At 45.4% G+C, this 287,059-nt stretch overlaps 7 protein-coding genes across 22 annotated transcripts in view; 5 read left to right on the plus strand and 2 right to left on the minus strand.

The window, feature by feature from the left end:
* Positions 1-14,408: 14,408 nt before the first annotated feature.
* Positions 14,409-22,856, plus strand: DXO (decapping exoribonuclease). 5 transcript variants are annotated; one of them, XM_061619430.1, is made up of 8 exons: positions 14,740-14,755; positions 16,617-16,683; positions 17,106-17,503; positions 18,673-18,902; positions 19,844-20,063; positions 21,300-21,435; positions 22,087-22,181; positions 22,525-22,856. In XM_061619430.1, exons 3-8 carry the CDS (start codon positions 17,112-17,114, stop codon positions 22,664-22,666), a joined length of 1,215 nt encoding a protein of 404 aa, XP_061475414.1. In that variant the 5' UTR covers positions 14,740-14,755; positions 16,617-16,683; positions 17,106-17,111; the 3' UTR covers positions 22,667-22,856. The 5 variants fall into 5 exon arrangements, with proteins under 5 accessions (XP_061475411.1, XP_061475414.1, XP_061475413.1 ...); XM_061619429.1 differs by lacking the exon at positions 14,740-14,755 and adding an exon at positions 14,778-15,029; XM_061619427.1 differs by lacking the exon at positions 16,617-16,683 and having other exon boundaries at positions 14,409-14,755.
* A 2,870-nt stretch (positions 22,857-25,726) lies between these two features.
* On the minus strand, positions 25,727-66,513 carry SKIC2 (SKI2 subunit of superkiller complex). The gene is made up of 29 exons (XM_061619437.1): positions 65,898-66,513; positions 64,402-64,523; positions 62,634-62,743; positions 62,317-62,434; positions 61,013-61,127; positions 54,801-54,875; positions 53,616-53,669; positions 52,448-52,671; positions 51,759-51,920; positions 51,497-51,642; positions 49,930-50,076; positions 48,704-48,788; positions 47,669-47,775; positions 47,055-47,201; positions 44,204-44,303; positions 43,270-43,482; positions 40,052-40,162; positions 39,459-39,570; positions 38,419-38,537; positions 37,342-37,479; positions 35,502-35,639; positions 33,409-33,513; positions 31,751-31,913; positions 30,817-30,943; positions 29,142-29,352; positions 27,830-27,940; positions 27,422-27,640; positions 27,127-27,267; positions 25,727-26,052 (listed from the first exon to the last, which is right to left on the minus strand). The coding sequence occupies exons 1-29, from the start codon at positions 65,914-65,916 to the stop codon at positions 25,852-25,854; spliced, it is 3,840 nt and encodes a 1,279-aa protein (XP_061475421.1). The 5' UTR covers positions 65,917-66,513; the 3' UTR covers positions 25,727-25,851.
* Positions 66,041-80,570, plus strand: NELFE (negative elongation factor complex member E). Of its 7 annotated transcripts, XM_061619438.1 has the most exons (12): positions 66,196-66,594; positions 69,222-69,316; positions 71,392-71,488; positions 71,876-71,948; positions 72,061-72,206; positions 72,396-72,470; positions 73,282-73,316; positions 75,211-75,431; positions 75,896-76,040; positions 77,649-77,703; positions 78,885-78,987; positions 80,406-80,570. In XM_061619438.1, the coding sequence occupies exons 1-12, from the start codon at positions 66,379-66,381 to the stop codon at positions 80,477-80,479; spliced, it is 1,335 nt and encodes a 444-aa protein (XP_061475422.1). In that variant the 5' UTR covers positions 66,196-66,378; the 3' UTR covers positions 80,480-80,570. The 7 variants fall into 7 exon arrangements, with proteins under 7 accessions (XP_061475428.1, XP_061475424.1, XP_061475422.1 ...); XM_061619444.1 differs by lacking the exons at positions 66,196-66,594; positions 69,222-69,316 and adding an exon at positions 66,041-66,157; XM_061619439.1 differs by lacking the exon at positions 69,222-69,316 and having other exon boundaries at positions 66,411-66,594.
* Positions 80,571-85,281: 4,711 nt separating this feature from the next.
* LOC133378861 (uncharacterized) lies at positions 85,282-167,020 on the minus strand. Its single transcript, XM_061613475.1, has 36 exons — positions 166,888-167,020; positions 159,427-159,663; positions 156,934-157,119; positions 155,967-156,140; positions 154,517-154,630; positions 152,432-152,568; positions 149,729-149,870; positions 145,768-145,905; positions 143,855-143,944; positions 141,807-141,947; positions 140,761-140,858; positions 139,949-140,060; positions 134,991-135,144; positions 133,006-133,085; positions 127,810-127,901; positions 123,856-123,988; positions 121,681-121,730; positions 119,643-119,832; positions 115,574-115,723; positions 110,099-110,305; positions 107,561-107,746; positions 106,606-106,779; positions 104,211-104,306; positions 101,266-101,402; positions 100,060-100,198; positions 98,628-98,780; positions 97,374-97,475; positions 96,316-96,453; positions 95,913-96,010; positions 93,001-93,118; positions 92,475-92,622; positions 91,190-91,269; positions 89,202-89,320; positions 87,606-87,738; positions 85,807-85,856; positions 85,282-85,571 (listed from the first exon to the last, which is right to left on the minus strand). Exons 1-36 carry the CDS (start codon positions 166,925-166,927, stop codon positions 85,389-85,391), a joined length of 4,719 nt encoding a protein of 1,572 aa, XP_061469459.1. The 5' UTR covers positions 166,928-167,020; the 3' UTR covers positions 85,282-85,388.
* A 6,334-nt stretch (positions 167,021-173,354) lies between these two features.
* Positions 173,355-187,930, plus strand: ZBTB12 (zinc finger and BTB domain containing 12). Of its 4 annotated transcripts, none has more exons than XM_061619447.1 (4): positions 173,355-173,773; positions 174,138-175,046; positions 180,754-181,343; positions 183,840-187,930. In XM_061619447.1, exons 3-4 carry the CDS (start codon positions 180,847-180,849, stop codon positions 184,870-184,872), a joined length of 1,530 nt encoding a protein of 509 aa, XP_061475431.1. In that variant the 5' UTR covers positions 173,355-173,773; positions 174,138-175,046; positions 180,754-180,846; the 3' UTR covers positions 184,873-187,930. The 4 variants fall into 4 exon arrangements, with proteins under 4 accessions (XP_061475431.1, XP_061475433.1, XP_061475432.1 ...); XM_061619449.1 differs by having other exon boundaries at positions 174,882-175,046; XM_061619448.1 differs by lacking the exon at positions 174,138-175,046.
* Positions 187,931-201,378: 13,448 nt separating this feature from the next.
* Positions 201,379-257,848, plus strand: EHMT2 (euchromatic histone lysine methyltransferase 2). 3 transcript variants are annotated; one of them, XM_061619450.1, is made up of 28 exons: positions 201,379-201,486; positions 206,747-206,795; positions 207,859-208,101; positions 211,766-212,052; positions 213,999-214,071; positions 214,353-214,453; positions 214,827-214,970; positions 217,862-218,014; positions 221,941-222,055; positions 225,663-225,764; positions 227,026-227,171; positions 229,450-229,593; positions 231,410-231,639; positions 233,219-233,410; positions 234,586-234,668; positions 237,427-237,554; positions 239,591-239,713; positions 240,961-241,062; positions 241,730-241,834; positions 243,797-243,951; positions 244,063-244,230; positions 246,374-246,518; positions 249,939-250,016; positions 251,714-251,829; positions 253,155-253,241; positions 253,449-253,527; positions 254,792-254,967; positions 255,670-257,848. In XM_061619450.1, exons 1-28 carry the CDS (start codon positions 201,457-201,459, stop codon positions 255,848-255,850), a joined length of 3,735 nt encoding a protein of 1,244 aa, XP_061475434.1. In that variant the 5' UTR covers positions 201,379-201,456; the 3' UTR covers positions 255,851-257,848. The 3 variants fall into 3 exon arrangements, with proteins under 3 accessions (XP_061475434.1, XP_061475436.1, XP_061475435.1); XM_061619452.1 differs by having other exon boundaries at positions 237,448-237,554; XM_061619451.1 differs by having other exon boundaries at positions 214,356-214,453.
* Positions 257,849-265,695: 7,847 nt separating this feature from the next.
* SLC44A4 (solute carrier family 44 member 4) overlaps positions 265,696-287,059 on the plus strand; it is a 76,026-nt gene continuing 54,662 nt past the window's right edge. Inside the window, exon 1 of the mRNA XM_061619453.1 lies at positions 265,696-265,935. Within this exon, the coding sequence (XP_061475437.1) occupies positions 265,878-265,935 (58 nt within the window). The 5' untranslated portion in view covers positions 265,696-265,877. The remainder of the gene's footprint in view (positions 265,936-287,059) is intronic.

The raw sequence follows: 287,059 nt of genomic DNA on the forward strand, positions 1-287,059 counted from the left end.
GCCTCTCACCTGGAATATTGTAAGCCCCTCACCCTTTCCAGAATGGTGTTTTAACAGAAGGACAGGATATAAATGCTTTAAAAACATTTAAACATACCTCACAGGGTTGTTGTGAGAATAAAAAGGGGTGGCAGGTCAGAAGCATCCCAAAACCTGAGATTTTAGGGGTGGGCCCGAGTGATGTCATTAAGCATGATACATTAAGCATCAATCACAGTTGCTTGGAGTGTACCATTAAAAAAAAATCTGACTGGAAATTAACCTAGACATCTTAGCTAAAAGATGGAGCCTGGGTAGGGAACATTTAATCTAGCCTACTTGCTTTCGGCAAGAAGGGTTTAAGTGCCTTCAGGCCAGGCCAGTCACCAGAAGGAAGAAAGGAGCCTAGTGTTGTGGAGATGTTAGATGGGAGCATTTGGGAGTAAAGATGGATGCCCCTGAAGGCTGCAATTCTCAACACACGTACTAAGGGACTAAGCCCCCATAGAACTCAACAGGACTTACTTCTGAGTAGATATAGTTTGGATTGTGCTGTTGGTAAAGCTTGACTAGGGATCCTCTGCAAAGACATCCATATCCAAGCAGGGTTGGCAACCCCCTGCCTGGAATACCCTGCCCTTATATTTTAATGTGGCTGCTCCAAACTTCTTTACAGTTTTGACCCTTCACTTCAGAAAGAGGTCTGAGAAAGGAGTAAGAGTAAGAAGATTCTCTACCCTTTCTGTCTGCATAGATGCCCTCATCCTTCCCCTGCGCCCAGCAGAAGATCTGGGCCAGGCGGGACTCAGTGGCATCTCATAGAGGACACCCTCCCCTTTCATGGGGTGTATGATTTGTCCTGGCCCAGAGCAGCTTTTGGGGTGGGCACCTCCAATTACTTATTTTTCCTGTATGTCTTTTTCTGCTTTGATTTTGTATAGATGCCCTCTTCTGTGCCCTGCACCCAGCAGAAGCTCTGGGCCAGGCGGGACACAGTGGCATCTTGTAGAGGACACCCTCCCCTTTCCTGAGGTATATGATTTGTGCTGTCGCAGAGCAGATTTTGGGGTGGGCACCCCCAGTTACTTATTTTTTTCTACGTGTTTTTCTCCATTTTGATTTTGCATTGATGCACCTGTGTGTGCCCGGTGCCCAGCAGAAGCTCTGGGCCGGATGGGATGCACTGGCGTCTTATAGAGGACACCCTCGCCTTCCTGGGGTATATGATTTGTCCTGGCCCAGAGCAGATTTTGGGGTGGGCACCCCCAGTTACTTATTTTTTTCTACGTGTTTTTGTCCATTTTGATTTTGCATAGATGCCCTCCTCCGTGCCCTGCACCCAGCAGAAGCTCTGGACCAGACAGGACACAGTGGCATCTCGTAGAGGACACCCTCCCTTTTCATGTGGTGTATGATTTGTCCTGGCCCAGAGCAGATTTTGGGGTGGGCACTGTTGGGCTGGTGACCAGTTGGCATTACTGTCTCTAGTAGTTTTCCATGAAGCCTGCAAGTGTGAAGACGTAACTGTGGTTAAGGGGGAGTTATGTCTATGATCTGTCTGGGAACGGACTGCCAGGGTCGTTGCTATGGTAGCCATCTGGGAAAGTTCTAACAGAGACTATGTGTTGTGCTCTTCTGAATTATGCCTCTGAGCTGAGAGGCTGTGTCTTTTGTGTTTATCTATGGAGAGAGATGTACCCAGAAGGGGGGGTGACTGAAGAATCTCTACATGTATTTACTCTTAAGCCTCTGGCCCTAATGTCTTAATAAAGACTCTTAACATGCTCTGAGGATGTTTCTTGCTCAACTTAACTCCAACGTAATGTATGCTGTTTCACACAACAACGCACACAAGCCAACAGTGGTAGCAGAGGATGGTTACGCTCCACAGCGCATTACACGGGAGTAAGTTGCTGGTCTGAAAGGCAGACGGAGTTCCAGAGAGAGCAGCTTGATTGATTGAACCAGACGGAGGTGAGTAACATGGCTGTAAACCTGTCTGGGGGAGGCTTGCCGATGGAACGACTTAATGAAAAGAATTTTGCCAGCTGGAAGCCGAGGATGAGGGCTTTGCTGATAACAGAGGATTTATGGGACGTGATTGAGGAAAAAACCCCGGCGGTACCGACCGCGGCCTGGAAGCGTCGAGACCAGAGGGCGCAGGCGTTTATAATCTTGGCTCTATCGGATTCTCAACTGATGTGTGTGAGAGATGAGCCGTCGGCTAAACAGATGTGGGGCGCGTTGCAGAATTTGTCCCAGGAATGGCAGCGGAGGCAGGAGGCGCAGAGAGCCCAGCCGGTGGAAGCTGTCAGGAAGCAGGAGGAGAAATGTGCCGAACCGGAGCAGGTTATCGAAAGCAGACAGGAAAACAAGCGGGAGCAACAGCGGCTGAAGTCTTGTTTTGCCTGTGGGGCCTGTGGGCATCTCCGTTAAGATTGTGCAATCAAGCGAAACTCCAGGGACGGAGGCTTGAAGCAGGGAAGTGTGAACTTTGTTTGTAAACAGAAGTCTAAAGACTTGGAACAAATTAACTTTATTGTCGACAGCGGAGCAAGCCATATATTAATTAAAGACAGGAGTCTGTTTTACACGTCTACAGATGAGCAGCACTTTGTTTTACTTGCTGATGGATCACGGAAATCCGTAAAAGCACGTGGTCTGATTAAATTTGACAAGCTTGGCATAATGACAAACTGTTTGTTCGTTCCGGACTTGGCTCATAATATTTTATCAGTGGGCAAACTGGTGAGTTGTCAATTTTCAGTCTGGTTTGATAAAGGGAAATGTTGGGTGCAAAGAGGAGAAAATGTTGTCTGTCAGGGTTTCATGACACAAGGGCAGTTTAAAATGACCGTGGGTGTGAAGTGTGCTAATGCCTTGAGTTTAATGGGGCGGAAAGGGAATGACCGCCAGAGCTGTAAGAAGACAGCTGTTAAAAGCACACAGCCACAGTATTCATGTAATGCAGTCAGGCTGATGCCTGAAAGAGTGCATCGCAGCCGAGTTTACAAGCCACAGGGTAAGAGACGTGGCAAACGTGCACCTAGAGCACAAGAGAATGCATATTTCAAAGTTTGGTGTCCAGAAACACAGCAGTTAATTCTGAGCAGAAGCATTAAAGTTGCAGAAAAACCTTGGGATCAAAGGGAGCAACTGAGCAGGCAGGTGGACACAAAGAATTTGGGGCCTGTCACACACTATTTAGGCACGGATATTGTGCGTGCAGAAGACGGAAGCATAACATTGAGTCAGGAAAGTAAAATAAATCAGATCATAGAAGAATGCAACATGACAGAATGCAATGTTGTGAAGACTCCAATGGTTGTGGCTTTCCAACAGAATGTGCAGGAGACGCCTTGTACAGATCCTGAGAAGTACAGGCGCATAATAGGGAAATTGCAATATTTGGTGAAGGTGTCTCGCCCAGACATATGTAATGCAGTCAGTATTTTAAGCCGGAAGGTAGAGCATCCTTCAGAGGCTGACTGGCAAGGGATTAAAAGGATAGTGCGTTATCTGAAAGGCACGAAGACAAAGGGTCTGGTTTTGTCAGGAGCAAAGACAGGAGGTCTTGAATGTTTTGTGGATGCAGATCATGCAGGGGAGCTGAGCAGTCGTAAGTCAACCTCTGGCATAGTTGTGATGTGGCATGGGTCATGCCTTGACTGGAGCAGCAAGAAACAAAATGTGGTTGCAACATCAAGTGCAGAAGCCGAGTATGTGGCCCTATCACAGGCCTGTAATGAGCTACAATGGTTCGCAATGCTCATGCAGGAGATAGGCATTGATATGCAATTTCCGATTACTGTATATGAAGACAATCAGACCTGCATTAAGATAGCCACATCAGAAGCTCATACCAAGAGAACAAAACATATTAGTGTCAGATACTTTCACGTAAGGGATTGTGTGCAGCAGGGGTTTGTTAACCTAACATTTTGTGACACTAACAACATGGTGGCTGACATAATGACCAAGCCTTTGTGTGAGGAGAAATTTGGCAAACTGGTGACAAGGTTTGGAATGAACCAAAGTTTGAGTGAATAAAGTTTTGAACTGTACTGAGAAATAAAGTTTTGAACTGTACTGAGATGTAAGTTTGCAATGTACTGAAATGTATTGCAAGAGGTATTGTAGAAATGTATGACAGTATGACTATGTATTATGGAGATGTATTTCATGTGTATTTTGCAGTCTTTATGGAAAAAAGGGGGGCTGTTGGGCTGGTGACCAGTTGGCATTACTGTCTCTAGTAGTTTTCCATGAAGCCTGCAAGTGTGAAGACGTAACTGTGGTTAAGGGGGAGTTATGTCTATGATCTGTCTGGGAACGGACTGCCAGGGTCGTTGCTATGGTAGCCATCTGATAACGACTGGGAAAGTTCTAACAGAGACTATGTGTTGTGCTCTTCTGAATTATGCCTCTGAGCTGAGAGGCTGTGTCTTTTGTGTTTATCTATGGAGAGAGATGTACCCAGAAGGGGGGGTGACTGAAGAATCTCTACATGTATTTACTCTTAAGCCTCTGGCCCTAATGTCTTAATAAAGACTCTTAACACGCTCTGAGGATGTTTCTTGCTCAACTTAACTCCAACGTAATGTATGCTGTTTCACACAACAACGCACACAAGCCAGCAGAAGCTCTGGGCCAGACAGGACACAGTGGCATCTCGTAGAGGACACCCTCCCTTTTCATGTGGTGTATGATTTGTCCTGGCCCAGAGCAGATTTTGGGGTGGGCACCCCCAGTTACTTATTTTTTTCTATGTGTTTTTATCCATTTTGATTTTGCATAGATGCCCTCCTCCGTGCCCTGCACCCAGCAGAAGCTCTGGGCCAGGCGGGACGCAGTGGCATCTCATAGAGGACACCCTCCCATTTCCTGGGGTATATGATTTGTCCTGGCCCAGAGCAGATTTTGGGGTGGGCACCCCCAGTTACTTATTTATTCCTGTATGTTCTGGTCTGCTTTGATTTTGCATAGATGCCCCCCTCCGTGCCCTGCGCCCAGCAGAAGCTCTGGGCCAGGTGGGACGCAGTGGCATCTCATAGAGGACACCCTCCCCTTTCCTGGGGTATATGATTTGTTCTGTCCCAGAGCAGAGGTTGGGGTGGGCACCCCCAGTTACTTATTTTTTATGATTTTATGACATCATTATGTATTTATGATAATATTAGAAGCCTGATGATTTTGATTGCATAAATGTATTGTTATTCTTGATGGGGACAGTCCCCCGATCACAGTGATATATCATACAGGGTATCCCAACATATATTTTGGGGTTCAGAGACATGTTAATTTGGTTTGAAGTTGCTGTAGTTGTCAACTCTTCTTCTTTTTTAGTGTTTTGAACTTTCAAGCAAATAAGGAACTGCGAACTAGGAACCAACTTCAGCGTCGTATCAGTTAAATAGATTAAACAGTCACGGGGGGGGCTGATGTTTTGGTGTACATCACGGGAACCAGACCACCTAGAAACTTTTTTTTTTTAATTGAAGCCGAGAGTCCGGAGATTAAGCAGTGGTAGCTGGAGAGCCAGAGGGCCCCCCCAAAAACCGGAGACTCCGTCCGAAAACCGGAGATCTGGTAATGAGGAATCATGGGTGCTGCCCTGGAGGAAAAGGATATACATCTATTCAATTAATTTATGTAACATGATAGTAAAGAAAAGTCAATCTAGACATGTACAGAGTTCTTCCCCCCCCACTACTGACTCGTCATAACCATCCCAGCTCCCCACACATCTGAAACAGTAGTGATATTACGTAATTTTAGGCTCTGGACTTAAGGGGAGAGACTGACAGGGCTTTTCAGACCAGTAGCGACTGGTGGCTCCATGACAACAGAGCAGTGGAATCTGCTCTGAGTTTTAGTCCGAACTTTCAAGCTGTCCTAGGTGAAAGTTTGGACTGAAACCTGGACGTGAGTGCGCCGTGTGAAGATTGTGTTTGAGAGGTACCGGCTGCGGCGTCAACGGCAAACTGTCCGGGCGGGGGATTTATTGGGAAGGGAAAACAAAAGTCGGGAGGTCTCACTAGAAGGGCGGAGATGCTTTAACAAAGACGGAAATTGTGGGTGGAGGCTGAAGAGTATGAAAAGGTGGGGAGAAGCGACCTCGGAGAGTGGAGGAAGACGAGAGTATGATGTGTCTGGTTATATTTGATAAAGTAGGCTCTAATCCAAGAAAGCTGTTAATATATTATAATAAATGCATTAAAGTGTCATAAGGTTTTTTCTCCTTTTTAATGGGTAAAGACAGTGGGAGAGCCTGCGAACGAGTCATGCGTTTAGAGAGGATGTTGAGAAATCTATAATTTATTTCTTACACTTGTATCCTCCTCTTCCTCCCAGTGCGGCCAAGGGTTCAGTGGGGTTTATTCCTGAGTAAATGGGTATCCGATTGCAGCTGGTGTACTCTAACCTGCACTGCATCTCAGCAAAGATGCTGTTTTTCAGAAGGCAACTGTGGAGGATGGAGTGATATAATTGTTGATATATAATAGTCTATGGATATGATTGCTATGGTATGGCTGGGATCCTAAGCGCATTAAACTAGGGTGGAAGCCGTTTTGAATTTTGCCTTCAATATTTGTATAGAAGAAGATATTTCAGCAGGTGCAGCTTTTATGAAGCTGCTCAAATTCCCTCTTCTGTACAACTGTTAATAGTACAGAAACGTTTGGATTGAAACCTGGAGCAGATTCCACTTCTCCCCTGAGATGGAGTCACCAGTCTCTACTGCTTCAGATATTAATGTGTGTTACTTTATTTGCATCAAAATGTGGCAAGCTAGTCCTGTTAGGCATTCTGCTGAGTGGGGCCCTGGATTTCTACCCCAAATTGCTGCTGGAAGCACCACTGGTGCAGAGCTAAGACTGGGACTTTCAAAAAAGTGCCACTTACTACTATTACTTTTGGACACATAATGAGAAGACATGATTCACTAGAAAAGACAATAATGCTGGGAAAAACAGAAGGGAGTAGAAAAAGAGGAAGGCCAAACGAGAGATGGATTGATTCCATAAGGGAAGCCACAGACCTGAACTTACAAGATCTGAACAGGGTGGTTTATAACAAATGCAATTGGAGATTGCTGATTAAAAGGGTCGACATAAGTCGAAATCGACTTGAAGGTACATAACAACAAACTACTATTACTACTTATTCATTTGCTGTTTTACACAAGATGTGTCTCAAAGCAATTTAACAACAAGATAAAATGCAAACAAGTAAAAGCCAAACAGAAAGAGAGAACAAGGTACAGTATAAAATTCCTAACATTTCTGACACACTACCTTCCATAGTTGTCTCCTGATAATAAGTCTTTGCTGAAATACAAAGCAGGATGTGCAACACAGGCTGCAATCTGATATATAAAGATCAAATACTGTAAGGAACAGATTTTAGGCTTTAAACTTAGTTGACAGAGAAACAGAAGAACTATGGACTGAAGTCAGAGACATTATCAGGGAGAATGCAAAAAGGCAATACCTCTAGTTAAAAAGAGAGAAAGACCTCAATGGATGACTGAAGAAACTCTGAAAATGATTAAAGAGAGAAGGAAAGCAAAAGCAAAAGAAGATAGAAATACAGTCAGAACCCTAAATGCAACCATACAACGACTAGTACGTAGGGACAAAGAGAACTATTACAATAGTTATTGTATAGAAATAGAAGAGGACAACAAAAAGGGAAGAACAAGAGCCCTATTCCAAAAGATTAGAGAAATTAAAGGGAAATTTAAACCACAAGTAGGGATGTTGAATAATCAACAGGGGAACACACTGACTGACAGATGAAATAAAAGGAAGATGAAAGCAATACACTGAAGAACTCTATAAAAGAGATGCCAGGATGACAGATTCATTCATGGAGGAACCATATGATGAAGAAACAGAAATTTGAGGATGTGAGGTGAAAGCTGCTCTTAAAGTACTTGGAAGAAACAAATCATCAGGAACAAATGGCATGCCAATAGAGTTGCTATAAGCTACTGAGACTGAATCTGTCCAAAGTTTCACAAAAATTTGTCAAGAAATATGGAAAACTAAACAATGGCCCACAGACTGGAAGCGTTCAATATATATCCCAATTCCAAAGAAAGGGGATCCCAGAGAATGCAGTAATTATCGAACTATTGCCTTAATATTCCATGCAAGTAAAGTAATGCTCAAGATTCTACAAGAAAGGCTGTTACCATATATTGAGCAAGAAATGCCTGATGTCCAAGCTGGATTTAGAAAGGGAAGAGATACCAGAGATCATATCGCAAACATACATTGGATAATGGAATGGACCAAGGAATTTCAGAAGAAAATCACCCTGTGCTTTATAGATTACAGCAAAGCCTTTGACTGTGTAGATCATGAAAAACTATGGAATGCTTTAAAAGAAATGGGGGTGCCACAGCATCTGATTGTCCTGATGCACCACCTATCCTCTGCACAAGAGGCTACTATAAGGACAGAATATGGAGAAACCGACTGCCTGGTTCTCAATAGAAAAGGGTGTGAGACAAGGGTGTATTTTATCACCATATTTGTTTAATCTGTACGCAGAACATATCATACGGAAAGTGGGATTGGACCAAGATGAAGGAGGTGTGAAAATTGGAGGGAGAAACATTAATAATTTAAGATATGCAGATGATACCACTCTATTAGCAGAAACCAGTAATGATTTGAAACAAATGCTGATGAAAGTTAAAGAGGAAAGCACAAAAGCAGGACTGCAGCTGAATGTCAAGAAGACTAAATTAATGACAACAGAAGATTTATGTAACTTTAAAGTTGACAATGAGGACATTGAACTTGTCAAGGATTATCAATACCTCGGCATAGTCCTTAACCAAAATGGAGACAGTAGTCAAGAAATCAGAAGAAGGCTACGACTGAGGAGGGCAGCTATGAGAGAACTAGAATAGGTCCTGAAATGCAAAGATGTATCACTGAACACCAAAGTCAGGATCATTGTGACCATGGTATTCCCGATCTCTATGTATGGATGTGAAAGTTGGACAGTGAAAAAGGCAGATAAGAAAAAAATAAACTCATTTGAAATGTGGTGCTGGAGGAGAGCTTTGTTCATACCATGGACTGCGAAAAAGACAGATAATTGGGTGTTAGAACAAATTAAACCAGAACTGTCGCTAGAAGCTAAAATGATGAAACTGAGGTTATCATACTTTGGACACATCATGAGAAGACCTGATTCACTAGAAAAGACAGTAATGCTGGGAAAAACAGAAGGGAGTAGAAAAAGAGGAAGACCAAACAAGAGATGGATTGATTCCATAAAGGAAGCCACAGACCTGAACTTACAAGATCTGAACAGGGTGGTTCACGACAGATGCTATTGAAGGTCACTGATTCATAGGGTCACTGTAAGCCGTAATCGACTTGAAGGCACATAACAACAACAAAAACCCCATTGATTAACTTCTGAGTAGACATTCATAGGATTATGCACTGCTGACAGTTAAGCCATAAGTTCATTTTCAAGTTTTATAGTAGGGAAAATAAAAGATAGGCTATAATGGCCTGTCAACAGCCACTGATGCAACTTACCCCATTCTTATTTCACCTGAGTTGCCTACTAGGGTCCAACTACAGGTAGCACCTCTTAAAACAGTCATCTTTACTGTTCTCAGATCTGGGACCCACTTTTAACCCAAGCATGCATTCGAGGACCCATTTCTTTATTTTTTACCATATGCTTGTATGGCTTTAGTACTAAGGCTGCTGCAAACCCACCTTAGGCCATAAACTGGTGGTGGGCCTGCCGACCCACCTTCTGAAGACCGATGTCTTAAAGCAGGGGGAGTAAAGAACGTCAGGCCCAAGAGCCGAATGTGCCCTCCAGACCCCTCGGTCTGGCCCTCGGAACTCTCCCCCAGGCCATCCGTTCCACTGGTCCTGCCAGTTCTATACAGGGGTATGTCAGTGTGTATAGAAACTAGCCCAGTGTACAAAGGTAAAATTTGCATTAATTGTTCCACCCACCTTTGCCTCTGGCACCATTCACCACTGACATGTAGCATTTGTAGGACTGCAATCCAGCCCTCATACTCAGAAAAGTTTCCCACCCCCATCTTAAAGGTTTGGTTCGAGAGCCTCCTGTGGCTGACTCCTATTCCAGACTATTTGGGGCAGAATCTGAAAATGATACCTATGCATTGCTTTCTTTTATTTTATATAATATCACTATTTTAAATAAACAGGTGATAAGTGATATGTTGTATTCAGAATAAACCCGATGAAATCAATGGGGTTAAGTTCACTCCATTGATTTCAATGGGTCTACTCTGAGTATGACTAACATTGGATAATACCCACAGAGTTTATGATCCACACCTCTATCCAAGTGTGTCCGCAGGCTTTACTCATATACAGGGCAGACACCAGACTGCCGGGGGGCTACTCCTCCTGCACACATACAAAAACTTCAAGAAGAATTATGGATCAGGTTTTATTATCATTGTTTGAGATTTTTTAATGCTCTAATGTAATTTGTATATTTTTATGTTGTACGTCGCCCAGAGTGGCTAGATAACCAGCCAGATGAGCGACTAATAAATTTAATAAACAAACAAACAAACAAACAAAAACATGCACTTAAATGCCTACCATTTCCCAAGATGGCGGTGGGGGCATGTTGATGCCCCCACCGCCATCTTGGTTGATGGAAGGCATGTGCGCGCCGCATAATGATGCAGATGCAAGGGGTGGCGTGACCATACATATTTAAGCATGTGTCAATTGCATGTGTGTGTGTGCAGGGCTGGTGTTGCCTGGGAGAGTGGAGCTCCCACTCTGCGATCCACGCCACCACCTTGTCTCAATTTGCGATCACGTCCCATGTCCCAATGCTAGTGGGGATTGTGATGACTGATGGGGGTCCTCCGCCCACCCTTCATCATCCCAGGAGGCAATTCCCCACCCCGGGCAATTGAACTTGGCAAATATCCTTCCCTGCCAAGGCTGTGCATGCTCACAACAGCCCTGCAGTGTAGGTAGCTGCCATCACCCCTTATCTGGTTAATCACCCTGAGCCAATTTACACAGTAGTCATGGTCAAGGTACTGGGTTAGAACCAACCCTCTCCTGAAATGAACACACACTGGTAAATAGAAGTAAATGTATTAAAGAATAAAAAAGAAAGGTGCACAGTTACAGTAGCAAAATGGTTTCCTAATATCCACACCCAAGAGGGCAAGGTAAAACATAGAGAGTTCAACCACAATAAAGAAAACAACAGAGACTAACTAGCCTAGTACTTACATAAAGGCTTTCAGTTGGTTAGCTACCTCTCCTCCGAGAAGTCACAGTCAGGATAGTTGATGGCAAAATGGAACCTCACCGGGCAACATCAAGTAGGCATGATGGGACCCAAAAGAGGAACAAAAATTAGAGTTTTCTGCCCATAGTTAAGGCAAAATCCCCCAGCCACAGGCCAGAGACAATTAACCAATTAGGGGCCAAATCCTACATCCTCCCTGAAGCCTGGCAGAGGTCACATCTTCCATGGAGCCAGTCCTCTGCTGACAAGAAGGTGTTAAGTTGGGCCTCTGATTACACATTTTTCCTAAAGCTTTCCAGACTTTAGATCTTGTTGGAGTCAGGCCTCTGCTGATAAGAAGGTGTTAGGTTGGGCCTCTCATTACACATCCTCCCTGAAGCTGGGCAGACAACTGCCACTCATGGCCTCATTGCAAAACCCAAATGTTAACCTGTGAAGATCCCACAATTCCCTGCTACACAACCATCTTGGATGCAGGTTTTCATGACAGGGATCATGAAGCAGGAGCCCATCTTCTCAGCCCAAACTGCAGAGGCCCTCGGCCAGTGCCCGACCTGGCTGCCCACTGGCACTGAGCCTGCCCATATACCGTAGTCTCCAATGCAGATCAATGCATATAGAAGGTGTATCTTATTTCTTTTCCTCCCAACCAATATGTACTAAACAAACAAAATTGGCACTCATTCTGATACACTGCTTGTTTTGCAGGTTTTCTGCAACAGATAAAATTTAAGAATCAAAGACCTCTAGACTTGGCAGTATGATAAGGAAATATGACACAGAACCTAAATCTAGTTCTCAGGTAACAGATCAGAGTGTATCAGGTTTTGTAAGCCTCTGTCTTCAGGTACAAAACGTTCTGACAAGAAATTGGCATTCCTTTGCTCTGGGTAAGCGAGTGGCCAGAGGTGGCACTACTGTGAGACCAGGGGAGGCAGCTGCTAAAGGTGGCAGATTCTGGGTACTACCAAGGGTGGTGAGACAATTAGATCTGATCCATTTTGGATCACTCACTACTTCCAGGGCCGACTAAAGTGACAGACAAAATGGTGTCTCACACATACAAACCAAATAGACTGGTAGTTAACATAAGAACATAAGATTAGGTCAAAGGCCCATGTAAGTCCAGCACTTTGTGCTCACAATGGACAACTAGATGTCTATGGGAAGCCTGCAAGCAGAACCCACGTGCAACAGCGTTCTCCCCATTTGCGATTCTTGGTAGAACACATCCATTGTGACTACTCGAGTCGCCACTGATAAGAACATAAGAGTCTGCTGGATCAGGCCAGTCCAGCATCCTGTTCCCACAGTGGCTACCCAAGATGTCCATGGGAAGCCTGCAAGCAGGACCTGTATGCAACAGCCACTCTATGTGCTTGCAATTCCCAACAGCTAGTATTCGGAAGCATACTGTCTCTGACAGCGGAGGCAGAATGTAGCCATCAGGGCTAGTAACCATTGACAGCCCTATCCTCCATCAGTCTGTCAAACTAGTTGACTCTTACTTCAGCACTGGTGGGATGGGACTGCATCCTTTGCCATACCTTAGGGAAGCAGACTAGCTCAGGTGGCAGAGAGCAAGCTGCGTGGTTGCTACACACAGCTCCCTTCTCCAGCAATTCACTTACTGCTGCTACCTGCAAATGTTCAAGCTTCTTCTTTTTTGGACTGCTAAGGTTGGCCTAGCAATAGGAACACAGGAAGCTACCTTGTTCTGAGTCAGACCAATTGTTCTATCTCGCTCAGTATTGTCTACACTGACTGGCAGCAGCTCTCCAATGTTTCAAGCAGAGACACTCCTAGCCCTACCTGGAGATGCCAGTGTGGGTTGAACCTGCTGGGACCTTCTGCTACGGCCCTTCCCCAATGAGTCTTCCACATTTGCCTTCAGTGTGTGAGGGGGCAGGCATTGCGGGATCATCATGAGGCGTATGGTACCTTACATAAGAACATAAGAACATAAGAAGAGCCTGCTGGATTAGGCCAGTGGCCCATCTAGTCCAGCATCCTGTTCTCACAGTGGCCAACCAGGTGCCTGGGGGAAGCCTGCAAGCAGGACCCGAGTGCAAGAACACTCTCCCCTCCTGAGGCTTCCGGCAACTGGTTTTCAGAAGCATGCTGCCTCTGACTAGGGTGGCACAGCACAGCCATCACGGCTATTAGCCATTGATAGCCCTGTCCTCCATGAATTTGTCTAATCTTCTTTTAAAGCTGTCCAAGCTGGTGGCCATTACTGCATCTTGTGGGAGCAAATTCCATAGTTTAACTATGCGCTGAGTAAAGAAGTACTTCCTTTTGTCTGTCCTGAATCTTCCAACATTCAGCTTCTTTGAATGTCCACGAGTTCTAGTATTATGAGAGAGGGAGAACTTTTGTCTATCCACTTTCTCAATGCCATGCATAATTTTATACACTTCTATCATGTCTCCTCTGACCCGCCTTTTCTCTAAACTAAAAAGCCCCAAATGCTGCAACCTTTCCTCATAAGGGAGTCGCTCCATCCCCTTGATCATTCTGGTTGCCCTCTTCTGAACCTTTTCCAACTCTATAATATCCTTTTTGAGATGAGGCGACCAGAACTGTACACAGTATTCCAAATGCGGCCGCACCATAGATTTATACAACGGCATTATGATATCGGCTGTTTTATTTTCAATACCTTTCCTAATTATCGCTAGCATGGAATTTGCCTTTTTCACAGCTGCCGCACACTGGGTTGACATTTTCATCATGCTGTCCACTACAACCCCGAGGTCTCTCTCCTGGTCGGACCTTCAGAGTGACAGAGCTGCTTCCAGCTGGTTGCAGAACATCAGGGCTTGTGTTAGGTGTGTTACGTGCCTTCAAGTCGATCATGACTTATGGTGACCCTATGAATCAGTGACCTCCAAGAGCATCTGTCGTAAACCGCCCAGTTCAGATCATGTAACTTCAGGTCTGTGGTTAAGCATCAGTGCTTAAGCAGCACCGAAGGGCCCTAGCGTGGAAAAGATCTGTGCGCACATAGAAGAAAATAATGCATAATGATGCTAATTACAAAGAATTACAGTAGTGTTATATGGCACATTTCAAGCCTTCAAATCATTTTATGTTTTTCAACAGCTCCGTAAGGAAGGCCATTACTTATGGGGAATTGAGAGATATTATCCTATTGTCTAAAGAGGGCAGAAGGCGGGCTGCGATCGCCATCTTCTGGCCATACTGTGACTTGTACAACACCTGGGGGGGGGAACTGGCAAGGGGAAGGGCGGTGGCTTCCCCCGCCACTGGCTTCCAGTGATGACGTCATCCCCACGCAGCCTTAGACCTAAGAAACGAAAGAAGGCATTGTTTTGATCAAGATGTCGGGCGCTGCAGTCGTGATTTGATGGTGACACAAAGGAGACGTGCACCCACTACGCAGTTCCAAGGGTCCCCCCTCCCCACTCTTCGTTGCGCGAATTATTGGTGCCCTGCGACGACGTCACAGAAGGTAAGTACAGGAGCCGAAGGAGGTCAGAATGGAAGGCTAATTAGGGGTCTCTGCTGTGCCTGATTGGCTCCGTGAGGAGGATGGGGAGAGGGCAAAGAGAAAAGGGATCCTCTGAAACGCTTTGCCAAGTGGGTTTGGTAACCGGGACTCCTGAGTTCTATGAAAGAGGGACAGGGATGGGGGCTTGTTGAGCTTCACCCAGAGAGTGCACAGTGGGAGGGGAAGAGATTGTGGTTGAAGACCCCGGAGCATTATCCTGGCTGGTAAGGCAGAGGTACGTTAAAGATTCTTGGTTCGTCGTTTTAACATTAAGGGAATTTGGGGAAATGGAAAGTGAGTGGTAAAGAGATGGCGGGAAACAGGGCAGGGGCTGAAGGAGCCGTTATTTTGGTTTGTAGCTGTTCCCTTGGGGGACAGATAATGGCAGTGTTGATGAAAGACCTGTAGGTCTATAGTACAGCATCTGCTTTGCATCCAGAGGGTCCCAGGTTCAGTTCCTGGCATCTCCAGGTAGGGATGGGAGAGGCTCCCCCTCTCCAATCTTAGACAGCCGCTGCCAGTCCATGTAGAGCCTGTGTTGCAGACCAGGGGTGAAGAACCCTAGACCCTCCAGATGTTTGTTTATTTGTTTATTTATTTATTATTTGATTTATATCCCACCCTTCCTTCCAGCAGGAGCCCAGTTGCTGAACTACAACTCCCATCAGCCTCAGCAAGCATGGCCAGGGATGATGGAAGTTATAGTTCAGCTACATCTGTCGGAAACAATACTGAGCTAGATGGACCAGTGGTCTGATGCCAAGCAAGGCAGCTTCCTGTGTTCCAGTCCAGCCCTGCCAGTCTCTATGGGGCTGCAGCCAGTTCCCAGCTCCTAATTCCCAGTCCCTTTTTCAACCCAGAACTGCAAAGGAACCAGAATAAGAAACTGCGGATGCTCTCGTAGTCCTGCACTCCAAAATTAGCTTTGGGCTGCCCATATCGTACAGCTTTGTGCCAGCGAGGTTTGCCTCCCCTCCGATGCACAAGCATTCTACGTATGCCAAAGTGTTGCTTTTGCATGGTGTGCTTTACATAGGACAAACCTGGCTGAATCGGTCCAGCCTCCTGCTTCCCACAGTGGCTGACCAGAAGCCTAGAGGGAAAGTCGCAAGCAGAACATAAGGGCAATAACCCTCTCCTGCTCTTATTCCCCATCCGCTGGTATCTGGAGCAGCAGTGGCTGGTGCCCATTGGGGCTGGTAGGGCGGAAGACAGGGAGACCAGCAGTGGGTGGAGTCACAGCTAATGGGAGGCAGCACCAACTAGGTCTCGTTTTGTTCCCATCCTCCCTGCTGAGTTCTACAGGGACAGCACTGAGACTAAGGAAGAGGAAAGTCATAGGCAGTGCCATTGCCTGGACTGCCTGTAAGTAAGAAGGAAGGCAGATGGGGGTGGCTAACGGCAGACTGAGGTTGGAAGGCAGTGCTCTAATGGAGCAGCCTCCATTGGTTTGAAGACGTGCTGCCTCAGATCTTGTAGGTGAGATAGCGCTGCCATCATGACTAGTATCCATTAACAGCTGTACCCTCCCTGAATTTGCTTAATCCCCTTTTAAAGCCATTTAAGCTGGCTGCAACGCCTTAAGTACTACGTTTAAGAATAAGAGAGAGATTTGTACCCATTAAAAAAAAAAGCTTTGGGTTGTATCAGATGATATTCCCTGCTACTGGGAGACTGGCAACTTCAACACAGCACATTGTCATGACTGGCCTACTCTACAGGATTGTTGTAAGGTCAGCAGAGATCATATACCATGAGGCTGGAATATCATGTTGTTAGAATTCCGAGTCTCTCTTTAATTCTGTGAATCTTTTTATTCTAGTTTCGGTTTCATATAGCTTTTATCATTGTAAGCAGCTTTGGAAAGGCTTTGCTCAGAACAGTGTCAGGTCAGTATTTTAAATATGTGAAGCCCTTAAGCAAAAAGCTCATAGGCGAATACAATAGGCACTCAGCCTTAAAGGCTCCTTTTTCAGAAATAGAGATTTGGAGGCCCAGTAAAAAATGGGATAACCCCTTCCTCCCCCTTCCCATTTCAACACATCCCTTGAAATAGGGGTGGGGGATTCCCAAATGCACCCCGTTTGTGAGCATGACAAAGTCACTCAGAGATGTTGAAGGAGAACTATAGGAAGCGATTGTTGAAGGCATGTCCCAATTGAGAGTATAAGTAGAACGGAACCAAGGGAAAGTGCATGCATATGCCCTTTACTCCATTTTAGCCATGTGGGTATCTTACCAGGTATGGGCAGTTAACCAGATGTATTTTGGAAAGCCTGAGTTTCACTATGGCTTTGCTTGTCACTCGCAGTCGCTAATGAAGCCCGCTATCGACCCCAGGACTCGTGACCGAGAGGATGAGGAGGACGTCCCTAAAGACGGCAGTGCCAAGCGCCAGCGGAGCGATGCAAAGGCACCCCTTACCTTGCCCATCACCCCATCTTGGTATGACGCCCCTTTCCCCTTTTACCGCCGGCCAGCTGAACTGGGACACTTTTCCCTAGATGCCCAGCGCTGTTACCACGGGGATGCTCGCCAGCTGCGCTACTATGCCCCACCCCCCACGGAGGGCCCCTCCCCGGGATTTGACCTGCGCGACGGCTACCCCGACCGCTACGTGCAGCGGGATGAGAGCGTCCGCGAGGGACTGGAGCATTTGCTGAAATGGATTGCTCAGAACCGGAAGCAGCTACAGACGGAGGACAAAGGGTGAGAAAGGGAGGGATGGGGGGGCTGAGTCGGTGGCTGAATGTTTTAGTCAGTTGTAAGGCTGTAGAACTCTCTCTTGCACTCTCTCCACGTAAGAAGGTTTCATGAAGGAGAATGCTATCAGTGGTTGGAGCTGTTGCACTCGGGTCCTGCTTGCAGGCTTCCCACAGGCATCTGATTGGACTCGGTGAGAACAGGTTGCTGGTCTAGATGGGCCTTTTGCCGGACACAGCAGGACTTTTCTTTTGTTCTAAAGAAGCTGCCTTATACCAGGTCAGACTGTCCATCTAGCTCAACTGTGTTCTCTGCCCAGCAGTGCCCCCCCCTCCAGGATCTTAGGCATAATCTACCTGATCCTTTTAACCAGAGATGCCAGAGACTGAACCGGTGAGTTTGCGCATGCAAAGCACATGATCTGTCGCTAAGCAATGGTCCCTTCCCTCTGAGTTTGCCTCCTTTGGTGCTGAGAGTCCTGCTGTCCCAGATCCTTTCACCCAGGGGTGGGGAACCTTTTCCAGACAAGGACCACCTTCCTTTTTTGGGCAGCCTTCTGGGGGCCACATGCCACTCACGGAGGGGACCAGAGGCAAAAGTGGGCAGGGGAATGGATGTACATTTTCCCCTTTGCATAGGAGGCTAGTTTCGCACATGTCTCTCTATTCTCCATCCCGGCAGGCAAGAGGCATGATCAGAGTTCAAGGACACTGTCCAGCCAGGTGAAAACGCTGGGATGCGAAGAAGGGCCAGCGAGGGGTGTGGCCTGCAGAGAGTTCCGAGCGCCAGACGGGGTGACCTAGAGGACCACATTTGGCACCTGGGTCTGCTGTTCTTCCCCCAACTTTTTTGGGCCTGTACGTGAATAGGAGAGAGTGTTGTGGACACTGTGCATGCATGCGTCCGCACGCCCGCACACGCCCGCATCACAACTAAGCACACCCAGCAACCCTATTCTGTTGGGTGCAATAGAATACTTCTTTCACGGCTCATTTCAGCAGGGAGTGAAGAGAGTACCCTGTGGGCAGCAGGGAAGGCAAAGTGCTGAGTCGGCAACCCCTGCCTTAACTGGAGATTGACGTAGGTGGCGCCAGCATAGGAAGGAACAGCCGCTGCCGCCCCCTGCAGTTCACGCTGAGTCTTTTTACCATCTTCTCTCTTCCCCGCCACTGCAGGCGGCCGCTGAACGCCGACTTTGTGACGTGGCGGGGGCATCTCACTAAAGTGCTGACCACGCCCTACGAAACTCAGGATGGGTGGCTGCTGGCCGTCAGCCTCTTCCACGGGACCCTGTACATCAACGAAGTTGAGACGGAGGCTGCCCGGAGGCAGCGGGAACAGCGCTCGGAGTTGCTGAAGGAACTCTCGTACATGGGCTACAAGTTTGAGCAGTACATGTGTGCCGGTAAGGTTTCTAGAGAGCTACAGGAGCGCTGCTGGCCTCTCTGACCCTGGTCCAAACTTAAGCTCAGTTCTGGGTTTCAATGTTGATTGCAATCTTTGGGGCTTTTAGGGAAAAAAGCGAGTAAGGGGCAGAGGGGCATAAGACGGGTGTAAAAATTGTGCATGGCATGAGGAGAGCAGATAGGCCTCTCTCGTGATATTAGAGCCTAGGGCCATCTCATGAAGCTGAAGGTGGGAGATTCAAGAGAGACAAAGGAAAGGGCTTCTTCGCAGAGCGTATTCAGTAGTTTACTGTGCCATTTCCTCCTGCAAGAGGCAGTGATGGCCACCAGAGCGGATGGCTTTAAAAGAGGATTAGACAGATTCACGGAGGATAAGGCTAGTCTTGGTGCAAACACAGGATTTGTTTTATTGCCAATAATTTTAACTGTGGTGGACTGATGGAGGGACAGAGAAATCTGACTGTCCTCTGCTCACCTGCCCTGAATTTCTCATTGAATGAATGAATGGATCAACTTTATTGCGTATAGCCATAGGCCTTTGCAAGAATTTTTCATTGCCTGGGGCTACCAGGCAAGTTGTTAAACGGGAAGCTGAATTAATCTAAAACCAGTTAATCGACGTAAAGGCTGCAGACACGCCTTACAATTCAAGGACATGATTTCCCCCAAAGAATCCTGGGAACTGTAGTTTACCCCTCACAGAGCTACAATTCCCAGCACCCTTCATAAACGACAGTTTCCCAGGATTCTTTGGGGGAAGTAGCATGCCTGAAATGTATGGTGTCTGCGCCACCACAGATTGCAACCTACATCTAACCTGCTCAGTTTTATGGCCTCCTAGAGATGTTGGAGGGTTTTTTTGTGTGTGGTTAGGGTGTTTTCCATCTATGTGATATGAACCGCACAGAACATGGGAGTGAACTGCGCTTTCTGTTCTTAGTTACCCCAGACGGGACGCCTGATCCAACTGGGATGGTGAACACAAATGAAGGTTTCTGCACAGTGATCCGGACCCGTCTGGGAACCCACTCACTCCTGTTCTCGGGGGAGGTGGATTGTACTGACCCTCGGAGCCCCTGGGCAGACCCACCAAGCTGTTATGTCGAGCTGAAGACCAGCAAAGTCATGCACAGCCCTGCTCAGAGGAAGAGTTTTTATAGGTGAGGCAGAAAAGGAGCACAGATGCCGAGTCTTCCCCTTGCCACTTAATACCAGGTGGTGAGAAGACATTCCTGGACTACATTTCCCTTCCTCTCTGACCACCGGCTGGGGCTGTTGGCTGGGGCTGTTGGCTGGGGCTGATGGGAGCTGGAGTCCAACAACTTCTGGAAGGCCACAGGTTCTCCATCCCTGCTTTAGCCTTAATGCGGTCCAGCCATTTTTTTCCAGGGATACCAGTAAAGGAGACAGGCCTGCATTTTCTAGCTCTTCTTTCCGATGCTCAGCATAAGGTGTGAGAGAGCTCCTGCCAGTCTTCAGCAAAGTGAAGGGATCCTACTAGCATTTAAAAAGAGAAATGTGTGCACCGATGGCACTCTCACCCTAACTTTTTCCTCTCAAGGTGTCTTGAAAGTCCAAACCCTGAATCATGGGACTGACTCACTCGTGCACCTTTGTGATTTGTTGTTAGGGAAGGGCCATTGCACTCGCATCCTGTTTGTGGGCTGGTTGGCCACTGTGTGAAATGGGATGATGGCCTAAGTGGGCCAGGGATGGCGAACCAGTAGCCCTCCAGGTGTTGCTGGACTACAGCTCCCATCATCCCTGGCCCCCAGCCATGCTGGCTGATAGGGAGTCCAGCAATATCTGGAGGGCCACAGGAGGTTGCATCTGTTAGCACAAGGACTTCTGCCTGGGTAACTTGCTCTTTCTGGGTGCCTTTTGCGTGCATGCGCGCACACACATATCTTAGGGAAGGGTTGTAGCTCAGTGATAGACCACCTGCTTTGCATGCACAAGATCCCAGTTTCCATCTCTAGGCAGGCCTGGGAAAGATCCCCTATTGAAACTCTGGAGAACTACAGTCAGTCAGTGTAGACTTGTGGGTCTGACTCGGTATAAAGCAGCTTCCTTTGATCCTGCTCCAGAAGGTTTGTGGGGGGGAACCCCCAGAACAGATTTTGGAGTGGTGCACAGGGAGAGGAGAGGAAGTCCCACTGCACAGGCAGAAGTCCTTGCACTAACAGTACGACTCTTGTCAGATACAGTCTCTCCCCCGCATAGGCCTCAAGTCTGATCCAACACGGCTCTTTGGCCATTTCTGGGTGTAGTAGGAATACTTAGGGAGGAAGGGAGTTGAGCATCCATGAATTCTTGAGGAGGACAGCTGAAGTGAGCACTGGGCAGAGGAAACTGGGTAGCCAGCTTCTCCCATTGGCTGTTCCCTTTATTCCCAGGCACAAGATGATCAAGTGGTGGGCTCAATCCTTTCTGCCTGGAGTGTCTCGCATTGTGGCCGGATACCGGGGCCCAGATGGCTCCATCGTGGGACTGGAGACTTTTGAGACGATGAAGATATTCCAGCTCATTAGGGTGAGTCTGAACAACAAGGAGGGCAGCTGAGCGGTTCCTCTCTTCATCCTCGTTTTTCACCACTCCTGGCTCCAAGGAAAAAAGTGGTGGTGGGGATTTGCTCCACTTTCCCCTGCGGAGGGCAGCAGAAGCAGAGCACCCGGATAGTTTTTCACTTTGCTTCCACTTCTCTTTTGCCCAGGAGCGTTCCCAGTTCAAGGGAAGGCAGAGGCAGCAGTAGAGGAAGAGGAAGATTACTCGTTCAGTAATAGTTTTCTGTGGCAGGTGACAGACCTGAGCTGCAGACCAAGAACTCCCCAGTTCTAATCTTGCCTCTGCCGTGAACTCACTTGCTGGCCTCTGGCAAACCACCTATTCTTTCAGCGCTCCCTCTCTCCCACCCAAAATACCATGGGTAGACCATATTGAGCTGGATCAGGTGAGGAACCTTTGGCCCTCCAGCTGGTGCTGCACTACAACTCCCATCAGCCCCAGCATGCATCGCCAGTGGGCAGGGATGATGGGCGCTGTAGTTCAGCAACAACTGGAGGGCCAAAGGTTCCCCAAGGTTGAGCTAGATAAATCAATTATCGGATTCTGTATAAGGCAGTTTCCTATTTTCTAGGTTGTATCATTTGTAAATAACCCCCCCCCCTTTCTCCTTCTGGGCAGGAGGACCCAAGCTGCTGGAAGCCAGCCGTGTGCATGAATTTTTGTGCGGCGTTCCTCGGCTTTGTGAAGAAAGTGGTGACCGAAGACAATCCAAAGTGAGTAGCTGTGATTATTGCACCCCTGCATCAGGTAGGCATTGTCTGTAGAATGAGACCAGCCCCCTCCCCTAACTTGGTGTCCTCCCAACTCCCATCCGCCCCAGCCACCATGGGCAATGGTCAGGGCTGATGGGAGTTTATCCAAAACATCTGGAGGGTACCAGAATAGCAAAGACTAATTTAGGGGATGCGGGAAACCAAAACGAGCAAAGATGTCGTTGGAACAGCAGGCTCAAAGACGTTAGAGTTAAATGTGCGGCTCTTACCCAAGAGTGAGCGTCTCCTTTTTGGCTTCCCTTCTAGAGACACCTAACTCCGCCTCTGCTTTCTCTCCATCCAGGTTAGTCCACCTCTTTGCCTGGAACCCAGGCCACCCCGTTTCCTTCACGGTGCATCGGGACTCTGAGCACACCTTCCTGCCTGACTGGTACGTGGAGGCTTTCAGCACCGAGAAACCCCCGACTCCACGCATCCCAGACTGACGAGCTAGAGGTGGGGGCAGAGAGAGACAAGCTGGTTTTTGTGTCTAGGGTGGGATGGGGCCAGGAGACGCAGGGTGGGTAATTAAACAAAACAAAGCAAGCATGAGGCGGCTGGTACCTGGTGCTCAGAAGGGGGGGACCCCCGTCACAATGAAGGAACAGGGCAATAAAGTATTGTTGTAAACAAAAATGTTTCTTAGCTGTGTCATTAACGGCCTTTTAAAGACTATCTGGACCAACCTATAGAGGGAGATTTATCAGTAAATAAGAGTGATCCTTCCCCCTTGGAGGCAGAATGTCATTGAGGGACCCTTGATCAGCGGCAGCACGCAGAGTTTGCATGCAGAAGGCATTTTCCTAATGGAAAGGATCAGGTAACAGGTGGGGGAGGAGGCTGCGGCCCTCCAGCGGTTGTTGGACTCCAACTCCCATCTGCCCCAGCCAGCATGGCCAATAGTCTGAGATGATGGGAGTTGGAATCCAGCAGCAGCTGGAAGGCCACAGCTTCCCCGCTGCTGATGGGAAAGATACCCCACCACCACCTTCCAGTCATTGCACAACTATTCTTACCTGCTCTGTTGTCTACACTGAGATTAAACCTGGAATCGTCTGCCTGCAAGACAGATGCTCTGCCACTGCGCTGCGGGCCCTCTTTGCAGACCCCTTAATCTGGTTTGTTGATCTAGGATGGGGGGGCAGATGTGATTGGATTTCTCTGTCCCAGCCAGCATGGCCAATGGTAGTCCACCAGTATTAGGGGGGGGACAGCTATGCAGCACGGGGGGGGGGAGAGAAGCACACACACACACACTTTAATAGGGAGGAGTTGTAGCTTAAAGGTAAGAGCACATGCTCTCCATGAAAGAGCCTATAGGTCCAATCCCTGCCAACTTCAGATAGGGCTGGAAAAGATCCCTCTCTGAAACCCAGGAATGCTGCTACTAGGCAGCATAGCTGACTGAGCTCAATGGACTGCTGGCCTTTGTTACTAAAAGGCAGCTTGCTATGGGTCTAGAGTTATATATATTAATTACAGCAAACTGGGTATGAGAGAGATGCCCCTGTGTAATAAAGACAATGGAAAAGTCCAGTGTGTTGAAATTAAAGTGTGTGTGGGGTGTGCGCGCGTGCGTCTCTGCTATGAATGTTTAGGTGCTTCAGCGAATGCAAGATGTAGCAGTCTAAGACAGGCAGAAGAGGAAAGGACTATATTGCGATGGTTGACACAACATGTGGACTTGCTCCGTATTCTCCAATGCAGAAGCAGTGGATTAACATCTCCAGAACCGCAGCCGTAAGGGTTAGAAACTCTCCTAAGTTAAAAAATTCTTAGCAGGGTTCTGCAGTTATAGTAGGGCCCTGCTAATACGGCGGGTTAGGGACCAGGCCCCCGCTGTAAAGTGGAAATCACTGTAAAGCGGAACCCCATAGACTATAATGGGCTGCGTCTCGCAAAACGGCGCAAAACAGCAAGATTGGCTTTAAAATGGGGAATTTCCCGATTGAAAGCCGTCGCATCAGCGGAACGCTGTAAAGCGGGGCCCTACTGTATTCAGAATTGTGACATACAGATAACTTTAGCTATATATCCTTTGTTCTAAGGTTCCCAAACTTTCCCCCCCATGGATCACCTCAAAATGGCAGAGGGACTTAGCAGACCACTTCAATTATTTTCTTCCTGTTGTAGCAATTGTAATGCACTGTGCTAGACATTGTATGATTTTTAGCCATTTTCATTGCTTCATTTCTTATACTGTATTTTATTGCATAGCAATTTGCATTCCATAGAACTCAAATTGTAATACAATGAAAGAAATAAAAGCAATGAAAATATACAATTAAAATTAACATGTTTAATGTGGAGATGTTCATGGACCACTGGTGGTCCATGGAGCATAGTTTGGGAACCTCTGGGATAGGGAACCTGTCTCCCTCCAGGTGATGGGCTCCCAACCGTCAAGGATGATGGAAGTATCAGACCAGTGATGTCTGGCCAGGAGATCCCCATACTAATATTATGTGGCAAGGGGAAAAGATTCACAGTAGCTTTGTTGCTCTTTCCTTCACCTACACAAGCTTTTCCTCTAAGCAGGGCTGTGCAAGACCTCCGCTCCTGCTAATGACTTGACTGGCCTGGACAACAGCCAGGGGTGATGACAGCCACAGTCTAGAAGAATAATTAAAAAAAAAGGAACTTCCATGGTCAGGCAGTATACCACAGAGTCATAGAGTTGGAAGGGGTTTTCAGGCAATCAAGTCCAAACTCTTGCTCAATGCAGGAATCTGGAACTAGACCTCCCACCCCAGCAACATGCTACCAAACCTCTGCTTGGAGCTTCCTCCCCTCTAGGCAATTGGTTCCATTGTCATATCACTCTTACAGTGCAATTGCGTTTCTCCTAATGTTCAGTCCTGCAGTAACTAAAGTCCATTGGATCGAGCCCTGGTTCTACACAGAAGCCCTTCAGGTATTTGAGAAGTGGTGTTATCTAGCATCTCCTCTCCCCCTGCCCCCACGGTCTTCTCCAGGACAAAGCTATTCAGTTCCTTCAGCCTTTGCTCATAGGGCTTACTCTCCCCACTGCGGACCGTCTTCATTGCCCTCTAGGTCTGGCTAGTGCAGAATAAAGAAGAACTGTTACTTCTCTCTCATCACTTGGAAACTGTTTCTGATCCATGCAGCCTAAAATGGCATTTGCCTTTTGCACAGCAGCATGACGCTGCCGCCTCGTGTTCGGCTTGCAATAGACTACAGTCCCAAGATTCTTTTAACATGTGCTGCTCCCAGGCCAGGTAACACTGCCCCCCATTCCAGGTATTTGAGCTGTTTTGGGTTTTTTTTAACTGATTGACTGCTTGGATGCAGAGCTTTGCGTTTGTGTCAGTTGATGTTGGAAGAAAGGGAGGTGGCTGCTGCCCTCTTAGAAGCCCTCCAGGGTCGAGCAGCAACTGTGGCACAGGAAGAAAGATTCTGGAAGCGGAGGGGCAAACGGACGGCCTCTACATCCTTCCACTGGACTGGACTCTGTGTGTGACATCAAGAAATGTGACCGACTCTCCTCCCGTTGACAAGAAGGCATCTTTTATTGCTTACACCTGCAGGACTCATTACAACCTCTCAGAGGTCAGGAATTAAGAGACACACACTTCTGGGGAGGCGGGAGGAATGCAAAGAGGGCCTCCCCTCATTGGGTGTAGAGGCTGGCAGCAAAGACTATGTCCCTCTTGATCATATTGGAGGCAGCCTCCATCTTGGCGTGGAGTGTCGGCTCCCCGGTAACCCGGGCCGCATTGCGCATCTCGCGACAGGTCTCGTCCAAGCGTTGGATGCAGCGGACGATGATCCCTTCCTGCACGTCCGTCAGGCGGGCGATCTCGGCAAACGGCTTGCGAGGGAGAAAAGGAAGGAAGGAAGTTAACGGAGCCCATCAGTGGGAGTTGGGAACAGAGGCAGCTGCCTTCTGCTGAGTCAGACCCTTGGTCTATCTAACTCAGTATTGTCAACACTGCCCGGCAGCTGCTCTCCAGGTTCTCAGGGGGGGTTCTCCCTGGGGATGCCAGGGACTGAACCTGGGGCCTTCTGGATGCAAAGCAGATGCTCTGCCACTGAGCTCCAGAGAAAGGTGTTTGTAAATCACCTTGAGACTTGTGTGGAAGGGGGTTCACTAATTAATAGAATGTTAAAATCACACCACCACCTCTGGAGGACCACAGGCTCCCCACCCCTGCCCTGCGTGAATGTTGGGCTTGGCTCAAATCCACATCACATGCTCTCAGCTGCAAATATCACCAAGCAGCAGCGCTATTCATACAGAGAGAACGTTTAGAGACCTTCATATATACCCTTTTCTTGTAATTATTACAACACCCCTGTAAGGTAGGTCAGCGCCAGAGCTTGGAAAAGTTACTTTTTTGAACTTCAACTCCCATCAGCCCAGTCCAGTGGCCATGCTGGCTGGGGCTGATGGGAGTTGTAGTTCAAAAAAGTAACTTTTCCAAGCTCTGGTCAGCGCTACCCCTATATTGCCAGGTTTGGGTGTGCATGGGCGCAGTTGAAGCTGAGGGAAGGTGGCTGGTCTAAAAGGTTTGCTAGCGAGTTCATGGAAGAGGAGAAATTTGAAACTGGAACTTCCTGATGTACAGCAAAGTTGCTTAAGCTGATTGAAAGCATACTGTGAGGGCAATTATCCCTCTACCGTCTTCTCTGCCGCTTCTATTAGAGAGGGCCCTGCTCCAAAAGAAGAAGCCCAGCAGAGAGGGAGGCCACTGCATCTCCCACCCAAGCAGGAAGGCAGCCATGGGGACAACACCCCCCCCCCTTCAGCTCGAGGCCTGGAACAGTTTTAAAAACAGGAAGATGACGGGAGAAGACGACAGGGAAATGGACTCTCATTGAGGTTGGGCAAATTCAAAGTTCCAAAGAAAGAGACGATTGTTGGGGACAGAGCTCGAAGCCTTACCATGCCGCGGGCCCATTCGTAGACCACCTCCACCAGCCCAAATTTGTACTGCTCCACAAAGTCCTCCACCGACTCCTGGAGGCCACACTTGCGCTGCAGCAGGGCGATCTCTTTGGCTACCGACCGGATGTGCTCTATGCCCTGAAGGAGGAAGCGGGAGAAGGAATCGTGTGGGCCCTTTGACCCAAGCCTTGGGAGCCGCTGACCCAAGTGCAGCTCTGCAGCTCTGGTCAAAGCCCACGTGCTCTTTTGGCTCTTGGCTTCTCCTCCCTCCTTTCCGAAGCCAGTCGCTCACCTTCTGAAGGACAGAGGGCAGCTGGGGCTCCACCTGAGTGCGGACCTGGCAGACGGTGCAGCTGAGCAAGGCCACGATCTCCTCCGGCCGCAGGTCCGTCAGGGCGTTATCTAACAGCAGCTGCGTCAGAAGCAGCTCGTGGTTGCTGATCTGACGAGCCACACTCCCTTTGAGCTCCACGGCCCCACCTTCATTGATATAGCCCAAGGAACGCAGAACCTAGGGCGACGACACAGAAGGTCAGCGACCAGGGCCATGGAAGAAAGGCGACAGCACCCCAGGTGAGACAGACTCCACCTAGTCTTCCCCCCCCCGAACAAATCTGGATTCATCTCTGTGCAAGGAACCAAAGCTCCAGACACCAGACACCTTGTTCAGCCTTCTGGAGAGAGACAGAGAGTCTCTTACCTGGACACGTTGGTGGTACTCGGGCAACAGCAGTAGGGACTGGTCAGACAGCAGGAACCGCAACTGCTCCAGCTCCTCCAACACTCTCTGGCGCTCCCTGAATCGCACAAACTAGGGAGAAATGAGAGGAAGAGAAGTGTTAGAGCCTTGCCTAAAAACCATTAGGATTGGGACCCCGTGACTCTCCAGACATCGTTGGACTCCAACTCCCATCAGCCCCAGCCAGCATAGCCAAAGGTCAGAGGGGACAGGAGGTGTACCCATCCAGCAACACCTGGAGGGCCAACAGTCCCCCATCCTTCCTCTAACGTGTTTCTTCATTGCCTCTGGATGAGGGCAGAGAAAAAGAGCTCAAGAGCCGCATGCGTAGGAGCTGTGTATAGACCTCCGTGGGCTTCAATTCTGTTTTAAAAAAGGATCCACCCTACCTGCCCCCAAGTTCTGTGACATATAAATTATGAAAGTTGAATTGAGGTCCTCCAGATTGTGAGGCTCACTCGCTCTCTTTCCCAACGGCTACGCAGGCCAACAGTGACGCTCGTGAACAAAATGGCAAAGTCTAGTGCTTTCATTCCCAGCGTCACCTGAGTGCTTGAATAGCTAATCCCAGGCCTGCATGAACTCTTAAAAAAAAATTCTGCACAAAGGAAAGCTGAATTCTACAACCGGCATAAATGCTACATGCCACATGTGAGCTACAGAGCTGGGAGGCAGAGAGAGAGGAAGGGAGGGATGCATGCTATACAATTCTGTGATACTTCAAATTCTGCCTGCTTTGGACTGTGGTTCCTTCCACCATTTACTGTGCCGCTGCCCCCAATTCACGTGTCCCGTAAGTCACCGGCCCTTCATAGGAAAAAGGTTCCCGACACCCAATATTGATCCATAAAGTCATTCATACACATACATACATACACACACTGTGTGTTTGCGTTTGCTGGCCAAAGGTGGTGCAGTGCTATGCTGGGCTATTCCACCTGCAGACCATCAGCAACCTTACTTTATTGCGCCATGGACCTCAGAGCTATAAATCAACCATGGGTCCCCCATGTTCCAAGAGAAGCAAAAAAGTCCTTTCCAAGCCTCTCTGTACAGTTTACAGTTATAAAGATTCGAAGTGTCCACATGCACATACAGCCTGCATTTTGCGTCTGGGGCTACATGCCATGCTTCTTCTGCACTTGTTTGAAATCACCCCGGGACACGCATGGCACACGCCAACCCTCTCCCTCATTTGGAACCGAGGAGGGCCAGGGAAGGCCAGTCTCTGCTCTGCTCCATCTGTTTTCCATCCCCTGCCCCCGTTGCTGACCTCCACGTGGAAGTGGGGGCTGTGCAAGCACTGGAACCCCGGCAACATCTCCTCCAGGTGACGGGCCCTCACCACGCCCTCCACAACCTCCAGGTTTTTCAGCTGGAGGTCATTCACAGGATCCAGGAGGGGGAGGCCCTCTGGAGAGCCCTCGGCCAGGCGCAGCAGCTCCTGGGTTGCAGTAGCTGCAGACGGCCCAGGAGGATCGTTCCTGCAGGTGGTGAAAGAGAAAAGAAAAAAAAGGAGGCTGTGAAACACTTCTTATGCCTGAACTCAAAACAAACAAACCCCACAACCATCAACCACAACCCAGTGCCTTCTTAACCCTTGTGCTCTAAGATCTAGTCTAGTTTGCCCGCCCACCCCTTAAAGCAAACCATTAACACATGTGGTGAGAAGTACCCTACCATGTGAGCAGCCCAAGGGTGTCCATTGCATTTTTTTTAAAAGGCACTGCTACATATAAGGAACGCTTTGGTTTTGCAAGGCAAGTATGGGGAAGATCAGGCACATAAGCTTCTGGCAAGCAGACTCAAAACAAAATAGGAAGCACCAACCACACCAGGCAGGTAGACAGGTGTCTCCATCTCCTTCTATGAAACCAACTTTATCAGGAGATTTGGAGCCAGGGAGAGGGAGAATGAAGAGACAAGGGAAGCTTCCTGCCCTCTCCAATCCAAAGTACTTTACACAGCTCTGCTATCACGGAGAACTCAGCCATTCTGCAATGGGTGAGCATAATCATCTTGTATACCAAGGATGGGGAACCTGCAGCTCTCCAGACTTGTTGAAGTACAACTCCCATCATCCGTTCCTGCTGGCCTTGTTGGCCAGGGCTGATGGAAGGTGGAGTCCAACAACATCCAGAGGGCCACAGGCTCCCCATCCCTGGTGCAGACAAATATCCTTCATAGGAAGTCACCTTGAACTAGGTCAGACAATTTGTCCATCTAGCTCAGTATTGTCTACTCTGACTGGCAGCACCACTCCAGGATCTCAGGCAGGGACAGGCCTTCTCCAATTACCTGCTACCTGATCCTTTTACTTGGGAGATGCTGTGGATTGAATCCTGAACCTTCTCGATACAAAGCATGTGCTCTGCCTCCCTAAATGTTTCAACCCTTAGGGGACCCTTTCCACATAGACTCATCTGCTGAGGAACCCCTGGATGCTACCAAGGACTCTGTGGTGCACACTCAGTGCTGTTGTTTAGCTTGATGGCCTTTGCCATTACCCCAGATGAAAAATACAGAGACACCCCTTCTTCTCTAAGTGATAACTTCAGGGAAGGGCTGATAGTGACATGCAAGATGTCTTGTAGAGATCATTTGCTATTACTAATGATTAAGGAACCCAGAACAGATTTCTAAGAAACCCCAGAATTTCCCAGAACACAGTTTGTTGCAGCTTCCTGGAATAGTTGTGTGGTGGTCAATGCTAATCCTACTCAAGGACAGACCCACTGAAGTTAACAGACAGGACTAACTCAGGTTCATTTTCAATGGGTCTACTCTGATTAGGGCTTAGCTAAATACAACCTGTTGATTTTCAAACGGAGAGGAAGCCAGAGGAGGAATATGTGTGGGGCAAGAATGAGGATCACAGTCCTCCTCATAAGTAAGCAACGTGTGAAGAGTGTGCCCAGGCAGCATGCGTACTCTCTCTCCCAGCTCACCTGAACCTGGGCATCTGTCGCTTCTTGAAATCTTCCAGGATGCGCTCGGCATTGACTCGCAGAGTTTTGGTTGTGATACCAAAAATATCAGATGGGCCCAGTTTCTTTATGGTGTGTCCGCAGGGGCCTAGGTGGGACGGTGGAGAAAAGATGTTTGCAAACTTCCATCAGCAGTCCCAACTCAGAACACAGGGCCAAATCCAGCATTTACGCAATATGGATTCCTAGACATATCACCTCTTTCTCAGCCACTTTCCAGCTCTCTTGAACTAAATTCTTGCCAGCAATAATTGGAAAAGCTGCTAAGGGAGGGACATTGATCCTGTTTCCTCATCTCAGCCACTTGTTTCCTCCTGCTCCTGCTCCATTCAGAAGTCTCCAGTTATTTGGAACATTTGATGTGCGCACACAACTTTGCATGTTCTCTCTCTAAGAGTTCCTTTTAAGTTTTTTATGTGACTACAAGCAGATCTGTTCACAATAATTTAAGAGGATTTTTGGCTCCCGCCCTCTTAGCTATTCTAAGGTCACCAAAAGGTAGATCAGGGTCTACTCTGAGCAATTTGCTGTCTATTTTTAAACAGGAACAACAAAAAGGTTTTCCCTTCCAAGTCAGGCTGCTGAGATGAAGAAAGCTGTCAGGGGTGAGAAGGAGAAGACCAGGAGTGAAGTTGTATGCAAAAGGGTTGTGAATTCAGTTCTGGTACTAAAAACAAATGCCTGGCCAAGCATGTGCTCAGAGGCACCCTGTTCCTTAATTCCAAGTGGACGCTCCCACCCCCTGCCACTATTTTGCAACGGAGCTCTGGGTTCTAGGAAAAAGAAAACACCCTGCAAGCCTGAAGCCTGCCGCCCTGTAATCTAAGCCACAAGCCTCACTCCTCAATATGCAACCCCTATTTTCCCCTTCCAGAAAAAAATAGCTTCATTTTACCCTCTGGAAGGAAGAGCTCAGTGCGCAGAAGATCGTCAGGAAGAGGTGCTTCTGGAGGGGAAGGAAGACCAGCCTCCTTGTTTGCAGCCAAATCCCCCTCCGTCGGGTTCTTCTCGCACATTACCAGTGTGCTGAAGGCTCGGCTGGCCGTGTCAGAAGAAACCTGAAGTCAAGGCCCGAGAGCTTGATTTGCAAAGGGGAGCACATGTTACCAAATTCTTCCAAGCTACACAGGAAGTGGATTGGACTGTGAAAGACCAACCCAAATTGTGTCTGCATTTTTACAAATTTGCAGGGCAGTACAATATCTCACACAGGAGGTTAGGTCTCCTGCTCCCCTGGTGCATTCACAATAGTTGCCCAATTTCCCTGCTTTTTAAAGTTTCATAGAATATTTGTTGGCTGTAGGTACATTCTTAAATCGAAAGGTTTTTTGCCTATTAGTGAATAATATACACACTTTAGGGGTGACGTGCAAGTTACTCCTGCAAAAGGTTTCGCTGCCTTTGCAATAGGGGAACTTGTATGAACTATGCTCATGAAGAAGTCCACGGTCCATGCATAACAATGACTTCCTTCTGTCTTTTTTTTTAACAAAGAGAGAGTTAGACCCTGTCAATGAAACATCCTTTTGTAGGCAGGCAGCCTTACTATACTGGTTTAGATATCCTGCTGAAAACTGTATTTCAGCAAGACTACCCAGACATATAATTTAGTTACCCATGTTTGCTTTAAAGGTTTTGCTGATTTTATCAGTATTTTATTGATTATCTTGCACATATTTGTGTTTAACAGTTTGTAGATTTTAGCTATATTTTGCTGACAATTTTATTAGGCAATTTAATCAACCCCTTTAGAGCAGGGGTTCCCAAACTGTGGCCCACAGACCACCAGTGGTCCATGACATTTCTATGGATTTGTGATTGAAGATTGGAGACAGCACATCCATTGCATTGAATGCTCATATTGATTATCAATTGCCTTTTCATTGCTGCTTCTGTTCAGCATATATTGTATTTTTATCGTATTACAATTTGAATTCAAATTGTAATACAATAAAATACAGTCTGTAAGAAATAAAAATAGTAATAAAATACAACTGAAAATCGTATAGCATCTAACACAGCAATTGTAACAACAGGCAGAACAACCATTAAGTGGTCCACCAAGATCTCAGCAAATTTCAAGTGGTCTGTGGCGAAAAACATTTGGGAGCCACTGGCTTAGAGAGTTTCATGATTGAGCGGTCTGTAAATCTTTCTAAATAAATAAATAAAAATTTTAGTTGCTTAAGCACAAGAGAACAGCTTCCATTTCGAAAATAAAAATCCAATGCTTGTGGAGAGAATTTGCGTGTCATGACTATTCAAGCCCCTGAAAAGAAAAATCTAGGCTTTTGGATGCAGTGACCGGTAGTCATGAGCTTCCATGCCCTACCGAAGTCCCCGTCAGCCTTGCCACAATTTCTCCACCCCCCCGGCCCACACCATCTTCAAATCCTTGACTTTTCCAAGCCCAAATCCACCCATCCATCCGTAATAATAGTGATGATACCTCTATAGCTACGCTACATTTGTCTATATATGCGAGCACTGAGTTTGGGGTTCTTTAGCATAGGCTGCAACAGGCCCCCAAACTCCACACACACACCGGTTTACCTGCAAAATCACTCCCAGGGCATTTCTGTGCTCTTGATTTTTCACTACAATAACTCGTCCCACAGAAAGGGCTTTCAGTCCATTCACTGACTCCATGACTCGCCTCTGAAAATGAGAAACAGCTAAGAACACACAGGCAAAGGTACAAGCAGCCCCCCCTCCCTTAAGTAATCATAAGTGGAATGGAAACACACTGTATTCTATTACCCAAGGCTTCCTTCTGACAGGCCAGTCCCATAAGCACAAGAAGGAGCAGAAAAGATCCAAAATCCACCTCTCCGAAGTCTTTCCTCTCCCTCTATAATCTATTTAACCCAAAGAAGAAGAGCTCTCCGCTCTTCAGGGTGCTCTTAAACGGCTCATATTTAGACCTTGAAACCTTCAGCTGACATTAAAATCAAAATTGATTTGTAGTCTTAGGTGAACGCGCAACAGCAAGGCAACATTTCCAAAGCAGATTTCCTTGTTGCCAATTCTTGGAGGTGAGGAGGATTCTGATTGATCCTGAACAATTCTGACTGCCATTCCCTGTAAGCAGGGGGGGGGTCACGTAGACAATAGTGAACAGCCCTGCTGTAATAGAGTGAATATGTGCCAAGGATACTGATATCGCAGGAATGCATAGAGGAGGATGGTTGGTACAGGGGGCAGCGCATCACTATGGCACTTTAGCTTGGAACAATTGGATGAAACTGTTGCCATGGTCATGACGAATGTGGGAGTATATATCTGTATGTAACTGACCACCATTTTGAGTTGAGTTCTGTACTTTGCTCCAGCGAAGCGCTTGGCTGAATAAACGACCTTAAACCAGGCTTTGGCTTCATTCTTAAGTCTCCTCCAAAAAGAGCCCAGTCGTAAATTCCACGACAGAGGGCAAAGAGGGCAAAGTGTTGGGATTTTGGAAACCCATCCCATAATTCCCTCTATTTCTGATGTCAGGTGTGAGACTGCCATTGCTTATGTAGCTTAACTGATCCCTGCACTGTGCAGGAGAGGGCCTCCTACAGACAACATGTCACCCGGAGGTCCCTTCCATAATAATGGAAGAATTGGGCCTATAGAGCCTTTCCTTTGAAACCCCATCCCATTGCGTATCAGGCAGGCACCATCTCCACTGTCTTTTTTACGCCTATTGAAGGCCTCTCTTTTTTACGTGGGGATTTTTTAATCCCCGTCTGCATCTGTACTGAACTTTAAAATTGTTTTTAATAGGGTCGCCATAAGTCGTAGTTGACTTGGAGGCACATAACAATTATTATTAAATTGCTTTTAAAATAAATAATAATAAAGAACAGCATCACCCATACACAAGAGAGACGCATCAGCAGCCTTGGGGGACCCTCAAGGTTTGAAAAAGAAGCCCGATAGGGGCCAAAACTGCTCTGCAGCAGAGGAAGGGAACACTCCCAGACTGCTGGTCCTGCCAGCTGAGGAGGATGGAAGTTGTTGTCCACAATATATGGAGGCCACCAGGTTGGCAAAAGGCTGTCTAAGGCCTCATTTGCAATATACATTTAAAGTAGTATTATACCGCTTTAAACGGTCATGGCTTCTCCCCCTCCCCAAAGCATCCTGGGAAGTGAAGTTTGTTAAGGGTGCTGAGAGTTGTTAGGAGACCCCCTATTCCCCTCACAGAGCTACAATTCCCAGAGTTCCTTGGGAAGAAGGACTGATTGTTCAACCACTCTGGGAATTGTAGCTCTGTGAGGGGAATAGGGGGTCTCCTACAAATGCCTGCATCTGCCCTGCCCTCTTGTTAAACAAGAAGGAGCATCTTGTCCCAAAGCATCCGTCTCAGGGCAGCTGTTGCAGTCTCAATATCACCACCTAGAGCAGCCTTTCCCAACCAGTGTGCCTCCAGATGTTGTTGGACCACAACTCCCATCAGCCTCAGCTAGCATTGCCAATGGTCAGGAAGATGGGAGTTGTAGTCCAACAACATCTGGAGGCACACTGGTTGGGAAAGGCTGACCTAGAGGCACCTGGCAATATGTCTGCCACATCAGCCAGTCAGTTCCAAATGTGAACTCTGCCAACTGTAAGAGGGGGGAAAAAGTATCTCATTCCCCAGATCCCTCCAAATTCGATACCTGTATGAGTTCCCAGGTTTCCTGTAGCTCTCGGACCAGGTGGTAATACTCTTGTAAGTCACCAAGCTGCCCCGACATATCTGCTGCTTCCATGTTGGCCAAGATGCAGCTCAGCTGGGCAATTCTGTGTTCATGGATCTAGGAGGGAAGGGGGTCAAGGTTGGTGGAGTGGTGTAAAAAGAATCCAAGAGGCCCTTTTGTCAAGAATAGCTAACTTTGGTCAAGCTAAAATGGTTCAACCAGAGAGAATTCTGGGAGCCTTGTGGATCCCTGGGACACCCTGCTGAGGAAGGTCTGTGGCTCAGTCCCAGACAGGCAATTTGCAAAAGTCAAGAAGATGCAACTGAACCTTATTTGTTATCTCTTATCTGCTTCCTGAAATCGAAAGTCAGGAAGAGGGGGTATTGTACATCAGGACCCCTGGGTGGGACTGTTTAGCCCCCCTTATCTTCAAAGGAGGTGGTCACGGAAGGGGCGCTTAGGATGGCTAATTGGCCCCCCTCCCTGTTGACCGCTAAACTCCATAAAAATGAAGGATGATCCTTCCGTTGGTGGTTCCCTATTACCATCCACCTTGACTCGTCTAAGGATTCTAGTAAAAGCCATTGGGAACTAGGCTACTATACTGTGAGTAGAAAATCTTAGGCTAGGAAGCTTTCATCATGTTCTTTTGTCTGTATTGAATCTCTCACCTTTGTTATTCCAATGTATCTCTCAAAGCCAGGCTGCGGGGGCGACTAGCTTTAAGGAAACAAATGCTGCTCTCTTTTTGAATATATTTTTCTTTTCTTTTAAATAAACTACCCTTTTACAAATGGTGTGCATTGCTTGGAGCTAATGATTCTAAAATTCAGTCCCTGATCGCTGAACACACTACCGACTACTGTTCATTAGGTGGGTTAATGCCCTAGAGCAGAGGCTGTAACAATAAGTCTGCTCTAGGAACTCAGCTGGCGCTCTGAGGTCCCCTTCCTCAGAGTAGGAAGCTAGAAAAGGGTGGTGGCAGTTACTACCATAAACTTAATCCGGAAGGAGGGAAAGTTTGCCTGAGAAGCAGAGACCCAAAGGTGTTGGGACTGTCCTTGGAAGCAAAGAACCCGCTTGGGGTGCTGAGATCAAGGGACCCCAAGGGGGCAATCTTTGACACCTTTCTGCCTTCCTTCCCATATACCGATGGAGCAAGAGAGAGAGACAGAGTGTGAAAGAGGCTGCTGTTGGGGAGGCCTGCACATACAGCACCCACTGTTCTCTTTCTTATGGCTCAATGGCAGAGCACACTTTTTGCAAGCAGAAGATTCCAGGTTCAATCCCTAGTAGCCGATGAGGGGAAAAGAGTCTCTCCTGGAGAGCTGCTGCCAGTCAGAGTAGACAACATTGGGATAGACTGACAAACAGCCTCACCTGCTTCTTATGTTACACCATGTTCATCTCAGAGGGGGGGGCTCCAATCAGCTGCCTTCTAATTTCTTTCCCATGCTCCTCTGCTCTCTTATATATTTTCATACAAACCTCCATCGAATGCAACAAAAGGTGCCCTGCAGATGTTATTGGACTCCAAGTCCCATCAGCCCCAGCCAGCATAGCTAATTATCAGGAATTATGGGAGTTGCATTCCAGCAACAATGGAAGGGATAAGCTCCTAGCCCTGATTTACAGGTCCCTTCTTGTTCCTCCTTTCCTCCCATACAGCCTTGGATTCATAGGGAGTGTGTGTGTGTATTGGGAGCAGGGGGAGTTCCCTACATAACAGAGGACTTCAGGGTTCCGCCTTGCTCACACCCAGGACTCCCCAAGTGCCCTCACGCTGGATCCCAGAGATTGTTCCCAGAGAGTCGCCCACCTTGCTATCCTTCCGGGTGTGGAACTCAGAGAAGCTCCTCTTCATCATGTCCTCCACTCGAAGTGCTTCTACTCTCAGCAGGTTAAGGATCATGGTGTAGGTTAGGCGGAACTGGGACTGCAGCTGGGTTGGCTTGCCCTGGAGGAAGAGAGGATGAGGGTTTGTCTGTGGGCTTCCCATTGGCATCTGGCTGGCCACTGTGAGAACAGGATGCTGGACTAAATGAGCCTTTAGAGTGATCCAGCTGTCAGGCTCTTCTTAGGTTCTTAAGGGACGTTTAGGGAGTGTGCATTACACTGGCAGGGATGCCTGTGCATGGCACAGAAAACCTGCTTCCAGAGAATCTCAGCTCTTGTTTAAAAACAACAGTCAAGTTTTTAGTACTTATGGCTGCACAGGAGCAATGTTTGCCAAAATCTCCAAAGTTAGAGAGATGACCAAATAATGTTTCCAGAGCACAAGGACAGAACTTTCAATGCCAATCTCTCTCTCTCATGTATGGACTTTGCCTACATAAACACAAGAACAGTCAGACAGTCAAACTGGTATTGGCATACAGGTGATTATACCAAAAATAATAAAATTTGTAGAAGCATGCAAAATTAAAAATGATTAAAATTTCCTCAGCTTGCATAAAATTCACACTGCTTCAAAGCATAGAAATGGCTTTTTAAAAGAGACTAGACAAATTCATGGGGAATATCCCCTATTGATCAGGCAGAATAGCTAATGGCCACTTCAGCGTTCAGTGGTCTTTGAATACTGGTTGCCAAGATCAAATAAGGGCAGCTTCCAAAACTGGAGGTATTCAAGAGGCAGCTGGACAGCCACCTGTCAGGTATGCTTTAACTTGGAATCCTGCATTGAGCAAGGGGTTGGACTCGATAGCCTTATAGGCCCATTCCAATTCTATGATTCTGTGAGGCTGTCACACCCTCCTTCAAATTAAGTTTTGAACTGACTGAGAAGGCAAGTTCTTATGGTATGTAATTTCAGTCACAACACTTTAAGAGCACCCCATTGCAGATGAACCAAATGCATCAAGGATGGAAAAAAATGTGTGTATGTCTGACTCACCAACATCATCCGGTGAAGGTCAGCCATCTCAGGCACTTGGTTTTTGCACAGGATGATCACCATCCCAGTGGTATCAAGACCTCGGCGCCCAGCCCGGCCCGCCATCTGGATGTACTCAGCTGTGCCAGAGAGAGAGAGAAAGAGAGAGAATGTCAACATAGACAGCGACACTGGAGTCACATGTGGCTCATTCATAATTATAGTTGCCAACTTGAAATCTATGAAGATCTGGGAGAACAAGAGGGCACACTTTGTTTCTGCCTGGCCACCTGGGGAGAGTAGCTGTTTGTCACCAGGTGAGTCAATGAGCAACACAATGTCTGCATGCTGCTGCTACGAGTCCTGCTGCCAGGAAGGTGGAACAAACAGCTGAGAGTGCCTGGCTGCTTTGTACTTTCCTGCAGGAGAGAAGCAGCAAGACAATGCTATGGCAACTACATACAAACTTCGATCTTAAGATATGGCCAAAAGGAGCAGGAGCAGCCAGTGTAGAGCAGGTGTGGTGGTGAACCTTTGGCCCTCCAGATGTCACTGAGCTACAAGTCCCATCATCATTGGCCATGCTTGCTGGGGCTGACAGGAGTTGGATCTCAGCACATCTGGAGGGCCCAAAGTTCCCTACGCCTACTGTAGAACCTCCCTGCTCTTTCCCCCGCAGAAAGGCAGCCAAGCTATCCCTGCTGTGGGTTCCATCTTTAATGGTATCAAGATAAGCAGCAGGGAGAGCAGCTAGATAAAGAAACAAACAAAAAAGCTGGAGGAAGAGGGGGGGAGCAAATATTAAGTCCTACTCAGAGTAGACCCACTGAAATTTATGAATCGAAGTTAGGCTGCAATCCAATACACACTGACCTGGGGGTAAGCCCTATTGAACCTGCTTCCTTCTGAGCAGACATGCACTGGATTGCAGCCTTAGTCAAGTCTATTCACCTCAATGGGTCTAGCACTGGATACAAGCCTAGGATAGGTACATTACCACTGCTGTCTGCAAAACAGGACACCTGGGAAGAAACAGGCTCTTCCTCCGGTTTTGCCCCTACCTGGCACCAGATCCCGGAAGTTTGTGCCATCGTGTTTACGGATCGAATCAAAGACCACCGTCCTTGCTGGCATGTTCACCCCCATGGCAAACGTCTCAGTGGCAAAGAGGATCTAAACAAGAGCAATGGAGAATATGGTTTTAAGTTTTTATTGATTGATTGATTGATTATTTGATTTATATTCTGCCCTTCCTCCCGGCAGGAGTATTATTACCACTACTACCACTACCACTACTACATTTATATCCTACCTTTCCCCCAAGGAGCTCAAGGTGGCATACAAACATGGTTCTCTCCCTCCTGACTTTATCCTCACAATAACCTTCTGAGGTAGGTTAGGCTGAGAAACAGTGACTGGCCCAACATCACCCAGTGAGCTTCATGGCTAAGTGGGGATATGAATCCTGGTCTCCCAGGTTCCAGTCCAACCCTCTAACCACTAACCACACTAGTTCTTGCTGCATGCCCTGCTCACTTTCTTTTTTCTCTCTCCCCCCCAACCCAATTGATTATTTTCACTTTTATTCCACCCCAAGTCCAGCACTCAAACAACTACACCGCGCTGGCTCTCCAATGAAACTCAGGGGACTCACCTTGACAAGGCCCTTGCTGAACAGCATCTCCACTACCTCCTTTAGGATGGGCAGGATGCCACTGTGATGCACCCCAATGCCACGCTTCAAGAGATCCACCATGTGAAGAACCTGAAAGCATAACAACCGGTTGTTAAAGATATAAGCAGTCATGGCCGACTGGCCACCGACTGTTTCCAGGAAGCTTGTTGTCATCTTGGATTTCTCTGCCTCTCTCTCAGCTGTTCGGTACCAAAGAGGCTCTCATAAAACTTCTTGAAAATGCTGTCTATACAACTCTGGTAGCTATGTTGTTTAGGCCCAAGAGCCAACGTGTGAGTGGCTGCCATCTTGAAGTCTTAGCCCACATCTTGGGGCCCACACTGAAATCTACTCCCTATGCCTCAGGCTGGCAAAGACAACATACGTTTTTCATTTCTGCCTCCTCCCTAACTTCCACTTCACCTCTTGGCAGCCAAGCCCAGTTCCTTTTCTACCCCACCAGAGGCCACATTGCTTTGCCCCAGCTTGCAGCCAAGCTGAGGCCATATTCACACCATACATTTGTTGTTATGTGCCTTCAAATCGATTATGACTTATGGCAACCCTATGAATTAGCGACCTCCAATAGGTGGTCTATTAGAAACCACCCTGTTCAGATCTTGTACATTCAGGTCTGGGGCTTCCTTTATGGAGTCAATCCATCTCTTGTTTGGCCTTCCTCTTTTTCTTCTCCCTTCTGTTTTTCCCAGCATTATTGTCTTTTCTAGTGAATCATGTCTTCTTGTTATGTGTCCAAAGTAGGATAACCTCAGTTTCATCATTTTAGCTTCTAGTGAAAGTTCTGGTTTAATTTGTTCTAACACCCAATTATTTGTCTTTTTCGCAGTCCATGGTATCCGCAAAGCTCTCCTCCAACACCACATTTCAAATGTTGATTTTTCTCTTATCCGCAATTTTCACTGTTGAGCTTTCACATCCATACATAGAGATTGGGAATACCATGGTCTGAATGATCCCGACTTTGGTGTTCAGTGATACATCTTTGCATTTGAGGACCTTTTCTAGTTCTCTTACAGCTGCCCTCCCCAGTCCTAGCCTACTTCTGATTTCTTGACTATTGTCTCCATTTTGGTTAATGACTGTGCCAGGGTATAAATAATCCTTGACAAGTTCAATGTCTTCACTGTCAGTTTTAAAGTTACATAAATCATCTGTTGTTTTGACGTTCAGCTGTAGTCTTGCTTTTGTGCTTTCCTCTTTAACTTCCATCAGGATTCATTTCAGATCATTACTGGTTTCTGCTAGTAGTATGGTATTGTCTGCATATCTTAAATTATTTATATTTCTCCCTCCAATTTTCACACCTCCTTCATCTTGGTCCAATCCCGCTTTCCGTATGATATGTTCTGCATATAGATTAAATAAAGAGGGTGATAAAATACATCCCTGTCTCACACCCTTTCCGATGGGGAACCAATCAGTTTCTCCATATTCTGTCCTTACAGTACCCTCTTGTCCAGAGTACAGGTTGCGCATCAGGACAATCAGATGCTGTGGCACCCCCATTTCTTTTAAAGCATTCCATAGTTTTCCATGATCTACATAGTCAAAGGCTTTGCTGTAATCTATAAAGCAAAGGGTGATTTTCTTCTGAAATTCCTTGATCTTTTCCATTATCTAATGTATGTTTGCGATACGATCACAACTGTTTAGTTTTCCATATTTCTTGACAGACTTTTGTCAAAATTTGGACAGATTCAGTCTCAGTAGCTTGTAGCAACTCTATTGGTATGCCATCTGTTCCTGGTGATTTGTTTCATCCAAGTATTTTAAGAGCAGCTTTCACCTCACATTCTAGAATTTCTGGTTCTTCATCATATGGTTCCTCCATGAATGAATCTGTCATCCTGGCATCTCTTTTATAGAATTCTTCAGTGTACTGCTTTCATCTTCCTTTTATTTCATCTCAATCAGTCAGTGTGTTCCCCTGTTGATTATTCAACATCCCTACTCTTGGTTTAAACTTCCCTTTCCTTTCTCTAATCTTTTGGAACAGGGCTCTTGTTCTTCCCTTTTTGTTGTGCTCTTCTATTTCTATACAGTAACTTTTATAATAGTTCTCTTTGTCCCTACGTACTAGTTGCTGTATTGTTGCATTTAGGGTTCTGACCGTGTTTCTATCTCCTTTTGGTTTTGCTTCCCTTCTCTCTTTAACCATTTTCAGAGTTTCTTCAGTCATCCACTGAAGCCTTTCTCTCCTTTTAACAAGAGGTATTGCCTTTTTGCATTCTTCCCTGATAATGTCTCTGACTTCACTCCACAGTTCTTATGGTTCTCTGTCAACTATACATTTATTGCACTATTATTCCACTTTAAACAGTCATGACTTCCCCCAATGAATCCTGGGAAGGGTGGTTTGTAAAGGGTATCGAGAGGAGACCCTTTATTCCCTTCACAGAGCGATACTTCTCAGAGTAGTTTAACAGTTCCTCTTCCCAGCAACTCTTGAAATTGCAGTTCTGTGAGGGGAATACGGGTCTCCTAACAGTTCTCAGCACCCTTCATAAACTACACTTCCCAGGATTCTTTGGAGGGAGTAATGACTGTTTAAAGTGGAATAATAGTGGAATAAATGTATGGTGTGAATGCGGCCTGAGAGATGACAGCCTGTGGAGAGATGACAAGCACGCACTATCTGCACTGTCCAGAAACCACTGAAAACATTTTTCTTCTGACAGCTGGATGAATCAGTCTATGCCATACATGGCCATTTTGTACTGCTTTTAAAACCCAACTTCTATTATTTTTTGTGCCATTTTTAAACTGTTTTTATTATATTTGTTTTATATATGGAACAGTTTTAAATTGTATTTACAATTCTCTTTTTTCATGGTTGTAATCGTTTTATTTGCTTTAGAAATATAAACTTTATCGTTGCAATCCACCCTGGGACCTTACGGTAAAGGGGGGTGGGTAAGAAACCTAATAAAACAACTAAATATTTTGTACATCACTTGAGAAGTACATGGTAGATGAATGATAATAATATGATGACGATGCCGCCAGTATCTGGCAGTCAAGGAGCTAAGGGACAGCTCCCCAGATAGCTCTACCTTTTTGAGGGTCACCTCTCCTCAGTAACCCTGAAGCCCAAGGCACACACACATGCTAAGAGGATCAACTCTGTTGTGGGCCAAGTTGTATAGATGACCATTTCCATCCTCTCCCTTTCTGACCTGAGGCAACTGGCGGTCTGTGCCCTTCAGGCGGGAGATGCACTTCTGGAAGAAGACGTGTATCTCGCTCTTCTCTGTCAATGAGGTCAAGTCAACGGTGGTCAGCATGGAGGCGTTGTCATCGCAGCGATTGCGAGAGAATGTGAAGGCGACCACAGGGAGCTGGTCCTTTTTACGCAGCATGTCAATGAGGGACAGCCAAATGTTCTTGTCCTAGAGGGAAGGCAAGAGGTCAATGTTGGCTCAGAGCCTAGAGCAGTCTTAGCCAACCTAGTGCCCTCGAGGTACACAGTACACAAATAGGGAAAAGGGTCCCTATTCCTGCTCCTTCTTCAAATACCACAAAATGGCAGCTGCTGGAACACGCTGAGCCCCCAGAGAAAGCCCTTTAGCCTTCTCAACTCAGCAAAAAAGGTGTATGTTTTATTACCTGCAGGTTGCTTGACTTCAAGCAGTGATTAGCTACTAGGCTTAGCCACAGTTCACCATAGTGACGATATGGAGCATTGCCACTTAATCTCCTCCTAGCCCTCTGACTTGGCCTGGCAGCAAGTCCATCTCTTGCCATCTAATCCTGTCTTGACAAGAATATACCCGCACCTTACAAGCATCACCTGAGGCCCTTTCCCCATGTGGTCCTCTGGCAGCCCACCACCTTGTACCTGGCACTCCTCAGGCCCTGCCCACCCGTCATAGTGGTCTGCCAGGGATGGGGGCATTCAGGATCTGACTCGCAGAGCTCAGAAGGTGCCCCACCCTTGTCATAAAGCCATGGGGAAAGGAAGGAGGCTACTTTGGCTCCAGCAGTTAATCAACGGTTCTTCCAACTTTTCCGTATACAAACCATGGCTGTGTTTTATTATTGTTATTTATTCACTGATGCCCCAGGGGGCATGAACAACTTTGCAGCGATGATGAACCTGGCCCTGCGTACCTGCCCTGGTCCAGCTCCTGGGTGCATAGGCTTTTTGGCCCCAAAAGTCTGCGAGTGTTTGCTGGTCCGTTCCTTCTTGGCATCCACAGCATCATAATAACTGAAGGATTCAGGTTGGCGAGAGGGAGGGAATAAGAGGGGAAATGATTAAGGTGTATGAAGTTATGCAGGGTGATGAGGAAAGCGGGCACAGCTTTTTCTCCCACCCTCATACTACTTGAACCCAGGGTCATCTAGCGAAGCTGAATAACGGAAGACAAAAGGAGGGATTTCTTCACAAAGCACATAATTGAAGAAACTATGAAATTTACTTACATAGGTTGTGGTGATGGCCCCCAACTTGGATGACTTCAAAAGGGGTTTTAGACAAATTCACGGAAGATGAGGCTATCAATGGCTACTAGCAATGATGGCTATTTATTACCTCCAGTATCAGAGGGGGTATGCCTCTTCAAATGCCAGTTGCTGGGAATCACAGATGGGGAGAGAACTGCTTGCAGACTTCCCAACAGGCACTTGGTTGGCCACTGTGAGAGACTTTGGCCTGACCCACCAGGGCTCCCCTTCTTTTATTTTTATTATTAGATTTCTCACCTACCCATCACTTACTTACATAAAACCAGACACTATTTATCACTTACCTATGTAAAATATTTAAACTATTTATTTCCCTTTTAAAGACAACACTACTTCATGGCCTTTAAATAAAAAAAAGGGGGGGGAGAGAGAGAGAAACAGAGATTCTGCAACAGGCATTAGATTGTGCATGGAATTGTGCGAAAAGAACAGTCTTGACATTGGAGAGGGGTTGGCAGCCGAACTTCATTGCCATTTCCATGACGGGCCAAATCCTAGCAAGATGAAACCTCAGGTACAGAAGCCTGGGGTGTCAAATTTGCATTTCTCTGAAGAGGTGTTAAGCAGAGTGAAAGGGACCCTGCTGAGAGGCCTAGCTGGGAGAGGAACATCAAGGGTCTCCCTTCCCACCCTGCAGAAATTAAGCACAGGGAAAAGGAATAGAGGGAAAGCAATTCAGCCAGCATAGAGACTGCACAGAGAGAGGAAAGACAGGATATGAATTTAAAAAATAATAAATTATTTCCAGAGTCATTCCTTGACTCAAGAACAGCCAGGGCCAGGGTTGGGAGGGGGATTGCCAAGAGAGACAAGACAGAGGGAATCTGCTCTGGATACCCTCCTCCAGCAACGGAGAATGCTTGAGTCAAGAGGGTCCTCTACGGCTCTTTTGTGGGGAATCCGCCTGGGGAAGGAGGGACCCCTTTTTGTATCCAGGGCTGGCTCGACCATCTGGCAGAGTGAGGCAGTAGCCGCAGGCAGCCAATTGTAGCTAACAGGGCAGCAACCAATTTTATTTTTATATGTTGTAGTCCGCCTTGGTATATCCTTATAAAAGTGCGGATTATAAATACGTACACAATTTTAATTAATTAATTAATTCATTAATTATACTTGTATACCCACCCCATAGCCAAAGCTCTCTGGGCAGTTTACAGTAACTAAAAACAAACACAATTTAAAATACATCTTTTTAAAACACAATTAAAAAATTTAAAACAATATAAAACACATGCTAAAATGCCTGGGAGAAGAGGAAAGTTTTGACCTGGCACCAAAAAGATAACAGTGTTGGCGCCAGGTACACCTCGGCAGGGAGATCATTCCATAATTTGGGGGCCACCACTGAGAAGGCCCTCTCCCTTATTGCCATTCTCCGAGCTTCCCTTGGAGTAGGCACCCAGAGGAGGGCCTTTGATCTTGAACGTAGTGTACAGGTGGGTTTGTATCGGGAGAGGCATTGCATCAGGTATTACGGTCCCAAGCCGTGTAAGGCTTTATAGGTCAAAACCAGCACCTTCAATCGAGCTCGGAAACATACAGGCAGCCAGTGCAAGCGGGCCAGAATCGGTTTTATATGTTCGGACCGTCTGGTCCCTGTTACCAATCTGGCTGCTGCATTTTGCACAAGCTGCAGTTTCCGAACCGTCTTCAAAGGCAGCCCCACGTAGAGTGCATTGCAGTAATCTAATTTGGAGGTTACCAGAGCATGGACAACTGAAGCCAGGTTATCCCTGTCCAGATAAGGACGTAGTTGGGCCACCAACCAAAGTTGGTAGAAGGCACTCCGTGCCACTGAGGCTACCTGAGCCTCAAGTGACAGAGATGGTTCTAGGAGAACCCCCAAGCTACAAACCTGCTCCTTCAGGGGGAGTGCAACCCCATCCAGGACAGGTTGAACATCCACCATCCGGTCAGAAGAACCACCCACTAGCAGCATCTCAGTCTTGTCTGGATAATAATAATAAATATATGGCTAGTTACTTAATGTTTCATTATTGTTGTACTGTTACTGTTAGGGAGAGGTGTTTGTGGTATTTCCTGCCTCAGGGCTACTTGGCTGGCTTTGGGTACTCTGCGCCTCAATTGGGGGGGGGTGCTATTCGCTGCTCACCTCAGGCAGGAAAGGGTCTTGGACTGGCCCCGTCTAGAAGCTACAGATAACCAGCTCCCCAGGGGGCTGCAGTTGCCCAAAGGCATGTTTCACAAGCCACCCTCCCATCAGGGAAAGCCAATGCAACACTGGACTACATCGCCCATCATCCCCAACCATTGGCTACTTTGGTTCACCCCCTCCTGCCTTGCATGTTTACCTCTACCATTTAGAGGGACAGAGTGGGCTGCCTCAGACTGGGGCACAGTGAAAGCATAAGAGTCAGTTATTTGGTTTACTATACTTTGTTGCCACCTAGATGGGGGTGCGTGCCTATGTGCATGCAGGCCTGGAAGCCATTTGGTTTTCCACCAGTCTCCAAAATAGTTTTTTGTCCCTTACCCCTTGGTAAGGAATGTCCCACGGGCATCGACCAGGAGGAAGAGCTCATTCTGAGTTTTCTGGCTATTGCCCGTGTACAGGTAATGCTCCAGGGGGACAGGGCGCTTCAGAGTGCTGATCACATAGATTTTCTTCCTCTTGATCCTCCTGTAAAAGAGTGAGAACACCAACATGTTTTGGGGGGCTGGGTTCTTGCTTGAAGACAGAGGCCTGGTCTAATGCATGCAGCCAAACAAGACAGTAGATGGACTGTACCACAGGGATGTAGAACCCTTTTCAGCCCGAGGGCCACATTCCCTTCTTGGCAATCTTCTGGGGGCCACATGCCAATGGCAGGTGGGGCCAGGAGCAAAAGGGGGGTGGAGCAATTAATGTAAATTTTGCTTTTGTACGGTAAGCTAGTTTCTACGCACTTTCACACACCCCTCCTCATCCTCCATCGAGGGAACAAAGAGGTGTGATCAAAGTTCAAGTGCATGTTCCAGTCAGCAAAAACACTTAAGGAGGGTGCGAAGCAGGGTTGATGAGGGAGGGCAGCCTGGAGAGAGTCCCAGGGAGCGCATTTGGCCCCCAGGCCTAAGATTCCCCATCCCTGTTGTACCGCATCTGCTTACCCAATCCAGTCGGCAAACTCCAGGGTGTTGGGGACAGTGGCACTCAGCAAAATGATGTTGACGTGGTCTGGCAGCATGATGAGGACCTCTTCCCAGACGACACCACGCTGCAAGGGAAGAAGAGAAAATCGAGCAGAACAGAAGAGGAAAACAGACCAAGCTGCTTCTATGGCTCAAACAAAGGGGTGTTTCAAAAGACAAGGAAACACAAACACACACACTTCTGAGCTCAAAAGATGCCAAAGAAAAAAAAGCCTTCTTGATTTTTATGACTTGAGCAATCAAAAGAATTCTACATCCTCTGTGGTGCCCAAAGAGGGTCAGCTTGGAAAAGGAAAGATGGACTGCTGAAGGAAATGAATAGCAGGGAAAGACAGCCCTGTTTGGGGGCTTTGCAGAAGGTTCAGAACATTTTGGTTCAAAAAGGCAGCAAGGCTGGGAAAGACCCTTGTCCATATCCTTGTGGGAGCTGGTGCCAGTCAGCCAGTTCTTTAGGGCCAATCTAACCTGTTCAGAAAGCTATCAAAATACAGCAGAGTCCTTTCTGCACTGGGCCACTTCACAGAACAGGTGGGAGACTGAACACTGTCTGTCCCCCAACACCACAGCTCAAAAGACTCCCTGCAAAAAGAACACTAGTGCATCAGGGCCATATAGGTCAGTGACAGACTACATGTAATCGGTCCCAGGTTCAGTCCCCAGCATCTCCTGGTAGGGCTGGGAGGGACCCTTGTTTGAAATCCCGGAGAGCCAACCACTGCCGACAACACTGAGCTAGAAGAACCAGTGTAATGATGCAGTACAGGACGGCTTCTTATGCTTTGGAGAAGGCTAAGAATTGGGGAGTGGGAGAAGAAAGAGTGGCTGCAGCCCAGTGCCAGAGCACATGCTTTGCATGCAAAATTGATTCCCTGGCATCTCCAGGCAGGGCTGGGAAAGGCCTCCATCCGAGACTCGGGAGAGCTCCTGCCAGTCACTGCAGACAATACCGCCTGACTTGATGTAAGGCAGAGCCCCATGCACTGGCTTTCTCACCTCAGAGTCGTTAATGTAATGCACCTCATCAAAGATCACCCACTCCAAGTCTCTGAGGACATCTGAGCCATTGTAGAGCATGGACCTGGGGTTTTGGAAGGAGAAAGGATATTGCAGGACTCTGACCAGCAGCAGGACAACGGCTGGCCAGGCCACATCTTGGGCACCATGAAAGAGGTACTTGGGTCGTATTCAGTGCCAGTCCTACTCAGAGGAGACCCACTGACGTTAATGGACACAGCTCACAAATTTGCATGGATCTACTCTGAGTAGGACTTAGCTGACTACAACCCTTTGTACCATAGGGTGGGTCACAAGGTGAGACTTGTCTTTTCCACTTCAAGTACAAAAATAGCTCCTTTTGAACCAGGGATTGTCAACTTTTGGGGGCACATTTGCAAACCAGAAAAGCTCTCGCGAGCACCATATCGCAGTCACGTACACATTTCAACCCATTCTACTGGCTAGAAAAGAATGTTTCTTTCAAGCCTAATTTTGGCAGGGGATGGGCCCCTATGGGTGCCAGGGAAGGCCTCTGTGGGTGCATGTATGCTTGGGGGCACCGCATTGGTGACCTGTAATTGAAATGGTATGCCCCAATGGTCTAGTAGTATAATGGCTGCTGGAATGGGGATATGTGTATCTGGGGAGCTAAAGTATGGGTTTTATATATTGATGGTTGCTTATGAATTTCATACTGGTGTTCTCTCAAGCACTGAATTGAAAGTTTACTTATAGCATTTTTATTGCCAGATCATTTTTTATGCTGTTTATCTCTTTTTCTATTCTTGTATTTGTTTCTGTACTACGTTTACCACTTCGGAGCTCTCTTGAAGGGAAAAAGTCAGGTACAAACGGGTGATGATCTTGAGACAGCCTGAGACGAACACGATGATACGGGGCTGCATGTATTTGGTACTCTTAAAAAAAAAATAGCATTAGCATAAACTTCAGCAATCTCCCTCTTCCTTCAAACCCCTCCACAAAACCCGCTATTTTCTGATTCTAGCCATGGGCCGCTTCTTTAAAAGGTTACAGCTGAAGTCCTCAGAACACAAACCAAATCTGCAGAAAAGCAATATATAGAGAGAGCCACGGAAGAATAAAAATGGTGACATGCTCAGGAACGGGGCTCACTTCTCCTTTCATTCCAGCCCACACAGGCTGGTTAACCCCACCTCCTTGTCAGAGATGCAGCCCCTCCACTTTCCGTCCCAAAGCCTCACCGAAGGATCTCTGTCGTCATGATGAGGCACGAGGCATCCGGATGGAGCTGAACATCCCCTGTCAACAACCCCACATCCTCAAAGGTGTCCTTGAAATCCCGAAATTTCTGGTTGGAAAGCGCTTTGATTGGGGAAGTGTATATGGTCCTGTAAAAAGGAGCCAGGCAGGGGAAAGAGTTAAGTTCAAAAGGAGGAGATGCTGGCCTCCTGCATATGCAAAGCGCCACCTCCTTCCATGTGATGATTTAACAGATTTATATCCTGCTTTGCAGGTAAATGCCCTCACAACGACCCAGTGAAATCAGTGGGCTTTATTTAGTCAGAGCCATTCACTTCACTATATAAACAGCATTCAGTGGGAATAAAGGGGGGGGGGACCTCCACAAACACCCAATAATCTTAAAATAGCCAGCATGTCCAAAACAGTCATGTTCAAGGACACTCTCAGACATCAACGACTTAACAAGAAGAAAGGCAGCAGTGCCATCTCTGCAGCACCATGGGAATCATTTCACAAAAGCGGCAGAGAACAAGCATGTCTTCAAGATTTACTTAAAAACTTGAAGGGGCTTGTCTAAACTTATGTAAAATCAAGTTCAACAGATGTTGGGCCAATGCAGAGATTTGAAGGCCCAGAAAAAAATGGAAAAACTAGGGGGGGACTTCCCCCCCCAATTTGTGTCTGAATTTTTCCAGGCCACTGCCAAAAAGGCTGCCTCCCACCCACCCACCCACCCACCCGGTTGTTCTTGCAAATGAGCAGGGCCTGACAAGCAGATCGTAAGGTTGGTATGCGTGCAGGCAGTTCTTCAAGTAACCCAGTTCCAAATCATGTAGGGCTTTATAGGTCATCACCAGCACTTAAACCAGATCTGGATTGCACTGGCAACCAGTGCAACTAATACAGTACAGGCATAATACAGCCTTCACCAACCTGGTGCCCACGTGGCCAATGGTCGGGGCTGATAAGAACAAAAGAGCCTCTACTGCATCAGGCCAATGGTCCATCTAGTCCAGCATCCTGCTCTCACCATGGCCAAGCAGATGTCTGTGGGGAGTCTGCAAGAAGGACCGGAGTGCAATAGCCCCTCTCCCCACTTGCGACGGTGGAAGTTGTACTCTAAATATCTGGAGGGCACCAGGTTAGCAAACGCTGGTGTAATAGGCATGCAATAAAAATGCTTTAAAATCGTTTTCTTGTAGAAGCATTCGGGCTCCTCTGGAAAGAAGGGCAGGATATGCATTTAAAGAAATAATAATGACAGAGCGGCAGGGCTGTTGTACAGAGACCTGCTGGCTTAGACAGAAGGGAGAGGCATATTCTGAACACCTCCCCCATCAAGGGCTGATGTCACCCACTGGGCAATCCAAGAGAGCCACTTAGGACTCCGAGGGCACCAATTCTGCTGCAGTATTAGGCAGGAAGGAGTTTCATTTCCCTTTTTTTTATTCCTTCCCAGTCCAATTCTTGTCCAATCAGGGCCTAGCAGGCTCAGCATTGGTTAAGTGCCATGGTTTACACCACCATGTATGCGCCTGAACGGAAAGCAACAAGGCACACACTCACCGTGTCATGTGCTTCTGGGAGAGAGCAATGGCGTACTCAGCCACCACGGTCTTGCCGGCAGAGGTGTGGGCGGCGACAAAGACAGAATCGTGCTTCTCCAAGTGGAGAATGGCCTGCTTCTGGAAAACATCTGGCTCAAAAGGCCACTGGCGGGGGTGGAGGGAGTGGGGAGGGAACCACACAGAGAGGGAGTTGTAGTGTCATCGTCCATCCTTGGACCTCCCTTCCCTCTCCCACCAGTCCCTCAGAACCAACTTCATACCTTGAACGCTGGGTCAGGAATTCGCTTGTAGAAGTCATCCACGGGAGAACTGACATCTACTGGGATGGCCCACTGCTCTTTGGGGGGCTCAGAAGCGGCGGTGGCAGCAGGAGCGGGAGCCCGGGCAGCCTGTGGGGCTGATTTAGGGGTGGGCGTCACCTCCTGAGAAGGCAGAGAGGAGACGTAGGAAAATAGGAAGCTGTCTTGCGCCAAATCAGACTGTTGGTTGGTCTAGCTCGGGATTGTCTGCACTGGAGGTAATACATAGCCACCGTGTCTAGTACCACGGACAGCCCTATCCTCCATGGTGCCTGAATTTGGCCGCAGCAGCTTTGGTTCCCAGGTGGGCAGCAAAGTTCGCAGTTACGTCCTAGTCCACATGCTTGCCGCAACTCACACCAGCCTTCCCTCACTTCTACGCCCAGAGAGTCCCGCTGCGGGGAAGGGCCACAGATCAGTGGCAGAGAGCATCTGCTTTGCTTGCAGAAGGTCCCAGGTAAGGCTGGGAGAGAACCCTGCCTGGAAACTCTGGACAGCCGCTGCCAGCCAGTGTAGACAATACTGACCTAGATGGACTCGGTATAAGGCAGCTCCCTAAGTCCCTGCCTTCGGCCCCTTCCTTCTTCCAACACTGAGCCAAGATCCTTTTGTCCCACAACATGCTCATGGGCAAAAGCACACCTCCCTACCTTAAGCACTAATTCCTCCAGGCTGTTTGCCCTCTGCAGCGGTGCTGGCTCTGCCGGGGGCGTCTCCTCTGCCTTCGCCCCTTGCCCCTTTCCTTTTTTCTTCCTCTTCTCCACTTCCTCGGCCTTCTGTTTCCCTTCTTCGTCGCTAGATTCTCCCAGCTCAAAGGTGTCCAAGGCCCTCAGAAAGTGGGTCAAGTTCAGCAAACCCGGGGAGGCCTTGAGCTCTGAAAGCGTGAAGACGACACACAAGCAAGGTGGATTCCTTTATTCAGGAATCCCCAGGGGGAAAACAACCTTTGGGTCTAGCCACAGGGAATGGTTCACTGCGAGTTCTATTTTTTAATCTTTTCTTAATTCTACCCTTGCTCAGTGCAGCTGACATGCTCCTCCCTTCTTCTCACAACAACCCTGTCTGGTGAAAATGGAAATGGACTCCTTCAAGTCGATCCCAACTTATGACTAGGGTTTTTATGGTAAGAGGTATTCAGAGGGGGTTTACCATCGCCTTCCTGACCCAAGAGGCAGTGACTGGCCCAAGGTCACCGAGTGAGCTTCATGGCTGTGTGGGGATTCGAACCCTGGTCTCCCAGGTCATAGTCCAACACTCTAACCACTACACCACACTGCTCTCACCCTGTCTGCTTATCTGCTAAAAGATAATGACTGGCCCCAAAGGTAACCCAATATGCAGCTGAAGAGGAATTTGTACCGATTTTTCTAATCTTAAGCACTTCGGCCTCATTTCCCTCTCCTCCTTTATTACATTTATATCCCACCTCTCCTCCAAGGAGCTCAAGGTGGTATATATGGTTCTCCCCTTCCCATTTTATCCTCATAACAACCATGTGAGGTAGGTTAGGCCGAGAGGCAGTGACTAACCCAGGGTCACCCAGTGAGCCTCATGGCTGAGTGAGGATTTGAACCCTAGTCTCCCAGGTCCCAGTCCCACATTCTTACCCTGGGAGAGCCAACCCGGTGCCCTCCAGAAGTGGCTGAACTCCCATCATCTCTGACCATGAGGGCTGAGGCTGATGGGAACTGGAGTCCGATAACACTGGGAGGGCACCACATTGGCTACCCTTGCACTAACCACTATGCCACACTGGCTCTCAGACTCAAAGTCAGCCTCCTCCCAGCCCCAGTCTCTTCCCATCGGAAAGGTGGTTACCTTGTTTGGTGAACTCCACCCCCTTCTTCCAGCCAGGTGGTACCATCAGCAAATCTAAGAGAAGAGGAGCAAAAAAGACATGGAGACTGTGGCTCCAGGACAGAAGGAGTATGTTTCATGGCCTTTAAGCAAGGGCAGCTCCAAGTCTGAGGAGGCCCCAGTCAAAGAATCCTCTGGTGGACTTACCCTCCTCCCACAGTGGGCCCTCAAGGTGTCAGCAGATCTAGCCACCCTTTAAAATTCCCCCACACTTTTATGCAGTTTGGCATGAATTTATTTCTTCTGAAAATAATTAACAATTGCTAGACTAGAGTACCAGCCCCAAACATCTTTATTGGGAATTTATGAAAATCATAATAACTCAAAACACTAGACAAGACTTCCAGGCAATAAATATAGACTCAGTGCTGCTCCCAAAAGCTCTGTGAACAGAACAGAAATATGACTGATTTTCCCCGAAAAGCTTTGCTTGATATTTCATTGCTTGTATATTTAATACCCTTAACAATGACCTGGCCTAAGGTTATGGTTATATTTTAGAACATTAGTATTAAGTGCATATTTTGTGTTCAATGCCGATATACAGAAAATTCAATCAAAATAATTTACATCTTCCTCCCCCGCCCCCACAACCTAGGATCGGGGGGCTTTCTGGCTAGGTTCAGCTACCTGCTCCTGTTCAGAGTGCCAGGCCAGACATCAACAATGGGCCCCACCGGAGGAGCAAGGCCCCAGCAACTGCTACTGGCAGGAATTGCCTTGCTTTTATTACTCCTACATCAGCTGCACTGGTACTCTTTTCATCTGAAGAATGGTTTAAAAATGGTATAAACAAAACAAACTACCTTAAAGTATCACAATTTGCATCCAGCATCAGTTTTTTCATCATGCTTGCCTTACCAAAGGGGTCTTCAGTGCAAGCAAAGGGCATCCAATTGCCATTTCAGATCTCTTCCTGCCTAGCTCTTGTCCTACGCCTTCTATTAATTTTACTGGGCTTTGGGCGAGTGTGGAACACACAAAGAAAAAGAGGCAATCCCACTGGCCATCCCACACTCTCCAGCCTCCCATCCCAATATAAACAGGGTAAAACCTGCAAGGGTCACAGACTCTCCTGCAGGGCCATGAACAAAACAAAATTGCCAAGATGCTGTGGGAAGCATGATCAATTCTTGAAACTGATACCTGTCTCAAAATCTATGTCCTCTTCCAGGTCTTCTTGAGTCTTAATCTGTTCCAGGCTGGGTTCATCCATCCCACCTTGAGAGGTTGGGTTAAAACAACAGGCCATGAATGGCTAAAGGTGAGGATGCATGCATGGCAAGAATTCTGCAATCAGAAGACTCAAAATTCTGCAACTGAATTACACAAAAGGGCTGGGATTTTCCATGCTGGCACCAGTTGCATGCAAAGATGCATATTCAGAAGTTACATGCAACCCATGCTATCATTATACAGCCACAAGAGTGGCTGTATACTATAGCCAGCATGGATTTTTCACAGTCCACAATGTTAAATTGAAATACCCCTCCATGCCATACTGATGCCTCCTATAAGCTCATTTCAAAACAAATCCTTACAAAACTTATAGTCCTGAACTCAGAAACTCCTCCTTAACAACCCTCTAAATTTTCATGGCAATACACAAAACACTCAGATGAAATAGAGAGTTCAAAGCGTAAAAACTCCAGACCTCTGTTGGACTTTTTTCTGTCAGAGTTCTCATAATTGGTTGAAATTAATTACAAATCAGCCATGTTCACCTGTAATCCTATTATTGACCTTTGCCCCATACTCTGTCCTTCATCTCCTGCAGTTTAAAAGTTAAAAACAAATGCCTGGCTGATTTTTAATTAATTTAAGAAATTTAGCATTGAATTCAATGATAAGCCCGGGCATGCTCAGGGGGCCATACCCACACAAGACCTTTATTTCACTTTAGACAGTAATGGCTTCCCCCAAAGAATCCTGGGAAGTGTAGTTTGTGAAGGGTGCTGAGAGGAGACTCCTATTCCCGACAGAGCTCCAGTGGCCAGAGTGCTTAGCCGCTCTGACTGTAGCTCTGTTAGGAGAAGAGGGCATCTCCTAGCAACTCTCAGCATCCTTCACTAACTACACTTCCCTGGATTCTTTGAGAGAAGCCATGACTGTCCAAAGTGAAATAAAGGTCTGGTGAGGATGTGGCCAGGGACAGCTTTGGTTTAAATTTGGGTGGAAGACTACATGTGCCTGCTGCAGAATAAAAAGGTGAGGGAAACACTGAAAAACATTGATACCGTTCATAATGTTTTCCATTTGGAAAGGAAAGGGGCTTCCTCTCTGCCCAGTGCCCACCTACCTAATCTCCTCCCCTTCCTGCCCCTCCCCCAGGTCAGTTTCACCTATCCTAAGCATGATTGCACAGGAATAAATCCCACTGAACTAAAAAAGCATGCAAATGATCAAACCTGACCTCCCCTCCCCCTTCTTTTGCCCCTCCCTTCCATACCTTCTTCCCCTTCCAATCCCCTCCTTCCCCTCTCCGTTCTTCCTCCTCCCTCCCCCCTTCTTCCTCCTCCCCTGCCCATTCCAGCCCTCCCTCCCCTCCATGGTCAGTTTTACCTATCCTAAGCATGATTGCACGGAAGTAAATCCCACTGAGCTCAATTTACATGCATATGATCAAACCTGCCCTTCTTCCCCTCCCTCCTCCTTCCCTGTGGTCAGTTTCACCTATCCTAAGCATGATTGCAGAGGAGTAAATTCCACTGACCTCAATAAGCATGCAAATTATCAATCCATTCTCAGCAAATTTGCATTTCTTACCTTCCATATTCACTTATAGGCAAAAACCCTTGCGGTTTAAGAATGTACCTATAGCAAATAGATATTTCTTTGTTGTTGTTATGTGCCTCCAAGTCGACCATGACTTATGGCGACCCTATGAATCAGTGATCTCCAATAGCATCTGTCATGAACCACCCTGCTCAGATCTTGTAAGTTCAGGTCTGTGGCTTCCTTTATGGAATCAATCCATCTCTTGTTTGGCCTTCCTCTTTTTCTACTTACTTCTGTTTTCCCAGCATTATTGTCTTTTCTAGTGAATCAGGTCTTCTCATGATGTGTCCAAAGTATGATAACCTCAGCTTCATCATTTTAGCTTCTAGTGAGAGTTCTGGTTTAATTTGTTCTAACACCCAATTATTTGTTTTTTTCGCAGCCCATGGTATCCGCAAAGCTCTCCTCCAACACCACATTTCCAATGAGTTCATTTTTCTCTTATCCGCTTTTTTCACTGTCCAACTTTCACATCCATACATAGATTGGGAATACCATGCTCTGAATGATCCTGACTTTAGTGTTACTTGATACATCTTTACATTTGAGGACCTTTTCTAGTTCTCTCACAGCTGCCCTCCCCAGTCCTAGCCTTCTTCTGATTTCTTGACTATTGTCTCCATTTTGGTTAATGACTGTGTCAAGGTATTGATAATCGTTGACAAGTTCAATGTCCTCATTGTCAACTTTGAAGTTACATAAATCTTCTGTTGACATTACTTTCGTCTTTTTGGCGTTCAGCTATAATCCTGCTTTTGTGCTTTCCTCTTTAACTTTCATCAGCATTCGTTTCAAATCATTACTAGTTTCTGCTAGTAGTATGGTATTGTCTGCATATCTTAAATTAATTATTGATATTTCTCCCTCCAATTTTCACACCTCCTTCATCTTGGTCCAATCCCGCTTTCTGTATAATATGTTCTGCATATAGATTAAATAAAGAGGGTGATAAAATACACCCCTGTCTCACACCCTTTCCGATGGGGAACCAATCGGTTTCTCCATATACTGTCCTTACACTAGCCTCTTGTCCAGAGTATAGGTTGCGCATCAGGACAATCAGATGCTGTGGCACCCCCATTTCTTTTAAAGTATTCCATAGTTTTTCATGATCTACGCAGTCAAAGGCTTTGCTGTAATCTATAAAGCACAGGGTGATTTTCTTCTGAAATTCCTTGATTGCGATATGATCTCTGGTGCCTCTTCCCTTTCTAAATCCAGCTTGGACGTCTGGCATTTCTCGCTCCATATATGGTAAGAGCCTTTGTTGCAGAATCTTGAGCATTACTTTACTTGCATGAGATATTAAAGCAATAGTTTGATAACTACTACATTCCCTGGGATCCCCTTTCTTTGGAATTGGGATGTATATTGAACGCTTCCAGTCTGTGGGCCATTTAGTTTTCCATATTTCTTGACAGATTTTTGTCAAAATTTGGACAGATTAGTTTCAGTAGCTTGTAGCAACTCTATTGGTATGCCATCTGTTCCTGGTATTCTTCCAAGTATTTTAAGAGCAGCTTTCACCTCACATTCTAAAATTTCTGGTTCTTCATCATACGGTTCGTCCGTGAATGAATCTGTCATCCTGCCATCTCTTTTACAGAGTTCTTCAGTGTATTGCTCCCATCTTCCTTTTATTTCATCTCAATCAGTCAGTGTGTTCCCCTGTTGATTATTCAACATCCCTAAAGATAAAGGGGTCCCCGCACTTGTAGTGCGAGTCGTTTCTGACTCTTAAGGTGACGTCTTGCGACATTTACTAGGCAGACCAGATATATGGGGTGGGATTGCCAGTTCCTCCTCCGGCCTTTATTTACCCCCCAGCATATGCCGGGTACTCATTTTACCGACCATGGATGGATGGAAGGCTGAGTGGACCTCGACCCATTTTACCGGAGATTCGACTTCCTCCTTCCGTTGGAATCGAACTCCAGCTGTGAGCAGAGCTTCGGCTGCGTTACCACCGCTTACCACTCTGCGCCACGGAGGATCTTTTCAACATCCCTACTCTTGGTTTAAATTTCCCTTTCATATCTCTAGTCTTTTGGAATCGGGCTCTTGTTCTACCCTTTTTGTTGTCCTCTTCTATTTCTATACAGTAACTATTGGAATAATTCTCTTTGTCCCTATGTACTAGTTGCTGTATAGTTGCATTTAGGGTTCTGACCGTGTTTCTATCTCCTTTTCCTTTTGCTTTCCTTCTCTCTTTAACCATTTGAAGAGTTTCTTCAGTCATTCATTGAGGTCTTTCTTTTTAACTAGAGGTATTGTCTTTTTGCATTCTTCCCTGATAATGTCTCTGACTTCACTCCATAGTTCTTCTGGTTCTCTGTCAACTACATTTAAAGCCTCAAATCTGTTCCTTATCTGATCTTTATATTCTCCTGGGATGTTATTTAAATTGTATTTTGGCATTATGATTGCTTTGTTCTTCTTCTTTAGCTTTACTCTGATTTTCGATACGACCAGTTCATGATCTGTACCGCAATCTGCTCCTGGTCTTGTTTTCGCAGAAAGTTTGGAACTTCTCCATCTTCTGCTACCAATTATATAATCAATTTGATTCCTATATTGACCATTTGGTGGTGTCCATGTGTACAGTTGTCTTTTCGGTTGCTCAGAAAATGTGTTCTCAAGAAACAAATTATTGGCTTCACAGAATTCAATAAGTCTTTCTCCTGCTTCATTTCCGTCTCCTAAGCCCCATTTCCCCACAATTCCTAGTTCTTCTCTGTTCCCTACTTTCACATTCAAGTCCCCCATGATTATCAGCACATCTTGTTTTGGTGTTTGATCAATTTCTTCCTGTACTTCTGCATAAAAATTTTCCAATTCCTCCTCTTCTGCATTTGCTGTTGGAGCATAGACTTTGATAGTTATGTTAACAGGTTTCCCGTTTAATCTCATTGATATCAGTCGCTCAGACCTTGCGTTGTAGCTGCTAATTGCTTTTGCTACATCATTTCTCACTATTAAAGCAACCCCATTTCTTCTTAATTTCTCATTTCCTGCATAAAATATTTTGTAGTTGCCAGATGGAAAATGTCCCATTCCCGTCCATTTTAATTCACTCACGCCAAGTATTGTAATGTTGATACGTTCCATTTCTTGCTTGACAATTGCTAACTTTCCCTGGTTCATGCTTCTCACATTCCATGTTCCTATTGTGTGCGTCGTACAACTCCGGACTCTCCTTTCGCATCAGTGCGCATCAGCCTCTGGGCTTCCTTTCGGCTTTGACCCAGCTGCGTCATTAGTCACAGCTCTACTCGTATGTGTCCTTTGTTCTTCCCCAGTAGCTTGGTGAGTGCCTTCTGACCTGGGGGTCTCATCTTCCAGCACTATCTCATGTTCCATTTTGGATACTCTGTTCATATGGTTTTCATGGTAAGAGATATTCAGAGGTGGTTTACCATTGCCTTCCTCTGAGTTTGGATGCATCTTAGTCTGGTAGCTTTGACCATTCCGCCTTGGGTGCCCCTGCTAGGAGTCTAGCCTCTTGGTCTAGACTCCTGACGGCATTGCTCTCAGCTTCTTCAACACTCTCAACCCCCCTCACCATGTTAAGGTGTGCATCCTAGAGGGGGGCCAACAAATATACAAAAATGTAATTCTCCATCTTTGGAGATGGCAGGTGTTGCCACCGCTCACCATATGCTCAGAGGCACGTTACCAAATTCTTCCAAACTACACAAGAAATGGATTGGACTGTGAAAGACCAACCCAAATTGTGTTTGCATTTTTACAAATGTGTAGGGCAGTACAATATCTCAGAGAGGAGGTCAGGTCTCGTGCTTCCCTGGTGCATTCACTATAGCTGCCCAATTTCCCTGCTTTTTAAAGTTTGATAGAAATATCTGTTGGCTATAGGTATGTTCTTAAACTGCAGGTTTTTTGCCTATTAGTGTTTTATTTATTAAATTTGTTAGTTACTTTTCCACACACATATGCGCACTCAACGAGACTTACGGTTAATAAAAAATAAAAAAGCAAATTATTAAAAAATACATAAAAAGTTAAAAACAAAACAGTACATAAGGTGGTGGAGCAACCCTCCCTAGGAAGGCTACACAACAGAAGCCCTCCAAAAGCCTTCCAAAGTTAACAAACAAATGCCAGGGATAAGACAAACGTTTTTGCCTGGCGCCTTAAGATGGGTAATGATGGCGCCAGGCATACCTCCCTGGGGAGAGCATTCCACAAACGGGGCCACTGCTGAGAAGGCCCATTCTCATGTTGCCCCTCTCTGCACCTCCTTCAGAGGGGCACACGAAGAAGGGCCTCTGATGCTGAACCCGTAATATATTTCAAAGTGTCCCTCAGTAATGAAAGGGGCATAGACTCCTGTTTTCAAGTTTGCCCATGCCCAACTTCTTACCCCATGGCTCAGCATTAAAGCAGCAATGGAGGACCTATGACTCCCCCGACGTGTTGCTGGACTACAACTCCCATCAGCCTCGACCATTGGCCGTGCTGGTTGAGACTGATGGGAAATGGAGCCCGACAGGTGTCCTAGCCCTGGTGTAAAGCTGTACTGCCCATCCCCAGACCAGGGAGTGCAAACAAGAGACCCGTACCTGGCCAGAAGGGATAATTGGTAGCACTGCCTCGCAGAGCCTCAACTGGGGGGCCAGGTGCTCGCTGGAAGGAAAGAGAATTCTTGGCCGATAAGCCCATGTTGTCCACAAGAGCCTGGAATTGAAGTCACAAAAGGGGGAGAGTTGTCAGGACAAATAGATACACAGCCAGTTTTAAACAGACCAGCCTTCGCCAACCTGGTGCCCTCCAGATGTTTTGGACTGCAACTCCCATCAGCCCCAGCCAACATGTGCTGGCTGAGGGTGATGGGAGTTGTGGTCCAAAACATCTGGAGGCCACCAGGTTGGTGAAGGTTGTTATAGACTGTATTCTCAGTTCAAGGCAACAAGAATTCCTAACTGCAGGAGAAGCAAACTTGTTCAAGGGCTTTATTAGCCGTGTAATCCTTCCTCAGATCAAAAGGCGGCAGCAGAGCAGGATCTGCACGAGAGCCTGGCTATCAACACAGAGATGGCCAGAGATCAAGCAGAGATGGGGAACAGCTGGCCTGAGGGTCTAATTAGGCCGCACAGGTCCCAATTTGGCCCACAAGGCCATTTCCCCCAAATTACACATGCATGCCTATCAGCTATGAGGCAGGTAAGGATGTGGCTACAAAGGAACAATTGGGAGATTAAAGTGAGCTCCTGATTGTTCCCTTGCAAGAAGGGCTTGCTGACCAGCACTGACAGCAAGCCCCACCACGATCAGCTCCTCAAGCATGAAGGAGTTTGGCCTGAGAAGTGGTACAGCAGCTTTAAAAATAAATAATAAATAATATTAAATAGATACAAATATGACAGATGTCTACCTTACTCACTCCTACAAGGCATCACTAGCCCTGGATCAATGAAGTATATTGACCTACCTGTGAGACCCTATAACAAAGGTGGGGACCTTTTTTCCACCCAAGGGCCGCATTCCCTTCTGGACAACCTTCTGGGGACCACATGCCAACGGAGGGCGGGACCAGCAGCAAAGTGGATGGAGCAACGTATATAAGTTACGTTTTGGTGCAGTAGGCTAGTTTCCACACAGAAACCCCTCTCTATCCTCCCTCCAGGCAAGTGAGAGTCATCATCAGAGTTCAAGGGCACATTCCCAGCCAGGCAAAAACACTCAAGGAGGGTGAGGAGCAAGGCCAGTGATGCGTGTCGCTGAAGAGAGTTAAGATAGCAAGACAGAGGGGCCTGGAGGGCTGCATTTGGCTCCCGGGCCCGAGGTTCCCTGTTATTGCCCTACAATTTGCCACTAAAAAAATGCTATTCCAGTCTGGGAAGTGGAGAAGAGCACCATTTCTTACCTCTCTGAAACCCAGCAGCTCCCCTGTGGTCGGGTTGCGCTCAGCCTGAAGAGTGGAGTGCACAGGTGTGACGTCCACCTCGAAGAGCGACTGGACATCTTTCTCACGGGGCCAGAACCTTCCTCGAGAAAGCAGGCAAGTTGAAAAACCTTTCCCACCTCCCACACCACTGCAGCTGCCGCCCAAACTTATGGCAGCCCATTAGCAATCAAGCTTTGCTCGTTGTGGAAGCAGCGATCCTGACTCCACACAAGAGAGACCGCTCTGACACCAATGTGTCCATCTCACACGGGGTCTACAGCCGCTGAGAACCTCACCTGTGAGACCGTTCGAAGTGGTGGATGGGAAGCCAGTCCGGGCTGTCAAGGAAGCGCTGCTCCAGCTCAGATGCCAGATCCTCAGCATAAGGGGGCAAGCCGTGAGGCAACTGCGGGGGGAGGATGCAAAAAAGGTGGAGGTGTCTTTTATAACCTTTCAAATCTATCACAATGGATCTGAGTCCTGGTCCTTACGCAGCTAAAACAGCTACTCACACGCAGAACTGGAAGCGACTGGTAGGTTGTGGGAAATCCTGTGGCTTGCAAAAGTTTAAAAATGTTGTAAGATGGGGGGGAACCACCCTAGAACAACCCAATGAGAACTGAGCATGCTCAATGAGCACAGAATGCGGACTGACTATTGGTGACTGGCGAAGGCGGAAAAGGAAACAGAGGACACAATGGCATGGAATTTCTGGAAAGGGGTATGGCCGGCTGCCTCACACTGAACAGGAGGAGCTTCACACAGCAACATTTGTTGCAGGGGGAAAAAGGAGGTCCTATTTCAAGGTGCCAGAACCCATTTTTTTCCTCAGCATGAACCCCCTGAAAGTGTTTAGAGACCATTGTCAGGTGTTTAGGCAACCAGACTACAAGAGCTGCAGTCTACAAATGGGTCCCATCCTGACTTAAGGCAGGTTGGATCTACGGCACCGCCATTATCCTTTTCTTGAAGACCGATTCAATATTTTTAGTCATAAAAAGAAAGTGAAAAGACAGGGGAAGATAGACACACCTGGTTAAAAAAACAAACAGCAACAGTTAGAACTAGAGCCTATATTGCAAGGTGAGTTTTTAATTGCATTTTTAAACTAAACTTGAGTCATTGTGGCCTAGTGCAATTTAATCCAGGCCATAAAATTTTTATACTGTTTCTCTCACAAGTAAAGGATTTTTGTTTTGCTTTGCTGTCTTTTTATTGCTTATTGCTGATTTTTAAGTATTATTTATTGTACTTTTAATATTGTCTTACTTGTAAGCCACCCAAGGAACATTTATTGATGTGCAGCTACACACATTTAACAAACAACAAGAGTCCTGGGTCTTAAATAGTGAAAACTACTTCACATCAGAAGTGGGCAAAGGTAGATCCCTTGGTGATTTCCACCACATCAACAAAGATTCCAGCTCCCCAAGTCCAAAAACTGTCCACTCTTCCTACACTAGAACTATACATGAAATATTAAACAAAAAAAGTAATTCGTAAACAGCTGCTGGTTTCTTCTAAAATCCTTTACCCCTAAAGAAGAGCAGAAAGCTCAAACGACCTCAAGAATTTAGAAATTCACTCCAACAATCCATTTTTATGTATTACAAGGCAGCTCAAGGCAGCATACATGATCCTCCCCCCTCCCCAAATTTTATTTTCACAACAACCCAGTGAGGTAGGACAAGCTAAGAGGCAGTGACTGGCCCAAAATCATGCAATGAGCTTCATGGCTAAGTGGGGATTTGAACCTGCGTCTCCCCAGTCCTCTAACCACAACACCCACACTGGCTCTCCATATTGTTTAATTTATTTTCTTGCGTTTCTATCCTGCCTTTCTTCTATCATGGAACCAAAGGTGGCATAAGATATACATATGGTTCCTGGCAGTCATTCATCCACCCGCTTACCAGACCTAACCCTACTTAGCTTCAGGAAAGTGGCAGCCTCATTTGCCTTCAGACCTTCAGTCCAGCAGCAGGAGCTAGTGGCTGCCTACTACCGTTAGGAATATTCCTCTCTCGTGCTTGGGTTGGAAGAGGGCGCTCACCCAGCCCTTACCGTGGTCAGTGGAAATTCATCTCCCTGAGGACCTTCCTCTTGGGTGATGAGCTCAAAACGACCGGCACACCCAACCTCCAGAACAGAGAGAGGCAGCTCCAGAGGCCCCCGGGGGGGCAGGGCTTGAAGAAAAACAAGAAGACAAGGACAGTTTGAAATCCATCATCACCCTTTCGGCCATTGTTTCTGGGTTGTTGGTTTTTTGTTTGGTCTCCTCTCACTTCAGTGTAACTTCCACAGAATCGTAAACTTGAAAGGGACATCAGGGGTCATCAGTACAGGATCTGCAGCGCAGGATGCAGCTACAACACCCCTGGATTATGGCTCCCCAGCTACTGCTTAAAATATGTCCAGCAACGGCGGTTACTGTTGCATAGAACAGGTTGTTTTGATTTCACTGAAGTCAAGCTCAAAACGGCTCACAGCAACAAATAATTAGAACGTACAAATAACATTTCCATCTATTTTTCTATTTATTACCATTTAATTTAATATTTATTACAATAAATTATTTAATTTATAATATGTGATATAATTTATTACAAATTTAATATAAATCTATACATATGGAACTAAACAAACATAATTTATACAAGGTTGCATTCAACTGACTTTTACTCAGCCACCTGTCAGGTGTACTTTAAGTTGGATTCCTGCATCGAGCAGGGGGTTGGACTTGATGGCCTTATAGGCCTCTTCCAACTCTACTATTTTATGATTCTATGAGAAATTGGCTGTGGTGAAACTGGCAGAATGTGTATGCCAAAGCATTGCAGTTATGGCTCTGTGGAGGATTTTGATTGATTCTGATTTATTCTGGCGGCCATTCCCTGTAAGCAGGGGAGTCACGTAGACCATAATGAATAATACTGCTGTAATAGACCGAATATGTGCCAAGGATACTGATATCTCAGGAAAGCATAGAGGGGGATGGTTGGTACAGGGGGCAGAGCATCACTGTAGCATTACAGCATAGAACAATTGGATGAAACTGTTGCCATAGTCATAACGAATGTGGGGGTATATATCTGTCTGTAACTGACCACCATTTTTAGTTGAGTTCCGTACTTTGCTTAGTGTTTTTGTTTGCCGCCCTGAACTCCTACTGGAAGGAAGGGCAGGATATAAACGTAAGAAATATTTAAATAAATAAACTGCAGCTGGTCATGTAACTTTAAGACAAGGTGCCTGAACCTTTTTAGTTTCTTCATCCCTCCACATCCCTTTTTCCTTTTGTGCTGTGTAGATTGTAAACCTGCAAGGAGGGGATTGTCTTGCTTCTAATCTACGTGTGGTACAAAGCAAAGTTTAGACGCTTTACAAGTGATTAATGATAATCATTATTATATTCTAATTTACTGAGGGGAAAATTGATACTAATCAGTAATCATACATAATGGGAAGACACAATAGAATGACAAACCCTCCCCAACTCAGGGCAAGTAAGAGAAGGATTCCTATTAAATACCAGTCCCAGCGATGGTTCATTCTCTCACCTATTCTCTCCAGCTCCATCTCAGTTGTCACAGTTCACGCAGAGGCGTGGCATACCCTAATCCGGAAGTGCTCCTTCCTTGCCAACATGGTAAGGGCGGAAGTTCGACCAAACCGGAGCAAAGGCAGGATGATCGTCACTTGGCGGGTCGGAACTAACAACTGTTGATTGAAACTGAAAACCGGAAGTGGGGACAACATCTATAGGATTGGCTAAATCCCAGTAAGCCAGTTAGAGAAAGCGGAGACGACCATTGGAAGGGTAGCCGAACGTTTCTTTCTTTTCTTGAAGACAAGTAGTAGTTAATAAACCAGCTGTTGTCCAATAGTAGTGCGACATGTAAATACGAACGTTTCTCAATTTCTCCGTTGCATCATATGTAAGCGGCAGCCAATGAGCAGCTTGCTATTCAAATAAGAAACTGACCGGCCTCCAAAGCGGTCGCGCTTCGAACGTTTTCGCTCTGCTATACAATTCAGCCAATGAGTGGCTATTATGTGAATCTCTTCTCTTTCTCTTTTTTACCTTTCATCGTGCTCGCAAAAGCTACCGCCTTTCTAATAAGCCAATGGGCTTCGCGTTGCTGGGCAGCTTATGCAAAGCAAACCTTCAACTTCCTCTTCCTACGTGATTGTTCCGGGGAGGGTCTACGAAACAAGGCTCGAGCAAAGAGGCCGAGAATACAGAAAGTGTTGTCGGTGAGTGGGAAAACGCAAAGCCAACGCTGCAATATGCTTGTTGGCGCGACCCGTGGTGCACCATGGAACAGGCTGGCGAAACTCCGGCTGTGAGGAATTGGTGGGCATAATTGTCGGTGCATCACGGGATGCAGATGGGGCGATCCTTTCCCTGTTGCGTTGTAGGGTAGCGTCTGAGAAGCTATTCAGTGTGGACCTTCGGGCGTGATGGGACTGGGGAGTAGCATATCTTCAGGGGCATGGAAGAACAGCGTCATTGGAAATGAAAGAGGCAAGCCTGTAGCCTGATGTGTATGAGAGAGAAATAAATCAGTGTGAAACAGCCAGGTAGCCACATTTCTTTAACAGTTAATAAATTCTATTAATTTGTAGAGGAGTAGCCACTGGAAGAGCCCTGCTGGATTAGGCCCATCCAGTCCAGCAGCCTGTTACGTCAGTGGCCAACCAAATGCCCTAATGGGAAGCCCACAAGCAGGACCCGAGCGCAAGAGCGCTCTGGCCTCCTGCAGTTTCCAGCAGCTGGCATTCAGAAACATGCTGCCTCCAACAGTGCAGGTAAAACATAGCTATCGTGGCTAGTAGTCAGGCGTTGATAGCCTTACCTGTCAAGAATTTGGCTGATCCTCTTCTAAAGCCATCCAAGTTGGTGGCCTTCACTGTGTCTTGTGGGAGCGAATCCCACAGTTTTAACTATACACTGTGTGAGGAAATACTTCCTTTTGTCTGTCCTGAATCCCTCACTGGGTTAAGTCTGTTTCAGAAAAAACAACGAAAAGACTTGTGGCTCCTAAAAGACTTAACAGGTTTTTTTTTGTGTGGCATGAGTTTTTAGGGATATGAAAGGATGTGATGGTCACTAGTGCATGAAAGCTAAAGTCACAATTCATCTGACGTGTGTTTTTAAATTGTTATAACCCACCCTGGGATCTCATGGTGAAGGGTGAGTAAGAAATCTAATAAGGTGGGCCTAGGACTCTTTGTTGATTTTATTGTAATTAAATATTTGATTTTTATAACATTTTAAAACAAAGTCAATATAAGAAGAGCGCTGCTGGATCAAGCCAAAGCCTGTCTATTCCAGCATCCTGATTCACAGTGGCCAATTAAATGTCTATGGCAAACCCGCAAGCAGGACCGGCGTGTAACAACACTAACCCCACTTGCGATTCCCAGTACCGCGTGCCTGTTGCTTGTCAGTTATCCCAGTGCCTTTGCACTCTTTGGCCAGAATGAAAAGCCAGCGCTGTATGTTGATTGCATCTTTTAATCTCCAGTCAGCTATGAAACACTACTTGATGTTGGGCCAGTCACAGCGGGCTTTACCTACTGTGCTAGGCTGTTGTATTGGAATGGTTTTTAACATGTTTTTAAAGTTTTTTAAAAATGTTTAAAGCCGTTTTGTTTTAAAGATTTTTAAAAGTACATATTTTCTTTTTAATTATGTTTTTAATGTTTTATCGCTTGTTTGCTGCCCTGGTCTTCTGGGAGGACGGGTGGATTATATGTTTTATAAATAAAACAACCAGGTGTTGGTGATGGAAGAGCCATGTAAAGCACCTTGAGCACTTTTGATTCATGCTGAAAAAAGCTGAATCAGATTTTGCAGTTGTGTACAATAATTGTCTGTGTGGTTTCCTTTGTATTTTTACAAGTAAAATGCCTAGATTTTCTCTCTCTCTCTCTTAATGAAAATTGAACATAGTCCTTGGAATAAGTTGCGGAATTCCCTTCCCTCAGAGGTGCATTTAGCACCTTCATTATGTAGTTTTTGTCATATAGTGAAGGCACACCTCTTTATCCTGGCCTTTGACACTTCAGATATATATATTTAGGACCCACCCCAATCTCTAAATTGTAATCTGTTTTGTTTTTAATGTGTTTTTAAATTGTTGTAACCCACATTGGGATTTCATGGTGAAGGGTGAGTAAGAAATATAAGAAATCATTATCTTCCTGAGGAGGCCAGGCTCCTTTGGTGTTTTTTTTAATTAATTTTTTTATTTGCAAATTTAACAATGAAAGAAAAAGAAGACAAAGAAAAACATAATAAAATGAAATAAGATACCTAAAAATATTAAAGTTATAAAAATAAAGTAAAGACAAAGAAATATATGAATACTAATAACAATAAACCCCTTTCAGTTTACATTAAAGATGCAATAACCATCAGTACATGCATCTTGAGTTAAGCATATAAATTAATATAAGCCCTCCAGAGATCCAAATAGGTATCCACTCGAAATTGACGTATATGAAATGTGTTCCAGGGTACCCAGAGCAGTGAGGTCCTCAGTCCATTGGATAATAGATGGTGGGTATTTATCCTTCCAGGCTGGAAGTATAAGCGTCTTAGCAACCCTAAGTCCACTTTTGTTGTCCTGTTAACCTCCTACAGGAAAATCTGCCAATATCAAGGGTTTCATCAGTACAAAATTAATAGAGATAACAGCTTTAGGCCAGAGAAAAATAAGTTACGGGACTAGCCCACATGGTATGCCTCAACAAGACCAGGCCCCCTAGTGATCACAGCCCTGGCGGGAAATCCTTAGTGTATTGAGAGTGGCTCAGTATACATCTCATAGTAAACCTTAATCTAATGCAGCCTTTTTTAACCTTTGTGTCCCCAGATTTTGCTGGACTACAATTCCATAATTCCTGACCATTGGCCATGCTGGCTGGGGCTGACGGGAACTGCAGTCCAGGAACATCTGGGGACCCGAAGGTTGGGAAAGGCAGATCCAGTGGCTTACCGTAAATGAGCCGCATGTTAGCTCTTGCTGCCTCATCATTCCCACTTTGCTCATCCCAAAGGCCCACCTAGTCTCGCATCCTGCTTCTAACAGTGGCCAGCCAGATGCTTTTGGGAAGGTGACAAGCAGGACATCAGCGCAATAGCTTTCTCCAAGTGTGAGGAACCTTTGGCCCTCCAGATGATGCTGAACTGCAACTCTCATCGCCCCTGACCACTGGCTGTGCTTGAACGAGCTAATAGGAATTGTAGTTCAGCAACACCTGGCTTACTGTTACGTTTGCATAGAGGTGTATACAGTTGCACTGTCAATATCTTGGACCCAATTTGTTTAAGGTTTTATTTATGTAGAAAATTTATAAATGGCTTGATTAAAAAAAAAATCTCCAGGCAGTGTATATGTATAAAATTATGCATAAAAAATGGCTAAAATTCATAAACCAATTAATAACAAATACACATAAATCATAATTCTTTTTGTTGTAGAATCTGTTTTGGAAAATTATGATGATTTTATTAAAACCAAGATAAAACAAATAAAACTTTAAGCCAAAGATAAATAACTTAACCTATCATGTGTCTGGATAGTCTTGCTGAAACAGAAAAGTTTTCAGCAGGTGTCTAAAACAATGTACTAAGGACACTTGCCTAATGTCAAGAGGCAGGGAGTTCCAGAGTACAGGCACTGCCTTGCTAAAGAAATGACTCCTTGCAAATGCAAAACAGACAGTGCATGGCTTACACTTGTAAAAGTGCAAGTTTGCAATCCTAAACTTCCGTACTAGGCAGTAAGTGCTATTGAACACAACATGACTTGTATCTGAGTAAGCATGCATTGGATTGTGCTTTCAAGGTGATAACCGGCACGTTGAATCAGGCTCAGAGGTGCAGGCTGAGAACCATAGTAGGTTGGAGAGCAGTGGAGTCACACCCTCTGAGCAGCAGGTCCCCGGCAGCAGCAGTTTTCTAGTCGAAGCAGGAATCTGAGTAGGGCCAGATAGGCAGACAGGGAGGTAGGCCCAAGTCATAAGCATCCCCCAGAATAAAACCATGATCCCCAGATTCCCAGCTTTCACTTTTTACAAAAAGAGTAAGTTTCTAGAAATCTGTAGAGGCAACGTGTGCAAACGCAATTCTTTTGTGTGTGTGTGTGTGTGTGTGTGTGAGAGAGAGAGAGAGAGAGAAACTAGCTGCTCCCTTTTTCAATATTGTTCTTTCCTCCTTCCTCACCAAAACATCCCTGCCGATGCTGATGATGCCAGTGGCATTATGATGAAGGGCGGATAGGAAACGGTATAAATCTCACACGTTTTTTCATTTACTAAAAGATTAATAGGCCACCATTCATCTTCTGTTGGTTTACAGCATAAAATCAATACAAGATACAGTAAAATGCTGTAAAAAGCACAGATGTACAAGGTCAAAATATGGAACCAGTGTGGTGCAGCGGTTAGTATGTTGGAGCAACTTGCTCTACAAGGGTTGAGAGCAGACTGAGGCCTTTTAAGCCTCTACCTCCAGATTACACCCTCCAGGCTCCACCTCCCTTGTAGAGAACTTCAGAGCCTTAAAGGGCCACCCCTCTGGACTGAAGAGTGACATTTCTCCTCTGTTCCATAGCCTCCATTCTGGTGTGCTCCCCATGCCGCTGGACTGGTGACATGTGGTGGGAGGCATCTGGTGCTTCTGGTTTGGGGGAAGGTGGCCATGAGGGTGCTGGCTCTGGCCTTATAGGCCCTGGTGGTGTGGGAGGTTCCTCCTGGGGCTCCTGTCCAACAGCGTCAGGTGTAATGGTCACACTATCTTCAGCAGTCAGCTCTGAGTCCTGACTCTGACCTGGCTACCCATCTGGTGCCCCTGCAACCTCCCAATTCCCTTTCCAGACCGCTGCTGGATTCAGGGGTCATGACAATAGTAGCCGTATCTGAAAATGGCTGCTCTGTACCAAAGGTAGGCCTTCTTGCTCCTGTCTAGCTATGCTGGAAACTGGAAAGAAACAAAAACAAACGATAGAGCTGACAGCCTGTTTTGTTGCCTTCCCTTTCCAGACGGCGACTTTGCTTGTCAGCCATGATTGTTCTGCCTCCAGGACTGACAGAGGAAGAGGAAGCTCTGCAGAAGAAATTTGCCAAGCTCAAGAAAAAGGTCAGACTCTTGTCAATGCCGTGGGGTGGATACCACTGTAGGCAGCCCAGGCCCAACAAAGGGCTTGTTGGGTCAGTGTACAAAGGTCCCTTACGCCAAGTCAAGGCCACTGGTCCTTCCAGCCCCATTCAGCGTGTCCAGTGGTCAGGCATAAGAACATAAGAGGAGTCCTGCTGAATGAAGCCAAAGGCCTATCTGTTCCAGCCTTCTGTCCTCACAGTGGCTAACTGGAAGCCTATGGGATGATGGGAGTTGTAGTCAGTGACATCTTGAGGGCCACAGGTTCACCTGTTGGTAGATCATGATAGGAGAAGATAGGGATTTCAGAAAGGGAGAGAAATTGGGCTGGAAATGTCACCTTAACTCTTTGTTGTTCTTCCTTTCCAGAAAAAGGCCCTCATGGCCTTGAAGAAGCAACAGAGTTCAACCAGCCAAGCTAGCCAGGGAGGAATTAAACGCTGTAAGTCAGGCATCCGTGAAGGAAGGTGATGGAGTGGAGTTGGGTGCAATACTGCCCAGGTCACCAACTCTTGGATGCTCTCTTCCTTTTTTTTTGTTTGACCCGCCCCCAGCCATCTCTGATCAGCCGGTAGTGGACACGGCCACAGCTACAGAGCAAGCAAAGATGCTGGTGAAAACGGGAGCCATCAGCGCCATTAAAGCTGAGAACAAGAACTCAGGGTTCAAGCGCTCTCGGACTCTGGAGGGAAAGCTGAAAGTAAGTGACCTGGTAGGCCACTGTGAGAACAGGATGCTGGACTAGATGGGCCACTGGCCTGATCCAGCAGGCTCTTCTTATGTTCTTATGTTCTTAAGTGGAGCTAAATGGGTGGACGTGCAACAGGGCCAGTGGAATATACCAGGAGGGTCATGCCCAGCATCTTCTTAACCTCTTGTGTGTCTTTAGGATCCTGAAAAAGGACCAGCCCCAACTTTCCAGCCTTTTCAGCGCAGCATCTCGGCAGATGACGATTCTCAAGAGGTACCAGGAACCTGGGTTCCCAGGGAGAGGAGTGGGTTGGATAGGCAATCCTGCCTGCTCCTCTGCCTTCACCGATTCACAGGATGCTCAAGTGCAGTGTGTGGTGTGTCTGCTTCTTTTATGGAGCTCCCCCCACTTTCCCCTTGTACCACTGATACATGCATTAAGGGAGGATCTGTGGGTTGTCAGTGCTGCGGTGGGCCCCTATGCACCTTAGGACAGTCTATCAAGATTCTCCAATGGATGTAGGCCACTCTGCACTGCGGGAGGACCTTGTTGTCCAAGTGTCTTGTCGGCTGCAACTGAGATCTCCAGGAGACCAGCTGAAATCAAACTCACTACCTTCATGTTCTACCTCCTTTAGCAGTGGCAGTATGTTTATCAATGCTAGTTTCTGGGAATCACAAGTGGGGAGAGTGGCTGTTGCGCTTAGGTCTTGCTTGTGGGCTTTGCATAGGCATCTGGTTGGCCACTGTGAGAACAGGATGCTGGACTGCATGGGCCACTGGCCAGATCCAGGAGTCAGGCTCTTATGATCCTAGGATGTGGCCAAGGGAGTCAGTGCTGTCCATGAGTGCCACCCAAACACCTTTTCAGTGCAACTTGGCCACCCAGCCATGCTTAAAACCTGTAACACGACATTGTGAAACAGATGAAGGGGGAAAATCCTAGACCGTAGCTAAAAGGGAAAGTGGCAGTGGGTTTTTTTTAGCAACCAGATATTCTGATTTCAACCCAGACAAAGCTGCTAGTTGCTAGTTTTACTCAAATCACTGATGTCTTTCTTTTTTAAAAAATGTTTTGTTTTTAGTCGCGGCGTCCCCAGAGGAAGTCCCTCTATGAAAGGTTGGTTCTAGTTGGTTTGGTTCATCATAAAATCAAGATTCGTCCTATCGATATTAAATTTGGCATGTAGAATCTGGCAAAATTCCAGCAAAATCCAGCAAATAATGGTCAGGTTGTGGCAATTTAATAAGTTTGCAATTGCTTTTTTGTGAACATTTTTGCACCCTCCCTTGTGGTTTAGTTGGTATGATGTATGCTGTAGGGGCCTAAGTGGTGAAAATCCCTGTACTATATTTTAAACGTTACACCATTTTAAAAGTGTCAACATCTTTCTGAATGAAGAAGGCAGTTTATACTACACATGTATCTTATTTATTTATTTACTTAGTTGCATACCACCTTTCCTCCAAGGAGTTCAAGATGGTGTGCAAACATGGTCCTCCCTCTCCCAATTTTTTCCTCACAACAACTCTGTGAGGTAGGTTCAGCTGAGAGACAGCAGCTGGCCCAATGTCACCCAGTGAGCTTCATGGCTAAGTGGGGATTTGAACCTTGGTCTGCCAGGTCCCAGTCCTACACTTTAACCACTACGCCACACTATAGTGGCAAGTGCTGGCAGCCATGCCAAAGTTCACAGACACTGCTGCCAGCACTGCCAGTCATCCTATCCCCTGCAACAGGAATGGAGAACTGCGTCCCTCTGTTAGGCTGCAGATTTCATCAGCTCCAGCCAGCATGGCCAGTGAACAGAGATGGTGGAAGTTGTAGTTGAAGCAACATCTAGAGGGCAACCGGCTCCCTGTTCCTACTTTACAAGGCCAAGAAGTGACAGACTGCATATGCAGCCACACCCTCAGACAGGAGCATAGTCAGCTGCATAATGTGCTGCTACACTGCAGGTAGAGGTGCTTTAAACACTACCCCTTCAATGTTACGTATCTCTGTAGATAACCTCTCCTAATCGTTACTCCCATACGAACCTCCCCAAGCTCTGAGATTGCCATCAGAGGCCCAGCTTGTGCCTAAAGATATGAGAAACTGTTGGACGCTCGGGACAGGGCCTTCTCAGTGGTAGTCTCTGATGCAGGGGTTGGAAACCTTCAGCCCAAGGACCTCATTCCTTCATGGACAACCTTCTGAGGGCCAGAGGCAAAAGTGGGTGGAGCACAGGTGCGTCTACATTCCAGACACACACAGAAGTCAGAAGGGTCTGCACACACCCCTCCACAAAGACACGTCTCTCCATCCAGGCAAGTGTGAGGCATTATCACAGTTCAGGGACACACTCCAGCCTGGCAAAAGCACTCGAGCCATGTGTGGAGTGGGGTTGGTGAGGGCTGTGGCCTGAGGAAAGTCCTGAGGGCCAGATAAATGGCTGGGAGGCCACATTTGGGCCCCGGCCTTGAGGTTCCCCACCGCTGCGCTAATCTGGTGAACCCTCTTCCCAAGAGATATATGGTTGACTGCATCCATTTAAGCCTTCAGAAGGGTAGTGAAGATGTTTCTGTTTGAAATGACTTCAAATACTGATTATCTTGTTGAGGATGGTGCTGGTTTCTCAGCTTTTTGATGGACATCATGCTGCTTCCAATGGTGTTTTTAAATGGTTTATTAACAGCAGGCTGCTGTGGGTTTTTTGGTTGATCTTGACATTTTTTGTATTTGTAACTTATGTTGTATTATTGAAATTGTGATTTGATGGTTCATATTTGTTGGGCACCACCTTGTAAGGCAGCCTTTCCCAACCAGTGTGCCTCCAGATGTTATTGGACCACAATTCCCATCTTTCCTAACCATTGGCAGTGCTAGCTGAGGATGATGGGAGTTGTGGTCCAACAACGTCTGGAGACGCACTGGTTGGGAAAGGCTGTTGTAAGGACTCTGTCCTGAAAGGAAGCCTAAAAATATTTAAAATGGAAATAAATATGCCCTCCCTGTTCATACTTATTTCTAGCTTTGTGAGCTCCAGCAATCGCCTGCGGGATCCAGAGAAGGATCTGGAAGAGGGCAGGGATCCAGACAAAGAGTGGGACCAGGATGAAAACTTGCGCAGTTTCGAGTGGGACTATGACCGGGAACACAGCCGGGACAGGAGCAGGGACAGGGACCGCGACAGGGACCGGGACCGGGACAGGGACCGTGACAGGGACCGTGAGAGAGATGGCAGCTTTCGCCGTAAGGAATCCTTGGGATCTTCTAGAGAGGGCAGCAAGCATACAGTAGCTTCTGGGATAGAGCTGAAGTGATGGAATCATAGAGTTGGCAGGCACCTCCAAAGGTCCAATCCTGCAGATGATGCTGGAAATCCATGGCTACAGCATCCCTACTAGGTGGTCATCCAGCCTCTGCTTAAGAGGTTTTTAAGTCCTAGCGTCTCAGTGTGGATGGCAGGGTCCAGCCAGTTAGAAATGGATGTTATGATCTTATAGAAAGAGGCTGGCGTCAAGAGTTGAAGCTTCTGTGAGTAAGCTGTGAGGATAGTTAACGGAGAGAATTCTAAACAGGGAGAGACCAGATGGGAACTAGGGTTTGTGGAGTTCCTGGGCAGGGAGGTAAGATTTCAGAGGGATTTGGCATTTCAGAGGGCCTTGGGACAATGGGAATGATTCTGAGCGGTTTGTTTTCTTTTCCTTACCCAGGGTCAGATTCTTTTCCAGACCAGCGTGGCCCGCGCAAAGGGAATACGGTATACGTCTGTGGGACGGACATGAACCAGACCCTGCTGCATACCGCTTTCTCAGCCTTTGGAAACATCATTGATCTCTCCATGGACAATCCCCACAAGTGAGTGGTACAGAGGAGACAAGGTTGGCCCAAGATGTTCCTGTGCCAGAGGAAAAATAAAATAAAAATCCAAGTGACACCTCACTCCCACATGAATATAGCTCCATGGTGGAGCAGCTCCTTTGCATGCAGAAGGTCCCAGGTTCAATCCCTGGCATCTCCAAGTAGGGCTAGGAATGTTTCCAAACTGAAATCCTGGAGAGCCATAACCCGCAAATATACACGATACTGAGCTAGGTGGACCCACGATGTGATTTGGTATAAGGCAGTTTCCTATGTTCTCCTTTTCAGATTTCAAGTTAGCTTGTTTCAAACAAACCATAGTTAATGCTAACCATAGTTTGTCGATTCATAGACAATAGCAAACTGCCATTAACCAAAAGCAGAAGTGAGTGCTTCTGAACTCCTCCCCCTGGCTGTGTCGGTGGAAGGGATGGGGGGCACAGCAAGCAAGCCCAGGGCTCACCTGCATTCATTCCAGCTTATTCATGTCCAAACACAGCCAGAGAGTTCTGTACAGACTTGCCTGGGCTCCTTCAGGAGGAAGGGCGGGATATAAATTCAATTAATAATAATTAATAAAATAATAATTGGTGAGCACCTGATATATAACTAGTTCACGTGCTGCGAGTGAGGATAGATCTTGTGTTCATTGTTGGATTGTGTTTATTTTTCCACTGTCATAAAATGCTATGTTTGATGAGCAAGAGGGTGCGCCTAATCCATTTCCACTATCCTGAGGTTCCATACCAGTGGGAGGTTATCCTACCAACGTTATTTTGTCCATCCATCAACTTTAAATCTGTTTCCAGGATCAAGTTAATACAGATAATTATCTCTGTCCAGAACTGAGAAACAATTAGACATGTGCCACATCATATTGTTGTAGTGGATTTCCTGTACTGGCAAGGGGTTGGACTAGATGTTCTTTGAGGTTCCTTCCAACACTATGAATTTTGGTGTGTGAAGGAGGCTTGATCATTGCACCACCAGGTGTCAGATGCACTGTATGTTTCTTAAAGATCAGAAAAGGGGATGAAAGTACTTTCCTTGTTTGTTCATTGATCCAAAGTGAGAATTTGCCTTGTTTGTTACTTTACAGCCCTCAACTCCCGACTTTCCATTTTTACTTCTTGTTACATTCCCCACCTCTGCTCCTTGGTCCTCTAGCTCCATCACTCTCAGCCATCTGAAATTCTCTAGCTCCCTCAAAAAATATTTTGTTTATTTTTTTCCAACTTCCAACCCTTAGCCCTGGAAATGCCACCCAGAATTGCCTGCATGCTGCCGCCTCTCTCACTTCCTTCATGCTCCCCTTCTCTGTTGCTCCCTTTTAGATTGTAAGCTCCTCAGGGCAGGGACCTGTTATTCAATCGTTTGGAAAGAACTGTTGTGAGACCACCCATTGACCATAGTCCTCTGGGTGGTTTACAAAAATCAATAAAATACACAAATCAAAAACAGTCTTTGATACAAATATATATACATGAAGTGGCCCTTGTATCATCCAGTAAAACACCAATAAAAATGCCTTTTTCCAAAGAGCAGTCAAACACACTGGAAACGTTCCAGGCTTCAACCGTAACCCTTCTCTCTTCTAACCCTCAGCTGCGCTTTTGTAACCTACGAAAAGTTGGAGTCTGCGGATCAGGCCGTTGCAAAGGTATTGGCTACTGCTTTTTCCTCTGTGTTGCCTGAAATGTGTCTTAAGAAACAGCAGGGATGGGGTGATTAGTCCTCCTCAGAGCAGACCCATTGAAATCAATGGACTTAAGTGCTTCCCCAGCTTAGATTTTCACCTGAACCAGAGAAGTCCTACCATCCTCTTGCCCCACCTCTAAACCTTCTCCCTCCCAGCTATCCATACCGAGCATACTTAGTCTACATTGGGCTGCTTACGTCCTCCCCACGCCTTCGATTCCTCCCTCCCGCATATTTTTATACTTCTACAAACCTCTGTTTACCAGTACCTCCCTCTTCTGCATGGGTGGTGCAGTTTTGGCTCATGTAAGCCTTCGGGCTTAGGGCGGTATATAAATTAAATTAAATTAAATAAATAAATATAGATGATGAGAGAAAAGGGTAGGCTTTGGCAACAGTGCTCATGCCTAAACGTGAGAAATAGAGGGGATCGCCCTGAATGCCAGGTGTCGGGAACCTTTTTCAGACTGAGGAACACACTTCCTTCTGGGCAATCTTCCAGGGGCCACATGCCTGTGATGGGCGGGGCCAGAGGCAAAAGTGGGCAGTGCTACAAATGTAAATTTTACCCCTGTACAGGACAAGACAGCCCCCTTCTCTGTCCTCCTTCAAGGCAAGCAAAAGGGGCATTGTTGAGAGTTCAAGGATACATGCCAGCCAGGCAAAAACACTCAAAGAGGGTGGAAAGTAGGCCTGGGGAGAGGGGGGTGTAGCTGAGGAGGTGGTATAGTCTATCGAACGTCTTGAGAGCCGCACTTGGCCTGAGGTTCCCCACCCCTGCTGTACACACTTACTGGGAGTGAGCCTCCGTGGACACAATGACCGTCCTTCTGAATAAAGGTTTCACAGTTCATTAGGTCTTGTTAGTCATAGGGACATAGAAACTGCCTTCTACCGAGTCCGATCACTGCTCCATCTAGCCCAGTAGTCTACACTGACTGGCAGCGGCTCTCTAAGGTTTCAGGCAAATATCTCTCCCACCCCTACCTGGAGATGCCGATTATTGAACTTGGCAGCTTCTGCACACAAGGCAAATGCTCTACCACGGAGTGACGGCTCTTCCCCATACAGCGCTTCAGAACTGTCTGGGCCATTGAGCAATTTCCGTAGAAATTACTTAGGCTCTCCCCTGTCTACTTACAGCTCAATGAAACTGTTGTGGAGAATGTACAGCTGAAGGTCAGCATTGCCCGCAAACAGCCCATGCTGGATGTAGCCCTTGGCAAATCTGTGTGGGGACTTTTGGGTAAGTACTTGGGATGTTGGAAAGGGGTCTATAATAATACTAATAATAATAAAATAAAATTTAATTTTTGAGTCGCCTGTCTGTCCAGGTCAACGGACACTCTAGGCGACGTACAATAATAAAAGACAAAATAGACATAATATACATATCAGAACAAAGCATAATTAATCTAAAATCAACCTTCAGTTAATACAGCATAAAACTAATCCATCCCAATCCTATAGGCCTGCCTGAAAAGCCAGGTCTTTAGTGCTTGGTGAAAACCTATCAGGGAGGGAGCATGTCTAAGATCAAAAGGAAGGGAGTTCCAGAGGGTGGGGGCCACAGTCGAAAATGCCCCCTCTCTGGTCCGCACCAGCCTCGCTGTTTTCACCGGCGGAACCAAGAGAAGGTCTTGTGTGGCTGATCTCATCAGGCGGCATACTTGGTGATTCTGGAGGCGCTCCTTCAGATAAACTGGGCCGAAACCGTATAGGGTTTTAAAGGTCAACACCAACACCTTGAATTGGGCCCGGTAGACAACTGGTAGCCAGTGAAGATCTATTAACACTGGAGTGATATGATCACAGCGACGGCTATGCTTAATCAAGCACGCCGCCGCATTCTGTACCAGCTGTAACTTCCAGACCATTTTCAAGGGTAACCCCACGTAGAGCGCATTGCAGTAGTCTAAGCGGGAGGAGACCAGGGCATGTATCACCTGAGGGAGCAGGTGAACAGGAAGATAGGGACGCAGTCTCCGTATCAGATGTAATTGATACCAAGCTGCCTGGCTCACTGCCAAAACCTGAGCCTCCATGGACAGCTGGGAGTCAAGAATGACCCCGAGGCTGCGGACCTGGTCCTTCAGGGGTAAACTCACCCCATTAAGCACCAATAAGTCTAGAGTGGATGGGGGTGTGGGGAGGAACTTCAAGACTCTGTGAAGTTGTTTGGAGGGGGTATAGAGCTATGGAGGTCAGGGAGCCCCAAAAAATCTGTGTCTTGTGAGACAAGAATCAGATCCAAAGAGGAAGAGGGATCCATCAGGTTCCCAGGAAAAAGGCAAGGGTGAGAGCTAGTAACACCTGGTTGGCCACTGTGAGAACAGGATGCTGGACTAGATGGGCCACTGGCCTGATCCAGCAGGCTCTTCTTATGTTCTTATGTTCTTAACAGGAACCAGCAAATTTCACTCTAATAGTATAGCTCAGAGTCTGGCAAAAAAGGGACAAAGATCAATTTACGTCTCCAAAACATTCCTGTCGCTTAAATGGGTTTGGTGGCTATATGGCCTCTTTGAGTAGGACCTGGCAGTCTACCACCAAATGCACCACAGTTGGTGTGTTTATTGTCCTCGGTGGTCAAGCTGGGTGGGGTGGGAGAAGCTAGACATCTTTCTCTTGCTGGGATCATTGATGTGCTCCTCACCTCTTCAGCTGTGAAGAATAGTATCAATGGCTCTCACCGTGACAAGCGATCCCAGGTTGGCTACAATGAAGATCTCTTCTGAGGCCTGTGAGACAATCCCCGTTTGAGCAGTGGGGCGTTGTTGATTTTGCTCAGTTTAACTAAGGTGTCCAAATAAATGTTGTCTGTTTTTATCATTTGGTACTGTGGTGATTTAAGGATGCATCTTGAAAAGGTACCACACGTCCTCTCTCCAGTGCCTTCTCTATCATATTTGGATTTACAAACTTGCCTGTGCAAGGGAAAAAACTTGGTTCTATAATGCACCTTCCCACTTGATTAGGAAGGTGTAGTAAGATGACAGTTGTGTTGGCCACATCTTAGATAGCTTTAAAAGAGGCTTAAACAAATTTGTGGAGGATTGGGGCTATTAGTCATGATGGCTATATGGAACCTCCAGAGCCAGAAGCAGTATACCTCTAAATCAGGGGTGGGGAACCTTTTTCAGCCCAAGGGCTGCATTCCCTCATTGACAACCTTCCAGAGGCCGCATGCCAGTGGTGGTTGGGGCTAGAGGCTAACGTGAGTGAAGCAACAAGTACAATTCTTTCTACAGTAGGCTACATTCCTGCCAACACGTAAGTTAGAGGTTTCTACAGGTGCACACACATATATCCTCCATACAGGCAAGCAAGGCATTATCACAGCTCTCAAGGACACATCCCAGCCAGACGCTCAAAAAAGGTGTAGAATAAGGCTGGTAAAGGGTACGGTGTCAGGCAAGTCCCAAAGGACATATAGAGAGGCCTGGAGGGCTGCATTTGGTCCCCGGGAGAGGTTCCCCACTGCTGCTCTAAATGCCAGTTGTTGGGAAACAAGAACAGTAGAAGGCTATTATACTCATGATCAGCTTCCCAAAGGCATCTGGTTGGCTGCTGTGGGAAGCAGGATGTTGGGGTAGATAAGACCTTCAGTTTGATCCATCAGGGCTCTTTTTACATTCTTATGTAGGAAGGCTAGCAAGAAAGGGCTAAAGCAGGTGTGGGGAACCTTTGCCCCCCCAGGTAGTGCTGAACATCAACTCCCATAATCCCTGACCACTGGCTATGCTTGCTGGGGCTGATGGGAATTGTAGTCCAACAACATCTGGATGGGCAAAGGTTCCCCATCCCTATACTAAAGGGCTAGGGTTGCCAGGTTGCATCATGGAGATACATTTCCTTCTAACAGTGCTGTGGCTGCAGCCTCCTTCATTGCTATAGCGCTGTTAGGTCAGTGGCAGGTGGTGCCTCCATGTCAGCAGAGCAGTGGAATCCGCTCCAGGTTTTAGTCCAAGCTGTCGAGGAATTGTCCAAGGTGCTGAAACCTATTCCCAAAAGTTCAGGCTAAAACCCAGAGCAGATTCTACTTGCCCCACTGACATGGAGCCAGCGGCCATCACTGTGTTAGGTAGACATCCAGGTTGTGACCTGGTCACTCTAGTTTAGCGCAACTTGTTTGAGGTGTGCTTAAAGATGCTTCTAAATTATCTGGTCGTTGTTTCCAGAGGAGAAACCAATACATTAGGAGTTCTCTGTTTTGTTTGTTTCTGAACTTTGCAGGGTGCTCTGTGTGTACATGAGAGTAGCTGATCAGGAAGTAGGCATGGGCCAGTGTTCCTCATAGCTCCTTATCCTTCTTCTATAACTAGCAGCAGCAAAATACCTTAAATCTAGTATTACAGCAGATTTCACTGATTTGATTTAGAGAAGCCTGGAATCCATGCACCACCTGGATTCTAAAAAGGGAGAAAGGAATGGGAAGTGAGGAATACCCTGCCTTGGATCAAAGAAGAAATCAAGAGAATCTTCATCCAATTGACCACAGAAAGTATGCATTGGTAATACAGAAGGTGGGGGGTGGACTGAAAGTCGTGGCAGTCACTCTCTTGTGTTGAAGGTATGACCAGATACAGTAGGGGCCCCTTTTTGGCGTTCTGTTAATAGGGTGATCAGCTGGAGGGGGGGCTGGAGCTCCCCACACTCCCCTGCTACAGCCAATCTCCTCTTCCGGCGCAATCAGACTCCCTCTTGAGCTGATCCTGCCGGAGGAGGGGAAGATCGGCTGTAGCACGCTACAGCTGATCTTATCCTCCTCGGGGGTGGTCAGACTAGCGCACTCTAACTGATCGCACCCGAGCAGGGAAATCAGCTGTAGCTTGCTACAGCCGATCTTCTCTTCCGGCGCGATCAGACTCCCGCTCAAGCTGATTGCGCCCAAGGGGAAGATCTGATCTCCTCCTCCTCTGGTGCGATCAGTGGGTTAGGTTCCAGACCTCCGCCCTATAGCTCATCTGCTTTTTGGCAGTTTTTGCTTTGGGGGGGGGGGGTCTGGAACCTAACCTGCCGTATGTGTGGGGCCCTACTGTACTGTCCATACATTTCCCAAGTTTCTGTTTGCATAGAACATCCCAGGTCCCAGGTGGGGGGTGAGAAGAGCAAGCCTACAGGAAATTGAGTCCCTTCTCCTGCAGCTGTTCTGTGAGCCAGGGGAAGACTTGAGGTGGAAATCCCTGGTGTAGGAAGGGGAACATTCATGCCCAGGGATCATGGGACAGAACAGGTCTCATTTTTGGAAGCTTGCACCCAGGTACAGAAGGAAGAGAATGAAAGGAGACAAATCTAAAGGAAATTATGGATTTAATTGAGAAGTAATGCAAGGAGCACCAGCACCTGGTGACAGATGGACAGTGCAGGTGGCAGAGAACAACTATTAGGCATAACAGAGTACTAAGCAAGGGCCTCTATCTGGAGTGAGACAAACTACAAGCCCAGATTCAGACATAACTTTTAAGCCAAACCATACCTTTACCCTGTATAGCACAGCAACAGAAGGAAGCACAGCGGCTCTGGGAATCTGCACATTTGCAGAGTAGGGGTCTTGGAGAAGTCTGCTGTGAGCCGGCACAGGCAGAACAGGAAGCTGCCTTACAGTGAGTCAGACCGTTGGTCCATCTAGCTCAGTATGGTCTACACTGACTGGCAGTGGCTCCAGGATTTCAGGCAGGGGTCTCCCCCAGCCCTACCTGGAGATACTGGGGATTGAACCTGGGACCTTCTGCACGCAAGGCAGATGGTCTACCACTGAGCAACTGCCCTTCCCTGATATAGACAGATACAGACATTGCCTCCAGTCACATGCTCATTCAGCATTTATTCCCAATAGAATTTTGTTTTTGTAAGGCCAAGTATTATATGTAAAGAAAAAGAGGAAGGCCAAACAAGAGATGGATTGATTCCATAAAGGAAGCCACAGACCTGAACTTACAAGATCTGAGCGGGGTGGTTCATGACAGATGCTTTCAGAGGTTGCTGGTTCATAGGGTCGCCATAAGTTGTAATCAGCTTGAAGGCACATAACAAATTTAGAGTTGTTTTTTTTAACTTGTCTGTTTAACATTTCCTTTGTGAAGGTTAACTTATAACTTTTACATTGGGTGGGGCACTTTAACCTTGGCAGGGAGATGGCTAACTGATGGGCCATTAGCTGCATCATTGACTCTGCAAGGGAACAAACAGGGAAGCTGTGGAGAAGATAGAAAGTCCCCAAGTGATACAAGGCTGTAGAGGCGGCTGTGAGAGATGAGACTGCATGGCATGCCTTGAGTGGCACTATGTAGTCGCAAGTTGCTGCTTCGGCTGTTGATTTATCCTATGTGTGTGGCACACTATACCCTCCATATCTAAATAATAATGATGACCAAATGAATATTGTTAAAAACAATCAATGGAGTGGATGCACAGAGGGCTCAAAGTTAAAACACATATACAGAGTGTGACAAAGTTCCACAGGCACACAAAGCTTCTAAAGGCAGCAGTGCCACTTCTAATGCCTTGCCATTGTGTAAAAGTGATTAATTACCTGGACAAGGAGAGAATTTGGGGGGAGGCAGCAAGTTGATGGGGGGGAGATGAAGACAATTGTGACTCAATAAGAACGTGGAAAAAAACCAAAATATAATGAAACACTCTGAAATCACAAAATTATCTAGGTCTAGACCATGACACCAATTATGACAAAAAATCAGCAACCTCCAATAGCATCTGTCTTGAACCACCCTGTGCAGATTTTGTAAGTTCAGGTCTGTGGCTTCCTTTATGGAATCAATCCATCTCTTGTTTGGCCTTCCTCTTTTTCTGCTTCCTTCTGTTTTCCCAGCATTTTCTAGTGAATCATGTCTTCTCATGATGTGTCCAAAGTATTATGATTCTACAATAACAATGAATAAATAGACTGAAACCACATAAAAAGATCTGGACTCTGACAGTACATACATATAACTCCACCACAGCATACAGTGAGACAGACTGCATTGGGTAGAAATCACAATGGAATGGAATTGGCCCAGGTTAGGATAAATAATGGACATTCTTAACTTGCTACAGCTCTACTTGTGAGCCACTGTTTGGCCAGCTAGCCATGCTAACGGCATGCTACTACAAGATGACATTGTGAAACAGACTGAAACCTAGATCCCACAAGATCTTTAGTGAAATGTCTGCATCCTTTAAAAACAATGTTTTAACATGTTCAGGTTGATCAGATTGTGTGATCTAGCCAGCCTTTCCCAAACTTTGGGTCCCCCAATGTTGCTGGACTACAACTCCTATAATTCCTGACCATTGGCCATGCTGGCTGGGGCTGATGGGACTTGTAGTCCAACGATGTCTGGGACCCAAAGGTTGGGGAAAGCTGAGTAGACACTTCTTTTAGAAAGAGAAAGAGAGGAAAGAAGAAAGCTGATATTGTGAGGGTGCTGAATTCTGTGCCAGATATAAACTCTGTGGAATATTCACCACTCTCCATGTGACACCAAGCTCCACTATCACAGAGTTCGAGACAAACAGAAGAGAGTTGCTTATCCTATTTTTTTTCATACAATGGCATTTAATACACAACTGTTAACTTTACAGGATCTGAAGATACCAGTTCTATTTACACAGAACATCCCACGTAGGGTGAAAAGAGCAAGTCTACAGGAAATCGAGTCCTTCTTCTTGCAGCTGTGCCCTGAGCCAGGGCAAGACTTTGAAAATGTTGATATGAAAATCCCTGGCGTGGGAGGGGGACTGGTCGAGGTGACGTCTGTCATTTTCACACTCAGGCAGTCTCTTATTTTTGCAAACATCAACCACACCCCAGCTGATCACGCCCACCTGCAGAAAAAAGGAAGAGGCTGGGGTGAGAAACAGGACTCTTGAGGGCCTAGTGTAAACAAAGCATCATCAGCTAAGCTAAATATTAAATGGGTGCCATCTCTCCTGCCTTTTCAGCACCTACTGAAGACCTTCCCCATTCAACAAGCCTCTTTAAACAAGTGGAGATCTTTTCTGGTCTGAATCTCTATTGGAATTGTTTTTAGATGTTTTAATCGTTTTGCCACAAGCTCACCTGGATGTAACGCTGCCTTTTCGCAATGATGAGGGGACCACCAGAATCACCTGCGAGCAAAAGGAAGGAGAGTTATCAGAGGGGTGTATGAAGTTCAGGTTTGAAACTGGAAAGTGCGTTGGAAGTCAGGACTTGGAACCGTCATGCAGACTTCTAGGAACATTTTGATCGCTGGTGCACTTTTTATTGTGTAATTTACACGAGTAACAGGGATGTATTTAAAGTACACTGTCACAAATGTTAACCTATACAACATCACATTTACCATTTTCCTTCTGGAAACAAAAAACCACCAGGGCCGACATGTACCCCAGAAATTATGTTGTACTCAATATTCACGGAGGAACCGTATGATGAAGAACCAAAAATTTTAGAATATGAGGGGAAAGCTACTCTTAACATACTTGGAAGAAACAAATCACCAGGAATAGATGGCATACCAATAGAGTTGCTACAAGTTACTGAGACTGAACCTGTCCAACCTTTGACAAGAATTTGTCAAATATGGAAAACTAAACAATGGCCCACAGACTGGAAGCGTTCAATATACCAATTCCAAAGAAAGGGGATCCCAGGGAATGCAGTAATTATCAAACTATTGCCTTAATATCCCGTGCAAGTAAAGTAATGCTCAAGATTCTACAACAAAGGCTCTTATATGGAGCGAGAAAAGCCAGATGTCCAAGCTGGATTTAGAAAAGAGGTACCAGAGATCTTTATTGAGCATTTATTCCAATTTGTTGGTGTGGAGGTTATATGACAATGAGCATTCATCCCAGTTTGCTTGCACCACACTTTTGTTGCATTTCCCCATCATGTTCCCACCCACAGAAACTTTGTTTGCTTTTTAATAGAAAGTGGATTTGTTGCACCAGAGTACTTCAGTGGCACAAACCTAAATTTCCGGCATGTGACTGAATCCCTCCTGCAAAATTACAGTTTGGAAGTGACCGTCTTCCACTGTGAGAAAAAGATGAAGGAGAGGGAGGGTGCAAGGCTGGTAAGCGATGTGCTTGAGACATGGCCATGCGGGGTCATGGCAGCAGAGGCTTTCCTGCTGGTTTTGTCATGGTGGGAAATGCTTTTGGTTGGAGGGGGAGAGCAGAGTATCAGGTGGACTTGGGAGAAAAAGGGAGGGGGGAACCCCGAAGAGAGGAGCTGGAGGGTGGGAGAAGCCACAGCAAAGCAGCATAATTGGGCACATTTCTATAGGCAACCGGCTGCCATTGGATGCAAAGGATGCTTCTTTCATCATCTCTGCACGGAGTGGGGGACACGGGCCAAAGGTCTCCTGGGTACTTCCCTCTGCAGTGAACAGTCCCTACAGGATGGGCAGGGGAGTGCCAGGGCTGACCCATGATATTTTGCTGCCTGTAGCAAAGGACAAAATGGCACCCCCTCCCATTCCATGTACAGAAGCCGACCAAACTGCTGGTTGAATTTTACTTCAACACTGGCAATGGGACAGCATCTTCCAACACATTAGAGGGCAGCCGGTGGCTTCTACAGGAGGAAGCAGAGGCGAGAAAACCAGAGGGGTATCCTTGCTGGGCAATTACTGTCTGGAGGTCTCTTTGGGGAAGAAATGGGCCTTCTACAGCGCAAAAGAGACCCTAGTACGGCTGCCAGCATATCTTCCTGTGAATGCAGCCCTAGCGTGGAACATGAGGCCAGCATGTGGGCGCGCATGCACACACACACACACACACACACACACACAGAGATCTGGCTGTGACCCTGGTTTCTGGGTGTCCTCAGACGAGGAAAGCAGGAATAGGGACAAGGCTGCCGCGCCTCACCTTTGCACGTATTGGGGTCCACTTGAGGGTCAACGCCCCCTGTGCAGAGGAAGCGTTCCGTCACCACCTGTGAGACGTCCGTGACATTTTTGTACTGGATGGCTTTCTTGGCATCTGCCTCACAACCCATTTTCTAAGGCGAGAGACAGAAAGGTGGGTTTACGGAGGCGACCTCTCAACACCAAATATCGCTAGGACCTAGTTCCCACTATACCTCTTCCCCCACCTGCAGTCTGATTACATGATGCTCTTCCTTTTTTAAAAAAAAGGCCATAGGACTAGCATGTCAGAGAGAAAGGCACATTAAATCCTGCTCTGTTACTTAATTTTCTTCCATGGAGTATTCAGTAATGTGAGCCACCACACGCAACCTGACATTTGGTCTGTCTAGCCAAGTAACTGCACTGTCTGCTGGCAGGATCCCTCGAGAGTCCCAGCTAGGGGTCTTCTTCATTGTCTCCCACCCGATCCTCTACCACCACCACCACCCTTTCCCCTTTGGCTTGAGCTGCTGAGGACTGAACCTGGGACCTTCAGCTACAGGCATATCCCTTCTGGCTGACACAGGCTCAGCTTCTCCAGTGAGCCCCTAATTAGGTGAACAGCAGGGGTGTGTGTGTGCTTTTAAACTAAATGATTATAAATACTTAACGGGGGCAAGTACCAGTTTGGATGGGGCATTCCTCCTGCTCTCTTACACAAGAGGGAATGCTTCTTTCAAGACAGAGCTACAGCTTATGTATGCATAATCTAAAAACAAGGTTTAGGAGTGCTTGCTTTCTCCAGAGCTATTGTTTTTATTCATAGGTAGATCTAAAAAATGGATTGACAATTAATAGAGTAACAAGGTGCCTTGCCAGGCTTTGGACTCCAACGGCCATCAGCGCCAGCCAGCACCATTATTGGTCAGGGATGATGGGAGGTGCAGTCCACAACTTCTGGAAGGCACCATCCTGGCTACCCCTAGTTTTTGTTTTATTTATTTGTTCCATTGCTGATATTCTACTTCTCTCTGCACATTATCAAGGAAGCTCACAAAAAAAGCCCATACCAGTAAACACCAACAAAATATCAATAAAAACATGCACAAGGCAAAAATAACAATGAAAGCAAAACCAGCAGCAATAAATTTTCAAAGCAGCAACCAGAAAAAGCCTGTTGAAATAAAACAGGCAAGCAGCAATGGGGCCAGATAAGCCTCTCTGGGGACGCCATTCCACATTTTGGGTAGCATGAGGCCACAGAAAAGGTGTTCTTCTCCCACATCCAACTGGGGTGGGAGAACTCTGAGAAGGCCTCAGAAGTGGCTTGTCATACAGCACAGCAGCCAATGTTGTGCCTTCTAGATGGGGGTTGGAGTACAACACCCATCCTCTCTGACCATTGGCCATGCTGACCATTGAGCATGTGGCTGAAGGGAGTTGGAGTCCAACAAGATCTTGGAGGGCGCCAGGCTAGCTACCTATGTCTTACAGAGATGTCCTGAGGATAAATGGGAGCCATTACTTGAGTTGCCCTTCTTATTTACTATGTCTAAGATGCCTACGTACTGCCAGTGGCCTTTGGCCCAAAGGGGTGTCCAGGTGCCATTCTCACCTTTTCGCCATTCTTGATCCGCACAGTTCTGCGAAGCAGCCCAGGCCTCTGTTCATTTTGGTGGGTACAGTCGGTCACAAAAAGCGAAGGGATGTTCCCAACCGTCAGGAGCAATTCCTCTGGAGAAAGCAAAGAACACAAAGTGATTGGCCGCTGTGGGAACAGGAGGCTGGGCTGGATGGGCCTTTGGCCTGAATGGCAGGGCTCTCCTTAGGCTCTTATGTGATGGGGGTGCACTGGACAGGCTAGGGAGAGGGTGCGGGTGGGTGGGTAAGGGGAACAGGGAGGCAACCCTGGGGGGCTCAGGATTTAAACCACTGGCGGCCAACTTTTATTATTTATTATTTGCATTTATTTATTTATATATACTGCCCCATAGCTGAACCTCTCTGGGCGGTTTACAACAATTAAAAACATTAAATACAAATATACAATTTTTTAAAACACATGCTAAAATGCCAGGGAGAAGAGGAAAGTCTTGACCTGGCGCCAAAAAGATAACAGTGTTGGCACCAGGTGCACCTCGTCAGGGAGATCATTTCATAATTTGGGGGCCACCACTGAGAAGGCCCTCTCCCTTGTTGCCACCCTCCAAACTTCCCTCGGAGTAGGCACCCGGAGGGGGGCCTTTGATGTTGAGCATAGTGTACGGGTGGGTTCGTGTTGGGAAAGGAGTTCCATCAGGTATTGTGGTCCCAAGCCATGTAAGGCTTTATAGGTCAAAACCAGCACCTTGAATCGGGCTCGGAAACATACAGGCAGCCAATGCAGCCAGGCCAGAATCCGTTTTCTATGTTCGAACCGTCTGGTCCCTGTTACCAATCTGGCTGCTGCATTTTGCACAAGCTGCAGTTTCCAAACCGTCTTCAAAGGCAGCCCCACGTAGAGTGCATTGCAGTAATCTAACTTGGAGGTTACCAGAGCATGGACAACTGAAGCCAGGTTATCCCTGTCCAAATAGGGGCGTAGCTGGGCCACCAACCGGAGTTGGTAGAAGGCACTCCATGCCACCGAGGCTACCTGAGCCTCAAGTAACACAGATGGTTCTAGGAGAACCCCCAAGCTACGAACCTGCTCCTTCAGGGGGAGTGCAACCCCATCCAGGACACGTTGGACATCTACCATCCGGTCAGAAGAACCACCCACTAACAGCATCTCAGTCTTGTCTGGATTGAGCTTCAGTTTATTAGCCCTCATCCAGTCCATTGGCACAGCCAGGCACCAATTCAGTACACTGACAGCCTCACCTGAAGGAGATGAGAAGGAGAAATAGAGCTGTGTGTCATCAGCATACTGATGGCAACGCACTCCAAAGCTCCGTATGACTGCACCCAACGGTTTTATGTAGATGTTGAACAGCATGGGGGACAGAACTGACCCCTGCGGAACCCCATACTGGAGAGTCCAGGGTGCCGAGCAATGCTCCCCAAGCACCACCTTCTGGAGCCGACCCACCAAGTAGGAGCGAAACCACTGCCACACAGTCCCTCCCACTCCCAACTCAGCCAGTCTTCGCAGAAGGATCCCATGGTCGATGGTATGGAAAGCCGCTGAGAGATCAAGGAGAATCAACAGAGTCACACTCCCCCTGTGTCTCTCCCGACAGAGGTCTTCATACAGGGCATGCCAAAACCAGGCCTGAAACCCAACTGAAATGGATCCAGATAATCAGTCTCATCCAACTTTTGGGCAAGTCTGTCACAAGTCCAGTCAAAATAAGTATGAGACAGAACTTCTCCTGTGTGGGCTGCACTACGCTACATTGTAAGCACCCCCCTGTGTTGTTATGATGACTTTGGCTTTAGTCTACTGAGCCATGCAGTGTCGCCTGAGAAGGAAGCTGGGAGTGTAGATCTGACTCTGTGTCCCAGCAACCAGCTCCTGGACTTTTCTGCTCCTGTCTAGGTATGCTGCAAGGTCTGCTGCCTGTGTTACTTGCAGCTCTTCTGCTATGGGTTGGCCACTCACGACAATAGACTGGCTCTTACCATGATCCTTGCAGGTGGTCTGTGGATGGGGCTTCCTCAGAGCCCGGGTGGCTCCTGCTGTACACGGCAGGCAGATTGACCTGTGGAGGGAGAGCACCAGAGAGAAGTGAGCACAGCACCATCATCTGCCCTGGCTGGAGAGGGGACCAGGGATCCTTGAATGATGGAGAATTTTTTATATACAAACAATAAGCAAACTATATTCTTTTATAAAGCTATAAAGGTTTATAATATTTTACTAGTTTAGTAGCCAGCCAGAACCTTTTTCTTTTCAGAGCTGTCTTCCCTGACTGTGCTGAGATGTATAGTACAACTTGAACTCTATAAGATAACACTGAACAGACACTGAACATTCCTGAACTCTCCAAGACGTAGAAAGGATTGCATTCACTGAAATGCTTAGCTCATAGCCTAAATGTACTGGTATGTGAAGTGCTAGAACATAATGCAATGCCAATGCAATGCCTATGCATTATCTATGTAATACTTATATAATGCCCATGCAATGCCTATGTAATACTGATGTGTAAACTCCTGATTCATTAATGCTAAAGTCTTTGTCCTGGAAGGTATAAAAGACCCAGAAAAATAATGCCAAGACACAGTTCTCCACTCACTCAGAAGGACACTGACCAAGTGTATGCTTGTCATCCAATAAAGGCCTAACTTTGCTGCAAGCCTGTCTTCAATTTCATCTAGGAGCCCCGGTCCAACGGATCCCAGAATTCCCCATCATGAACTGGTCACAGAAGGATGGGCTATAGATGCCTATGAAGACCACTGGTCCATTTTACCCAATTTTGCCTAGTCTAAGAGGCAGCAACTTTCAAAGGTCCCAGATAAGAAACTTGCCTAGCTCTACTTGGATATGCCAAGGGGACTTCAGAAATGAGAAGCACGTGCTCTCCCACTGAGCTATGGTTATAGGGAGATGACCAGAAATCATAATGAAGGCTGGCTGGGAATGCAACAATACACTTCACAGAAAATGCTAGTCCTTAAACCCAGACGTGTTTTGCCTGTTATGTTTTAAAGCATACATCCACACCACTGAGAACTAGTAGCTTGCTTTTAAAAATAAAAATAAAAACACAGATGATTCAAGATGCTATACCAGATATTCCAACTATGTTGTAAACTTGCAACGGGACTAGAAGTTTGCCTATAGCTGCCCCTAAAAATCACTTTGGCCTAGAACCTGGATTCTTCATTCAGGAGCACATGTGTGATTCCCCACTTTATGTGGAGTCAAATAGAAAATTCTTTAGTTCTTCCTTCATCTCACCTTGCTAAGGGAGAGAATGCAATTTTTTGGTCAAGTTTCACCAGGGCAACGTCATAATCATAGAATTCAGGGATTCCACGATCTCGTAGCTTCCCAATAGTATACTGTGGGTGGGATCGGAGGGCAGCCACCCCGAAGCGCTTATTTCCTAGACAGAGAAAATAAGAATAAAATGCAGAGTTCCAGGAAACATCTACAGAGACTAGCAAGGCAGCTGTGCTTATCTCCAGCTGACAAAAAGCATCACCTGCTGATTTCCACTTATCCACCTCCTGTCAGAGGCACAAGAAAAGGCCATGCCAGTTTTTCTTTTTGGGAACCTTATTCTTTCCCAGTACTTGTTTTTTCTTTTCCGGAAAAAATGAGGTGTACCAGTACTTGTATCTTGATAAAAGTGCCTTGTGTCCCAGAACAATATGGTTGACAACGAGCAGCAAACAGGAAAAAAGATGACTGTGCACCATACCAGTGCGTACTGTCACAGAACAAGCACTGCTCCTTTCCATTGTGAGAGAATTTGGCTTACCTACGTTGACAGTGATCTCTTCAGCTTTGTCGTCTATGGTGAAGCAATGGGCTGCTGTCAAGATGTAATACTCAGAAACAAGGGCTCCTTTGCAGCGTTCAAATCCCTTTCCAGCACGCTTTGGTTTGGAAGAAAAGAGTGGCATGTATAGTTAAGAGAATCAAAACAAAACAAACCAAGAGGTGTGTCCCAACAAATTGAAAAGTGAAGGAAAAAGAATTGGGAACCAGAAAAAAAAACTAGAGACTGCCAATAATGAAGGTGTGGATACTTAGCAGAAAATGATTTTGAAAAGGAATGTATCAGTATCACAGCTGATTAATCAAAAGTAGATGTAATCAATATATAGAACAACAACTGTTATGGTAAAATACCACAAATACATAACCAATACAAAAACAGCTTATAAACTGAAATACCTAAACATGTGACCAAACGCATTTCGACATGGTCTTCTTCAGTGGTCAACACATGCATGAAAAACTACTACATAGTTCAACATTAAATATGACAATGTAATTCAAGGTGCAGCTCCTGCAGAAATAAAAAATGTAGGATTTACATACTGGAAATATACTATTGATCCAAATAAAAAGTCTAGATATTCCTTACTCACCTTGTAAATCTAGAGCTATAGTTTGCTTGTTCTCAAATTCTGTGGACGTTACAGGACTATCCCTTCAGTTAGAACCTAATATAAAAAATAACAACTTCATACATGTTCATACACGTTGTTCATACATGTGTTGACAACTGAAGAAGACCATGTCGAAACACGTTTGGTCACATGTTTAGGTATTTCAGTTTATAAGCTCTTTTTGTATTGGTTATGTATTTGTAATATTTTACCTTAACAGTTGTTGTATATATTGATTACATCTACTTTTGATTAATCAGCAGTGATAGTGATATATTTCTTTTCAAAATCATTTTCTACTAAGTATCCACACCATTATTGGCAGTTTCTATTTTTTTTCTAGTTAAGAGAGACACTCGGACAACTCACAGCACAATCCTATGCATGTTTAGTTAGAAGCAAGTCCCGCTGTGGTTCTGTGGGGTTTATTTTACAAAAGTCTGTATAGGATTGCAACCTGAGAGACCTTGGATTAGGCGGTCATCTGGCTTGGTGCCTGGATTTCTCTGCCTTTAATAGCAGCACCACAGGCAGAAATCCAACTAATGAATCTTTTGCTATCATAGAGAATCACGGATGGAGAAACTACCTATTAAATTTTTGTCAGCTGTTGAAAAAACCTGCCCCTCCAAATATGTGAGAATCCTCATATTGGCTTATTGAATAGTATGAACTTTATATTACTGCCCTGGGTGGAAATCAATCCTGCTGCCCCATGCCCACACGCCATATCTTGTGCAAGACTGGGGGGTGGGTATTATGTTATTTCCTCACGGTTTTCCTCATTGCATATGCTTTCCAGCACACCAAAAGTGAGTGGAGTCAACAATGGTAACTGTGCCCTCCATCCTGTCTCTTGAGGATTTCCTATACTGTCTGCTCACCTGTTGGGTTGTCTAGTTGGACTTACTCCCAGGTGTGTTGGACCGCTGCCTAAATCTAGGATTTTGGCCCTTCAACACAAAGGAGGAAGGGACATGCTTGAAAGATCCTGGCACTTATTCAGGATGTCCAAATATATAGCTGAGTGGAGCCTATGGGGGACCATAACTTGGCGGGAGAGTTTCCCTAGGATTCCTGCAGCAGCCTGGAATTTGGCATCTGATATGCAGACATTGGGATGATCAGAATCCGACTTCTTCCCCTTATGGCTGTGGAGTCCCCCATATAGTCTCAAAGGCCAAAAGATCTGGGTGGAGCTAAGTGTGCACATGTGTGGGCTTTTTATTCTCTGAACACACCTAGTCCCATTGTTCTTTGCACCTTACTCTTCATCAGCCAGAGGTTTGCAATTGACTTCTCTTGGTCCTAATCTGTCCCTTGGCTCCCGGGTAGTTCCCATGTTCCCACATGCCTTTCTCAAAAAGGAAACATCACAGGAGGAACGGGAGAAGAGAGATCAAGAAAAGAGATCAAATTATTGTCCAAGGAACAGAGAGAAGGGTTTTTTTTGTTTTAAGTGAGGGAACATTAAAAAAATAGAACTCCTATCTTGTATCTCAGGGTTGGGGACGTTCCAGCCCTCTAAATGTTGTTGGACCTGAACTCCCATCAGCCCCCAGTCAGCATGGCCAATGGCCATGGATAATGGAAAGGCCACATATTCCTCACCCCTGTTCTGTCTGAAGTGGTATGGTCCAGAATTCTACCATCTCTACCTATTATCTCATTCTGTATAATATGTAAATTTGGACCAAGAGACCTTGCAGGAGGTGGATGAAAATTAGGCCCTGTGGTTGCTAAGCAACCACAAGGCCCTTCCTATTTGAGAAGATCTGTCATTAGGCTACTATTGCAATTGTTTGAAAGATGTTTTTAAAGATGTTTGGTTTTTTAAATATATTTTTAAAGAAGTTCTGAGTGGTAGAGCATCTGTCTGGCAAGCAGAAGGTCCCAGGTTCAATCCCAACATCTCCAGTTAGGAATGGGAGAGAACCCTGCCTGGAACCTTGGAGAGCCACTGCCAGTCTGTGCAGACAATACTGAGCTAAATGGACCACTGGCCTGACTTAGTATAAGGCAGCCTCCTATGTTCCTATGTCTGCTGCCCTGGGCTACTTCTGGGAGGAAGGGTGGGCTATAAATTTAATAAATAAATAAATAAATAATAGCGATGGGGATGTCAGTGCCCCAGAATGCCCCATATCTCGGACAAACATCCTCTGTCTGTCCAGAGTATCTAGAAGCCATGAGCCCAAACCACATCTCCACCAAATCGCTACTAACGAAAGCAATTGTATTCAACTCCAATTTTGCTGATTAGGTTGAATCTTACCCTGATAACGATTGTGGCATACCAGGGATTCTTCTCTTGGTCATCTGCTCCTGTGTGTTCCTTGGCCAAGCCACACATAGATAAAGCTTGACTCTCATCTGAGAAAAAAAAGACATATAATTGTGAGTTCCCTAGAAAAAGATAGGGGCCTAGTGGGTGAAATAGAGGCAAAGGGGTAGGACCCCTGAGTTCCCCAGGGAGGGGAAGTGGATGGGACTGAAAAGAGGCAGCTGATAGCCCCAACCCCTCAGTTATAAAATGAATAAGTTGAGCCGGTGTTGAAGAGAGCTACATCACAGATAGGAAGGAGCCCTGGAGAGGAAATCCTGTGTGTTCTGGGAAAGAAAATTTTGAAGGTTCAGTAGGTAAGTGCTGAAATCACTGAAATGGAGGTTCATCTTACCAATCATTTCTTCAAAGGCATCCTTTACTTCACTGTAGTCCTTGAGTTTGAAGATATGTCTTTCACCAGGCTTCTGAGATGCCAAGTCATTCACATTACCCACGTTGATCGCACTTCCAATACCAAAGACGTAAACATCTAGGAACAAGAGGGGATGGAGGCAAGGGTGAGCGAGAGCCTCTAAGGTTCCCATATGAAAAAATCAGGAGCACATAACACGAGAGCAAGATGCCTTTGTGTGACCAGATAGTTCTTTCCACTGATAATCTGCTGTACATGGAAGTACCTTTGAAAGAAAACAATGGCCTGGGCTTTCAATCAGCATGGAAGCCAACTCCTTTCCCCACTGGGATCCCTGAGGGTACTGCATTCATCCATTAAATTCCTATGAAATGGACTGGCTGGCTGGCCTCCAATAGAACATCTGGATATGTGAACTAGCTGAGTAGCAGATCATCATAACAATGTTAGAGGAATCAAGGTGGATCAGACCAGACTAAAGGCTACCACAGGGATGTGGAACCTTTTTGGCTCCACAGACCAGATCCTTATCAGGATTGGCCTTGCAGGCCAAACTTTGACAGGTGGACAGGAACACTGCAGAAGAGCCATCATGATTCATAGCTACTAATAAACCTCCTCCATGAATTTGTCTAAACTCCTTTTTGTATTTTTTTATCGTTGCCCTGTACATGATTTTGTACATCCTGAATTGTTATAATCTTTACTATTTTTATCTGATACACATTGTATATTTACATATATTTTTATCTTCTGGTATTATAACAGTTCTATTACTTTATGGCATGCAGGCACGAGTTGTGTTCTCCCAAGCCAAATGCAGCCCCCTGCAATCCACACATGGGGCCTGCCACGTGCTTGAACAAACACACTCCACCCCTGCAAATGATCACAATGGGTATGACCAAAGCTAAAGTGCAGGCAAGATTTAAAAAGCAAACTATTCCCAAATGGTGGCCTGGGAGTAGGGATGGGGGCCCCCTTTAGTATTTTTTCCTCCCATTTCCCCATGGAGCCCATGCATCATCATGTCTTACCCAAGTAGTCATTACGAGGATCTTGCTGACTAGGCCTGATACGGAGGAATTCCTTAATACTGTTAATGACAGGAACTGGGGTCCCCCCCATGTTGTAATCACCTGGAAAGAGAGCAGAATTTGTGGGTATAAAGAGAGGCTTGAAGCTGGGAAGTACCTGCCTGCTTTTGGAGGGAAAGAAAAAGGCCATAACTGGGAGAGCCCATGTTGAGGCTAACAAAACTCCCCTTCTTCCAGCCTTGAGATTGTTAACAGGCCTCTAGGAAGCCCACAAGCAAGGCCAGAGGGCAACATGCACACACCACTATTTGTCCCAACATTTGGTACTCAGTAGTATACTGTTCTTATTAAATTGAAGGTTCTGTTTAACTGTTGTGGCTAAATGCCATTGCTTGGTACCATTTATGAGGAGAGACTGAAAGAACTGGGCATGTTTAGCCTGGAGAAGAGAAGGCTGAGGGGAGATATGATAGCATTCTTCAAGTACTTGAAAGGTTCCCACAAAGAAGAGAGCCAGGATCTCTTCTCAATCGTCCCAGAGTGCAGGACATGGAATAATGGGCTCAAGTTACAGGAAGCCAGATTTCAACTGAACATCAGAAAAAGCTTCCTAATGGTTAGAGCAGTACGACAATGGAACCTTTTACTGATGTATTTTTATATTTGTGTTTATTTTTTGTAAGCCGCCTTGAGGGCCTTTTGGCCAAAAGGCGGGGTAGAAATAAACAACAACAAAAACAACAACAACCTATTACCTAGGGAGGTGGTGGGCTCTCCAACACTGGAGGCATTCAAAAGGCAGCTGGACAGCCACCTGTCAGGTATGCTTTAAGTTGGATTCCTGCATTGAGCAGAGGGTTGGACTTGATGGCCTTACAGACCCCTTCCAACTCTGCTATTCTATGATTTTACAGGGAGTCTTTGCCTCCCAGCCAACTGATAGGAAAGGTGCTTTGTACATGATCCGGGACACTTTACCCTTAGGTCTTTTAAAAATAAACCAAAAATGTTGCTCCCTGGAGCAAGGGCTTTTTTTTCAACAATATGATCTGGGCTACATCCATGTTGTAGTCACCTGGCCATGTCACAGCACACATGCTAAGAGGCATTCAACCTCTTTGTGGACTCATTTTGCATTGAAAAGTGGGAAATACATTTCTTAAACAAATTACCAAGTAAATTTTTTTTAAAACAAAAGTAAGCAAATTGAGTGGGGAAAGACCACAGGTTGCATTTCCCTCCTTATGGTCTCACCATCAGTAAGGAGGATGATAACATGGCGAGTAGTGGTGGCAATAGGAGCAGGGTCCATCCCCTTGCTCTGTTCATCCACTTGCTGATTGATCATCATTGTATAGACAGCTTGCAGGCCTTTTCTGATGTTGGTTCCAGGCTTCAGCTTGTGTACTGCAGAAAAAAGAGCAACAGTTCATAGCAAACAGTGCACTACTTAGACAGCCAAGGAAAGTGGCCTTGGGGGCTGCCTGCTGAAAAAACAGGCCTCCGCAAGTGAGGATGGGCAAATCTGTCCCTCTCGGCTTCTCTCTATTGCTCATTTTTCCAATCTTCAGCTCAGTTTTTCACTATCACTTTGTACATTTAAAAAAAAGCCCTCATCAAAATTCATGAGCATTTTAGTATGAACTTCTCCTAATACAGTTATTTTTATTTATTTTTTTATTGCATTTATATCACACATTTCCTCCAAGGAGCTCAAAGTGACACACAAACATGGCTCCCCTTTCCCAATTTTATCTTCACAACACCCCTGTGAGATAGGTTAGGCTTAGAGACAGTGAGTGGCCTAAGGTCACCCAGTGAGCTTTATGGATGAGCAGGGATTTGGACCCTGGTCTCCCAGGTCCCAGTCCAACACTCTAACCACTACACCACACTGGCTAATGTACACATTTTTGTATGTAATTTCTCTTAATGTGCTGTTTTTCGCAGAGGAATTTTCCCTCATATAATGCATTTTCATATTTGTTTTTCACAAATATATGTATTTATATGCAAATTTTAATCTAGCATATGTATTTTGTAAATTTTACTTGGCTGGAAAACTGCACTGCAAAATTCAGGGAAGTGCAAATTTTGAAGGATGTTTGCACATATTGTCTTGGTTCACATATTGTTTTGGAAACAGCCTTTAAATGCAAACTGAATTGAATTTCTCCCCCATCTCTATCTATGGGTAACAAATATACCTGCCTCATCACCTTCATCCCAGCATCTTGGGTTTTGCCCAGAACACAAACTATGGGTGGAGAGAGTTCTCAACGGCAGCTCCCTCCTCTTTTACTCATAACAGCACCATTAAGCTGTGACATCCAGAAAACATTGCAGAGAAGCGCAGACTGACCCATTCCTCAGTGTTTCCCCTTCTCACCATGGAGACAAAGGACAAGTTACATTATTCAAACTTTTTTTAAAACAAGATTAATCTGGCCACTTTTATTTTGATGGAGAAGCAGTTGTGAAGCCCTGATCCAGAACAGCCTCCTGATCCAGTCTGGGATTCTTTGCTAGATCTGCTTGCCAAATATTCTCCCCCTCCTTGGACTGCCCTCTGCTCCCAAAAGATGCTGTAAACATTCTGCTTTAACACTGCACAAATCCTCCAGTCTCCCCTCTCTTGCCCAGCCCCATAACCATCTCCATAGCTGAGGTCAGGAAGGCACCTCACCGTCATATTTCATGGCCTCCAGCTGCTCGATCACCCAGGAGGCGTCGATGCTCTGCGGGTGGGTCGTACTCACAACCTCTTTGCTCTCAGTGGCAAAAGTGATGATGCCGTAACGGGGGTAGGTGTCATAGCTGGAGATCTACAAGAAGTGGCCACAGTGTCAAGAAGAAGAAGAACCGTCACTGCAGTTCTTTTCTCAAGCTGTACACCTTAAGGGCAATAAACTGCTTTTGTTGTGTTTCACCCATGGATCAACTAGAAACCATTTTGGAAGAGGGTAACTCAGGTTACAATCTTCCACCTCAATACAGCAATTATTCGGGGGTTGTGGGGGTGGTGCTACACAGCAAATGTTAATTCAAAGGACAGCCTTTCTGCTGTGTTCCTTCCAAGTCTGGAAGTTACTAGGGTATGTCTTCCCACCCAAAGTGTTGGGTTCTGCCTGTGATGTGCCAGGAGGAGACCTCAAACTAGGGCTTCCAACTGTCAGATACCAGTGTCTTTCCTCCGGCCCCTTTGTTTCCACAGCAAGTCTGGCCGGTGAAAATCTGTGCTTTGAGGGCACCATCTAGACTTAGTCTGTTAGTTGATCCCAAGGGCCAATCCTTGCCCACATGGCCCTATAAAGCCCTAGCCTCAGAAGTTACTCTCGCAGTCCAAGAGACCTGCCTGTTGTGTGTGAATGCTGTTTTAAGTGCCTGGCCCCTATCCATAATTGCTGCTTTGGGACTTGACCACCTACCTGGTCTCTTCTAGGCCTCTGAACCTTGACTGATGTCTTGGAACTCACCCCTCTGTTTTGGACCAGGTGCCTACTCCTGCTTCTGACCTACCTGAACTATCAGTAAGCTTCCCTTCCAAGCCCCAGAACCCATATGCCTGTACCATGCCTCTTGCCAAGGCCTGACACTGCCCATGGATCCTCCCCCCCATACCCATATTGCTTTGCGTCCCACATCCTAGAACTTTTTATTTCAAGAGTTGACAATCCTATTCAAAAGAGTAGACTTTATAATAGATCTCAACTTCTACACTGTTTCAGAGCTTGGAAAAGTTACTTTTTTTGAACTACAACTCCCATCAGCCCCATCCAGTGGCCATGTTGGCTGGGGCTGATGGGAGTTGTAGGTCAAAAAAGTAACTTTTCCAAGCTCTGCTCATACTGTTCTTCTCAGGGCAAGAGAGAGAAAGGAAGGTTTCTCATACCTTCTCAATGAACTTGATGGTCGCGTTCTGAGCTTTCTGGAATGTTGGCTGGCCAATGCTTCGGGAGGCATCAAGGACAATGTAGATGTTCATTGAGCCACCAGCCTCTATATGGATTCTACGCTTCTCTGTAGCAGCTGTGGGGAGAAAAGAACCTTAGTTTGGAGCAGATTTCCCAACCACATCCAGTTTCTACACTAGCTCCTCCTCCTATGGAATCCAGGGCTGTAAACACACTAGTCGCCAGAGCAAAGCGTTTCCATTAGCCACCCCTGGAGGGGGAATGGGTTGATCTGCCAATCAGTCGTGAAATCTCTTTGAAGCTGATTTTTTTTTAAAAAAACCACTCAAGCTGCTCCTACCAGCTTTTACAGTAAAAAGGGGTGGGGTTTGACTAGCGTCTTGTGCCCGTTTTCAGAAGAGACAGATGGAGATGCACTGGACCCAGCAGAACAGTGAGTATGTCTCTACCGTAGGAGTCTTGATTCCTTTCTCCCACTGTCTAAACGTCTTGTGCAGCCTTCCCTAATAGCCTGGTGCCCTCTACCTGTTTTGGATTACAGTTCCCATCAGCCCCAACCAGCATGGCCACCACTGTTGAAAAGAGTCAATTTCCATGTTCTCCAGCTCAGTTTCAGATATCTGGCAGTCTAAGAACTGTGGGTTGTATTCAGTGTGGAGCTAAATAGATTGTTCTGTCGGGAAAGGATTTTTCTTGCATAGAGGAACAATCTCCCACTCTCCTCCCCCAGCGTCCCCTCCTGAAATAATTTCTGGAGGTTCCCCTAACCCTCCAGAGCAGATTTGGGGACATCACATTTTAACACTAGCACAAAACCTTGTTAAATGCCACCTATCGTTAGGACAGTTGTCTGACCATTCCTTTGTTAGGTTGGTGGTTAATAGTCAAAAACGGTGGGCTGATGTTTCATCAGTCATCGTTCCTTTATAATCTATTTCTGATCTTTAGGTGAGAATGCCGAGGCTTATGTAGCCCAAAATGACAAAACTCATGCACAAGAGGGAGGCATCAGCAAACTCAGTGAATTCACAAGATTAGCAGAAAAAGAAGAAAAAAATGGGGAAAAAACACCTAGTGGGAGGGAACCCTCAAAACAGCCCACTGAGGACTGAGCATGCTCCATGGCCATGGAATAGCTCCACCCATACACGTGAGGGAGTGACTAGGGGAAACTCCAAGGTTTATAGAAGTACAAAAAATAGTTAGGAAAAAAACCTAGCCTAGGGTAGGGTGGGACAGGACAAAAAACAGCCCAGTGAGAACTCTGAGGGCAAGGAATGTTCACTGGCTGCTGGGAATGTGTGGAAATTTCAGCGGAACTGCTAAGGATGGGCAAATATGTCGATTTCAGTTTCTCATTTTTCTAGTCTTAAGTTCAGTTCTCCCCATTTCCACATCCGTTTGTGATGAAAAAGTCTTTATGAAAATTCAGCAGCATTTTAGTGCAAATTCTTCCTAACAGACACTTTTTTTGTATACAATTTTGAATAAAGTTACACGTTTGCAAGCAATTTGCCTTACTACAATGCATTCTTGTATGTTATTTTCACTACTTTCCCCTAGTATATGCATTTTTGTATGCATTACTTGGCATTACTGCCCGGCAAAATTCAGAGAAGTGCCACTTTTGAAGGATGGCTCTATTTCAGTTTGAGTATTGTTTCAGAAAGTGCAATTTAGGGCTGTAAACACACTAGCTGCCAGAACAAAGCATTTCCATTATCCACTTCCTGGAGGGGGAATGGGTTGATCTCCTGATCAGTTGCAAAATCTCTTTGAAGCTGAATTTTAAAAACAACGTGTGCCCCCGTTTTCAGGAGAGGTGGAGATGGTACTGGAACTGGGAGAACAGTAAGTGTGTCTCTACTCTAGATTACATGTGCCTTTACATTTATGTATTTATTATTTATTTATTTGATTTATATCCTGCCCTTTCTCCCAGCAGGAGCCCAGGGCTGCAAACAAAAGCACTAAAACACTTCAAAACATCATAAAAACAGACTTCAAAATATATTAAAACAAAACATCTTTAAAAACATTTTTTAAAGCTTTAAAAACATGTTTAAAAAGTTTAAAAATATTTTAAAAAGCAATTCCAACACAGACACAGACTGGGATTAGGTCTCTACTTAAAAGGCTTGTTGAAAGAAGGTCTTCAGTAGGTGCCGAAAAGACAACAGAGATGGCACCTGTCTAATATTTAAGGGGAGGGAATTCTAAAAGGTAGCTACCACTACACTAAAGGTCCACTTCCTTTGTTGTGCAGAACGTACCTCCTGATAAGATGGTCTCTGCAGGAGGCTCTCACCTGCAGAGCACAGTGATCAACTGTGAATGTGAACAGAATCTAATTTGTCCCCCATCCCTATACACTGCAATGTCTTGTTATAGGTTCCACTTGTGGGAACTAATGCTTAAGAGAGAGTCTCCTGATAATTGGGAACTTCTGTTTTTCATTGAGATACCCATCAGGACGGAGTCTGACTAGCGCTGTGTGCCCTGCTTTCAGAAAAGAGAGGTGGAGATGCATTGGGACCTGCACAACAATAAGTGTGTCTCTACCCAGAGATGAAACTGGAGCAGCAGTCATACAGGAGGGCAGCCCAAATTGCTCTCAATGGGATCTTCTGTGTTGTAGGAGTACCTCCTATTTGTCTTCACTTATACTCAACCTACCCTTTGCTTATATATCTGTCAACAAAGAAACTGTTACAAATACACCTAATCAAACTATTGAGGAAAGGAGGGGTACATTTTCAAAAATAAATACAAGTTTCCAGTGCAGTTTCCTCCAAAGAATCCAGGATAGAATATCTTACCACTCAGGGAAACAGGGAGCATCTCACAATGCAACTGCTTCACACCTGCAAATTATACCAGGGAAGCCCTTGCGAAAAGCTACAACCTGCTCACAGAAACTTACAAACATTTCTATCAGAGTCCGCAGACTCGGCAACTTCGGTGAGGGATGAGATAAACTTAGAGGAGACTTCTTCTGGGGTGTCAAAGGTGAACGGGCCTGGGGGGTAAAAAGGGGAGACAAAGAATTAGCCATTTGGAGTATTATGAACTTCTTTACTCAGCTAGATATAGGAGTCTAATGCAAAACTGAAAAGGGCCTTCAAAGTACGTACAGTAATACCTCAGTTAACAAATCCTCCAGGAAAGAAGCTCCTTGTAGCAAAGTCTTTTTTTGGGTGCGGGGCGCGTGCGCACACTCTCGAGTCAGAACGTGGTTCCTTGTCTATTGGATTGCAGTTGCTGCAGGCAGCTCTCTCATGCGTGACTGGAATGGCGCTCCTTGCCAGGTGGCGCAGACGTCTCTGCAACAAACAGTGCTTCGGGTGCCCTGGAAGCAATGTTTACTGCAGATGCATCTACTCGAGTGTAGGAGAGAGTGGCAGAGGGAGAGAGAGAGAAAGCAATCATGGGGGGAGGGGTGCTCCTTGCTTGCCTGCTCCAGTGTACAAAGCCTTCAAGTGGTCTGTATGCAAAGCTTACCTGACCTGGTTGTTTCATTTCAGACATGCGTATTGTCAGTTTTGAATAAAAAGTTTGCTGAAACATGTTGAATTGCTCTTCTTTTTGTGGTGTAGGAACCTATCCCTGTTCTTTCCATGTTATTCCTCCCTCTGATACCAAAGTTTCTGTTACAGAAGTAATGTTCAAGAACACATCTATTTTGTTAACTGAGGTATTGCTGTATTATAGAAGGATCGTGGCCAGGGGGAAGGCCATCGCTGTATGGAATTTCCATTTTAATTCTGCTTCTGGCTGAATGCAGAAAAGCAAGGGCTCAACGGAGCCAAAGGGGTGATTATCAAGTACTAAGGGCAGACTGGAGTAGAACAAGCCTTAATCCTGAGTTGCCACTTTCTTCCCCGCTCTATCCATTCCCTTTTTCTGATGCACTGCTTCTGGTGCACTGTGTTCTAACTGGGCATACTCTTTCAGCAACTTCCTTCTATGGATTCTCTTGGTCCTTCTGTTCCTGGGCTACGGCTCCTGGTTCCTCATAAGAAACTGCCTTATACCGGGTGAGACTATTTGTCCATCTAGCCAGTACTGTCTACTCTGACTGGCAGCAGCTCTCCAGGTTCTCAGGTAGGGATGGACAACTCCATCCATTTTTTCCCTCTCAGTTTCTAATTCTTTTGAATTTTAAGTTCAGTTCACCACATTTGCACACCAGCATGCACTTTTTTTACGTCATGAAAATTCATCAGCATTGTAATGGGCATATACAATTTTGGTATGCAATTCTGCCTAGTATCTGCAACTTCTCATAATGTATTTTTGTATGTTCACCAATATATGCATTTTTATAAACACTTTCCCTTAATACACACATTTTTGTACACTTTTTTTGGCTGGAGAACATCATCTCAAATTGTGGAGAAGCATGAATTTTGAAGGGCAGCTGTTTTTTGGTTTGTGTATTATTCCGGCAAATGTGAATTAGGTGCATTCACATTAAAATAATACTGAAATGAATTTCTCCCCATCCATAATCTCAGGTGGAGATTTTTCCCAGCACCTGTACCTCATCCTTTCAACTGGAGATCCCAGGGCTCGAAACTGGAACCTCCCAAATACAAAACACATGATCTGCTACTAAGCTCTAGTGCCATTCCCATCTCCTCATAATGGGCAGTCTTCACGGGCAACAAATCCCAGTGTGTTTCAGCCATCGAGCCGTGCTGTGCAGTTCACTGTGTTTCTTTATGGAATTGTGAACTCCACCCCACCTGAGGTAACCATCCCACTATTATTCATGTCATTCTTATAAGAAAGAGACACAGGTTAATGAAGAAACTCTGATCTTCCCAGATATGGTGAACTCTTTCCCTCACCTTCTCACCCAGTTCAACTGTAGCATTTGTCATGACATGAATAGACAAAATGATGGATACCACAAACCACAGTTTCCTTGCATTTGCAAAACAGAACTGGAAACATGATTTGAACTGGGTTTCCAATTCTGATGTGGAGGCAAACTGTACTTAGTCTGATTCGGCTTTCATGGCAAATTATGTTTTGCTCAAACCAGGAAGGAAGGAAATTAGACTTGCATGAGGGCAAGAGGGAAGCGGGAGCACATGAATGTGAAACCCATTCATGAACTGGCCATTACATGTGATCTGTGTCTGATTCAACCCTGAGCGTATAAACAAATCTGAAGTGAAATGAAGGGTAGCTATCCCAGGATGTTTTTGGATGCAGGAATCCTCCTCACGGTTACAGTTCTGGGTCCACATTTTCAAGCTGTATCCCCTAATTCCAGACCATAATCCGTTAGCACCCCCCCATTTTCTCACTTCGACATTCTGGTTCCGATCCACTCCAGCTTCCTGATTCTTGGCAAGTACGTTCTTTGGATCCCACGAGAGAGAGTCCTCCGTCACAATGGTAGCGGACCCGGTTTTCTATGCGATACTGGGTGCCAGCTTTTCGGGCACCAATGGGGACACCAGGGTTTGGACAGTGGCCAGCTAGGCAGGAGAAAAGGATATGAGTTTACGTCTCAGAAATGCTTGGATGGTAAGCACACGTAACAAATATTTCTCAATGCTCAAAACTCTCCCAAAGATGTAGACTCCTCTTTCCCTAGTTATCCATATAGCTCTGTTATTTCAGGAATCCGGAAATCCCCATTTTCTGACCCATGACGCAAGGTATGCCAATACCAATAGGCCACAGTTCATTATTCTAAAGGCTGAAAGCAGCTCTAGTCTCTTTGGCCATATCCACACCACACATTTAAAGCACAAGGCTTCCCTCAGAGAGTCCTAGGAAATGTAGTTTGCTAAGGCTGCTGGGAACTGTAGTTCTGCAAGGGGTAAACTACAGTTCCAGGATACTTTGGGAGAAGCCACGTGTGTTCAATGTGCTTCGACTGTGTAGTGTGGATGGCACCTGTAACAGATTCACATCAGACTCTTGCAAATAATAGCTTAACTAGCAGAGGAAAGTACTCTTGCAAGGAGCTCTGAGTTGAACTAGAGATTCCAGTTCTTGCAAGGGCTTACCTCCCTTGGCGATAGCAGCTTGCAGAGAAACAAAGTTCCTACAAGTTGCTTTGGTTTCATCTAGTGACTCAGGTCTTGCAAAACATAACTGACCACATAAAAGGTGGCATATCGTTTGTTTCAGCTTTCATGTGGAAAGCATATGATGTGGCATATAGAAAAATGGGAAAGAAGGAAAACAAACCTTTCCTTTCCAAAGAGGAAGAATAGGCAGATTTTGCCTGCAATCGAATGCCAAACTCACCTCCATCATCGCATATAGATGTCTCTCCACTCCATTTCCCATTGGGGAGGCAGGTGCGATTCTGTGACCCCCGCAGTGTGTACCCCTGGTAGCACACAAACTTCAGCTCCTGGCTTACATTGTAGTAGAGCTGGCGGGGCTCATACTGGCCATTTTCAAAATCCAGAGGCCTGACGCAACGGATGTCTGGAAAGAAGAGCAAATGTCAGTACGTTACGCCCAGTAATTGGCCTGCATGCTCTGACAAACCATCCTACCTCTCTCTCACACACACACCTCTCAAATTCTGCCACTTGTTATCAATCCTGTCCTGCCGTTCTGTTTAATTTCTACTACGCTACTTTTGTATGACATAGTTTTATTTGTTTTTCTAAAGGTATATAAACTCTTTTCTTCTTTTACTTGTGTTTAATTATATGATTATATTGCTGTAACTGGCCGTAGGACCTTATGGTGAAGGGCAGGTAAGAAATTTTATTAAATAAATAAAAATCTCAGGATAAGGTCAATCATCTGTATTGCCTTGCAGAGCAGTAAGGAATATCACATCACATACCAGGCATACATGCATAGGAAAAATAGGTCTTTTAGATCTTCTGTTTTTATGTTTTGTGATTTTGACCTGATGTGACACATTGCTCCATTTTTACTTTATCTCCTTGTTCTGCAATTAGTACTATATTGTTTTACGTATTTTTAAAAACTCTTTCTTTTAACTATTGTTAGCCACTTTTGATAGTCCCTTTCCAAATGGAAGTCATTGCCCACCTCAGTTTAGTTTTAGATAACCTCTTAAAATATATGGATGTAAACATCTTATTGAATGAAATTCCTGCACTTTGGAAGGGCAACAGTGATGACTACAGAGAGCCCCATTTCATAATGAAATGGATGATACTAGAATTCTGGAAAGATTAAGTATGCAGCCTCTGTCACCCACTGGAGAGTGAACCTTAACAACTTATCCATGTTGGAACAGGTGGCCTACTGTAGGCAACAACATGGGGATTGGTATGCAGATAGCTAGACTGTATATACCAGGCTTCACCAACCTGGTGCCCTCCAAATGTCTTGGATCCAATTCCTATCAGCCCCAGCCACTATATACAGATTTGTATGCATAATGCTGCCAGACTACGGGCTCATCTTCACGGTGGTTTACTGTGTATTTGGTGCTACTCAGATCTCCTTTAAATTTGCATGGTTCATATGACCGGCAAACAGAAGCTATCACACAGTTTTCTCCCTGTAAATCAGTACTAACCCAATCCAGTTATACGAAAAGTGGAGAAAAAAGTCTCCACTCTGTTTCTCTAATGTTTGCAAATGCTTTGCTCCAATGCTTTTAGATGGATGTGTCAATCATTCCCCTCTCCATGCTACACACTCACTATCTCCTAGTCCCTCCTTTCATTTTGTTTCCTATGGGCTGACAAGCAACTTCTGGCTGCTCTCCTCCATTTTGTTGGCCTTTTTTATGTTGCTGCAAATGGTGCATTTGTTTTCTTTCTCCCCTAACTTGTGCACAAAAGTGTAACACTGCTCAAACAAAGATTTGTATTTCAGTTGTATCCTACCAGCCATACGCAGGGACAACACAGATATTCACACTTCCGGGTTTTTGGTTTTTTTAAAGGAAAACAGACTGTGCATATTCAATCACATAGCAACCAGAGGGAGTGGAAATGTATAATTAGAGGGCAGGGCCACAAGCAAACAGCAAGACTAATCCTTTCCAGAGGGATGCCTACTTGTGTGAATGGGAAAAAGCGACTGGCAACTACCACTAAGCAGGAACTGTGGATGTTACAAATCCATAACAAAGATAAATGCAGTATATTTGCTATGAAGAAATGCTCCCATGTAGATAAGCCCTACATCTCTGCGTCCCTTCTTCTCCCCCCATTCCTTTACTGTACAATAGGAATGTGCAAGAATTCTGCCCAATTCAGATTTGGTATTGAATTTTCCATTATTTGCTTATCCTCTATCGTTGCAGATCGGATTTTTATGTAGCGCTTTTCCATGGCTTTTTTTGAATACAGAAAAATATTCTTCTAAAATATCAATATTAAGAATGATAATTTTATCAGTATTTCATTTCATTTATCAATATTTCCTTTCAAAATATCAATATTAATATCAATATTTTTTGTGAGGGGACAAAACAGATTGATAAAAGCAGCCGCTAGCAGACAAAGAACAAACTCCAGTCGATACCAGCCTTTGTGTTTGGGGGGAAAAAAGAGTACAAATGGTTAATTAATTCATATATATATACACACACCACACAACATTAGCCTCTTGGAGAGTGTTCGGGCTCATGAGCAGGTATGAAGTATTACAACTAAACCAAGGCTGGTTAAGAATATTGTATTTATTTCATATACATATGAAATGCTAAAAACCTCCTCCACCACCCCATATCTTCATTAAATTAGAAAGAAGGATTTCCAAGGTTAGAAGCTGCTACTCCTATGTCAACCTGAAATGCAGGCCCCCTCTCTGTTTTGGAATGACCAACAACTGTCCTCATACCTCGGCAAATGGCTGTGGGGACAATCCTTTCAAACACATTTTTCATGGTGCTCCAGCTGCTGTCATAAAGACATGACCGATACTCTGTAGGGTATGGATACTTCCCTTCCGGGCACTCGTATTTCAGCACACTGCCATTTTCCAGTACTGTGTATGTGCCCCCTTCGATCTCAGCTGTCTTCGGGTCACAGGCACCATCAGTTGCATCTGGGGAGAGAAGAACAGTGGAAAGTTAAAAAGAGGTTCAGATCACCACTGTCAAGTCACAATCTATTTGTCTACATCAGAGTCCAGATGTTGCTCCCACTGACTATGCAAGCTCTCACCACAACAAGTACTGTTCTGCAGAGATTTCTTTATACTCATGAGTGGCCAGATTTTACTCTGTAGTATAGGCCATTATCTTACCCCCAGGGTTGCTAACATGGTGCCTGTGTGTGTAATGTTGTCTTCACCTGGTGCCCATGAAGCCTCTGAACACCACACACCCACACAAAGAGTCACTGCCTCCTTGGTCATGAGGTACTGAGAGCTTTCTGGGAAGGACTGATTGCTAAACCATTCTGGGAATGGTAGCTCTATGAGGGAAAGAGAGGTCTCCTAACAACTCTCAACAGCCTTAACCAGCTGCAGTTCCCAGGATTCTTTGAGGGAAGCCATGACTGTTTAAAGCAGTATATTGCTTTAAATATATGGTGCAGATGTGACCAGAATCGGACCACACCGGCAACTGAATCTTATTTCAGCAGTGATGATAAGCTAACATCCTTCACCATACTCGAGGGCAGCAGGCTAGCTTAACAGATCCAGGGTGAATTGGGGCTGCTGCTGCCCCACAACATCTGCCACCTGAGGGAGATGCCTCACTTTGCCGAATGGTAGGGCTGGGTTCCAAAAAAGCAAGGACTACTTAGAAAGATATGGGAACAGATGGTAATTATAACATTACATAAAATAATAAGGGAGGAAATTAATAAATGGTAAAAAAGAAGGTATAATAGATTTACATTTAGTTTGTTTGCTGCTTTAAAGGAAATTAATTTATATCTATACATTCTTACAAGAAAACATTTAAATATTTAAAATTGAGATTTCTTAAAAGCAAACATTTAAATATGTAAAATTGAGATTTTAGAGATAATTCATATATTTAAGAAAACAGGTTGATATTTAACATATATCTTTAAAGATATGATGAAATACACCTGTGATGTTAAAAGGTTTGAATTAAGATATCATGGGAATATTGAAGGTTTATCTAGGATGTGTTGCATTATGTGATACTCTTACTAATACTTGCATTGTCATTTACAGTTTGTTTGGCATGTGTGATGTCTATATATATATATATATATATGTATGTAAAACATAATTCCAATAAAATACAATCATACTAAAATAGCATTTAAAGCACCTCAAAAACTCCAGCATCATACCGATAAGATTATTTTAAAGTGAAATGTTCAGAGTTCTAAATCATGAGGGAAAATCTGTGCATAAATAAAGCAGGCTCCCCTTTTCATACCTCCCCCAATTCATGGTTGGGAGGGGTGTTAGGGATGTGACAATGGGCACAGCCCTGCTCTTGTCCCTTATGTTGTTAATCATGCAAGGATATGGTGCCCAAATAGGGCTACAGCTATACTTCATTTTATCCTCACATAAAGGCTGTGAGCAGGGGTATTATCTGAGGTAAGGCCCATCCCAAGAGCTTAGTTTGAAGGCCAGTACTGAGCCCGGGGATAAATGAAATAGTAATCAAGATTAGAAGATCTTTCAATGATGCACAGAGCACATTATTTATTTATTTATTTATTTATTTATTTTATTTGTATCCCGCCCTTCCTCCCAGCAGGAGCCCAGGGCGGCAAACAAGGCACTAAAAATGTACCCTTAGCATGAAAGAAGTACGCACAACCAGTCTTCATTTGTCTAGAAACAGGAGTGTCAGGGGGGTTTTTGAATCAAGGAATGTTGACCACAGTTGACCACAATATTTTGTTGGATTGCCTAGAGAGGTTGGGTATTGGAGGCACCGTTCTACGGTGGTTTCACTCCTTCCTCTCTGGGAGATGCCAGAGAGTGGTACTGAGGGATGAGGTTTCAGAGCCCTGGCCTCTCACGTGTGGGGTGCCACATGGCTCTATCCTCTCCCCGATGTTATTCAATGTTTATATCAGGCCGCTGGGAGATGTCATCAGGAGATATGGGCTGCAATTCCATCAATATGCAGATGATACCCAGATTTTCCTCTCATTTAAATCTTCGCCACCAGTGGCGGCAGAAATACTGTCTAAGTGTCTGGAGTCGGTGAGGGACTGGATGAGCAAGAGTAAGCTCAGACTGAACCCGGATGAAACTGAGGTTCTGTTGGTGGGTGATAAAGAGAAATTGGGTGTTACTGATTTGATGCTCAATGGGGTACAATTGCCCCTAAGAGATCAAGTCCGGAGTTTGGGGGTTATTCCTGACTCCCAGCTATCTATGGAAGCGCAGGTAGCGGCCGTCAGTCGGGCGGCGCTTTATCAATTACATCTTATCCAAAGGATACGCCCTTACCTCCCCAACCACTTGCTTCCCAAAGTAGTACATGCTCTGGTCTTGTCCCGGTTGGACTATTGTAATGCCTTATATGTTGGTCTTCCCTGGACTACAGTTCGTAAGCTGTAGCTAGTGCAGAATGCGGCGGCTTGCCTGATTAAGGGCAGTCACCGCCGTGACCATATCACCCCAGTCCTTAAGGAATTGCACTGGCTACCAGTGGCTGCGCGGGCCAAATTTAAGATCCTGGCTCTAACTTACAAGGCTCTTCATGAGGCTGGCCCGCTCTATTTAAAAAGTCGCCTTCACTCCCGCCAGGGGCGTCGGCTTACTAGATCATCCTTGAATGGCTCACTTCTTATACCTTCAGCAAAAGAAGCGAGGCTGGTGAGGACAAGGTCCAGGGCCTTCTCTATCGTGGCTCCTACGCTCTGGAATTTGTTGCCAATTGATCTTCGTCAGGCCCCCTCTCTGCTATGCTTTCGGTGGACCTTAAAGACCTGGCTCTTTACTCAGGTGTGGGAAGGGGTCAGGCTGGCAGAATGTAGTTCTTGGGGGGTTTAAATTCTGGCAGGTTGCAGATTTTGGGGATTGAATGTCTGAGTTCTAATTTCATTTCTAATTTTTAGGATTTTACTATTCTGATTGTCTATATGGATTGTACTTGTGTTTGGTTGTAAGTCACCCAGAGTGGCAGATTAACCTCTGCCAGATGGGTGCCTAACAAATCTCATAAATAAATAAATAAATAAATGTGGCTTGCAGCCCACAACCTCTCTTTTTATAAATTAACCACTCTACATGAGGGCGAGTAAGAGGAGAACCAGCCCCCCAAATCCTTGTCCTCAACCTCCTAGCATGCTTCATGGCTGAAGGCATACAGGAACCAGTACTTCCAAAATCTGAATTGATCATGCTTCTGTCTACTTCATGCAAGCACGCACGTACAAACATACACTGGAGAGGGATGGTGCAATATTGACTTGTTCTTCACATTGGGAAACTCCCAGGCCCAGTGGAAGCTACAGTATTGTCACTGACGGTACAGTTTAGTGTACTTAGTATAATGGTTAATCCAACCTCTGCTTATGGCTACATTTCCTTAAGTCACTTACCCTCCCAACCAATAAAGGTAAAATCTCGCCCTGTCCTGAGTTACCTTCCTGGTTCCGTTAGAAAATTGTAAAACATATTGCATAAGGATAAACTTCCATTAATGTGTAACACCTCTGATGCTGCTGCAAACTTAATTATCTAGCTTATAACACGTTATGTTATCTTTTTTAAAATGGTGATAATTTTGTTATGTAAGAAAACCTTTTTCTTTTTAAAGAAAATTATAAAACAAAACAAGAAACAGTGATAAAAATATAGGCCCTAAAAGGTAGCCACTCTAGTTATGGTAAGACTTTTTACTGAGATGCTGACCCTATGCCTGGGTTGCACCACTTCACAATCCATGTATGTAAATAAGTAGCACATCAGGAAAAAAGCTAAGCTAGAAACTTTCTTCCTGACATCTTACTTTTTTTCCCCAGGGAGGGAACTGTTTGTATGGAAGAGTATTTAGATATATAAGACCCCCACTTACAGTCTGAAGTGGTATGGACCAAATGTAAGCTTATCATCCCAATGAGAACTGGACCCTTGATGCCCCAGAGAAAGGGGAACCTCTATTGAACCCAACATAGGACTGCTGGAAATAGTACAAAAATCTTATGCTAAAATCACTTTCATGAAGAAGTTAAACTACAACCCACAATGAGTGTGAAATATACATATGAATTTTGCAGAGTACATGTACCCAGTCGACTTGGAGGCACATAACAACAACACATGTACCCAATCACAGCTAATGATAGCTCCCCACCACACATACACATAATCAAGCATGTAGAGGACCATTATAGGTGGGTGTTGCATGCTAAATTTCTACACACAGGTGCTCTCAAGCAGGAAATTTGTAACATTTGAAATGGCTCTGAGGCACAAGGAGAGCTGAAATGCGTATTTGCAAATTGCCTACTTTTCCCAATTTTGTAACTCAAAGTTTAAGTGTGAAACTGAATTCAAATTTCAAAAAATAATCCTTAAACTCAAAATCCAAGTGTTCCACCCAACAATCTCTTGAGTATTTTGATAAGCCTCGTATATGAAACCAGACTGTCAGATAGTGAATAACATTGCATGCCAGCTATTAAATGATGCCAGGGACTAAACAGCTATATCAAATACGTTCAAACATCAAATAATTTTTTTTGGCAGAGTGTCAGCTACAGGTCAAGTGAGCATTCAGAAAATATCTGGCGAATATTCAGCACCAACAGTCGTACAGAAGAATTTCTGAAAGAATTTTGAATTATTTTCAGCTGCTCCTCATCCATACAGCCTGAATGAGTTATTCTGACATTATCTCAAAGAGAAATTTCTGTACAGGGTGGGTGGGTAGCCATGTTATTCTGTAGCACCAAAAACAACAGTGTTCCTGTAAAGACTAATGAATCCATTTATTTATGATGGTGTAATGGTTAGAGTGTCAGACTACGACTTGAGACATCAGGGTTCAAATCCCCAGTCAGCTGTGAACCTTGCTGGGTGACCTTGGGCCAGTCACAGTCTCTCAGCATAACCTACCTCACAGAGTTGTCCTGAGGATAAAATGGGGAGGTGCACCACCTCCAGTTCCTTGGAAGAAAACTGGGATACAAAGGTAATAAATAAATAATAAAGCCTATTTCATCCATTCCACCTGACAAAGTGGGCCTTAGTCCGTGAAAGCGTAAGCCATCACAAACAAATGTGTTAGCCTTTAAGGTGCCACAGGACTCCAAGATAACTGGCCTCAAAGCATCACCGACTACAGTTAGGCAGGTCACTGCTGTAGGTGAAGTTCACAGCCTTCATATGACTTTGTACCTGGCTCTGTTAGCTTACCTGGGCAAAATGCCCCGAGGGCAACAAGGATGTAGAAAAGCTGGTCAAGCAGCTTCATTTCTGGTTCTCCCTCCTGTTGAGTTTGCCCGCTCTCTTCCCGCAGTTTTTGCAGCGGCCGCAGCACCACAGCAGTACTGCTGCTTGTGAAATTTCAGATCATCCGCTCCACGGGCTACTTGTTGGTCTAACCCCACCCCGAAAAAACAGCTGAGTTTTGGGAAATGGCGAAGTCCGTTAAGCAACTCCGGCGGGGGGGGGAAGCCAAGACTAATGTACTGTCTTGCAGGTGAACAGGAATCCAAACACCCGGAGGGGTTGAAGAGGGGGAAGCCCCGAAACGTCGTGAAGCCAAGTGGGGGAATGCCCAGCTTAGAACACCTAAGAGAGTTTCAGAATGTAGACATTCCAGGGGATTTACTGGCGGTCAGGGCAGCGCTGCTAAGCAGTGAGGCTAACAAGCAGAATATCCACACACACACACGCCTGCTCCTCCCCCCTACCCTGTATTTGCATTTTCTGGCATTGCAATGTTGACCCAGCTAAACTTCCTCATTTTTGGCACAAAAGGACTAGAAAAAGTTGCTGAAGAGGCCCATTGTAGTTAGGCGACAGCCTAGAGGTAGCGGGCCGTTTGACGATGGATGTGTGAAGTTTCGATTCTTTCGAATCGGGGTAAATGTATAACTATCAGCTTTCTGCTGGGGTTGCCAAGTGGTTACTCACAAAAAGGAAAAAAGAAAACAAACATTTGAAACAGCTGTTTGATGCGCAGCAGCAAATACGCTTCTTGTCGCGTGGAGTGGAATGTTATTCCTGCTAATTGCTGCACATCAAGCTGCTGTCGAAGAGACAGTTTAGAGGAGACCGTTCAAACGCTGGCAGTCGTAATCCCAGACCCGCAATTCCTCAAGAACATTAAAACTACGAATGAATAAATAAATCCCGGTTTCTGGAACCCTCTCCCCTCCTAGAGCGTGCATGCGTCCTTCAATGTAGTATTTGATGCCTTATAGATTTTAAAACGGGAGAGCAGCTTTTGTGTTTTACTTGAACCCTCGGGATGGACAAATCTGTCAAATTCAGCTGCTCTCCAATTGATTTCCAGCCTTCAGATCTGTCCATTTCTGCATGCGTTTGCAATGAAAACTTGTATGCATTTTTGTACATGATTTTCACTAACGCGTTTGTTTTTGCGCACATTCTCTGGTTGAAGAACTGCGGTGCAAAATTTGGAGAAGTGCAACTTTCAAAGGAAAGCTGTGTTTTGGTTCAAATACTGGTTCGGGAAATGTGAATTTGATACAGTAGATGAAAATGCAGACGGAATGAACTTCTCCCCCCATGCATACCTGAGACCAACCAATTGGAGCCAAGTGCAAAAGATATACATTAGAATTTCAGATCATGGTGACTGTGAGTTGTTGCTGAGCACAGAGATTTATTCAGGAGGACGAGGTGAGCTCACAGTCCTTCCACATAAAAATCCATTCCTGGCGGTTATCCCAAGCGTCCAGCAGTCTAATAGCTGGGGGTGGAGGCCTATTTTCTAATTGCTATCGTTAAGCACTTTGCACCCAGAGTCATTGCTGATCTACTGCAAATCACCCAGAGATCTACCAGCAGAGCCAGATCTCCCTTCCCCTTTTAAGACATTTATTGGCATAGTATTTGAACAGTGTTGGAAATGTGGTAAACAATTTTATCAATTGTTGGTGGACATGTGATAAAAAAAGAATTTTTTGGATCCAAATTTTGCATTCGCTTAATCAAAAAAGTACTGAAAGGCAATTTTCTACTTGATCCCAGACTTTGATGAAAGGAACAGTGTCAAAGGGCAAAGATAAACATTCATTTCTTATGAACCTGGCTGCTAGATTGCTATATGCAAGGTGCTGGAAATCTGAAGGCACCCCACATCTGAAAGAATGGTATCTCAGACTTTGGACCTCAGACTTTGGACCTAGTTATAATAAACAAGATTATTCATACTAATAAGTTTGTGAAAGCTTGTAAAGTTTTCAGGGTTTCCTGTAACACTAAGATAGGTTACCAAAGGTGTTGGCGATAGGCCTATAACCAACCTAAAAGTTTGGTGGGCACAAAAAAAAGTAGGGGGCAGAATTATTTTTCTGTAGTAAATGGAATTATTTTTTGTAAAAAATATTGGGGAAAGGACAAATTTAGGGGGCACTCCCCCGGCTATGGGCCTGGTTGGCAGTACACCCTCTCTTAATGCCCTAAATGTAAATGTAGTGCCTTCAAGTCGATTCCGTCTTATGGTGACCCTATGAATAGGGTTTTCATGATAAGAGGTATTCAGAGGGGGTTTACCATTGCCTCCCTCTGAGGCTGAGAGGCAGTGACTGGCCCAAGGTCACCCAGTGAGCTTTGTGGCTGTGTGGGGATTTGAACCCTGTTCTCCCAGGTCGTAGTCCAGCACCTTAACCACTACACCACACTGGCTCTCTTCTTAATGCCCTGGTAAGCCTCCTACAGCACTTCCTTGCCCATAGCAATAACAACACATCTCTGTAGTATAGTAGGCTGCCAACTGAGGGCACAATTTTATCTGACATCTCAGTATGTCTCGGGCCCTGCCTGAAACCCTAGACAGCTGCTGCCAGTCAGAGTAGACAATACTGAGCTAGATGGACCAATGATCTGACTCAATATGAGATAGATTTCTGTGTTCCTATTCTCTACTAGAGGCAAGCTCTCATTTTTTTCCATAGAAATTTAACTAGTCATGTAACAAAGGATTTGATATAACAGAAAACATTAATATACATTTGAACATTTTTGGGGGCGTGGAAGGACTTTACCTCAGGATTTTCCCATTATATTTATTTTTTAAAATCTGTCTCTCATTACTTAGTGTTTGCATTCTCTTTGGTATTTTTATGATTTGATGACTTTGAGACTGCAATCAATAACATTTGTAAAAAATAAGACAGCAATAGAATATCCTTTCTTCTGGGACATAGCCCCGCCCCTTCCAGTATCCCAAATATTCCTAGTCCTGCTGAGTTCCAAGTCCAAGTGCCCACTGATATTTGAATAGCAAGGGGGTCATTAACCTTCTCCTACCCTGTGTTTTTTGTGTGCAGAAACACACATTTACTTCCAGTTCTTTTCTCTGCCTGCCACATCATCAAAGGAAGGAGTTAAAAGATAGAAAAACCTGAAGGGAGGAGGCATCACAGCAGTGGGGGCACTTCCCAGCCATGGCAATGCATTGGAAGTCCTTTATTTCTAAAAAGAGAGTTACCAGGGCTGTAGGCTGCCATAAAAGTATAGCCTCAGGTTGTCAAGCCCTTCTGGTCCCAGCTATGGTTATTCAGTGACACTGTGAATGCTCAGCGTACCCTCACTGTTATTACTCCACATACTTTAGAGATGCACCCAAGAACTGAAAACGGAATCCAAGGCTGTTTCCACACTAGTTTAATCTGGAATTGCCACTGTATATTCATTCACTTTTTTTTTACAGATGATAACTGCTTTTGCTATATAAAGAATGAAAATAAATGAAAATAAGAAATGAGAGGAAGTCAGTAACTGAAGTTCACAAACAGACACACACTCATGGGGACAGAAACCAATATCAAGAGACAATTAAGAGATGCTGTTCAAAGGAAAAGAGGCTGTTCATCAGTAATCCCACTGCCACACACAACAGGAAGCAATAAAAGGGACAGAAAAGCAAGAATGAAGCTTTTAATTCACAACGTAAGGGAGCTTTGCTGGATGGGAATAGCTTGACTAAACATTATAATTGAATCTTGACATGGGGAAGAGCATTGCTGACTAATACATCACTGCTTTAAGTGCTACGAAGAACCACTGGTTGAACCTACTTTTAGCTGATTGTGGAATAATAATAGCTGTGGAGGCAACTCAACCTGATGAGCTCTGCTACCTACTAAGTCCTGATCCTACAGCTGGGAGCATAAACAACACAGACACACCACACATAAGATAAATGTTTAATAAGCATCATGGAGACTGACATCTTGGCAAACACTCCTGGGAAGAATTCTGGGCAATAGTGAGTGTGTCTTAGTGGCTCATTGCTTAGGGATAAATCTCAGAGATGTGCCCAGATGTTGCTGCAGCCAGTCCTGCACGCCAAAGAGACTAATGTAGAAATCTCGTGGCTTATGATTCTGTGGAGGGGGATCCCGCACTGTCTCCTCCAGGTCCCAATTTTTCTTCTTCCTTTCACAAGGGTTATAGGTGCCCCAGCTGATCACACCCACCTGGTCAGGGGAGGCAAAGAAACTGGGTCAAGAGCTAAAATGGCAAATCTACAATTCATGGGGACAAGAATATCAAAATATATTGTAATCCAGAATGCTACAGCATCCGTCTACAGAAGGGGTAGGCAGGCAGTTCAGTCTGGTCAATTTATGGTAGATCAGCAAATGTTTCTGAAACCCATTTTTTAAAGCAGCAACAACAAGGATCCCCTTCCGGCCTGAATTAGGGTGTTAAAATGAAGAAAACCAGGAGTGGAGTTTTATGCGACAGAAATGTATACTGTACTCAGTTTTGGTATGGAAAACAGAAAGTTTTCTTAATTCCAAGTATATGCTCCTCTCCCTTCCCATTGTTTCACACCTGGTTCCTGTTGGTGGACCTTGGGAGTTCAAGTAAAAAACAAAATATATCCTGGAAGTTTGAAGCCCGCTCACTCCTGCTTTACAGGATGCTCATTAGGAGGCTGCCTGGCATCAGTGAAATGTGCAAAACAAAGGTAGGGCCAACAACAAAAAACAGCCACAGACTGAAATGCTACTTGGGAAAATGTACCTGAATTCCACACGACTGTACAGTTATTGTGTGGGGAGAACAGATACTCTATGATCTGGAAAGACCCTGGGTTTATCAGTGGCATTCAAGGGTCAACATACCTCCCTCTGATTGTCAAATGGTGGAAATGAACAACACTAAATGCTTGTATCAGTCATGTGTTTGTTGTGAGCATCTGGCCTCTGTCGGAAACAGGTCACATCAACATACAAAACACAGGGCTTCCTGCCCCCCCCAAAAAAAATAATCCTGGGAACTGTAGTTTACCCTTCACAGAGTTATAATTCTCACCACTCTTAAGAAACTACAGTTCTTAGGATTCTTTGGGGGAAGTCATGTTCTTTAGATGTATGGTGGGATGTGACCCAAATGCAGGAACAGATCGATGGATCTGGTCCAGCAAGCCAATTCTTACGTTCCTATTAATAATTCCTGGCAGTTCTGATCATGCTGGGATTTCCCTCCATCTGGATCAGATTCTTCCACAGATTCCTACACCGTAGCTTCTCCAAGAGGCACATATACGGCTTGAAACACTTGGGCTGGGTAGGGGGAAGGGGTGAAAAGACTGCATGACAGACTGTGTGTCAGATTTTTATTCCACTCTTCTTCCAAGAGCTCAGGGTGGCATACATGATTTGCAACACACTTACCTTCCCAACAGCCCTTTGAAGTAGATTGGGCTGAGACACAGTGACTCGCCCAAGGTCACCCTGTAAGCTCTATGGCTGAGCAACATTAAAACTACTACACAACAGTATCTCCAGGACCAGCGCCAGGCATGAGTGGGCCCTCAGGGACCAACCCCGCCCCTGTAGCTGGCATGGGCTTAAAGAGGCCTAGCTGCCCCCCCCCATGTTATGTTCGTGCGCCAGCACACTGCATGCATATGCCTGCCCATGATCTGACATAGCAACTTGGGAGGGCAACCTGGCTTATTTAAACCTGTACCAGGTTCATCGGGGCGGGGGGTGTCTGGGACTGGGAGGGGGGTGCTCCTTCTCTGCACCAGCTTCAGGTCTCAGGGTGTGATTTGCAACCTGGGGTAAAGGCTTGACACCCCTGCTGCCATCTTGGGGGCATCAACTCCTTACCCATGCCCCATGATCCAACACCGGTATGGATTGCAGAGCTCCACCCTCCCAGCCCCAGCTTATAGATATAGGCAGGAGCCTTTCTGAGCCACAGGAGCCCTCGGGCCCGTGCCTGACCTGACTGTCCGCTGGCACCGGGCCTGTCCATCTCTCATGAAAAGCAGCAGGACACTACTGGGATAGATTCAGAGGTTCACTTACTTGAATGAGTCTTTCCCTCCTTTCCACAAATAATGATCCTCCAGATTCACCTGAAAAAAAAAAGGGGGGACTAAAAACTGATAGATATCCTACTATTTCTAGATAGAAGGGAAAGCTCAAATTTTACTCCCAGGCCTCATAAAACCAGATGGTGCTTAATTTCTTACAAAGTGACCAGAGCAATACAGGAGAGGATTCCTCACACACATCACCAATGCACAGCAACCCCATCAAATCTGGGGATATTCGTAGAAAGCAAAGTTCTGCATCTACAGACTTAAACACTACAATGTAATTTGGAAGGCAAGCTTTAATTTCTATTTAGCTTTTAGTTTTGGTTTTAACAAATAAAGCAAAACAAACTCCCTTGCATGTGCACCACTCCTCAGAATTCTTCCATTCCAACTATTCTAAATATGATCATGTTGGCCACCACTGTTCATTTGAAATCCCAACTTGTTACTATGAAAGGTGAAAGCCAGAACATTCAGTAAACAACATTCATCCTCTCTCCATTTGGCCATTTACATTAAATGTAAAATGCCGAGTCAGCTGGCAGCCCTATCTGGAAGCTGCTCTGCAAGCGACAACTGTTCCATGGAGTGACCGCCACATGAAGGCTGTTCATATTGCTCCCAGATGGCAGTTGTGGGAGGTGCACTGTCCCTGTTCAGGTTGCTTCAGTGTTTGAAATTCATAAGGCACAATGCCTCCTAATGAGAGGGGAGGTGGCCCCTGAAGGAGCAGGTGTGCAGCTGAGCACAGTCCTGGATTTATCGCTGTCATTAGAGAGCAACAATACTGTATTTGGGCATTTCTTTTTTAACAACATTTATATACCGCTTTATTGTGGAAACCTCTGAACAGTTTACAAAAAAACATGAAAATTATCAGTAAAAACAGTTAAAAATAAAGACATTTAAAAAATCAAAACAGCAACAGACTAAAAAAAGTAAATTAAATAATATTGCTATGTTTTTGTGACCATTCTGGTTTTGTTTAGATGTTCATCCTGATGCTAGGCAGGAAGGGTATATTTGTTTTGTTGTTTGACTATTGAGGATAAACACTTTTAGTCCTTTGTATATTTTTTAAATGGATGTATGTGCTACATATATAATATATATGTAATATTGTTGTATAGACAGCCAGTGTGGTGTAGTGGTTAAGGTGTTGGACTACGACAGGGTTCAAATCCCCACATAGCCATGAAGCTCACTGGGCCAGTCACTGCCTCTCAGCCTCATGAAAACCCTATTCATAGGGTCGCCATAATTCAGAATCGACTTGAAGGCAGTACATTTATATTTTTTATTGTTGTATGCTATTGCTGCTGCTTCAAGACTTCTTCATTTGCGGGAAACAGTGAACAAACTGAACAAACAATATGGGCTAGAAACTTACTGAATTCAGGTAAAAGGGGGGAAAGGATTCTTTAAATGAAAGTTGTCACAAGATCAACTACCAGATTCTATGTTGGCAAGGGAATCCCACACTTACGAAGAATGCTCATAGCTTGGGTTACTGGGAAAACCTCCAAAGCTTCATTTATATCAGGGATAGGGAAACCTTTCAGCCACATTCCCTTCTGGACAGCCTTGTGGGGGGCCGTATGCCAGTGGTGGGCAGACCCAGAGGGAAAAGTGTGTGGAGCAACGGGTATACATTTCACCTTTGTACATTAGGCTAGTTTCTGCACACTCATACACCTCACTCTATTTTCCATCCAGATAATCAAGAAGCATTAACAGTGTATATATATATGCAAATGTACTGCCTTCAAGTCGATTCCAACTTATGGAGACCCTCTGAATAGGGTTTTCATGAGGCTGAGAGGCAGTGACTGGCCCAAGGTCACCCAGTGAGCTTCATGGCTATGTGGGGATTCGAACCCTGATCTCCCAGGTCGTAGTCCAACACCTTAACCACTACACCACAGAGTACAAGGACACATTCCAGCCAGGCAAAAGCCCTCAAAGAGGATGCAAAGCAAGTGAGGGGTGTAGCCTTGAGAGAATCCCAAGGGCCAGCCAAAGTTGCTTGGAAGGTCACATTTGATTCTCAGGCTTGAAGTTCCCCACCCCCAATTTGGATGAAAAGGCTTATTCAAAACCAACTCTTTTACTCTCTCCCCCCACTCAACCAGGTTGCTTCACTCTTCCCATGGATGCAAACCTTTGCAAGTGGCAGCCTCCACAGTTTTATCTCCTCCACTGCACAGGAATCTGTCCGTCACCACTTCGGAGACATCAGACACTTGGGGAAATACTTTTTTGTCTTGAATGGCTGCAGAAATACACGAGGGACGCTACAGGAAGCAACAGAGCAATAGATTTGGTGACAGAATTGCTACCTGGGCCATATAATACGCAAATGAACCATGAATAGTTTCCCCTCTTTTTGTACAAGTGGCAGTCTTACCTAAAGTACTCTGGATTAAGTTTCTCCACAGACATCATTAATTTAGTTCAGTAATAATGCTATACATTCAAGGTTCTGAAGAAATTATTGAGCTTAAAGCACTCTTGATTACAACTGGCTAGGGAGTTCCCTCCAAATGTGAGCTTCTCCAATGGTTTTATCAGAATTAAGATTCAACATTTCCATACTGGCCAACAAGGTGTGTTTACATTACATTCCTACAAGCGTGCCCATTTTTTTCCCCTCTTTTCAAAGGCCAGTCAGTCTGACTTCAATACCGGGAAAGATATTAGAACGGATAATAAAAGAGTCCATTGGCAACTATCTAGATGACAATGCTGTGATTAGAAGGAGCCAGCATGGGTTTGTCAAGAAAAAATCCTGTCAAACTAATCTCATCTCTTTTTTTGATCAGGTCACTAACTTAGTAGATGGTGGAAATGCTGTAGATGTCATCTATCTAGATTTCAGCAAAGCGTTTGACAAAGTCCCCCATGACCTTTTGATTAGCAAACTAGTCAAATGCGGACTACATGGAAATACTGTCAGGTGGATTCACAACTGGTTGGAAAACCGTACTCAAAGAGTGGTCGTCGGTGGCTCTGCTTCGGACTGGAAGGAGGTCTCGAGTGCAGTGCCACAGGGTTCTGTCCTGGGGCCGATACTCTTCAACATTTTTATCAATGACTTAGACGATGGGGTGGAGGGAAGCCTTATGAAGTTTGCGGATGATACGAAACTGGGAGGGATAGCTAACACAATGGAAGACAGGAATAAAATCCAAAGGGACCTGGATAGACTAGAAAACTGGGCTGAAATTAATAAAATGACATTCAATAAAGACAAATGCAGGATTCTGCATTTAGGCCACAAAAACAATATGCATGGGTACAGGATGGGAAATACCCGGCTTAGCAGTAGTGCGCGTGAGAAGGACCTTGGAATTGTAGTGGATCGCAAGTTGAACATGAACCAGCAGTGTGATGCTGCGGCAAAAAAGGCAAACACGGTTTTGGGCTGCATAAACAGAGCTATAGTTTCCAGGTCGAGGGAAGTAATAGTCCCACTATATTCTGCATTGGTCAGGCCTCATCTGGAATACTGTGTTCAGTTCTGGGCGCCTCATTTTAAGAAAGATATAGACAAGTTAGAGCGGGTCCAGAAGAGGGCGACGAGGATGATAGCCGGTATGGAGAACAAGTCTTATGAGGAAAGGTTGAAGGAACTTGGCATGTTCAGTCTGGTGAAGAGAAGGCTGAGGGGTGACATGATTGCACTCTTTAAGTACCTGAAGGGCTGTCACATAGAGGAGGGTACAGATTTGTTCTCTGCTGCCCCAGAGGGTAGGACTAGGTCTACTGGTTTTAAGTTGCAGGAGCGTAGATTCAGATTGGACATTAGAAGGAACTTCTTGACAGTAAGGGCGGTTCGGCAATGGAACCAACTGCCTAGGGAGGTGGTGGGATCCCCTTCACTGGATGTCTTCAAGCAGAGGCTGGACAGCTATCTGCGGGAGATGCTCTAGCTGTGGATTTCCTGCTGTGAGCAGGGGGTTGGACTCGATGGCCTACAAGGCCCCTTCCAACTCTATGATTCTATGATTCTATGGTTATGGTGCCAAATTACTTTCATGATTCATCTTCTTTTTATAAACTGCAGGCACCTAATCAGGATGCAAGCCCCTCTGCAACATCTGCTTGGAACAAAAAGAAAATCCCTTCTCACAAATTTCCTTTTAATAAGCCTTGCATAAGGATTGCTGCATCACACAGAGAGGGTGCACAGTAGGCAGTAGTTACTTGGATGTGGTTGTGGGGCGGAGCAATCCAACTCAAGGGAAGCTGGTGTAAATGGTTTCGGCACAAGAGAAGCCGGTGTAAAGCTCTGCCGCATTCAATTGCCGTTCAAGAGCCTCTAGGTTGGCTCAGCCAGGAGCTGCATGCAGGGACCAGAATGGAAAAGCCTGGTCTCCCAGATATCCCTACAGAGATACAAATACCTCTCCATTGACTTCTATCTCATTAATTTTCTTAGACCTTTTTCCCAGCATAACTTTTGCCTGAATTGGGACCTGCAGGAGTGCTCCCTAAGTCCCCTCACCCCCCCCATAACACCCCTTTTTCAGGAATGACGCTGGCTTACTTCACTTCACTTCTGCCTGTCTCAGCTGGGCTGAGGGACTTACATTGGTATAGTCTGGCTGAGCCAGGACCCAGCTGGCTCAGCTGAAGATCCACCGCATCCAACTCCCCTCAGCTCAGCACAGATGCAAGTTGGATTGCACCCTACGTTTTCTATTTTCCCTCAAACTTCAAAATGTCCAAGATGACAGCCTTCCATATTTGTAGGGTTTGGCATCCAAATTCTCTTGAGTGTCCAGGTGAAAATTATAAAAACTCACCTCATATATAATCCATAAAACCTATTTAGAGATGCAAAATTTCCATAAATATTGAAGCTATTATTAATTAATCTGTTAGTCACTTTTCTTCACAAGGTGAACTCAAAGTGACTTACAGTCAATAAAAGATTAAAACCAGTATAAAATATTAAAACAAAATAAAAACGTGAAAGTAAAAATTCACCTCCTGAATTATTGTATTTTTACTATCAGGGAGGAGGGAGAGAGGTGCTTATGGGATTTTCTGCCATAGGTGCGAAGGAGGAATGTCAGGGAATTCTGATGAAAACAAGAATGGGAGTGGAAATTGCTAATTTATTTATTTCATTTATAATGTTTGCTTATAGTTCCATGTCTGGAACAGAAATCATTTCAGCAAATACAATCAGTATTTGCTGCTGCAGTTGCACTCAGTCCACAAATGATACTGTACATAATTAAATTTTACCCCCTTTGCACTGAAAGAAGTGGGGTGGAATAACGTAATGACAATGTAGCATATGTAATTAATTACATAAATTATGTAAGGTACATAATGTTGCCACAGTGAACAGCAACAATAATGTCATTTATGGTAGAAGGCAAGCTGCAACAGAACAGACACAGTGCTGCATGCGACAAATACAGGGCAGAATGGAAAATGGTGCCTTCTTACATCCCTAGTGCCAATAATTTGGCCAGGTCTGGCTACTGTGGTGGTGGGGGGGGCTTGTTATTCTGCCTCAGGCAGCAAAACGTTCTGAGTTGTCCCTAATGCAGCCTATGAGACAAATCTCTATCTCTCTTGACCCTTTATTTATTCCTCGGTTTTAATTTTAATTAGTTTATTTCATCTGCTGCAGAAGACTGAGGAATATGAGGCAAGTGAAAAGCAAGATGGGTAAAAAATCTTGACTTTACCACTGTGTTTCAGGAGGAAATATGTTTGGCAGACTCCCACACTGCTCTCCTGGAAGAAATGACTGAAGAAATCCTGTATGCTGCAACATGTGAAAGTTCTTTTCCAAACAGTAAGTTCTAACAGTGTTGCTTATTTAGTAATCCAAACAAAGGCAGTAGCAATGCTGTCATCATCACGTAACAACTTTGAATCTAGGCTCGAACACATTTACAGCACTGGGAACCGACTGGAACAATATTATTTTGCTTTTAAAAATATGCTTCAATGATCATTCCAAGGGAGAAGCTTGTTTTGTTTTTGTTTCAGGCTTTAAAAAATGACCCAGAAATACCCCTAAGCCCATTTTCTCCAGGCCTTCATGTCTCCAATTATTACGCAGAATCCCAGCAGGAAATATTTTGCTTACACTTCTCCTTGTCTTGATCTGCACATCCATCCTTTTGTTGTCCAAGGATATGAACTGGGCTGGCACCATCTCAAAACTCAGCAACTCCAGCTCTACAAGGCAAAAAGGGGTGTGTGACTGTCTGCTTGGATAGCATAACCTCTGGGCTTTCTGGGTGGAGAGAAACATAGCTGATTACAGGAGGGAAAGGTGATCCAAAACTGAATTAATCTGGCAGAGGAGTGAAATCAAGTAGGCTAAGCATTGTTATAGAAGAGTGAGTAGCCAGAACTCCTGGGAAAGGTAATAGAACCTCAGAGTTATCAAACTTTTGAGGTGGGTTAACACCTGGCTAGGAGGAGAGCTTTGCGGATACCATGGACTGCAAAAAAGACAAATAATTGGGTGTTAGAACAAATTAAACCAGAACTATCACTAGAAGCTAAAATGATGACACTGAAGTTATCCTACTTTGGACACATCATAAGAAGACATGATTCACTAGAAAAGACAATAATGCTGGGCAAAACAGAAGGGAGAATAAAAAGAGGAAGGCCAAACAAGAGATGGATTGATTCCATAAAGGAAGCCACAGACCTGAACTTACAAGATCTGAACAGGGTGGTTCATGACAGATGCTATTGGAGGTCGCTGATTCATGATGATGATAATGTACTGCCTTCAAGTCGATCCCGACTTATGGCGACCCTATGAATAGGGTTTTCATGGTAAGCGGTATTCAGAGGGGGTTTACCATTGCCTTCCTCTGAGTCTGAGAGGCAGTGAATGGCCCAAGGTCACCCAGTGAGCTTCGTGGCTGTGTGGGGATTCGAACCCTGGTCTCCCAGGTCGCAGTCCAACACCTTAACCACTACCCCACAGGGTCACCATAAGTCAAAATCGACTTGAAGGCACATAACAAAAACAACAACCTTTCATCTCAGGCCTGCTCTACGTTTGCGGGAGAATGAGAAGGCAGGATGACAAAGTGGTAGAGTAGACTGGATCACTTCCCACTGCACGTGTGGAATACCATTTTTAAAATACTTCACGTAAAAACTCCCTACAAACATTGAACAGTGTGTACTATTTTTTATTTATTGAACAGTGGTGGTTTTTTGTTTGTTTTTTACCTTCTGCACGTCAGCCAAAAAAAAGAGGGGCGGGCCCTTCCAGGTCCATAAAAATTGCTACTGCTTATCAGGCTTACAATCTTGGGTTCCTCCAGAACACCTGTTCACTGAACATCCAACCTGACTTGCACAAAACTTACATGGAGGTTAGATTATATCTGGTCTGAACTGAGCATTTGTTCCATTTTGTTTGCTGGGCAGTTATACACCAATGAGCATTCATCCTGATTTGCTGTGGGGGGGGGCTTACACATCTTCCCGTTAGTCATTCATGCATTCCATACTTTTCAATGCATTTCCCCATCACTTTCCATACTGCAAAAACTCCAATTATTTTTAAAAGTGGATTTGTTGTGCTTGGGCCATACACCCTTTAACCTACTTTAACTGCGCAAACCTACATCTCCCTGTATGCACTTGAATCCCTCTGGTGAAATACTTACATTCTGGAGGCACCCCAAATAGAAATGACATGGGGAAGGGCTGGGTGGTCGGGCACATGCTTTGCATGCAGAAGGTCCCAGGTTCGACCCCTGGTATCTCCAGGTACAGCTGGGAAAGACTCCTGCTCGAAACCTTAGAGAGCCGCTGCCAGCTGCTGGGTTGTATTATTTATTTATTAGATGTATACCACGCCCTTCCTCCTAATAGGAGCTCAGAGCGGCCCAGAGTTGTATCCAATCCAGCACTAAGTGTCCCATCAGCGCAAGGATTACTGCTAGCGTAGTGGGATTTCCTGTCTCCTCCCTATGTGTGCCATCTAAATCTGTTCTAGGGGTTCACAGAAATAGTAGGGCTGGAAGGAGCCTATAAGGCCATCGAGTCTAACCCCCTGCTCAATGCAGGCATCCAACTTAAAGCATACCCGACAGCTGGTTTCTCTACAGCAGATATGTGGAGGGCATGGGGGGGGAGGAGAGGGAGGGAAGCTGATGGGATGCATTAGTTGAATACCACCCTGTGTCTGAGACAGATGGACCACTTGTCTGACTTGGCATAAGACAGCTTCCTTTGTATCGACACAAAAGGAAAGCGGATTGGGAAGGAGGAGGGAATAAGCAATCTCAAGTGACAGTTCTTAGTTCCAAATTCTTCTAATCACCAGTTGACATGGAAACAAAACAAAGAGGCAAAAGTTGCTGGTTTCCCAGCTGTGCCACTGACGGAGTGGCCCTGCACCCTCTCTCCCCCACCCTGTTGCAATCTCATAGAACGGCTGTTGTCAGGCGATAGCCATCGGAGAGGGGAGCCTGGCTTCTCAGCAGAGCAGGTGGTGGCCTTGTGCCTTTTCGCTTCCTCCCCCTCCCGCATTTCTGTTCTAGCAAAATTGGGTGCGGCTGTTTGTGTGACAGGGAGGCAGTGAGCAGGCACTCAACTTTCAGCACTTTGGTTAACCCTGAATAGCTGCTTCCTCCATCCTTCCGTTCTCGTCTTCTGTAAAGCAAAGAAATCCCTACTGCATTATTTGCCTTCGAGAAGCATCTTTGCTACTGCCTGCAAAGAAGCTGCTGCTGCTGCTGCTTTCTGAGGCTCTTCCAAATGCACCATCAAAGAGGCAGCAGGAAGCACCCGCTTTTAATGTTTAGTGTAAGGGTGCATACACACCATACATTTAAAGCACAAATGTTTTGCCAAAGTTTGTTAAGGTGCTTGGAATTGTAGCGCTGTGTGGGGTAAACTATAGTTCCCAGGATTCTTTGGGGGAAGTCATGTTCTTTACATTTATTGTGTGTAGGCAGCTTACGTGAAGTATTTTAGGAAATAGAATCATAGAGTTGGGAGGAGCCTATAAGGCCATCGAGTCCAACCCCCTGCTCAATGCAGGAATCCAAATTAAAGCACACCCGACAGGTGGCTTGTCTAGCTGCCTCTTGAATGCCTTCAGTGTTGAAGAGCCCACCACCTCTCCAGGTAATGGGCTCCATTGTTGTACCGTCTAACAATTGGAAAGTTTTCCCTGATGTTCAGTTGAAATCCGGCTTCCTGCAACATCTGCTGAAGTGCCCTGGACAGCTCCTTGAAAGTTCAGACAGAGCAGATTCCATTGCTCCACTGACATGAAGCCACCAGCCACCACTCCCTTACGTATACAATAACCTTCCCCTTTGCTGAGTGAATTCTTGAAGGAAGCCATGTCAGTTTCATTTCAATGAGTGATGGAGTTTCTCTAAGGTAGGGGAGGGGGAGAGAAGAAAGGCGTGGTATGTTTCATCTTGGCTTATAACATTAATACATTATTGTTCACACTATTGTTCCAGCACTGATGTCACATGGTACAAAAAAACCCCCCACTTCCCTAGTTCCCTCGTCCCTTTCAGTCCTCCTTATGCATACTGGGAATGGGGCCTGCAGAGGCAGAGAAAAGTAGTTTTAAATCAGAGCCTGGGCTGGTTTGAGGGCTCTGGACATTATGACCTCTGGTGGGTCTCCTTCTCTCTTAGTCAGCCCCCCAAGGGGGCAGACAGCAGCACACTGAACAGCCCTACGAGCAGGAACAGGACCTAGACAGAGAGTAGCCACTGTGTTTATTTCCTACAATGCCTACAATCCTACAGAGAGTGTTGCTACATTAGGATGTTATATTTTCTATTCAAAGCACTTCTTCCCATTTTACCCACTTATTTTAAATCATTATTTTATTTATTACGTGAGTTCTTCCTTCAAAATTTGCATTGAGCAATTTTGGAATAGTACACCAAATCAGAGCTATGAGGGCACACCTTAAGCAATGTGGGAGTTTTTCTTCAATAATATTTTAAATATAGTAGTAGATAGACTTTGTTCTGAGCCTTTAATAATTAGTACTTTATATAGGGCTGTATCACACTAAGTTCAACTCAGAGTTGACCCACTGAAATTAGTGGGCCTAAATTAGTCATGTCCATTAATTTCAACGGGTAACTGGACACAACTCATAGTGTTTTCTTACCTCTCTGGTGCTCAAAAGCACTGGGCATACATCACTCAGAGTGTTTCTACATGACCCGTTTATTGAGCATTCACTCTTGATTTGTTTGCAGGGAGTTTCGGCAATGTTGCGTCAAGTAAAGTGTTAATCCCTCACTTCCAGTGTATTTTCCTGTCATTTTCATTATTGCAAAAAGTCTGATATTTTGGGGAAGTGGGTTTGTTGCAACAAGACCTTCCAATCAGCTCTAATTGTGCAACCTGGATTTGCCAGTATGTGTCTGAATCCCACCCAAAAACAGCACTTCCTGCGTCCCTTTTGCACTGTCTCTAGGGCTGCTCTAGCAGTGGAATGACATGGTGTAAGCCCGAGATGGCAGAGTGGGCTGTACCACTTCAGACTGCAGGTGGAGGGGAGGGGATATAATTTTTGGTTGCTCTCCCACGTAACCAAGCTTCCTACAAGTAAATAACCACCACCACCACCTGGCACATCACAAAGAAAGGTTCTATCCCAGCCTGTTCATTGCGGCACTACTCTCCATTTGTAGAGGTGTTTTTTTAAAATACATAGAAGATCATTCCAAAATTTGACTCTCCCATCACCGCCTGTGCGTTACCATCTCAGGACTCTTCTGCCTCATTCCCACCTCCTTCTCCTGCACATGTGAACCAGACTTGTGTCTCGTGAGAAGATCTCACCACATGGACTACTACTGCAGCTCATTTGAAGATCCCTGGCAGCCCAGGGGGTGCCTGTGCCTCCTATGGCACCCACAAAAGATCTCAGTAAATGCCCCCTCAAAAATCCACAATGCACGCGAGACCGTTTGCTCTTCTTGTTTGCATTGGCTCAGTTTCTCCTACCTTGAAGGCACCCCCTTAAACCTGTCCACATTTCATTGGATGCCAGGACTGACACCTTCCTCCCATCTGTTCTTAACAGAGGAGACATAGGAAGAGTTTCTGTCTGTGAGCGAGCAGGGTGGTGGCCAATATAGGGGGCTTTTTCCCTCACTGATTGGAGAGGGGGCATGCCCACACCTGCATTTGGTCCCATCTCTTTTTTCTGCTCTTTCAGCTGTGGCAGCCATTATGCTGCATGACCCATAGCAGCCATTTTGTGCTCGGTGGGCCGAAAAGGTTAGCGGTCCTTGTGGTAGCCTGATGCACTCACCATGATCCTTGCACGTTGTGCTCCACGGCTTCTTCTTCAGGGCTCTGTTAGCACCTTCAGTGCAAGGAAGACAGATCGGCCTGCAAAGGGAGGAAAAAACTTTGCTTCTGGCTTGGAATTCGGACCACTGAAAGAAACGTAGAACAAGGCAAGCAGTGGCAACTGGTGGTTCCATGTCAGTGAGGCAATGGAATCCACTCTGGGTTTTAGTCCAATTTTTCAAGGAACTGTCCAAGGAGTTCCTTGAAAGTTCAAACTAAAACTCAGAGTGGATTCCACTGCCCCACTGACATGGAGCTACCCACTGCCATTGAGGGCAAGGGATGCTGGAAACAGCTAGCAAGGACAACAGCAAAATGGGAATAGTGGGGGGGGGGTTCCAGGTCTCTATTGCTCTTTGCCTCTCCCCATGACCACCAAAACCAGAAACATGAAAAATAGAGTCCAGTGGCCAGTTTCTGGCAGACCACTTAGCACCATTTATATTCAGGGATTCCTGCAGAGAACTCTAGACTTTAGTATGATCTAGCAACAAACGTAAGTTCTTTAAAAAAAGCATTACTCAGGATCACATCATACTAGTTAACCCTTGACAGCTCTGAGTGTTGCACTCTGGCCTTTGAAATGCAAACTGAGCAATGTAACACAGGGACTGTGCGGTAGTGGCAATGGTGGTTGTTTTCAAAGCATGGTACATTTTATTTCTAAAAGTATTTGTATACTGCCATACCATAAAATATCAGAGCTGTGTACAACATTTAAACATAAAACACCATTTAAAAAAAGCAAAAAACATAATCATTAAGATGACTGATTTTTAATGTTGTTTTTAATTATGTTTTTATTGGTTTTTATATTTTATAGTGTCTTTGTATATTGCAAGTAAGTTGCCTTGATGTATTTCTATGAAAGGTGTGGCTTATAAATACTTTAAATAAATAAATAATCAAAAATAAAAATTAAGCAGCTGCAAAGGCCTTTTGCCATAAAAAAAAAATTCTTCAAGAGACGACTAAATGTCAAAAATGAGGATGCCTCCTGAATCTCTGCTGGGAGAGCGTTGTGTTCCATATAATGGGACCCGGGACACTTGCGTATACCACACCAGATTGAAAGCCTCAGTATATCCTAGGTCATACCTTGGCCATATATTTAAAGCACTCTTACAAGACCTTAAAGGTCATGGCTCCCACCCCCCAGAATCCTGGGACCTATAGTTTGTTAAGGGCACTGACCTAAAAAGCTACAATTCCCAGCATCATTAACAAACTATACAGTTCCCAGGATTCTCCGTGACTGTTAAACTTGTATAGGAGTATTTAAAAATATATGGTGTGGATGTGACCTTAGAGGGCAACATTATCTCCTTCATTAGAGGTTTTTAAGCAGAGGCTAGATGTCCACCTATCAGGAATGCTGTAGAAGAGGGTTGGACTAGATGGCCTTCCAACTCTGACTCCTTTTCCCCCCCAAAACACATTTGTTTCAATAAGCAAAGCACAAACAAATTTACAACAGACACACAAATTTTAAAACCAGCCACAGTAGCCTCATTCTTCCCTCAACCTTTGGGCCCCTTCAGACATCCATTTTATTGCACATTCACAATGATTTGTGCTCATGATGCCATTGGGAATGTCTTACATAATCCCGCTGTCAATGCTATTTGCACATGCAAAAGGTTTTGGGGCAGTCACACTGTTTCATTTCCAATCAGCGCATATCCTGTAACTTCCTGCTGAAATCCTGTAACTTTGTATACCACAAATGTTCTGGTTCATTTTTGTCCCGATTTCACTGCACTATAGCCCTTCCAGACAGCAATAATGTGGTAGCGTTAGGGGAACATCACAGAACAACTGATAAAGGAGAATGAATCCACCACTAATATCGTGTCAAGAACATGTTGCAGAAGGCACCGACAATAAAACACAAGTCTGGATGGGCCCTTTGTTTTTCTGTCTGGCCCTGATAAGGCACGTTACCTGATTCTCCCACCAAACTGCACAGGTCTTTCCAGTTCGAGTAGGGAGAGATCATAGTCGTAAAATTCCTGGATGCCCTGGGCCACCTTAGCTCGAACATTGAACAATTCATGGTCAATCCGTCTCTTTACTTGCATTCTGGTCTCTCCTCCTGCTAGGGAGAGAAGATTGAAACCTTCTCAGGATCCACTCTCACCGCTAACTATTCCTTTGTTTTCATGAACAAGCCAGTCAGGCTACATTTCTTATAGACATCAATTTTGTGTGGATACCTATTTGGACATCTGGAGGGCTTATATTAACTTACATGTTTAAGCTAAAATGGATGTTGTTATTGTATCCTTAATGTGAGCTGATGGTATTATGATTATGACTATTTCTTCTTTCCTTCATGTTTTTAATTCTTTTTTTCCTCTTTGTTAAATTTGCAAATAAAAAAAGAACCCAGTGATCCCAGCTACTACCTTTCCTGAATAATCAGAGCACGTGAGAGGGCAGAAGTGGAGAAGGTTCCAGGAGCCCAGTTTGCCATTGGGAGACCCTCTACCTCTTGTAGGGTAGAACATGGCAGGCCTGGACAACCTGTAGCCCTTGGACTAATCTCATGCGAGTGACAAGGAGGGGGGCAAACAGAGGGAAAGGGAGTGGCAAGGGGGGAGAGAGGGATTAAAAAACAAAGGGGCAGCAGAGAGAAAGAAGTGGCCATGCGCACCTTTGCCTCTGGCCTGTCTACTTTTGACTCCAGCTCCGCTCACTGCCAGTATGTGGCCCCTGGCAGATTAACTCTGAGGGAATGCAGCCCCAAAAGAAAAAAAAGGTTGCCAAACTTGCTCTATAGAGAAGACATAGATTTATAACAGCCCTGGATTTGAAGGTACGGCTGTCAACAAGCAGAGTCCAGCTCTCGTCTCCCCCTCCCCTGGCATTTCCCTTTTATGTTATGGTATGTTAGCGTTTATTTCTAGGCCGCCTTTCGGCCAAAAAGGCCCCCAAGGCAGCTCACACACAAATTGAAAAACAAATACACATCAAAACAACACAATCTACAAGAATTCAAACCAACAAAATTATAACATTTCTAAAAAGCAACAACAACTAAAAACAAAAAGCGTCATCATCTTGGTGAAGGACAATCCTCAGAAAAATGTCACTAAGAGCAGGGGGCAAAGCAGCAATACATCTCAGTCTGCAGCTTATGGTGCTGTAATAAATAATTGCAGCACTTTGGAAGCAGTCTGTCTGTCTTTTTCAGAGAGAACTTTGAGCTCTGGACCACTCTGATCCAATCCAGAGCTTCCTCACTACGATCTGGATGTGGATGCATCAGCCCAATTCAGTTCAGGATACGGCCAGATTGGTTGCACTGTACTACTACTAGTTGCCATACCTTACTAAAACAACAGAGCAATCAATGGGACTTTCTTCTAGGTAACTGGTGAAGTTTAGACTTATGGCTCCGATCCTTCCCTGCAGGGGTGGTGGACAGATTAAGATGGTCCGCCCCCGGAGCCTAATGGAATCCACTGGATTCCTGAATGCCCTGGGGGAGTTCCCAGTAGATAGAGCAGGTGACCCTGTTAAAGCCCTTGTCACACTGTGGAACAGTGAGGAGCATCGGGCTCTTGACACGGTTGCCCCCAAGTGCCCTCTCCAGCACTGTGGAACCCGGCTTGCACCTTGGTACACCAGTGAGCTAAGGGCAATGAAACAGGCTGGACAATGGCTAGAGCACAAGTGGCGAAAGACATGCTGTGAGGCTGATTGGGCACAAGTAAAACATCATAACCGTGCCTACTGTGTGGCGGTGAGGGCGGCAGAGAAGGCCCACTTTTCTGCCTCCATCACATCCTCAAGTAGCCGTCCGGTGGAGCTTTTCCGTATTGTCAGGAGTCTGTTGACATCAACTCCAGGAAATGGAGTCTTAGACCCTTCGGAGGCCCACTGTGAATTGTTTGGAAGGCACTTTGAGGGTAAAGTTGCTTGCCTCCGTAGCAGTCTTGATGCCCCATCCACATCTACTGTGGTCCCCAATGAGGTGTCCAGTGCAACTTCTGCTGCAACTTCTTGGGAACGGTTTCACCTGATGCGGCCTGATGATGTAGACAAGGTGCTTGCAATGGTGTGGCCAGCAACGTGTCCTCTCGACCCTTGCCCATCTTGGCTTATTAAAGCTTGCCAAGGGGGTCTGACCGAGTGGATCCAGGGTGTGGTCAACGCATCACTGCGAGAGGGAGTGGTTTCAACTGCCTTGAAAGAGGCAGTGATCCAATCACTCCAGAAAAAGCCCACCCTGGACCCATTGGTTTGTGACAACTACCAACCGGTTGCAAATACCCCCTTCTTAGGGAAGATGATTGAGAGGGTTGTGGCGCAGCAACTGCAAGTACTCTTGGATGAAACAGATTATCTTGACCCATCCCAGTCTGGGTTCAGGCCTGGTTATGGGACTGAATTGGACTTGGTCACCCTGATGGATGACCTTTATCGGGAGAAGGACAGGGGGAGTGCGACCCTGTTATTCTTACTTGATCTCTCAGCAGCTTTTGATACCATTGACCATGGTATCCTTCTGGGCCGATTTGGTGAGATGGGTACTGGAGGCACTGTTTTACAATGGTTCCGATCCTATCTCCAGGGTCGTTCTCAGAGAATAGTATTGGGTGACTGTCTTTCGGCCCCCTGGCAGCTGTGCTGAGGGGTGCTGCAGGGTACCATCTTGTCCCCCATGCTGTTTAACATCTATATGAAGCCCTTGGGAGCAGTCATCAGAAGTTTTGGGGCGAGGTGTCTACAGTATGCTGTTGATACCCAGCTCTATTTCTCTGTCACATCTGAATCAGGAGAGGCCGTGCAAGCCCTGGATCGTTGCCTGGACTCGGTGGTGGGCTGGATGAGGGCCAGTAAACTGAGTCTGAATCCTAGCAAGACGGAGGCACTGTGGGTTGGTGGTTCCCGAGTTCGGATAATTGGTCAGTTGCCTGCTTTGGACGGGGTCGTACTCGCTCTGAAAGAGCAGGTCCGTAGCCTGGCGGTGCTCCTGGATCAATCTTTGTCGCGAGAGGCCCAGGTGACCTCCGTGGCTAGGAGTGCCTTTTACCAGCTTTGGCTGGTGAGACAGCTGCGGCCGTTTCTGGACCGGGATAGCCTGACCACTGTTGTCCACACACTGGTAACCTCTAGGCTGGATTTCTGTAATGCGCTCTATGTGGGGCTGCACTTGAGGTTGATGCGGAAGCTGCAGCTGGTGCAAAGTGCGGCGGCGAGACTGCTCACTGGAGCAGGGTATCGCCAGCATGTCACCCTGCTGCTGAAAGAATTGCACTGGCTGCCCATTTGCTACCGGGCCAGGTTCAAGGTTCTCGTTTTAGCGTACAAAGCCCTATACAGCTCAGGACCAGGATATCTGAAAGACCGTCTTACCCTTTACATACCCAGTCGATCACTGCGCTCTGCAGGTGAGGGCCTCCTGCAGATACCATCTTATCAGGAGGTTCGTTCTGCACAATATAGGAAACGGACCTTTAGTATGGCAGCACCTACCCTGTGGAACTCCCTCCCTTTGAATATTAGGCAGGCGCCATCTCTGCTATCTTTTCGGCGCCTTTTGAAGACTTTCCTCTTTCAACAAGCCTTTTAAGTTGAGACCTATCCCAGTCTGCATCTGTGTCAGAATTGTTTAATATGTTTTTAATAATGTTTTTAACCCTTTTTAAAAGTTTTTAAAAAAATGTTTTTAATGCTGTTTTGTTTTTAATGTATTTTAAGATCTGTTTTTATGATGTTTTAAAGTGCTTTAGTGCTTTGTTTGCCGCCCTGGGCTCCTGCTGGGAGGAAGGGCGGGATACAAATTGAATAAAATAAATAAATAAAAAAATAAAAATAAAGTGGTTATCCAACTACACCCAAAGCATGTGTAACTGGAACAATCACATATCCTTTCTCTGTTTGCCTCTGCCATTACTTCCCTCCCCTTCCTCTAATGGTTCCCCTGTGCTGAATTTTAGATTGAAAGCTCCTTGAGGCAGAGACCTGTCCTCTTGCATTTGTAAAGCACCCTGAAAGCTGACAGTCATATATATCATTCATACATATGCACCTAGTGCCAGCTTTGTTTTTTAATTCTATTTCCAGCTAATTGTGGAAAATCAGTGCTGTAAAGAGCTCTATTGGGGAAGCAACCTTACCCTCAGGCTGAGCCTTGCTTCTTTTTGAACAAGCCAAGGGTCAGTTCTTGCCATACAAGGCCAGCCAATGACATTTCACTGACTGCAACAGGAGAGCAAATGGCACTCCTTCCCCTGCAAAGTCAAAGTATATAGCCATAGTACCCAAAGCTGGTGAAGTTATTTTGACACCTGAGACAGACAAATGCCTCTCCTCCTCCTTGACAGAAAAAAGTACGATAACAAGTAAAAATAAATTAAATACAATTTGCTACTCTTTCACATCATCCAAAATCAGCTGTCTGAAGTGGCTATTTCACTGTGCCCAATGGCAGGACCAGCCCTGTTATAACTCCACTAGAATTAAGCACAATTAAAGAATGAGGGATGAGACTGCTGGGACCATCAAGGGACAAGTTTTTCCACCTGCCTTGCCCCACCCCTCTGCCTGGGCCTTATCAGGAGGAGCTGCAGACTGAGGGGTACTGCTGCTGGGATGAGACTGTGCTGGGACCATCAAGGGGCACGCTTTTCCACCTGCCTTGCCCCCTCACCCCTGCTGTTAGTGACATTTCTCTGGGGACTGTCCTTTACCAGGAAGATGAATGTGTTTGGTTAGCTGTTGTTGCTTTTTAGAAATGCTAGGATTTTGTTAGTCTGATCTTTTGTAAATTGTATTGTTTTTATATGTATTTTGCATTTGTGTTTTTTATTTGTGCGTAAGCCGCCCTGGGGGCTTTTTTGGCCAAAAGGCGGCCTAGAAATAAAACATAAAAAAAAAAATCTGCATCTTACCCAGAATAACGGTCCAGCTGGATGTATCATTTAATTTGATGAAGCAGTGAGCAGATGTTAGAACCCATGTCTTTGAAACCAAGGCACCCCGGCAAGAAGGTTCTGTCAGCGACTGCAATAAAGAATGGCTAAACTGAATTCAATGTAGGGCTAACATCCCAGGATTATGTTATAGGTAGGCCATGGGTGGGGGACCTTTTCAGCTCAAGGGCCACGTTCCTTTTTAGGTAACCTTCCAAGAGCCACATGCCAGTTGAGCGGAGTCAGAGGCTGAACTGGCCCGTGCAATTAATGTACATTTTACCTTTCTACACACAGTCATACGCCCTTCTCTATCCTCTATCGAGACAGTCAAGAGGCATTATCAGAATGCCCTGGGCTCCTTTGGAAGGGAAAGTTATCAATTTAATAAATATTATTATTCAAGGATACATTAGACCTGCGAAGCAGGGCTAGTGTGGCCTGTGGAGAGCATCAAGGGCCAGTTAGTAGGGTTGCCAGGTTCAGGGCCTGAGACTGATCCTGTATCTTTAGGAGAAGAGAAAGTCAGCCAAGTGCAGGTGTTCTTGCAACATTGTGATGGGAAAAACCACAAGGTGGAATTCTCCCTTCCCCCTGCACAACTTTTAAAGACACAGAAGACCTCTGGGAGGCTGGGCCTGGCAACCCTACCAGTTAGTGAGGCCTGGAAGGCTGCATTTGGCTTCCAGGCCAGAGGTCCCCCATCCATGCCCTAGGCCTCTGGAAGCTTAGGGACGTGGGATGAACAGTATCATACTGGCATGGGGTGGGGGAGAGCAGCCTCTGCTCACTTTGTACTGGAGCAGCACGTGCCATGGGCTCTTCTGATCCCATCTGGCACTGTCTGAGTTGTTTGCCAAGCCACATATATCATCAAGATCTCTGGGATCTGAGAGTATTGGAAACAAAACAAAAACAAGACAGTCATTTTCAACATGGTCATGTCATTTTCTTATTCTGCTTTTTCAGACCTTCTCATAGAAACATAGGAAGCTCCTTATACTGACCATTGGTTCATCTAATTCAGTGTTGCCTACACACTGATTGGCAGTGGCGGCTCTGAAAGATTTCAGGCTGGAGCTATTTCTCAAACCTACCTGGAGATTCCAGGGACTGAACCTGGGACCTGTACCATATAAACCTTGTGCTTCCCCATAATCTTCTATAATCCCCCCACTGTACCAGCATGTGTATCTTGCACCCAAAGAACCCCATTGCTAAGGCTTGGTGGGACATCCCAAATGTAGGGACATGCCTTCAGCTAGAAATGGGTTGCTGTGATTAGCTTTTGTACGTGGGGAATTACAGGAATCAGTCAGTGTGTACAGAGAATGGTGATACTAAGCATGCACATAGCACATTTTGAGCATTTCAAAAACAACACATCATATAGATGAGGGAAAGGGGAGGGACTTCTTCCATCAGTGCCCATCCCACCTGTCTGCTTCAGAGGGAGAGACGGCACAGTGATGTAACACACCATTGGCTCCTCCCCTCCCAGAACTGCCTTCATGAGCAGCCTTTATACCTGTCTAAATTTAGAGCGATGAGTGTTGCCTGCAATTCAGGAATACAGAAGTTGGTCATTTTTGGATTAGAGGGGATGAAGTCCCTTTGTTCTATACCAGGAGGAGAATGCGTTCTTTAGATTTGGAAGCTGAGAAGGACACATCTGATGTTCTTCAGTAAGAGGCCCAAAAAGTAAGAACTGAGGTTTGCTGTTGGCTTTGGAAACTAGTTGGAACATTGGGTATACCCATCTGACATAATGTGCTCCCCGCTCTACCCTCCTCTCATGCTGACCCCATCTTTGTTGCATGCAGGAGAACATACACACCCAGAACATCTTCAAAGGCCTTCTTCAATTCCTTTGCAGTTTTCATTTTGAAGGCGTGTCTCTCGCCTGGCTTTTTGGATGCTATCTCATTCATGGCATCCCAGTCCACATCAAGGCTTCCAACACCAAAAGCATAAATATCTGTAACAAAAAAGACAGGAAATGTCTCACTGGACAACCTGGAAGTGAAACTCAAAATCCCGTCACCTGTGGTCTTTAACCCTCAACAATTCATGCAACCAGCCAAGAGTTGTGAGGGCAAATCAACCTGATGCACTAAAAGCATTCTGAAATAGGAATGTGCCAACTAGCTTTCCAGGCGTTGTTAAACCTGGGCGTCAAGCAGTGGTGCAGTTAGGTAATTTTAGACTCTGGACTGAATGGTCTTACTCTTCCCCCACCCCACCACCAATCTTTAGATAGTAATGGGTATCACTTCCCTTACTTCAAATTGTGGCAAGCCAAACTCTGCTGCATTTGGGGGCCCTCTTGATCATTCTGCTGAGTGAGATCCCTGGGCATCTGCCCCAAAGTCCTATAATTAAAGCCCCACCACTGGTATCAACAAGCTTCCTTGCTGGGGAAATTCCACAGAACAAGGAACATTCTACTAGTGCTTCCTAAGCTGTGTTCTGAGGAAACCTGGACTATTATCAGGCTAAGGGGAAGTAAACTTTCCTGAAAATGTGCCAGCCATGACTGATTTTTCCCTCACAGTACGTAGGACACTGTTCTGCACATATGCACATCCCATTCACGAGAGACAATGGAGTAGTCTAACAGGCCAGGCCAATAAGCTGTGCGAGGTGTTGTGTGCGAACAACAACATCTCCTAAAATGCCCTGCCATGAGCAAGGATGCCATGACGACAGATACTCAGTGTGGTACATAGGAAGCTGCCTTCAGCTGAGGATATTTTTCCTGACAGGTGGAGGAATGTGTATTTTTGGATTCAAATATAGTCGTTTTAGGTGTATTCGTTATGTTGAATTACTTCTGTAATCAGTGACTGCGTACACACCATGCATTTATAGCACATTTAAAGTACATTCCCTGCTCCAAGAAACCTGGGAACTGTAGTTTACCCTTCACAGAGCTATAATTCCCAGCATCCTTAACAAACTACAATTGGACATTGTGCGCACAGCAAGTATTTACAAGTATGGAGTGCTGCTGTTCAGGATTCCAACCATTCCTCCCCCCCCTCCCCAATGGTAAGTCAGCATTTCATGACCACTGAGCATATTCCATCCTTGTTAAACTGTCCCCCACCCATCCAGGTTTCCCTCCCCTAAAGATCTCTGTGCTGTTGTTTTTTATTGTTCACTGTCGATTTGTTTGTTGTTAATTAAATACAGTAGGGCCCCGCTTTTTGGCGTTCCGCTAATACGGCGGCTTTCAATTAGAGTAAGGCCCCACTCATATGGTGTTTGTTCAGCTTTTACAGCGTTTTTCGGGCGTCAGGCACCATTTTATTGATGGAGTCCCGCTTTTCAGCAGGTTTTGCTTATAGGCAGAGGTCTGGAACGTAACCGGCCGTATGAGTGGGGCCCTACTGTACATGTTTCATGCGTTGCTAGCAGTACTGCTTTTTAAAAATAAATTCTACTGATGTGAGCTTATTATAGCACCTTTTTCTTTTGGAGAGTTAAGACAAAACTAACCATTGATCCATCCAGCTCTGTATCACCCAGTGATTGGCAGCAGTTCTCAAGGATTTCTGACAGGAGTCTTTCCCAGCCCAGTCTAGAAATGTTAGGAACTGAACTTTTGGGCATTTTTTATGCAAATCATGTGCCCTACCCACTCAGCTAAGGCTCTTCCCCAGATGTCCCCTGGAAGTAGAAAGTTAGACAACCCCTGCATTGTAGGAAAGGCCCAGCTCCCCCCCCCAGGACACTTCCCTTAGATTTGGGATTCAGAACAAGGCCTCACCTTGCTGATCTCAGTGAGCAGCTGGGTTCGTATCGGGAAGGTTGATTTCCTGAGCCAGGTTGGACGTCATCCTTATAGCAATCACTCAAGTAAAGCAGGTTTATATGACTTACCCAGGTAGTCTTTTCTGTTTCCACTCACATGCAAGAAGTCTTCTATACTGTGTATTGCCTGTTTGGGAGAACCTCCCATATTGGACTTCCCTAAGAGGACAACCAAATAATATAAACAAAATCAGGCAGCAATTCCCAAGCTACATGCTGGAGCGCACTAGTGTGCCATGAGAAATAATGGAAAGTTCTTGTATGCTCCAACTGAAGCTATGGACTGTATTTAACTAACTTCTTGTGCTAGTGGAAGCCAGTGCAAGGACTCTGCCTAGGGCAATGGGACGTCCCCCCCTTCCTCCCTCCCATGCCCTTCCCAAATCTGCTCTAGAGGGTAGGGAGAACTCCCTCCAGAACAGCGCACAGGGGGAAGAGGGGGAAGATAATCCCATCAGGCGAGCAGAACTGCTTGTGCTGAGAGATGGAGGGCATGAGAGATGTAGTTCCCCCAAAGGCACTACTCTGAATACATAGGCAACCCAAGAGGATGGAGGAGGGGTATTGCTCCTGGGCAGCATGAATGCAGAGGATGGTGAAGCTGGCCTTTAGATATGCTACAGACGTAGGTGCAAGAAGTTTTAGGATGACTTTGCCATGTTGGAATACAACAGCCTTCCACAACCGGTGCTCTCCAGATGTTTTGGACTGCAACTCCCATCAACCCCAACCAGTGTATACGTGTGTGTGTGTGAGAGAGAGTGAAAGAGTGCACACACACGTTCGCGCATGTATCTGAGAGAAACTTCTCTCTGTTCATTTTATCGGTGTCATGCCTGTTTTTTGTACACTTCTGTCATGTCTCCACTTTTAATCACCTGTTTTCTAACTTAAAGAGAGCCTAACATTGTAACCTTTCCTTGTACAGGAGTTGCTCCAGCATCTTGAACAGTTTGGTTGCCTTACTACCCACAGATGGGAAAGCTCTCCAAAGGTCAGCTCAGGTTTACTTGGAAATGACCTAAGATCTTCCACACACAAAAACTGGAAGAGCTAAAGTAGTTTTTCTGGGAAAAATTGATGGACCCAGAAAAAATGATCTGCCCATCTCTGCAGCCATCCCATGTTCTCCAGTGCTATCCCTCCTCCAACTCCCATCCCTCAACACACTCCCTCCCTTTCCTTGAAGCTGGGTGGCAGCAAGAATAGCAGCAGAAAAAGGGGAGATTCCCTCCTCTCTGTTGCCTTATTCTGGTAGACAATAGCAAACTGAGAGATGGGGGATATGGGAGATGTAGTTCTCCCAAAGGCTTCTGAAGTTGCAGGAACTGTTGGGCGAATTACAACTCCTTCCTCAAAACCACTCTGGCATGCTGGCTAACACAGCATTAAGGTGTGGGGGACCATGGGAAATGCAGTTCTCCCAAGGAAAGTTAAAAACCCTTCTTCTCACAACTTGCCTTCTACTTCTGTTCCTGCTGGTGAATTAAAGTAATGAAATACTATTTTGAATGGTAGTGGTGGAGACAGGTGGGAGGAAGGTGGGAACTTTGGGGATTTGCCTCTCATTTTGATGCAGGCTGCACAAGCCACCAAAATTCTGTTTCCAAGTCCAAGTTCAGAGAACTTTGCCAGAAGCTCTGTTGCTTTTAACTGGAGATGGCAGGGACTGAACCTGGGACCTTCTTCATGCAAGGCATGTGCTCTACCACTGAGCTAGAACCCCTCCCCTTTGCTTGCTTGCTTGCATTAACCTGAATAGAGGAGTCCATTAGCACACCCTATGATGACTTCCACCACTTGCTTGCAAAGGAGGCACAGTGATGGCCTCTTGCCCAGAGACTCCCAAAATCTCAAAGGTATTGATGCCATAAGTTGTGGCAACCCTGATCACCTAGTTGATATATGGAAGGATTGAACTCTCTGGCTCATGCATGATCTTCCCCTCAAAACTTTTTCTGTCTCTCCCCATTTCTCCTCACCATCCGTGAAAAGAACAATAGCGTGACGGATTTTGTCCCACTGCACTTTGGAAGATGCGTCCGCCTCGTCTTTAATCATCATGTTGTACACAGCTTCAAGCGCTGCCTGAATGTTGGTTCCTGTTGCATTGCCGTGGTCTGCAAGAGGATGAAATTGGCATTTTTGGTTTGTTTATACCTCACCTTCCACAGCTGGAGGTGCTTTACAACACTAAAGGGGGGAGAGGTTGTAAATTAATACATAAAATAAATGTAAGATTTAAAAAAAACACAAATCAACAGAACTAAAATAGCAGCAAGATGAAAATACAATAAATGTAGCACTAGCCCCTAAAAACCCAGTCACATCAATACCATATACTAAAATCACTGTTACACTACTTTAACAGTCATGGCTTCCCCCCCAAAAAATCCTGGGAACTGTAAATTATTATTACTGATACAATACAAATGGTAGGAAGAACGTAAGAAGAGCCTGCTGGATCAGACCAATGGCCCATCTAGTTCAGCATCCGGTTCTCATAGTGCCAACCAGATGCCCATGGGAAACCCACAAGCAGGACCTGAGTGCGAGAGCACTCTCCCCTCCTGGAGTTTCCAGCAACTGGTATTCTGAAGCATGCTGCCTCCGACTGCGGGGTCAGAGCATGGCCAGTAGCCAGTTAGCCACTAATAGCCTTATCCTCCATGAATTGGGCTCCTACTGGGCGAAAGGGTGGGATATAAATCTATTAAATAAATAAATAAAATTTGTTTAATCTTCTTTTAAAGCCACCCAAGCTGGTGGCCATCAGTGCCTCTTGGGGGAGTGAATTTCACTATGTTCTGCGTGAAGTCCTTTCTTTTTTCTGCCCTGAATCTTCCAACATTCATCTTCATTGGATGCCTTCCAGTTCTAGTGTCATGAGAGAGGGAGAATATATACACTTCTACCATCATGTCCCCTCTTACTTGCCTTTTCTCTAAACTAAAAAGCCTCAATTTTGTAATCTTTCCTCATAGGGGAATTGTTCCACCTCCTTGATCAATTTGGTTGCCCTTTCTAACTTTACAATATCTTGAGAAGAGACAACCAGAACTGTACATAGTACATCCAGTGCAGTTGCACCATAAATTAGCCTCTGGGACCAAGAGAGAAAAGGGACAGGGCTGGCTCAAGAGATTTTGCTGCCTCAGGTGAAGGACAAGATGGCACCCCCTCCATATTCCAGATGCAGAAGCTGACTGGCCTGGCTGGCAGTTGAATTTGACAAGGTGTGTGATGATGGGGACCACTGCACATGAGGCAACAGGCTACTTTCCGGGGTTCTAGAGTCGGCCATGTGTGGCATACACAGCTGTATCCTTCAACAGAGGAATGTGAAAACATTCCAGTTTACCCAGGCAATTTTTAAACTTTATTTAACATGAGCAAAATACACACCAAGAGTAACCAAAAATAGCAAAAACAGGCACTTCCATTGTCAAGAAAATAAGGCAAAAGAGGGCGATTAAGGAGAAAGGAAATAAACAAACATTGAGAGATTAAAAACAATCAAAATCATAAAAGGGAGGTAAAATCCAATTGCTCCTGACCACAAGAAAAAATGAATTATCCAGGCATTTGATGGCTGAAGGGGACTGTTCCTGGAAACCCAAATATCACTGTTGAAAGAATATTCTAACTGTGCTTTAGCATGTTTTAGAACATTTTAAATTATAATTGTGTTTTAGAATGTTTTTAACTGTTTTAGGAAGGGCAGGATATAAATTCAATAAATAATAAATAGTAACAGATGGGAATGACCAGGAGGGTACGGGGGGGGGCAGCCATCACTGATCCTCAGCATCTGCCGTCTGAGGTAGTTGCTTTGCTCTGCCTAATGGGTGTAGCAACCCTGATTAAGGGGCAAAAATACTGGTCTCAGGAGAGGTAGAAAATAGCTATTTGGCACAAGAAAGAGATTAATCCTGTAGCTGCCATATCATCTGAAGGCACAAAGAGCCCATCCTAGTGATGGGCTCCATTTCTGCAGTAATCATATTTGCCATTGGAATAATTATTATTTCTGATATTCTCTATCTTTCCGGAGAGAATTTTGAAGTAGCAACTCTCCATGCCTGGTTTCCAATCCATTCTTCTTCTTTTATTCGTTATTTTTAAAATTTGCTTTGAAATTAATAGTGTGAGTGATACTTTTATTGATCTGCTTTCTACGTGAGCTCTTCAAATATGCATTCCCTTTCACTGATGTCAATGAAGTGTTGATTGTAACTATCTATTTCTATATTGTATACCGCCCCATAGCCGAAGCTCTCTGGGCGGTTTACAGCAATCAAAAACATTAAAACAAATATACAATTTAAAACACATATTTTAAAACAATTTAAAACACAATTTTAAAATATGTGTTTTAAAAACAATATAAAAACAATTTAAAACACATGCTAAAATGCCTGGGAGAAGAGGAGTCTTGAGCTGGCGCCAAAAAGATAGCAGTGTTGGCGCCAGGCGCACCGCGTCACAAAGATCATTCCATAATTTGGGGGCCACCACTGAGAAGGCCCTCTCCCTTGTTGCCACCCTCCGAGCTTCCCTTGGAGTAGGTACCCAGAAGAGGGCCTTTGATCTTGAACGTAGTGTACGGGTGGGTTCGTATTGGGAGAGGCGTTCCATCAGGTATTGTGGTCCCAAGCTGTATAAGGCTTTATAGGTCAAAACCAGCACCTTCAATCGAGCTCAGAAACATACAGGCAGCCAATGCAAGCGGGCCAGAATCGGTTTTATATGTTCGGACCGTCTGGTCCCTGTTACCAATCTGGCAGCTGCATTTTGCACAAACTGCAGTTTCCGAACCGTCTTCAAAGGCAGCCCCACGTAGAGTGCATTGCAGTAATCTAATTTGGAGGTTACCAGAGCATGGACAACTGAAGCCAGGTTATCCCTGTCCAGATAAGGATGTAGTTGGGCTACCAACCGAAGTTGGTAGAAAGCACTCCGTGCCACCGACGCTACCAGAGCCTCAAGTGACAGTGATGGTTCTAGGAGAACCCCCAAGCTACAAACCTGCTCCTTCAGGGGGAGTGCAACCCCATCCAGGACAGGTTGGACATCCACCAACTGGTCAGAAGAACCAGCCACTAGCAGCATCTCAGTCTTGTCTGGATTGAGCTTCAGTTTATTAGCCCTCATCCAGTCCATTGTCGCAGCCAGGCACCGGTTCAGCACATTGATTGTAACTGACAGAAAGAAAGCAGTAGGAGAGAATGAGATGTTGATTGTAAATAGCAAATAACACTGACTTGATTATCTGCCTTAATCTGCTCTGCAAAGCACTTGAAAAGGAATGTAAACAGGCAGTCATTACAGAGTTCAGAATAAAGATCAATACAAATGGAGACTCATGAATAAATAGTGATTATACTATAGATAATTCTCGGCAAAGCAATGTCTATTGCAAGAGTTCAGAAAAATGAAAAGATATTGGAGGAAAAAGGAATGGGATAGTTAATGACCACTAGGGGGCCACACTTAAAAATGAAACATAAAAAAGGAGAGGATTCTGTCCCTATCCCACCCCACTGTACGTTGAAAGCACTTTTATACCACTTTAACAGTCAGGGAGAAACTGTAGTTTGTTAAGCATGTTGGGAACTGCAGCTCTGTGAGGTCAGCACCCTTAACAAACTACAGTTCCCAGGATCCTTTAGGGGGAAGGAAGATACAACTGTTAAAGTGGTATAAGAGTGCTTTAAATGTACAGTGTGGATGTGACTGTAGCTTTATGATACGAAATTATCTAGAATGGAAACCCTTTGGGGGAAGAGAAAATTTAGAGGAAAAATTACAAAGAAGAAAGCCTATGAAGATCCATTTTTCTCCCTGAGGAAAAAATAAAAGGCTGGACCCTGAATTTCAAAAATACACCTTGAACATGCAACTGGTCAAAAATCAGGGAGGAAAAAACAACCCTCTCAGCACCTTTGTAGTTCATCTCATTTTGAATCTCGTCAAGAACCATTTCCGGATCTTCAGCGATATCGTTATAGATGTCAACAATGGTCTTGGGCTGGCTGGCATAAGAGATCACAGAGAACTTGACAGGAACATCAAAGCTGGCAATCTGGGAGTGGGAAAAAGAAAAAAGAAGAAGCACAAAAGCAAAAGGAGAAGGAAACCAGGGAAGGGTCAGAGAAGAGAAAAGATGGGTTGGGTTCTTTTATTAAAGATGAACCACCACAAGCGTGCTTTAAACAGCCTTACCACTCAATAAACAAAGCATATTTATTTCATGTCTTGGAGAACGTTTTGATTTGCCTTCTGGAGAACAAAAAACAGTTATTTGATGTTCTCTGTAGAACTGCTTTCTAGAGCAGATCCAGACTAGGATTGGGGAGACCCAGAGTTAAAACCCTTACTTGGCCATGAAGCTCACTGAATGATCTTGGGCCAGTCACCAATTCTCAGTCGAATCTATCTCACAGGTTTTTCTGAGCATAAAATTGGGTTGGGGGTGAGGAGGACCATGCACCCTGCCTTGATGTCATTGGAGGAAAGACAGGATATAAATTAAATGAATGAACAAAATAATTAGAAAAGAAGTTTTCAAACTATGTACTGGCAAAGTACCCTTTCTACATCAACCCATCTGCAGAGGAATCCCTGTACAGCTGCACCCTAACATTTGGGAAAGGATTCTAGGGTATGCTCTATAGCACTCAGGTGTGGGGAACCTTTGGTCCTCCAGATGCTGCTGAACTAAAACTCCCATCAGCCACAGTATGCATGACTAATGACCAGGAATGATAGGAGTTATAGTTCAGCAATATCCAGAGGGCCAAAGGTTCCTCACACCAGCTTTATATGAAGGATAGGCCCGATCCTGTTGGGCTCCAGAAGGTAGCCTGTTCAAACTAACCTAATGGTGGTGATGGAGGAGAATTTTGTTTGTTTCCCCTTTTTTAAGTGAACTGACATAATTCCTCTTGAACTAATACAGGCATTGAAATGTAAATATCCTTCCAATTTTGCACTTTTTCTAATTCTGCTATATGAAAATACGTTCTTTAAAATGGATTTTAGAATATAATAAATTTAGAAATACAAAGATTGAGTTAAGATATCAATCCAAATATTAAACAATTGATGAGAGCAGTAAAACAGTTTAAAAGCAAACTGCAGTTAAAAAAAAAGTCAGAGTAAAAACAAAGCAAACACCAGTAGTAATGATGATGATGGTGATGATGATGATAAGCCACAGTAAAAACAAATACAGTAAAATTAGAAGAACTGCCACTGGCCAAGGATGATGGGTATTGTAGTTCAGCAGCATCTGGATGGCCAAAGATTTCCCACACCTGACATACAATGATGGTAGTCAACAATAACAAGAAAAAACAACAACCTGTAAATGCCAAAGGGCCTTCCTAATCAGGAAGGTCTTAACACTGAAGCTGATGGTCAACAGCACAGGGCAAGATGAACTTTCCAGGTAGAAGTTCCAAACTGTGGGTTGCCAATCTTGGCAAAAGCAAAGGCCCTTTTCCTTGTCCCAACCAAATATGAATGTAAGGATGTGGGAGAAATTTGATTCTGTTCAGATTTATTTATTTTATTTATATCCTGCCCTTCTTCCCAATAAGAGCCCAGGGCGGCAAACAAAAACACTGAACACACTTTAAAATATCATACAAATAGACTTTAAAATATATTAAAAACAAAACATCCTTAAAACATATTAAAACAAAACATATTGAAAAACATTTTTTAAAAAGCGTTAAAAACATCTTTTTAAAAAAAAGTTTTTCCAATACAATTCCAAAGCAGTTCCAATACAGATGCAGACCGGGCTACAGCCTCTACTTAAAAGGCTTGTTGAAAGAGGAAGGTCTTCAGTAGGCGCTGAAAAGATAACAGAGATGGCGCCTGTCTAATATTTAATGGGAGGGAATTCCAAAGCGTCGGTGCCACTACACTAAAGGTCCACTTCCTATGTTGTGCAGAATGGACCTCCAGATAGGTTGGTACCTGCAGAAGGTCCTCATCTGCAGAGCGTAGTGATCGACTAGGTACAGTAGGGCCCCACTCATACAGCGGGTTAGGGACCAGACCCCCGCCAAAAAGCAAAAAGCGCCGCTGATTGTGCGCTACAGCTGATTGCTGTCAGCTGAAGCGTGGTGGCTGGAGCTCCCTGTGCTACAGCTGATCGCGCACTGCTCAACTTTAGCGTTGGGTGCTTCAGGGGCCAAGTGCTGTCAGCTGGAGCGCGGCGGCTGGAGCTCACCGCACTACAGCTGATTGCCCCGCTGACGCCCTATTAGCGGAACGCCAAAAAGTGGGGCCCTACTGTATATAAAGGGTAAGACGGTCTTTCAGGTATCCTGATCCCAAGCCGTATAGGGCTTTGTACACCAAAACTAGAACCTTGAACTTGAAGGTTTGAATCTGAAGACAAATCAACCTAATTCACACTTTCTGAAACAATACACAACTGAATCACAGCCATCTTTCAAAATTCGCACTTGCCTCCATAGATTAGCTTAATAAGCAGGCTGGCTCATATGGAAGAAGGCAGTCCATCAGATACCTAGTGTAAACATGCTTCCAGGTAACTAGAAATCAACACTTTACTAACAAATGCACCTAAGAGTACTTATCCCTTAACCAAACTTTGTACAAACTTACCCTAGTGATGATGGTGTGCAGACAATCTTTAAAGATTTTAAAGTTGTCTTCAGTTACGCTGTGAGATGCATCCACAAGCAAATAGATATAGAGGAAACTGTCTCTGGACAGTATAATCCGTCGTCCTAAAGATGGAGCTGGTATGGAGAAAGGGAAGTTATCTCCATTTTTTGAACCCTTCACCACCACAGATCTTGTACAATAGTCATTTGGCTACCTTTATGTTTAGTGAATTTGTACATGGCTTCCCACTTTTAAAAAAATGTTCTGAAGCAATTTACAACCAAAAAAAATATATACAATAATAAAAACATCATATAAAAACAGTGCAATTTCTGTGTCCCTAATTTCAGGAGTCCCTAATACAGTTTTTGTAAGAGAAGAACTGTAGTGGTAGAGCATCTGCTTTACATGCAGAAGTTCCCAGGTTCAATCACTGGCATCTCCAAGCAGGGCTGGGAATGTCCCCTGCCGAAAACTCTGGAGAGCTGATGCCAATCAGAGAAGACAATACTGAACTAGTTGGATCAATGATCTGACTTGGCATCAGGCAGATTACTGTAGTATCCAACCAAGTAGATCCGCTAGTGCAAGGGCTGAGCAATGGAACTTCCTCTCCCTCTCCTCTATGTGCCCCCACCAATCTATTTTGGGGTTTTCCCCAGCCCTCCAAAGCAGATTTGTGGAGGGCACTGGGGGATAGGGAGGGGAAGTTCCACTGTACAAGTGGAAATCCTGGTGCTGCCAGAGCTGCTTGGTGCCCAAGAGCTCAGGGAAACAAAGAGGTCTTTGTTGGTGTTGAAATGATGACAAGGTTGGTACCAGGCAGGCCTCCCTTGGGTTACTTACTAGGGATGGGGAAGAAATTCAATTCAGTCAGCATTTAAAGGTGATTCTATCAAATTCTCACTTTTCAAAACAATATGAGAATAAAGCACAGCCGTCCTTCGAAATTCGCATGTATCCAAATTTTGTAGTGCCCAGCCAACTGATGTTTACAAAAATGCATATATTAGGAGGAAGTGTGCATAAAAATGAATATATTTACATACAAAAATGCATTATAGTAGGACAAATCTGCACAAAATCTTTGCAAAATTTTGTACATTAGTCAAAAGTGCATACAAAAATGTTTGGATTCAGTCTCAGCTTACTGGCCATCATCCAGCCCACCACTGCATCCACACACTGGTCAAGGACCTGGACACCCACTCCTGACTCAGATGAAACAGAGAAATAGAATAGTGTGTCATCAGCATACTGATGATGCTTTACTCCAAATCTTCTGATGACTGCCCTCAGCAGCTTCATAAATGGCATCGGGAGCAAAATGGACCCCTGCAGCACTCCATTTACCATAAGTGGAAGTACAGTCACCCAGTGGTATTCTCTGGAGATAGGCCCATTGGTCGGAGCAGAACCACCATAATACAGTGCTCCCCAGCCCCTGCAGCTGGTCCAGGAAGACACAGATGATCAAGGAGAATCAACAGGAATGCTCTCCCCTGTCCCTTTCCTGATAAAAGGCATCCATCAGGGTGACCAAGGCCAATTCAGTCCCATAACCAGGCTTAAACCCAGACTGGAATCGGTCCAGATCAGGGATGGGCCCTCCAGATGTTGCTGAACTCCCATAATCCCTGACCATTGGCCATGCTTGATGGGGCTGGCGGGAGTTGTAGTTCAGCAACATCTGGAGAGCCAACGGTTCCCCACCCCTGGTTGAGAGAATCAGTTTTCTCTGAGAGTGTCTGATGCTGAAGAGCCACCACCCTCTCAAATGCCTTTCCTAAAAACGGGATATTGTTGTCTGGGTGGCAGGTAGTTGTCATAAACCTCTGGGTCCAGTGTTGGTTTCTTGAAGATTAGGTGCAGCACTGCCTCCTTGAGGGCATCAGGCACCTGCATCCAACTTGTCCAAAGTAGCCAAGGAGAGCAACGGTTGAGAGGGCAAGTTTTAATAATCACATGAAATGCACCCCTTTAAAATAAAGAATTTATTCCAGTCCCTGCTCTGAGTCCCAGCTTGACCTATAAGAACTACATCACCAGAGCAAGGTCGGATAGTAGAGGACTCAGACCCACCTTGAGCTGTCCCAGAAGGGTCAGGACCAGAAGATGACACATCGCTCAGAACTTCTGTTAGTGAGGCTCCAAACTCTGCTCTAACATCTTCGGCCCGATCAAAAGAAAAGGAGGCTGTAAGGAAAGAGGAGGGGCAGGCTTTAGAAGAGAGGGGAACATGTGCCACGTTTTGTAAGGTGGAGATGAGGTTTAGGGGTCAGCAAACTAGAGATCTGGATGGCAGAGTCTCCTGGCTTCTCTTAAATCCTGGTAATATAAAAAAAGCATAGACAGGACCAACCCTGACATGCATAGGAACATATACTGAGTCAGACCATTGGTCCGTCTATTGACTACACCTCCTGGCAGTGCCTGTCCTGGATTTCAGACAGGAGTCTCTCCCAGACCTACCTGGAGATGCTGGGGGTTGAACCTGGGACCGTCTGCATGCAAAGCAGATGCTCTACCATCAATCTACTGCTCTATGGGGGAGAAGCAACATGCAGCACCAAGGGTGGTGGCGGCAGTGGAATAGATAAAGATGACAACTGATGTCTTAGGGTTTTAGCAAGACTTTTTAGAGTGATGGGATTTGGGCTCTGCCTTAGGCAGCAAAGCATCTTGGCCTGTTGTCAGGACTCCTGGGATCTCTAGAAGAAGAGTGGCATTCATAGTTGTAAACAATCATCATCATAATAATCAAGAACCTAAGAGCAGGTAGGCACTGTAGATTGAGCAAACAGGAGCCGAACCCAAAGCGGTTATGAAATATAAAGTAGTACGGTAGGGATGGGAGAACCTGTGGTCCTCCAGATGTTGTTGGACCCCAGCTCCCATCAGCCCCAGCCAACATGGCCAATGGTCAGGGAGGATGGGAGCTGTAGTTCAACCATATCTGGAAGAATGCAGGTTCTCCATCCCTGAAGTAAGGGAAATGGCAAACAGATGAAGTTGGTTAGGGCAGGTGGGAATATTTGATGAGAAAGAGCATGGCAGAAAAGGTAAGTTTAAAGGGTTGTATGTTTGCATGTGTGGCTGGGAGTTCTGCTTTTTTTAGGGGAGGGCCGCAGTTCAGTTGCAGAGCACCTGCTTTGTATGCAGAAAGCCCCAAGTTCAGTCCCTGGCATCTCCATATAAGGAAAGGTGCCCTGCCTAAAACCCTAGGGATTCACTGTCGGTCAGCGTAGACAATACTGAGCTAGGTGGGGCAATGCCTTGACTCAACAGAAAGCAGCTTCCTATGTTCCTAGAAGATGAAGCAGAATGAATATCTGGATGAAGGGAATTCCAGACGTGATGTGCCACAATGGAAAATGGATGGATACATTAGAGACAAGATCTAACAACAACAAAAAGATTACAAGAAGGCAAAAAGAAGGAATGTATATAGATGCATGAAAGAGAGGAGTAAACACAAAAAGGATAAAGGGGGCAGAAAAAATGGATGATGATCTGGGGAGGGAATGCTTACCTCTACAACTTGGCTCAGCTCCTGACCATTCACCCTCTGGAGTGCAGACACGCTGGGATGACCCTACCAAGTCTAGGCCACTCTGACACTGGAATGAGACCCGATCGCCAAGACGGTTGCGGCCCCCAGTAACAATTGCCCCTGGTGGGATGGCAGTACTTGGACAGTGCCCCGCTGCAGAGAAAACATGCACAGAAACATGGAGAAAAACTAAAGGATGGCATGTGGGGGTTTATACGTATATATAAGGCAACCATCCTCTCCAAGCCCCACCAGCAAAGCCAAGCACCTATTTGTATGGGGGGAGGGGAAATGTCTATTTACTCCAATGGAAACTTCCCTCCATAAAAATAGCAGGCAAGGGGGCCCAATCTGGATTGAGGCTGTGGTAGTGTGCAAAGGGTTAACCACCACCACCCCAGCCTCACGCCAGGATTCCAAATTGGAAGGGATAGCTAATACTCTGGAAGACAGAAACAAAACTCAAAGGGACGCCAGGCCTCCTTCACTGGCTATTTGTCAAAGAAAAATCTTGCACTCAAGGACAAATGATGTGACTAACATAACATGTAGTTTGACCCTAGGGTTGTCATCCTAAACACATTTACTAGGAAGCACACTCCTCCTCGGACATCTCATGACAAAATGTTCTTTGCACATTTCCCACACATCCCTGAAAAACATGTGGGCCATAGTTTTGAACGTGAAATGTAGAATTTTGTCATCGACACTCACACCAGCTATATGTACAACCAAGAGACATTACAAACAAACAGAACATCCCAAATGTCTGAATTAATTCAGCTGTCTAATTAGGCAAAATAAGCAATATAAATATATAAGTAAAGCTCAATTATGCAACCTGTATAAATTAGGCGTATGCACACACCACAGCATACAAAGCAATATTGTCTCTTTCCCACAGAGCATAGATTGATGCTGGAAGTGGGAATACTGAAGGATTCACCTCCATCGTCACAAACTGGGGAAGTTCCATTCCAATATCCATTAGGCAAGCAATGCCGCCGGGAGGAACCCAGGAGCTGGTATCCGTCTGAACACTCAAATCTCAGGATGTCACCAACAGGATGCGAGCTCCGCCGCGGGCCAAAGGAGCCATTTTCAAAGGATCTCTGTGGCGGACAACTTATCTCTACAAAGGAGAAAGGACAGGGCAGAACACACATAACAAGAAGGTTTGGAGCCCAGAATATCAAAGTAGATGGAGTCCACAAACTAGGCTGCTACTGCATTTTTGCAATTAGCTGGAAGTAGAATTAAAATGGTTGTTTCATACAATTCTTAACATCAAGATTTTATTATTCATTAACGTCCTTCCCTATAGCCAAGATCGTTCCATGACAATGATTCTTTTTTGGGTCACAGACCCCTTTAAGAATCTGATGAAAGCTATGGAACCCCATAAATAAATAAATCCAATTTATTTCATTACATTGGAGATTGATTTTTTTGCGCCCTAGTTCTTGGACCCCCTGAAGCCCATCCATGAACCCCCTTAGATATTTTTGCCCTGTGCTGTGATGCATTCTGGGATATCACAGCAAATGGCATCCTTCACTCAAGAATACGTCCTTGTAAAGATGGGAAGAAGATATCTGAATACCATCTGCAGAAAGCCAGTTTTGCGACACCCACAAAACAAAACCCACATTTCAACAATCAACCCACCTCTCCAAACCTCTATCCTAGGAGTGAGGAACCACAGCAACTGGGCAATTGGCCTTTGGATCCAACCCACAGCCTCTCCTCCCCTCCTATTTGTGTCAATGGAAGATTTCCCCATCCCCCACAAGCTTCATTGCCCCATAGTAGGGCAATAAGGGGAGGCAGCGGTCTAGAGAAGGGGAAGAAAGAGGGAAGTGGGGAAAGAGAGAGTGTATATGGGTATGTTTGCATGTATGTGTGAGTAGATGGATGGATGGATGGATGTTTGTTCTGTTTTTATTATTATGATTATGATTATTACCACCAGCCTGTCCTGCCCAAACTTGAAGAACTCAGACTCAGACATGGCTGTTTTTTTCTTTTTCTTATTGAGGTAAGAGAAAGTTTCAATTCAGTGGCTTACTCAGAACTCAGCATCTTTCTAGGTCAAATCAGACTCAACTTCACTGCGCTAAGACGTTGACTCAGCAACTACTTGCCCCCCCCCCAGCTTAAGTAGGGCTGGGCGAGCACCTACTTGCATATGCTAACTATCTCTGTTGGGAGCGAGCGCGTAGGCAAAGACTCCGCCTCAGCTGTGCCTGTTGAATTTCCTGCAGCATTTGCCTCCTGGCACAAGGCTAAGGCAGTGCAGCCATCACCATCCCATCTTCCCCCTTAGAGGGAGGAAGGCTGCCTGTGGGCAACGCAGGTGCAGGGAGAGAGGAAGCGTCAGGCTTGGAAACAACCGGCTGATCAGGTTGATTCTCCACAGGAGTATCCAGAGCTGCTGGAGTTAAACTGTCAAAGGTCCAGAGCTGGGTCATCTTCTGAGTCCAAGTCTCTGCTTGGGCCCTCACCGGCTTGACCATCCCGCTCTAAGTACTCCTCCTCCACTTCATTTTCATCAGTCCACCCCCCTCCAGCAGGGCTCACGACACCGCCCTTCACCAGTAGGTCCCAGAGTGGGTCACACCCAATGTAAAATGCATTATTAAAAACAGTTTAAAACATTTGTGTTTTTAATGTGTTATAAGTGGCTTGGAGACATTTGGGTAACTGGCGACTAAAAATTCTAAAACAATAACCACCGCTACAACAATGTGTATGTGTGAGAAGAGAGCAGGAATCTATTGGCTGGTGCCAGTTCAAGAGAATTCAGTCAACCTAACAGGCCAATATCAATTCAAATTCTTTCTTTGTCCACTAGCCACTGCTTTTACTGATCCATTTTTTTCCGCTCACAAAAAATATCTATATCAATATCAATATTTTGAAAGGAAATATCAGTAATTGTAAAGGATGTATCAATATTTTGAAAGGAAATATCAATAACTGTAAAGGATGTATCAATATTTTTGAAAGGAGATATATTTTGAAAGGAAATATCAATAAAATTATCGTCCTTAAAATCAATATTTTAGAGGTGGATTTTGTTTTTTTAAGATAGCTGCAGATAATCACTACATAAAAATCCGATCTACAATGGTAGAGAATAAGTGAATGAATGAAAATTTTGGTACTAAATCCAAACTGGGCAGAATTCTAGCACCTCTCCAGAAAAGAGAGAGAGCGTGAATGGGGTGTGCAAGAGACAGAGTGTGGGGCGGCTCTCGCTCCACCCATCACCTGCTCCACCCCCACTTACTACCAGCATGCCGTCCCCAGAAGATGAACTCTAAAAGAATGCAGCCCTTGTTGCAGAGCGGGGGAGGTTCCTCACACCTGCAATGTACATTACCTCATGGCATGGGCCTTCCAAAAAACTCCAAAGTAGCCAGCAGCCCCTACTTACTTTTACATTGTGCTTGGTTGAGACGGTGTCCACTGAGGGAGCGCATGGGCGTCCACTTCCCATCCGACTGGCAGATCCGGCTTTGGGCTGGATACGGATAGGTGCCAACTGGGCAGGAATAGGTGAGGATGCTTCCTGGGCGAAACCCATCTGAGAGTGAAAAGGTGCCACCTCGGATAGGCACAGACTTTGGGCACGATGGTGTTTCATCAAGGACAGATTCCTGTGTAGAAACAGCTGTGAAGGGAGGGAAATGGGTTACTTGCCTGGGATTTAAAACCTGTTTAGGATTTTGATCCTCTGCCAGTGCCCAGTCTGAAGCTGGATTCAGTACTGCGTCCAATTTTCACATTAGGGCTTCAGTCTGTGAAGCAGTTAAAGAGAGCCATGCCTTGGAACATACATATTGTGCCTCTCCCTTGCTACAGGCCTGGGAGGTTCGAAGGACCGTAGCTCAGTGGTAGAGCATCTGCTTTGCAGGCAGAAGGTCCCAGGTTCAGTCTCAACACCTCCAGGTAGGGTTGAGAGAAACCCCTGTCTGAAATCCTGGAGAGCAGCTGCCACTCAGCATAGACAGCACTGAGCTAGATGGACTAACAGTCTGACTCAGTATAAGACAACTTCCTGTGTTCCTATGAAAAAAAGAACTGGGCTTCCAGAAAGACATAGGGACACTTACCTGGAAGTAAGGCCCATTGAAATCAGTGGCTTTGCTTCCACATAGGCATGTGTAGGTTTGCATTGTTAAGCTCTAGAACAGGGATGGAGAATGTGTGGCCCTCCAGATGTTGTTGGAACACAACTCCCACCATTCCTAACTAATGGTCATGCTGGCAGGGCTCATGGGAGTTGCAGTCCAACAATATCTGCAGGACACCACATTGGCTACTCCGGTCCAAGATATTATGAAGCTGGTACAGCACAGTGGGGAGGAGAGCCTGGCTGGGAGTCCAGAGTCTATGAGTTCAAATCCACGCTCATGTCTCCTGGGTGTCAAGGACCAGCTAAAGATCACCACCACAGTGAGTGGCTCAGGGGTTATGTGCCCTGCCACCTGTGCAGGCGTGGGCAAGCTGCATAGGCCCAAGGAGCCCAGTTGCCCCCCAGCTAGCAGCTGCGGACAAGGAAGGGGCTGGCTTGTGCAGGCCCTGGCCAGCTGGGGAGGACTAGCCTCAGCGGGAGGCAATGGTAAACCCCCTCTGAATACTGCTTACCATGAAAACTCTATTCATAGGGTTGCCATAAGTCAGGATCGACTTGAAGGCAGTCCATTTACATTTTTCCGTCCGACATATTAAATCCAGCTCTGCACATGCAACAGGAATGAGGTGATTCAGGGTCGGCCCTACCATTCAGCAAAGTGGGATGGTTGTCTTTTGTCCTTGGAAGCAGATGCTCAAGGCCAGGGAGCAGCAATAAGGTGTTGAAGAGGACACTTCTGTGTGTGATGCCTGCCCTGCATCTCCTAACACAGTCTACTGCTAGCAGGTGGGGTGGAGGAGGATGTCCTGTCTCCAGCCCTGCAGAAAGATGAAGCTGCCAGTTGGCTGCTAGTTGGCTTATAGGATGGAGATACCATCTTAGAATCATAAGAGTTGGAAGGGGCCTACAAGGCCATTGAGTCCAACCTGCTGCTCAATGCAGGAATCCATATTAAAGGATACCCGACAGGTGCCTGGCCAGCTGCCTCTTGAAGGCTTCCAGTGTTGGAGAGCCCACCACCTCCCTAGGTAATGGGTTCCATTGTCATACTGCTCTAACCATTAGAAAGTTTTTTCTGATACTTAGTCGAAATCTGGCTTCCTGTAACTTGAGCCCATTATTCTGTGTCCTGCACTCTGAGACAATCAAGAAGAGATCTTGGCCCTCCTCTGTGTGACAAGTACTTGAAGAGTGCTATCCTATCTAGCCTCAGTCTTCTCTTCTCAAGGCTACACATGCCCAGTTCTTTCAGTCTCTCCTCACAGGGCTTTGTTTCTAGTCCCCTGATCGTCCTTGTTGCCCTCCTCTGAACTTGTTCCAGTTTGTCTGCATCCTTCTTAAAGTGTGGTGTCTAGAACTGGACGCAGTACTGAAGATGAGGCCTAACCAGTGCCGAATAGAGGGGAACCAATATTTCACATGATTTGGAAACTATACTTGTTAATGCAGCCTACCAGAGCTTGGAAAAGTTACTTTTTTTGAACTACAACTCCCATCAGCCCCAGCCAGCATGGCCACTTGATTGGGCTGATGGGAGTTGTAGTTCAAAAAAGTAACTTTTCCAAGCTCTGCATTTGCCGCTTTTGCAGCCACATCACACTGTTGACTCATATTCAGCTTGTGATCAACAACAATCCCAAAATCATTTTTGCATGTAGTATTGCTGAATCACATGTCACCCAACTGTGCATTTGGTTTCTTTTTCCTAGGTGTAGAACTTTGCACTTATCCCTGTTAAATTTCATTCTGTTGTTTTCAGCCCAATGCTCCAGCCTATCAAGATCCCTTTGAGTTTTGTTTCTGTCTTCCAGAGTTTTAGCTATCCCTCCCAATTTTGTATCATCTGCAAATTTGATAAGTATTCCCTGCACCTCCTCATCCAAGTCATTAATAAAAATGTTAAAGAGCACTGAATCCAGGACTGAGCCCTGAGTTACCCTGCTCATTACCTCCCCCCACTTGGAGAAGGAACCATTGATAAGCACTGTTTGAGCGTGATTCTGTAGCCAACTATGGATCCACCTGATAGTTGTTCCATCCAACCCACATGTCAGCTCTACACTGCGTCAGCAGTGCCGGTGGGGGGCTGGAAATTCCTGGGTGGTTGGCAGGGAAGCAAAGTCCTTAGCCGGCAGTCTGGTCATAAATCTGCCAGGTCTAGGAGGAGGGGAGCTGATAAGGGCCAGGCTTGTCCGAAGCGTACTTGCCGAGTCAGGAGTCCAGAAGTGAGGTCAGTAGAGGTCCGGGATCAAGTGCCAAGGGGTCAGTCCGAAAGAGGGTGCCAGAAAACTAGGAACACACAAGCCACGCCTGACGTTGCAGTCAGCCACAAGCTGCAGCCAAAGTGTCCCTTATAAAGAGCAGGATGGACAGCAGGTGTGAGCCCTCAGCGTTTGGGCCTTAAGGAGACAGGCCTGCCCCTCTTCTGCCTGACCTTCTGCTGTCTACGTTCTGCAGGTGAGGGGGGAGTATCCTGTTCACTGTCTGTGTCTGGCTGCAGGGACTCTGCTGTATCTGGGGTGCTCTGCAGCTGAGGGGGAGAAGGAGCTGGATTCTCAGGAGGCTCCTCCGTGTCTCCTTCTGAGTCTGCTGCTCCTGGGTCTGCTGCTGTTACTCCCGAGTCGTCCTCATCTGAGGAGTCCTCTGACGGGGCCATGACACCACATTTGGCTAGCTTGCTAATCAGAATATCATGGGACACTTTGTCAAAAACTTTGCTGCAGTCAAGATATATTATGTCCACAGCACTCCCACAGTCTACCAGGGAGGTTATCCAATCTTGTTCTTCACCTTTGTTAAAAAAATGTCTTCGGCCAATCCTAGCTGAGGTAGCAGAGTTGACAACACCACTTCAGGATGCATATAGAAGATACCATTTCGGAATCCTCTGCCATGTAAACAAAATTTTGTAAGCTACTATGGGAGCCTTTTTGGCTGAAGAGTGGGGTAAAAATGGCTGTAAATAAATAAATAAAAATGCTCCCCACAAGTAGAAAACTAACATATCAGGGGAAAAGGTGGACATCCATTTGCTGTGCCAATGTTATTTGGTTGTTTGTTTATTGCTTCCTCTTTAACTGAACAGATTGCAAAAATTCAAATGTGAAACATCATCAACAAATAGAACCCCACAAAATCCTGGGCAAATTTAAAAAAAAGTTTTCACTGGCCCAGAAAAGAAACAAAACAAAGTGCCAAGCAAACATTAATAGAGAGCGAATTCCACAAACAGGGTCCCACAAACAAAAAGGCCCTGTAAGTAGTTTTCTGCAGGTATGATGAGCCTGTGGCCCTTTAGATTGCTCGACTATGGCTGCTTTCACACTGCCACTTCATTCCATTATTCCAACAATAAGCCCCATTTGTGAAAGCACCCTAAATCACCCTTGACCATGCTGGCTGGTGCAAGTTTCAGTCCAACAGCATATAGAGGGCCCCAGGTTCCCACATCCTGATTTACAGAGATGTTCTTATCTTGTTTTTATACAAAGGAACACTCCGAAGTGTGATTTCTCACCTACAGTCTACCCTGAAGTGTAGTGCAATCCATTTTGCAGGTACAGACCCAACCTGATTGACTACTGTTCCCAGATCTTTCTGGACTTTGTCCTGACCAGAAAAAAGGCTTCTTCTTTTTTCAGAGCTAACACAACTTTAAAAGCTTAGCAATCTCATGTTTGTATATATCTTCAGATATTTGACAGTTTGATGTACTGAGGATATTAGTTTGCCTTTCCCTGCAATATTCTAATTGGCCAAAAAATTGCATTTGAAATGATTTGCAAAAAATAACAGAAAAAAAGACAACGATGTCACTTTTTAATGATTAACTGAAAAGTTTGGGCTACTCTGTTTTTTTGTTCTCTTTTTAATAAAGGAGGCATGTTAACCGGTCAGACTTGATCTAATTCAGGGAAGGGAAGGAAACAATAGATGAGTACATGTGTAGCCCAATAGAATGCATGTTTACTCCGGAGTAAGCCAGACTTCAATGGATCTTACTTCCTAGAAAGTACTTTTTGGACTGCAGCCTTATTTTCACAAAACAGAAATAGAGAATGAAATGTGTTCTCAGCATTCAGGGCCCATCCATACCTAACCTCAAAATCCACATTTTCCATATTCTGTTGGTGGCCTTGAGATCCATGCCATATCCTGTTTGTGGTCAGATTTATTTTCAAGCATGTATTTTCAAGCATTTTCAAGCTCAACGTGTGAGCTTTCCTTTTTTTCTTTTTTGCCTAATTCATGTCTGCATTTTGTCACACCCCTAAGTCCACCCCTTTATGGTGATTGGTCCATGACAGTAATTTGCTTTTCACAGGCTTTTCTGGAAGAGCGCAAAAACATGTATCTTTTTTAAATTAACATGCATGCGCAGGTTTATGTTTAAACATATATTCCTTCAACTGCAGAAGGCACGAATTATTATTATTATTTATTATTATTAACAACCTTTATTGAAATGTTTTTTAAAATAAAATACCCTTGTCTGGGCTATAACATATAACATAGTACATACTACTTAAAAATTACTAATACAGAGGTGTATTCTGTGTTTTCAATTAATGGTTTGCGTAATATCACAAATAGCTTTTAAGTGGAAATATTATTCATTAAATATTCGATTTTACATTTCATTGCAATATAGTTTAAAAAAAGCAGCAATGTGATGCAGCTACAGAAACCAGGAGGAGGAAATGCCCCAGTTCAGTACTGGAAGCAAGAATGAACTGCAAGAAAGGAGGAGTGTCCCCCTGAAGGTGAATTTCAAAAGTGAAAGTGTTCAATACTCCAAACAATTTAATTTCAATCCTGGGTTTTTTTTACTGAATTTGTGCAAAACTGTGTTAGCCAAGATACATTAGGTCTGCTTCATATGTTATTTCCCCATTCCCACATACGGATCTCCAGGAGTTGAAAAACTCAAAGGGGTGTGAGCAGAAAAAAGGAATTGGGAATGCCATAGAAGAGTGAGACTGTAATCCTAACTGTGCATGCTAGGGAAAAGGCGCCACTGTACAGCACACGTAAACACGCACAGAACTGAACTGTGAGCTGTGAGTGTTTTAGAAAACGAAGGGCAATCTGGAGATAGAATGAAGGAACATGGATAACAGCACAATCTTCCATCTGCTCTGAAGTAGTCCCACCGAGTTCATTGGGACTGTATAGGACTCCAGCCAACTGCAATCCTATATAACAAGGGATGAGCAACCCTGTACCCCTCCAGATGTTGCAGGACTACAATTCCCTGTGAGAGTTTTTGGTAGATATGCATTGCAGTGGAGTGCAGAAATAACTGCTCTGTTAAGCCTGGCAGCTGAAAGAATAAAGAAACTTACGGTGTTAAATTACTACAAAGAGGAAAAGGCATACATGCTGAGGTAGCCATGCAGGGAGCCATTACCAGCTGAATGAGAACAAAGACAGGCAGAGGAGGGATGGAGGGAGAGAAGGAGCAAAGCCGGCAAAAACAACAAACACTTTAGAGGGCAGATTGCATTTATTTCTATCCTAGGGTTGCCAGGTTCAGGGCCTGAGACTGATCCTGTATCTTTAGAAGAGAAAGTCAGCCAGGTGCCGGTGTTCTTGCAACATTGTAATGGGAAAAACCACAAGGTGGAATTCTCCCTTCCCCCTGCACAACTTTTAAAGATACTGTATCTTTAAAAGTTGTGCAGGAGGGAGAATTCCACCTTGTGGTTTTTCCCATTACAGTGTTGCAAGAACACCTGCACTTGGCTGACTTTCTCTTCTCCTAAAGATACAGGATCAGTCTCAGGCCCTGAACCTGGCAACCCTAATCCCCACCACCACCACTACTGGTTCGGATCAGTTGGTGGTGTGTTGGGGCTTTACTTCCGATATCTGCATCATTCCTGACCATTGGTCATGCCACCCAGGCCCGATGGGAGTTACAGTCCAGCAACATCTGAAGGGTCACAGGTTCAGTTTATCTGGGAGTAACTCCCATTGAACTCAGTGGAAGCCACTTCAGAATAAGCAAACATAGGGCTACACTGTGCTGTAAAGAAGTATGGAAACATTGAATGGAGGAAGAAGGAGCTAAAGTGAATTTGCAATAGAGAGAGTAAAAGGTATGTCAAGAGCAACGAATAAAAAATGAGATGCTAAAACAGAGAGAGAACCTGGAGAAAGAAAAAGAGGCTGAGTACACACCATGAGTTGGTATTCAATGCTAGTCCTACTCAGAGTAGACCCCCTGAAATTAATGAACCTAAGCTAGTCATGTAACTTTAATGGGTCTACTCTGGGTAGGAGTAGCATTGGACACCAACCCATACATTTAAAGCACCCCCAAAGAATCCTGGGAACTGTAGTTTACCTCTCAGGGAGCTCCAAACCACCGTTCCCAGGATTATTGGGGAAGCGCCCTTCCTTTATTTTTTATTAAATTTATATCCTGCCCTTCTTCCCAGAAGGAGCCCACGGCGGCAGACTACAAATGATAAAACTCCAAAGACGTCTTAAAATGTGCTTTAAATGTATAGCGTGTATACATCAGCAGCCATAAACGCAAAGAGATTTTAAAGAAAACGGGGAAACATCAGGGGGAAAAAGTCAGGTTGAAAACACCAGGAATTATTTTAAAGAAGACAGAAACGAAAGGGGATTGCGGTGAAGAAGGCACCGGAGAAGCGGGGGGAAGGCGGCGGCTGGGCCCCCTCTCCCGCCGTGCCCCATTGCCAGGCCACCCACCCGCTCCCCGGTACACCCGAACATCGGGCCGGCTACCTGGCAAAAGGGTGAGGAGGGTCAAAAGGAAAAGGATCATGGTGTACAGCCTCGTCGTCGGAGCCGGGCGTCCGCTCTGGTCCCAGCCAGCCGCTGTAAACTGAAACTCCCTTCCAGCCTTTCCAGCTGCCGGGAAATGTCCGAGTAACTTTCGGATCCGCCTTCAAAGTGATCGTGGGGAGCAAGGGAGATTGAGCAAGCTCGTTCAAAACTGCTGCTCTCAGCCATTAAAAAATATTTTTACTGGTATTTGGATTCCTTCCTCTTTCTCCTTTTTCTTAATCATCACAATCAAGTTTATTTATATGCAGCTTTCCTCGCTTGTGCTCAAAGAAGAGTAAACATAGGCTGCAGTTCACACTTACCTGGGAGTAAATCCCATTGAACCCAATGGAGATTACTAATGTATTGGATTGCACTGATAGTCATAAATCTATCTACGCCTTTTATATAGCATTTTAAACCCACATTGGCAAGCCAAGCAAAAACATTAAGATTGCCCTAAAATGTCTGCATTTTCTTTGTCCCTTTCTTCCTCCTGACAGCGCTTCTGCTCCTTTAAGCAAGTGCCCGACAGGTATAAATCCAACAGTTGTAGTCTTTACCAATGGCGATTCAAGGATGAGGACGCCTTACCCTGTTGTATTTCTGCCCGCCATAGCATCCCAGAAGATGCAGGAGGAGCCCAGCCCTGGTGGTGGTGGTGAAAGAGCCATATAACAATGCATGAAAACATCAAATCCTAGATGCAGATATCTTTTTGCATTTCTCTGATATTTTGGTCATCCTGGGGACTAGCCTTCAAAGCAGCATCTTCCAAATCTGGACGGTTGTTACCAAATTTGAACAAACCTTCTGAGTGTACCTGGCTAAGACTTGTGTCTCACCACCTTCAAATGAAGTCCCTCAAAGTTGCTGAAAATAAATCTGCTGCCTTTGGGTTTCTTAGTGACATACGGTGGCATTCTAGCTTCTCCGTTATTGCTAGGTCCCAAAGCTTGCTGTACTAGTTCTGTATATTCAGTCCCAAAGCGTTTTTCTGGATGCTGTGCAATAATCAAATCTGCTGCCACCAACACAAACAGTAGCACTCTTTTAAGAGCCGCTACTTCTGTTAAATTGCAGTAGAGTCAGATTCCAAATGTTAATCTTAGCTCAGTATAACACTCTAGTGGGCAAAGCTGAACCAGCAAGAGGAACCACTGAGGCATCACCTGCACTATATATTTAAAACAGCGTGATATAAAACAGTGTGATACCAATTTAAACAGCCGTGGCTTCCCCAAAGAATCCTGGGAACTGTAGTTTGCTATGGGTGCTGAGAGTTCCCCCTCTAATCTCCTCACAGAGCTACGACTCTCAGAGCTCCCTGGGAATACAGATTGATTATTAAACCACTCCAAAAACTGTAGCTCTATAAGGGGAACGGGGGTCTCCTAACAACTCTCAGCCCCATTGACAAACTATAATTCCCAGGATTCTTTGGGAAAAGCCATGACTGTTAAAAGAAGTATCATACTGCTTTAAATGCAGAGTGCAGATTGGGCCTAAAGATATTTAGAACATTTTCAGCCTCATGGCTACCTTCCCTTCTGGGGTCCACACAGGGATGGAAAGATCTGTCTGTTTCGGTTCTCTCAGTTTCTCATTTTTCCAATGTTAAATTCAGTTCTCTACATTTCTACAGCAATCTGCGATTTTTTAAAAAAAATCCTCATGAAAATTCCCCACCTTTTAGTGCAAATTTCTCCAAATAAACACATTTTTGTATGCAGTTTTGACAAAGGTACACATTTTTGCAAGCCATTTCTCATCATTTCATGCCTTTTTGCATGTTATTTTCACTCATGTATTCATTTTTATTTTTATTTTTTTATAGGAAAGCCAGTGTGGTGTAAGGTGTTGTACTATGACCTGGCAGACCAGGGTTCGAATCCCCACACAGCCATGAAGCGCACTGGGTGACCTTGGGCCAGTCACTGCCTCTCAGCCTGATGAAAACCCTATTCATAGGGTCGCCATAAGTCGGAATCGACATGAAGGCAGTACATACATTCATTTTTATGCACACTTTCCCCAATGTATGCATTTTTGTAAATGTTGTTTAGTTGTCGAACTGCATCCCAAAATTCTAACAGATGCGAATTTTGAAGGATGGTTGTGTTTTGGTTCTCATGTTGTTTTGGAAATTTCGGATTTGATAAATTCTGCTTGAAATGCTAACAGAATCGAAATTCTCGCCCATCCCTAGGTCCACATGACAGTGGCGGCAGGGCTAAAAGTAAGCTGGGAGGAGCAATGCATGTTAATGTTACCTTTGTCGAATATGTAGGCTTATTTCTACACACGCTCACACATTCTGTCTATCCTCCATCCAGGCAAGCAAGAAGCATTATCAGCGCTCAAGGAGACATTCTAGCCAGGCAGAAACACTCAAGGAAGGTGCAAAGCAGGGCTGGTGAGGGTGTGTGGCCTAGGGAGAGTCTCAAAGGCCAGAGTGGCTCACATTTGCCCCCTGGGCCAAAGGGTCCCCAATCCCTTGTGTAGCACATGAGCTTCCAGACAGAAGTTGGTTTGTTCATCACATTGTATCCCCCCTTTCCTTCAAGGAGCTCAAGGTGGCATGCATGTTTCTCCTCCCTCTCCATTTTATCCTCACAACAACCCTGTGAGGTAGGCGAGGCTGAGAGACTGACTTGCTGCAAGTCACCCAATGAGCTTCATGGCTGAGCGGGTATTTGAACCCTAGTATCCCAGATCCTAGTCCAATGCTCTAACCACTACACCACATTGGATCTATCACCACATCCACCCAATGCCATTGGCAATTAAATAGCAGCCTATACACTTAATACAGATTTTCCCCTAAACATAGAAAATATAAGTAAAAACATCCAGGTGTACCTCCACATTCACTGCCGGTATGGTTGCTTATTAGCACACTTTGTCACATGTATTGTGACATTTTGGCAGGTGTCCTCTATCTAAAGATGAGTAAATCTGTCAGGATCAGTTTCTCATTTTTCAATCTTAAATTCAGTTATCCACATTTCTACATCAATCTGTGATTTCCCCCCCTTTACAAACCCTAATGAAAATTCAACAGCATTTTAGTAACAGTTTCTTCTAACATACACATTTTTGCAAAATAATGTTCCCTAATAGAATGCATTTATGTACGTTATTTTCACTAATACATGCATTTATACAGACACTTTACCCTCGCATATGCTTTTTGTGCACATAACTTGACAGGAGAATCCTGCTGCAAAATTTGGAGAAGTGCAAATTTTGAAGGATGGCTGTGTTTCAGTTTGCATATCATTTTGGAAAGTGTGAATTAAGTAGATTTTCCCAGTGTGCCCATTGGGACTGGTAGGGCAGAAGAGAAGGAGACCCAGGGAGATTAGGTGAAGCCAGAGCCAATAGGTGGAGCCAACTAATCCCAGTTTTCTCCCTATCCTCTTGAGTTCTACAGGGGGTGACACTGAGACTAAGGAAGAGGAAGCTGCCAAATGTGCTGCCCAGGACTGGCACCAGAGGGTGGCCAGGTTGGGCTCTGGCCAAGGGCCCCTGTGGCCCAGAAGAGCCCCTGAAAGGCCCCTCCTTAGGGTGGGAGGATAGCGCTCCTGTCCCACAATCCAGTCGACTCCTGACACTGCCGCAGATCGCAGAGAGGGAGCTCCCAGGCACCCACACACACAGAGGCTGTGCAGGCTTCAATAAGCCTGCACGCATGCCACACCTACCTGTTCTGTTGCTGGGAATGCTGTGCACACATGCCTACCATAAACCAAGATGTGGGCGGAGGCTTCCCTAAGGGGGCTGATGCCCGCACTGCCATCTTAGTTGATGGCACGCATGAGTGCTACGCTATGAGCACGCACGTGCCTGCCATCAACCAAGTTGGCATCAACCCCCTTATGGAAACCATCTTGGTTGATGGCAGCAGTTAACATGAGGCGATGGGAGAAGCAGTGGGGCACGTGGGCATGTGCTGCAGGCCTGGGGCAGGGTGGTGCCCAAGGGCCGAGTCATGCTTGGTGTCAGCCCTGGTGTTACCCCATGGACTGGATGTAAGTAGAAAGGCAGGGCAGGTGGGGGCTGGCTGAGGTTGGTGGGGCAGTGCCCTGTTTGCCCTAGTGGACCAGCTTCCACTGGGTTTTCCTTTAAATGCAAACGGAATCAAATTTCTTCCCTTACCCAGTAGTGTTGTGGCAAATTCAGACATGCAGGGTCCCTTCATAATAGTCACAGGCACACCCTTCCACCCCTTTTTGCTGCTGGGTTGAGAATGAGATCCTTGTTGATGCTTTCTCCCACAACAACAGACATCCCTAGGAACTAATAAATATGAAAGGGGAGAGCGTTAGCTACTGAAAAGAGTCTTTTCAGTGGCTGCCTTATCTTTCACTCTGATTGGCTCCAATCAGCAGGAAAGCACAAGGAAGCATGCTAGGAGACTCTTCTCAGTGGCTAACACACATCCCGTTCATGCTGCTTGGCTCGTAGGATGCTGGAGACATAGGGACCTGCTGGGACCCAGCTCCCAAAAAAGTAAGGGGTCTTAGACCCCACCGAGATCCCAGATGACTATACCCCTGTAATCTCTCTCACCACACCCCTACTTCTGTTTGCTGCTCACCTAAGCACACACCTGGCATTTTGTTTCTGGCAGGGCCATATACAAGTCAAGTAAATAAATATCACTCTTGCACAAGACCTCAGCATTTAGAATAAATAAATAAAAGGAAATGGGTACCCTCTCCTGCTCCATAACCCCCCCCCACACACAAACATCTCCATTTTGCCCATTGTGAAACATGATAATGAGTAACATTTGCTTTTTTTCATTTCCTGGGGATTTTTTTTTACAGGTGCATCAGCAGAAGTACAAATATACCTGTATAGGTGCCCAGAATGGAAAAATTGTAGCAGAGGATTAGGAAGAGTGATTAAGTGAAGGTATAGTCCCAGATACATACTTCCAAGCTCCACTCACTAGCAAGCACCAAAATATCCATGGCTGGGGAAAAAAAGTGTACATGCAAGCTAACATGTCAACACACAGAAAAAAATGGATCTTTATGACCCCAAATAAGGCTCTCACCTAGAAGCACCGTGAAATAAATTAAAATGGTTTACTGTGGCACAGGGCCCAACGCAAAATAAACATACAAACATCACAATGGGATAAGTGAAGAAATTACAACTCAAAGTGACTCAATATTTAAGCAAAAGTATAGTTGACCGAGCAACCAATGCAGAATAAACTTAAATGGGACTAATAAAATAAGAGAATGAGTTGCACAGATTCCACCACTGCAATCTAACAATGTAAACAAAAGGAATAAAACTTACACTTTTGCACTGATTGGGGTAGTGGTGGTGGTGGAAATGCATGCTTCCACCAGTCAGCAAAACCCTGGATAAGATCACTCTTACAATCTGGGTTGAGCAAGGCAAGATTTCCAGCAGGGATGGAGAAAGAGCAAAAAATGGGAAGCCTGCTCTGGGTGAAGAAATAATTCTTACGGGCACTGAATCTGTTTTAAAAGCAGAACTGCCTTGGCTTCATGCTGCACATCCATCAGTCCTTACAGAGTTTTCCTTCCACAACAGTTAGCGGATTTTTAAAATGAAGATGCTGTAAACTAGGCAGCAATCAAAATCCAGGGACACCCCAGGCCAAATCTGCCCACTTGTTGCGGTTGACAACCTCTGTCTCTGCCAACCTTCCTGCCTCTGGTCCACACCCTGAAACGGCCTGGGTGATTGGTGGGGAGAGCAAGTGCTGGAGGAAAACTGCATAAGCAACAAAGGGAGGGAAGAGCAGGCTCTTCTTTCTCTGGCTTGTACAGAATTCTCTCCTCCTGTTCCCTGAAGTTTGGTGGGAGGGAGGGTGTTTAACCCTTCCCTCCGTGCATCTCCGCTGGTCTAAAGTCTCCTTTCCTACCAACCCCTCCAAAGCTGCTTCTAGCCTGGCAGGCAGGGCTGGCATCAAGGGTTAGCATAGTCAAGCTTCTTCCAGGGGCCCATACCTCAACAAAAGTCCTGATAAGAGCCCCCCTAGACCTTCTGCAGTGAGGAAGCAGACTCCCTGAGCAGAGGGTGGGGACAGAGGGCATGCTACTCCAAAACCTGGAACTGGAACCAACACCACTAGTGGGGGGGGGAGAGATACTGGTATCGAAAGATAAGCTGGATTGCCAGTCTTTGCCAAGTCTGCCCTTGTGCAGATGGCAAAACACGCCCTGCACAAACAAAACCTCCCCACTTTGATTTCCTGTTAATCTGTGTTATTTTTACAAGTTTACCAAGCTGGGGGTCAAGGCTATACCCTGCACCCCAGCCTTATCTTTTAAAGGGCCAGACACTTCCAACTCCTGTAAAATAATTGGCCCTTCCCATTCCAGTTAGGCAAAGAGGACGGCTGATATGTTGCCATCTTTTATTGTCAATCATTCTCCCACTCCCTCTTCTGTCACACAAATCAAGCAACATTTTTCAGCAGCAGCAGCAAATTTCTCAAGAGCCAACTAAGAACTAAATTTTAGAAAACGATTAAAAGACCAGGAAAACAAAAAATTACTTGGAATAAAATACCATCAGATCTGGGACCTGGTGAAGGGGAAAGAGTTGCATAGCCCAGGAGTCACCCTTGTCCATACTATTGAGAAAAAGTCACGCGTCACTGTAAGAAGAAAAAGCCAGATTCTTTCTGACTACACAAAGCATAAAGAGGCATTTCTGGGAAATTTTACTTCTTCTTGAGACACTTGATACTTGAAACTAGACATCACTCGGAGTCCTGTGTCCAGTTCTGAGAAATGCAAGAAGGATATCAACAAACTGCAACATGTCCCAGTAGAGGGTAACAAAGATGGTGAGTGGACTGGAGAACTATGCGGAAAGATAGAGTCAGGCATGTTTAGCCTGGAAAAGAGGTGACTAAGAGGCAATAGGGTAGCCATCTTGAAATATTTGAAGAGTTGTCACAAACATTGGAGGGGGCTTATAAGGCTGAGTCCAACCCCCTGCTCGATGCAGGAATCCAACTTAAAGCATACAGGAGAGGTGGCTGTCCAGCTGCCTCTTGAATGCCTCCAGTGTTGGAGAGCCCACCATCTCCCTAGGTAATGGATTCCATTGTACCACTCAACAGTTAGGAAGTTTTTCCTGATTTTCAGCCAAAATCTGGCTTCCTGTAACTTAAAATAATGGAGGAAATTTGTTTTCTGTTGGTTTAGGTGCGGAAGACCCAAACCAAGGGGTTCAAATAACAAGGAAAAGGATTTCAGCTAAACATTGTGAAGAAGTTCCTAACTCTAGGAGCTGTTCACAACAGGGAGAAAGCTTGCCTTGGAAAGTGATGTAATCCCCTTCATCAGAGATTTTGAAGCAGATGTTGCATGGCCACATCTCAGGGATGCTGCAGCAGTGGATTTCCTGCATTACGAGGAGATTGGACTAGATGACCCTTGAGACTCCTTCCAACTCTTTGATTCTAAATTGCTGTACATTGCCCTGATATTGCAATCTATTTATTGTGGTGGTTGTTATATGTCCTCAAGTCGATTATGACTTATGGCAACCCTATGAATCAGTGACCTCCAACAGCATCCTATTAACAACTGCATATAATTAAAAATAATAATAAATACATGTTCAAACAACAGAACTAAGCAATTAGACTGAACATGACTACCCCAGTCTCATCTTAAAATATTCCTGGCCTTCCCCACTTCCTTTCTGCCCCCCTTTTTATGTCCTCATTTCATCTGCTTTAACTTCTTACACCAACCACCTCCCCATTCCATTTCCCCAAATTCTCTGCCCCATCTCAGTTCTGATTTTTGTCTTTTTAGCTTGTAATTTGTAATTTTTAAGTGCAGAAATGTGTGTGTGTGTACACGTCACAACAACGGAGTCAGTAAGAAAACTGGCAACCATAGTGTCAACTCACAGACAGGGTTGAATTGTTTTAATCCTAGCATGGATCCCGAGGAGTTTATAGACGTTTCCTATTGACAGCTGGAAATCCAACATGGAATGTTGTTACAGAGATGAGAAAAAGCTGTAGCTGGTGAAGACTCAAGAGCCATGGCAGAAACAAAAAAAGTGGCAACGCTTCATTGTAATTCGATGTCCCCTATCAGGTCAGGCATGTGTTTAATTCCCTGCCAGGTATGCCTTTTAAGAGTGGTGGTGGATGGACCTGCTTTTAGGAGAGGGACACATGGCTCAAGCGCTTTGAGTCCTCTGCAGCCCATTTTGTTCTTTGAAAGCCTAATAAGTTTATTCTCCCCACTTCTTTCAAATAATATTTAGAAAAGCTCTATATAAGTGGAAACTTGCATTAGAAGGAGGGGATTAGTTACCAAGGTGATTTGGAGGAGGCAGCCCGCCTGGCGGGCGGACAAATCGCCCCTCCCATCAGCCTTCTAGACGCATGTTTATGACATCACTGGCCTTAAAGGGGAAGAGGGAGTGGATTTAAAGGATCCGCGAAGGGATTAGCAACTATCCCACAATGCAATGAAGTTATTTCTTTCTCTCTGTCTTCCCGCTCCTTTTTTTTAATTGACTTTTTTCTTCTTCTTTTTCTATGTGGCTGACTAATATTACTCCCCCCCCCCCCGTTCTGGCCGCCTGGCCCTTTAAGGAGGCCCCTTTAATTCTTTTCTCTTGCTTTGCCTCCTTGTTTGGCCATTTGGGGCCCACCCCTTCTCCTCCAAGAGAGGGGGAGCAAGCTGCAAGGTGAGGAGGGGGTGGGTAGGGGGTGGGAGAGGCTGGGAAATGGGGGCGAGGGGCAGGGAGGTGTGCATCTGAACGGAGGTTGCTGGCTGGGAAGGAGGGCAGGAGCGTGCAAAGGGAAAAGGAGGTCCTGAGAGGAGGAGTGGAGGGGGGTGGGGATCGTATTGTTTCTGCCTGGCTGTGAATGGGAGACTTGCAATGAGTCAAAGAGCTTCATTGGATTTCATCTCACAGTGCAGGAAAGCAGCGTGTAAAAAAGTGTGTAAAGCATGTAACGAAGACAGAAAAGGAGCTACGGAGGACAATACAACCACTCCTTGTAGATCACAGCAGCGTGGAAAGCTTTCCGCGTGCGAAAAGTGGTGTAGACATAAGAAGAGCCTTGCTGGATTAGGCCAGTGGCCCATGTAGTCCAGCATCCTCTTCTCACAGTGGCCAACCAAATGCCCATGGGAAATCCAGGACCTGAGCACAAGAGTGTTCTTCCCTTCTCCAGTATCCAGTAACTGGCATTTGGAAGCATACTGCCTCCATCTATGGAGGCAGAGCACAGCCATCACAGTATTGATGCCCCAGTAGCCTTAGCTTGCTTTGTATTTGATGATTCTTGAACAGGGGATTTGGAGAGAGAAGCCTGCAGGCTGTTTCACGTGTTAGGCAATTTCCCACATGGAAGATATGTGCACATGTAAGAAATTTCATATTGCTCAGACGGATATGCTTTGAAGCTTCCCAGTGTGTCTGCCTTGGAGAAGTACATACTTGTGTAGTCATTCCACTTAACAATCTGCATGTAGTTTAGTCACACTTTCTTACATGCTTTCTCTGTGCAAAACTTGTGTGTAGGTAACATTTGTGAAGATAATTGCATCTCGTTGCTTGTACATGCATCTATTGCACAGTGTGTTTGTGCTGGAAAGTTCAGTCAGAGGGCTGGTTCCCAACAAATGACCTTTTGAAATGCACAGTTCAGCTGTATTATAATTTGAAAGATGAGATGGAAATGTACAAATAAGTTTTAAAACACACACACAAATAAATTGTGCAATGATGATGTACCTACATCTTTGTGTCTCTTTTTCAGTATAGGAAATATATCGTGTGTGGACTAAGATTTGGAAGGAAAGACCAGATAAGTGGGTAGTACAGTATTTCGGCACTAAGCTAAAGAGAAGGGTGAAGTTATAGTGAGTGATGACCATCTGCACATACAGAAGTGCTTTTTATCAGTTTCAGCTGATTTGCCAGCTGTGACTGTCTGAAGAAAGGAAACCCAACTATAGTCATTCACGCTGTCCAGATTAGACTACATCCAGATTAGACTATTGTAATGTGCTCTTCACGGGGTTGCCATTAAAAGACATCTCAGATGTTCAAGCTGATGCAGAATGATCATCTGGTTGCTTGTGGGGGGCAGTTGATTGGACCATGTAATACCTATTCTGTACTGGCCACCTGAGTTACTGTGTTTCTGGGCCCAGTTGCAAGTGGTTACCTTTAAAGCCCTAAATGGTTTGGGGCCTGATTATCTGAAGAACTGCCTATATCTAGGTCTTTTGTACAGGCTTTTTAAGGTTGTAAGATTGGCTTGTGTAGTGGAAACCTAACAGACGTTGATCACTTTTAAAAAGATTTAATAGCTTATTTTATGTATTTATTTGTTGTAAACTGCCCTGGGGATCTTTGGATGAAGACTGGGATATAACTTTTAAGGTTGTATCCGGCACTGCCATTCGGCTTGCGCCACAGACTTCTGCACCACATCCCTCCATCTCCTCTGCCCTGAAGCCCCAAATCTGGCTGGAGGACCCTCCGGAGCAGATATTGGGGGCGTGCAGGAAGACTACAGGAAGTTCCTTCCATGACTGGAGTACAACTCGCGCAACACTGACTACAAACCAAAATTTATATGAATTTGCCCAGGTCATGAGATTGGTCACAGAGCCCACCATTGAGATGCATCAGGTTGGCAGACACAAGAGATAGGATCTTTCCAGCTATGGGCCCATCGCTGTGCAACTCCATCCCATGAGATGTGCATCTTGCTCTCACTCTGCTTGAGTTCAAATGGGCCTTAAAAGACGTGGCCTGTTTCAAGCTGCTTTTAATTGAATAAGGTTGTTGGTCTCTCATTCAAACTATTGCTACATTTATAAATGGTATTGTGATAGATGGTTTAATTCTTTTATATCTTTATATCGTCATCTTGATTGTAACTGGGAACTGCCTTGAAGGGGCTTTTTATACTTTATTAGTATAAAAAAATACCTAAAGTGTGGACAGAGTCATAGGACTTTGTATTGCATCCTGTCGGGAAGAAGAGGACATAAGAAGCAGATGGGAATATCAGTATATAGACTATTTTGTCCTGTCTTCTGCTTCTGACTCAAGCCAGGTTACAGAATCTTTAGAAAAGAATTACCAAATCAAAGTTCCAGGATCATCGTTTCAGGTTTCAGTCGCAGGTAATAAGGTTCATAGTAAGATTCAAAGACCTACTGTTAGATATCTTCACAGTTTAGGGTGCAAACCAACCCTCTGATCCACCCCTTTGGGGGTTTGGTGAATGGAGCAGAAGCCTTCCTCCGCCCAGAACAGCTCCACCGGCCTCTGCCTGGAACTCCCCATTATGACTGCCAAAAATGTGGTTGGTTGGAAGTACCCTTCTTGCCAGCAGCAGCACACAGTAAGCCCCCAAACATGGTGTTCTGGGGAGCTGGGAGGGCCTGAGCTGGCCCGTGATCTGTTGGGTCCCAAGCCTCCACCCCTGCTTCTGCCCTGGCTGGTGTGAGTGATGGAGCTCTGTATTTTACGCCCCGTCACTGCCTGTCCAGGGTTTGGCTTACTCTCAGACTTGCAAATATTATTAAAATAAAATTGTGTTAGTGTTGTTCAGATTACTATATATGTGTGCGTGTGTACACACTCACACACACATATATCTTGCAATAACTATAGCAAGGTGATCAACACAGGTGAAACACTCTGCTTTATTTTGAAGCAACGGGATTTATGCTTTTTTTTATATGTGGACCTAGTACAGTTCAATTAATTTATCAAATCAGATTACCCTGATCCAACTAAGGACATCCATGGAGATAAGCATAATTCCCTGCCTGTTTAACTTGTTTGATCAGAATCCATGGGCATAAATCTGATCCCCATCTGAGTATGGATGCTAGTTGTTATTCGGTTGCATGTGCATTGCCACCCACAGTCTGGTGCAAGTAGCCACCCATCATTACTTTTTCAAAGATGCTTAAAAAGACAATGAGATTATGATCAGTGCGAGTATGTAGGATCACTTGAATCTGCAGGTTCCCAAGCCTTCCTGTTTCCTTAACACACAGCTGACAAAGGAGACAAACTGTGCTGGCTGTGGAATTGGTGTGTGGGAAGACTCTTTTCTATCCTGGCAGTGCTTACCACGGACTGTCCCTCCCCGTTGGATTGGTCTTGTTGTTTGGCTGGATGAAGTACAAGGTGCTCAGAGTCAGCGGTAGGCTGAATGTGGGCCAATAAACTGAGTTTGAATCCTAGCAAGACAGAGGCAATGTGGGTTGGTGGTTCCTGAGTTCTGATAATTGGTCAGTTGCCTGCTTTGAATGAGGCAGTAGTCCCTCTGAAAGACCAGTTTCGTAGTCTGGGGGTGCTCCTGGATCCATCTTTGTCACTAGAGGCCCAGGTGACCTCAGTGGCTAGGAGTGCCTTTTACCAGCTTTGGCTGGTAAGACAGCTATGGCCGTTTGTGGTCCGGGATAGCTTGACCACTGTTGGCCATGCACTGGAAACCTCCAGGCTAACACGCTGTATGAGAGGCTGCCCTTGAGGTTGGTCTGGAAGCTGCAGCTGGTGCAAAATGCAGTGGCATGACTGCTGACTGGGGCAGGGTATCACTAACATGTTACCCTGCTACTGAAAGAATTGCACTGGCTGCCCATTAGTTACCAGGCCAAGATCAAGGTTCTGGTTTAGGTGTAACAAAGCCCTATACAGCTTGGGACCAGGATACCTGAAAGATCATCTTACCCCTTACATACCCAGTTGATCACTGCGCTCTGTAGGTGAGGGCCTTCTGCAGAGACCATCTTATCAGGAAGTCCATTCCACACAATATAGGAAGTGGACCTTTAGTGCAGTGACACCTACACTTGGAATTCCCTCCCCTTAAATATTAGACAGGCGCCATCTGTGTTATCTTTTCAGCGCCTACTGAAGACCTTCCTCTTTCAACAAGCCTGTTAGGTAGAGACTTTACCCCAGTCTGCGTCTGCACTGAAATTGCTTTTTAAGATTTTTTTTTTAAATGAAAGATGTTTTGTTTTTTAATGTCTTTTGTTTTTAAGATGTTTTAGAGTGCTTTTAGTGGTTTTGTTTGCCGCTCTAGGCTCCTTCTGGGAGGAAAGGCGAATAAAAATTAAATAAATAAGCAAATAATTGGGATGGGAGAATGTATGGTAGGGTATGTGATTACGGCATGGGAATGGGACAGGGGGGAAAGGAAGTAAGTGTGGCTGTGATTAGGATGGGAGAGTTTTAAGATAACAGTGTATTGCTATTGTTGGGGAAGGGCTATAGCTCAGTAGCTAAGCATCTCTTTTGCATGCAGAAGGTCCCAGGTTCAGTCCCTGGCATCTCCAGGTAGGGCTGGGAAAGACCTCCTGTCTGAGACCCTGAAGAGCCTGCTGAATCCAACTCAGTCCTGAGCTACATAGACCAATGGTCTGACTCAGTATAAGGCATCTTCCTATGTTCCTGTCAACTTGAAAAAAGCTTTAAATAAAAGGTGGAGTGTCAGATCTTTAAAAAGTGGTGTGGACTTTTCATGTTTTCTATATGGGATCGGGAAAATCTGAAAGAGCGGAGCAGCATTGGTATCGGTAGCTCCATTTTATTTTGTCTACATTGAATGTCAGGTGTAGCCAATGTGGTGGCTCTCCAGATGTTGCTGGACTACACTCCTGGCTGAGGCTGATGGGAGTTGGAGTCCAGCACCATCAGAAGGGTACCACATTGGCTACCCCCATTACATGATATCAGTTGCCTCTCTGCTAAAAGGCCCTTGATTTACAATATTACAATGCCATATCTTCCTCTCTTTGTTTCCAGTGGCTCTCCAACCTCCTGCCTTCAGCTGCCTGCCCTCTCTGTTTCTTCCCTTCCACACACAGTCTGACGCTCTTCTCCATTCTGTAAGAACTGATGGCATCTGGTGTTGAGCTTCTTCGCTTCCAGCTTCCCGGCCATGAGGCGGCTACCCTGCGCAACATGAACCAGCTCCGTTCTGAGGAGCGCTTTTGCGATGTCACCATTGTGGCTGACAGCCTCAAGTTCCGCGGCCACAAGGTCATCCTGGCTGCCTGCTCCCCTTTCCTGAGGGACCAGTTCCTCCTCAACCCTTCCTCCGAGCTCCAGGTGTCGCTCATGCACAGCGCCAAGATCGTAGCTGACCTCCTTCTCTCTTGCTACACTGGCGCCCTGGAGTTTGCCGTCAGAGACATCGTCAACTACCTGACAGCGGCTAGCTACCTGCAGATGGAGCATGTGGTGGAGAAGTGTCGGAATGCCCTGTCCCAATTCATCGAACCTAAAATCAGCCTGAAGGAAGATTTAGCGAAGTTTGGAGGCCACCGAAGGTCCAAGTCCCCCAGCGTAGTGGGCTGCTCCACCTCCTCCCGCAAAGAACACTCCCGCAAGAGGTTTGCAGAAGGATCCATTTTCATCTGATTCTTGCAAATAAGTTCACAAAAGTTACTGCCCCATATCTGCCTTAATCAAGTTCCTTCCTAAAAGAAAAAAAAGAGAACCAACTTTTTGGCAAAGTTCCCTGCCTGGTCGCCTGGAGGTGATTCTTGCCCGCCACAGGCGACCAAGGCAAGCAGTTTAATTATTGTATTTGATGGCATTTGTTTTAAATTTCCTGTTGAGGAATTCTTTGGGTAAGTAAGGCAATAGCACCATCTTCTGGTAGCTGGAGAAATAACCACACCATCTGCTTCAATTTTACATTAATCCTGCTTAATTAACCTGTTTGACTAAATAAATCCTGATTCACCTTCACCCATGCAGAGTCACCATTATTATGTGCATCTTGAATATCCCTGGAGAGACATCACAGGAAGGAAGGATCGATGTGTGGCCTGGCATCCTCAGATACAGCCACAGTGACCCAGCCATGATTCTAGTGGGTGTGGCACCTCAGAAAAATGTTGCTGTGATGGTGGGAATGACAGCTGCTGCTTTGCAGTATATGGGCTGTTAGATCTTTCATCCTCTGTTCGAGTGCAGGCAGCATGCGTCTGAGGACAACTTGGGTCACATCATGTAATAGTGATGTGAACCCCGTGATTGGCTGCTTTTCACAAGTGTAGACATCTTCCATGTACAGGAGTATCCAGATATTGGGGTGAGGGGAACATGTATGCTGTAGGCTTCAGCTTCCGTATAGACGTATGCATAGCCCAATAGACACTTGTACAATTAAAGATGCTTGGGTCCTTCCCCCTGAAAACTATCAGCTCCTGGATTTTTGGAGGCTCTGAGGCCAACAGAGGGGCCCCTTTTAAGGAATGGAGGAGAGAGGGTAGGGTGTGCGTGCACATACACAGATACAAGCTAGCCACAAGCCACATGTCAAATTGTTCTTATTTACAAGTTAATAACATTGCCACCATGTTACCTGGCTGCTGAAAGAATTGCAATTGCTGCCCATTAGCTTCTGGGCCAAGTTCAAGTTTCTCGTTTTGGTGTACAAAGCCCTACACAGCTTGAGATCAGGATACCTGAAAGATCATCTTACCCCTTATATACCCAGTCGATCACTGCACTCATCAGGTGAGAGCCTCCTGCAGATACCATCTTATCAGGAAGTCCGTTCTGCACAACATAGGAAGCAGACCTTTAGTGTAGTGGCACCTACCCTTTGGAATTCTCCTCTTAAATATTAGGCGCCATCTCTGTTGTCTTTTCAGCACCTACTAAAGACCTTCCTCTTTCAACAAGACTTTTAAATAGAGACCTTATCCCAGTCTGCATCTGTGATGGAATTTCTTTTTAATATGTTTTTAAAGTTGTTTTTTAAATATGTTTTTAAAGATGTTTTGTTTTAATAAGTTTTCATTTTTAAGATGTTTTGAAGTCCTTTTTGTTTTTTTCTTTGCCGCCCTGGGCTCTTTCTGGGAGGAAGGGCGGGATATAAATTTTATACATAAATAAATAAACTTAGAATTTATTAAGTAACTTCATCCCTACTCATCACCTGCCTAACATCTGAAAGCAAGGGTGACCCAATAAGGACCTAACTAAGGACTTTATATCTGGGTTGGTATAAGATTCATTGGTCTACCAACCCGGGGCTCTCCCTCAGTGACCAGGACTCCAACTCCCATCAGCCTTAGCCACCATGGCCAAGGGGCAAGGGATGATGGGAGCTGTAGTCCAATGGCATCTGGAGGGAGAAGGCTGGTCTGCAGTTCTGCAATGCTGGTCATGACTAAGGGGGAAAACAAAAGCCATGTGATGCCTCAATTTGATGCCTTTGTCCAGCTTCTGCAGATTTCAACAGGCTCCCTGCCAGCTTCAGGATTCTGGCCTGTGCCCTACCTTGCAGCCCTCAAACTAGTCATCTGTCATATGAAATGGCCCTAAAACAGCTCAACTGAGGGCATTTAATGTCCGCCAGTCACTTCTGCCCTTTCCTCTCTTCGTTGAAATCTCACCCCAGTCAAACCTGTGACATCTGGGCAGTGATTGAAAACGTCCCTGCTTAGACTGTGGTCAGTGTGTCACTTAATTCTAACCTCTAGATATGGGGGGATGACCCATATGCTCAGGGGTGAAGGACTTGCTTTGTACATGGAAGGTTCTGTAATCAGCTCCTGACTTCTCCCGCTAAAAGCTCCTCTGCCTGAGACCTTGGAGTAACACAGCCAATTAGAATAGGTAATATTGGCCTAGAATAAGGGGCAGGGAACCTGTGGCCCTCCAGATGCTGTTGGACTCCCACTACCGTCATTCCTAACCATTGGCCATGCTGATAGCAGTTGCAATCCAACAATATGTGGACCCCAGGTTCCCCAGCCTGGCCTACATTGACCAGTGCTCTGACTCCAGTATAAGGAAACCTCATAACCCACCTCTCTGCCAGATTCCACAGCTATTGCACTATTTTTTTTTTCTGTCTTTGTGGCTGGCAGGTCCATGCCACGACCCATCAAGCTGGAGTTCCCGATGGAGGATGATCTGGAGATGAAGGCGGAGGATGAGGATGAGGAGCAGGAAGACGATTACGGGGATGACGATGCTGTCTCTGATATCTGCATTGTGACGGTGGAATCCGCCATGGAGGTGGCCCAGCGGCAGAAGAAACACCAGGCAGGCACCACTTGGAGCAAAGATATGTCTCCCCAACAAAGCTGGAACAAAGAAACTTCTCCCCAGCAAGCTTGGGGCAAAGTGTCTTCACCTCCGCCAGGGTGGAACGAGGATGTGTCTGGAGACCAGGAAGAACCTCAAGTCAACTCAACAGTAGCAGAAGCCTTGGGGTCCCCTCCGGAATCGACACCAGAGAAGTCCCAGCAGGGGGTGGTGAAGGCTTCCTATAGCCTCTCTGAGGATGCTGAGGGTGAAGGGCTCCTGATCATTCCTGGTGGAAGCTACTTGGAGGAGACCAGCGAGGCTGCGGCTGTTGCCGCTGAGTGCCAGAGCAGCGGTGCTGGCGGCGGTGGTGGTGGTATGGGACTGGTGCTAGCTGGACTGAGTGGGCGCCCCTTCTCTACCTTTCCCTCTGCAGGGAGAGGTGGAGGTTCCGGGACGCCGGGGGGAGGGAGTGGTGTCTCAAGGATAATCCGCTGCACCAAGTGTGAGGAGGTATTCCAAGGGGTGGAGAAGCTTGTCTTCCACATGCGGGCCCACCACTTCATCTTCATGTGCCCGCGCTGTGGCAAGCAGTTCAACCACAGCAGCAACCTCAACCGGCACATGAACGTCCACCGTGGGGTGAAGTCGCACTCCTGCACCATCTGTGGGAAGTGCTTCACCCAGAAGTCCACACTCCATGACCACATGAACCTCCACAGTGGCGAGAGGCCATACCGCTGCTCCTATTGCGACGTCCGCTTCGCTCACAAGCCGGCAATACGCCGCCACCTCAAGGAACAGCACGGCAAGACCACAGCTGAGAATGTCATGGAAGCCAGCGTGACCGAGATCAATGTCCTCATTCGCTGAAGGAGGAGGCGGCGGTGGCGGCGGTGATGACGACAACGCCACAGCGGCGGGAATTGGAAAGGGAAGGGCACTCCTGAGCTCCAAGGGAGGGAAGTGGGGCGTAGTGGTTAGACTGTAGGGGCGGCAAGCCAGGAACTCCTTGAGGTATGATTTGGGGCGGGGGGATAGGGTTAGTGTCTAGTATTGATAGAGGGATGGAACTCCTGGATTCTTTGGAAGGGGAGGTGGGAGGGAAATAGTGGATTAGAAAAGCATAGGTCAGATGGGAAGCAGGGCTCCTAGATTGTCTGAGAATTGAAGGGTGGGGATCTTGTTAGTCAGAGGATGGGGCTGTGCGGATACAGGATTGCTGGGATCTGTTCCCTTCTTTCACAGCCCCTATCCCTTTGTCCTTTGTGCCCAGTTACCAGAAACTGCTACCTCTTTTATAGGCTGATCCTATCTCAGCAGCCAAAGAACTGGAAAAGGCCTTTGAAAGCAACATGGTGTCAGTAGGGAGGGGGAAATCTCTCTGATCCTGCTTAAGAGGCAGCAAGTACTGCTGCCTCTGACCTTGTCTCCTCTGTTCTTCAATAATTGCTCTGAGGTGGGGGTGGGGGTGGCAGCAAATTTGCCCAGGAGCCTACAGACGAGCTCTGTTGTGGTCCAAAGCTCCCGGGTGACTGTAGCAGTGAAAGGGAAGTTGGCAGCAATCTGGTCTCACCTGTCAATTCACCCCTAGATTCAGACTCCTCCTCAAAAAAAGAAAAAAAGGGGGGAAGGCAAACATTTGAGCAGCCAGAGTCTCTACTGTGTAGTTTGACTTCAGAAGCATGCTAGTTTTGGTTAGTGGGGTGCATTTTATCCAAATACTGAAAAGCCAGTAATTTTGTGGGAACTATTAGGAGGGGGAGCAGCAGGGCTGAGTTATTCTGCATCTCCACTGTGCAAGTGTGGAATTGCAACCTTCAAGACTTTTTTTAAAAAAACAAAAAACTTTTAACTTAGGGACTTAAAAGAAGTTTCTAGTCCTTATGGCTTTGAATGTGGGCTTGAAATGTGATAGCAGCAGTGACTGAAAGCTGGAAGAGCACCAAGCAGGACTTCCAGGTCAAATTTTATTGCCTCTTCCAATGGCTAGCAGAAGCAGAATGAATGATGCAAAGATGAGCCAATAAAGCTCTTTATTTTGCATAGGCTGCTCAGGTCACATGGTTTGGCTTTTCTTGGTGCAAAATCTAGATTGACTTCTTTTTTTTGAAAGTACAGAGAGTAAACATATCCCTGGGAAGAGGGAAAGTTGTTGGTGCTAAGCAACTGGGACTTGGAACTCCTTTAGGATCTACTGCCAGTCAGCCAGAGATTTGTGGATAGATCCTCCTCTACCGTGTGGCCTCCATCAGGCTAATGCTGTAAGCCAAAATTCTTGGTTCAGGTCTCACTTCTGTTACAAATGCATTAAGGTCGCACTCCTGTGTGCCTTGCCCTGGGAGTAAGTGCTGTGGAAGCAGCAGCATTTATTTCTGAAGAATCATGCTTAAGATTGAACTGCACATGGCTTTCAGTCGGCCTCAAGATGGGAGGGAGGACAGGATTGTAAGAACTGAGACAGCTCTTCCTTGTATTGAACCACTTGATTGGCAACAAGGAATTGCAGGCTGGCAGAGAAGGGATGGGTTGCTTCATCCCTCCTCTGGGCCTAATAGAGAAGCCCAAGTGGGTTGCCAGAATTCCCTCCTAAGAACTCAGCATAATAATGCAGTGGGCTGTTGCAGGAGGAACAGAGCTTTCTATCCCTCCTCTCCCAGCCCCTGTCAAGCTGGTAAAACTGTTTGCAGGCCAGTAACTTTTGTGCACTTGTTTTCAGTGGAGGCGAATCAACACTCCAAAAAAGAAAAGAAAAAGCACTATATAAATACAAGAGTATTGTTATATTCTTGTGGCTTCAGTCCAGAAAAGGGCAAGCAAGGCACATTTATATGGGCCATTGCAGGGCTGGCCCAAGACCTTTTTCTACCTTAGTTGAAGCAGCAAACAGCCCCCCCTCTAAATAAAGGTACATAATACCCAAGACCAGCCAAGGTATTTTGGCATTTGGGGCCAAAAATCCCACAAGTAACTTTTTCTGTGGCAGTAAAAAAACAATAATAACTAACAACGTGCTGGCTTTTCATGATGCCCAAAATCTGTTGTCTCACTCTGCCTAACAATAGGGATGGCCCCGAGTATGTAGGAAGCTGCCCTATACCAAGTGAGACCACTGGCCTACCTAGCGCAGTACTGCCAACAGTGATGGTCAGCGGCTGTCCAGGGATCCAGACAGAGGACGTTCCCTGCCCTAGCCGGAGATGGAACCTGGAATCTTTTGCATGCAAAGCAGAGCCTCTACCACTTAGCTGTGGCCCTTCTTTGTTTCCACTTCTGCAGAGCATTATTCAGCACTATATATATTTTGGATAGACAGACACACACACCCACGCACACCATGAAAAACTGGATCCTGCAACCCATACAGAATGTGCGCAGATATGTCTTTATATTTGATCATTTATTCTGCTAATGAATAAAAGGTGATGGGATTTGGTGAGATAGAGCCTGGTACTGAATCCTTTCCCATGAGAGGACCTATTGAATGCCTGCTGTGGTTTCTGAGATCTCAGTGTGAGCATTGTCCATACATGTTCAAGAATGTCACTTTGCAGCCTTAAGGACTAGAAACGTTCTTTTAAATAATAATAATAATGGGAACTGAAATTCTCAGGATACTGCATTCTGTACATGGTACCAAAATGTCAGCTTGCACGGCATACTCACAGTCCTGGAAATGGTCCCAGAGGCAGTGGGGTATGGGAGAATTTTCTCCTTGAGACGGTATTTGCTCTGATCTCTAGACCCAAAAACTAGGATCTTTTTTTTTCTCATTTAAACCTTTTTCTAAAAATAAATAAATAAAAACCACTATAATTTTGTTGTTGCTGTTTACTGTTGGGACTGGATTTCAGAAGGGGAAGAGGAGCTAGATTCCTGGGCCCTGTATTCAGTTCTGTCTGGTGGGTACCCTCGACTGAAAAATCATAATTCAGGATGGGTTGGGTTGTATATACACATCAGAAAGAAGGGGTCTGGGAAAGAAGCAAGAAAAAGAAGTGTGTAAGAATTGCTGGCTCAGACCAAAGGGCCATTCACCTCAGCCAAATACCTGAGAGAAGCTTATAGGCAGGGCCTGAAGGCTGTGACGTTTCCTTATATCAGGTGTGTGGCCCTTGTGGCCTGCCTGATGCTGTTGGACTCCAACTCCCATCAACCCCAGCCAGTGTGGTCAATGATCAGGAATTATGGGAGATGTGGTCCAGCAAAATGGAGGGCTATAGGTTCCTCACCCGTGTCTTATATTATTTGACCCCTGTGTTGATCCTGCTTACAGAGAAACAATTAGAATATCTTAAGAAGAGCCCTGCTGAACCAGGCTAAGGGACTACATAGGCTAGCATCCTGTCTCTAGTAGTGGCCCGCTAGATGTTCCCAGGAAGTCTATAAGGAGGGCCTGAAGGCAACAGCTCTCTTGCAGTGCCTGTCCCAAGCAACTGACAGTCATACATTTCCTGTCTCTAGCCTAAATGCGGAGACTAACAGAGGTGTGGAGAACTTGTGGTCCTTCAGCTATTGTTGGTCTCCAACTCTCATCAACTGCAGCCAGCTTGTGTTGCCAATTGTCAGATGATGGGAGTTGTAACCCTCCAGATAATGTTGGGACTACAGGTTTCTCACCCTTGTTCTAATAGTCAATAGGCCTGAGCTCTGCACATTTGTCTGCCTCATCTGACTAACTAGTAGTTAGTAGGCCTGCAGCAGAATGAGGTGGAAAAGTCGGCATGGACAGAATGGAATGGACCATTTCAATTTGCAGGGGAGGTATCACCTTTTTTTAATGCTAAAAACAAACTGCAAGTAGAAAATTAGGAAAGGCTGTGCTGTCTCTAATTTGGTAAATCTCTTCAAGCACAGAGATTTTTTTTACTGTAGTGGAGGAACATTCAGAAACGCTGTCCTGTCTGCCTGCAGTATAAAGTATATTCCATTCTACCATTTCAAGATTCTATCACTTCATTCTGTTGTATGTTAGAAGATGCTTAAGCCATGACAAAATAGTACTGTAAGAAACGTGGTTTTAGCGTGGTTTTCCTTAAGGGAAAAACCCCCTATGAGACCCCAAAAATGGTCTCCTGTGGAAGACCCACGACAGAGACAAGTGTGAATCAGTTTTAAAAGCTTTTATTTTCGTTCTTGCAAGGACGGGTTTCCTACCAGAAGGCAGACACACCCAAATGACATTGGTACAAATCTTTTATCCCCTAGCCCGACGCTTCATGCCCTCCCCTGTTTTCCCCATTGGTCAGGTACTTCCAGGGTTCACAGCCTATCAGACCCGCCTGTCCGTCACATGAAACTCCTCCCCTGTTTACATCTCCCACTCCTCAGTTTTAGGCTACCTTATACCCTTATTTATTATTTCCCATATATGGTATTTTACTCCCCTCCCCTCCTCATTAACTAAGCATAAAAACTCCCTTTACATCAAACAAAGCAATGAAGGGCTAAAAACATCCGCTGAATTAGTCAAGTGTAAATCCCCTGTCTATTTTAAAGTGGAACTTGACCACAAACTGTCTGTTCTGGCTGCTTTGTTTGAACTTCAGACAGATGTCCTATTCTAAGAAAAAGCCCCTTTTCTCTATGTTAACTCCAGCTTCTATAGAATTATCTACTGCAAACAGTCTATTAACCTATTAACCATTTATTCTTAACAATAAAAATCACACATTTTATTTATCCTTAACATATTCTGAAAAAGCAACACATTATATGCATTTCTCTCAATCCCCCCTCTTTTATTTTATAATTTTTCTGTTGTCTTTTTCATTAAATTCTCATGCTTCTGTTGAACTCTTCTAACATGGTCTCACATCGAGCTTCCTGGGATTGAGAATCTCCTTCTGGTTTTGCTAAAAGTAACATATTTTCATTATAAGGAGGAGGGTCCAAAGGCATCTGTTTAGTTACAGCTGTCTCTATTAGTTTCTGTGCTAACTAACCCTCATACACATGGTATGATGCAACATCCTACAACAATCAATACCCCTGCTACTATTATCAATGAGGTAAATATATAAAATCCATCCCTTCCATTTTCCAAACTTGGACTCCAACCACCCAGTAAGTTGGTCATCTATACCTGATTGAGTCTATATAAATACCTTTATCAATTGAGGAATCCATTGCCTCTCTTTTATTTCTTCTACTAAACATTTTAGTTTGTTCAAATGCCAGGGTAAATGGTTTTTGCCAATTGTACTATAGTACATGTCCCTGTCCAGTTTTTAGGAAGGATAGCCTGTCATGTTCCACCTCAACAATACCACAATAAGTCTACCCTTGTTACCTGAGGGTGAGAAGAACTACTCAACCCATCTCCTGTACAACCATCCAAAGTTCCCACCTCTTGAGTGAGTCCTAGAAACTCTGGCGAACACTGAAGATGTCCTTAGTCTTCTAGGTTTTAAGGCTGGGAACTGGTGGGAAAGCTCTTGACAGGGTCTCATTGTTCCAGGCATTCTCATGCTGGTACAGAGTCAACTTATTTTAGTGGTACTGTCTGGTCCTTCTATAGAGGAGGGAGCTATTTGTGCCATTGGCCTGCCTGCTGCACAAGCATAGCAGTTCGAATATATATTTTACTTATTCTACCCAGGCATTTTATTTCTCCATATTCTGTCTCTATTTTGAATATAAGCACACGGGCTAGGACCGTCCTAACCAAACTGAAATTTAGTCTCGCTCTATCTTCTCATAAACTCCTGTCTCGCCCCTCTGCCTCCTACCAGACTTCTGCCGGCTGCCCCCTTCTTCTTCCTCTGGTTGTTAAGGCAGAATACGCATATGATCCTAGCCTGTTTATCTTCCATCTTGCCCCTGGTGTTGTAGAGGGTGTTGAGGCAGGGTTGTCCCTCCTCACTGTCCTTGCCTAACAGCAGGACATTGGTCAAGTGGGCGATGTAGCTGGAAGCCAGGCGCAGTGTCTCAATCTTGGAGACGGGCTTAAGGGGGATGAGGGTGCGGAGAGCCATAAAGGCCATGTTAATTTTCTGGGTCCGGACCTTCTGACTGGCATTATTGGCCGCCTGCCGCTTTTTCACTATTATCATGAATTTTATATTTTGACATATATTTCCCTCTTTCTGGTTAAACAATATAAACACAAAAATTAACACTTATCCCTATTACTATTTCTATTCAAACTGCTTATCCTGAATTTCTATGACTTTTACCCTAAGGAGGTCAATCTGTGGTAGACTGAATGACTTTTCTTGGGCATTTTTTTTTTTTGCTCTTTTTCTGATGGGAGTGTTATTATTTGAAAACAACATTTCGAATGTTATTTTCTCCTAGGTAACACAACTCCCATCCTAACTTTCACATTGCTTAGACTAATCCACCTCTTCATCTTTGGTAATCTCTTCACAAAACCAGAAATATAAGAAAATGTTCAACAGACAAAGTATTATTATTATTACAACTCCAATCCAAACAATTCCTGTACAAATTACTTCAGGGATCATTATACATTTAACCCCTACCTGGGGGTATTCTATTAGGTGTCGTTTCAATCTTGAGAGGTATTTGTACTAGAACCCTTGGTCTTAAGTGTCCAGGTTTCTTGTATACAAATATTATTGGTTGAAACTTCCTCACTCCCCAACAGGCAGAAATTTGGTTTCTATTATAACAGGTAACCTTCTTCCCATTTGTCATTCAATCTTATTCCTTAAAAGGGGTCCTAACCCAAGTTCCCTTTCATTCCCACCCTGAACTCCAAGTATCTAATTCTGGAATTAATAAAGTCTCAAATCTCTGCTTATCTGTCCAGTTTTGATCCTCTAACTCAATCCTGTAGGAGTTTTTCCAAAGAAGTAGTCGTGATGTCTGTCCAAGAATGTCTTTGTGTCTTATCAACAGCAGACTCCAACGACGGGGTTTTGGGCCAAAGGCCCCCCACTCTCTTTTCCTTAGGGAGGATATAAAAGAAAATAATGCCAGTATCTAATTTTTCAATAACTGATTCTTGGTCTCAAAGGTTAGTGTGTTCCCCACATCCCTAAATATAGTAGTCTATAATCTCCAACTCATATATACAGTAACAGTTACAAAATGTATAATAGCCATAATATATGAACATGCAAAAGGAGGGTCAGATTATACTGAATCCTGAAACTCTGGGCCATGAAATGAACGTTCACCATCCTTATCATGACCCAGAACAAAACTGAAATGCTCTTTTGCCCAATAACTTTTGTTTATCATTATATATTGAGACAAACAATATGTATCAATAATTTTAATACAATGATTATCTCTGATATTATCCAAAAACACCCCCCAACTTAAGGAGAGTAATTTTCTATAGTTAGAGGGTGTCTCAGGGCAATACCAGATAAATATAGAAATATTCCATGTTACCTTATTTCTTAGTAAAGCAAAGGAGAGAATTCCCCTAGAGTGAAATTCTCACATAAATAACCAGACACTGTTTTGCCATGAAATTTACCTGTACCCCCCTTTTCCTGGCAAAACAATATGAGCATAATAATCCATTGAATGGGTAACATCAGTCTAGGTCCACTGGTCCAGGCAGTTGGCCACCTGCCACATCCATCGGACCAGACACAATGATTTTACCCCTACAAAGGACTCCACTATTTAACACTTATTATCAAACTTAAAACCCATACTGATTTTATGATTATATTGCCCCTTATCATATAACGTCACAAACAGGCACTTCCTCCTGTTCTATTAATAAGAATCTGTCTGTGTTAGCACAGAAACAGTTCCTTTGTGGGCAGTTTTCAAAAAGGTTGGTCTTTTCAGCCTGTGTTGGAACAATTTATCAAACTATTAGTTTCTCCATATCAAATACAAAAAGCAGAAGATCTGTTTCAGTTGTTTCAGATTCTTTTTCCTAAGCCGAATGTCAGGCTGTACCAAAAATAATGCACACATGTGAACCTTCCCCTGAGCAACCTGCTCAGTTGGGAAAGTCCCTGCCACTCAATTAAGAGAGAGACTGAAATAAAGTAGTCTCTCCAACTGGATGTTACCCCAAAAGTCTATTCAGATCTGGACTTTCCAGATGACCATTGGACTGGATTTTAAGGAAACTGGCACAGCTGAAAGTCCACTTCAGTAGACGCCCAGGTGTGAAGTTTCTACGGTAGGAATACCTTTTAGTTTCTTAAATATCTCTCCTTACTTTTTATAAACTAACATTAATATGATTTTTATCCTATCAAATGATTAAAGTATACACATATGCCAATTCTGTATACAGAATTTCTTAGTGTTTTTCATCTATGTCTTAAAATAGTGTTTGATTTAACAATATTTATGACATTTCCTAATTAAATCAGTCAAATTCATTTATATCTCATTCTTCTTATATATAATTACTATAGCCATGACTCCCCTTTCTCTTTGTTCACTTTCCTGGGAGTATGTACTTATAACCAAATACTGCCCATTCCAATTATTTTTAATCTTGAGTGTCCCCACTCAGGCACTACTTCATAACTACTGAGAAACATTCCAAGTTTTCCTAAGAACCTGAATGTTTATGCATAAATCCTTACTCATTAGGCAACAAAAGGGTAGGATAGAGTAATTTCCCTCAAAAGGGATATACATGTAAAATCATATGGCAGTTCCAAATTTTCTAAGCAATTGGCCCCACACTAATAACCCAAATAAAATTTATATTCACCATATAACTTATCAGAAGGTTAATAGACTCTCTTCTTATTTAGAAGGACCTAGTTGTCAAAACTGGAAAACCAAGTCCTACCTTCCAAAGCCATTTTAATGATTTTAATTCTAAATCAAAGATTCTTTCTTCTGGGAACTGCTGCTTTTTGCTTTAAGTGCTTATATGAGTATACCACAAAGACAAGAATTCTACTGGAAACATGCCATATTTCTCATACATTTTGGACATTTTACTTTCTTATTTTCTGCTGCAAAAGTGATAAGTGGGTAAAACTGACCACCTTTATACACATTTTACTTCTTTTTGTTCTCAGTTCATTTTTCTCCACAACAAATCCTCAATAATGTTTGGAATCTAAACATTTGTTCCTTACAAAATCCAGAGGATGAGTTGTGGGGTTTATCTTAACTTGGGTGCATTAATTTTGGTCTGAATCCTAACTTCCTAATATGACCTCCTGCACTTGGTTCCCAGTTTCAAATTCCATTCTTTATCTAACAACTTTCTCCACCTCTCAATTGAAAACACTGGAGTGAAGGGAATAGTTTTCTCCTAAATTTTCCTTTTCTTCCTTTTCCTTATTTTCTAACATATACAATGTCCAGACCACAATTCTCACCCTTATTGGATCCCTAAATTAATGGCCTTGACTTAACTTCACAACATTGTCCATCTCTTTTGTCACATCCTTAATTCCCAACACCAACAACACCAAATGATTATTCAAACCTAATTTTCTAATTGTTTTATTTCCTGTTTGATGAAACGGGACAATTTCTATAATTGGTACTGATGGAACTAATATATTATTTGTGATTGGTTCTGACTGTAAGGCAGTTTCTCTTGCCTTTTCATTAACTAACTTGTTTAGTTACTGTATAAACACCCATACATCCATAACTTGTATCCCCCTGTGAATTCCTTTGTGTAGAATAATCATTAATAGTGGGTCTTGTATCAGGCTCTGTTTGAGTTGTTGCAACTTTACTGGAAGTTGATGAGGGGCCAGAGGGAGTTATGGATAGACTGAGGGAGACCATCAATTTATCCAAATTAATCAGGTCTACTCCAGGCAGTTCCCTCAGTTCTATATTTCCTGAATAGGGTGGAGGGTCCCAGGGAGGACTTTTAGATTTCTCTACCTCCCTTATCTTTTTAGTTGGTTTATTAGTTCTATCCTGGTTCTTTCTGAATCTTAAAGAATAAGAGTTCTCACTAACATTTCCCACCCAACATGATGCATAATCGGATTCTTCCTGTGAGAATGGTTCTTTATTGTTTACAAACAACAACAACAAAGCTTAAACGTTGACAAAGCCAAGCCTCAAAGGCTCCAAATTTGGGCCAAAGTATGGCTAGAGGTTGTAAGGGTTGGCTTGGCCATTCAAAACAACAATATCTAATCATTTTCTTCTTGTCCTTGTCTTTTGTACAAGGCAAGTCTTCCCATACTCTCAACATTACTCCCCATTTTATTCATTAATCAGATTTTCTTTCACTCTTTCCTTTCGTTTCGTGTTTAGAACACGTCTTAGTCACTCACATTCAGGTCTGACACACACTCACACTTTTAAGGCTAGTACCTTCCTCTTCCTGTTTTACACACAAGAAGACAAGGTCCAGCCCGGGACTTTATCCCCACTCCTCCTGTCTCACACACAGGACAGTAAGGTCCAGTCCTTTACCAAGGTCAGGGAGCCTCTAACTCCTCACACCTGGATTACCAAAGTCAGGGAGCCTCTAACTCCTCACACTTTGGTTTCTTTTCCCCCAGGTCAGGGAGCCTCTAACTCCTCACACCTGGACCAAAGTCAGCGAGCCTCTAACTCCTCACACTTTGGTTTCTTACCACTAAGATAATACTTGCACCCTTAACAGTGGTTTTCTTACCTTAGTCCATCGACAGAGTCTGTCTGGTCAAGATCACACGTCTCTAGGCGGTGTACCTACCATTCCAGGTCTTTTCCTTCCAAGAAACCCACACCCAAGAAATTTCCCCCTGATTCACAATGTCTGGTCTATTAAATTAGGTCCTGGGACATTTTGTCAGTTGAAGAACCAAACTGTCTCCTTTACTACCTGGGACTGTTGAAAGGTCAACAGGACGCGTCTTCCCACAGTAGAACTAGGACCAGTGGTCACTTCAAGGACTGGATCCCGGATGAGCCCCCATCTGTAAGAAACGTGGTTTTAGCGTGGTTTTCCTTAAGGGAAAAACCCCCTATGAGACCCCAAAAATGGTCTCCTGTGGAAGATCCACGACAGAGACAAGTGTGAATCAGTTTTAAAAGCTTTTATTTTCGTTCTTGCAAGGACGGGTGTCCTACTAGAAGGCAGACACACCCAAATGACATTGGTACAAATCTTTTATCCCCTAGCCTGACACTTCATGCCCTCCCCTGTTTTCCCCATTGGTCAGGTACTTCCAGGGTTCACAGCCTATCAGATCCGCCTGTCCCTGTCACATGAAACTCCTCCCCTGTTTACATCTCCCACTCCTCAGTTTTAGGCTACCTTATACCCTTATTTATTATTTCCCATATATGGTATTTTACTCCCCTCCCCTCCTCATTAACTAAGCATAAAAACTCCCTCTACATCAAACAAAGCAATGAAGGGCTAAAAACATCCGCTGAATTAGTCAAGTGTAAATCCCCTGTCTATTTTAAAGTGGAACTTGACCACAAACTGTCTGTTCTGGCTGCTTTGTTTGAACTTCAGACAGATGTCCTATTCTAAGAAAAAGCCCCTTTTCTCTATCTATGTTAACACCAGCTTCTATAGAATTATCTACTGCAAACAGTCTATTAACCTATTAACCATTTATTCTTAACAATAAAAATCACACATTTTATTTATCCTTAACATATTCTGAAAAAGCAACACATTATATGCATTTCTCTCAGTACTGCAGAAAATTAGATGGAACTAGTGGTGTGGTGCAGATGCTGGTTACTGACCACCAGTAAGCAGGTAAGAGTTCTACCTGCTCGAAATGTGGCCTGAATTGGAGGATGTAAACCAGCTGAGCTAATTTTGCAGACAGTGAGAATGCTGTAATGCAGCCTTTACCAATCTGGTGCCCTCCTGATGTTTTGAACTACAAGTCCCATCAGCCCATGCCAGTGCTGATGGGAATTATAGTCCAAAATAGCAGGAGGGTACCAGGTTGTCAAAGACTCCTGTAATATCACATGCATGCACACAGTTGGAGCAATCATGTCTATACACACACTGGACTCAGTACAACTGAGATTATTGCACTGGGAAATGACTCATGACGGAGGCTGCTGCCTTTAAGAACATAAGAGCCTTGCTGGATCAGGCCAGTGGCCCATCTAGTCTAGCATCCTGTTCTCACACTGGCCGAGCAGAAGCTTATGGGAAGCATGCAAGCAGGACCTGTGCAAGAGCACCTTCCCCTCCTGCGGTTTCCGGCAGCTAGTATTCAGAAGCATGCTGTCTCCAGAGCACAGCCATCAAGGGCAGTAGCCATTTATAGCCTTATATTTTCCCATATACTGTGCATGGGCATATTGCAATTGTTCATGTATCCATGCTATCTTATTTATTTATTAAATTTGTTAGATGCCCATCTGGCAAGGGTTATCCTGCCACTCTGGGCGATGTACAATAAAATACAAATACATTCCATAAAAAACATAAGCAGAAAAATTAAAACCACCCCTAGAACTACAATCTAACAACCTAAACCCCCTCCCCAGCCTGGTTGAAGAGCCGTCTTCAAGGCCCGTCGAAAGCACAGCAAGGAGGGGGCCTGGGGGAGGTCAGTTGGCAAGGCATTCCATAGCGAAGGAGCCACTACAGAGAAGGCTCTTGACCTAGTCCTCTCCAGTCTAGCTGCTTTTGTTGGGGGAATAAGGAGTGAACCATTCATGGATGATCTTGTTCGACGGCGTCCCTTGACACTGGGATACCCAGAAGCTACTGAAGAAACATTCCTGACATGAAGAAGCACTCCGCACATGCTCAAGGATACATGCCTTAGCTTCTCCTCTGAGAAAAAGGACTGAGTTCTCAGTCTTGTTGCCAACTGCATTCCTTTGCTTACTTTTGCTCCTTCACGTTTGGGCCTCCTGGTCTCGGCTGTCCAGGGCAGGGGCCTATCATTCACTCATTCAGTTTCTAACCCACTCTGGCTCCCTCCCATGATGTCAGAGCAGGCTGTAGCAACCATTCCGGACAATATTTTTTGTGGCATTACTTCTCTTCCCAAGGAACTCGCAATCAACCTGATGCACAATTTCCTGGCAGAAATCGTCAATGAACAGTGGGATGTACTTCTGAGTAAATATGTATAAGCAGGGGGTGGTGAAGATATTTTTTTCAGCCCAAGGACCACATTCTCTTGTGGGCAAACCTCTGGGGGCCACATGCCAATGTCAGACATGGATAAAGGGAAAAAATGGGTTGTGTAACGGATGTGTCTTTCCTTTGCACGTTAGGCTACCTTCCTGCTACCACACAAAAGTCAGAGGTTTCTAAACACTCACACCCACACACATCTGTCCCAGGCATTCTCACAGGTCAAGGCCACTTTCTAGCCATGTGAAAACACTGAAGGGAGGCCTGTAGCAGGGCCAGTGACTGGGTGGCCTGAGGAAAGTCTGGAGGTCCAGATGAGAGAGGCCTGGAGAGCTACATATATATGATATTTGGCTACTGGGCGAGGGAAGGGGTGGTCTGAATTCAGGAGTTTTTCATGACTGTCTTGTCATGGTCAGACAACTTCCTGGTGAGCTTTGAACTGCCAGGGATAGATTCCCTCTGCAAGTGTGGAGGACATACTAAGATGCTCTGCCCCTGCAGACTTATGGAACCCGAGCAATTCTCGAACGCCCTGGAGAATTTCCCAGCTGTCATAGCTGGCAACTGTGGTCTAACTTTAAAATGGTGGTCTGGAGACAGCCTTTGACACAATGGCTCCTAAGTGCCCTGTCTGATACTTCAGAGCCCCTAAGGGGCCCTGGTTTACTTGGAAACTGCAGGCTATGAAACAGGCCAGGTGACGGCTAGAGCACAAGTGGCACAAGTCTCGCCACAAGGACAACCCAGTTTGTGTATGAGCACATGATTGTACCTACAATGTGGCTGTAGAAGTGGCATGGAGAGCTTACTTTGACATCTCAGTTGCATTTTCAAGTAGCTGCCCAGCAGCAAGGAGTGTAGTCATCTGGGAGTGTGGGGGGTTGTAGACCTGTTACTTTTTTGGGAGCAGGGTCCTAGCCAGTTCCTTATATATAAGCCAATCAGCATGAAAAGGGAGCATGTTAGCCACTGAGAAGAGTCCTTGTCCTTCCGTGCTGATTAGAGCCAATAGAGTGATGGAGGTGAGTAAGACTCTGAGAAGACTCTTCTCAATAGCTAATACACAGCCTCCCCTGTCATGGTTATTGGCTCTAGGGACATCTGTTATGGTGGAATATGGACTGAGAGGAAAGGGAGAGCAAGGAAGACCAGGAAAGCATGGCTGTGAGGAGGCGTGGCGTGACTATCATGAAGGGACCCTGCACTTCTGAATTTGCCCCTGCACTATTGCCCAGCAGAGTTATTCTAATTGGTGAAGGGGCTATCTAGCTATTGACATTTGTTGAGACAAGGTTGCAACATGCTTTGATGGTAAACTCACTCATGCCTACTTCCATGCTGCAGATAGTACAGTTCCTGAGGAGATGTCCACAACTACATCCGCTCAGGTGTAACAGGACCAGTTTTAGCTAGTGTGGTCTAGGGAGGTGGTCAAGATGATTGTGGCCCTTCATGGAAGGGGTTGACCAGGTAGATCTAGGGTGTGGTGAATGCATCTTTGCATGAGGCAGTGGTGAGGCGACTCTTTAAAAAACCCAGAACACGTGACAAATACCATCTGGTTGCAAATAACAGGACTTATAAAACCCTAAACAACTTATGCTGCAATCAATATACACTTACCTGGGAGTAAATCCCATTGAACACAATGGAGCTTACTTCTGAGTAGACATGTATTGGATTGCGGCCTTAGTCCATGTGTGCGGAATCTTTGGCCCTCCAGATGTTGCTGAACTACAGCTCCCATCAGACCTAACTAGCCAATGGCCATGGATGATGGGAGTTGTAGTTCAGCAATATCTGGAGGGCCAAAAGTTCCCTACCCTGCCTTAGGCCCTAAAGAGCTAATATGGTGTGTCTACTCTGAATGATGAGAGCCAGTGTGGTGTAGTGGTTAAGGTGTTGGACTACGACCTGGGAGATCAGGGTTTGAATCCCCACACAGCCATGAAGCGCACTGGGTGACCTTGGGCCAGTCACTGCCTCTCAGCCTCATGAAAACCCTATTCTTTGGGTCGCCATAAGTTGGAATCGACTTGAAGGCAATACACACACACACACACACACTCTGAATGATAGAACCAGTGTGGCATAGTGGTTAGAGTGTTGGACTATGACCTGGGAGACCAGGGTTTGAATCCCCACAAAGCCACAAAGCTCACTGGGTGACCTTGGGCCAGTCACTGCCTCTCAGCCTCAGAGGAAGGCAATGGTAAACCGCCTCTGAATACTGCTTACCATGAAAACCCTATTCATAGGGCCGCCATAAGTCGGAAATGACTTTAAGGCAACCCATTTCATTTTTTTTCACTGAGTGATACTCACTGCCTCTCAGCCTGACTTACCTCGCTGGGTTGTTGTGAGAATAAAAAGGGGAGAACCATGTATGCCACCTGGAGCTCCTTGAAGGAGAGATGGGATATAAATGTAACAATGAAATGAATATAACAGCAACAACATCTGAAGAAGCATCTCTTCCCTATCAATCTGCCCATCTTTAAAATCAGAATTGAAGCCCAGCTGGTTGCTCCACAGCCAAAACCCAAAAGACATCTATTATACGACACTGGGGAGGGGAGCTATCATGGGATGGCCCCTCTAATGTGGAACGTGAGACTTGCCCTTATTCTAATGAGCTTTCAGCACCAGTTAAAGACCAAACTATTTCAGCTGGTATTCATGGAGCTGGCCTGAGTTTGAAATCCCCTCTCCACTCTTTCCATTTTAAGGCTGTAACCAGATGCAGATTTTACGGTTTAGGCTGCAATTCATACACGCTTATCTGGGAGTAAGTCCCATAGAAAACAGTGGAGCTTACTTCTGAGTAGAAGCCTTAGGCTGCAATCCTGATCCCACTTATCTCAGAGTAAGCCCCACTGAATTCAACAGGATTTACTTCTGAGCAGTCATGGTTAGGATTGCATTGTTAAACATTAGCCAACAATATTTCCCCCCAATTGCTCTGTTTACTACTATATAGCCTTATGAAGAGTTCTGAAGAACTCGAAAGCTCGCACAACATTATTCTGTGATGTTTTGGTTGGCCTAATGAAGATATTGCCCTAATACGGATGTTGGAATCTGCGGGTATTAACTCTGTTGTTCTTTTATTTGCTCTTTTATTGCGGTGCAGTTTTGGTTCGAACATTTAAAAAATGTATTTATTTTATGTCATGATTGTACCCCGCCTTGACATCACGTTATGCTGATGGGCGGGTTAGAAATATTTTAAATAAAGTGAACAAAAATACCGCAGGGACTGAGCCCAGATCCTCTCTCAGTGAGATGCAGGGGGTTAATTTGCGTGCGGCCGGTCAGCCTCCTTTTCGGTCTTTGTCTGCACTGCACGATCTGAAGGTGCTGCCCCTTTAACTGGTTTCCTCCCTCCTCCCCTTTACTCGCTCCGTGACTGTGACGTCAGTGCGGGGCCGGCTCTGCCACTGCTGCGGCGCGAGGCCATGGAGGGTGCTGGAGCGGGAGCCGCGCAGGTTGGGGGCGATGCAACTTTGCAATATATATATATATATATATATATATGTATTTAATTTAAAATTAAGGGGAGAGAGGCGGAGGTTTATCAGTTGCGACTAGTCCCCATCACTCGTGGCCTCCTTTTTGCTCCCCATTGCAAACTGGGAGGGGCTTCCTTACAGCGTGATTCGGAAATGCAAAAAGATATTTTGTTGCATGGATCGGGAGCTTGTACCTTGGGGGCAGTGGGGGTTACTCCATAGTAAATCTGATCCTGGCATGAGTGGTTGTGATTTGAAAGTGATGTGGGGGGAAGCGGCTCCCAGGTTGCACTAGTTCGGAGCAACCAATATCTCTAATACAACGAATGGGGAGGGGAGGGGTGAATCCTTTATGATTTCACCAGGACTGTAAACTACGAGAAAGGGATTACTTCGTGGGAAGAGGGGACAGGAAAGTGATGTAGAATCTATCGCATCAGGGGGAAGTATAGGCTTGCATTCAGCTCACCCTCTCTTCTTTCACTTCTAAGCTGCCCCTTATCAACATATGTTCCCATATTGTCTTCCACTCTCACCTGTGCTGGCACTTAGACCTACCCCCATGGGGCAGCTAATGTGGCTTTCAGACAGTTCTCAATCCCACCCAGCCCGCTGCACCTCTCTCATGCTCCAAAATAATTAGGAAAGTTTGGACAGATTAATTTCTTTACCTTTTTGTTTTGGGGAATTAATTCACAAAGAAACCCTATTTCATGAGAAACTGAGGGCCCCTCTAAACTGGTGTTTTTTGCTGGTGCAATTCTGCATCATGTCATTGATGCAATAATGGTGCCATAGTGGTGGATTTATACTGGACTGTCCACACATCATTCTACTTTATTAATTGTTCTGTAATGCTTCCTCAGTGTTACTGTATTATTGCCATCTGGAGGGGCAAAAGTGGGACATCCCCTGCCCCTGAACATCTGTGGTATGAAAAGTTACTGGATATCAGCAGGAAGTTACAGGACTTGGACTGACTGGAAAAGAAACTTTTGCAGGCACAAACAGTGTTGAAAGAAGGGTTGTGTATAACTGCCCCCAATACAATTATGAGCACAAATAATCATGAATGCACAATTATTTAAAAATAAAGACATCTGGATGGGCCCTCATGAAACTATCATCCTTTCATTCTTATCAGGTTATTTATTTACTTATAAAACTTATCAATGTTACCCTTCCTGCAAAGAGCTCTGGGTAGCATTCATAGGGCTCTCTCATTTAGTCAGTGTGGTTTGGCTAGTAGACTGAGGGACAATGGTTTGTTCATCACTGCCTATTTAGCTTTGTACTGTATGGCTAAGTGGGGATTTGAAGTCAAATCTGCTCTGTCCAGAGCCAAATACCCTATCTAAATACATCACACTGCTGCCCATTGAAATTGATGGGCTTGTTGAACTCCACGTAGGATCATTCACTGTTCATTATTCAACCCCTTTAGAGAGGGAAGAGCCAGTGTGGTGTAATGGTTAGAATGTAGGGTTGGGACCTGGGAGATGAGGGTTTGGATTGAATTGAGTTGAAACTTTATTTTTACCCCGCCCTTTTTCCAAACTGGAACTCAGAGCAGCTTACAAATAGAACTACATGTAGTTAAAAACATAGAAAAATATACAATTAAAATACAATTAAACTATGCAATGGATCCCCACTGACCCTTGAAATTTGCTGAGTGGTCTTTGGTAAGTTACTGTCTCAGCCCAATCTACCTCCTAGGGTTGTCATGAGGATAAAATATGGGGGATGGTGGGGGCAGAATCATGTATATCACCTTGAACTCTTTAGATAAGGTAACAAATAGGATGAAATCTTCTATGCAGTTACCTGGGAATAAGACCCACTGAACTCAGTAGGGCTTACTTCTGAGAATACATATATAGGATATCATTATATATAAGTTTATTGTCTCACGAAGAAGCCAGAGAAACAGAAAAGAAAAAAAAGAAACAATGATTTGTAGAACCTTAGTTTCTCCTGACCTGGGACCCAAAACACCTAATATTAATAATAATAAAAATATTTCAGAAAATGGTGCACATATGCATTACAGTTGTGCAAAAGCCAAAATATAATGATATAACCACTCTCACCAGCTGGGGTCTCACTAGAACCCCATATTATGCTACCCAAAAGGTGTCAAAGGAAGGTAGGTCTTCAGCTGCTGCCCGAAAAATTGAGAGGCTAGGCCTCCCATGAAAAGACACTGTTACCTTGAAGAGGATGGCTTAGGTCAAGGGAATGGATCTGTTCCATTTCTAAAGCAGGGTTTCCCAGTCTGCTGCCTTCTTGCTGGTTTGGGCTATAATTCCCATCAGTCCCAACTAGCATAGTCAATGACTAGGGATTTATTTATTATTTAAAACATTTATAAACTGCTTAATATTTTTTAAAAAATCTGTAAGTAGTGTACAACATAAAGATAGTAAATCGAGGGGTATATCAAAACAAAAATACAACATAAAACCAGTTAACAGTAGTATAAAAGCCTATAAAAAAAGGAATTCAGAGAATTCATACAAACAAAAACTGGGTCTGATCTTATGGGTCAAGGAAAACCTGGCCAAAAAGACTAGCATCTGAAGCCACTGATGGTTACTGCTTCATACATGGCAAAGGGAAGGACATTCCATAGTTGAGGGGCAACAACTGAAAATGTCCATTTTTGGGTCACTGACGAGGATGGCTGTAGTAAAAAACAGCTAATAGGCACCAGGTTAGAGAAAACTGTTCTAGGGCTCAGTTTGCATAGAAGAGGTGGGTGGGGTTCTACCATTGGCAACAGGCCTCATCCTCCATGGATGGCTGAAGGAAAGCCTTGAGACTGCTTTTTGCTTGTCTGTTTAATAGTTCTAAATGGGGCAGAGGAATTCTGTCAAATTGGCTCAGGTTTGGGAGGGGAGGGGAGACAGTGTGTTGGGAAAGAAAAGACAGAAGCAACTGTTACGGAGGAGGGAGGTGTCAGAATGGGAAAGGGTTTTATTCTTTGGATGTCTTACTTAGAATATAGGGCAGGGTGGGTATCTTCAGAGGGTCATCAGGAAGCTTATTTATTTATTTATTTGATTTATATCCCACCCTTCTTCCCAGCAGGAGCCCAGGGCAGCAAACAAAAGCACTAAAAACTCTTTAAAACATCATAAAATCAGACTTTAAAATACATTAAAACAACTTTTAAAACATTTTTTTAAAGCTTAAAATCCCCACTTAGCCATTTTTTTAAAAAGCGTTATTATTTATTTATTTATTACTGTATTTTATTTGTATCCCGGCCTTCCACCCAGCAGGATCCCAGGGCAGCAAGTTGTGGATTGCTGTGTTGCTGGGATCTATTTCAACAACCAAGATTCATGCAAGCATATACAGTAGGGCCCCACTTTTCGGCAGCCCGCTAATACGGTGGCTTTCAATTAGAGTAAGGCCCCACTCATACGGCGCTTGTTCCACTTTTACAGTGTTTTTCAGGCGTCGGGCACCATTCTATTGAATGATTTCCGCTTTTCAGTGGGTTTTGCTTTTAGGCAGGGGTCTGGAACGTAACCCGCCGTATGAGTGGGGCCCTACTGTAGACGATTTCTCTAAAATATTATGTATTTATTAAGTTTCTGTCCTGCCCTTCCTCCAGCCCAGGGTAGCAAACAAGGGCAAAACACTAAAAACAAAATTTGCTGCATGTTGCCTAAGTTTTTTAGGGTTTTTTTGTTTGTTTGTTACAATTGGTTTCAGTGTTTTATTGTTGTTGTAAGTCACTTTGGGTCATATTTGTGAGGAAAGCAACTAATAAATAATAATAAAGTTAAAAATAATAAAGGTTGTTGTACACTTGGTGACAGGCAGCGATAGAATGATATTTGGTTAATTCACTTTATAGCCTGCCTTTCCTCTGAGGATTTCCAAGGTGGTGTATGTTATCCTCTCCTGATTTTGTCCCACAACAACCCTGTGAGGTAGGCTTGGCTGAGCAAGTGAGCTTCTTGGCTAAGTGGGGAATTGAAGCTGGGTTTTCCAGTGTAACATTCTAACTGCTACACCATACTGACCTTTCTCCAGAGGTAGGAAAATACTAAACCACACTGGAGATAGAATTTCCGGGTTCCTTTAGACCCTCCCCACCTTTTCCCTACCTGAAGGTAGATGTGAGAGCTGTTTCCAAATTGGTCTGAGTGAGATCACAAAAACCTGAGGCAGTGTTGAGAAATCCTACTTTTGGGAGTTCAGCAGATACTGTTCATGTGTTTTCAAGCATATTATCCCAGTCATAAGGACTAGGAGCTTGCAGCTCTAAACACACTAACCAGGGCATAACTTCTGTTTAAGTTCAGTGGGACTTACTTCCAAGTGAACATGATTTGGAACAGTGTTGCAGGGAGGAAAGTTAATGGGGAGAGAAATAAGATGTCAGAATGGATTAGAGCACAAATATTACTAGTAGCAATCATAAACCTTTCACCCAGAGATCTTAAATTTGTATGTTCTGTAAACTATAGGTCAGCATTAAAACAAAACACCAGTATAACTATCCTTCAGTAACAAAGGATAATTCTGTTATCCTTGATAAGATATATTTGTTTTATTTAATTTAACAAGATTAGTATACCCCTCTAAGCAGTTTACATAGATCAGAATAAAATATTTATAAGACACTACTGATAAAATCAAACTTTAAAAACAAGTAAAATTGATCAAAGCATAGGTTAAAATCAACAGTTTGAAAACAATTGTTCATAATCAAATTACTTGTGTGGATAGGCCTGCCTAAATTAAAACGGGTTTAGCATAAATTGCACTAGACATATAAGTTTTTGGGTTTTTTTATTTAATAGGTTTTCATATGGCCCCTCAACAAATGTTTGTAGGGTGGCTTACAAAGTCACAAATAAAATATCACATCAGAAGATGAAAGGGTCCAGAAAGCTTTGCATAGTAGGGAGTTGGACTCAATGTCCTTATAGGCCCCTTTGAACTCTACTATTCTATGATTTTCTGATCTTGCTGAGCTTTGCAACAGCCCTGTAAAGCAGACCAATATTATCCCCATATCACAGATGAGGAAACTGAGAAATTAGGGGACTTGCTTAAGCCTGCCTCGGCATGATGTGAAACTTGCTACTTCCTGACTCAGAGCTCACATTTTTTGCCAGGACGCTGTGCCAGCAAAAGCACAAAACCCCCAACTCCATCTACTAATGAAAATGGAATTCAGCTTGCGTTTTTAATCTCTGCTTTTATTCCTCAGGGTGTGACGGGGGCAGCATCATTGGTGGAAGTGGGACCAGACGAAATAGGTAGGCTTTTGTGGAAGCTTGGAATTGGGAATGGGATGGTGCCTGGTTTTCCTTTGTCACCCCACCCAGCTGCCCCTAGAGCCTTCCAACAAGTGTGAGACATAGGAGGTTGTGCCAAACCCAGGGCTGTGGAGTCAGTACACCAAACCTTCGACTCCGACTCCTCAATTTTTCTACTCTCCGACTCCTTCATAAATGGCAAATGTATATTGACTAGTAACAACAAATTTACTGTAGTAAAATGGTAGCACACGGCATTTCATCACCACCACGTGAATCATCAGGCTAGATTGATAGAGCATAAAATATATTTATTTGATTTAAATTTCTGAACAAGAAAACTTTCCTAAATTCCTATGAAAGTTTTTATTTTGAAGTCAAAGTTGGTACATTTCTACCGACTCCGACTCCACCCAAAATTGCTTCCGACTCCACGGCCCTGGCCAAACCATTGGTCTACCTAGCTCAGGACTGTCTGCTCTGGCTGACAGTGGATCTCCAGGGTTTCGACTGTTTCCCAGCCTTACCTGGAGATGTCAGTGATTGAACCTCGGACCTTCAGCATACAAAGCAGATGCTCTACCACTGAGCTACGGCCTTTGCCCATAGAACTATATTTATAATTGGAACATGTATGAATCTGCCTTAAGCTGAGTCAAAACAGTTGGTCCATCTAGTGTTGCCTACTCTGACTGGCAGGATAGACTTGATTTTGTATGTGTTGTTGTTTTAATTATACATATGTTGTTAATTGTTTTTATACATGCAATTGTTCTTTTTATGTTTTATATTGTAAATGGCTTTGAGATGTCTCATGAGAAGCAGTTCATAAATGAAATATTAACGATGAAGAATAGGAAACTGCATTATACTGAGTAAGGCCAATTGGTCCATCCAGCTCAGTATTGTCTGCACTGACTGGCAGTGGCTCTCCAGGATTTCAAACAAGGACTTTTTCCCAGCTGTACTTGGAAATGCTGGCGATTGAACTTGGGACTTCCTGCCTGCAAAGCGGATGCTCTGCCGCTCCTTTCTCAAATGAGTGCATGTGTGTCTCTTCCAGGCGTGGTGTCCTCCAGAGATGGCCCTGATCTCTCTTCAGGATCCCTGTCTCCTCGGAAGCCCAAAAGCAGCTTGGGAGGAGCGGGAGAGAGCCTGCTGGCCTCCAACAGGAACAGTGACGATGGAGCACGAACACAAGTGGCCGGGAGCAATAAAGAAATGGGTGGAATGTCGCCTGAAACGGGGGGTGTCTCAGCTGGCTCAAACACCAGCCCCAGTCCAGGAAATAATAAAGGCCTGCCAGGTGAGGTGGAAGGACGCGGGGACTGGCAAGGGTGTGTGTGTACGTGTGTTGCCACATTCACACCATACATTTATTCCACTATTATTCCATTTGAAACAGTCATGGCTTCCCCCAAAGAATCCTGAGAAGTGTAGTTTGTGAAGGGTGCCGAGAGTTGTTAGAGTGCTTTCGGAAAAGGGGCTGACTTTTAAACCACTCTGGGAATTGTAGCCGCACGAGGGGAATAAGGGCTCTCCTAACAACTCTATGCAAACTACATTTCCCAGGATTATTTTGGGGACACCATGAGTGTTTAAAGTGGAATAATAGTGGAATAAATGTATAGTGAGTGGCCTGTGTGTCAGCAGGACCTAATCTAAAGTGCCAGTTTTAACCTATAATGCTTTACATTGCTGAAGAGCTTGTTACCTCAAGGACTATCTTTTCCCATATGGACCTACCTGGAACCTGAGATGAACATCTGAGGAGCCCCTCATCCTTCCATGAGATGTTTGGAAAGTTGCAATGAAAAAGCAGGCCTTTTCTGTGATTATGGAATGTTCTCCCCAGGGAAACTTGCCTGGTGCCGACTTTGCCATTCTTTTGGTGGTCAGCATTAATGGGCTGGCACTTGGTGTCTGTTTTTTTTTGGGGGGGGGAGTTTCATATGTGGCTATGGTGGTTATTTTTTGGTGTTGGGTGATTTTAGTGGATGAATGTTTTTAGTGAAAATGATTTCCAGTTACTTTATTTTATGCAAAGTACTTCAGAACTTTTTTCTTCTGATGTTGTGTTTTTACGCTTAGTCAGACTATTGGGCCATCTAGTACTGTTTATAGCAGGGGCAGGGGAACTGAGGTTCAGGGACCTAATCTGGCTCTGACTGCAAGCCTGTTTATTTGGCCCTCAGGGCTGTCTCTAGGCCAAACCCTGTCCCCAGATGACACCCCTCACTGTTCCTGCTCTGCTTCCTTGTCCAATGTTTTTGCCTGGCTGGCAGGCATCCTTGAACTGTGACAATTCTTGCCTGATGGAGGATGGGGAGATGTGGGGAGATGGTGTAGAAATCTCTGACTTCTGTGTGCCTGAAACGTAGCCAACTGTACAAAAATAAGGAGTCACATCATCACCCTGCCCACCACTGGCCCGCGGTCCCTGAAAGGTTGCTCATGAGGGAATGTGGCCCTTGAGCTGGAAAAGCTTCCTCACTCCTGATCTGCACCATCCTTCCCCAAATATAGCCCCCATCATCCCTGACCATTGGCCGCATTTGCTGGAGCTGATGGGGGTTGTAATCCGCCATATCTGGAGGGCATCAGCTTGGGGAAGTCTGGTCTACACTGACTGGCAGTGGCTGTCTGGGGTTTCAGAAAGGAAACTTTTCCAGACCTACTTGGGGATGCCATGTCTTGACTGCTGCTCTTTTTCCTCATGCCTGTCACTGTTTGCTCACTCAGATAGGGCAAGTGAACAAGGAGCAAGAGAAAGGGGATGAGCGCTAGGGCCAGAGGTCTCCATAGACCTCAGCAGGTGGCCAACAGCATCAATCTGACATTGGCCCTGGACCTTTGAGATGGATCTCCCATATCAACTGCCATAGCTTTATTCATCATTATATGGACCATACAGAAACTGCTGTAGGTCAGTGGCAAAGCACCTGCTTTGCATGAAAAAGGTAAAAGAATCATAGAGTTGGAAGGGGCCTATAAGGCCACTGCTGTAGGTCAGTGGCAAAGCACCTGCTTTGCATGAAAAAGGTAAAAGAATCATAGAGTTGGAAGGGGCCTATAAGGCCATCAAGTCCGTCCCCCTGCTCAATGCAGGAATCCAAACTAAAGCATACCTGAGAGATGGGCTTGTCCAGTTGCCTCTTGGAGGCCTTCAGTGTTGGAGAGCCCACCACCTCAGTAGGTAATTGGTTCCATTGTCGTACCGTTAGCAGGAAGTTTATCCTCATGTCCAGCTGAAATCCAGCTTCCTGTAAATTGAGCCCATTATTCCATGTCCTGCACTCTGGGACGATCAAGAAGAGATCCTGGCCCTCTTCTGTGTGACAGCCTTTCAAGTACTTGAAGACTGCTCTCATATCTCCCCCCAGTCTTCTCTTCTCAATCCCAGGCTCAATCCCTGACATCTCCAGGTAGGCCTGAGAAAGACTCATACCTGAAACTCTGGAGATCCTCTACTAGTCAGGGTAGGCAATAGTGAGATAGATGGACCAATGTCTGACTCGTAAGGCAGCTTCCTATGTTATGCTGCACCTATTAACCAAAGTTCTCAACGTGGCTTCATAAATATTTAAAACTAGCAGACTTGTACCCAGTGTTGCTCGGGAATTCTAAGAAAAAAATCAGTGCTGTTTTGAAAGGTTTAGTCCACCATTGTGATTCAGAATGGTATCCAAACCGAGATGAAAACATGCTCCTTGATCTCAGAAACTATCATGCAAAGTTTGGTTGTGATATCTTAAGAGGTGTCCCAATGCACAGGGAACAGACAAACATCTTCTTAAAATATATGGTAGATACAGTAAAATAGACAAGCGTTCTTATGCATATGATCACACAAAAGAGTATTATTTCATGATTGATTGATTGATTTTATTTATATCCCACCATTCCAGTAGGAGCACAGGGCAGGAAACAAAAACACTAAAAACACTCTAAAATATCATAAAAACAGACTTTAAAATATATTAAAACAAAACATCTTTAAAAACATATTTTTTAAAAAACTGTAGAAACTTCTTAAAAAGCAATTCCAACACAGATGCAGACTAGGATAAGGTCTCTACTTAAAAGGCCGAAGGTCTTCAGTAGGCGCTGAAAAGATAACAGAGATGGTGCCTATTTAAGAGGAGGGAGTTCCAAAGGGTAGGTGCCACCACACTAAAGATCCGCTTTCTGTGTTGTGTGGAACGGACCTCCTGATAAGTTGGTATCTGCAGAGGGTCCTCACCTGCAGGACATAGTGATTGAATGGGTATATAAAGGGTAAGACAATCTTTCAGGTATCCTGGTCACAACCTATATAGGGCTTTGTACACTGAAACCAGAACCTTGAACTGAACCCAGTAGCTAAGAAATGGCTGCCAAAGCAGCCAGATGTTAAGTTCCTGAAAGGCTAGGACTTCCTTCTGGGGCTCTGCTGTTGAGATTCTGGCTCTGCAGAAGGTGCTAGGGGAGCAAAGTTGTTAGATGCCTCCCTGTAGTCCTCTGATGTCTTTACTTGTGTGGCCTCCACACATAGAACAAGACTGAGGAGCGCTGTTGGGAATGGAGGGTTTAACAGCCAGTGGGCAACCTCTGGCCCACAGGCTTAATTAGGCTGACTGCGCCTCTCTGTTTTGGCTCACCAGGCCATTTTGGCCAAGCCATGCCCACCTGACCTACATCTGACATCATTAAAACTTTTAATTTAATTATTACATTTATATTCCACCTTTCTCCAAGGAGCTCATGGTGGCATACAAACATGGTTTTTCCCTTCCCTGTTTTATCCTCACAACAACCCTGTTAGGTAGGTGAGGCTGAGAGACAGTGACCAGCCCGAGGTCACCCAGTGAGCACGGCTGAGCAGGGTTTTGAACCCTGGTCTCCCAGATCCCAGTCCAGCACTCTAACCACTACACCACACTGGCTACAATAACTCTTAATGACCACTTGCTTTTCTTCTTCCACTTCAGGTCACGCTGCCAAGACTTTCCCTTCATCCCCCAGCAAAGCAGGTGGACCCAGCCGGGCAAAGATGTCCCTCACTGGAACCAGCAAGTCCCCAACATCTATCCAGAGTTTGGCAATGCGTTTGTTGAGTATGCCTGGGTCGCGGCTGCCTGGTGATACTGGGACTCCCGCAGCAGAAGCTCCGGCTCCAGCCCCTGCCCCTGCCCCGACTCCAGCCCCAGCAGTAGAAGAGGCCAAGCCCAAGGTTCACCGGGCCCGGAAAACCATGCCAAAGCCCAACAGTGGGCAGGTAGGCCTATAAATGTTGGCTCTGTCTGAGGGCTGATTCTCAAGACACACCTGTGTCCATTGCTTAAGAACAGCAGAAGAGCCCTGCTGGATCAGGCCAAGGCCCATTTGGCCACATTCACACTATGCTTTTATTCCATTATTTCACTTTAATAGTCGTGGCTTCCCCCAAAGTATCCTGGGAAGTGTAGTTTGTGAAAGATGCTGAGAGGAGACTCCTCCTCACAGAGCTACAGTTTCCTGACTTGTTTAACAGTCAGTCCCTCTTCCCACAGAACTCTGGGAATTGTCGTTCTCTGAGAGGAATAGGAGTCTCCTAACAACTCTCAGCACCTTTTACAAATGACACTTCCCAGGATTCTTTGGGGGAAGCCATGACTGTTTAAATTGGAATAATAGTGGAATAAATGTATGGCATGAATGTGTTCTTAATCCAGCATCCTATTCTCTCATTGGCCAACCAGATGCCCATGGGAAGCCCACAAGCAGAAACTGAGTGCAAGAGCACTCTCCCCCATTTGTGACTCCCAGCAACTGGCATTCAGAGGCATGCTATCTCTGAGAGTGGAAGTAACTTACAGCTGAGTGGTTGAAATCTTTCCATGTTTGAGTACCATGTTTGAGTGATGGTGCATGTCTGTGGCTGTTTGATCTGATTTCCTCCATGTAAGTAATTACAGTCTACATTCAAGTCATGACCATACATGTGTGAACTCAGTCTGAGGTACAGGAAGCAGAATAATGTAATGATATAGGTATTGGGATTCCACAACCAGGAACTCCAAAAGTTAATGGAATAATTTAAGCAAATTCAACCAAATGTCTTTGGTTTTGCATAATTTATTATTTTTATTATTTAAAGATGTGTATACTTTCTCAGTCCTCACTGGGCTATTTTCAGTCCTCACCCCCATAGGATATATTTTTTTTCTCTATTGATTTTTTTTCTGTACTTCTGCAGACCTTGGTGTTCTCCCAGGCCTGTTGATGCTTGTGCATGGATGGGACTGGTTTTGGCTACAAAAGGCAGTTGGAGAACGGAAATCACTATGAATATATAGGATTATCATGCACACACTGAATTTTAGACCAGGATGGGGCACCTGTAGCCCTGTAGATATTGCTGAGCTGCAACTCTCATAATCTTTGATCATTGGTCATGCTGGACCTGATGGGAATTGGAGTCCAACAACATCTGGAGCCACAGGTTCCCCATCCTTGATTAAGATTCTTGCCAACGAAACAGAATGGATACTTACTTTCCAGAGAAACTCTGTTTTACCAAGTAACTACCAGCCTTTGCTTTCTGGAAAATTCTGGACATGTACTCTTCAAGCAATTGATTTTGCTTAGTGTCCTTAAAGCAATTGATTTTGCTTAGTGTCCTTAAAATGCGTAATGAGAGAACCAAACATACATTCCAAACTTCACAACTGCTTTTCTAAACGCCTGTATATTTAAATTGTGCAAAAAACAGGTGGACTGCATGGCTAAAGATTTTAGATCGTGTTCCTGGGTAACATAAATGTTCCATTTAGTTGCAAACTGATGTGTATTAATTGTTTCAAGAAACCAATTAGCATGCATGTTTACTCAGGAAAAGCTTGATGTAAATCTTCCCCTTGTTCTTTTTAAATTGTGATTTTAAAAAAATATTTACTACAGCCTTCCCCAACCTGGTCCCCTTCAGATGCAGTTGGACTACAACTCCCATGAGCCCCAGCCAGCATTGTCAGCGATCAGGAATGATGGGAATTGCAGTCCAACATCATCTGGTGGGTACCTGTTTGTGGAAATCTGATTTACTATATGTATGCAAGGCCACCCAGTAACATTGTTCTCATCAGTTGTTTTGTTCAAATCAGTCTACCCAGTGCAATGTGGCCAGATGCAGAAAGATTCCAAAATCTAACCTTAGATATAACCTTTCTTTTCTGTCCCCCCAAGGTCCCTGAAAAGCGAGTATCTGAGATGCTGCATTTCCGAGTCTCGGATGACCTCAGAAGCATAGAAGAACCGGGTATGACTTGGTGGTGGTAGATCTGTGGGAATGGTTATAGGAGGAGATTCTGGGGTCAAGACTGAGGGGGGGTATAATTAGGGCAGCCTTCCCCAATTTGGTGCCTTCCAGGTATTTTAGACTGCAAATCCCATCAGCCCCAGACAGCCTTGGCCAGTGGTTAGGGATGATGGGAGGTGCAGTCCCAAATGTTTGGAGGGCATCAGGTTGGGGAAGGCTGCACTAGAGCCTGCTGGAATTCACTCTTCATTTTCCTTATTCTTCTTCCTTTTCATCTAAAGAAGAACCTGCCAAGCGAAGAAAATATGATTATATGGCTGATGCCCTTCACAAGAGGATGCCTCTCTCTCTCCAGCGGTCGAGTCCCAGAGCGACAACTGAGGTATGATGCATATCACCCATAACATCTGAACTAAGATGGGTCATGACTGAAGAGGAGTCCATTTTCAATTGTGGGCCCTGCCTTTGGAGGTCCCTTCCAGAGAGGTTCTTCTGGCTGCTGTCTCTGTTCTGTGTGTGATTTCTTTTTGTTTGTGTTTGTGTGTGTGTTTAAGAAACAAAAGCACTACTGTTTGTCCAGGCGTTTTAGTTTGGCATTGTTTTCTGCCACCATTTTTAATCTGCTCCCTGTGATTTCTTTAACTTGTTTTTAATGTGCGTTCTTTATGCTTTGTTGTGCGTAAGCTGCTCTGAGAACTACAGTTGAAGAGTGACTAACAAAGAGCATGAGTAAGTAAATATTTCTTCCTTCCCAGATCACGGTGACTGAAGAGATGACGGCTCCAGCCACCGCCTCGCAGGAGGAGAGAAGCCAGGAATGGGAGACTGAGGTGGGGGATGACTTCAGCCTCTTCTATGACAGCTACTCCGTGGATGGCCATGTTGACTCGGACAGCAAGGTATGTGAAGGAAAACTTTCTTTGGAGCTGGCAGGGGTGGCTTTCATAGGGATGAAGGACAAGAGAATAGGGAAGAACATAAGAAGATCAGGTCAAAGGCCCATCTATTCTTGTTCTCACAGTGACCGATCAGATGCCTACAGGAAGCCCATAAGCAGGACCTGAGCTCAGCAGTGCTCTCTGCACTTGTGATTCCCAGCAACTGGTGCTTAGAGGTATACTGCTTCCAATGGTGGAGGTAGAACATGGCCATCATGACTTGTAGCCACCTTATCCTCCATGGATTTGTCTAATCTTTTAAAGCCATCCAAATTGGTGGCTATCACTACTTCTTGTAGGAGCCTATTTTCCTAGCCGACTCACCACATAGCCACTCTGGGTTATCAACCTCTATCAGCCCAGGCCAGAAATCTCTATTGTTAATTGAAATGCTCCTTCTCCTTCCCCTCTCACCATCTCCTCTGTTTTAGTTTCTATTCTGGACAAACCCTAAGACTGTGTGTTTCGATTTCCTGCCAGCCCAAGCAGATGTCTTTGTTCCTTTTCTGTCTTTGGTTGCTTACTATAGTATTTTTCTACTGTTTTTACCTCAGCTTTTTTTTACTTCAGCTTCAGCATTTCTCCTCCTCTTCTCACTATATAAAAGAAAAAAAAATCACTTTACTTTCAGCTTTCTTTTCCCACCATTCCCCCCCCCTCCTCTTGTCTATGGGCCTGGTGGGAAAGCCGAAAGAAGCAGCTCCTCACAAGAGGAGCCAAAGAATTTTGGAGAAAGCGGCAAAAGCTACAGCAAAATCAGCCTCTCTCACGAGGCACGCTGAGCGTTCGCTCAGGGACGCTGCTGCAGAGGTGACCTGATCAAAGCAGATGGTTCTTTCAGAGGCATTGAGGGTGATGAACCCGGCTCTTCAGTGATCCCCAGGGGAGACTCTCCCAGAGGTAGAGGGGGCAGCTCTATATGAGCCATCCCCCCCCACCTCCCAACATGAGTGACAGCTGTTTCCCAATATTGGAGTTGGAAGGCATTCCCGTGGATGGCTGCCAGAGGCCCTCAGCAGACCACGTGAGTGAGATTCATTATGCCCCTTCGGGAGAGCCGCACTGTTGTGCTCCTTTGGAGTTTTTTAGGCCCCTTCCTTCCACTCAAGTGGTTGCAGATTCGGGGCTGGGAACTGAAAACCCCAGGCCTCCCTTGTCGCTAGCCTTTGTCAAGGCTATTAAAGAGGCGCTTGCTAAGGAGGCAGATAGTAAGCAGAGGCATAACCCCTGGAAGCATAGGAAATGGTACCCCCCTCTCCAGTGGGTTCCTCTTCCTCGTCTCCCCCCCCCCCCACAGGAGTAAACCAAGAAGTCTCATAAGAGAAAAGCTAAGAAGGCAAAAGCAGGTCCTTGGAAAACTCTTTGGAGTTATCCCTAGAGGGACTCGCCCCTACCTGGAATGCCTGGCAGGGGAAGGGGGCAGCTTCCCACTTTACCAGATGGAAGGGGCGCCACAGAATCCACCAGTGGGGGTACAAGCAGTAAACACCCCAGAAGGTGATCTTACTGTTCCAGGTATTAATCCTGGGCTCTCTGAGACCACCCCTAGTGTGGTGCTTGAGAGGGTGGAGGGACAGTGGAGCCCCATGTCTGACTATAAGTGTTCCCCCGCTCCTGAGCCATACTTTTTAAAACAACAAGATTACTTTTTCAGAAAGCCCTTTCTACCTTAAGACTAAAACATTCAGAACAGAATCCAGAGGAACTCCCCCTCTTAAAGGGGCAGCCGTCTTTTCTCCTTAAGTGATATCTTCTAAGTCCATCTCATTACTCAGGTCATTTAAAAGGTTAACTTTAGCAGAAGGGAATGCCCCCTTCACCAATACAAAACACACAGTGTATGCCAATGCGCTAACTTAACATATACGGTTGCTGCCTCCCTCTCTTTGGTGCCCATAGCTTCCCTTCTGTGGATTTCCCAAGGAATGGCTTATCTGGACATGGATACTCCCAAATTATCACTTTATTGTGTAAATTGATGAGGGCCTAGGAGTTTATGTCAGATGCTTCTCTAGACACACTGATTTTCACAGCTATCCGCATAGCCACACCACACCCTGCACTCATCTGCTCACTGCTGGAACACACAGGTTCTTACCATTAGGCTTTGGTGTTAGTGCGTTTTTTATAGGAATGGCCCAGTTTCTATGCTGTGTCTAAGGTTTAACTCCACAGGTAAACACAGTCTTAGGGATTGGCCAGAATGAAAACTGAAACAGAGGAGATACTGAGAGGGAAAGGAGGAGGAGTGTTCAAATTAACAATAGAGATTTCCTGCTCAGGTTGTTAGAGGAGGTTGATAACCCAGAGTGGCTATATGAGTTTTGTCTGCTATAAAAGGCCATTCCACAGTAAGTGACTAATGCTCCAACCTCTCCCTAGTGATTCCCCACCTTAATTGATTTGGTGGGGTCAATTCTACAATTCCTAGAGTGGTTTAATAGTCAATCCATCTTCCCAGGAGACTCTAGAAATTGTAGCTCTGTGAGGGGAAAAGGAAGTCTTCAAACAACTCTCAGCACCCTTCACAAACTACAGTTCCCAGAATTCTTTGGTGGAAGCCATGACAATTTAAAGTGGATGATATTGCTTTAAAAGTATCGTGCAGATGGGGCCTCAGTGTTACTGGTCCCATACTGTGGCACACCCTTCCAGTAGAGATTTGGCAGGCATCCGCACTTTTGACTTTCATGTGTTTCTTGAAGATCTTTTTATGTCAACTAGCCTATGCAGCTGTGTGAAACATTTAATGATGATTTTCTACTGTTTTTAATGGGGTCTCATGTTTCGTACCACCCCGATACAGTATTTTATGATATAGAAATACTTTTATAAGTATATGTAAATTACAGTCAGATGCAGATGTTGCTGGAGACCATATGAGTGAGGAGGAGGAAGAAGAGGAGGAGGAGGAGGAGGAAGAGGAGGAGGAGGAAGATGATGACGAAGATGATGATGAAGATGAAGAAGATGAAGATGAAGAATCGGGTAACCTCTCTGACAGGGTGAGTTGAGGCTTGTCTTTTTTATTTTTTAAAAAATATCTCCTTTTAATCAGCCTTCTCAACCCGGTGCCATCTAGATGATGTTGGGGTACAACTCCCATCAGCCCCCAGTGAGTATGGCCAGTGGTCAGAAACGAAGGGAGCTACAGCTCAGCAGCATCTGGAGGGCAACAGGTGGGAGAAGGCTGGTTTTGTTTTTGGTTTTGGTATTGATGTTTTCTTTTTCACTCTGTTCTAAGTTTTTATTCCTCTTTGCTTCCCTCCAACTACACATTTCCTTTAAAAAAAAAAACTCTTGTTCTTGCCTTCCTCCTTACACATTTTTATTTTCATTTGTTCTTCTGCAATCACATTCTTTGCTCCCTTTCTGTCTTATGGTTCCATCCTATGCATGCCTGCCTGTGAGTAAGCCCCACTGAACTCTGTGGGACTTAGTTTCTCAGTAGACATGCATTAGGTTTGTTCTGCATGTACCAGGAATGGGATACCTTTTTTCTGCCCGAGGGCTGTATTCTTTTCTGAGAAACCTTCTGAGGACCACATGCTGGTGGTGGGCAGGCCAAGAGGCAAAAAGTGAGTGGGGCAACTGAAGTAAACTTAATCCTGTTGAACAGTAGGCTAGTTTCTACACACACTCGTACACCCCTCTCTATCCTTCATTCAGACAAGAAAGAGATATTATCAAGAGTTCAAGCACACTTTCCAGCCAGGCAAAAATACTTGGGTGTGATGCAGGGCCAATGAGGAGTGTGGCCTAGGGAGAGGGGGTGAGGCCTGGGGAGAGTTCTGAGGGTCAGATAGAGAGGCCTGGAGGGCCATATGTGGCCCTTGTATCTGAGGTTCTCCACTCATGGCATACACTGTTTAATAGCCATCAGCGTCTGTGTAATAATGCCAAAATGCAAAATTTGATCAGTATGGGCTGTGACCAGGAGTGCAAAAATCAGTGGCAACTAGTGGTTCCATTTCAGTGGGGCCGTGGTATCCGCTCCTTGGACAGCTCTTTTGGCCTTCAAATTTCGAACTAAAACCTAGAGCAGATTCCGCTGCCCCACTGACATGGAGTCACTAGCTGCCACTGTCAAAAATGTTTACAGAACCAAGGATATTTTCTAAGAGCCAGCTTGGAGAGAGAAACAGTGGCCTTGACAAGCAGGAGGGCTCTTGTTTTCTTGTTGGTGGATTCAGGTGTGCTCCCACCAGTGCTTTCCTTTCGGACAGCGCTTTGTTGGAGAGGGGCCTGGGCCACAAGCCTAAATACAAATCATGGCCTCTGGCTCTGGGTCCAGTTTTAAGGCACACTCAGCTAGGGTTGGAGGAGAATTTCATTTTCCCTGCATTTTTAAGGGGACTGACTTAATTCATATCTCCTGGACCAATACCAGTTTCTGGAAGCCCCAGGAGGGGAGAACGCTGTTGCACTCAGGTCCTGCTTGTGGGCTTCGCATTGGGGCCATCTGGTCAGCCACTGTTGAGAATAGGCTGCTGGAATAGATGGGCCACTAGCCAGATCCAGCACAGGGCTCTTATGTTCTTAATACGTAGATTGGACCATAATTGTCTTCCAGATTTCATACTTCTCCAAATTTCACTGCACATATCCCAAAATGAATTAAAAGATATATGTTGTAGGATAAAGTCTCTAGGTAAGACTAGGAATGACCCCTGCCTGGAACCCTGGCAGAACCCTGGAGAACTGCAATCAGTCAGCATAGACAAACCTGGAATTAGATGGACCAATGGTTTGACGGGGTAAGGCAGCTTCCTACACCGCGGTGCCAGCTGGTGGCTCCATGTCAGTGGGGCAGTGGAATCTGCTCCAGATTTTAATCCAGACGTTGCACCTTGGAAGCTCCTTGAACGTTCAGACTAAAACCCAGAGCGAATGCCCCACTGAGATGGAGCCACCAGCTGCCACTGCTTCCCGCCTTCTGCAGCAGGAGAGTCTTAACCCAGGGGTGGGGAACCTGCGGCCCTCCAGATGTTGCTGGACCTCAACTCCCATCATCCCTAGCTATGCTGAAAGGAGTTGATGGGAGTTGGAGTCCAACAACATCTGGAGGGCTGCAGGTTCCCCATCACTGTCTCAGATTATCTGTCTCAGCTGTTGGGCAGGATTGTATGGGAAGCAGCCCATCCTTCACATGCCCTGATCCCAGGCTGCTTAAAGAAGAGGTGGGGAGCCTTTTCCCTATGAAGGGCTGTTGATATGTGGAAAGAGGTAAATTGAGGTCCTCAGCCAGTGGTAGACAGAGCCATGAGTGAGTGGAGTTTGGGGCATTGCCAGATTATATAGTGCTGCCTCTGCACCACATCATTTCTCTGGCTGTGCACACACCGTGCACTTGGCATCTCCCCAAAGAATCCTGGGAACTGTAGAGCTTCCGTTCCCAGCACCCTTAACAAACAATAGTTCCCAGGATTCTTGGGGGGAAGTTTAAATGTATGGTGTGCATGCAGCCCCCCCCATCTGCTATCCAGTCTTTGCAAGCCATATGAAATTACACCAAAGGCTGCATTAAACTGGCCAAGTTTCCCACCCCAGCTTTAAAGAATATTTATTTATTTATTATTTATTACATTTGTATACCGCCTCATAGCCGAAGCTCTCTGGGCGGTTTACAACAATTAAAATATAAAAACAAATATGCAAATTTAAAAACACGTATTTAAAGCCAATTAAAACACATGCTAAAATGCCTGGGAGAAGAGGAAACTCTTGACCTGGCGCTGGAAAGATAACAGTGTTGGCGCCAGGCGCACCTCGTCAGCCAGATCATTCCACAATTTGGGGGCCACCACTGAGACGGCCCTCTCCCTTGTTGCCAGACTCCCAGCTTCCCTCGGAATAGGCACCTGGAGGAGGGCCTTGGATGTTGAGCATAGTGTACGGGTGGGTTCGTGTTGGGAGAGGTGTTCCACCAGGTATTGTGGTCCCAAGCCATGTAAGGCTTTATAGGTTAAAACCAGCACCTTGAATCGAGCTCGGAAACATACAGGCAGCCAATGAAGCGGTCCAGAATTGGTTTTATATGTTTGAACCATCTGGTCCCTGTTACCAATCTGGCCGCTGCATTTTGCACAAACTGCAGTGTCCGTACCCAATGTGCCAGGGAGCTTGTGTCCCTCTAAATGCTGCTGGACTCTAACTCCCCTTAGCCATCATTGCCATTAGTCAGAGATGATGGGAGTTGTAGTCCCGCAAAAGCTAGAGGACCACTGGTTGTTCACCCCTGCAGGATGCTAAACCAGCTCTCCCTTGTGAATGTAGATTACAAGACACAAGGCTGCTTTTATACCTGTCAGGCTGTTTATCCATCTAGGCCAGAAGTGGGGGAAACCTTTTGTGGTCAGTGGGCCAGATCTTAATCTCCCCAACTCTTATTTATTGATTTGATTTATATCCTGCCCATGGGTGAGGCTGTCCACCTGACATCATAGTGACATCAGGTGATGTTGTGCTTTGAAGCCCCAGTTGTTGGGGCTTCAAAGCGCAATGTGGGGCTGTTTGAAAGCCCTCTGCAAGCAGCTCCACGCTGCTCCTTGAACCTTAGGAAAATTGGAGGTTTAAGGAGCAACACGGGGCTCTTTGCAAAGGGCTTTCAAACCTGACATCTGGTATAGGGTGGGCTGGTGTGGCTTCTCAGAAACAGTCTTCCAAATCAAATGGGGCAGCCTGGTGAGCCAAGGTTGGCTCGTGGGCCAGAGGTTTCCCACCCCTGATCTAGGCCAGTGTTGTTTCTTCCAACTCGTAGCAGCTCTCCAGGGACTCGAGCAGAGGGTCCTTCTCGTCACTTGCTTCCTAATCCTCCAAAGTAGAAATTCCAGAAATTGAACTGGCAAAGCACACTCCCTTTTCACTGAGCTACACTCCCTGCCCGCAAACTGTGCTTCCCATTCTCACTGTGTCCCATTTCCTGCCCCAGAGCACTGCCTCCAGCTCCAAACGCAAGGCCCGGAAGCGCTGGCGGAATGACAGTCCCTGGGTCAAGCCGTCCCGCAAACGCAAGCGCAAAGAACCACACCCCAGTGATGCCAGAGGTGATTATTCATTTGACAGCTCCAGAACAAAGGCTGGGATGGAATGGGGAGGGGTAGGAGTTGTTCTCCCTGGGAAAATGAAGCCAGAAAGGGGAGGAGTGCTGCTAAGACAGAGGTGGGGAATGCCTGACCCTCCAGGCATTGTTGGACTCCGATTCCCATCAGCCCCAGCCACCATGGCCCAATGGCCAGGGATGATGGGAGTTGTAGTCCAGCAACATGTGGAGGGCTGAAGGTTCCCCGCTCCTGCTCCATGTTTCCTTATCCCACAATATTAAGTAATACAAAACCCAAGACATGGCATGATGAAAGTTGGTTAGTTTTATTCCGAGTATCCTTGCAGCTCTTCTCTCCCTCTCAGCTGAGGCCGTGCTGCTCGTTCTGTAGACCAAGGGTGGGGAACCAGCATGGTATAATAGTTAGAGTGTTGGACTATGACCTGGAAAACTGAGGTTCAAAACCCCACTTGGCCGTAAGCTCACGGGGTGACCTTGGCCCAGTCAATGTCTCTTAGGTTAACGTACCTCACAGGGTTGTTGTGAGGATAAAATGGGGAGGGGGAGAACTATGTGCACCATGGTTCCTTGGTGGAAAAGGGGGATATAAATGTAATGAATGAAATAAACAAACTTGTGGCCCTCTAGATGATGTTGAACTCCCATCTGCCAGCAGCCCAAGCCAGCCAGTATGGTCAATTTATTTATTTATTTATTCGATTTCTTAGTCACTCACCCGGCTGGCTACCCAGCCACTCTGAGTGACGTACAAAGCAAAAAACATATAAAACATGAAAAACACCAAAACACTAAGCAAGAAAGCTAAACAATAACATAGAGACTAACTCAGTTACAATTAGGCTTCTCGTCTGTATAGTCCAAAAAGTGTGCCTTCAGATGGAAACTCCTGATGTGAGTCTTCCCACCCTAGCACAAAGACCGGTGTGGGTGATAGTCCATATGCAAGACCGAAAAACAACACCCCCTCTTGATCTCAGCATCCAGCGTCCAGTACATTCAGCGGGGGGTGGGGCACGGCAAACAAACCCCTTAAAGTCGCGACTAACGGGGAAGTTCTCTTCAGAAGCCAAAAACAAAGGCACTAAGGTGTAAACACGGCCGATATTAAGGGCAAGCAGACAGAGGTCAGATGGTAAGATAGCGGTGGCTGCAGGAGCGTTCCTCCGCCCTCAGCATTCACTGAAAGAACATCGCAACAGCGCGGTGTTCCCAGGGACAGGCCGCGGCACCAGACCCGCCGAAAGGCCCCAGCCCCAGCCCAGCTCCAGCTTCAGCCTGGCTCGATGCGAAGGTAGTGGTGGCGGCAGCCTGGTGCAGATGCAAGCACCAAGCTGCATCCCGGTCAGGTACGAGGGAGATGGCATAAAGAGGGGGGAGGCTGCCATGTTGTAGCCTCCGGCAAGGGGAATTTATGTAGAAAATTACCCCATAAAAGCCGTCAGTGGTGGAGCTCCCTCGTCCGTAGCTGTTGCACCTTTGCCATCTTCAAACCATTAATGGTTAGGGATGATGGGAGCTGTGCTCCATCAATATCTGCAGGGCCACACAATACCCTGTGCTGGAATTTGGGGTGAAAGACTGCAAGTGATGTGTGAAACGAGATTTATTTATTTCCGCATTTATATCCCACCTTTCCTCCAAGGAACTCAAGGTGGCATATATGGCTCTCCCCTTCTCCATATTACCTTCACAACAACCTTGTGAGGTAGGTTAGAATAATGGTCAAGATCCTGCTTTCTTTTGGCTGCAACTTTTTACCACTTTTACTACTTTTGAAGGAGATGTATAAAAAGGACACGCTTGCTTTTAGGTTCAGGTCTAATGCATCTAAAGCTGTTTTAGAGGCCACTGGTCCAAAAGGCCCAGGGAAATTAATGGAGGGGTGTGGGTCCATTATGCCAGGCCTGAGGCATGAAGTTATCCTGCTACTCATATTACAGCATTTTTATCTTGCCCTTCCTTCAGGAAGCTCAGGTTAGTATGCCAGGTTCTCATCCATTTTATCTTCACAACAGCCCTGTGGGGGAAGGCTTAGGTGGAAAGAGAGCGACTGGCCCACGGTCTCCCAACGAGCGTCATGACTGAGTGGAGATTTGAACCTAGGGTCTCTCTGATCTTAGTCTGATGCTGTAGCCAATACTTCACCATCTTGACATGAGGGTCATGTCCTCACTACTACTTCTTAGGACAACTTCCATAGGTCATGGAATAAGAGAATATGTACCCTTTTGCATTGGTATACAGGAAGAAGGACTTCTTCACACACTGCCTAGTTAAACTAGACTCCTACTGGGAGGAAGGGCGGGGTATAAATCAAATAAATAAATAAATAAAATTCGTTTCCATGAGACGCAGTGATGGACATCAACTTGCGTGGCTTTAGACAAAATCATGGGTGATAAGGCTATCAGTGGCTGTTAGCCATGATAGCTCTGTTCTGCCTCTACTATTGGAGGCAGTATGCCTCCGAATGCCAATTGCAAGAATTGCAAGTGGAGAGAGTGCTGTTGCATTCAGATCCTGCTTGTGGGCTTTCTGTGAGCATCTGGTTGGCCACTGTGAGAACAAGATGCTGGACTAGATGGGTCTTGGGCCTAATCCAGAAGTGTTCTTTTTATGTTAGGGCTTAACAGACTGTTTATTTATTTATGTCCCGCCCTTCCTCCCAAAAGGAGCCCAGTGTGGCAAACAAACACTAAAAACACTGTAAAACATCTTTAAAACACACTTCAAAATCTATTAAAACATTGTAAAAAAACATACTAAAAGAAAACATTTTAAAAAACATATTAAAACAAAACATCAAAAATATCTTCAAAAGCAATTCCAACATTTATGCATACTGGGATAAGGTCTCTACTTAAAAGGCTTGTTGAAAGAGGAAGGTCTTCAGTAGGTGCTGAAAAGATAACAGATGGTGCTTGTCTAATATTTAAGGGCAGAGAATTCCAAAGGGTAGGTGCCACTTCACTAAAGGTCTGCTTCCTATGTTGTGCAGAATGGACCTCCTGATACGATGGTATCTGCAAGAGGCCATCTTTCAGGTATCCTGGTCCCAACCTGTATAGGGCTTTGTACACCAAAGCCAGAACCTTGAACTTGGCCTGGTAGCTAATGGGCAGCCAGTGCAATTCTTTTAGCAGTGGGGTGACATGTTGGCGATACCATGCCTCAGCGAGCAGTCATAATGCCACATTTTGCACCAGCTGCAGCTTCCAGGCCAACCTCAAGGGCAGCCCCACATAGCGTGTATTACGGTAATCCAGCCTAGAGGTTACCAGGTCATGGACAACAGTTGAAGATGCGTGTGTTCTAAACAGTGGCATCCTCCCAGGATTATTAGACAACCAGTGCAACTTAACTTACTCACAAAGGTTCTGGACTGAGCTGTGAGGAAGCCAAGTTTGAAGATGGCACCAAAACTGTTCAGGAGGGTCAAATCTCAAATAGAAAACACACTGCAATTTTTTCCCCCAAACTGGATAAAATGGCAGTTGAGCTTTGATTTGAAAATAAGCAGAGAGGCATCTGGCTGGCACAGTCATTTTCCTCTTCCTTCAGGCATTCACTTTCTCTTTCTCCTTTCCCAGGGCTGAACGGTGGTCCTTCAACTACACAGAGCGAGTATACGGAGGTGCCTCTTGGCTGTTTGGAGCTGCCCAGTGAGGGGGCACTGTCCCCCAACAATGCCGGTGCGTGCCTGCCTTCTCTCTCCCTGTCCAGTCACTTTGAAATCCAACAGGAACAGCCAGTGTGGTCCAAATCCAACCTCCAATATGGATTTGTGGGTGGATGGCTTTGAGCAGGGCTTGTTTGCCACCTCCGAAGAGAGCCTTCCCCCAACCCGGTCCCCTTCAGATCTTTTAGACTACAACTCCCATCAGCCCCAGCCAGCACTGACAGGAGTTGTAGTCCAAAAGATTTGGAGAGCACCAGGTTGCAGAAGTCTGATCCAGAATTCTTCACCCTCAAGACCCCAGATGTTGTTAGACTGCAACTACTATCACTCCCAGCCAGCTTAGCCAGTGGTCAGGGATGATGGGAGTTGTACGAGAAGCCTCTAGGTCTGTGTGCTCCTCACTGGATGAAGCTTGAGTGGCTTTGTTTTGATTTTAAAGAGCCTCTGTTAATATTGTGCCAGCAGAAGTAGTGGTAGCAATAGCTCCACTCTCAGGAGAGAAGAGGTAGGTGCTGGAGGATCAGAAGTGTGGGTTGGTGCATCAATCAGATATTGTCACTTGATCACCCATTATTGGACAGTGATCAAATTTCCCAGAGAATCCGTAACACTTACTATGTTGGCATGGTGTCATCTGATAACAAATGCAGAATGAGGTCTCCTTGCTCTTCAACCCAGCACACACTTCATTTAAGAATATGGACATCTCCATGCACACCCATCCAGAACCAAGATTTAAAACTGATTTTTCTGGTTGCCAGTTGTCTGTGTGTTGTTAATTGTGGCTCTGTGATGGGCATAGGGGTCTCCTCTCAGCAACCTTAACAAATCACAGCTCCTAGGATTCTTTGGGGAAAGCCATGACTACTTAAAGTGGTATAATACCACTTTAAATGTATAGTACAGGTGGGGCCTAATTTAGGTTTATTTAACAGGTCTGCTCTAAGTTAGGCTAGCATTGGATACCACCTCTTGCAACTAATGTAAATGCCTAGTTAAAGGTGTTTTCCTCCTCAAGCAGCAAAGCATCTTAGACCATTTTTGGATCATGACTAGTAGAAGAGGGTGTTGAATGGAATTTGTGAGACCAGGAGATGGAGCAGCATGGAGAGAAATGGTGTTGGCAACCACAGAGTTGCTGGATCAGCCTGGGTGTTGCCAAGTTTAGAGAGCTCCTGGCCTGTGGGCTAGACTGTGGGAGAGGGCAGAGAGGGGAGGGTTTGTACATGAAAGCAACCATTTCCAGGTCCTGTCCCCCCCCTTCTCTATCACAGGGGTGTCTAATGAGACAAGTTCACTGGAGACGGAGCGCTTTGAGGAGTTGCCCCTTTGCTCCTGCCGCATGGAAGCACCTACTATTGAGCGCCTTAGCCTGCAGGCGGGAAACCAATGCATGGCAACTGAGAGTGCCGATGGAGAGGTAAGAAAAATTTTTTTGGGGGGGGGGATCTGGAATGAAGCAAGTTTAGTCATCACTTACACCTTAACCACCTCCTCCTTGTGTCCCATTTAAACCCCAGAGATCCAAGCAGGCCCTCCGTTTATAATAAATCATCATTCCTTTTATTAGCAAACTCAATTAACGAGTGCCAATTGAAATTGAGTCAAATGGGGCCGCTGAGAAAATGTGAGGGAGGTATCAGTGCTTGAGGCCACCTAAAAGTCTGCAAAAGTACAAAAAAAACTTTTTTAGAGAAGCCAAACCTAAGGTGATAATCCTCTCCCCCCCTCCCCGAAACCCAAAACAGCCCAGTGAGGATTGAGTATGATCAGTTGTCACAGAATGTTAAGAACATAAGAAAACATAAGAAGAGCCTGCTGGATCAGGCCAGTGGCCCATCTAGTCCAGCATCCTGTTCTCACAGTGGCCAACCAGGTGCCTGGGGGAAGCCCGCAAGCAGGACCCGAGTGCAAGAACACTCTCCCCTCCTGAGGCTTCCAGCAACTGGTTTTCAGAAGCATGCTGCCTCTGACTAGGGTGGCAGAGCACAGCCATCACGGCTAGTAGCCTTTGATAGCCCTGTCCTCCATGAATTTGTCTAATCTTCTTTTAAAGCCATCCAAGCTGGTGGCCATTACTGCATCTTGTGGGAGCAAATTCCATAGTTTAACTATGCGCTGAGTAAAGAAGTACTTCCTTTTGTCTGTCCTGAATCTTCCAACATTCAGCTTCTTTGAATGTCCACGAGTTCTAGTATTATGAGAGAGGGAGAAGAACTTTTCTCTATCCACTTTCTCAATGCCATGCATAATTTTATACACTTCTGTCATGTCTTCTCTGACCCACCTTTTCTCTAAACTAAAAAGCCCCAAATGCTGCAACCTTTCCTCGTAAGGGAGTCGCTCCATCCCCTTGATCATTCTGGTTGCCCTCTTCTGAACCTTTTCCAACTCTATAATGTCCTTTTTGAGATGAGGCGACCAGAACTGTACACAGTATTCCAAATGCGGTCGCACCATAGATTTATACAATGGCATTATGATATCGGCTGTTTTATTTTCAATACCTTTCCTAATTATCGCTAGCATGGAATTTGCCTTTTTCACAGCTGCCGCACACTGGGTCGACATTTTCATCGTGCTGTCCACTACAACCCCGAGGTCTCTCTCCTGGTCGGTCACCGCCAGTTCAGACCCCATGAGCGTATATGTGAAATTAAGATTTTTTGCTCCAATATGCATAATTTTACACTTGTTTATATTGAATTGCATTTGCCATTTTTCTGCCCATTCACTCAGTTTGGAGAGGTCTTTTTGGAGCTCTTCGCAATCCCTTTTTGTTTTAACAACCCTGAACAATTTAGTGTCATCAGCAAACTTGGCCACTTCACTGCTCACTCCTAATTCTAATGTTGAGTGTCCGTGAGAGAGAGAGTGAGAGAGAGAGTAAGAGGAAGGCCCTTACTGCACTGCAGGAAATAGTTCACAATAAAGAACAAGACAGAAATGCTTTTCATAAAATAGATAGTAAAAATGGCTGGCTGGAGCCTTGAATAGGAGACACTGCTAGATCAGGCTGAAGGCAGTCCAGCATCCTGTTTTCACAGTGGCCAACCAGAACCCCGTGGGAAGCCCAAAAGCAGGACCCGAGTGCAACAGCACTGTTAACAAAAGTGACATACCAAATCCTCTCAAGACGATATGGTTACTGAGAGAGAGGCTGTGTTTATAAACTTTTGACGTGAGAAAGGTGAAGTTAACATTCCTCCCTATAACTTATCTTTGATTTAAAGACATATTTAAAGAAATCCTCAAGAAAAGTCTATAACCTAAGATCTCTATTTTTGTTTATTTTTGTAATACAATTTAAGTTGTATTTCACATATATATTGTATAGAACTTCTTTTTTTTTAAAGGAAGGTCATACACTGCAATATTTTGTTGCAGGTCCTAATTGCTAGTAGTAATAATAATGAAAAAAATGCTAGTATCCATGTGTCAGGTTCACTCAATCATGAGATATACTGAAATTCAAGTGTTGTAAGATTTCCCTCTGGGCTGGCTTTCAGGGCTTGAGGTTAAATTGTATAAGGATGATAAATTGTCTTGTGGGAGGGATTATTTTTTCTATATGGAGGAGCATTCAGGCATTTGAACCTTCCACTGTAGTCTCAAGTGGTACTGCCAGGCATAGGTTGATTGTCTCAGTGAGCTCTTGGCCAGAAAGAGTGACCATTTTCTTGTCTGTTTATTCCTAGTTGAATGGCTGCAGCAGCAGCATCTTGAAGCGGGAAACGATGCGCCCCTCCAGCCGGGTTCCCCTCATGGTCCTGTGCGAGGCCCATCGAGCCAGGATGGTGAAGCACCATTGCTGCCCTGGCTGTGGCTACTTCTGCACTGCGGTGAGAAAATGAAAACAAGGAGGAAACACTGAGGAGAAAAGCAGTGGCCTAAATATGAACACCTAGTGTGTCATTAATGCTTGCCTGGTGAAGAACAGAAGAGACTGAGTTGGTCTGAGAGGCTGCCCCGTGTAAACATCTGGCCAGAGGAAGATTGCATGAGAGAGTTTTTTAAAGTTGGCTAAACTGTCCAAGCAGCCAGAAGTTCAACCAGAAGTGCTCTGGGGTTCAGAGGCAGATTGTCCCCAGTAGTTGAACTGGGTTGTGGGAGTATTTGGCAGGGATGGAGGTTTAGGGAATTTATTATTATTTTAACTATTTGTTTATTTATTTATTATTAGAATGCATTACCTGCCCTTCACTCAGAGGTCCCAAGGTGGGTTACAACAATTTAAAAACACAATTAAAACCGTTAAAAACAACCTAAATAACAACACAGAGGTAAAAGCCATTTAGAGATTGTTGTCAGCAACAGTATCTTTTGAGTCTTTAGAAACTGTCAGTAAGCACCTTAAAGCCCCAAATATAAGTATCAGCATTCCCTTATGTGCGCAGTATCCCTTTAATAAACCAACCATTTTAGTTAACAGTTCACCTTGTCTTTAGTGACGGTGTCCATCTAACACCTAAGTCTACTATACCAGATGCTAGGAGTTTTTGAAAGCATTCTGAATTGGTGGCACCAGAAAATTAAAGAAACGCAGATAACTAAACTTTTATACAAAGTGAGGCTGAGGGAACCAGGATTCCCCAACAGCATAGTTTGTAGGAATTGGGGTCCTGGTAGTCAGGATTGGAGGCACATTACCAGAACTCATTAGGTATCTGAGAGGAAGGGTGTGATTCCAGATCATCCATTTCTGTGCCACGCCCTGGCTGGAGCCATAGATGGGCCAGAAGAACACAGGTGGTCCCAGGCAGAGCTTGGAAAAGTTACTTTGTTTGAACTACAACTCCCATCAGCCCAATCCAGTGGCCATGCTGGCTGGGGCTGATGGGAGCTGTAGTTCAAAAAAGTAATTTTTCCAAGCTCTGGTCCCAGGGTATGATCTGAAGGTACATTAAGCTACTACCTTGCTGAAGCTAAACAGGTCTGGGTTGGGTCAGTGCCTAGATGGGTGATTGCCTGGGAACCCACGTGTCTGCTGCCTTGTGTTCCACGACACAAGAAAGGCAATATATAAATACTGGCAGGAGTGATTTTCATAGGGCTGAGGGATAGGAATGTAGATAAGAACATAAAGAGCCCTGCTGAATCTGGCCAAAGACTCATCTAGTCCAGCAACCTGTTCTCACAGTGGCCAACCATATGCCCAGGAGAAGCCCACAAGCAGAACATGAATGCAATAGCATTTTCCCCACTTGCGGTTCCCAGCAGCTGGTATTCGGAGGCATACTGCCTCCAACAGTGGAGGGAGAACACAGCCATGTGGCTAGTAGCCATTGATTGCCATCCAAGTTGGTGTCAATTGCTACATTTTGTGGTAGCAAATTCTATAGTTTAATACTTGAAACCAGGCCAGGGAGATGTCTTTGCTATTCCAAGATCCTTCAGGTCTGTTGTTGAGACTTGGACCTAGTGGCAGTGTTGTTCTGTGGATCAGGCAAAGCCAGGCTTCAAGTATTTATATTAGGCCCAGTCAATCAGAGGTTTCTTGCTGCCTGACCATTGCAAAGGCCCATTGTTTCCCATCCCTGTTCCTTTCTGTGCTTGAAGGGGGCTGTGAGGCTTGAGAGCAATCTGGGAAGCTCAGCCATCTAGTTCATGAGATTCCTGGCCTCTTTCAAATCCCTGACAGCCTGTTTTCTTCCCCAGGGCACCTTTTTGGAGTGCCACCCTGACTTCCGCGTGGCTCACCGCTTCCACAAGGCCTGTGTGTCCCAGCTCAACGGCATGATTTTCTGCCCGCACTGTGGGGAAGATGCTTCTGAGGCCCATGAAATCACGATAGCCAAGGCAGACACCTCCACTCCTGTCCCCATTCCGCCTTCCCACGGACAGGGAGCCTCTGAGACCACAGGCCGTGCTGACACTACCCAACCCAGGTGAGGGGAGGTTGGCGGGCTCAGAAACCAGGACCCCCAATTTCTTTGAAAGGGCAAGTGTACATTTTTTTAATGATAATTTACTTAGTATCTCTTTGAAAATGGAAATGGACTGCCTTCAAGTCGATCCCGACTTATGGCGACCCTATGAATAGGGTTTTCATGGTAAGCGGTATTCAGAGGAGTTTTACCATTGCCTTCCTCTGAGGCTTGTCCTCCCCAGCTAGCTAGGGTCTGCTCAGCTTGCCACAGCTACACAAGCCAGCCCCTTCCTTATCTGCAACTGCCAGCTGGGGGGCAACTGGGCTCCTTGGGACTATGTGACTTGCCCACGGCTGCACAGGTGGCAGGGCACGTAACCCCTGAGCCACTCACCGTGGGGGTGATCTTTAGCTGGCCCTTGACACCCAGGAGACACAAGCAGGGATTTAAACTAACAGACTCTGGACTCCCAGCCAGGGTCTCCTCCCCACTGTGCTATACCAGCCTAGAGAGTATCTCATCAAAATTATCTTTCTGAGTGACCTGCAGGCAAATATTTCCCTTACAATTATTTTAAATCACTATATTTATCTGCCTCTTCCCTTAACTTCCTGCCTCACCTTCCCTTCTCTCCCTCTCTTACCACATACTGTAAATATCCCCTCCTGTCCCTAGGCCTTGTGTGAGGGTGTTCTTCAGGCCCTCTTTTCTGAGTGTTCCCGTTACTTTCCCACATCTCACCTCAACCTTGCACATCTCCTGCTTTGTCCTTCCCTCAGGTCTTGCTTCTTCTTCTCAGCCCAGTACTTGCTTTGTTGTCCCTTCCTTCAGGCACCATCTTCCTGGTTTTCATATCAAAGAATGTTTGTGTTGCTTTCCTAGTTCTTCAGTTTTTCTAACTGCCTAGTGTCCCCCTTCTAATGTTATTGACTAACAGTGTCCATTCCTTCTGCCCCTGGCCCCTATGTGAGGCTGTGTACATACCATACATTTAAGGCAGAGTTAAAGCACATTATTTTCCCCAAAGAATTCTGGGAACTGCACCCTTAAAAAAATTTCAGTTCCCAGGACTCTTTGGTGGAAATAATGTGCTTTAAATGTAGGGTGTGTATGCAGCCTAAGGTTTCCCTAATCCAAACTAAATTTCCTCTACCCTTTGAGAAGATGCTCTTTCTTCATTGTTCTTATGTGCTGTTTTGTTCCTTTCTCGTTCGTTTTGTAAATTGTATTGTGACATTTTTGTAACCCATCATGGGACTATTCGGTTATGGGTGGCCTGTATGCCGCCCTGGGCTTCTACTGGGAGGAAGGGCGGGATATAAATCGTACAAATAACAGATAAGCAAACAAATGTTGCAGCAAATAAACCAATTACTGCAAGGGGAGGGGCTTGCCGTTGACCTGAAAGTGTGTGTGTGTATATACACAAACGCACACAGAGCAAGCAGTGTGCGTGTTGTATATTGTCTGTCTTCAGAATAACTCTGAGGTTGCATTCAAAGGCAGAAGACCAACTAACAAGCCTCTCTCCTTCCTAGTACGCCAAATGAAGCATTCTTACTACAGAATTTTACAGCTCTGTATCTCCTCCCCTTAGTGCCCGGATGCGGGGCGGTTCAAGCATAGAACCCTCACAGGATGATATGCCAAGTCTCGGTGGCCCAGGGATCGACAGTGCAGGGCCGCGGCTGACCTTGCCAAACGGGGCTGTGCTCTCTGCACAGGGTCTCCCATCAGGGGCTGCTCGGGAACAATTGGAGCGTGCCCTAGTGGTGCAGGAATCCGAGCGGTAAGTGAAACTCTCTGTCCTCCCTCCCCCTCTTCTCCCCCCTTTCAAGGAAGCAAGGCTGCCTGTTGTTGTTCTTACTGTTCCAGTGGACTGTGTTCAGTGTAGTGCCAAGAAGATTGCTCCATCAGCACAAGTATTTATTTATTTATTAGATTTATATCCTGCCCTTCCAGTAGGAGCCCAGGGCAGCATTTGTGCTCTCTAGACAGAACAATCTTAATCTCCTTCGTGCACTGTTCTGGTGGTTCTCCTGGCCCTCCAGAACAGATTTGGGAAGGGTGTGGGGGGAGGAGGGGGGAAGTCCCCTTGCACTAGTGGGAATCCTTGTGCTGGCTTCCGTTATCAGAACGAGTTAGCTGAATACAGCCCAGTCAGATATTCATTATTTGCAAGCGGTGGTTTAGGGCTTTACAGCAAAGCAGGTTGAGAGCTTTTTTTAATGTGTATGTGTAGAACAGTGCTGAGTGAGGCAAAGCTGGGTCTTTGAAATGTCTCTCTTCTGCCCTGTTTTTTGCATTTTTTAATAAAAAAGCTAGGTGTGCTACCCCTGTGCTTTCCATGCCAACCCCTCCCCTTACCCCAGGTCACCAAGGCACCACTTCCTGCTCTCTAACCAGTCTCATCTGCCATCCTTCCTTCCTCCCACCTAGCACATCGGCTGGAGAAAAGGGAGGCCTTGCAGTAGCAATGCTCCTATGAAGCAGTTCTGTGGGTCACACAGGGTGCCGTCCACCCCTTGACTTCCTTGCCCTTTGCCCCCCCATTGCCCCTGGGCTTGAGTCCAGCATGGCTGGACCGCAGCATGCCACATGCCTGCCTTCCTCTTCCTTTCTGCCCCACTGTCCTTGAACCCAGCATGACTGGGCTGCCGCAAGTTCACTCGCCTTCTTTCCCTGTCTTCCACCCCACTCCCCTGGGCTTGTAGCCTAGCGACTCCCCCCCCTCCTTCCTCCCCCCCTCCTTCCTCCCCCCCCAGCCTGGAACCCAGCACAGCTGGGTTGCTCTGCAGTTTACAGTGCCACCTTCCGTGGCTCTGTGTACTGCAGCACAACTGCAGCGTGACGTTTACAAATATAAATACATATAAAGAAATGCCTCACCAATTGCTCTTTTTCCAAATTCTCATTTGCCTGGTCTAAGAGAAAACTGCCTCTTTTGTGATCTCTCTCTCTCAGGCGCAAGAAGCTGCGATTTCACCCCCGCCAGCTGTATCTCTCAGTTAAGCAAGGGGAGCTCCAGAAAGTGGTTCTGATGTTGCGTAAGTTGCTCTGAGCCTCCTTTTCTCTAATCTTCTGTGTTGTAGACATTTAGATGGTGAGGCTGGTGGCAAAAAAGCAGTGTGTGTGTGTGTGTGTGTGTGTGTGTGTGTGTGTGTGTGTGTGTGTGTGTGTGTGTGTGTGTGTGTGTGTGTGTGTGTGTGTGTGTGTGTGTGTGTGTGTGTGTGTGTGTGTGTGTGTGTGTGTGTGTGTGTGTGTGTGTGTGTGTGTGTGTGTGTGTGTGTGTGTGTGTGTGTGTGTGTGTGTGTGTGTGTGTGTGTGTGTGTGTGTGTGTGTGTGTGTGTGTGTGTGTGTGTGTGTGTGTGTGTGTGTGTTATAGAATACCTGCATAAGGTTAAGAGGTAGTCTTGGATGCTGCCATGGGCCACATGCTTTAGAACGTTTCCACATACTTTTGCCTCTGGGCACTGATTTTTCTCTCTCCCTCATTGGGAATTTATATATAAATACAGCAAATGATGCCTGCAACAAAATGTTGTAGCATATCCTGAAATTCCTAGAAGTGGTCCTGTTCTCCTGAGGCTCCTGCAGGGAGTAGGCAGGGTCTAGCTTCTTAAAGAGCCTTCTCTTGTGTCCTAAATCACAGTGGAGGGGTAGCCTATGCCTGTACAAAAGACCCCCCCCCACTTGTGAAGTTCCTTCAATGTGTGGATGATGGTGGGAGGGGGTCCTGGTGGGGGGGGGGCAATGGGCATGCCCCCCTCATATGATTCTTTGTTTCTTTATAGTTTTTTTATTAATGTTTTGAGTATTTTATATATAGAAAGCAAAAAGACAAATGACAAGGGAATACACTAAACATTAATAATTACAGAAATAAAGAAATTTACAAAAAACAATAATCATGTACCTACATAGAGAGGGAGGAGGGATTCAGTTATTGGGCCAAACTTCCCCATTCTATGTAGGGTGCCCACGTACCTGAGATTTCCCCCCTCTACTTATGGAAAATCACTTTCTTGTAAGTAGCCAGTTGGGTCATGTTTTCTGTCCATTGTCTGTTCAGGGGGGAGGAACATCCCTTCCATTACTGAAGTGCTTAAGCACTGCTTGTGCCTGCAATAGCCTGTAATGTTGCCCTTTGGAAAAATTCTGAAGGGTTGGTGTATAGTTCGGCAAGGTGTTGACATCTTTGAAGCCCAGGGTTGTATCCAACCTAGGGCTAAGTCACGGTCCTGTCAGTGCAAGGATTTCCTGTCCCCTCAAATCTGTTCTAGGGATTCCCCCAACCTTCTGGAGCAGATTTGCGGAGGATACAGGGGAAGGAGAGGGGGCTGGGGAGTCCAGTTGCGCAAGTGGAAAATCCTTGCAATGACGGGGCATGTTAGTTGATTTTGGCTCATTTACTTCTGACCAAAATGTTGCAATTTTTAGACAGGACCATGTCATGTGATGCAAATGTTGCCTGGGAGACACCACAGCACCAACACATACCTGTGTTTGACCCTTCATGTGATTCTTAATCATGTGAGGGACGGCAAGTGAATTAGACCTGTTGTGTGATCTGTCGATTTCAGTAGGCAGAGTTTCAGGCTGAATGCCTGAAAATGGTGGGGGAGGGGGAATTTGTTTTATTTAGAATCAAGCATCAACCCACCACTGAAGACCCTCTTGCTCAATGGTGGGTGGTTGATCCCTATTTTAGGAGGTACAAGTTCTTTAACTCTCTCTGTTGAAATCAATGGATTCATTGCCCACATTTGCATGTCTCAGTAAGCCATTAACATTGGCCTGCCATATGTAAGTAATATCTCACTCACTCCACTCCCTCTAACTGATGCTGGGAGGAAATGAGCCATGATGCCTGACTTATTATTACGTCCAAAGCAGGGATTGTGGTTAGTTTCACTCCCAACAAACCAGATCTGTAGCCACTGTTTCTTCTTGGTTTACTGATTGTGGATTGTTCAAGCGAAACAATCCACGTTCCCTGGTTTGAACATAATGCTAGGCCAGGAATCATAGTTTGTTTCCCCCCAGCGCAAGTGGGGAGGAGACAAGGCAGCCTCTTGGATGTGACAACTTGAGCCACTGTGTCCATCATTTTCAGTAGGTAGATCATGAAAAACTGTGGGCCCAAACTACTCAGGATTTACTAGCACTTGCAAAACCCATCTTCTCAGAGGAAGGGCTATAGCTCAGTGACAAAGCAACTTGTTTTGCATGCAGAAGGTCCAAAGTTCAGTCTCTGGCATCTCCAGGTAGGGCTGGCAGTGTCCCCTGCCTGAAATCCTGGAAAGATGCTGCCACTCATTGTAGACTGTCCTGACCTAGATAGACCAATGGTCTGACTTGGTATAAGGCAGCTTCTCTCGGGGTTCTGTGAGCTCTCAAAAAGAATGTGATGGTTTGCAAAGAGAATAGGTTAGTGGTGAGCCGGGCAGTGGAATCTTCCACGGGTTTAAGTCCGAACTTTCTAGGAGCTGTCCAAGGTGCTTCAGCTAAACTAAGTTCGCACTGAAACCTGGAGCAGATTCCATTGCCCCACTGACATGGACCCACTAGCTGCTGTTGGTCACTCATTCTCTTGTGAAGTGATAAGTAAAAAGGTGGATTTCTTTTCCCAGTCTTTCAATGCCTCTTCATGTGTGAAGACTGAAATCCACATCAGCCATGGTGGGGAGCTAGATTAGTTGTACTCTGTGGGTGGCTTTGTTTTACACCCGTTTCTGCATGTGCCTGGGAAACAGCCCTGGTGCATCCTGTTCAGCAAGTTGCCTTGTCTCTTCCGGCTCCCAGACGTCTGCCCTTCCTTTCCAGTGGACTGCTTGGACCCCAGTTTCCAGAGCGAGCAGCAGAGCAAGCGATTCCCACTGCACGCCGCTGCACAGAAGGGCTTCCTGGAAATCTGCCATGTGTTGCTCCAGGTGGGACCCTTGTTCGTTTGTGTGTACTTGGGCCTTTCCGCTGCCTTTCCACTCTGTCCTGAATCCAGCCCAGACTCTTCGTCCTGATCTCTTCCCCCCCCTCTGTTTTTTTAATCTGCAATTGTAAGAGGGGAAAAAAAGACAAAGGAAAGCAAACAACAATAAGAACGAAAATAATGAGAACCCCCCAAACAAAAATCCATTACCAGCTGAATATTATTTATTTGTTTGTTTATTATTTATTAGATTTATATCCCGCTCTTCCTCTCAGTAGAAGCCCAGGGTGGCAAACAAAAGCATTAAAAACACTCTAAATGTGATAAAAAGAGACTTTAAAATATATTACAACAAAATATCCTGAAAAACATATTAAAGCAAAACATCTTTAAAAGCATCTTTAAAAAAAAAAAAAGCTTTAAAACATCTTTTTTAAAAAAGGTTTAAAAACATTAAAAAGCAGCTCTAACACAGACTCAGACTTGGATAAGGTCCAATACAGTTCCAAAGCAGTTCCAATACAGATGCAGACTGGGCTACGGTCTCTACTTAAAAGGCTTGTTGAAAGAGGAAGGTCTTCAGTAGGCACTGAAAAGATAACAGAGATGGCCCCTGTCTAATATTAAAGGGGAGGGAATTCCACAGGGTAGGTGCCGCTGTATTAAAGGTCTGATCTTTAGAGCTGTCTACAGTTTTGCCCCACCTTATCTTTACACCTTGATTTCTTCTTGCGTTCCTGCCAGTGACCTTCCCTTCACCACCTTTCGCTCCTTTCTTTCTAATGCAACTCTGCCCATCCTCCCTTGCTGCCTTCCATCCCTGCAGTTCCCTCCCAAATACATCCACACAACTGTGTTTAGCTTACATCTAGGCCCACTATTTCCATCAGGCCTTAAGTTTTGACTCCCTTAATCCTCGCCATCAGATGTAACCAGGGCAAATTTGCATATCTCAACCATGGTCTACGTATGCAGCAGAATGAGGTGGTAGAGTGGACTGTACCACTTCCAAGTGTAGGTGTATGTGTGGGGGTTAAATTGCTTCCCACATGTCAAGCTTCCTGAAAGTAAAAAATTAGCACATCAGGGTTCTCTTCCAGCTGTGTTAATAATCTGATTGCAGTGTGTGTATTTTCAACACAGAACACTAAAAAAAAGTCATTCACCCCCACCATTTGAAATGGTACACTCTGTTCTGCCACCTGAGGACTCTTCCACTTCCTTACCACCCCCCTTCTGATGTGTGTATGAACCAGGCCTGCAATTGTTCATGGTTATCCTGGCCTGATCCTTCACTGATCCTGTGCCTCTCTTCTCTTGGTTTGCTGTGAGATTAAAATGGATTCCTCATTTCTACAACAGGCAGAGGAGGAGGGTGGGTTGAAAGGGTGAGTGAAGGAATATGGCAGGAGGCACAAGGGCTAAAAGGGACTTCTGAAAGTTAAGGCTTTTTTAATTAAGTATGGTTTACTGTGAAGGAGCAGCATACTGGTGTATGCTCAAATAGTTCCTTTTATTCTTTCCCTGCTGCTGTTCACCGCAACTAGAACAGCCCAAAGTCTGGCTTGTCGTGTTGTCTGAACCCAGGCTCTCCTACTAGCCTCCCCCAAACGGTAAGCTAAGGGCAACCCTTGCTTTACTGGTCATGGTGTGTTTGGAGGAAATAAACCACAACCCTGTGTTCAGGTAACATGACAAGCTAGACTCTGACTTGCTTCATCTGCAGTTGGGGAGGGTGCCATAAGAACATTTGAGCAGCATGCACCAATTCACATTAAACTGTAGTTAGTTTAAACTATGGTTTAGTGTGACTGCAAACTAGGCCTATCTCTGGGTCAGGAGCTGGCAACTCAAGCTTGCTTGCTTGTTTGTTTTATAAGACTTATATCCTGCCCTTCCTCCCAGTAGGAGCCCAGGGGAAGAAGGCTCCTTCCCTCTGTTGCAAGAGGGATTCAAAGTTAAAGACTGGGCATATGGTGTTGGGCTTGCAGGGGTGGGGCGATATGAGGTCTGTTTAACTTTTCATCTTCCCTACTCCAGGCTGGGGCCAACATAAACACGGTGGACAAGTTGCGTCGAACCCCTCTAATGGAAGCTGTTGCAAACAACCATGTGGAATTAGCACGTTACTTGGTCAAAAGGGGTGGCTGCGTTTACACGAAGGTCCGGAGACAAATGGGGAAAGCTCTCTGGGGAAGGATGAGTGCAGGGACAAGAGTGGGGGAGACATATTTCTTAAAGGGATATTTGGAATGTTGTGACAGGGTATCAGTATAAGAGTAGAGTTGCCACCTTTTTTTCCTGGCTGGGCCTCTGTGCCAGCATTTCCCAACCTTTCGGTCCCCAGAGGTTGCTGGACTACAGTTCCCATAATTCCTGACCATTGGCCATGCTGGCTGGGACTGATGGGAGTGGTAGTCTAGCACCCTCTGTGGACCCAAAGGTTGGGAGAGGCTGTTCTATGCCTTTAAATTCCACAAATGTAGCCATTCCTGGTACAGTAGGGGCCCGCTTATACGGCGGGTTCTGTTCCAGACTCCACTGTACAGCAGAAATCGCCATAAGGCAGAACCCCATTGACTTTAATGGGGCATGTTGCGTGAAAATGACGCCAAAATGCCACAAAAGCAGCAAAATCAGCTTTTAAAGAGGGGAGGAAAGCTGCCACATTAGCGGAACGCCGGGAAGCGGAGCGCCGGGAAGCAGGGCCCTACTGTAATGGCAATAATAAAAAACCTTCACCAGTTGGAACAAGAGCCCTTCTAGAAAAACTGGTAGCAAACTTTTGTAGGGGATTGTTGACAGTAGCTTTTTTTTCCTGTGATGTGTGCAGTGTTTGTGGCTGAGGAGGGGGCAGGGCAGGACAATCCATTTTATGAATGCTCCGCTGTGAGACTGGTAAAAGTAGTGGGTGGAGTGAGGGGTCATGTAAACTGTGCTAGGGTCAATGTTGGAATCACTGTATGAGGGCTAAAGAGATTTGGAGGAAGATAGTTAGGTGGCATCCAGTGTTGCACAAGTGGAAGTGCAAATCTGGCCTGGAATGGAAACAGAGCAACCCTAGTGTTAAGAGCACAGGAAGCTGCCTTATACCGAGTCAGCGCATTGGTCAGTCTAGCTCAGTACCGGCTACTCTGATTGGCAGTCGCCCTCCAGGGTTTCAGGCAGGGAGTTTTTTCCCAGCCCCACCTGGAGATGCTGGGAATTGAACTTGGGACCTTCTGCGTGTGAGCCAGATATTCTGCCACTGAGCTATGACTGTTCTTGTCAGGTCAGATGAACATGAGAGGAGTTAAGGAGGGAAGCGACGGATGATGGAATGGACTGTGGGGTGGGGTGATGAGATGCCTGCCTCACACCTGTTAAATTACTGACGTTTTCCCTTCCCTGTGCCGCTGCTGCCACCGAAGGAAGACGATGGATCTACCTGTCTCCATCACGCTGCCAAGAATGGTAATGTGGACATGGTCAGCTTGCTGCTATCCACAGGACAGGTGGATGTCAACGCCCAGGTGAGTGAAGGGCTTGTTGCAAGAGGGAATAGGAGGGGGAGACAAACTGGCATTTCCCCATCTTCTCCCATATTTTGGTTCTCTGTGTGTGTCCTTTTGCGCATGATTATTATTTCATGCCATTTATAAACACATACACATTTAAAGAGGTGTACAAGAAACCAAAAATACTTCTTAAAGAACTGAACAGTTCTGAACAGACAACAGTTCTGCAACAAATTAAAAACAAACACTGGAAGACAGCAACAGTTAGGAAAAAAGGAAAGGAATTATGGGTGGTGTCCAGTGCTAGTCCTACTCAGAGTTGAAGTTAATGGACATGACTAACTTATGTTCATATTTCAATGGGTCTACTCTGAGTAGGACTTAGTTGCATGCAACCCCTTTATTTATTTTATTTAGGAGATAATCAAAGAGCTCTGCACCCTGTGGGTAAATCAAATGCAGATAATAATCCACACAAACCAAATTAAAAACATATATACATAAAACCATCCTCAAACCAAGCTGTATAGGGCTTTTTAAAGCAATACCAGCACCTTGAATCTAGTCCTGGTAGCTAATTGGCAGCCAGTACAATTCTTTCAGTAGCATGTACCACCTTTTTCAGCCACAGCTCTTCCACTGGCATCACACAAGCCTTCTCTTTGTCTCCCTCCTTTTTTAGGATAGCGGAGGTTGGACCCCCATTATCTGGGCTGCCGAGCATAAGCACATTGAGGTGATCCGCATGCTGCTCACCCGGGGAGCCGACGTTACGTTGACTGACAATGTATGTGAGTTTTTGGTCCCCTAGTTCCCGTGCGGAACAAGCTCAGGCCTACAAAGGTGGTTCAAAAGAGAAGTGGGCGGGGCTTGCTCTTGGTAAACTCAAGCTGTTGCCTGAAGAAAGAAGTCTCTGGTTGGGTCCGCACATGCAAAGAAAGGAGATGGCCAGATGGACTGTACCACTGTAGAACTGCAGGTGGGGTAGCGGGGCCATTTTAAAAAATGTGCCTTCACATTTTGAAAAAATCTACAAAACTCTCTGCAAAAAGAAAGCACTAAAATGTTCTATCCTACCTCTTTGTTCTAATGGGCTAGTTTTCTGCTGCTTTTCATGTAGGTAAGCATTCAGAAAAATGTGACTTCCTCCTCCTGCGTTCTGGTGTGGTATAATCCATCCAGCACCTCAACATTCAGTCACCCCCTCCTGCTGCACGTGTGGTTCAGACCCTGAAGTCCATGACTTTTTAATGAATGGATTCATCAGTTCACCTGGTATTAATCTGCATGTGCAAAAACAACTAGTATTTCTGTAGAAAAAGAACATGCTTTCTGGATCAGTCTACTTGAAGATAAGTCCCACTGTTTTAAGTGGGGTTTATTCCCAAGAAAATCTGTAGAATTATGGTTTTACAGCTTGCTCAAAATTGCCCATTGTAGAGTTCTGCCTTGGTGCTGTTGGGGCCTGCTAATTCTTTTTTCTTGCCGGGTTGACTTCTCTGAGAGGCGAGGAGGGAACCAGCAGTGACACCAGTTTGCAAGAGAGCATTCTGAATGGCTATGCCTATGTCTTACTCTTTGCCTTTATTCTGTCACCCAGTTGCTGGGAGGAAGGTGTGGAGATGGGAAATTCCAGGCACCAGTTTTGAACAGTGGGGGGATGGGAAAGAAAAAGAAGGGGGATGCCTCTTCTCAAATAGTGCCCTGTTTAATCAGGGAGACTTTTAAAACCATTTAGAAGGCATGCACTGACCAGGGCTGATGGAGGAGTACCGGGTTGTTAAAGTCTGGCCTAAATTTTAATTGCCTTTCTGAAGGCTGGGTGGGAATTGGCCTAACAAGCCTCCCAAGAGAGGGAGTTCAAGAGCCTAAGCACCACCACCAAGAAGGCCCTGTCCCACATAAACTCACCAAACGCGCCATAGATGGAGGCAGGATACAGAGGACAGCCTTTCCAGAAAATCTCAGTAGGGACAGGATGAATCATACAGGGACCTGTGAAGTTTTGGTCTCTTGGCATGTTTGATGTTATTTATTTATTTATTACATTTATATACCGTCCCATAGCCAAAGCTCTCTGGGCGGTTTACAGCAATTAAAAACATTTAAAACAAATATACAAATTTTTAAAACACAAAAACCAATTTATAAACACAATTTTAAAAAAATTAAAAACAATTTAAAAACTATACTCTCTTAAAGAGCCCTGCTGGATCAGGCCTATTCTCACAGTGGCCAACCAGATGCCTATTGGAAGCCTGCAAGCAGGATGTGAGCGTGGCAGTACTCTTTCCTACGTGCGATTCCCGGCAAGTGGTATTCGGAGGCATACTGCCTCCAACAGTGGAGGAAAAATATGTAGCCGTTGTGGCTGGTAGCCATTGGTGGGACAGAACAAAGAGGAGAACAGGCTCCAGTGTTCATTGATGCAAGACTTTTTATGGTAGCTCTCTGCATTCCAGAGTGGAACACCCTTCTTTCAGGAGCTTGAAAGTTCTGAAAATTCAGAAACGTCTTTTTCTTAAAATCTGAACAACTCAAGGACTAGCTTGGAAAAGCGGTAGAGCAAAATTTTATTCTCTTCACATCTATGCTGAACATGTGGAACTGCAATAAAAACTCTTGGATCAGTGAGCTCTGTAGCTCTCTTTGTTTTGTCCTCTTGTGGTGCTGACTCTCCCTTTCTCCTTGCTCTAGTAGCCGCTGATAGCCTTGTCTTCCTTCAACTCCTCCCTCTTCTCCCAAATAGGAGGAGAACATATGTTTGCACTGGGCCTCCTTCACAGGGAGTGCAGAGATCGCTGAAGTCCTCCTGAATGCCCAGTGTGACCTCCATGCTGTCAATTTCCATGGAGACACACCTCTGCACATAGCTGCCCGGGAGAGCTACCACGAATGTGTCCTGTAAGCCAAACAGAGTGCCTGGGGTCTCTTTCATATCGTCATGGGTGTTGAAGGCTGGCAGGATGCAATTACACCTTTTGCTCTGATCCTTTTTCCCCCACCCCTATGCAGCCTATTCCTATCGCGGGGGGCTGACACTGAAGTGCGGAACAAGGAAGGGGACTCACCTGTGGACCTGACCTTGGAGAACTCTGAGGTGTGGTTTGCCCTGCAGCTGAACCGCAAGATCCGCCAAGGCATTCTGAATCGCGCCATGCGCACTGAGCGCATCATCAGCAGGTGGGTGACATCGTGCATTGAGGTCATGCCGTATGAGAGAGAAGATAATGGGCAAGTCCTTGCCTCTGCTGTTCCCTGCAGGTTGGGATTGCTTCCGCACTGCTGGACCTGTGTGGGGCCAGAGGACTGAGGATTTGCAGCTGTTTCTAATATACCTCTTTATATGCCCCTTCATGGCTTTTATTCTAGACTAGAGAAGCCTCTAAGTTCTCATAGTGACATTTGTTTCTTCTTAACAATGCTTCATTTTTTGTTGTAGTTGATTATTTACTACATTTATATCCCACTTGTCCTCCAAGGAGCTCATGGTTCTCCCCCTCCCCAATTTTATCTTCACAACAACTCTGTGAGGTATGTTAGGCTGAGAGGCAGTGACTGGTCCAAGGTCAGCCACTGAACTTTGTGGCTGAGTGTGGATTTGAACCCTGGTCTCCCAGGTCCTAGTCCAACACTCTAAACCACTACATGAGACTGGCTCCAAGAAGAGGAAGAGCCGAGTATGTCACACAAAGTGGTGTAGACCTTCCATGCCAACTAGTGACAACTTGGATTTCAGGTACGCAACCTGAGAAGTCAGCGAAGGGTATTACTTCATTATTTTTATTACTTTGGTCCCCCCCCGACACTTCTCCTCCATCTTTCTGTATAAAATATTTATAATTTTATGTATGTATGTATTAAATTTATATCCCGCTTTTCCTCCAAAGAGCTCAAGGTGACATACATTGTTCTCTTCCCTCTCCATTTTGTCCTCACAACAAGCCTGTGAGGTAGCTTAGACTGAGAGATTGTGACTGGCCGAAGGTGACCTAGTGAGCTTTATGGCCGAGCAGGGATTTGAACCCTGGTCTCCCAGGCCCCAATCTGACATTCTAACCAATCTGGTAGCTTACAGACAATACAACAGCAGCAGTTGGTACAAAAAAATTTCAACCAGTTTTCGAAGTGGAGACTTTTATCCTAGAAGATACCTGTATTGGACTTGAATTGATTTTATATTTATTTATTTATTATTTATTTAATTTCATTTATAAACCGCCCATAACCAGTGGCTCCCTGGGCGGTGTACAACATACAATAATACAATAAGTCAGCAAAAATCACTAGATATAAAATACAAATGCATAATAACACTAAATAATATTTAAGATAACTAAAGCATTAGAGCATTAAAATACATAAGAGTATATTAAAATGTATTAAAATGCATTAAAATGCCTGGGAGAATAGGAAGGTTTTAGCCTGGCGCCGAAAAGATAACAACGTAGGCGCCAGGCCTACCTCCTCGGGGAGACTGTTCCATAATTCGGGGGCCACCACAGAAAAGGCCCTGGATCTTGTCATTACCCTCCGAGCTTCTTGATGACTCGGTACTCGGAGGAGGGCCTTAGATGTCGAACGAAGTGTACAGGTAGGTTCATAGCGGGAGAGGTGTTCCATCAGGTATTGCGGGCCCACACCGTGTAAGGCTTTATAGGTCAATACCAGCACCTTGAATCTGGCCCGGAAACAAATCGGCAGCCAGTACAAACGGGCCAGAACAGGTGTAATATGTGAGGACCGATTGGTCCTCGTCAACAGTCTGGCTGCTGCGTTTTGCACTAGCTGCAGCTTCCGAACCGTCTTCAAGGGCAGCCCCACGTAGATTGCATTACAGTAATCCAATCTAGAGGTCACTAGAGCATGAACAACTGAGGCGAGGTCGTCACCGCCAAGATAGGGGCGTAGTTGGGCTACCAAACGAAGATGGTAGAACGCATTCCGAGCCACCGAGGCTACCTGAGCCTCGAGAGACAAGGAAGGATCGAAAAGAACCCCCAAACTATATATGTGTTGATGTTTTTTAATTGTTTTATACACTCGCGCAGACACTCTTAATTGTGTTTATATATACAAATGCTTTAGCTGTTTTTTCTTTATATGGCTGTTCTGTGTATGTGTTTATTATATTGTAAATTGCATGGGGATGCCTTATGGGAAGGAATTCATAAATGAAATGAATCATCATCATCTGAATAAATTAAAAACAGACAGCTTTGTAGGATTGTAGGTAAAGTGAAGTCAAAAGGCTCCACTGCAAATTTTTAAAAACTGCTACTAGCCTCCATCATTCTTTGTGCTATGTGTCTTGTCCTCTTTCCAGGGACGTGGCCCGTGGCTATGAGAATGTGCCTATTCCCTGCGTCAACTCCGTGGACGATGAGCCCTGCCCAGATGATTACAAATACATCTCGGAAAACTGTGAGACTTCCACCATGAACATTGACCGCAACATCACCCACCTGCAGGTACTTATTTATTTATTTATTATTTGGTTTATATCCCACCCTTCCTCCCAGCAGGAGCCCAGGGCGGCAAACAGAAACACTAAAAACACTTTAAAACATCATAAAAAGACCTTAAAATACATTAAAACAAAACAAAAACATTTTTTTAAAAAGCTTTAAAAACATATTTTTTTAAAAAAGGGTTAAAAACATATTATTAAAGAAAACATATTAAAAGCAATTCTAACACAGATGCAGACTGGGATAGGTCTCAACTTAAAAGGCTTGTTGAAAGGGGAAAGTCTTCAAAAGGCGCCGAAAAGATAGCAGAGATAGCGCCTGCCTAATATTTAAGGGGAGGGAAGTCCACAGGGAAGGTGCTGCCACACACAGCTTGGATAATGTGGGTTTCACAGCAACTGCTCTCCTTCCAAACAGCGTCAGAAGTAATTCTTTAAAAAATGGTTTTAGCAAGGAACAAGAAAAAGCTGCCCCTGTGCTGATCTGGAAGTGGAAGAGGAAGGATTAAAAAACACTGACTCTCTGGGGACGGGAGAGGGGTGTGGCCTAATGGGATCTGACTGGAGGGCACTTGGGGAGTCCTGAATGTGAGCAAGGCGGAACTCTGAAGTCCTCTGTTATATAGGGAACTCCCCCTGCCCACAATACACACACACACACACTCCCTATGAATCCAAGGCTGTATGGGAGGAAAGGGGAACAAGAAGGAATCTGTCGATTAGGGCTGTGAGCTTATGGCCCTTTCGATGTAGCTGGAATACAAGTCCCATAGCTAGACTGAGGGGAGATATGATAGCACTCTTTAAGTACGTGAAAGGTTGTCTCACAGAGGAGGGCCAGGATCTCTTCTCAATCATCACAGAATGCTGGACACAGAATAATGGGCTCAAATTACAAGAAGCCAGATTTTGACCAAACATTAGGAAAAACTCCCTGTTAAAGCGGTATGACAATGGAACCCATTGCCTAGGGAGGTGGTGGGCTCTCCAGCACTGGAGGCCTTCAAGAGGCAGCTGGACAGCCAGGGATTAGGTATGCTTTAAGTTGGATTCCTGCGTTAAGCAAGAGGTTGGACTCTACTGTTTTATGATTCTCTGACCTCAGATTTAGCACTTAGCCTTGGAGAAAGCACAGCTCAATAGTAAAAAAGATTGCTTTATATTAGTGGTATGAAGAACTTCTGGCCCGCCAGGTTGTTTCGGCCAAGCCACGCCCATCTGCCCTACACCTGACGTCAAATATTGCATCAGGAGTGGGGCAGGTAAAGACACAGCTGGGCCAAAAGTGGGTTTGGAGGCAGTGACAATCAGTTGATTTGATTTCAAACTACGTGGACAAGAACAGGTCACCTAACATCGTTGGCCTATGGGGGAGTTGGGGGAGATAAGCCCCACTGGGCAGATCAAGTTCCTCACCCCCTGTTTTACACACAGAAGGTCCCGGGTTCAATCTCTGCCATCTTGAGATAGAAAGATCTTGGGCAGCAGGTGATAAGAAAGACCCTTCTTTGGCCTTGGAGAACTGCCTGCCAAACAGAACACACCACTCAGGGCTGGATGGACAAAGAGTCTGACCAGGTATAAAGCAGCTTCCTCCTAAACACTGCTAACTTAGCAGTTAAAGCGCACGCACACAGAAAAGCTGGGGGCTACTGAGGGACCTGAGAGATCAGGGTTCGAATCCCCACTCAGCCATGAAAATCACTGGGTGACCTTGGGCCAGTCACTGACCTCCAGCCTAGCCTACCTCATAGGGTTGTTGCGAGGATAAAATCAGAAGAGGAGAACCATGTTTGGACACCACCTTGAGCTCCTTGGAGGATATAAATGTTAATAATAATAATAACCTCTCACACTGCAGGGACATCTGAAGAACCATCTTTCCCTGAGGGGGCAGAGAAGCAGATGCAGCTTCTTCTAAACCAGAGTTGGTTCAACTGTGGCTCTCCAGACATTGTTGGACTACAAGTCCCATCATCCCTGACCATTTGGCCCATGCTGGCTGGGGCTGATTGAAGTTGGAGTCCAACAACATCTGGAGGGCCTCAGGTTCCTTATCCCTATTCTAAATGAACAGTTGTTTTTATTGGTGCTTATTGTTGCAGTAACAGAAGGGAGTAGAAAAAGAGGAAGGCCAAACAAGAGATGGATTGATTCCATAAAGGAAGCCACAGACCTGAACGTACAAGATCTGAACAGGGTGGATCATGACAGATGCTATTGGAGGTCACTGATTCATAGGGTCGCCATAAGTCGTAATTGACTTGAAGGCATATAACAACAAATGGTTGCAGTGATCTTACAGAAATCACTTTGTGAGGGAAGGGCCGTAGCTCAGTGGCTGAGCATCTGTTCAGCATGCAGAAGGCCCCATGTTCAGTCCTTGGCGTCTCTGGGGGCGCTTTGAATGATGTTTGCCTGAAACCATGAAGAGCTGCTGCCAGTCAGTGTAGATAGTACTGAGGTAAATACAACAATGATCTGACTCAGTATAAGGCAGCTTCATTTATTTTCTGTGACGTCTGCCTGATAACAGTATATATGAGCCAGTGTGGTGTAGTGGTTAAGGTGTTGGACTACGACCTGGGAGACCAGGGTTCGAATCCCCACATAGCCATGAAGTTCACTGGGTGACCTTGGGCCAGTCACTGCCTCTCAGCCTCATGAAAACCCTATTCAGAGGGTCGCCATAAGTCAGAATCGACTTGAAGGCAGTATATTTACATGTCTTAAATAAGAGCTGCACAGTTTCTTCCCAATGCGGTACAGTGCTACATATACAATATGACCTGTTTCCTCATAAATAGGCCTTCTTTACCCCCCTCCATTTCCCACCTATTCCAGCTTGAATTTTTATAGTGCAGGAGTTGCCAGCCTCTAGATTCATGGGCACATTTGGAGTTTTTGAGTGAGTGCCGTGAGCACCCCTTCCGCCCACCCCTCGCTTATTTCTCTCCCCATGCATACAGAAAGAAAGAAAGCATGTGGGTACATTTCATGTTTCCAAGGGATCTGGGTAAAAGTCAATCCAGTAGAATATATATATGAGCTTTGAAAAGCATATAGAGCTTGAAAGAGGAAGTGGGAAAGAGTGCCACTCTTCTTGCTTCTTCCTTCATCTTGTATTTTTCGAGAGAGAAAAGAGTAACCATCTTCACCGCCTCATGGCCAAGAGGGCTTGGGGGAGGCAACTCAGAGGCTTTGTGAGGGCCAGGTGAAGATCTCAAGGGCACCACGTTGGCAGCCCCTTTCATAATATCTGTTCCACCCTCCATTTCCTTCCCAAGCTGCCAAGGCAGTGTGCCTGGATTGGCCTGCCTGTGGGCTGCAAGTGAATTTGTCCTGGATGGGAGCTGGCCTCACTTCCCCTCCCTCCACCGGGTCATATCCATCTTACACCTCCTCTTTTTTGCATTCCCAGCATTGCACATGCCAGGATGACTGTTCCTCCAGTAATTGTCTATGTGGGCAGCTCAGCATCCGCTGCTGGTATGACAAGGTGAGCAAGTGTACGTTTGTGTGAGTTGTTGGCTGACCAGAAAAGGGGGAAAGAGGAAAGCCTAGAATTTTTTTAAAAAATCCACTAGGAGGAGCATTTAAAATGGTGCAACCCTTTTGTCAGAGGGGGAAATGCTGACTTTTTGATGCTTAGCTTGCTTTATTTATTTTATTTGAACCATTTATATACTGTTTAATTATTTGCATTTCTAAGTGGTGTGCATCAAAACCATACATAAAATGAAACAATAAAATAAATCATCATATAACCAAACATTGGTTGGTTATTTATTTATTTATTTTTATACATGCATTTATATATCGCCGTCTCACAAAACATTAGGGTAGTGTACAGCAACATAAAAACATTTAAAAGCAATACAAAGCAATCATTAAAATGATTGGCTACTCAATAGACGTTTTAAACAGCTGCACAGACCTGACAAAGTTTTCAAGAAAATTTTGAAAGTCAAAAGTGAGGATGCTTTTATGGAATGCTCTCTCCAGGGAGGCCCGTCTAGCACCAACCTCATTGTTTCAGCCCTAAGCAAAGATGTTTTTGTTTTGCTGGGACTTGAGCAGCACCAACGATACTATATCACACCGTTAAATCTGTTTTTAGCAGGTTTTATTGTGTTTTTTACTTTGGATTTAAATCACTTCGGGACTTTTTTTAGTGGGAAGCAACTGGGTCAAACGTAAGCTATTGGGCTGACTGACTGGGTTACAGGTACCCATCTTGGTTTTTCTTCGTCCTGCTGAGACCTCACACTGCCAATCATGCCTGGTGTCTGGAGTCAGCATCCTCAGTCACCTGCCAAGGCCTCTATCCTGGCAGGAGACTCACTGCCAACCCTCAGAGACCCCTGATCCTGCTATTCACCTTCCTTGCTTTTGCTGGCAGCTCACCTGCCCTCTCTAAGCAAGCGAGCAAGCAGTGGTGGGAGCACAGAGAAGGAGGAGCAAACTCTGGTCACCTTGCCCTCTTCCACCTGAGGAGCCATGTGGATTGGGCCAGAGGGACAAGGCACGCGAATGGCTAGCTGAGCATTTGGCCCCACAAAACCCAGACCTGACACAGCTGATGGCAGAGGCTTCCTGTTCTAAACCGGGCCCTTCCCTCTCTCCCTATTGCTCAACTGGCAGAGATGTTTCTATAGATGCAGTGATGGCCACCAGCTTGGACAGCTTGAAAAGAGGAGAGGATTAGACACATTCATGGAGGTTAAGGCTATCAGTGGCTGCCAGCCATGATGGCCATGTTCCACCCGGGAGGCACTAAGCCTCCGAATACCAGAAAGCCGTGCCTACCTGGGTGACATCAGCCGATGGGGGGTTCAATCCTGCTGGGTGCTAGATGGACCACAGGCCTGATCCAGCAGGCTCTTCTTATGTTCAGAGCTTCTCTGCAGACAAGTCAACAGGGAACAGTTCCCTTAAGGTAACAAGTTTGCAGACCATCATCCTATGGGCAGAAGTTCCATTTTATAATGGATAACACTTTTTTTCCCCAGGTGCAGTCCTGTCTGTAGGTGCTGACAGGGAAATCTCAACTTCTCAGGCAGGGCCACATCTCAAGGCTTAGTTTAAGCTCTGGCTATGGAACTTGGGGAGAAAAGGGAACAGCAGTGTTGCCATGGCAACACCGTTGCCACCATAACTTCCTGTCTCTCCCCTTCTTGCTCTTCCCCCTTGTAGGACGGACGCTTGCTGCAAGAATTCAACAAGATTGAGCCACCCCTGATCTTTGAATGTAACCAGGCCTGCACCTGCTGGAGGAACTGCAAGAACCGTGTAGTACAGAGCGGCATCAAGTGAGTCCATTTTCACTGCTCTCTCAATTTTCCAGCCCGTGGAAGCTAATGTTGGCCCCACTGCATACATGCATAATACATAGAGCAGACTACATAGTCTGCTGAAAATCCGTGCCTGCCCCAGATCATTACAGAGGTCATTGGAGAACTTGAAGTGGGTACTGGGTTGGGAAAAAACAGCTACGATGTCCTGGAAGGGAGCGGGAATCAGGAAACAAATTGTAGTGCTCGTAGGTTTAACTTGTGGAACTCATTGACACAAGATGTGGCCATTGTCTCATGTTCTTATGTATGTTTGATCTTATCCAGAAAGGCCATTTCTTACATTCACCCACTCTGATGTTTTTTATATGGATCATGGCTTTAACAATTGCCTGCTCCGAGGGAGAGAGAAACTGTAATGTAAGGAAAAGTACTTCTTCACATCGTGCAGTGTTAAAACTATGGAATTCACTACCACAAGATATAGAGACAGTGGTGGTGTAGTGGTTAGTGTTGGGCTAGGACCTGAGAGACCAGGGTTCAAATCCCCACTCAGCCATGGAATTCACTGGTGGTCAGTCACTGTCTCTCCACCTAACCTAGAGGTTCCCAAACTATGGGTGGAGGACCACTAGTGGTCCGCAAGCTACATTCAGGTGGTCCATGACATTTCTGTAAAAATATAATTAAAAATCATACAGCTTCTAGTACAGAACGTTACAATTGCTACAACTGATTGAAAAATCATTAAGTACTCCACCAAGACCCTCAGCAATTTCCAAGTGGTCTGTGGGAGAAAACAAGTTGGGGAACCACTGCCTACCTCACAGGGTTCTTGTGAAGATAAAATGGGAAGAGGGAGAGGCCTGTACGCCACCTTGAGCTCCTTGGAGGAAAGGTGGGATACAAATGTAAAATATTTATAGTAGAGTATTTAAGTAAGTAAATGGTGATGGCCACCAACTAGGGACCACTGTAAAAGGGGATTAGACAAATTTATGGAGGATAAGATAAGACTGTCAAAGGCTGCTAGTCATGATGGCGAAATATGACTTCCAGGCTCAGAGGCATAATGCGTCTGAATACAAGTACACAATAGAGTGCTGATGTGCTCTAGTCCAGCCTATGGTATCTCCAGAGGGATCTGAGTAGCTACTATGGGAAACAGAGTGCTGAACTAGATGAGCCCTTGGTAATCCTGCAAGGCTGTTCTTAAGTTCTTACTGTTGTTGCTTTATCACTTGCCCTTCTAATACCCAATAGATGAGAATATGCTGATATCTAGTGCATCTTAACCATCTTCAAAACTCTCCCTGTGTCTTTGTGTTCTTCCTTCGCTGCAGGGTCCGTTTACAGCTATACCGCACTGCCAAAATGGGGTGGGGAGTCCGAGCACTGCAGACGATTCCTCAAGGAACCTTCATATGCGAGTGAGTGAGTGCCCTGGAGGAGAGCTGCCTTTTCCCCTCCTGCGGCTCCAGCTATATCTGGAGGAGGGTGGTGAGTGGGAAGGATGGAGACAGAGACTTTCTCTCTCAGTTTTGGGGGTGCCATAATGGTCAAGGATTTTTCCTGCTTAAAGGGATGAGTAACTTCCCAGCAAGTCCCACTTTCCCCTTCTGTTTCCCTGCACAAAGGTACGTGGGGGAATTGATTTCCGATGCTGAAGCTGATGTAAGAGAGGATGACTCCTACCTGTTTGATCTAGACAATAAGGTAAGGATAGTCACACTTCCTGGTTTGCTTATCATAGAATAGAGTTGGAAGGGTCCTATAAGGCCATCTAGTCCAACCCCCTGCTCAATGCAGGAATCCAAATCAAAGCATTCCCAACAGATGGCTGTCCAGCAGACTTGGGGGTCTGCTTCTTTAAGGAAGGGTGTAGCTCAGTGGAAGAGCACCTGCTTTACATGCCAAAGGTCCCTGGTTCAAACTCAGCATCTGCTGGCAGAACTGGGAAAGATCTCCTCCCTAAAATCTCTGGAGAGCTGTTGCCACTCAGTGTTGACAGTGCTGAACTAGATGGACCCAACGGTCCGGCTCAGTATACGGCAGCTTCTTCCTATGTTCCTAGTGTCTTCTCACAATGTTGAGAATGGCAGCTGTTTGGGTGGGGGAGATGACACAAAGCCCTCAAAAGCTTGTATCATGTATACATCACATGAGTTCAATTGATTTGTCAGTTTAAATTTCTGTGAGAAAAATCAATACTTCAGAGCAGAAAGCTTACAATTCTTTGTTGTTGTTTTTAATTATATTTTTATCTTACCCACCTCCTTTTACAAATTACGCACTGAGCATGGGTGTTGAGCAGGATTAGCTGACCCTTCGCCGTCCAGATGTCGCTGAACTACAACTCCCATCATCCCTGACTTTAAGCAATGCTGGCCGGGGCTGATGGGAGTCGACACCAGGAGGACCACAGATTAGCCACTCCCGGTTTAGAGCAAGGGATCTGAGCCCCAGAACTCCTGGGTTCTCTGAGAGAGCAATTGGTGATGGGAAGCAGATCAGGAATGCAGACCAGAATGAGTCCGAGCAGGTTAAATAGATCAACGTTTAGGAGTCATAGAATCAGGAAATAGAAGAGTTGGAAGGGGCCTATAAGGCCATCGAGTCCAACCTCCTGCTCAATGCAGGAATCAGAAGTGCTGGGTTTTCCAAAACATCCCAGAGTCTTCCATGGGCATCCTTGGGAATTTTTTTTCCAGGAGGTGGGCAAAGTAAAATTGCTGAAGGTGGGGGGAGGATCCCTAAAAATGAAAAGAATAATATCTGTACATTTTGTCTCATATCTCAGGTTCTACTTACTCTTTTAAAAAAGAGTATGAGAAAGCTGGGTATCTGGGACTTTATGAATCATCTTCCTTCCTGCCCTTGAATGTCCCTGAGCTCTTTAGGATGAAGGGGTGGGGGTGGAAGCATACAGCCTAGAAACTGCCCAGGTTCTGTCTATGTTGGATCTCCACCCACTCTGCAGGACGGCGAGGTGTACTGCATTGACGCACGTTACTATGGCAACGTCAGCCGCTTCATCAACCACTTGTGCGACCCCAACATCATCCCTGTGCGGGTGTTCATGCTGCACCAGGACCTGCGTTTCCCCCGCATTGCCTTCTTCAGTAGCCGGGACATTCAGACTGGCGAAGAGCTAGGGTCAGTAGATGGGGGAGACTCTTGTGTACGTGTGCGCATGTGTGTGTGTGTATATGTGCATATGTGCGTATGTGATGGGGAGGAAATGCAGCTGGTAAGATGGAGGTGGTGGTAAAGCAAAGGGTAACAGCAGTAGGGTGTTGGGCAGTTTCAGAATACAGGAAAGATGCTCTGTTGTAATGGGAGAGGTGGGATGTCAGTGTGGCATTTTGGAGAATCCTGGGGAGCATATAGATACACACTTGCCTCCAACAGTGGAGACATTTTATTCATTCTTGTATTTATATCCCGCCTTTCCTCCAAGGAGCTCAAGGTGGTGCACATGTTTCTTTTACCCTCACAACAACCCTGTGAGGTAGGTTAGGCTGAGAGGCAGTGACTGGCTTAAGGTCACTTGGCAAGCTTTGTGGCCAAGCTAGGAGTTGAACCCTGGCCTCCCAGGTCCCAGTCCAGCACTTTAATCACTACACCTCACCAGGTGTAAGATAAAAGATAGCCATTGTGGCTAGTAGCCATCGGTGGCCTTCTACTCCAAGGATTTGTCTAATCCCCTTTTAACGCCATTCCGGTTGCTGGCTCTGTGGTTTGCAAATGTGCCCACAGCCCCAGTGTGGCATCAGCCTCTGCTCTCATGAGGTGAGGCTCCCCTAACCCTTTAACTCTTCCTTCTTTCTTTTTTCCCTTCCCTGCTCTGGAGTGCAGGTTTGACTACGGCGACCGCTTCTGGGACATCAAGAGCAAATACTTCACGTGCCAGTGCGGCTCAGAGAAATGCAAGCACTCTGCTGAGGCCATCGCCCTGGAACAAAGCCGCCTTGCCCGCCTGGAGGCCCACCAGGACGCCTTGCCCGACAGCAGCAGCCTTCCTGCCGCTCAGGCCTAACTAAGCCAGGCTCAGCTGCCAATCCTGAACGTCGCTGGGACCCTTCCCCCCCTTCTGTCCGGCTCTCCCAGGGCAGGCGCGATGGACCGCGGCAGAAGCTCTTGCTCTGTGAGGGGAGAGTTTGCCATCCCGTTTGCGGTGGGGTGGGGGAAGAGAGAACAGAGGAAGTGTGTCCTGCTCTGGGGGGGTGAAAGAGGAGAAGCCTCTCCACGTTCAGAGCACAGATGAGAAAACTGCAGCCCTCCCAACTTTGCTGGACCCTCAGCTCCCTTCAGCCCCAGGCAGCAAAGCTAGTGGCCAGGGATGATGCGGGTTGTAGTTCAAGAACATCTGGAGGACACGAGTTTCCCCCATTCCCTGGTGTAGAGCATGGATGGGAAACCAGACGTTGCTGGATTACAACTCCCATCAGCCCTCATTGTTGGCCATGCTAACTTGAGCTGATGGGAGTTGGAGTCCTGCAATGTCTGGATGCTGCAGGTTCTCCAACCTTGGCATTGCATAGGACAAGGGCAACGTGCGCGCGTTTGTGTGTGTGTGTAGGTTCTCGGATTCTCTCCACCCATACGGCCAGACCAGTACAACGTGGGATCCGTCCACAATTTTGTCTTTCTTGCCGCCAGCTGTGAAACCTGAATGTATGTACCTTTTTTCTCCATGTGTTGAGGCAGGTTCATTGCCTTGCACTTGTGTTACTTGCATGTAGGGCATAATCACGTAAAGACCTGAAGCAGGACCGCATGGGGAGCCCTGCACCCCCAGCATCAACCCTTCTTCCTTCAATAATTGTGCGTTGTGAAGAACAGTTGTCTGAAACAAACAAGCCAACAGACCCAGCACACGAGCTCCTGTTTGCAAGTAAGGACTGCACAGGAATGCAACTTGTCTTTTTTTAATTATTATTTTAAGAAAACCATGGACGTTGAAGAAAGAAGACCCAACGTTGGGGATGGGGTTAATAGGATGCAGCATCACTCTGCTCTCTAAGTCAGAGGTGAGGAAACTGTGGCCCTTCTCCAGAGGCTGTTGGACTCCCAATTCCCATCAGCCCCAGCCAGCATGGCCTGGGATGTTGGGAGTTGTAGACCAGCAACTTCTGGAAGGCCACAGCTTCCCCACTTTTTGTCTCCTGATTATGCACCATGCACAAGTAATACAATTCATAGGGCTATAGTTTAGCTTTTTTGTTTACAAATGTTTCCGTTTTGAATTGGAGCCAAGGCCCATTGCGCGCTCTGTTTTTTCCTCTTTCTCTTTCCGAGCCACCAGCACAGCTCACCAGCCTTGCCGAGTCTCTGACACGCCTCTGTTTCTGTAGTCCCAGGCAGCAATAGCCAGAGGTGCATCAAGCCACTGGTGGCTGCCTTAGGCTTAATGGGTCACAGGTTTTACGAGCCTGCCCTAACGCATCCCACCAGCCCTATATGGCAGCCCACTAGAGACCCAGTCAACCTGCAGTTTTTGCTGTTGAAACCAGGTGGCTTTCAAGCCCCTGGCAGGCCACAATATATAATGGCAAGTAAGATTCCATGTGGCTTGGCAGGTCATCATTTTGTACCGACCGGATCTCTAGAGCCAGAAGGTTTTGATGGTTATGTTCAGATGCTGCCATCTTCTGATGGAAGGATGTGTATGTGTGTTCCTGTCTCACTTCCTGTCTGGTCCTCCTTACCAGCTGGGAAAAAACCCTGTGTTTTTATGTGGCCTTTTTCTTGGTTTTGGGCCAAGTTAATGTTTAGCTTTTGTGTGTAACACAAGATTCAGCTTTGAATTGGAGTCGAGGCTTGTCCAAGCCCCCTCTAGGGAAGCTCAGTTATGGTCTCATAGCTGCCTCTCCTTTCAACCCCAGGAACAGCAAGAAGTCTTGATTCAGTTCGGAGGGGCCAGCCTTCTCTCTCTCTCTTTTTTATGGGTTTTCACTTTTTTGTTTTTTAAACTGTAATTTTCTCGGGCCATAAATCCAATAAATGTTGGCATCTGGTGATTTTTGATACACAACCTGCCTTGGCTTATTTTAGTTTGTATTTTCTATCCAACCCAACCGGGCCTTTGTCTAAAAGAGCTATTTGAATTTGCATACTTATTTGCATACCCGCCCTGCCTGTTTTTACCTCAGCTACCCTGGCAACAGGTCTCATGCTTCCTCACCTCCCTGTTCAGTAACCAGGAGATCCCATAAATCCACTTGCCACAGTCATGATGGTGAGTGTGGATTTGACGGGTGAGGACAGGGCCTTGTCTCTGTAGTTACACAACCCTGCAGTGGTGCTGCCAAGAACCTCGAAAGCTCAACATGCAGTTAGGGACAAGACCTGCCATCCCTCAAAGCTCCTTGGAGGATTCTAGAAATGGACCATCCAATGAAGCTGAATGTTGGAAAGTTTAGGACAGACCCCCAAAAAAGGCCTCCTTCATACAGTGCATAATTAAACTATGGAACTTGCTGCCACAAGAGGCAGTGATGGCCACCAATGTGGATGGCTTTAAAAGAGGATTAGACAATTTCATGGAGGTTAAGGCTACATTCTACCTCCACTTGCCAGGAATCTCAAGTAGAAAGAGTTCCGTTGTGTTGCACTGAGGTTCTGCTCACTGGTCCCTCATAGGCATCTGGTTGGCCACTGTGAAAACAGAATACTGCCTTCATGGCCTGAGCCAGCATGGCTCTTATGGTGTTATCTATTTATTTATTTATTTATTTATTCAATTTGTATCCCGCCCTTCCTCCCAGCAGGAGCCCAGGGCGGCAAACAAAGCACTAAAACACTCTAAAACATCATAAAAACAGGTCTTAAAATATTTTAAAACAGCATTAAAAACATATTTAAAAAAAACAACTTTAAAAAGGTTAAAAACATTAAAAAGCATATTAAACAATTCTGACACAGATGCAGACTGGGATAAGTCTCTACTTAAAAGGCTTGTTGAAAGAGGAAAGGCTTCAAAAGGCGCCGAAAAGATAGCAGAGATGGCACCTGCCTAATATTCAAAGGGAGGGAGTTCCACAGGGTAGGTGCCGCCACACTAAAGGTCCGTTTCCTATATTGTGCAGAACGAACCTCCTGATAAGATGGTATCTGCAGGAGGCCCTCACCTGCAGAGCGCAGTGATCGACTGGGTATATAAGGGGTAAGACGGTCTTTCAGGTATCCTGGTCCCGAGCTGCATAGGGGTTTGTACGCCAAAACTAGAACCTTGAACCTGGCCCGGTAGCAAATGGGCAGCCAGTGCAATTCTTTCAGCAGCAGGGTGACTGCCCCAGTGAGCAGTCTCACCGACGCATTTTACACCAGCTGCAGCTTCTGGACCAACCTCAAGGGCAGCCCCACATAGAGTGCATTACAGTAATCCAGCCTGGAGGTTACCAGTGTGTGGACAACAGTGGTTAGTGGTTGTTACGACAGCAGGGTTGAGGAGGAAGAGCATATTTTTTCCTGCCATCAGTGGGGCCTTGTCTGCAACCCGATTTTAACAGGGGGGTTATAGTTTCAGCTGAAGAGGCAGCAAATGATAGGCCCCATCCACTGTCTCACTCTCACAGGGAGCTAGAGGGCTTTTTAAATCCCAGTCTCACAGTGTGAAGAACAAGAGGGGCTTTGACAAGAGCCCTGCCCTCTTCTGATGCATCACAGCAGCTTCATCCTAGGCACCAGTCAAGGCAAAGGGAAATGGTATTGAAGATCTGAGATGTAAAATTAAAAGGGAGGCCTTTGCCCAAAGCCTTCATTGCTGTTCATTATGAATTTTGTTTTTTTGTGGGGAGAATAAAGAGGCCTTTGTTGGCATCTCAGTTTATAGAGACAGTGGTTGAGGTGCATAATAGTGTATGGGAAGGCTTTTGCAAATAAGGGTGGTGATAGGGATTGTATTGAAAGCCTGGGAGGCTAGATTTTGGAAACCAGCTCTCAATGTACAACAAAGGCTACATGTTTTTATTTTAAAAATTTGTATGATGCTTTCTTCATATAAATGTGCTCAGACCAGTTCCCAATAGAACAATAATGAAAATCAATGCACCGTTACAATAACAATCACATCCTGAATCATTTCAAAAAAACACAATCCAACAAATAATTTCACAATATGGACATTATAACATTCTAAAACGTCATCCTAAAACAAGCTACTATTAAATCATTAAACATGCCAATGCAATTGCATGTCAACAATATAACCAGCAGTCACTGTATTGCAGTCCCATATGAAATAGTTCAAAAACTAACAAAGTATGTAAAATATGTAGATTCTTTGCTGCAGAAAATCTAGGTTCCATGCCCAATGTCTGCCTGTCAAATGAAGAAGGGATATTTACAGGGATCCAGGTGTGTGTGCAACCCATTTGATCTCGTACCCACACAGTTATTTGATATGTGCTATACTGAACACATGGGTGCTAACCGGCTTCATCTCTGAGAAGCCTTGGGGATGTTGACTCCGTATCCTCCTCTTCATAAAAGCAGAAAGTTGCCTTATACTGAGTCACATAATTGGTTCCTCTGGTTCAGTACTGCCTACACTGGCTAGCAGTGCTCTCCAGGGATTCTTTCCCAGACCAGCAGTCTTGGGTTGGAGAACATAAGACAGCCACTCCCACACTTAGGGCACAGATTTGCTAGGGTTCACCAAGAAATGAATTAAATAACCGTAGCTCCCTGGTGCACGCTCATGGAACGCAGGAACTACCTCATACTGCATCAGACTAGTAGTGTGTCCAGCTCTGGACTGTCTACACTGGCAGCAGCTGTGCAGGGTGATTGTAGGCAGAGGCTAATTCCTCATCCTACCTAGAGTTGTCTGGACCCTGGGCCCTTTCCCTGCAATGTGTGTGCTCTTTTGTTGCTGATCTGCCTCCCTTCCCTGAACTGTGAGCTGGAGGAGGTTGGCTGTTGTATCTCTGGGTGATTTGCTACTCTAACCTTGCATCCTGATCGTCCTCCACAATTGGCAGGCCGTTTTGATGCATCTCTGCGTCGGGTGATATTGGGCCATTTCTAGCAGCATCGTGTTCATGGCTACTCAGAGGTAAGTCCCATCCAGTTACTTCCATAAGTGAGTATAGGATTACCACCCAAGTCAACATGGCTGTTCTAACAGGGATGGAGCCTTGTATCTTTTGCTGCTGTAGGCTTGAAGTAAATATTTGTTTCCGTGTCATTCTACCCCTCTACATTTTAGGTGCCAACAGGAACTTCTTTTGAAATACAAGCAGGAGGTGGGGCTGGTTTTTGTGGGAGATTATAAACTGCTTTGTGGAGGAACTTCCCCATAGGAACATAGGAAGCTGTTTTATATTGAGTCACACCATTTGTCCATCTAGCTCAGTATTGTCTACACTGACTGGCAGCAGCTCCAGGATTTCATACAGGGAAATTCCCAGCCCTACCTGGAGATGCCAAGGGTTGAACCCGGGGCTGTCTGCATATGTAAAGCAGATGCCCCACCACTGAGCTTCAGCCCTTCCCCTGAATAGCAGCTTCAGACATTTCTGTGGCAGGGAGAGAAAGAGCTAACCTCCCTTCTCCTGCCTTTCTCCAAGGCTGCTCAGGCTTCCTCAAGGCTTCTATTTACATGACCAAAGCCATGTGTATCTTAATTGCATTCACTCTGTTAACATTGGTCACAGCTAGTTTGGCCTCAAGTGGTGCTTAACTCCCAGATGCGGAAGGGAGGAGTTCACCTGAATCTGAAGTCGTTTCCCAATGACTCCCTTGCTGTCACTGGTTAAGAGGGGCTTGTACGCTGATTAAGGCTTCTATTGAACATCCTCTTTACACCTGTACTTTATTACTGGCATAGGGTTAGCAACAAGAAATGGGAAACTAGAAACCAACTTTGGCTTTGCCATTTACCCATGTAGAAGAGAGTGGTCAAGTGTGAGGAGGGTAAGAGAGTAGGTTTACCTATATAGGAAGGAGGGGGGAAAGGGGTGGGTAAGCAGGCCAACCGGCCTGAGGTTCCCCAACCCTGGTCTTAAAAAAGGTTCAGGGGCACAGCCTTGTGCTTTGCAGATCAAAGATTCCAGTGTGACTGAAAGGGCTGGATATGTTCAGCCTAGAGAAGAGTTGGCTAAAAGATAGGGATAGACATAAGGCTATCAATAGCTAGTAGCCACAATGACTACATTCTTCCTCCACAGTTGGAGGCAGTGTGTTTCTGAATAACAGTTGCTGGAAACTGCAGGAGAGGAGAGTACTGTTGAGCTCAGGTCCTGTTTGTGGGCTTCCCGTAGGGGTATCGGTTGGCCACTGTGAGAACAGCATGCTGGGCTAGATGGGCCACTAGCCTGATCCAGCAGAGCTGTTTTAAGTTCTTACATTCATAAAATAGCTGTCTTCAAACACCTGATGGGGTGGACTTTTTATCTGTTGCTCCCAAAGGCAGGGCTAGAGGCAGTGAGTGGGCATTTCAGGGGAACTAATGCTTTCACCTAACCATTAGGGCAGGGGGAGAAGGGCCACATTCCTTTTGGGAAACCTTCCAAGGGCCACATGCTAGTGCTGGGTGGGGTCAGTGCAAAAGCACTTGGAGCAATTAATACAAGTTTTACATTAAAGCAGTAGGCTAGCTTCTTCACACACACCTCTCTGTCCTCCTTCCAGGCAAGCAAGAGGCATTATTGGCATTCAAGGATACTTTCCAGACAGGCAACAAAATTCAGGGTGCGAAGCAGGGCTGGTGAGGGGTGTGGCTGAGGGCCAGATAGAGAGGCCCAAAGAACTGTATTTGGCCCCTGGGCTTGAGGGTCCTCCCCATGCTTTAAAAGAAACTTCCTAATGGTCCCAGCTGGTGGACAGCCATCCATCTGGGAGGCTGTGGCTGTAAGATTCCTGCATATGGCAGATTGATTGGATTAAATGATCATTTATTTGCTTGTTTAAATTTATGTCCCACCCTTCCTCCCAGAAAAAGTCCAAGGTGGCAATGACCTCCAAGGTTCCTTCCAGGTCTTTGATTCTTCTGGGGGAATCTTGGGTGCCAGGGCTGAGAATGTCTGCCTTGGAGAGCCACTGCCAGACAGATGGAACTGCAGTAAATGTGCAAACGGCTTACTTAACTCAGTGTGACAGGCTCTTGTGTGGTACAGAATGTCAGAATCATAATATAGCAGAGTTGGAAGGGGCCTATAAGGCCTCCAAATCCAGTCCCCTGCTCAATGCAGGAATCCAACTTAAAGCACACCCATGGAATCATAGAATAGTAAATGTGTATATGAAGAGAAATTAGTACTAAAATGCTGATGACTGAAGACTGGGAAAAGGAGAAAGTGAGAGAAATTAAAACTGACAGATTTGCTCATCCATAGCCTACATTGGCTCATATGCTCATTCATTTTTAAAACGGCTCTGGAACTTTCTGTTTCTAGCATATCATGGGCTACAAACGTGTCCTGAGCATCTTTTCATAAAACCTTCTATAGTTTCAACTTGTGCTTCTTGCCCAGTCAAGGGAGAGCCAAACAATAGTTTCCAGTCTTCTTTCTGCTTGCCTATCTCACACCAAGTCCAAATTGTTCTTTTTTGTTGTTTTCCTTTGTTTGTTTGGCCTATACTAAGCACACCTAAGACCTTAATATTTCCTACAAGGAGGAATGTACATTTAGCCCTTCTTATATATGGTCCAGAACAAAGGCTGTTCCTCTCCGGCTTCCACATCCATTGCTCCTCTTTTGCTAAATGTTTGCTAAATAGTATAGCAGCTAGAGTAAAACTAGGGCTAGGCAGTGGGGAGATCTATGTTGGAATCCCTCCTCAGTCCCCCATGATGAGGAGAGGGATTGCCCAGTGTCTCTCAACCAAACCTACCTCACAGGTTAGTTGTGAGGAGTAAATTATTTTACTAGTAGCCTTGTACCTGGCATTGCTCAGGAATTTGAAGACACCACAAATATCAGTTTAGTTTTAACTAGTGGTTAAAATCAGTGTAGGTTTGAAAGGCTTGGCCTGCCATCTTGATTCAAAATGGCATCCAGTTGTATCCAAACCTAGACGAACCCTTGTTCCTTGATCTAAGGAGCTATCGTACAAAATTTGTTTATGATATCTTAAGAGGTGCCCAAATGTCCAGTGAGCAAACAAATAACTTTTCAAAATATATTTTATTTTATTGGATTTCTTACTCACCCTTCATCATAAGATCCCAGGACAGGACACAACAATATAAAAATACAATTTTTAAATCCGATTTAAAAAGGATGGGCCCAAAATAGATTCACCAGATGTCAAAAGCCAGAGTAAAGAGAGAGCTGGTGGAATAAAATACAACTGGCATGGAACCAAACTAACTGAATTAATGGCTTTCCCAGTAGCAACCAGTCCAAGTGTCAAGACTGTAGGGGAGGCCCTGCTTCTGGTGCCATTGATAAGTGTGGCCTGTGGGGTTGACACACACAGCAGGGCCTTCTTGGTAGTAGCATCCTTTTTGCAGCCCTTCAGAAGAGTTGTAAATTATATTGACTGAAAAGTCTGCTGCTAGGGTTTTACTGTATTTTTACATATATGGTGTTTTGATGGTTTTAACGGTGATCTAAAATGGTTTTAGTCCTATTTTATGATGATTATAAGCCACCTTGGGCTCTTGGGGTGGTTGTGAAGGGTAAAATATAGGAAGAATAAAAAGAAAGGTACCAAGGGTCTTTTCAGACGTTGACCCTGGTATCCCTGACCATGGGTAAATTGTGATGGGAGCCACTGAAGTGTAGTGGAGAGATTTCTGGGTTTGGCTGTGGAAAACTGAGGCAAGAGATGCACTATGGGGGGAAAGCTTTGGAGCAAGCTGCTTTTGTCTCTCCGCCTATTCTGCCTCGTGGGGGTGTTGCGTGAGCCTAAAAGGTCTTCCTGAGCTCCCTGGAGGAGCAGAATGCAAATACTGACAGGTTGATAGTTACAAAATTACTGGCCTCAATTACTTCAAAGGGTTTCCTGAGGATGCAACTAACGTATGGATATGTTGTAACTGTAGGCTGCCTTGGAACTTTAGAGAAAGGTTAGCTATAAATACTGATAATAAATAAATAGAACACTATGTGCACGGATAGTGCAGTATAAACAATAGTTTTAGCACAAAGGCAAGAGAGCAACAACTTGCAGTCTTAGTAGACGCTGCTCCAAATTTTGGGGCCAGGAAAAGGAAGCCCTTTACTTTGGGGTGTGTGGGGCATAGGGTTGCCAGGTTCAATCGCTGAGACTGATCTTGTATCTTTGGGAGAAGAGAAAGTCAGCCAAGTGCAGGTGGCACCCTGTAATGGGAAAAACCACAAGGTGGAATTCTTCCTCCCCCTGCACAACTTTTAAAGATACAGAAGACCTCTTGGGTGCCAGGTCCAGCCTCCAAGAGGTCTTCTGTATCTTTAAAAGTTGTGCAGAGGGAAGAGAGAATTCCACCTTGTGGTTTTTCCCATTACAACGTTGCAAGAACACCTGCACTTGGCTGACTTTCTCTTCTCCTAAAGATACAGGATCAGTCTCAGGGATTGAACCTGGCAACCCTAGTGGGGCAACCTGACTTTTAGACTCTGGATCTGACCCATCCATCATGACTCCACACCGCCGATCCAGGCTACATATTTAAGTCCTGAACGTTCTTTAGACAGGGAGAAAGGAAACTTCTCTGCGCGAAAAACTTTGGAGCGCGGAGCACGTTCTGCTGCTCCTGCGAATTAAGAGGCGGCTGTGAGGGTCATGAACGGCGAAGGGTCCCGTCCGTCCAGCGGTAGCCGGCGTGGTGTGGGTTAACGCGCACGCGTTGGAGGAAGGGGGCGCGGCTTTGGCCCAGCTGTGCGGGCAAGGGGGCGTAACCGGGCTGAAAGGCAGGTGAGCGCAGCCAGCAGGTGTGTTTGATAGGCACAAGGCAGGGCAGGGAGGTGGTGATGTCAAAGCGGGCGGGGGAAGGAAGGTGGGCAACTGCCAGGCAACAGGTTCCAGATCAGAATCGCCCTTTCAGACCGTTCTCTCTCGCCTTCTTTCGTCCTGGGATCAGAGTGGCGCCTGGCTGATTAAGTCACCTCTTTCCCTTCTTCTCCCTCCTTATCATGGGGGGGGGAAAGAAAAAGGGGGAAGATCCCGCTTCTTCCTCCCTCAGCCCCTATGGTGAGTCCTTGACAATATCTTTGCTAACTCAGTTTTGCAGGTCTTTGGGGGAGGGGGCTTGTGAAAGAAATGATCTGGGGGGGGTGGTGAAGTCCTGGGGTCAGCTCCCCCAAGTTCCAGAATTCGAGGATATTGAGATGGTTAGCAAAAGCGCCCCCCTTTTTAAATTTGGAGCCATGGGCTGTGGGGATCCATGGGGATCCTTTGGTATTTGTTTATGTAGGAGATGGGCAGATCTAGGGGGTGGGGTGACATTTGAGGCTGGGGAGATGTGATAGATTTGAAGGAAGAGACAGTGTTGAAACTCAGACTGAAGAGTGCTTGGGAAACAATCAAATTACCAAACTCTTTTCTCTCTCTCTCTCTTCCTCCCCCCCCCACCTCTCTGCAATCCTGAGGGCTTGAAAAATCTGTTCAGAATAGATCAGGAAATGCTTGACAAGGATGGTAAATGCTGATGATTTAGGGGTGGATGGGGGGACAGAATTTTTGTGAGGTATTGTACTACTTGAGGGGGTGTGCATGGGGAAAAAGCCGGGGGGGGCTCTCTGAGGTTCAGAGGCTTGATGAACATAAATCAGTGGATGATATTTTGAGTGGTGTGGGGGTTTGACAAAATAAGGCAGCTCATTCTTTTATTCTGTTTTATATATTTACTTGCTTTGATTGACAAATGAGACCCACTTTCTTATTACAAGGATTGTTGGGATGTGATCAAGATCAGTTTATATCGCTTCAAGATCCAGTAATGTGTATATGCATATTTGGGGAAGTGAAATTACAAGCGAGGGAGTATTGGATCTCGTTTTTGCATGGTCAATATTTTATTTAAATAGCACCATCAGTGCCACAGTGCAATGTAACATGGAAAGAAGCTCCCTGCCCTGAGGAGCTTAAAATCTAACGTCTGACACAAGGGGAGGGAAATAATTGTGAGGGTGTTCAAACAGGCAATGGATAATGTGTTCAGGGTAGAGGATTTACTGTTAAACCACTCTGGGAATCATAGCTCTGTGGGGACTTCAAAATACTCTGGCAACTCTACTCCATCATGTAGCCTTTAGGAGTGGTAGGGTAGAGGGCGATGGCTCAGTGGTACAGTGCACGCTTTTCACGCATGAGGGCTCTGGTTCAATTCCTGGCATCTTTGGATAAAAGAACTGAATAGTAGGGTCTTGAAATCCTGAAGAGCTACTTTCTCAGTCAGAATAGACAGTACTGGGCTAGATTGATCAGTTGTGTGACTCTTGAGAATAAGGTAGCAAACTAATCATAAGTAGGATGGATAGCGTGCTTTAGAACATTAAAAAGAATGTTGTGTACATCCTCATGGAATCTTTACAACAACCTTGTAAGGGAGGCTGATATTGCAGATGGGAAGCTGAGACCAAGAGAGAGTGTCGTGACAAGGTTTCTTGGTGACTTCATAACAAGAGGTGAGATTTTTGCCCAGGTTGTGGTGGAGGACGTTTCCTGGTTTGTAGCTCAATCTCAGCCGCTATACAAAGTCTCACGTACAAAAACAACTCCAATGGAGAGTGTTTAGAACTGTCACAATTAATTGTCCCCTATTGATTCTACATAAAAAGATAAGTGCTCCCTAGCCTATATATTTCTTCCTCCATGCCCCATGCTCCCCTGCAGAGGAGAGCAGGAAGCAATGCTTGCTTATATCCTTAAACTTCTGTAAAGGGAGGGGCAGAAAAAGTTAAATCAATAGCTCTAAAATATCTATTCTTAAAAAGAAGGCCCCGAGGAAATTGGATAGAGAGACTTTTTTTTTTTACCCTCTCTCATAATTGTAGAGCTCAGGGCCATCCAGTGAAGCCGAATGTTGTCGGAGATTCAGGACAAACAAAAAGTGCTTCTGCACGCAGCACATAGTTAAACAGTGGAATTTGCTCCCCCAAGAGGCAGTGATGGCCACCAACTTGGATGGCTTTAAAAAAGCATTAGGCAAATTCATGGAGGATAAGGCTATCAGTGGCCACCAGGCACAATAGCTATGCTGTCCCTCCACTATGTGAGGCAGTATACCTCTGAATGCCCATTGCTGAGAATCACAAATGGTGAGGGTGATGTTGTACTTGGGTCCTGTTTGTGGGTTTCTCGTAAGCATCTATTTGGCCGCTGTGAGAACAAGATGCTGGTCTACATGGGCCACTGGCCTGATCCAGCAGGGGCTTTTCTTATGTACCTTATGGTCATAACTTAGAATCATGTGTCCAGCACTCTGTTGCAACCCTTGCAAACAGGGCAGGTGTGTCATTTTACTTCAAGTCTTCTGGCACAAATTTCAACATGGCATAAGCTTTTGTGGACTTAGAGTCCACTTCATCAGATGCACCAAGTGTAATCCTCTCTTGGCAGTTATATACAGTAGGGCCCCACTCATACGGTGGGTTACGTTCCAGACCCCCACCTAAAAGCGAAACTGTCCTAAAAGCGGAACTCTGTCAATAAAATGGTGCCTGATGCCTGAAAAAAGCCGTAAAAGTGGAACAAGCGCCATATGAGTGGGGCCTTACTCTAATTGAAAGCCGCCATATTAGCGGAATGCCGAAAAGCAGGACCCTACTGTATACACAGTTGTAAGGAGAGGGGGAGCTGTAAGCAGTGAGGTCAGAAGGAAAAGAAAAAGCAACAAGTGCGAATAGTGACAAGTCAACCAGAGCTACCTTATATGCAGAATAAGCACAATGACCTTCTATGACACTGAGGATTAAGCTTCATGCATCGGATGTAGCCTAGTCCCCAAAAGCTGGCACCACAATAGAATTGGTTCACTTCTAAGTTGCCATGAGACTCCGTGTTGGTTTTTCTGCAACAAGCTGCTACTCTGGAAATGATTCCACTTTGGAAGACCTTGGGTGCTTCCAAATGGGGGCTTTTCATGCATGCACATTTTTCACAGTGTCCACATAACATCATTGTCATCAAAATGCCTCCCAGTATGTTTTCTCCCATTTAATATGGGTTTGACATTTCTGGGGGAACAACAACCTGTTATTGTTATGTTTATATCTCACCTTTCCTCCAAAGAGCTCAAGGCAGCATACATGATTCCTCTCCTTCCTATTTTAGCCTCACAACAACCCTGTGATGTAGGTTAGGCTGAGAGATGGTGATTGGTCCAAGGTCATCCAATGAATTTCATGGCTGAGTAGGGATTTGGACCCTCGATTGCTGAGGCTTCCTGATGGCGCACTTTTGGTAGTCCCACATTCCCCTGAAGTTTGGTTGGCCTTTACCAGGGGCTGAACCTTTAGTGTGGCTGGCCATGCCCTGTGGAACTCCTTGCCAATTGAGATTCAGCAGGAGCCACCCTTGGTTGTTTTCAGATGTCTTCTTAAAACCTGTGTCAGACCTTGCCAACCTGAGATTCTAACCAGCTCTTACTGATGTGTTTGATGTTTTTATTGTAATACTGTATTGCGATATTTTACATGAAAATGCAGTTTATAAATAAAAAAACCTGGTCTCCCAGGTCCTAGTCCAACACTCTAACCACTACACCACACTGTCTTAAAGTTTATGACATCTGAACGATCCATTTGCAATAAGCTCTTGTGTACAAGCAACTCTTGTCTTGACATCAATTCTTACTGGAAAGGCACATACCCAAGACTTATTAATGCCCTCTGTTTTGCTAACAGCATTGAAACGTATGATGTTTCCTTACGTGGAATCATCTACCCAGTCTAGCCTGATCCGTGTTACACCCAAAATATGTAACATGATGTTTCTTGTTGAGTCACCTTCTGTTAATGAAAGAGCATAGAGGTTTTATTATGCAGAATCTTGGTTGGGTGGTATAATAAAGTTAGCAAATTAATCAGCTATCAAGAAAGCAATGGTCTTTCTAATACCCATCTATGTAATAAGTTGTTTCAAGCCATAGTAGTTAAACTTTTATCACCAGTTGCGCAGTTACTGGCTGTAATATATGCACACAAGATAGCTTGAAGTGGCTAGCTTCTATTAGCTCCTTCCTGATCCTGGATTCCACAGATTCCTCCATCACAGCTTCCCTTTATATAAACCATACTGGGAATTTATAGTGGCAGGACAACATAGAAATTTCTGTTAATAATTTTTGACATACATTGGCAAACAACCCAATCTGTCCAATGTTTTTGACACCCCGATTGCAGCAGGAAAGGCAGGCATAATCTGTTTGACCTTTGCATTGTCACTTGGAATGAGAAACGAGGAAGTGAGAGAATGGCCAGCTCATGTGGAATTCAAGGAAACAATTTAACAAAAGTGAGAACAATCTGAGTGAATAATTTATTTAGCTTTGCAACTTTCAGTAGGTGTTTTGAGATCATAGTTCAAGGAAATGGCAAAGAAACAGGGTAAGAAGTATAGTGCAAAATTCTTGCAGTAATCCCTTGTTTTGTTCACTCCCTTTGTCTCCTTTGGCCAAATCTAGATGTGTAGGCTCTGCAAGCCAGTGACCCCTATCTCTAGCTTCTGTTCCTCCATAAATGGCCATGTATACAGAAATGTTGAAGGCATAATTCCATACAATAATTGGGGAAGGGCCATAGCTCAGTGGGAGATTATCTGCTTTGAATGCAGAAGGTCCCAGGTTCAATCCCTGGCATCTTTAGATAAGGCTGGGAGAGACTTCCTGCCTGAAACCCAAGAGAGCTGCTGCCAGTCAGTGTTGATTATACTAAACTAGATAGACCAAAGGTCTGATTTGGTATAAGGCAGCTTCCAAAGCACATTGCAGATGCTTCAAGGATATGAACTCACTCAGTCCAATTCTCAATGACATAGCTCATTGGTAAAGAACATATTTTGCCTATAAACCAGGGATGAGAAATGTCTGGCCCTCCATATGTTGTTGGACTACAATCCCCATCATCCCCAGCCAGCGTGGTCAATGCCCAGGGATGATGGGTGTTGTAGTTCAGTATCATCTGGAGGGCCTCAGGTTTCCCCATCCCTGGGACAAAGGGTCCCGGATTCAGTTCCTTTGTGTCTTCTCCAATGGGAAACATTCTGGATGGCATGGCTTGGAAGACCTCTCTCAATATGCTGGAGAGTCACTGTTGGTTAAATGAGATGGTATGTGGTGGATGGGCCACTGGTCTGAATTCACTATTACGGCAGCTTCAAACATTCAAGCATAGCTGTAAAAACAGGCCTGTATAGGAGCCAACACCCCTTGCAGCCCTCTTCTCTAACCTGGGTGCCCTAGAGATGGTTTGGACTACAATTCCCTGCTCTGTACAAGATCTACCTCTGTTGCAATAAGCTCTTACTTAGAAAGAATGATACCACAATCCATATATTAGCATTTAGGGCAAGGGTTGGGGCCCTTTTCCAGCTTGAGGGCCCTCATTCTCTCACAGGCAACCTTCCGCTAGTGGTAGATGGGCCGGAAGGAAAAAAACACGGATGCAGTAATGGATGGAATCCTGCCGCTGTACAGGAGAGTACACTCCAGCCACATTAATTCAAAGGTTTTACACTTTCTCTCTCTCTCCATTGTCCATCCAAGAAACCAAAATACATTATCCCAGTTAAAGGAGACATTCCAGCTAGGCAAAAACACTTGAGAAAAGGCCAGGCCAGGGCTGGTATGCATTGGCCTCGTGGTGGAGGTGTGTCCTGGGGAGAGACAGAGACGCCCGAAGGCCCTCAGGTTCCCTCCCACCTACTTTAAGGGCTCTTTATAATTGATTTTCTAACATCCTGCTAATCCAAGCAGTCCAGGCCTGAATTAGGGTTGCCAGGTTAGAAGCATCACAAACCCTGATATTTGAGGGGTGTGCCCTAGTGATGTCATTAAGCATGATACATTAAGCATCAACCATGGTTACTTGGAGCATACAACTCAAACATTTATCTGATTGGAAATTAAGATAGAAATCTTAGCTGAAAGATGGCGCTTGGATAGTGAACGTTTAATCTAGCCAACTTGTTTCTGGCAAGAAGTGTTTAAGTGTCCTCAGGCGAGGCCAGTCACCAGAAGGCCATTGTAGGGAGAAAGGAGCCTAGTGTTGTGGAGATGTTAGATGGGAGCACTCAAGAGTAAAGATGGATGCCCCTGAAGGCTGCAAGTAAACACACTAAAGGACTATGCCCCATAGAACTCAATAGGACATACTTCTGAGTAGATATGGTTTGGACTGTGCTGTTGGCAAAGTTTGACTAGGGATCCTCTGCAAAGTTATCCATATCCAAGCAGGGTTGGCAGCCCATTGCTTGAAATGCCCTGCACCTGCTTTTTAACATGGCTGCTCCAAACTTCTTGGCAGACTTGACCATTCACTTCAAAAAGAGGTTTGAGAAATGAATAAGAGTTAAGAAGATTCTCTACCCTTTTCTGCCTAGCTTGTGGGCTGCTATAAACTCACTTTGACAGCCAACCCAATTCCAGTGAGTAATAATTGACAGAGAGAAAACACACATGGCTTGGTCTACACAGGCACTCCCTTGGGAACAGCAGCAATTGCAGCCACACTTCCCAGTACGTGAATTATCTTTTACCACTGTTGCGCAATAAAAAAACTGTCATGCAACCAACAAGGTGCATCATCCGTGGGTTTAAGGTGGTTTGAGCACATGGAACTATTGCTGCTATGGATGTAAGGCAATGAAGTTAAAGGTAAATGAAATGCAAATAGAAAAAGAAAAACAAAAGACAGTGATGATTTCCTAAATGCAATACCATACCAACCACAAGATTCCTATGAGAAAGGCAGAAAACTCAGCATCCCACAACCAGTTAGGATTCCTAACCAAAACTAAACAAATCCTGGCAGCCAGGCAGCCAAGGTCACAGAAATCTCTATGCAGCACAACCTGACCTGGGGGCTGCAGTTAGTGCAGAACGCTGTGGCATGATTGCTGAAATGAGTGAGACCCTTTCAGCACATAATACCTCTGCTCTGAAATCTGCACTGGTTGCTGATTTGCTACCAGGCCAAGTTTAAGGTGTGCTTTCCATGTTATGGGTTCCACATGGTACTTGTTCTACTCTCGTAAGAAATCAGTCCTTTAGTGTGGCAGCACCTACACTTTAGAACTCCCTGCCTGTTGCCATTAGGCAGACACCTTCATTGTACTTTTTTCAGCACCTGGTAAAAACATTTTTGTAGAAGCTATTATGCTTTTAATCTGTTTTTAACTCATTGTTGGTTTTATTATTTTGAATGTCTTAAATACCTGTCTTAAACTGTTTTTGCCAATAATTTTATTGTTTTCCTCCTGTAAACTGTTTTGGGTTTTTTTTAAAAATAAAGTGGTATATAGATGCTGTGAATAAAATACATGAATACATTTTAGAGTCACTGTAGCCCTTGGGTCTCTTTCCACATTTAGGAACACAGGGATCAACCTTATAGTGACTCAGGCCAGTTGGTACCATCTAGCTCAGTACTGATGACATGGACGAGCACTGGCTCTCCAAGATCCCAGGCAATAGTCTTTTCCAGAGATTGACTGTTGGACCTTTACGTGCAAGCATGTGCCCTACCACTGAGCTACAGCCCTTCCCCTGTTTAAAAAAGTGTCTTTTAAAACTGTTCTTTTCAATTCACTAATGAATGTACAGCATACCTAGGGCAGGTCCACACCATTCATTTAAAGCACATTCAACACACATTTGAAGCACATGAATCCCACCACAGAATCATGTGAACTGTAGTTCAAGGGTGGTGGAAACTGTGAGGGGGAAACTATACTTCCCAGGATTCTTTGGGGGAAGTCATGTGCTTTAAATATGAGTTGGATGTACTTTAAATGTATTGTGTGGATCTATTTCATAAACTTCACCAGCATATAAATCAATTTAATTAATTAGGTTTAAATGGAAATAACTACAAAGTTTACTAGGTAACGATGGGCTTCTCACCAACTCTCAGCCTAATCTGCCTCTCAGGATGAAAACAACAGAGGAGAGCTATGACCACCCCAAGGAAGAAGAAAATATAGAGGAAATAAAAATGTACAACCGTAGTGTAAAATCACATACTTATTGAGACTTGGTATGAAGAAATATTTATATAAGCATGAATGTCATAGATGCTTAGTATTTACACAAGCTGTGAAGATATTTATAGTGCAATCCTATGAGTGTTTACTCAGAAGCAAGTCCCAATGTATTAAATGGGGCTTACTCAAACAGGGAAGCATGCACAGAACTGTAAGCTCAAGTGATAAGGAACTTCACTCATATAATCCAAAATTCAGAATCATGCCACTTTAAGCTATTTTGCAAATGTGTTATACTTGTTTTTATGGTTATTGGATTTTAAAGGGATTTATCTCTTCTTGTGAGCTGCCTTGGTTTCTAATCACCAACCCTACCTCACAGGGATGTTGGAAAGACTCCATACACACTCATTGGAGATGTAAAGTACATATAACCCATATATTAATTTATTGTCAAAACCAGTTGGTCATTCCAGAACTCCTTTTTTAAATCAGTATTACTTTCCTACATAATAAAAGCAGTGACACTTAAGTAAACCCTGTCTAGTTGCTTTAAAAATAGAATTGGAGGGTGAGAGAAAGATTTACAACACAAACACAATCCTTAGGTGTGTTCACTCAAAAGTCCCATTAATTTACAGCAGAATCCTAACCATTTCTACTGAAAATTAAGTCCTATTGTACTCAGTGGGGTTTACTCCCAGTATGTGGGATTAGCATTGCAGCTTTACTCCCAGAAAAGTGAGGTTTTCAAAACAGGCTATGAATTAGACAAATGAACTGTCCTCTTCAACAGCCTAGGAAAATTTAAGATTGTTTGACTCCTCATAATTAGAAAAGCATAATGCATTGTAATAACATTTAGTTCTCCTGCACACAAGACAGAAAGAGACTTTTGCTGTTGCTGAAATCTATACACTTACTCAGTTTATGAGATTTTCAGACAAGTGGAGGAAAAAAAGAACAATTTTCTGGCCTTGCAGTGGGTTCTAGGTATTGCCTGGAGGTCAACAAATCCCTTGTCAATCACAACCTTGACTTTATTTATTGGCTACAAACCTGAAAGGGTGGGGCTAGTGCAGCCAGTTACAAGCTCATTTAAGAGAAGTTGCGGCAAGGGGCTGATATATCTCTTGAACCTGACCACCTAGGAACTTAAGTTTTTTTAACATGAAAGCTAAGAGTCCAGAGATTAGGGTGACTCACTCGGAGACCCGGAGATGACCCCAAAACCCAGAGTCTCCACGTGAAAACCAGAGACCTAGCAACCCTACCTGATATACTTGTATGAGTTACTCCTAACGTTTCACTGAATGTCAAAACAAGTGCTTTTCTTTTCATATGGCAAGCACTTGAGACTTTTCCCTTTTAATAATTCTCTAAAGCAACCTTAGTGTTTAACCTCTCCCTTTCTGGGCAAATGATGAGGTCTCCTGGTTTTGGTGTGGTGAGGGCTGGGAGCGGTCCTAGGCCTAGAGGCTGAGATGTTTAGTCAGGAGGGTGTAGCCAAACAAGATGGGGCGGGAGGTGATGGCGGAGAAGGCGGATGTTTTCTTATCTCTGTACAAACTGAGAACAAGGAAATTCAAAAATCTTTCCCCTGGCAGCCTATAAAAGCAGTCAAGGTTATGACAAGGATAATTTTATTCTGCAGGAAGCAAAACTCTCTAAATGCAAGGAGAGAATCTAGGTTTCTTTTGTAGGTGATTGAAGGGAAGAAAAAATATCTCCTGAGCTTTAGTGGTAGGTGTGAGGGGTAAGGTTGCCAACAGAAAGTAGCTAAATTGTAAAGCCCTTGTCCAACCTGGTGCCCTCCAGATGTGTTTAGCATAGCTGGCTGGATGACAGTGGATGCTGGTCCTTTAGGGAAAATGGAGCACTGCCCTACCAGCCTCAGTGTGTCCTCAGCCAGCTGCCCACCTGCCTGCTTCCCTACTTACAACCAGCCAGGGGTGGCAGTGCCTGCCAGGTACCTCTTCCTTAATCCCAGTGTTGTGCTGGCTGAACCCTACTGCCAATCACCCAGAGATCTACCAACAGGTCCCACTCTGCCTTTCATGCACCTCAGTGCCACCTTGAGCTCCTTCTGGGAGGAAGGACAGGATGTTATTGTTATTGTTGTTATTGTTATAAAAGTTTATCTTGTCATAATCTGGATTAAACAAACCCCATTCCGCAGGGAGAATCTTTTGATCTTTTTTACTCTACGAATGTTCAGGGTGAGGCTGGAGTATCCATTAAAGCAAATGGCCTTTGGACCTTAGAGACTTACTTCTCACAAAGCAAAACAGGCCGAGTCGCCAGCACCCAAACCTTTAAACGTGTTGGCGTCCCTCAAGGCATCCATTTAAAACTGTTCAGGGACAGCTGCAAGCAATGGAGAACTGGCAGCTCCGATGTCAATGGGGCAGCAAAACTGCTGTGGGTTTTAGTCCTCACCTCAAGCAGTTCCTTGAAAGGTCTGACTAAAACATGGAGTGGATTCGCTGCCCCACTGATATCGGAACTACCAGTCCCCACTGCCTGCAGGTTTGAGGTTTGGACAAAAAGTGGGCCCTTGTGGGAGTCTCCTCCAACAGTGAGCCCTGACAAATTTACTTGGCAGCAGGGGGGGGTGTCTAGCCACTATTTTTATTTCTTACAGCACCCTGGAGTTATGTTAGGGACACTGGGGGAAATTTGAATGTTGATTAGACCTAACGGAGGCTTTTCAGAGGACAAGGATACACACACACACATACACTCTCACTCTCAGGGCAGGTTTTGGCAGTGGGCCCTGGCAGCTTCATGAGGATTTCAGGTGCTGACACTGGCTGGCCCTTTCTCCAGTGCCAAAATAACTTGGCCCGTATAGAGTACTGCACATTCTGACCAGGGTAGGAGGGTGTATGTGCCACTAGCTGTTCTGCCACAGGCAGCAAAACCTCTTGTGCTGGCCTTGCCTAGAGATGTGAAGGCACAGAAAAATTAGGGAGGGGAGCAATTTCCCTAGGTTTTCCCCCCCATTTGTTTGGGGGGGGGACAAGAAATTGTCTGGGGGGGGAAATGTAAAACCGTAGTTTATTCCTAATTTTTCTTTCCCCCCCCCCGCCTTCACTTTTCTAGCCTTGCCTGAAATTGTTGCATTTTATTTGAAAGGCAAGTTAGTAGAAATTGCAGAAGCAATGGCAGTGAAATATCTTTATTGGGCCTTGCTGAAATACCAGTATCTGATTTCACCTCAACTCTTCCCTCAGGCGGCCCTGCCCACCATTATTTTATAGTTAAAAATAGAGGCATCTTTGTAACGCATCCGCAGAGCAGGGATCACTGCCTAAGTGTGTTCCCTGACCTGCCACAATTACACATTGCCGAAGGCCCTACTCCACCTGCTGCATTTGTTTACGCTGTGCTAGCCTGCCTTCCAGTGATTTAAAAGTCAAGGCGGTGTGAGTTTTCTAGACGTAAGATATACTGATGAACAATTAGGTTTTCTAGTATAGTACTGAGTGCTCCAAATATATTTCAGCAGTTGTTTGTGCAATGGCAGACTGCAGGCTGCACTTAATGTTCTACCTGCATGTTGGGAAACCTTTTTTGGCCTGAGGGCCGCATTCCCTTTTAGGGGCCGTATGCCAGTGGTGGGTGGGGCTACTGGCAAAAGGGGTGGAGCAACTAATGTATGCTAGGCTAGTTTCCACACATACACACATCCTTCTCTCTATCCTTCATCCAAGCAGGCATGATCAGCGTTCAGTGACACTTTCCAGTGAGGGGGTGTGGCCTTGAGAGAGCAGGGGTGATGTAACGGAGAGCCCCAAGGACCAGGCAGAGAGGCTTTGAGGGCTGCATGGTGGCTCCCAGGCCTGAGGTTCCTACCCCTAACATCAAAAGAACTTGCTAGTGCAGGCCGGTGGCCTATCTAGTCCAGCATCCTGTTCTCACAGTGGCTAACCAGATGCCCATGGGAAGCCCGCAAGCAGGACCTGAGAGCAACAGTACTCTCCCCTGCTATAAGATGGAGCCTTATTTGTTTGGTACATTTTATGTCTTTCTTTTTCTCCAGAAAACTCAGTTGTTATTTATTTATTTATTTATTATATTTCTATACCGCCCCATAGCCGAAGCTCTCTGGGCGGTTCACAACATAAAAACATCCAATATACAGTTAAAAAAACATATATCAAACACTAAGACAATATATCAAAATGGCAAGCATAATTAAATACATAGACCACAACAGGGACAGTCCGAAGATATTAAATGTAAAAACGTATTAAATCAGTTTGAGTATTATGATGTTAAGATGTTGCATGTTAAAATTACTAAAATATTAAAATCGTAAGTGTGGATGTAGGTATAAAATAGAATTGAAAAATAGAGTCTAAAATGAAATTTAAAATGCCTGGGAGAACAAAAAGGTCTTCACCTGGTGCCGGAAAGACAGCAGTGTTGGCGTCAGGCGAACCTCATCGGGGAGAGAATTCCATAATTTGGGTGCCACCACAGAGAAAGCCCGTTTTCTAGTTGTCACCTTCCGGGCTTCTCTCTGGGTGGGCCCCCGAAGGAGGCCCTTCATTGTCAAATGCAGTGTACGGGTAGGTTCATATTGGGAGAGGCGTTCCACCAGGTATTGTGGTCCCAAGCCGTGTAAGGCTTTATAAGTCAAAACCAGCACTTTGAATTGAGCCCGGAAGCATATAGGCAGCCAGTGCAAGCGGGCCAGAATTGGTGTTATATGTTCAGATCTCCAAGTCCCCGTCAACAGTCTGGCCGCTGCGTTTTGCACGAGCTGCAGCTTCCGAACTGTCTTCAAAGGCAGCCCCACGTAGAGTGCATTGCAGTAGTCCAATTTTGAGGTTACCAGTGCATGGACAACTGAAGCAAGGTTTTCCCTGTCCAGATAGGGACGTAGCTATTAGTTTGTTAGTAGTATTGTTAATTTGATTTATTAGTCGCTTGCTACTTGAAGGTCTCCAAGTAACTTATAGCATAATTTCAAGCCAGAATAATATACAAAAAACAAAAATAAAACAAAACAATAAATAAAATTACCACCCTATAGCCACAGAAAGCTTTGGCGGCACACTAATGCATCAAATCAAGGGAGTGCAGCTACATAGTTTGCTCTCCTCATTTTATGTCATCAACAACAGCCCCGTGAAGTAGGTTAGGCTGAGAGAGGGAGTGTGATGGACACCCAAGGCCACACATTGAGCTTGATGAATGAGTGTGGGGATTTAACCTTGGTTTAGTCTGATGCTCTCTGTCGCACTAGACTTTCTTCTCTGTTGCTCAAGAGGGCAGGCCTAGAACCCAATGGGTGGAAACTTCAGGAGAAGCAGATTTCGGCTAAGCATTAGGAGACACTTCCAAACTGTAAAGAGGTTGAAGAGATTGCCTTGGGAGGGGGTGGGCTGTCTTTTGCTGAAGGTATTTCAACAGAGGTTGGGTGGCCCTTTGCCAGGGGTGCTGTAGGTATTGCATCCTCCATGGAAGAACCTGCCCTGAGCTGAGGGCTTGGCCTAGGTGTCTAATGCCACAGCTTGTAATGTGTTCCAGAATCACTTTCAGTATATGCAGCCTGCGGTCTGTGGGAGAGCTTCTCCTACAAGTTCCAAAGATATCAGAAGGCTGCTCCACAGTAACTCGGGGCAGGTCTTTTACTGTAGCTGCCCCTGTTCTGTGGATTACCATTCCTGCCTGTTGAGATATGACAGGTGCCCATTATCTGCACTTTCCAGAATCAACTGAAGACATTTTCGTTTCAACAAGCTTTCTCAGCTGGATGAATGGGTCTCTGCCTTGGGTGCCTATTTTGGATTGTTTTTGTTTTGCTTTTTAAACAGAGCTACTGTTTGTTGCTGTTTTTATTGTACGTTGCCTTGAGACTCTTGTGTAGAAGGCAATTTATTTAATAATAAGGCCTACAGCTCATGCCTGACCACAGGCACATCCGTACTGTACATTTAAAGCACATGGCTTTCCTCAAAGAATCCTGGGAACTGAAGTCTACCCCTCACAGAACTATAATTCCCATCACCCTTAACAAACCACAGTTCTCAGGATTCTTTGGGGGAAAGCCACATGCTTTAAATGTATGGAGTGGATGTGACCCACATGCCCCATTGATCCCTGTTCCTCTTGGCCAGCGCCCTTGCTATACTGTATTAGATGCATGCTGAAAACTTATTTTTATTTCAGCAAATCAACCCAGACACATAACTAAATTATATGTGTTTGTTTTCAAGGTTTTACTGTTTCTTATCTGTTTTATTGATGATTATATTATGCATGCTTGTTTCTTAACAGTTAGGTGGATTTTAGCTGTGGTTTATCAACCGTTTTATGGTGTGCACCGCTTTGAGAGTTTTAAGATTAAGCTTGTATAAAAGAAAAATTAAACAAATGATGCTGGGAGCGTGCATTTACATGCATGTATGCCGAAGCTGAAAATCTGTCTGATCTCACGTATACAATCCCTGCAAAGAATAAACTTTTGGGGTCCCTGGAAAGGGAACTAAAACCTGAGGTATGACTGGTCCAGTAACCCCTGCTAAAAAAATAAAATAATCCATCCAATCTCCCTGCTGCCCCCGCCACCCAAAACAGAGGGGCCAGAAAACAGGAACTGTCCCTGTTACACAGTGACAACTGAAATGTCTGGGCTGGACATTAAGTGCAACAGGTAATGAAGCCAACTCCAAAAACATGATATGGGGGAAGAGGGTGTCAGCGAGCGGGATGGGAAAGCCCCACAACTCTGCTGAGATTGTAACAGTCTTCTAAAGATGGAATAGAGCCGGCTGGAGGTGGTGCTTTTCAGGCTCAGTTAGATTAGATCGGGGGTAACCCATGTAGTGCCCTCTGGGTGTTATTGGACTCCAGCTCCCATCAGCCCCAGCCAGCATGGCCAATAGTTAGGGATGACGGGAGTTGGAGTCCAACAACATCTGGAGGCAGTGGTGGCTGGTGGCTCCAAGTCAGTGGGGCAGTGGAATCCGCTCTGAGGTTTAGTCCGAACGGTGAAAGAAGCACCCTGGACAGCTCCTTGACAGTTTGGACTAAAACCCAGAGCAGATTCCACTGGGCTTAGATTGTGTGTGGTGCAAAATATCCTTCCTCCCCCTCCACTATGGCTTCGTTTGCTTTAATATCGAGCCTGAAAAAGCTCTCTGGTGACCTGAAAAGTTGCTCAGTACTTAGTAATGTTTCAGTTATCCCTGACAGAGCTGTTCTTGTATATTGCTGCTGCTTTTGGATAGTTCTGCCCCCGACCCTCCTAATGGACCAACTCAGTTTTCAGACATTTTAGTAAAAAGTTGAGATCTTCTTTCTCACCAGCCTTATTCACAGAAACAACAGAGGTGGGAAAACTCTTGCCTGGTCTGTATCACTTCAGATGTTGGAGTGGGCTGGAGTATTGCATGACTGAGTGTACTTCCATATAGCCATTTAGAAATGCAAAATGTCAGGGAGAACAGCCCCAGTCTCGCTTTTTTTCCTGATATGCTGTTTTTCCACGTGCAGAGAGTTTTCTTTATGGGGAACTGGGAAGCCTTCAATCCTGCAATTCCCTCCAGAACAGTTTTTACCACCTCGTCAGCTATTTGTGTGGACCAAGCCTTGCAAAGTTCCACCTTAGCTGTGACATCTAAAGACCTAGAGACACAGGATTGGGCTGATGATGCTGGCTTTTGACACAAAATCGGTGGCAAGTTCGTGTTAAGGCAGGGGTAGGGAATCTTTTTCAGCCTGGGGGTCAACCTTCCAGGGGGCAGGACCCAGGACAAAAGTGGACAATGGATGTAATTCTTACATTTGTACAGCAGGTTATATACCAGCCGTGCAAAATTGAGAGGGATAGCTAGATGGAGCTATATACACTCACACACTTTCCCATCCTCCTCCAAGGGCTGCATTTCCTTCTAGGCAATGTTCTAGGGGCCACATTCCAATAGTGGGCAGGATGGGAAGCTAAAATGGGCAGAGCAATGAATGTACATTTTACCTTTGTACAATAGGCTAGTTTCAACGCATACTGTCTCACACACACCCCTACCCTCCATCCAGGCAAGCAAGAGACCTTATCACAGTTCAAGAACGCATTCCAGTGAAGCAAAATCACTCAAAGATAGGGTGTGGTACTTGGAGAGTCCCAAGGGCCAAAAAGAGAAACCTGGAGGGGCCCCATGGTTCCTCAAACCTGTCTTGAGGGCTTGCACAGCTGAAGCCATCTACAAGCAACATTCTACAACAGCACTCATAGGGTTTTAAATTGTGTTTTAAATTATTTTTAAAAGATGTGTTTTTAAATTTGTATATTTGTTTTTAATGTTTTTAGTTATTGTAAACTGCCCAGAAAGCTTCGGCTATGGGGCGGTATATAAATACAATAAATAAATAAACACACAAGCCCACTCAGCACTACAAGGTGACGATCCAGTGAGGGGACTATGGGATGAACCTGCGGGGAAAGGGAAGAGCTCTACTTCAGCGGCACTACTGCAGTGTTTAAAGACTGCCGCGTTCTCTCCCATTACCCGAGGTTAATTTTAACATTCATTTTGTCTCCAGACCACCAGGAACAGACTGTGGATCAGTGCATTTATTTCATGTGGTAAATGCTCACCTCCTCCATTCTCCAAGCTGTCAGATACACCTGTCCCTTTGCATTCATTTCGCAACACTTGTTTGAATAGGCATTCCAGTATATCTCTTTACATATCTTTGGCGGGAGGGATAAGAGCAAAGCTATCTGCATGGAGCGAGGGGGAATGGATCGTCAGATAAGGGGGCTCTGTAGCTTCTGTCTCAGGAATGCAATTTCAGTTGTTTATTACCTTCTTCAAAGGAGCTGGGATTGCAATATAGGGGTTAATTCTATACCGCAGACTTAAAGCTGGCTAAATTGTCGTCACTGGGCTGGTGATAGCATCCAGGAATGTTGGACATCTCCTAGGGCACAAATTTCCCCACAGGTCCTGCTGATACTTGGTTTTCCCACCCAGCTGTGGGTTTATCTGGTGGCAGCAGCCTGGGTAGCTGCCTGCTATTTTGATTTCCTTAGTGTGCCTCGGAGTGCCTGACATAGCATCACTCATGGGACACTGTGGGGAAATAAAATGGTGGCCAGTTTTCGAAAGCCACTGCCATTAGGTAAGCCAGGGATAGGAAATCTCTAGATGTTGTTGAACTACAACTCCCATCATCCTTAACTATTGGCTGTGCTGCCTGGGGCTGATGGGAGTGGGAGCCCAACAACAGCTAGATGATCACAGGTTCTCCACCCCTGAAGTAAATCCATAGATGGGGGAGCATGTAGGGTCCCCTACCAGAGATAAGACCTTCCAATCTGGAGCAAAGCCTGAAGTTCTCTCATTCTCAATACCTCTTTGTTTGAGGGTTGCTGGTCAAGGAAATTTTCTTTTCAGCACCCTTGCCAAACTATAATCCCCAGGATTCTTTGGGGCAAGTAATGACCATGGAACTGGTTCAAAACTGATACAGGCTGATAGTACAGACAAGCTTAATCACTTGCTCAGTTGAACCTCCCGGGTGATTGAGGACTGGAACCTGAGTTTCTCATGTGCAAGGCCAAACATCTGCTAGGAGTGGCTCGACTGAGTTGGCCACTGATTATTTATTGGCAAGATTCAACCACTGTCTGACAACAGATTTAATACTGTTGGGGTAGCACCAGTGTTTGCTGATGAAGCATTTTTATTTTCTCCTGTGGGATCTTTGCTGTGGGTCCTTTAAGTAATCAATGACACAGGCTTAAAGCAAAAAGGTAGGCCTTTATTCTTACAAGCATATGCAGGGTCAGTTCCCCAGAAAATCTGGAGAGGACTGCACTGAGGTACAGTCTGCACAGATCTTTTATACTGTACAATTATAGCATGTGACAGTAATTAACCAATCCCCTAAGTTCTTCCCCACATAATGTAACTGTTCTTCCCTCTTGCAATATTTCCAACCAGCCAGATAACTTTATAAAAATGAATTCGTGTATATTCATAATTTTACAGATACCTCCCATCCTATTGTCTTCTTGTCTTCCCAGATTGATATCAATCTGTCCCCTTAACTGATATTACCACTATTCTGATGTCATACGTTACTGATGATTTTGTACTATACATTCCATTCTATCATGGTTTCTGATCAGCCAAGCTGGCCAGGGACATCTCTAGGACATTACAACCTGTTCTTTTAAGTGATACCATGATGCAAGGCCAAGTTTGGTTCTCCTTAGAGTGACTGGAAGTTCTGTATGAAATTCCACTTATAATTACACTACTATAGAGAAAGATTAATTTTAAATCACCATATTATAGCTGAAAGCCACACAATATAAAGAGCGATTAGGGAACGCAGTAAAGAAAAGGGGTAATTCTGAGCCAGCCACCCTCCATCAAACACAGAGGGATGAAGAAGGCAGCCCACCTCAGAATACCTCTCACCTCGAGAACACACAATTACATTTATGAAGTAAAATTATACACATCATGCTATTGTAAAAAAAAATCAGTATCAAGCTCAAATTTTATCTCCTTTCTACCTTAGATGAGGCCATTGCTCTGCAGCATACGAGACCAGAAACCTCTTTTCCAAGATCAAATAGTAAAAGTATATTAATCAAAAGATTGTACTCATTTTGCTTAAAACAATACCAAATTAATGATCTACCAGTTACGCATTGGCCAATTTTGGCACAGAAAGAGCTCAGGAATTTACAGCAAGGTGAACTTGACCATTTTCCTGCTTTCCCTACACACAGGCCTGCTTTTAATGCCTGTTGTGTGTGAATATAGGGAAAGAAACCCATTTTTCCTCCATCATTTCCAAGGGCCCAAATTGCTTGGGCTAGGATGCTTGAGGGATCCTCCATCATTCCCCCATTCAAAACTAAATAGCTTCGCACAATTCTTGCACTAATTCTGTATGTCAGGTTCCTGAGGACCGTCAGGAACACTCTCTTTGGAAACATAGAGCTCCTGTGCAATGCCCTTCTCATGTTCAGCTTGTGTGAATCTCTCCTGGCTTCCATTTCCTGGCTCAACCAGTGAATCTGGTAAGACTATGGGCTTTGGATAGACCCAGGGAATCTTTTCCCCCATTACATCATGACTGAGCCAGCATTTACATGCCCTATTTGGGGTAGCACCAGTGTTTGCCACCTCCTGTCAGGTTATTGAAAGTAAAAAGATTATGATGTGGGGTGTAGACTTGGATCTGGAATTCCTGAGTGAAAAGTCTCAACTGCTGTGGATTTGTTGTGTAGCCTTGGTCAAGTCACTTGTTGCCTATTGATAGGGCAATTGGGCATGCAGTAGCTGCAGAAAAGGCCTCTAAAAATCTTGCATTCCATGGCTCTTGTAGCTATGGGCCTGATTCAACTTGTGCTATGATGCTGCTTTGATTTTGACAACATCAGTGGTGTGTTGTTGCATCACACCAAAGGTCTACCTAGTCCTGAGAAGCCCACATGCAAGGCATGAAGGCACTGCATTCTCTCATTATTGTCTGTCAGCAACTGGCATTCAGTGGCACACGTTGCCTCTCAACCTAGGAGTGCATCTAGCCTTCATATAGTCCTTCTGTTTACAATATTCAGGGTATGAGTGCTGATCGTTGTGTTGCCAAAATGAAAGCAATCGCTTACAAGAGAGAGTTATCAGAAGGCTTGAGAGAACCACAAGGTTTCTACAAGCAGTGGTGGCTGGTGGCTCCATGTCAGTGACACAGTGGAATCCACTCCAGGTTTTAGTCTGAACTGCTGAAGCACCTTGGACAGCACCTTGAAAGTTCATGCTAAAACCTGGAGTGGATTCCGCTGCCCCACTGACATGGAGCCACCAATGTGTACAAGTCCAAAAAATCCTTGGGGAAAAGCTCCTAAGTGGAGGGGGGGGGAGGAACTCTGAAAAACTCAATGAGAACTAAGCATCAGGGGTGGCTATTAAATACTGACTATTGAGGGGAGATGAAAAAATGGGATGGTAATGAAATGATTGGAAACCTGAACAACTGTATTCCACATGGTAACATTTTATTGTATGCCCTTTGTTTTTCTTGAATTAATAGCCATTAATGGACTCGGTCCTCTGTGAATCTGTCTACTTTCTCAAGCTATTTAACCTAAGCTGTTGAGGAACTTTATAATGTGCAAAGTAGCACCGAGTCTTGGCTGAGCTGGGCTTTGATTGAAATGTGGATGTTGCATCTCCATGCAGAGCAGCACACAGAGGGAAAGCTTCCTCTCTGGGGAAAATCTGGAATGCTCAACGCCCTGCTGAGTTCATTCGTTCAGTTAATGGGCTTGCAATCAACAGCAAGTAAATGATCACTGATGACATTCCTCTTGCCACACTGTAATTACTATGATTATTCGTACTCTGCATGCAGCAAATGCAATGTGGCACAGTTACAGGGTAGGCACAGGCGAAGGGTAAGGGACTGGGTCCTGTGGTCAGCTCATGTCTTAAGAAAATTGGCCCTTGAGTTAGTGGGTGTTATCACTTGTGCAGGGGAAGAACTGGATACAGTCAGGTACAGTGGAGGCTGGTGCCCACTGGGACTGGTAGGGCTCAGTAGGTGGTGCCAGGGCCAATGTCAGGCAGAATCAACTAATGCTAGTTTTGCCTCCATCCTTCTCCCTGCTGGGACTAAAGAGGAGGAAGCAGGCAGGCAGGCTGAGGGCAGAGCCCCATTTGCCCTAATGGACGAGCCTCCTCTGGTCAGGTACAAATGCTTTTTTCACCAGTACACCATTACCAGTTGTGATGCTGCACCAGTGCAGCAAAAACACGCACTTAGAAACAGTGCACTGGTGGTGTAACTACCAAGCTTTGCACGAGCTGAAGGCTAATGCTTATATATTTATTATATATGGGTTTTAAGACCTCCCTTCATTCCAAAGGGAGCACAGGGTTGTGCATGATAAATGTTTATTTACTACATTGAGTACCAAAAGCACACACCGCATGTTACAGTTCAACAGCTTCCCAAACCTGGCACCTTCCAGATATTTTGAACTACAGTTCCCATCATCCCTGACCATTGGCTATTCTGGCTGGGGCTGATGGGAGCTGTAGTTCAAAATATTAAAGCAGCCTGCCAGGAAAACGACTTGCTGAAAACTGATTTATATCTGTGGTCTTCTATGTCCTCCCCTTGCATAAGTTAT

Source organism: Rhineura floridana, chromosome 3, assembly GCF_030035675.1.
Source record: "Rhineura floridana isolate rRhiFlo1 chromosome 3, rRhiFlo1.hap2, whole genome shotgun sequence".
Lineage (NCBI taxonomy): Eukaryota > Metazoa > Chordata > Lepidosauria > Squamata > Rhineuridae > Rhineura > Rhineura floridana.

Excerpts from the sequence above, each read along its gene's own strand:
- NELFE (XM_061619438.1), top strand. The coding sequence starts at position 66,379 with ATGAGTGGCTATTATGTGAATCTCTTCTCTTTCTCTTTTTTACCTTTC. Across the intron at positions 71,949-72,060 it reads CCAGGGAGGAATTAAACGCT|CCATCTCTGATCAGCCGGTA; the intron begins GTAAGTCAGGCA and ends ACCCGCCCCCAG. Across the intron at positions 76,041-77,648 it reads TCCATGGACAATCCCCACAA|CTGCGCTTTTGTAACCTACG; the intron begins GTGAGTGGTACA and ends TCTAACCCTCAG.
- LOC133378861 (XM_061613475.1), bottom strand. The coding sequence starts at position 166,927 with ATGATCCTTTTCCTTTTGACCCTCCTCACCCTTTTGCCAG. Across the intron at positions 115,724-119,642 it reads GAGATTTATCCCTAAGCAAT|ATTTCACAAGCAGCAGTACT; the intron begins GAGCCACTAAGA and ends GGATGATCTGAA. Across the intron at positions 101,403-104,210 it reads GGACTCTGATAGAAATGTTT|CTGCTACAGAGAAGCGTAGA; the intron begins GTAAGTTTCTGT and ends TTCTCCCCACAG.
- SKIC2 (XM_061619437.1), bottom strand. Across the intron at positions 35,640-37,341 it reads ACACCCGGAAGGATAGCAAG|ATCCATGAACACAGAATTGC; the intron begins GTGGGCGACTCT and ends CTTCCCTCCTAG. Across the intron at positions 27,641-27,829 it reads AGTACCACCAACGTGTCCAG|GTTCTGCGTTCCTTGGGCTA; the intron begins GTAAGAGACTCT and ends TCGTCGCCCTAG.
- EHMT2 (XM_061619450.1), top strand. The coding sequence starts at position 201,457 with ATGGAGGGTGCTGGAGCGGGAGCCGCGCAG. Across the intron at positions 222,056-225,662 it reads ACACCCCAGTGATGCCAGAG|GGCTGAACGGTGGTCCTTCA; the intron begins GTGATTATTCAT and ends CTCCTTTCCCAG. Across the intron at positions 237,555-239,590 it reads TCTGCCATGTGTTGCTCCAG|GCTGGGGCCAACATAAACAC; the intron begins GTGGGACCCTTG and ends TCCCTACTCCAG.
- ZBTB12 (XM_061619447.1), top strand. The coding sequence starts at position 180,847 with ATGGCATCTGGTGTTGAGCTTCTTCGCTTCCAGCTTCCCGGCCATGAG. Across the intron at positions 181,344-183,839 it reads AAAGAACACTCCCGCAAGAG|GTCCATGCCACGACCCATCA; the intron begins GTTTGCAGAAGG and ends TGTGGCTGGCAG.
- DXO (XM_061619427.1), top strand. The coding sequence starts at position 14,651 with ATGGTGACACAAAGGAGACGTGCACCCACTACGCAGTTCCAAGGGTCC. Across the intron at positions 20,064-21,299 it reads CAGAGGAAGAGTTTTTATAG|GCACAAGATGATCAAGTGGT; the intron begins GTGAGGCAGAAA and ends CTTTATTCCCAG. Across the intron at positions 22,182-22,524 it reads GTGACCGAAGACAATCCAAA|GTTAGTCCACCTCTTTGCCT; the intron begins GTGAGTAGCTGT and ends CTCTCCATCCAG.